Here is a 280,810-nt window from a genome sequence, read left to right on the forward strand (position 1 = left end):
TGGACTCGCCCAAATCTTTTTTCAAACGAATCTTAGAGGGGTGAAATGTTCCTTACACCCCTCAATTTCACCAGTCACCAAAGATCGGGCTGGTCTATTGCTATCTATTCCCCATACGAACGTATCGAGTGGGCTCCGTGATCAAAGATTCTACTGAAAGGTTCTTTGTTGTCTATCTATGTCTAGTCGTGAGCCTCCTATAGGGTATCTGCTGAAACTTTAAAAAGCTTCATTCGGACGCGTTGATTCTGTGGGCATCCTAGGCATTGACTTCTCTTCGCCTTCGATTCTGAGGCGGTTTCGGGAGGTTGGCGTTTCCTGCAATCGACAATTCGGAGTTAAAACAATTCAAAATACATGTACAGCGGCAGGCTGGTAGTCAGGTTTGGTGAGGACATGCGTATTTGAAAGAAAGTGCTCAAAGTAGAAGTTTGGCAGTTATTGATCGATGCAGAGCTTTATCCTCTATAAAGTGCACTTTGTGTCTGTGAAAATGTTTCCAACTCCTTCTTGTTCCATCAACAATAGGCCTACCTAGTCCTGACCATTTAGGGAAACAATGCATTCTCACCGTTCACTAATGTCCCCATATCTACTTTACCCCCTTTGTCTGGGATGACCTGCTGACCAGGCTGGGCGACTTTGGTCAGTTTAGGGGGATCAGATGGTGGCGGGCCGAGTCCATCTCCTTTGGTACTCTGAATAGAAAAAAACACAACGGAGTCGATGTCAGCCGATATCAAACAAATTAGAACCTGGTGACAGATGAGAAGATCTGCTGACTGAGCTGTTTGTGAAAGGTCCTTGGCCGTTTGAGAAGATGAAGATGGAGAGCTAGCAGCAGAACTGCGGGAGATCTGCTGATAGAGCTGCTAGTCCACCTCCAGGAGAGCGAAAGGACCGTGTGAAATAAGACCAGGTCCTTGGCCGTTTGAGAAGATGAAGATGGAGAGCTAGCAGCAGAACTGCGGGAGATCTGCTGATAGAGCTGCTAGTCCACCTCCAGGAGAGCGAAAGGACCGTGTGAAATAAGACCAGGTCCTTGGCCGTTTGAGAAGATGAAGATGGAGAGCTAGCAGCAGAACTGCGGGAGATCTGCTGATAGAGTTCGGAGTGCATTCCAAGAAGATGGCGAATGGACCGAGTAAAACAATACCTGGTCCTTGGTCAGATAAAGGTAACAGTGATAAAGCGAATGAGTTCGAAACAAGCGTGTTACCGATAGAGATGTTATGTTGCTCTCTCTAAAGTTAAAATAGATAAACATCAAAGTGTGATTCAGCTTACGTAAGTGAGCCCAGATATCAAGAGGAAGGCAACGAAAAGGTTGACTTTCATGTCCATCTTCGTGTTGTCGGTCACTGTCCGGGGGTGAACGGTGTTTATCAGCTGGGATCTTGAGGAAGAACTGGTCAACTTCGGCACTCGGCTGCTTTAAACCTGCCAAAGGATACGTCAGCTGTTTATCTAAAATTCTTGTCCTATTTTGATGCTATTTATTTGGAACAAAGGTTTCAGGAATATAAACTTGTGGAATTTGTGTATTGTGATTTAATCCCATTATACGGATAAATCGGCTTAAGAAATCTTAAAATTCAAAATTTTGGTGGATAAAGGCTGGAATTCTGATCTTCGAATGGAATTAAAGAAAAATTTTACAGATTGTCACTGAATAGACATTAAGTAAGAAAAAAACTTTAACATATTTCAAATTGTTCATAAAACATTATATCTACACAGACATTACGTTTACACGACGTATTTCAGAAATGTTGTGACATGTCTCAACTGGTTGTGACTGCAGGCCCACTCCCGTCTGAAATATGAGTGCGTCTTGTTGGTCCGATGTTGGGTACAAGGATCAACATCACAGTCCGGGGACTGATGTACCGGTGAAGTACACTGAGGACCTCTGGTTGGCCAATATGTCGGGACATTATTTCAAAACTACTGCCTAAGAAAGTGGTGAATAACTACGATATATCAGTGTGGCAACGTCACCCATTAAATGATTCGAAAAGGTACATTATTGCTGACTGTAACCTAACCTCTCCCCGTTTGAGATTGAAATATAAGAGGTCGCCAGTGCCTCCTTTAAAGCTGATGAATGTCCGTCTGTGGATCCACTTACTGATCGGTATGTGTGGTTTGAACACAATCTTCTGCTGCCGGGAAAATCTCCTACTTTGTCGTGGCGACAATATTGCGCTGTAACCAAGACAATTCGAGACGGAGAAACCCGTGATTGTGACCCTCAAGGAGCTTGCGCAAATGAACAATAGGGTTTTATCTTTATCATTCCAATTTGGTTCACATACTTTGATTCCTTTTTCGATAGTCTTCTGCCGCGTTAGAACCTTGTAATTCAGTCGCCTGCGGCTCACGTACAACCTGAATTGACTTCTTGATACTGGAGTCAAGGTGAGAATATCTTGGTTCGAGAGGACGTAAACATACGGTGATGCGCGCAGATGTATGGTTCTCCTATCCTGCAACTCAAAGCGAGGTGCCCCATCCAAGTACCACCTCGCATTATAAACACTCATTTCCTGAGATGGACACGTGACTAGTACTACCCCTGATGAAAAAGTTAGATATATCATCTTGCTGTACGCGCATGGGTCATCACTTTCTAACGAAGTATCATATTTGGCTGTTTTTCTGGTTCTAAAATCAATGGCTTTGAAAGCTGTCGGTTTGCTGGTAGACTGGCTGATGAGAAGCATACAGCATCCGTTATGTACTCTCTTCATCAGGTTGTATTGACCGGTATCTTCATAGGTGAAGAAAGAGGCGTTGTACAGAAGTTGGTAGTGTGGTCCACTTAGGTTCAACCTGTAGCCAAGGACCCTATCATACGGGTTTGATTCATCGCCGTGTTTTAAAATAACGATAAGGTCAGTCATAGTGTCAAGCATCAAATAGTCATCAGCTGATAACATCGCCGACGGGTTGAAGCGGACCTTTCGCGGTACTCTGTACTGTACCCAGTCCGACGCCTGAGCAAAATAAGAAAGAGAAAATGGCGTGCACGTGCAGTGCTCAATTTAAGATGCAGAACTCGGGCCAATTAGGCCACACCGAATATCGTCTTGTTCTCCTGTTACCCATGACATGCTCATGTGACACGCAACCACCACGAGAGAACGTGCTCTAGCCATCCCTCTGCTGATCTTGTTCTCCTGTTACCCATGACATGCTCATGTGACACGCAGCCACCACGAGAGAACGTGCTCTAGCCATCCCTCTGCTGATCTTGTTCTCCTGTTACCCATGACATGCTCATGTGACACGCAGCCACCACGAGAGAACGTACTCTAGCCATCCCTCTGCTGATCTTGTTCTCCTGTTACCCATGACATGCTCATGTGACACGCAACCACCACGAGAGAACGTGCTCTAGCCATCCCTCTGCTGATCTTGTTCTCCTGTTACGCATGACATGCTCATGTGACACGCAGCCACCACGAGAGAACGTACTCTAGCCATCCCTCTGCTGATCTTGTTCTCCTGTTACCCATGACATGCTCATGTGACACGCAGCCACCACGAGAGAACGTACTCTAGCCATCCCTCTGCTGATCTTGTTCTCCTGTTACCCATGACATGCTCATGTGACACGCAGCCACCACGAGAGAACGTACTCTAGCCATCCCTCTGCTGATCTTGTTCTCCTGTTACCCATGACATGCTCATGTGACACGCAGCCACCACGAGAGAACGTACTCTAGCCATCCCTCTGCTGATCTTGTTCTCCTGTTACGCATGACATGCTCATGTGACACGCAGCCACCACGAGAGAACGTGCTCTAGCCATCCCTCTGCTGATCTTGTTCTCCTGTTACCCATGACATGCTCATGTGACACGCAGCCACCACGAGAGAACGTGCTCTAGCCATCCCTCTGCTGATCTTGTTCTCCTGTTACCCATGACATGCTCATGAGACACGCAGCCACCACGAGAGAACGTGCTCTAGCCATCCCTCTGCTGATCTTGTTCTCCTGTTACCCATGACATGCTCATGTGACACGCAACCACCACGAGAGAACGTGCTCTAGCCATCCCTCTGCTGATCTTGTTCTCCTGTTACCCATGACATGTTCATGTGATACGCAACCACCACGAGAGAACGTGCTCTAGCCATCCCTTTGCTGATCTTGTTCTCCTGTTACCCATGACATGTTCATGTGACACGCAACCACCACGAGAGAACGTGCTCTAGCCATCCCTCTGCTGATCTTGTTCTCCTGTTACCCATGACATGCTCATGTGACACGCAACCACCACGAGAGAACGTGCTCTAGCCATCCCTCTGCTGATCTTGTTCTCCTGTTACCCATGACATGTTCATGTGACACGCAACCACCACGAGAGAACGTGCTCTAGCCATCCCTCTGCTGATCTTGTTCTCCTGTTACCCATGACATGCTCATGTGACACGCAACCACCACGAGAGAACGTGCTCTAGCCATCCCTCTGCTCGTCTGAATAGATTAATAGGGTGTCAACTTTTCCTGTGTTTTTAGCTATCGGCATGTACATTATGTTGCCATACCGATCTAAATATACGTTCTGCTTATCAAAACGTATCCATTCTAGAAAGTCGACTCTTACACAATCAATGGGGTTAAGGCTCACTTGTTGTAGACGCTTTTCTTGAGAGCAGTAGATCTGGCATCCCCACTTTATCATAATTTTATTTGATTGTGGTGATGACAGCAGCAGTAGATGCGGCCTATGAAATACTACCAATCTCCCCCGGAAAGGGAGATTATATGACATTGGAACGCTGTAGTTCGTTGACCGACTAAGTACAGTCATTTTGACGCTGCTTTCTGACCGTATTAGTACCACGGCAAAGAGTACACTATATACCAGTGTTTGAGGCTTTGTAATCATGGTAACACCATTGGTTAAATTAAAGATGACCTCATGACGGTAATGAATAATTTTCAATTCGTATATTATAACTTTTCGGCTATTCGAACCACAATGAACTAGTGTTGGTTTTGAAAAAAAAATGTTGCCCTGATCTCCTCGATTATTTACAAACTTATCAAAACACCATTGATCGCCTTTCGGGTAAATAATCTGACCAGCTATTTTCATTTGCTTACTTGTCCTTAAGTCATACAACTCTATGCTGAACGAATTTGAAAATTTTACCAGTAAGATAAAATGGGCATACTGGATTATATAGGCCTTTCTTCGCGACCTGATGTAGAGTCTTGGTGAGTATTCCAACGTGTAGGCATTCAGCTGATGGTTGTATCCATAAAGTAAAAAACGATGCCATGGGATCGGCTGCTCTATTATAATAGCAATAATATACTCATCATACCCCAACTGGGCGTCGTTTTTTATGATCAACGGGGGGACAATACGCAACCTTTTTCTTTCCACAAACCTCATGCGTTGACTCTGGGGAGAAATTATGAGTACATGTAGTTACTCCGTGTCAGGCAGTCTTTCCTCACCGAGGACAGCCAGCACGAGTAGAGGTCATCTCAAGGTCAGGCTGTACATGCACCTGTGCACATGGTCAAAGAGTATAGGCATGAGACTCGATAATTTATCAAATTAATTTATCATTTTCAAAACTCCATTCATCAAATCCACACTTCGCACGGTAAAGGTGCGCCGGATGAGGATGTGTCGCAACTCCGTGAAGTCGCTCTACTCCAATGCATCTTGGACACTCCGTGAAGTCTCACTACTCTTTGTTCTCATCTCAACATTGGCGAATCATGTTGACAGAAGAATCATAGGCACTCAGTACGAGGCGGCCAATCATATCATAGCCACCCATAACGAGGCAGCCAATGATATCCCACATGAATAATTACACTCTGGACTTATGGCACCGTGCCAGTCATTGAACGACAAAACGACCTCGGAAAAAGCAAAGAAAGCTGCCAGATACTGACTGCTGCACCTACAGTGATGTTGATACTGTCAGTTGTTTTCATCTTATCACACAGCTGACAGATGAGAGGGTAGTTATGATACGGGGAGGTAATAGTCACATTTTAAACAAGCTGACTAAGCTTACATCTGTTCACACAACAGCGGCTTTCTACACAGATCCTTATATACACTCTCTTGAGACTTGGACAGCCAATTAGAGGAGAAAGGCAATAAAAAACATTCAAATTACACACTCTAACTAAACCCTCAGCGTTTCCTCTTTACCATACAGGTTCAGCTGAGAGAATTACATAGGACGATAAAGAGACGTGCATTCATACATTCAAATAAAAGGTAAACATACCTTCCGCATGTACATACGGCTGTGATCCCGCTCCATCACGTCCGTCTGCTCCAGACACGCCCCCCTCTTCCTACTCAACCGACACGAGATTGTCCCATTGTTCAGCAGAAGCAGGTTGATGGTCAAGCATCGCAGCATGACCAGACAGGTCACTGTACATGCGATGTCGGAAAGAGCCCTTTGATTGTCTAGATCAGGTCGCACCATAACTAAATTGTCTACAAGTCGCACATATGCGTATGTTCTCATAGCGCGCGGGTTCGTGCGCACCATTTTAGTTTCTGGTGATGAGAGTACACTCTTGTAGAAAAGTAAAACGACGCCTGATTTACCTGAAAGTTTTGGAAGGAATTAGATATTTCTGCCGCATAAACATGGCATAGTTTGCTCTCACAGGTTGTTTCAGCGATCCCATGCAGAAATAATAATAAAATAACATACAATGTCACAATTTCAATAATATGAAGAAAAAAATCAACATTGAATCTTGAAAGTTTTACTTCCAAATAGGTTGTTTTTTTATATACTAGTCAGTAGTTCAAAGACTTTCTGTGAAAAGCATTTTCTTTGGTTGATATTTGATGTACAATGTATCTCCAAAATAATACTCAATTCAGTTTTTCAACTAGAGGCACTAGAGTCATTGAAATCACACACAATAATATGTTCCATTGTCTACACTCTGTATGTCTTGAGATACATAAGGTATTAGGACGGCTAATTAATCATGCCCACTTGAATCGATGATCATCGCTATTTTTACCTCGATCCCAAACGATTGACAACAGTGTAGTACCCTTTCCACTCGGAGCAGTTTACTCTCGGTACCGGTAGAAATGTATACCATACTGACGGTCAGCAGCGTCAAAGCTCAGAGTATTTTCATCCACTCGGGGTCACTGCCATGGCACACTACATGAGACCTCCTATTATAGATCCTTTGGTTCTTAAACCGGAACGACGGCTAATACGCTGACGTAGACAAACGATGCTTTTAGTTCCAGTTCAGTCGCTAGGGGGACGCAGAAGCCCGGTGATATCTAGCTAGCCGCTTGCTGAACAAGTGTCAAATGTTGTCTTGTTAGGTGAGCTGCTTGCTTGACAACACTGAAAACTGATCTTGTTCAGTGAGCCCGGTCGATGCGACGAACTGCTTTAGAATTCTGCCGTGTTTGGCAAGCCGGAGATCACAAGCTATCAGCCAATCAGAGAGATTAATGACTCACACGTTCTGACGTATCGTAGTTGAGTGCACTGTTATTGGAACACCCGATACGACATATCAAACTTGTGCAGGCTAACTGTCGGCGTCATCCTACTGATAAGACACTTGATCGTAGTTTGACAAAGTAATGTCGTACGCCAGAAAATCACTGATGAGAAAACTCGACGATAAGTGAATGATATTGCTTGGGGTTATTCGAGAACATCTGATGTATATTGCGGTTTCTTCCCAAATCCAAAACAACTGTCTGCTCTGGCTCTGTGGCAAACTGTCGCCATCTCTTGGCATGCTAACGGACGAGGTGTTTGCGAGTATTTGATGCATGAACTGAAAGGAAATGTTTTAGTGACAGGAGGAACACCAATCTGTACCTGCACCTAAAAAGCCTTCACATATTCAGCAGGATGCTCTTACCCCTGCCAACCTTTATTCTCGAGGTGACCGAATATTCATTTATTGGAATCGATGTCTCATTATCTCAGTCGAATTTGACACACTCACGAAAATGCTCATGACCACTAGAGGTGGCCATTACACGACAATGCTCATGAGTATTACATGTAAGTGAATATTATACCATGTGGCTCGGATTTAATAAAACCGCCTCCATTTGTAATGCAATCAAAGGGTCTTTCCGAGAAATAAAACCGATCAGTAATTTCGACGTAACGAAGGCGCAATCATACTACAATCAAATGGGCTGGACTCAGTCAGCTCATGAATGGGTAATGTTGATCAGGGTTTCTCTCGATCTCGTCGAATGTGGGACTGTGCTGTAGTTGCATCGAGCATGTTACACGGCGCTCTGAATGCATATGCATTTACAGGCACTTACACAGGTTTAATGATGATATACCACATTAGGTAAGACAATCACGTGAACGCTGGCTTACACCTATTCGCTGAGGTGTTCCTCGGCTCCCTTTCCTCTAAACGACGAGTTATGCCTTGATATGGAGACAATCCATCATTCAATCAATATGCATATGTAGCCTTTATAAGTGAAATGAGACGATTTCCCGGCAGATCGCGTATACTGCGCGGTGCAGCTCATATACTTCAGCACATTTTCCTGTTTTAGGGAATTCCCGGACAAATTACGGATATTTTTCAGACTTTTCACCAAAAACCCGAGGAAGCCACGGAAATCCACACTTTCTGAGATTTCTGTGGTAACCAGGCCGATGATGCGTCACTCATGACAGCGGGTCTCACGGCGGATTGATGGGCTTCATATAGAACATGACTGACGCCTGCTTTTCCAGTATTCAGAACAAAAGTACAGAATGGTATTATAGGTTTTGCCTGGAGGTGTGCGGTTGGCATCCCCAGCTATTGTCTGATTCCATGGTTGTTAAGGCCTAGCGTCAGCATCATGATCAAGGACATCAGACAATCCATTTTTAACACAAGTGGTTGAATAATTAAACTGGCGTATTCAGATGATAATTGATGTTGTGTGGATCAAAACCACCAAGTGTCGATTGCTGGAGGTGTTACAAATGGGCACTTAACCCTTTCATTTCCATCCACCGGTTGCGATTGTTATTTCCTAAAATAGTGTCTTCAGTAGATACATTTTCATCTGATTAAGGAAAGCTCACATACATATCTTTAAAAAAAGCAAACTTTTTCATTCAGTAGCTTATAAATTTGCCACAAACTATCACCTGTTCCAGGTGTTATTCTCATATCCATACCACAGACAGAAGCAAATGGGAACTGTCATATTCTCCGAGGCTACTTAGTTCAACATTCCCCTCCAAGGAAACACATATTCTCTTCACTGGTGTTTATTTTGCATACCGGTGATGTAGATGTCACTGAATGTTACCGCTTTCGGTTTCAAACAACCAAGCCTCTTGAATATCGAAACAAACACTCGTAATCTCGTCTCCAGGATGATAGCAATTTCGACCCGCTTCAGACTGCGCATGAGGTTGTCGTATTTGGTGACGTCAGAGGTAACGTCCCCGATGGCGGTGATTAAGAAATTGAGCATCAAGATCACCATGACAATAACAAACGACATATGAGTGACGATGAAGGCAACTCGCCCGAACTCATTTTTTCCAATCGGGTCGTCGAGAACATCCAACAGAAGCTTAAAGGCATAGTACATGTTTTCGAAAATAGATCCGTCGACAAAGCTCAAGCAATACATCCTGGCAATCATGTTAAACGCCTTCACAAAGGAAAGGAAGAGGATAGTGTTTAAGATGATGAAGTTGACCAAGGTTGCGAGAGTAGCTTGGAAGCCCATCACGAGGTGGCCGATAGAGGGCAGCAGCTGTAAGAAGAACAGAAGCGACCATAGCACCATGACTCCTCCCACCAGATACAACACCATGACCAGGTTATCGAGGTGAATGTTCTCCATGATATCATCAGATATCCACTGGGTTCCTGCAGTCAGCGTTACCATGGCAAAATGATTTATCCGGAAAAACAAAGCGGATGTGACATATGCTCCTCTTTTGATTGGTCGATTGTATATGTCGTTTTGTTTACGTTTGATTACGAGAAGCACAAGCTCAGTGACGTCATTGATTATGGATCCATAGCAGTACAGCAGGATTAAAATATGAAGGGTTTCGCGCAACCAGATATGAGAGTAGAATTCACGCTGCCACGCTGGTATCAATCGAGAAGTCCTATTTTCTTCTCGACATTCACTTGCAGTAACTTCAGTGATTCCAACCATCATTTCGTCCTCGAAGAGGTAGACAACGACAAACAGAACATGGAGCGCTACCCACGCCATCAGATGGAACCAAACAGACGCAAACTTCCGGTTTATCCAATGCTTCATCAACGGCGTTTCGAAGAATGAATCTGACAGTTCCCCTAGATCGTTTCTGCGCATGTGCAAGAGGAATCTCAGTGGTGACTTCCGGTGGCGGTTGCTATCATCCCACGATTCATACTCCGCCAATTCGTATGTGACACGCTCGAAAGGCCCGATGTATTCATGCACCGTTTTGTATACACCTTCAGTGTCCACGATAGCCTGGACTAGGTGGAATATCCCCAGTCGTGAGGCGAGCTCCAGTGGACGTAAACCATCGCGGTCTTCACCATGGAGGAGTCTTGTGAGGCCACCCTTCTCCCTCAGCACTTCCTTGATGTGCCGATAGGTGGCGACTAACCCCTTTTCCTTCTCCTTACAACAGAATCCCGTCCAGCACAGTGCGTGAACAATATTATTTCCGTCAGCATCGGAGGTTTCAATGTCAGCTCCATGCGACATCAACAGATCGAACACATCGATACAGCCATGAATAGCTGCTACGAAGATAGGGAAGGAGCTCCTTAATTTGCCCCCGAACGGATCCAAGTTAGCCTCGCTCTCGATCGGGAAGATTTCGTCATTTAGTACAGACATTTTGTTTTCAAAGTTCTCGCCGAAGATACCATTCACTGCCTCGACATCATTTTCTCGTATAGCGATGTAATATTGACGACTTGTTTCACATTCTAAAACACTCTTTGATAGATCTAAGCTTGTCCGCGCCATTTTAGATTGTCCCTGGATTGAAGTGTCCCGTTGTCGATATTCCAAAGACTGGTCCGTCGTTTTCCACGAGCAGATTTGTGCGATTTGTCCAAAACTGAAGAGTGCGATGATAAATCGATTGGCCCTATCAGGACATGAATCTCGCTCCCACTGTATGCTGTTCTACACTGAACGGAACAAGCTACACCACCGGACTACCGAATGGTATCTGCATCCGATACTAAGTAACAGGAACATTGTAAAGGCTAAGTTTCGGAATGCTAGCAAGTTGGCAGCAGTTCGTAAGGTGAGGTTATAATGTAGGCCAAGAGCAGCTGGCCTTGATCCGTGCAGTGAACACCTGAGGAACGCATGTTATACTGACACAACTAAGATTCAAGGACGCCTGTGTAGCTACACTATCACTATACTTGTATATTACCATCAGCTAAACGAAGCAACCAATTTGCTTCTAAAATTGAGCTTAATACGATATTGATTGTATTACCTCTTTCGAAACAGCATGCTTTATAGTCATACGATTCGTTAGTTTTGTACACTCGAGGGTCATAACGAAGGTGTCAAGAACCTCAGTATATAAGTCAGCATCACCAGACACATGAGTCTGGATTCAATATTATTAGCAAGGATTTTTACTTGGGCTGACATCTTGCTGACAGAATTGATGCTCCACTCTTTCGTAAAGCTCAAGGTTTATTCCCTAGGATTATCGTAACGATAATCACAACTCCCAATATTTCACATGTGGTATAGCTCATGGAATCATAGATTGTTTCAAAGGTCAGATTTCACCGACTCGTAAGCTCATGGAATCATAGATTGTTTCAAAGGTCAGATTACACCGACTGACCAACAGAACCAGATAAGTTGTAAACTATCATTCTTCCTTCATTCTGGTGACGATACCATGGAGCATAAGCCTGTTTGAGATGGTATATTTCAAATCATTCCTCCCAATGAAATATTCATAGTATAAATTTGATCATACTTTAATGGACAAAGCAAGCATGTTCATCATATATGACAAATGTTTTATCACCGCAGTGGGGGAACACTGCGAACAGGAACCAGCAGATATTTTGTTACTGTTACTGGGTTGATGGCTGTTACTGGGCTGATGGCAGTACTGGGCTGATGGCTGTTACTGGGCTGATGGCTGTTACTGGGCTGATGGCTGTTACTGGGCTGATGGCTGTTACTGGGCTGATGGCTGTTACTGGGCTGATGGCTGTTACTGGGCTGATGGCTGTTACTGGGCTGATGGCAGTACTGGGCTGATGGCAGTACTGGGCTGATGGCAGTACTGGGCTGATGGCTGTTACTGGGCTGATGGCTGTAACTGGGCTGATGGCTGCTACTGGGGTGATGGCTGTTACTGGGCTGATGGCAGTACTGGGCTGATGGCTGTTACTGGGCTGATGGCTGTTACTGGGCTGATGGCTGTTACTGGGCTGATGGCAGTACTGGGCTGATGGCTGTTACTGGGCTGATGGCAGTACTGGGCTGATGGCAGTACTGGGCTGATGGCTGTTACTGGGCTGATGGCAGTACTGGGCTGATGGCTGTTACTGGGCTGATGGCAGTACTGGGCTGATGGCAGTACTGGGCTGATGGCAGTACTGGGCTAATGGCAGTACTGGGCTGATGGCAGTACTGGGCTGATGGCTGTTACTGGGCTGATGGCAGTACTGGGCTGATGGCAGTACTGGGCTAATGGCAGTACTGGGCTGATGGCTGTTACTGGGCTGATAGCTGTAACTGGGCTGATGGCTGTTACTGGGCTGATGGCAGTACTGGGCTGATGGCAGTACTGGGCTGATGGCTGCTACTGGGGTGATGGCTGTTACTGGGCTGATGGCAGTACTGGGCTGATGGCTGTTACTGGGTTGATGGCTGCTACTGGGCTGATGGCTGTTACTGGGCTGATGGCTGTTACTGGGCTGATGGCAGTTACTGGGCTGATGGCTGTTACTGGGCTGATGGCAGTACTGGGCTGATGGCAGTACTGGGCTGATGGCTGTTACTGGGCTGATGGCTGCTACTGGGCTGATGGCTGTTACTGGGCTGATGGCTGTTACTGGGCTGATGGCTGTTACTGGGCTGATGGCTGTTACTGGGCTGATGGCAGTACTGGGCTGATGGCAGTACTGGGCTGATGGCAGTACTGGGCTGATGGCTGTTACTGGGCTGATGGCTGTTACTGGGCTGATGGCAGTACTGGGCTGATGGCTGTTACTGGGCTGATGGCAGTACTGGGCTGATGGCTGTTACTGGGCTGATGGCAGTACTGGGCTGATGGCTGTTACTGGGCTGATGGCAGTACTGGGCTGATGGCAGTACTGGGCTGATGGCAGTACTGGGCTGATGGCTGTTACTGGGCTGATGGCAGTACTGGGCTGATGGCAGTACTGGGCTGATGGCAGTACTGGGCTGATGGCTGTTACTGGGCTGATGGCAGTACTGGGCTGATGGCTGTTACTGGGCTGATGGCAGTACTGGGCTGATGGCAGTACTGGGCTGATGGCAGTACTGGGCTGATGGCAGTACTGGGCTGATGGCTGTTACTGGGCTGATGGCAGTACTGGGCTGATGGCAGTACTGGGCTGATGGCTGTTACTGGGCTGATGGCAGTACTGGGCTGATGGCAGTACTGGGCTGATGGCAGTACTGGGCTGATGGCAGTACTGGGCTGATGGCAGTACTGGGCTGATGGCAGTACTGGGCTGATGGCAGTACTGGGCTGATGGCTGTACTAGGCTGATGGCAGTACTGGGCTGATGGCTCAGTATATCATTCAATATCAATAAACAAACAACGAGTATTCAACAAATCCGTCCATCGACTTTATACAAAACAGTACATGTATATGTACACATTTGTTATGAAATCACCCGCTACCTTTAAAAGCGGTTCTTCATAGCACATTCATTTATCTTACAAAATTATATCCTAATACTTTATACAACGTATTTGAGCACGACAGAATGAATAAGAAATATATAAGACATTAGCAGCCGAGTGGCGTACTGTGTAAATCCAATCTAAGCTCCCAATTGTACAATAGCGGGCTGCATAATTAAACAATGCGAGCCAAATTAGCATATCACTTGCATGACCGGCTCCCCTGTGCTTCTACACAAACTAAAGATTGTTGATCGTGCCGATAGCTTCTCTTTCTGGAAGCAACAATCGGCGTGATATTTCACTTGACTGGTCTCCATCTTGGATCCTCTTTTGTCACGTAGTACCATGGTACGTGGTACCGGATCTAAAATGGAACCAGTCAGGGTATTACATCTAATCTGTGACGATCATGGCCGGTGACTTTCTAGTTAAAGAGATGTATCATTGGTCATGCCACAGCACAACGTCGCACGAAGTGTAATGAGAAATGATAGACCAGTTATTCATAAATACAATGTACACGTACTGAAGTAATGAGTCTTTTGAAGGAGAAGCACATCGAAATAAGCACAGAAAATGAAAACATTGCAAGACAATACATCCGGTAGTGTAAGGACAGTACATTCATCTATGCAAGCTCGCATAGACTAATTCGGCAGCAAAAGCTGGGTTTTTAAACGTTAAAAAGTTTTCCAAAGTTTCAATGCATCAAATAACTTTACTTGTTAATACTGTAGAGACACCCTTCTCATTTCAACCCTCATGCTGCCATTTAAGGTGACGTCACACACCGTTTGCTCATACTAAACACAGGACTCAAGCGACGTGACGTAACCATAGTTATTGCCGTTAACTTCCGGTGTTTTTTCATCGTTTACTTCCGGTGTTTTGGGGGTGAAACTATTCCTATAAATAATCCCATTGACGATGTTCTCTGCCTCGGGGTCGAATAAACCGGGCTGAGATATCGCAGAGATGTTCTCCAGCTTCACGTTCGGGTCTAAACTGGCAGGTTCAGTGGCGACGGTGTCCGTCAAGTCGGCCTTTGACGCCGCGCGCGAACCCGACCTTGATCCGACGCCTTTGTTTGTTATGATATCAGTCCGTCCTTTCAGAGTATACTTCAGCACATTTCTCCGCTGGAACAAGGCGTAAGCAACAACAGATATCACTAAAACACAAATGCCAACACCAGCACAGATCAACACTTGTTGGTCTAAGGTCAGTTTGCCTTCCTGAACGTAATAGCATTGCTCTATCTGTTTATCAGTCAACTCTAACATCGTCTCGTTCTCGTTCTTGAGGGGCGTGGTGCACTTGAGACAGTTTGTGAATGGCCTCTTCTCAAGGTCAGTCAGCCTCGCTTTCGGGTCGACCTTGACCGAGCAGTTCTGACCATAGTTGGAATCACTTAGCCACTTCTTCAGCGGCTTAATAAAGCACGTACAGTGCCACGGATTGTCAGAGAATTCAACCAAATCGATTTTCTCAAACTGCTGCAGCGCTTTCTCGGAAATAGTCATGATACTGTTCTTTGAGAGGTCCAAGAAGCGGATGTTAATGCCAGAGAAAGCATTCAAGGAAAACCCATGCAGTTGAGTATTGGATAAGTCTAAGTAATCTAACACAGAAAGGCCAGAAAAAGTCTCAGCCCCGATGTATTTCAACGGGTTCCCATCCAACTGTATTTTTTGTATCACATTTATGGGCGAAAAGAAACTCGGTGGTATGTGGCTGATGCTGTTTTGACTAAGGATGATATGGCCAATGCTCGTGTTATGGAACGTATCTGGTTTTAACACAGATATGTTATTGCCTCCGAGCCCCAAAACACGTAGCTGTAATCTTTGAAATATGGCACTGTCTAAAGTATGTAGATCGTTATTATCAAGGTATATCTCATTCAAGTTTGTTAAATGCGAGAAAGACTGAGGCGATATCTCCGATATGTAGTTATTTTTTAACTCCAGTGAATGAACTCTCTGAATAAGTTTGATTAACTCAGGTGCGACCTGACTAATTCCACAGGAATTCATTCGGAGGACACGCAAGTACGGGTTTACCCCGTGGAAAGCAGCCGGAAGGTCGCTACCTACGTCATTTCCGCTTATGTCTAAAACGTCCACCATCGATAGATTCTGGAATAAGTATCTGTCTCTTAGGTTAGCCCCGTTGTCTTTTAAACTGAGCATCTGGATGAACGGGAAGGCGAACATGTCCCGATACACCCGCCCGATTTTGTTATTTGAAAGGTCTAAATATGCCAAATATTTCATGGTGGAAAATATCTGCTCATCTAAATATTCGATTTGGTTGTTGTGAAGGTCAACACGCAGCAGTTGGGTCAGTCTTTGAAATGCTTTCCTATGAATAAACTTGACTCCAGCATATACTATCGTTAGCTCCTCTAGTTTGACATAACGTGTAAATGAATTCTCAAGTATGTAATTAATGTTGATGTCATTACGTCCCTCGCCGTCTATGACTATGATCTGAGTCCCTGGTACATCTTGCGGAATGGAGGTCAGCGGGCCTCGTTTGCAGATCATCTTGGTCTGAATCTGTGTGGCTTCCGGTGTGCAGTCGCATTGTTGCGGACAGAAGGCGACGCACATACGGAAGAGCAGGACGGACGTGAGGAATGGGAAGAGGGAGGGCGGCCAACTGGTTCCGGTCATGCTCACTGGAAGCCTGAAACGAGAGAGAAAGGTGAAGGTCAATTTCAAGGTTTTTTTCTTGGCGAAAGTTTGCTGCAGAGGCACCTGAAAAGTTGTTAGTTGATGTTTAATAGAAAATGAAAGACCGTCTGAAATGTAAATAGCCGTTAGTCATAACATGATCATTCAGAGGCAAAGTGAAATACTGACATGACTGATATTACCACAGAAGCTGGTGTTGTAATTTTTCTTCGAAACGGAACCTTTGAACAGTCACTTTGAATGGAACTTGACGTCTTTCTCTTACGAACTCCCACACGGTACACACGGTTTATTTTATCCCTCGATCTTGTCTAAGCCTGTCGTTTTTTTGGTTGAAATATTTTGGCTCCAATTCAGGTAAATACACAAATCTGCAGTCATCATTGGAGTAGCAAATTGTTTGACTGTTTACATATCGTCAAACATCCGTCATATTACAAAGTCCCCGGTCTGTTTGCCATTTAGTCCATAATTATACATTCTTTTGTGCACAAACACCATGCAAAAAGACTTCATGATAAGTTGACATTATTAATGATGGCATTTATCTCCTTTACATGTAATGAAAATCACCGTGATTGGTCTAATTATTGTGACAAATGTCTCAACAGGAAAACATGTCACACCCTCCTTATTCCATATTGCCAGTGGAGGACACATGGAGCAAGAACGTACGAGAAGACTACTGAAAGATGAGAAGGTCATCACATTTTGTAATAAAGTGCATCGACGAGATTCGCGTTCCACAGAGGACAACACGAGCAGGAGTCTTGCCGATAGAGGGCGTGAAGCGATGACAAAGGAACGCTAAAGGACATTGACATGTTTTTCTGTGCTTCCCCTGTTGAAAAGTCATGGTCTCTCCATCTCCCTATTGTATGGAAACACTGAAATATGCGGAGCAGTCAAAGATGTTACACCGTATAAAAAAGTAACTTCGCTAAATTTGGTACTCAGTGGCATCTCGTGCCAATCAAGGGTGAACATTATCTTGCAATCCCGACTGGCTCGATCATGCTCTGAGGGACGACCTCACCACCCGATAGTTCAAGTTGTTCATATTGAAAGCGTTCATTCATGTTTCCCTTTCTCAGGGTAGACGGAGTTGCTGATGACTCTTCAGCTTCGCATGTTAAGTCATAAGAGATCACGCCCAGACTTGTGCACGTTTCTTTGGAAATTCCAATGTTTTACTGTCGCATTTGCTGTGACCAAATGAACTGTGTCAGGAACTTGTTATGTTCCAATAAGGACATTGTTAATGTTTGACACATCTTAACATTACATCACGAGCATACTACAATTACTCCAACATTACGAAGTTCATATGTTTCTGTACAAGTGTATACAGTGACTTCATGTGACGTAATCACCTGAACAGACCATAAAGGTATTGAGGCAAAAGAACACAAGTCCAAATGACCATGACAGCATTTGATTCAGTTGAGGTCAGCCACGAAAAATCATTGTTCTGTCCTCCATCATGGCTGATAGTGAAAACACTCTTTTGAGTGAGCGTTGCATGTTGAATGAGCTTTCATCGTGGTTGGACGTGTCCATAACTCTTGTCTATAAATTAACTTCATGATGCTTTTCGGAAATGCTATTTTACTATGACTGGTGATTCTCACACATACCATCGAGAAATAACCAATCAAATAAGTCATCATCACTCATTAATTGCCTATAGCTATGATGGGTCTGTAGAATTAGCGAAGTGACATGCTCATATTGGGCGCAAATTTCACCAATTATGGTTTGATATTGTGTGTGCTGTATAATGATGTTGTGCCTACCACCAATATCACCCATGCGCGCTGTTCGTGATGATATCATGAGGATGCCGCCGTGTAAGAAATCATCCCTTGGAAAAAGTATCCGGTCCTATTGTATTTTGAAGAATAATGGTAGACTATGATCGTCAATGACTTCAGAGATAAAAGCGCATAAAAGAATCATTCGTTCCCTTGAAATTCTAGGAAGAAGCTTTTTCTAGCCTTGATCATTCTCTCAGACGAAAGGCGACCAAGTTGTCTGCATCCATCCGAGTGTCCAGGAATTCGTGTGTTTGCGCAGCCTTTCACCAAGTGGTTCTTCATATTAACCTTGGGTCATTACTGCCTGTGCACACATCATGCAGATCCGATAGACCTGATGCCCGAGAGGTTGTGAGCACCGGTAATGCCCCACTCTGACAATGACACAAATAGAGAATTGACAAATCATATAATCATCATATAATGGCACAATTAGCTTGATAAGAGACTGCCACTTGCCGAATTATTTCGTATTTAATCAATATTTAAAAATCTACATCAAGCTTTTATATGCGGAGGGTAAATAAGTTTCATTTTGTTCTGTCCTAATTACTCATATTAACGATCTAATTATTATCAAGTTTCCTCCGTGCAGAAACGTTTATTCTTCCTTCTTTTATAAATTGGGCCATTGTATTTTTCTCAAAGCTGAACTGTTCAAAGTTGATGCCGAGTATTGCAGGTCGAATGCTTCACAAATACTTCCCAAGGGAGAAGTGACGGGAAGTCTCTACTTACTCGGATTCTGATTGGTTCATTTTACTAACTGCCTCGGTAAAACATGATTAGAGTCGTTTGATTGGTCTATATTTACTTTACACGAGAAGTCTGCCCAAGCTGTGTGTTTTTAAATCCTTTGTGAGTTGTACCGTACAATGGTAGCACTACTTGGACGAGGTTGAAGTCAAACCTTGAGGGCAAGGTTGAACGAGAGTAACCACTCGAAAGCTTCTTTTTTCAGAAACCAAATATTTTCGTAGTGGTGTTCTAGGTCGAGTGGTCCTCTGCATACATGTGTCCGGGTGATAATGCAAACTCGAGTGTCTCCAAATGGACATGATTGTGGTGTTATGTGACTTAGGATGAAGTGGTTACGCTATATGCAGACATACACTTTACACACCCGACTCGTCAGGCTATAATCTGTGCATGGAGTTCCAAGCTATTTATAACAGAACGGCAATCTAGAACCCGAATACTCCCAAATTTGTTTTCCACCCCGCGCCTCTCCACCACGATAGCTTGATGCAAACGCGGTCACAACAGGAGATTACTTGAGACCAATTAAGCTGAATGGCCACAACATCTTCCTAACGACCACACCATTTTGAATGAATGAGAAAATGTGAAAAGGTCTATCTAGGGATGGATGACACACGCATTCTCTAAAGATGAGCAAGGGATTGAAGGGCGCAAATTAGTTCCTGGAAGGGTCTCATCAGTAACCCCCTGTTACGAGAAGAAGGGACGCTGTGGTTATGGTATGAGTCACCACGAGGTGACCGCATTTAATGACCAATAATACCAGAGATTAATGAAAGCTTCGAATGTAATCCATTGTAAGGGACTTAAGTTATAAACCAATGCCATTGTCCGATAAAAAGGTAAATAATTCAATTCGATTTGTGATTAACAAGAGAGGCACGAGCCCTTTGGCCTCACCAGTGTTAAAGATACTATACATTGGTCACACGTTCTTGCTAAAGGGCCTGTACTGTTGACATGAGTCACCAGTCGTGTTTGAGGACGGTAGAGATAAGAAGGCAAACATTAATCAATTAATAAGTCAGTTTTCGATTCGAAGCAGGCCATTTGATTTCAAGAACAGACGACACACACTGTTCTTTGACACCAAGTTGTCATAAATATTGGTCCATGGAATTCCTGGCGAATGCCGCATCTTGCCAATGTACACATAACTAGCATCTACAAGCTTGACCTGATCAGACCGCGCGCCTGAAACATTGTTAGGTTCGACAACAAGATAGCCTGATATGTGACCTTTCACTTTCTGTAAGCCAAAAGTTTGAGTTATAAAGTTCAGAACTTGACTAATTGGATATGTTAGATCAGCGTGATACATTGATTCCCGCCAGTGTTCAGCGTACTTTAAGGCCTCTCACTAGTATCATGTTGTACGCCAAACCACGAGGCTCATTGCCGGTGGTCAATGTCTTCAATCATGTTAGTGCAAAACAGCTTATCTATCGTTAATTGCAACAGTTGATGTACCGATATGTAGTTATATATGGATGCAAATGAATACAGTTATCATCACGAATAAGACCTACCTCAGCATCTAGTTCAAAATCCTGTATTTATAAGTCACCAACATATCCAAACTGAAATGTTTGACTACGGCACAGCACGTAATCCAGCTCGTGTCATGAAGCGAGCAAAGCGACCATCCAGAGACAGGAGATAGGAGCGGATCGACCAAACCACGGGATTACTTTGGCCCATCGAGTCACTGAAATGAGACAGCGGTAAAGGGGCTATGCCTCCAACCTGGGTGGGTTACCAGAGTTACACTACAACAATGACTCACAATGACAACTTATGTAACCCTTCAGATGGCGGCCGGTGTGCGGTCTCGTGAGTCACCCTCGCGGGCGGGGTCGAGTCGAGGTGTCTTATCAAGTTTATCAAATGTATTGATTAGTTTCCTGTGCGTGCGTTCCTTGATATCACAATGTGTACCAGTTACTTGTTGCTGATGACTCCGTTTATATGCCTTGAACTAAATTTGACGCGGAGGCGTCCGCTATTTCGGATATTTTATAATTGATAAACTCCTCCGAGACTATCTTTCAAGTGACGATGTTTTTGCGTCTGTAATAAACATCTTAGTTGTGTCTTAGTTGCCACCACTTATCCATAAGTATTGGGAAAGATGTTGGTCGCTGATGATGGGAGGTTAGTCAATGTCACGTGGCAGTAGACTCTTGGATTGCATGTTGATATCGACGTACAACAAAGAGTGAGCGTATGTCAAGGCCATGAGCTGTTTACAAGTAAGAAAAATGCGAGTCTATTTAGTTATCCTGTCGAAAAACACAGGGCCTTCATTGCAAATCCATAGAGACAGATCGGGGACAGGGGCTGACTGCTTTCGATATGCAAGCCCTAGAGTACTGCAGCTATCAAATACTAGTTCCTGTAGGTAACAAGCCTTTTTTCGACAGGAAATATCACTTTCAGCCCAAGATAAATTTTAGACTCAGAACAATAATATTTGACTAGTAACATTTTTCTATCCTCAGCAATCCTCAGCAAAGCACTCGCAAGCAGGCGGCAGCAATACCCATCAACCCATAGGCGAATTTCCAACAAGAAACCGGAGATTTCACACTCATATTCACGTGCTCTGCGTTAGCATTTTTTTCATCAGCTCCAACCTGGCCATGTGAGTTATATTTGAGGAGTTAATGAAAATAGAACAGAACAGCTGGAGCAGGAAATGCATTGTCTTTACACTTGATGGAACTATTTCCCGTGCTTTAAAAAAAAGAAATGCATAGTTTATTGCATGGTCACTTTTCCTATGACTACTAACATGAAGCTACTCTGCTGACAGGCCAACCAAACCAGTAACTCCCACTGTATAGTCAGCAGACATGTCGATATGATGAAAATATCCCGGAAAGTACATTTATGCCGGTGTAGACAACAGCGGTGTTGAAATTTGTATTCAATGCGTATTTACAAAATTGAAAAATCTGAAATTCTCTGTCAAATTTCAAATTTGAGCGGATGGCGTCGGCTAGTTGTTTGCGTTGATCAGGAAGTTTGTTCAGTTATCTCAGGTGCTCAACCCATGAGTCAGTTTGGGTCAGTTAATGGCCCACTTCAGATCAGGTTTTAAATCAATAGTGTACTGTGAAGAACTATTTGGCTTCTGTACATATATACATATTATATGTATGAATGTGTACAGAAGGTATATGGTTTGATTACAACTGAATTGACGTGGTATAGCACAGAGCTCGATCTCGTGCATGCGTGTGTGTTGAGGCGTGAGTAGAGTGTTGAACGTGGAATTGAGGAGCTGCTAATTGAGTCAATCAGTTTCGTTGAACACTTGTGTTCCATAAGAGAAACCTACATGATCAACACAACAATATCTGGAGTAAATAACAATATTGATATATCAGCAATCGGCCAATATGGAAATATCCCTAATTGGTTGTATACAATAAGAGAGTGGCCCAGTTTCCAGGTCTTGCACAAGGAACCGGCGCTGGACCACATAGATTGTGTCTATCTTCACTTTCCGTTTGGTTCATTTGTCTGTGAATCTCTCGACTGATCAATTATGCTCCATGATTACGAGAAAGTGTTTCAACTGCGCAACAAGTAAAAAATCATTTTCTTTGCTTCATCTGTTTTCCACCATCTTTCTGACTCGTACCCCGTCGCCTAGATGCCATTACATCAACTTGAACATCAGTTAGTAGAGCTTTCAAGACCATCCTCCTTATCATAATACCATCTTTGGGGGAAGAAAACATTTACTGCAGTCATTGACATTTGTCTAATATTACTCCTCAGTCAGCACTAGTCCGCACTGTGAAATGTTCAATATTTACATCAACCTCCTACTCATGTATTCCTTCAGCAACACTGTATATATCAGAGTTGACTATCACCATCAGACGAGAGCTACACTTGACCATAGTCAATGATATGAACGGTTTGTTCAGTTTCAACTCTCCCACATCCCATGCCACCTGAGATAAGGACACCAATCATAAAAACCTTTTGAAATCTGTTGATAAATAGTCATTACAATAGTTTATCCAAATCATCTCAAATATTAGTGACCCAGTTGGTCTGTTTGAGGTATTTATGGTGCAGACGGCTTCATTACTGGGACTCTGTGTCAGCGCAAACTGTGCTCTTTCACATCGATAGGATTGTGACTGAGCCTGTTCTTAAAATAATGGTGATGATGACAACAGCTCATCCTGTCCCTGATGGGGACGACTTCACCGAACCGAAGTAAATATCGCCAAGACAAGCGGAGGACCAGGTATACAAAATGCATAAGCTCGAACGACAAAAGTTTCCCCAAAGGTATTTCCAAATGACCTTGACCTCGAAATCGTGGTAGCCATTTCGGAAACCAACACTCGAGAATGCTGGGTAGATCACTTGTCACACTTCCTGTGGCCATAGTTGGGTGCCGCATGAATCCCACCTACTTGACCCATGGAGAAGATGTAATCATGAATGGAGGTGATATGTGCCCAGTATCACAGAAACAATCTTCTTATTAATAATAGGTCGGTTGTTTTCGTTTTCCTTCTTCAAAGAACATATTGAAAGCAATAACTGCAAAACATTCTCTCTATGGGTAAATAAGGCAGTCTCCAATCCTAACCGTTGCCAAGTGATCGACTGGTCCAGCGGAGGTTTTGGCATGCAGCAAAAAAACACGACCTCTCTTTGGACCACGTATCCACCATACTTATAGGTATTCGGTCACATTATCGACACCAGATAGTGGTGTTTCATATGTGTTTTTGAAACGAAAGTTCACAAGTGAAGGTAGATGTGTATGAGCCATTTTGCCTGACAGCGCCAACAGCCAATCAACTGCATCGTATCAGACTGCTATCATAAATGGGCTCGACTTGTAGCTATGGTAAACTAGCCAAAATAAAAACACTGTCTACCGTATACCACTCAGCAGTTGTCGCCCTGAGCTCACCAATTCATCACCAGAAGGCTATTAAAAAGCGTGTTGTCCGAAGAACATTGATGATCATAATCTGGAAGATAAGTACGTGGCAATTTATTTAACTAACCTTTTAGCTAACCATACAAACAAATGTTGATGTCATTGCCGTTCTTGGTATTACCCCAATGATATGATATCTAAAAACATCCACACCGAGAACCAAGAAGTCATCAACATCTCGCGAGAGGAACCTTCTAACCTTCTGGTCGGTCATCAGCGCCGAGTGTTGCACTGAAGTTCGGGTTGGCCCTCTAGGCGATGGTGTGACCATGTGGTGTCTTTGAATAAGAGTTTTTTTAGATCGGCAAAATGGGCTAAGTTAAGCTAGACTGGTTAAGCAAGTGTAAATTCTTATTAGCACACTTCACTTGTAGAAGAAATCTATATTAAGATCTCTCAAAAGTTGCTTCCAGTTTGCACGATTTTAGCTGAAAGTCGACTCTTACCAACCAAACAGTCATGTCTGCGCAAAATGATCAATTTAGTTTATACAGGTGCAAGTAGAGAGCCATATGCCTAAAGGTAGGCCTACCGTTATGAATGTATTGACTCTATACAGCTATACATATTCAATGGTACTCCAAGCTGATATATAGATTGACTGAAACTTTAAATGTGGGTGTGACCTAAAAACATATCAAGACACGAACCGATAAGGTGTTTGTATTCCGGTCCAGTAGGCCTAAAGATCAGTTGGGGTATACCTATCAAGTCTGACAGTGCTTTGAAATCAGTTCTGTGTTTACGATAATTAATTTTCTTCCCAACTACTGTTAAATCAAAGTGCCCCTTCGGGCGTATTAATGGAGATTAAAACGTGGAACAAAAGACACATTATAGAATGAAACTTACTACTTAAAGAAGCTTACCTTTGTTACAAGCTAGTGTAATAGCTACCTGTAGAAGCAGCTTACCTTTGTTACAAGCTAGTGTAACAGCTACTTGAAGAAGCAGCTTACCTTTGTTACAAGCTAGTGTAACAGCTACTTGAAGAAGCAGCTTACCTTTGTTACAAGCTAGTGTAACAGCTACTTGAAGAAGCAGCTTACCTTTGTTACAAGCTAGTGTAACAGCTACTTGAAGAAGCAGCCTACCTTTGTTACAAGCTAGTGTAACAGCTACTTGAAGAAGCAGCTTACCTTTGTTACAAGCTAGTGTAACAGCTACTTGAAGAAGCAGCTTACCTTTGTTACAAGCTAGTGTAACAGCTACTTGAAGAAGCAGCCTACCTTTGTTACAAGCTAGTGTAACAGCTACTTGAAGAAGCTTACCTTTGTCACTAGCTAGAGTCACAGCTACTTGAAGAAGCTTACCTTTGTTACAAGCTAGAGAAACTGATTTTATATCCACATGTTATTCCATTGAGGCTTATGATATTCCGATTGTTATGTCTGCATAGCTATGATAGATAGAAGGGAAGTACAATCACATTGCTCATGCCGTTAACAAATTCCAAACAGTAGTTTCATTGACTTTCACCGGCATTGCTTCCATGGCGAATATCATAGACGTACTGACATATAGACGTACTGAGTAATATGTAAAGTGAACGAAATAGATGCTATTTCGCATCGTGAGCCAATGAATTTTGTTCAATCTCGAGGGTTCCGTGACGTCAAATATAAACCTCTATGAGTGTTTGGTAATTCCTGAAAGAAGCCAACCCCTTGTTAATCAGATAGACAACGTATTGTTTTGTTCCTGACGTCCAATCCTTTGTTTGACAAAGAGAAAGCGGTTATCCGTACGGCTCTTGCTTGATGAATGAGCCAAGCGGCAGCTACTGTTGTCGCTAAAGCAGACGACAGCGCTATTCCAAATGTTTCAGCTGTGCATAAACTGCCGATGCTTATTGGTAGATCCTTCTCCGAAATGATACTGCAGGAGACCAATGAATAATATGTAATGCCTCTTATATCGTAATGTTGATGCCGCGAAGAGGTACCTCCGAGTGCGGAATCACAACTGTCCCACAGCTCTCTCCGCAGGAACTGTACAAACCGCACAGGAAAATTGAAAACTGGGTCATGCTAGAGGGATCGGTCATGCAGCACGACCGGGTCCGAGATCGACCACAAAGATAGATTCCCTTTATAGATAACCAATAATATTCATGATAAATGACATATATAATGATGTAAGCAAAATCAAGCTGACTTGCAAGAGTCCAGTTCCACGAATAGACATGTTTTAAAGGCCCATTCGATATCTTAACGTAAATCACACCAGAGTGACGAGCTCTGTCAGGTGTTGGAGGTGTCTCGCTTGAAGTCACCAGTAAAGGTGGATTCCAGGGCATTGGCGTCTCACGATATATCATCATATGGGTGTAAAGCCGGTCCTATAGTAGGCACGTAGGCTTACATTTTAATTTTCTTAATATTTTTTGTGTGATATTGTACTACGGTTGTTCATTGATGAATTGTTCAATACTAAGCATATGAGAAAGCGCGTTGTTTGTATGTATGGTATTTCTCTTTGACCCAGTTAAGATGATCGTCAAGTTAGTAGGAGAAGTATTATTTCCGATATGCTGGCGTTTATGACCGTTATTCTGATGGAAAAAATGTATGCGCTCACGGTCTATCTGGGTGTTATACTTAACTGGCACACTTATACGGATGTGATGTCTAATCTGCTATTGGATTACTCGTGGTGAGGGTTTGGGTCGAAGATGTAAACTAGAGTCGTTCACACGGGACCAAACAGATCGAGCTCGATCCGGATCGGTGGTCCACATTGGTCTGCCGTGTAAACGTGCGCCAGTGTGATCTGATCTGGCCCTGTTTGGTCCTGTGTAAACAGTCCTACCATGATCACGCTCGACTCCCACGTGACAGATGATCTCGATGAGATGGAAGAAGTTCACTGACTTCATTACCTCACCCGGCCATTCGAATAATCAGTCCAACTCTATGAGGCCCAAAGGAATGTTTTCTGACTGGATTGCCATTTAGTACCAACAACTGGTGCTGAGGCTGGTAATGCAGTAAGATCATTAGGGCGAGAGCCAGCAACAAGCGCAGATTTGTTAACTGTATCGTGGAGAAGGTCGAAGGGATCTTGACTAAACAGTGGAGACATTAAAACTATTCGAGTCAGGTGAAAACAATGATTCTTATTTCCAAGCCTGCAGAACCAGCCTGAGCTTTCTAGCAAGGAAACCTTCTCAGTTCAAAGCCAAGACTCCTGGTCTACCGCACACCAGCACGCTTCCTTTGAATTTCGACGGAGGGAACCGATATTTCTCTTATGTGGTGAAGCAGGAAGAGCACTTCCTTTCTACTCTTATAACCCACGGTGGCCCTTTTAAGGAATTTTAGAAGGAATCTTCTGACGAATCGTTTATCATTAATACATCTCCAAGTACGATCCCGGGTCCAATCAATACTTGAACGTGAAGGGACATATTTCACCCGTCTTGATGACCAACACTTCAAAGCCTGACTCCAGAACCGGAACCAACGCGGTTACGATCCGATACCGTCATCATCGCTTTGTCAGGATGATTATTTATATATCGCCACAATATCAATTGGTCATGATAATGAGAGGTTATGATAGGTCTGAAGTGGACCCCGTGTGAGGTCCGGGGGTCGAGGGTCAGGCGCATAGCTCCACACGACACAATACCTTCAAAGACGAGGTGGGGACACTTTGGGAATGAAACGTTTTGTTGTCTGGGTGTGAGGGCGATGAAATAGGGTTGAGTGAGTGCAATTTGACGTTTGCTGGTTCTTGCTTTTCAAAGGCACCACTTCTTGATGGCAAAGGACTAGTCTAGCCTCTGGTAGCTATGCATGCCGATACCCGTCGTTGTGCATGTTTCTTGTGCATTGCCATGTGTGCACGATACATGCGGACGTTTTCGATAGAATCAGCTGAACAACAGATACCAATTTTCAATTCGATTCCGTTAAGTGTTGATTTTAGGGCACGGCAATTATAGTAATCGGAATTGAAAATTTACTAATAATTTTTAGTGACGAAGTGGTCTGTGAGGTCATTGACAACTGGATCTCCATGTTGTCATCAGTGTTGCAACGCATTTTCTATTAAATATGCAAACAGCGAAGCGGATGATGACTTTACTAATTGTGGTGTCCATCACAATTGGTGCCAAAATTATTTTGATAGCGTGTAATTTAGTTAAATTGTCGGTGCAATAGTAGATGGTAATCATGAGATAAATGTTAACTCACTTTTTGTTGACCCTTACGGATGATGACTGAATGGTTCCGAAATCCGAACTGATTAATTTACAGAAAGGATCAGATGATGGACCAAGTTCAGAGCGAATTAATGTGCATTTCGTGTCATGAATATGAATTTCAAGTTTGTAGGTATTTTAATAGACATGCAGCTGCCGGAACATGTAGAAGTTTGGTTACAGCTCGGCAAAGCTTTTCAGGAAAATCCTGTCGCCTCATATTCCCAATGAACGGTCTCTTATAAACTTGCCGTTAAGTTCATCTTGGAGCTGAGCTATTCCCTTCAAAGAATGGTTTACTTTGCATGTATCTTTGTGTAGAATCGTTGATATTTAGTGACAATGCGACCTTGATATCGCTCCACACTCGACACAGCTGTGAAGTTCTGCCCACACAATATTTCTATAGTTTGAAATCCAAATTGCCACGTCTGGCCATCATCGCCGGAATAGCCGTGATCGTATAGTGGTTAGTACATTGCGTTGTGGCCGCAATAACCCAGGTTCGAATCCTGGTCACGGCATCATTTTACTCATTGTTATTTTTTAACCTTTATTTTATTTCTGACGTGTGCTGGTAGAAAGGATTAGAATTGGATGTTGTACTGTTTCCACGATGAGGAACATGGGATTAGTAATAAATCTGCTGTCCTGCAAATAAACTGGATGATACCCAAAAGCAACAATATGATTATCTCTCATTCCCTGAAGTGTTCTCTTCTCCTTCTTATCTCAGGTTCTTCATCTCTCAAGGAACATAAGTCCACGACACGTTCCCTCCATCACATTTTATGCTCGAACCTGTGATTGGGGTGGGCTGGTGTGTTGATTCGCCACGACCCAGTTCGTCTTGTCTTGATGGCGTAGATGCTATAAGGCTAGCTTATAGATTCGTCTATTACAACAGATAGTGGCCATCATTTATTCAGCGAGGGTTGGCATTTGTGAACTAGTTTTAAAACGCCAATACGTTTTTTAAAAATCTTGCATCCGGTTTTCTTTAGCGTCCACCTGCAGTAACCCATCTCAAAGAGAACAGTTCTGGCTCATGTGGGTAACGGGATCCCAAGCTAAAGAAACTCGGGGAAATGAACCCACCTTCTTCCAGTTTCTGTCGGATGAAGTTTCAAGTAAAGAAGCTACAGACGTTGTCGAAACGGACTGTGCATTTGACCATTCCCTCTCTGTCAAGAACAGGGAGCAGGGGTACTGAAAACTTGATGAAGTTAAGAATACCCAATGGTTTGGTGATTCTTGAAAAAGGAACGGTTTGCCATGTGAATAATTATACATCTCCTAACGATCAGTGCAATTAAATTGACTCTTGGGTCATCAATATCATTATAAAGTATTCAGAATATAATAAGGTAGTAAAATTATGGACAAAATACGCCATGCATCTTGTAACGTACGTGCATCAGTTTAGTAAAGTGTTCACCGAGAGTCGTGGCAATTTCTCACGGTTGTTGAAGGCGAAAGTAAAATTTCAGATGAGCCATCTCACATCATCTTTGAAGCAATTGTTCTAATATATGGTTTCGTTTCTTAACACAAAACAACCACTCACCTGTTATTCAAGTGTAGTATTCCGACTCGTAATCCATGGCGGAACTGAAACTTGTCCAGAGATTACCAAAATACTGCATCAAGTAAGTAAACTCGTGTATTCCTTCGCCTCTCCTAAGTTAATGGCTCGCCACCACCGCGGGTGTGAACGCATCAATACCCAGACTCCACACTGAGAAATGAAACTTGATGTCCGTTAGGAAATTCATACTTACTGAAAAGTTCGATTCGGAATGCACCGAGTTCAAAACTCTAATTACCAAAAGCCAATTAGTGCCTAAAGGTAATGCGTAAAAAAGGTAGCTGTCTCGTCTGCCAGCACTGAAACTGTAGTTTGAATGTACTTATCATGTCCCGTCGACAACAATCAGCGAAATGAGTTTTTTATGATTTCACCAAGTATGGATTCGATATGAAGTTATTAGACCGTTTTTAGTTGATTTGCGTTGTTTCAATGCGGAGCACCGATCTGAACGCACTAACGCCGTCAGTGGACTGATGGGAAACCCTATCCGGTTCTGATTCTGAACCAGTTGCATTGAGCCAGCTAGGGGAGACGGCGGCTCTAGAGTGTCAGAGATAGACAAAGAGAGCGAGCAAGGGGAGACGGCGACTCTAGAGTGTCAGAGATAGACAAAGAGAGCGAGCAAGGGGAGACGGCGGCTCTAGAGTGTCAGCGATAGACAAAGAGAGCGAGCAAGGGGAGACGGCGACTCTAGAGTGTCAGAGATAGACAAAGAGAGCGAGCAAGGGGCGGCTCTAGAGTGTCAGAGATAGACAAAGAGAGCGAGCAAGGGGAGACGGCGGCTCTAGAGTGTCAGAGATAGACAAAGAGAAGCATTTACACCAGTTCCCTGGATTTGACATGAGATTAGAAGCATTTGAAAAATATGATAACTCAGCGCCGATAGAGATTAGAATCTTAGCCAGCTTCCTTCAGCGAGTGACGTTACTGGTGAAGCATGGATCATCTACTATGAGTCAGAAAGCGATGTATCTAATACATTGCAAAACTCTCTCTTATGTCTCTTTTGGGATCTGATATTTGATGTTCAAGTTGTGAAATGTAGTTTATTTTAAGTGGAGAGGCTTGGCTGTAATGAATCAGCCATGTGAGTTTTGTGAGATCAACAAGTAGATGGAATCAGAAAGGCGTTTATGGCTCTTGCCGGGAGCTGTTCTCCCAGTCATCTTGTCTTTCCTAAGTCAGGTGGCATCAATAGTCGGCAATTACCTACAAGTGATAATCCTCGGGATAGGACTGCCTTTGGACCTTCGAGTCAGGACTCTCGCTGTGACCTGTGAAATTTTTTTTTATTGCCGAAGAACTAAGTAATAAGTAAACTAGTGAATGTATGTGGTTTATTAAAAAACAAACAGTCCGAGTATAATCTCCCTCTTTCAGCAAGCTCAGTTGTTGACAAGGTACTTTGTAAACAGCAACACCTCTTTGATGACCCACAATTGTCACTTGTATACACAGGCAAATAAACTCAACATAAATATTATAAAAATCATCCACAACATAAATTTAACGTTTGTCTAACATAGATTTCTATGGTTGGCAGCTTGAAAAACTGTTTTCCTGTATTTCTGTTTTTTTCATGAAATTTTATCAGGTTTTTATTCATTTTTGGAAAAAGTTATCCATTTCCATCAACTTTATGTTGGGCACAATAGTCAGTGCGGGCCCATCAGCCTCGCCTTCCGTACGCACACTATTCAAGTGAAGATTGAGAACATGTTTTATGACTGGTGAGATCAGTGATGGTCATAGCTTAGCAAGTGTTGCTTAGTACGAAAGCCAGAATTGTCATAAAGGGATCTCAACTTGTCGTTGCTCTGTAATGAATGATCAGAGACTCTATATGAATACATGAAGATGATAGAGATATAAACTTGTTGTGTCTTTTGAACAGCACAAGAAGGTTGGTCATGTCCTTGGTGTGACCTTGAAAACAACGAATCAGTAGAAAAGGGTGTGATTTTCTTGATATCAAGAGAAGAATGCCAATATTAACATTGTGCTCGTACTGGTATTACGAATCACCTTGTCTTGTTCTCGCCGTCTACAAAGGGGAGACTGCGCCTGTGTCCTTACTCTGTCGTTCACGTTGGCGGTTCGGAGGCTTTGCGAAAGCTCCCTAATATCACCCGAGCCATTGGCTTGTACATTCATGGTTCAAGCTCAACACCCTGATCACATGTCTGGGCTGCATGTATTCAGTGCTCAGCACTGACATTCACATTGGGCATTTCAGCTAGCTAGGTAATCATTAACTCCTGGGTGGAGAGAAGCTAGTAGGTTGAGGTGCCTTGCTGAAGGACACGAAGACGAAACAGCGATGATCCTTCCCCTAGAGTTGAATCTACGACCTCCTGGTTGTTGTGAAGAAAGTATCTCCTGGCGACAGTGTCGTATCTATGGTTAATGTTTTGCGCTATCCTCACCAGCCATGCTCATGACGTGGGGACTCCAATGACATCGTGTAATGACCACACGGTGCCCGTGAATTGAGAAAATCTTACTGTCATCTCAGCATGAATAAATCACCATGAGTCGTCAAGGGATACCCACAAGGTCAAGGTCAAGCCGAGTGGGTGTTGCCATGGTCACAGTCCGAACTCCTTCCACTATCATCGTCTGACCCTGACCCTTCCTTAGCAACGCCTGCAATCACCTCGACAACCGATGCACAAACTTCATGGATCACTCCGCAGAATTGGATGTAAATTATCATGAGGGAAGTGTTTGGTTCCACAACAATCTGCGGGTCACACCGTTTCCGGTTTGTCAATTCGACAGGAGGTCCGCAGTGAATTCGTTCCGTGACTTGATTGGTCAGCATGACGATGATTACGTCACTTGTCAATCACTCCTGAGATGATAATCCACAAGAAAACCAGCTGGTCTCCAAGAACAGATGACCTTGACCATGACCTTGACCTAGGCTATACTGAGGAGGAATCCCGGCAGACGACAGCAACAATGTCAGATGATGCATATGGATTGAATGTTCCTGTTGGTAGGCTAGATGTAGTATCCGTGCCGTCCTTTAGTCCTTTAGGCTAGATGTCCTTTAGTGTCACCTTAAAAGTCGATGAATAAGTCAGCTTCAAGCAGCAATTGAAGCGGTTGTTATTCCTGTAGTTGTTTGCTATCAACAATGAATATAAGCAATTGATTCGCTCCTGCTCCTGAATACATTTGCTTCCAACGCATGCTACGATGCAGGTGCATACTACATTAGCATTGATATCACACGAAATTATCTGGTTGGTTCTGAATTAATAGGCCAATGTGGCACAGATGTGAATAAAAGAACAACAACAGTTGTCTTCAAAAGCCTCATGGCAATGATCATCATTAATCCCATTGTTAGAGGAGTTCATGTCAATAGACTGTTACGGGAGCATAGCGGCTGACAGAGCGCACTGAGTACATGTATGAACTTGTATTGTTGGCGTTATTGACTCAGCTAAAACTGTCGAAACAGTCTGTGGCAATGCTAACTCACCAAACAGAGCCTGCGAAAGCGGCAAACCGCGACGGTAAACCAATCTAGCGGAATCTTACATTAAGTGCACCTCTTATTGCCTCTAAATTCGGCCGGCATTGATACGCTGTGCTAAACTCTCAAGCAGTACATGTACTCGAGATTTCAAGAATCTCGTGATTTCATAAAACCTAAAATAAGCGAAAGGCAGGCTGGCATTCTGTTTTGTTATGTTTGCTTGGTTGTGTTGGTCTTGTGTGGGTGGCTGGTATACATCTAGCTGAACAGGCGTGAGGCAGCGGTAGAGAAAACACGCTGGAGAATAACAAGTCTAATACTTAAAGACAACAATAGCGTAGCAGACAGAAGCTAGCGATCTCATGAGCAACATGTCATTTTTATTACCAGAAACAGATGAGTAAGCTGGAATGACAATCATTCACGACCATACCATTGATGTTTTTTTATATTTTGATGAAATTTGACGCCACTTAATTTTTGCGATTCGAGAAAATTTCTGAAAAATTTTTTGGAAATTTTACAACGTGTGTCTTTGAGGGATTCTGAAATTTCTTTCGATTTTCCAATAAAAAAAAGACATTTTTGGCGATTTTTTTGGCGATTTTTTTTCTCGTGATTTTGCTTTCGCGAAAATAACACTCCCCGCGACCACTTATAGAGGAACGCATTAATGCATTTTGCCACTTCGTCTATCATGATAGCTTTTCGTACTTGTGTGCTTGCGAAACGTGCCTATTCCATTCATCATTACCTATCCCATTACTCAAAATAAACCGATTCTCTGAAAGATAGACAATACTGCTACTTGTAGAAATATCAACATCGACCGAGCAGTCGAAAGCCAACACTTCGTCTGTACGAGGTTTATTAAGATAACAGAACTGTTAACTGAAACCACGGCTCGTCTTACCAACAGAAGGCATATACCTTTCTAAAACACATGAAAAACAAAGCTATGTTACCCCAGAACCACCCATCCGATGAACATTTCGTGGTCAGTTTAAGGTACCCAATCTTAATCCCTACCCACCTTCGCAAGAAGATGAAAAGTGATACTGAGACCTTGAATGAATAAAAATGTGCGCTAGCCGGGAATCGAACCCGGATCTAATGCTTGGAAGGCATCAATGCTAACCTTTACACCACCAGCGCCTCGATGACAGAAAATGTGTTCAAAATGAAATGTGGACACTCTCGTTTTGGGGTGCAGTTTCGATGCAACATATGCAGGTGTTCCCCACATTTTAATGTTTCCATACAATAAACAGCTAGAGACCATAAAGTGTTCAGCAGGGGTCAACAGAGACACCTCGGTGTTCCTGAGGAGGGGACACTCCCTCAAAATGACACCTGGACGAATTCAGGGCTTTCTTGGCATCATCCTATCGATGGCCTTCCCAAATGTAACTGGCATGCCGCTCCCGTTAACCACGTCCCTCCGCTCCATGAGTGTAACAAGACGGAGGTAGTGACCGTGACAGTCAGCGAATGAGAATGGCCTGTAGCTCGGGACGCCTCCGGTAATCTTTCCTTCAGTCCATCGTACTCGTACTCGCTTAATCCGTCCGTGCATAAGGGTCCCCAGAGTTCACGCTAAGGAGAGACCTCACGAGACCTCATAAGGTACCAGCTGATTGATGGCCTGTAGATGCTGCTTGTGATAGCACTTAATTTCATTGCGATAAATCCTTGGATCGGTCGCCTCGTGGTAAGTGAGTTATGTTGCTTGTGAAGTGATATGTACGATAGTATTGTGAGAGACAGCAGAGATTGAAATAGCCACTAGGGAGCCACTAGGGAGCCACTAGGGAGCCACTAGGGAGCCACTAGGGAGCCACTAGGGAGGAAAGGCTTTCGTTTGATTTGACCAGAACCCGGTATAACTGTCCTAAAATACTGATACGCGGCAGGGGAGCTATGAGCATACCGCAGCGGCTGCAAGGATACGTTTCCATATACATGTATAAACAATAAAATGAATTACCACAGAGTTCGAATGAAATTGAATATCCATTGATGGCTTCCCTGCCTGATTGGCTGCGAGTAGATTAGCAGATTAGCAGAGTCCTTCATTTCTGGTAGGATTAGTGTCAGTATAAATGCCGGATATCTATTCTATTGATTGTTGATTATGATCAAGTGGACCATCAAGTACTCCAAGGTCACTCTCAAGGTCACCATAACGTAAACACGTTGACTGGGTCCATGAGCAATGTCTTCTCAAGGAAAGACTTCCCACAGGTCGCGCACGGGCAAGCAACATAGCCGTCTTATATGGAACCAAACGCTGGCCCAGTGTCACGCTTTTGAGTGTTCCCCTCATAGTGAACACTAAAAGATAGATTGATACGTTTTTGAGTGTTTCCCCCAGTGTCTTTCTGTATGGAAACCCTGAAATATAGGGAACAACCAAAAACGTTACACCGGGCAGATCGGAGAAAAATCCTTTTTTCAATGGCGTCCGCGGCCTGGACGACCACGGCTGGTTACTGGTAGTGCCATCTCTGCCAAAGCCATGTAACTAAACCTCTGAGACGTTTCGCGAAGTCGAAACCAATGTTTGAAGCGCATACAATGATATCTATTTTAAAAACGTGTTTAAATGGATAAACTACTACACTGCTTTCTGGGAGAAAAGATTTTTAAAAACATATCGTAATACAGTCAAATCACCCTGTCACAATCTACCTGTCAACAGAATGTCTCTATTTCGTGGTGGCAGCCGGTGGCTCCTCCCTCCCCGGCGGGTACTTCTTATACCAGGTCTCATTCATGATCTGTTCGAGGGTGAGTCTCTTGGACCGGTGGGTGAGCAGCTTGCTGATCAGGGTCCTGCACTCGGGTGAGACGTCAGATGAATGCGGGTACTCGACCGCGCTTTGCACCTGCTTCAAGAGGATGCGGTGATTCGAGTCATCGAAAGGGAGGCGACCGAATACCTAAGGAAAGAAACGCCAGTGAATTGATACAACTCTTTGGTGCAGAATGATTAGGCTTGATATAGCTAAACGCATCATACAGCTTAATATCTTGATTACTCGCAATCATTCGCTGTTCTCTTCCTTTCATCAGTTCATCACGCCTCAATGACACAAAATCAGAGTCGTGTGTCGGCTTTTTCCGACTTTAAAAAAAAAGTTGTGTCTCAAGTAAAAAATGTGCGCTAGCCGGGAATCGAACCCGGATCTAATGCTTGGAAGGCATCAATGCTAACCTTTACACCACCAGCGCCTCTGTGACAGGTTTGCGATCGATTTCACTATAAGAGATAACGGAACAGTCACCGTACTGCATCGACTTTGGCAATGTTGTGCACCCAGCGACGATGTCACAACCTTCAAAAGCCGAGTTGAAATCTTGGTCGGAATTGTTTTCATCATCATACAGGTCACCAAGGAATGTTTTTGTATTCGGGACTCACCAATGTGTACAGAATCACTCCCATACTCCAGATGTCAGCCAGATGGGGCTCATAAGGGATGCCCTTCAAGATCTCCGGCGGCGCATACGCGTAGCTCCCGCAATACGTCTCGCTCATGGTGCGATCCTTTGCCTTAGACGTAGTCTCGACATTCCGCGCAAAACCAAAGTCAGTGATCTTGAGGTTGTTCTTCTTGTCCAGGAGGACGTTCTCGCACTTGAGGTCTCGGTGGACCACGCCTTTCTTGTGGCAGTACGAGATCCCCTCGGTGAGCTGGTTGAACCAGACTCCCGCCTGCGGCTCCTTCACATGACCGTTCTTCCTGATGACCTCTAGAAGGTCGCCGCCAGACGCCAGCTCCATCACGAGATAAACACGATTTGTGGTCTCTATTGACTGGAGGAAACATATCAAGCTCGGGTGCTTCATGGTCTTCACGATCTCTAGTTCCCGGGGCAGGAACTTGTCAAGGAAATCTTGCGGAGCTTTCTTTTTTGAGATGATTTTGATAGCGACATGGGTCTTGTGTTTGTTCGAATGTGCCGCCTTGACCGTGGCGTAAGAGCCGTGACCAAGGTTCTGTGCCACAATATACCCCTGCGACTCGAGTACGGACAGTTTCTTGCCGCCCTCGTCGGACATGTTGTCGTTTTTTTCGTTTTAAACAACTGCATTCACTGCGAAGTCTTTGTTTGCGCGGCAAATTTGCAGAGTGTCGGCCATCATCCGTCGGCCGTCGTCATGCGGAATTTCAAACACGTTGCTATGCAGACCCACATCTGTGACGTCACACTATATCCGTGATGTGATTCGTCGTGACGTCACTGCATTTATCAAGAGTGTAACGTTTTGACGTCAGATGGCAGTAGTTGCTGCGACATCGTCGCATGACTCGTGGAACATCTAATTGGAGATTATTGTACGGTCAGTTAACTTGGGTGACCATGGAAAGTTACTTTCTAGATGGTGGCGATGAAATTGTCCTGGTTGTACAGCGCCGCAGAGAACGACCTCCGTAGGCGTAGTGTTGTCTCGTGAAACGCATGTATGCATAGTAAAGCTATTTGCCCGAGGTCACAGACCAAATAAACCAAGCACTCGAAGTACCGTTTGCCGGTCGCTGTGATATTTCGAGACGCGGGAAATCTTGTAGCAGACGACATATCATGAACAGCATGATTTGTTTGATGTAACAGGTACCATTGCACTAAATGACTATACAATGTGTTTATGTGGCCTGGTTAGTTGATTGATAAATGTGCCAAGCAAATTAGCCAGCACGATTAGAAATAATAACTGCACATATATAGAAAGCTGACTTCCGTAAGTGGAGGTCACATGATAGGAGTCATGTGATTTTGATATTCCTCACATTTCGCACCCCGCCCCCTTAGGCCAAGAGTCCAGTGAAGAGTCGAGGTGAAGTTTGACCCCAAGGATTCCCCGGGAAAGCCCTAGTTTGACACAGAGACCTAGAACTAATGATACGGCGTTGCCATGGAAGAGGAGGCGAACATTATTCAAGGTTTGTCGAGCATATCTTGTCATTTTCATTTCATTATATATATGTCTGTCTGTATACATAGTGTAGAGTTTAACGCTATGTTAGTGTGTTATGCCCTCATGGCCACGTGGAGCTAGTAGTCATCAGCTGATTGCAGCATGGTCACCTGATTGTCACATCTCGTGGCTCTGGGCCGAGGTAACTCTTGGCGGCTTTACAAGTCCCTTGGCCACATACTAAGAGTCTCTTATCTCAAGCTGATTTGTTGGTTCATTTCCACGACAACCGAATACCCTGTGCCCAGTCTCTTATTTCATGCATAGTGTGCTGTCTTTAGGATGGGGATAAACTGATCTTCCTAGAGCTCTGTGCATGGCCTACACTGTGTCTAACTGGTTTACCCAACCCAGGACTTATCACCCCATTTTCCATATCCGTCATCGATGTGATAAGGAGTGACCTTCAAATTCTTGTATCAATATAACCTCTATTCAAAGAAGTGGTGTTGTGGTATCACCAGTGGCCACTGGTAGTCAAGAAGTTGACATTAGAACGTGTGTAATAGAGCACCCCTTGTGGCCTGATTGAGGGAGATCCTGATTATGCATTTAAAATTAAATTGATAGATATTTCACCAAAGAGAGTCCTTGCACAGGGTTTCCCTCAGGTAAAAATTTCTGAGTCCCAATATTTTTTTCACTTGTTTTTTTCTGTTCAAAATGAAGAAACATCATCAGTCCAAAAAAATTTTGACTTTGAAATTTTTCCAAATTTTGTTGAACTTATGAAAAAATTCAAATCTTAAGGATGAAAAAATGTCGAAGTCCAAATATTTTGTTAACTTGTTTTTTTTCTGCTCAGAATGAAGAAACATCATTAACCCAAAAAAAGTTTTGGCTTTGAAAATTTTTCAGAATTTTGAACTTTTGAGCTTTGAACTCAAACAATTTTAGCGGGAAAATCTAATCATGCATTTTTGCCCCGGATTTTCAACTTCACTAACGCGACCATTCAACCTCGGCCCCATGAGTGGTTGTGTTGTTCCGCTGTATTTGGGGATTGGCCATCAGCAAAAAGTGTGTCACTTTCCCGGAAAGTGTCCTCATTAACACTGATTGGGCTAGTTGTGCTCTAAATTTGGCCAATTAATTTCTTGGTGTCAGATGATGTAAATGTGAAATGAGGCTTGAATAATTGACCTAAACCGGTGTCCGAGTGAGCGAGTGGCCTTGGAATAAGGTGTGTGGCTATAGAAACAAAAGGCAGGAGCATGGCTATAGAAAAGGATGGCCTTGGGTTTGAGATATCTTGTTGAGCTCATCGCACAGATTAGTTTCTATAACAATGCCTCTAATGCATCAGAGAACAATGGGTTAGGACTATTTCTGCTGGGCCATAATTTCTTTCACACCAGTCTGGCCAAGAGATAATTCAGTTCCTTGGAGAGTTTCTATGTGGCAGCACATAGGCCTACTTCCTCATTCAGCAGCGGTTGTTTTCCTCAATGCCTTAATATTGACTGCAGGTCCAATGTCATCATTGGTATGAGATGTATATTTGGGATGATTTTGGATATGGTGGAATAATATGTTACTAGCATTGTACCCGTGGCGCAGGCAGGTTCAAATGGGCTATACCTTGAATAGATTGAATTGCAATGAAAATATAATGCAATATCAAAGGAGCAATATCGAAGAGACAAATTAAACCAACCATTTGTCCACAGACTCGGACCCTGTGGCGTGCTGTATGCGTGCATATAAAAGTAAATCAATTGGTCCGAATGAGATGATGAGGCAATGTGAATATACCTCGTTCCTTAGTCAGCAATATGCCCCTTTTTATACGGAGATGAAGGAGAACCCAGATAGGCCTTCACATGTCGGCCTCCAAATGGCTCGGACCAATTGCACTATCACTACTAAAACTTTAAAATGCGTGCTCCTCCTACATGTAGCATGATCTCGGGCAAGGCACTTAGTCGACAGGCAAGCTAGAAGTTCAGCACCGTGAGCAGCTCCTTGATAAGGCCATGCCAAGTTCAGAGTGCCTCTTCAGATACATCAAGTTTTGAAAGCTGTGGTGAGCACATAAACATACCATTGTAACCTTAATTTGAAAATCCCTTCATAATCAAAGGCTAGCTCTGGCTAATACAGTACCAATATACGATAGACCATCAATTTGACCCCAGCTTACTGCGGGAAAACCCAAGTCCAGCAACCAAAAGTATCAAAATACAGTTTTGTTTACATTTGAACTGCACACATGCGTTTGTTTACAATTTCTTTCCCGCGAAATCTCGAAGATCAGGTGACCTACAATCGTGGATTGAAAATAACATTAACCTTGGTTCAGCAGGTCAACACGTGTACAGGCTGTTCCAATCATCCCCCTACAGCCAGCCGTTCAACAGGTAGTGTTAGTCACCCCACAGGGAGTGCAGGTGATTCATTAATCCTCTGCATAACTGAACAGCAATGGCTTGGCTTCCGTGAGTGATAAGGAGAATTGACCGTGTCCGATTAAAAATCCCTCATTACTGCTCCGCTGAAGTAAATTTCCGAAAATAAACATGACGTTGCATCAGGATAACATATCACCTGCAAACGTGCAAAATTTCGAGACGAAACACGACCCCCAAATGGCACTTTAGCGAGCCGCCTTATAGTATTATGATATAGATAACTGCACAGTGGGCAAGTGACCTTCATCAAAGTCATTATGAACAATAAAGCTTGTTTTCTCTACAATATCTCAATAATATGTCATCTGACATCAATTAATAAGGTATCCTGGACTTGGTGAAATAATCGGTTTTATTTCTCATATCCTGGATTTTTGTAAAACAATATAAGCGGGCCTAGTATTAGGTCATGAATTGTTTAGACAATACCTTACCAATTGGTTTATGTGTGCCTAAATCATAGGCCCTAATTATAGTATTCCCTTTGTTTTGGTGTTTACTGTAAATCAGAAGTGTGATTTATTGGCTGAAATGATTGAAAGAGTCGTTGACTTGTGCAATCCTATAGGCCTATCTGTTATTTGATTAAGAGAGGATAAGACCTATATACCCTGTTCAGGAAGTAGATATCAGACATTTAATCCTTACACTGTGGGCTCAGTACCCAACATTAGCACATGCTTGTGACCTAGGGCAAGTCACTTTATTGCTTCAGTGGCTTCTCGATGCACATGGCCTACTTATCAGTTGCATGAACATGGAGTGTAAGTTCCAGCCATGAATCAGTACTGATATCAACTCAGGTGAGCACATTGAACCCTGACCATTTTTGAACTTTTGGTTGCCTGAGGCAGGTTTGCAAAAACAAAGAATGAAATATATCAGATCGTAAAATAATGCCGTTTAATACTAACACTTCTGTTTACAATCCATAATAAGGTAGGCCTAGCACCAATCTGGGTCCAGTTAATTGCTGTAATTAATATATGGAGAACTAGGCCTCACAGGTCTGCTGACTTCCGGGTTCTCTTCCTCACACCCCTCACCCCAGGGTAATGGACTCATCAACCTTGCATCGTTTGTTGTCAATAAAAGTGTAATTTAGAAAGACCTGATCAACAGGAAGACAATGCTGCAGTACTTCTTGATAAAAGATCTCAGTTTAGCTCCTTGGTAAGATAAGTGTTGACTGCATCATGCCGACGAGCTTTGGCGATGGCATTGGTTACGCAGGAGGTGCCTTCATGCCGTCCTATTCGTATCCAGGAGTCGAGACTAACGGAGATGCAGGCCATCACGTTCTGAGACGTTACTGGAAGTGTGAACATCAGCCTTACATGTATGATATCAACACAAACATGCAGTCATCAGTTGATTCGGGTATGCATCCTTTCACAAATTTTCAAAAATCTACAATTTGCTTTTCAGATAATTTTTGGATACTTGTCTCCAGGGGTTAATTTATCCATGTTTTAGTTCCTTTTTCAGCCAAACAATTGAAATCCAAGCTTTGAAATCCACCATATAGCTCCCCCTGATTATATCTCGTCTCTTTCATTTCCAGCAGGCCCACCTTTTCAATAAGCTATGTGTTGTGTAACTGTATTGATGACCTGTTTCACAGTGATTTGGTCAATATACCGATATGCTTTCTCGAGCAGGGAGGAGAGCATTAGTGACAGTTCAGGTGGTGTGGAATGACTTGCAGTCTGCAACGGTTGGTTTGTGAGGATACAATACAACTAGCATCTTCTAATACAACTACTGTTAACCCTTGAATTTTACATGAGCGTTTATTTTCAGGAATGCACCGTCAAATGCAAACATAAAAAGCACAATTATTTCATCAGTAATCCATCAAAACCATTAAATGTTGCCATCCCAAACACAGTATTTATTTGCATTTAAAATGAGTAAATTTGTCATCTTTTAGGTTCGCTTACAGTACTAGGATGTTTGTGTACACTTTCAGAAACATCTCAGTGCTGCCCTCTTCAGTGGAACTGTATTGATGACATATTTCAGTGTGATTTGGAGTGATTTAGTGGAACATGAGGTGTCTCACTTCACGCTTGAAGCGGCGGGTCCACGAGCGAGAAAAACACTGCATTTCTCATCAAAGTTTCTGATGTGTTCCAATGTCAAAGATATTCATATTCATATAGGGGGTGCATATCTGGTGCCACCCCCCCCCCCCCCTCCCCAAGTCTTAGCGCCTAGCTTGTACTAGGTATAGTTTTATCACTGATTCAAATCCGATTCAATAGAGTGTTTATTCCCACCTGGCCTCCCAGTTCTCTTCATGGCTTCATTGAGATGAAGGTGAGTTGTCTCTAAATGTCTTCTTCTACAATCTCTTGCATTGTTTAGACGGTTGGCTTCTCCTGAGGAGTTCTCCATTGAATTAGGCTTCTCCTGGGGAGTTCTCCATTGAATTAGGCTTCTCCTGGGGAGTTCTCCATTGAATTAGGCTTCTCCTGGGGAGTTCTCCATTGAATTAGGCTTCTCCTGGGGAGTTCTCCATTGAATTAGGCTTCTCCTGGGGAGTTCTCCATTGAATTAGGCTTCTCCTGGGGAGTTCTCCATTGAATTAGGTAACTTATCAGAAGTGGTCTAGTACTGGTGTAGTAGGAGTTTTTGTCTCGGTACCAGTACAGTCATTCTATTTTGAACGCAATAACCATTTGAGCATGTTTTAGTCAGAAACAAGTTATGAAATAAGACATTAGTGTTGCAGATGTGTTTGATGGGACCAATAGGATAAGTGAAGTAAAGCTTTTGAACTCACTAAAGGTGATTGGATAGTGGCTGCTGATTGGTTAATCATGTTGTCATGGTTTACAGGTCGCAGCGACAGATGTCACTCGTTGCGGAGCGCATCATAAGAACAGGAGTCCTCTCAAAAGTTATCCGTCGATTCAATCATAAGTTGTAATCATCATTATATTGTTGTAACTATACGTTTTGTCATCATTCATAAGAATACCGGATCATTCAAGTTTTTTTTTGTACGTTATGTAAGTGGCGTCAGTTATTGTCAATTGGCTGATTCCTGTCGTAGCTCACATGTTTCCTCCTGACCCAGTCATAATCTAGGTGAAGGACCCCAATGACCCAATACCCTATTGCTCAGTTTTATTCACTAATTTTCAATAACCAATAAACGATGATACTCTAGTCTCACCGATCTAAGACCACGTGACTAATTACTTCAAAATCGAAACAAAGGCCAAGCCAGAACATACATCACAACCATTGGAGTTCTTGGTGGACCGAACCATTCTTTGTTTATTCAAATTAGACCTCTCCTAATAATAAAAGTTGCAGTCGTCTTTTTTCCAAATTTTCTTCTTTGAGTAGGAAACCTTTGATTTCGTTCCCAGTGACAGCCGTCTGAAGGTTGCTACCCATATCCAGTGGTTCCCAGTGACAGCTGTCTAAAGGTTGCTGCCCATATCATGGTTCCCAGTGACAGCCGTCTGAAGGTTGCTGCCCATATCATGGTTCCCAGTGACAGCCGTCTGAAGGTTGCTACCCATATCATGGTTCCCAATGACAGCCGTCTGAAGGTTGCTACCCATATCCAGTGGTTCCCAGTGACAGCCATCTAAAGGTTGCTACCCATATCATGGTTCCCAGTGACAGCTGTCTGAAGGTTGCTGCCCATATCCAGTGGTTCCCAGTGACAGCTGTCTAAAGGTTGCTGCCCATATCATGGTTCCCAGTGACAGCCGTGTGAAGGTTGCTACCCATATCATGAATTCCCAATGACAGCCGTCTGAAGGTCGCTACCCATATCCAGTGGTTCCCAGTGACAGCCATCTAAAGGTTGCTACCCATATCATGGTTCCCAATGACAGCCGTCTGAAGGTTGCTACCCATATCATGGTTCCCAATGACAGCCGTCCGAAGGTTGCTACCCATATCCAGTGGTTCCCAGTGACAGTCGTCTGAAGGTTGCTACCCATATCATGGTTCCCAATGACAGCCGTCTGAAGGTTGCTACCCATATCCAGTGGTTCCCAGTTCATGTAACATGTTCCAAGTAGGACATGTTATTTTTGGTTCAGGTCAGCCGCTGTGTCACCTTCACTTCCAGGATGCGGCGATCTGGACCACTGGCATAGAATCACCGTAATATTCACCATAATTGGTCAAATCAGAAATAATGAGCCTGTTTTTATGCAGGACCTAAATTTGTTTTATTTAAGCAGCAGCGTAATGCCATATATATGGAAGTGATTGGTTCAACTGAACTGTCATTCACACAGAAAATGGAGAAATCTTCTTTTCATACTAGCTAAGGTTATTGTAAACTGCCTAATTGTTGTGCCTCTGTATGTATACGATTCGTGAAAATTCCGAAAAAATATTTGAATTTTCTCAACTTTCCCAAGTGTATGAGTGGTAACAGGGAGAGTTTACAATATTGAAGAATGTTTCATGCCTGGTGTGGTCTTGGCGTCAGTGACTTATTAGAAAAACGTACAAATGATGGTTTTTATCGGCGATTAATTATCGTAAATAGGATATATTTTCCTCCTCTATCACCCCAGAGGTCAGATTTTTGAGAGTCGGTTAATGAAAACTTGTTAGGTATGCCTTGATCATCACACAGCAAATAATGGGATTGTTGATGAGTTCAGCTGCACTGGAAACATTCTGGAGACTGAATATTCCAGAATCCTTACAAACAACCACCAAGTTTGAAAGCGCAGGTGGGTAAGGATTCATTTACAGAACAATGCTACGAGTGGATAACATGTTCTCTTCTCTCTCTCTCTCGATGAATCTGCAACTGCGTTTTGTCCCCCGATTTTCAACTTCACTAACGCGACCACCCCGGTAACGCGACCATTCAACCTCGGTCCCATGAGTGGTCGTGTTACGGGGGTTCCACTGTATCTTGGTTGCATTTTCAGTCACTTTTCTGCAGTCTTGCTTCAGGTTTTGCCGGCTGTCCCTCCTGTGCACGCCCGGGCACATCGACAACACTGGCTTGATTCCGTCAGGTTCGTCATCACCAAAACATCGTTGAGTGTCGTCCTTAATCCCACGGGTGTCAGGGATGTGTAATCACAGGAAGATATCATTATTGACAGTAATAATTCCCCTTTAATTGTCCTGATCCATTAAGTTAGCTTACAAGACAAAGAATTTACAAGGTGATAACAGAGCAGAATGACCTTGGTAATCTTGAAGCAGTATGAGAAAGTTGAGAACTCTTGGATACTCAATATGAGAATGATGTCATTGGTCATGCCATATGACACTAACCTCTGCTGCAGCGGGCTAGAGGACTTGGTTAGCTTCCAGACAACATGTGTCAGTATTGGTAGGCTACGGGTCGCTGGAAGATCAATATGCTGGGAGTGGGAAGAGAGAAAATCTCAAAGAATGGGGAGTGTTTGTTTCTTGCTATCAAAGTAGATTTGTCAAGAAGATCAAGGGCCAATTTACAACTAATTGATTCATTATGTCCACAGTGTTAAAGCAAGTTATCTCTAATTAGCCTTATGTGTACAACATTTAATCAAGCCAGTTATCTCTATATTAGCAATATGACTTTCAACGTTTAATCACAGGAGGTTTCAAACAATGTGATTGCGTTCTCTTCAGACGTGTTGTCACAAATGAGCTGTTTTGGGGGAAATTGAACAAGATTACGTTGCTGTGTCAAGATGTCTGATTGAGTCTTTTCTATACGTAGACTCAGTTCATATTGTCTGTGGTGTTTATTTCGTTTAACTTTTTAAAGAAAACGGTGAGATCTGTTAAAACATCTTGCTACAGTTGTGGTCAGATTGGGTCAGTGGTGTTTACAGGTGACCCACCGGTCCTCTCTCAGCCAAGTCAATCATTCGGCCACATAGTACATAACAAGAGGCTCTCCTCGTGTAATCATGTTGCCAATTGTTTCCTCACAGAAAATTGATTAATCTATTTAGCATTAGCTACATGTAGTATAACATAAGTCATTAAGTAGTGATGAAATAACAAACAAGCACTTAAGTTCTTGTTCAGTGATTGTTGGATTTTGACAAAGTGTGCCACTTTTAGATACTTCCTGACTTCAGGTTCGACCACACTCATCCTCTAGTGGCATTGCCTCCTCTGTCTGGAAGCCTGGTTGTTTGGAAGCTGAGCAATGTCAATACAATGAGGGTCAAGATGAGATTTGACATGTAAGAAGACATCAACTGTTGTATTTCCTATGTGAAATCACAAAACATCAAAATGTCATTTCTTTCATGAAATAGACTATTATGTCTCCAGCAAGTCTGTGCAAACTGTGACTGGTAGGATTAGGGGGTTAGAACAGATTAGTTTTGGTATTTTTTTCACATTTAAAAGGGCTAATTTGCATATTTTTTGCATATTTTTGGTAAATTAATGCCGAATATTACATTCTTGCGCTAGCAACTGGTCTAACATATTTTGCCGATCCGGTCTTCGTAACAATGTGACCGAACGTGTTCAACGGCTGTCTCACCTTAATCATGCGCTACAAAACACCGCTCTTAAATTATCATTCATTATCCTATATTCAAATGACATTATCACCTTGTTCTGGACTCTGTTGTGGAGAAAGTCTACCTTTTTGCATAAGATGACCCCCTGGACCATGACTTACCCCTCAGCTGAGGACTCATGCCAATATTATCACTCTGATTACAGATTATTCCTAATCGCGGGATTAAATTGCTTTCATTTTGATTAAGTTTTACTGAAAAAGTTCCAAGTTGCAAGGGTTTACTCGTGATAGTCCACCCAAATCCGTTCAAAATCCCAAAGTGCAAATGGTCGTCTGAAATATTAAAAGAGTACTTCACTGGGCAAAAGGGAGAGTGTTTAACCAGTCTTGGACGGCTTGTCATTTTGAAGTCAATAGTGGGGGGGGGCTCTAAAACACTCTGAACAAGCACATTTAGAACACATCACTCCGTGAAACTTAGAGACTTCTCAAGGTGACATACAGTTCAAAGTGGCATAAAGTAAAAGAAATTTGATGGCAAATTCGTTTGTTAGCCAATAATTTGCATTTCTGATGTGCCATTAGGTACCTATATTTCCTTCCTAGCTTAAAAGGGGTTAAAAAGGTCAGGATGTCTTGAATTGTTGGCCATATTTGCTGCCAGTCTTACACTTGCCTTACAGTATCATACATGTGTTGTCTAGATGTAATTGGGGCCATCTTTGATAATTTTATTGAACTTCTTAAATTGATATGTTGAATCTTCACAAGTGTGTCCTTATTTGAATATTGTATTGTGCCAGTTAGTTGACTTATTACTGCGAGTATTAGAAACAGCTATTTGACAATTGAAGCTTCATATTAATGTTAAGCACACAAAACTCTGTGTGCAACGTTGGGTGATCTTACCTTATGTACGCCTAAAATTAAGAGTGACAATGGCTTGCCTAATGCCGTCACATGACCTCACTATCGGCCAATCAGAGCAGGCCAATCAATATGGAAGAGATAACAATTGCAAGTAGAATAAGTAAGAATAAATAGGTTTGAGATCAAAATCAATACTTACTGAAGAAATCAAGACATTGAAAAATACGGTAGCGTTTTTCATTTTCGACAATGTCTGAACACCCGAATTTTCACGTTGCGAGCAGCCATGTGTATGCTTTAGATTATCGCAAGATGCAGTATTACACAGGTATGTTATTTCTTTTTCATGTTTGTAAATATTTGATTGGTTTGATTTGCGATATAGAAAGAGGTTAGATTGGACCTAACAAAGTCCTAGGGGCACTTTTAGAAGGAGTAAAGGTGACTGTGTTCCTCGAGTGCTTGAACAGTCTATCAGGGAGCATCGTCCAAGTTGACAAATTCCATTTTTATTGACCTCAGAATTAATCATCGCATACTTCCTAGTTCAATTTTATCATTTTTGAATATTTTCCACTCTCGAAGGTTTAGACGTCCGGAGGACTGGTTTTTTTAATTAAACTCTGTTAAGTATTGCTCTTTGGTTTCTTGAACACATTGGCCATAAATATTAATTAGACAACTCCAGTTCATTGTTAGAATACTTCGCACTGAAAAACTTTTTCTAAATTGTTTGGCTAATTTGGGGACACATGACGTCCTCTTACATCATCAAAGGTGAACCATGCAATTAAAAGGCCTGAATGCTTACTTAGGACTGCTTCAGTCCGAGTACAATTTGTAATTTTCTTGAAAATGAAGGTTTCAGGGGTATTGACTTTTCTTCTCAAACTTCTGTCTCTCTGGTTTTATTGTGTTGAAAATTTGAGGTTTCTGGAAACAGTTGAATTGTATGAGTTGAGGTTTCTGGAAACAGTTGGATTGTATGAGTTGAGGTTTCTGGAAACAGTTGGATTGTATGAGTTCATCTTAATACACTGAAGTCGTTGACGTCATTTACCCACAGTTTCTATAAGCAGAAAGAGGGTTGAGATTAGTCTTAAGTGGCTATCATAGCTAATGGCTTTCTTACGGCTAGATACCTTTACACGAAATTGCATTTTAAACTTGTTGATTAGCATTAAATTGATCCTAATGACCTATGATTATATCACTAATAAGGTCTATTGATATCATGTTGGTGACTTGAACTTCAGATAGATGGGAGCACTGATTGTAGACATGTGGGGTTGTTAGAACGACAAAAGCATTGTTTTTCTTTCCATTTTGATAGAGCATGCTAACAGTGTTGACAGTTGTCTTGACAACATTGAAAACTTCGATTCTCCTCGGCCAATGGAGTTGCGGTTGTAGACCAGTCTTTTACAAGATGTGTTTAAAATGGCTATTATATTTGTAGATGATGATTTGTTTTGAAGCCTTGAACGGCTGGATGAAAAGAAGTGTTGTTCAGACGTACGGACAGGTCAAGTGTCTCTAAATTCCATCTGGATATCAGATGAGAAACGTTGTCAGCTATTAAAGGAAGGGTATGGGCTGGAGGGGCCTGTTACATTTGGGGGCAAGTTCCATCATTGATTTCAAGATAACGGAAGAGTATATTTAGTTTTAATTCATTTGATAGTTACATTAAGGTTATTCCCATAATTTGAGTAAAGTGAGGCCGCCCTGTCTTGGGGACAAAGTCGAATGTTGTCGTTGTCAAACATGGGGCGTAATGCCGTTCAGTTTGGCAATATGTGTTGCCCCTCAAAAATGTTGATACTTGTATCGTTGTTTTGTGATTTATGTCTGTGACTCGGTTCAAAGTCCATTATAGATTAGTTCGATCGGCAAGAAGTGTTTACTGAAGCGGAGCTATTCAGGAGGTTTTATCAACTGTCATAGCATGAGAGCGGGGCAAAGTCCATCCTGATTCATTAACTTTAGTTCTAAATGTTCTAGATACTGTTGAGATCACTTGAGGAAAGGTTCTGATAGAAACAGGCAATAGTTCTAAAAATGCCTGCTGTTTGCCACAAGATAGACTCGGATCGATACAGAATGTCTATTTGTCTTGAGAACTTTCTGCCACATCAGACATCGTCCACGGGGTTAGGAATTCTGGGTAGGTGATGTGATTTCAGTTTATTCTCGTTCTTTGTCTTCTCCTTCTGTGGCATTAGATTCAGATTGTCAGTTCCTTGGATGTGACGTTTATCAAGACGTGATCAGCAGAACCTGGCCAGGCTCGTGGTCCCTTTTCAAACACTGCATGAAAATTAGCTCACATTATTTTTCATGATGCATACATGTAACTTATTGCACCTGTCAGTCACATTGAAGGTGAAGGGGTGAGAGCTGATTACAGAATAAACTGTCACCCCTTCTATTACCCTCAATAAGTGTCAAAGTAGTCAATGCTATTATTCATGTAAGAGAAAAATCACCTCGAAAGGGACTCCTGTAGCTGACACCACGTATGTGACCTCTGCAATCAGGACACCTCTCTTTCAAGGACAGCAGTGGTCTGTCCTGAGGGTGTCCTTTTTCAAGAGTTCCTAGTGTATTGATACGGTCTCCATCTCTCAGTTGATAACCTGGTCTTGGTTGTGATTATGATAGTATCGCCACCTTGTGTTCAAGAGCAAAGCTGCTTGATATCAATACTACGTCAAAGCTTATAATATAGATCAATTCTTCGAAATTATCCAATAATCGCATTTAGTAGCTGTCGGCTACTGACACCTGTTGTTCAATTTCCAAACTATGATTGATTGAGATTACATAATCACGGTTTACGCCGTGTTGGCAAAGCGACTGTCTTATCTGTCTTATGTCATATGTTTATGAATGAAAGGAGAGAAAGGATAATGGTATGGGTTTGATATCAGTGTTATCAGTGTTGGACAACGAAAGGGATTAGATGTCTCAACAAAGTCACACTGGCAAGTAGGGACACCTTCCTGGTGAGGCTCACGATGGGCAGTTTGCATGGGAATGTTAAAGGGGAAATGCACTCATGAAAGACTAACATGGGGATTTGCAGAAGACTGGGAAAATAAACTCATAGAGGGCAATCATTGGGATTTGCATGGAATGTTAAAGGAGAAATAAACTCATGAATGGTAAACATTGTGATATGTACTAAAATGTTAAAGGGGAAAAGACTTATGAAAGGCCATCATGGAGATTTGCATTTGAATCTTAAAGGGGAAATATGCACATGACTGACATTTGTTAAGTTCATCGAGAAGTGATTGAAAACTGTCTCTTGTTTCTCCCTTGATCCCCAGAGCTCCATCTCCTTGATGGACGGCTGGACCATGGCCAGTCTGTTGATGTTCAAGAGTGGGCTCCCTTGATCCCCAGAGCTCCATCTCCTTGATGGACGGCTGGACCATGGCCAGTCTGTTGATGTTCAAGAGTGGGCTCCCTTGATCCCCAGAGCTCCATCTCCTTGATGGATGGCTGGACCATGGCCAGTCTGTTGATGTTCAAGAGTGGGCTCCCTTGATCCCCAGAGCTCCATCTCCTTGATGGACGGCTGGACCATGGCCAGTCTGTTGATGTTCAAGAGTGGGCTCCCTTGATCCCCAGAGCTCCATCTCCTTGGTGGACGGCTGGACCATGGCCAGTCTGTTGATGTTCAAGAGTGGGCTCCCTTGATCCCCAGAGCTCCATCTCCTTGGTGGACGGCTGGACCATGGCCAGTCTGTTGATGTTCAAGAGTGGGCTCCCTTGATCCCCAGAGCTCCATCTCCTTGATGGACGGCTGGACCATGGCCAGTCTGTTGATGTTCAAGAGTGGGCTCCCTTGATCCCCAGAGCTCCATCTCCTTGATGGACGGCTGGACCATGGCCAGTCTGTTGATGTTCAAGAGTGGGCTCCCTTGATCCCCAGAGCTCCATCTCCTTGATGGACGGCTGGACCATGGCCAGTCTGTTGATGTTCAAGAGTGGGCTCCCTTGATCCCCAGAGCTCCATCTCCTTGATGGATGGCTGGACCATGGCCAGTCTGTTGATGTTCAAGAGTGGGCTCCCTTGATCCCCAGAGCTCCATCTCCTTGATGGACGGCTGGACCATGGCCAGTCTGTTGATGTTCAAGAGTGGGCAATATTTTGAATGAAGTGAAATGAAAAGTTTGTGATCATGCGAATTGATCCTAATCGTGTGGGGCCCCAGGTTGATTAGGTATAAAACAGGGCCACATATTTCATTATCAGCCAGGTTAGGTGACATGTGCTGGCCCATACATAAACCATGCATACAAGTGCTGACTTTGATAACGAAATTGGGGCGAGGCCATTTCAGTTTGGGGGAAACAAGTTGAGATATTTCTATCAAAGTCTACTTTTCTTCAGAAATAAGGGTGCAGTTTAAAGGTAAAAGAATGAAAACACCATTCTATCCAGATAATACTTGTACAAAAGGTTTTCCTCTTGTTTTTGGTGGTATTTATAACTTAATGTCAGGCGTCAAACCCACATCATCAAAATGGCCTTGACCAACAATGAAGACAGTTCTGTTTAGGATGGCCCTGTTTTTGTCGACACGAGGATCAGCTGTTATTGTGAAATCTGGTGTTCCTCGTTGTTGCATCCATGATCCGCGGAGAGTCAGGGATTATGCTCATTAATTATGATAATGAGGAATGGGGGCGCGTAGAGGCACTGACGGAGACAGAAGCCGTTGGGATGGACGAGTTTAGCGGTAAATGTTATTTTGACATTTTTCACGCAAAAAGCTAAGAACAGGATTCAGGTTTCGTTCAATTTCAGATTGTCTTCAACAGGATCTCTTCTTGGTTGAAAGAAGCAAATTCAAAGTTCCTTGCTCAAGGACACATAGATTCAAGCTATTGCTCTAACCGCCATGGCACTGAAATCTCCGTGTCCGAACAGAAAAGGATTATCCTGAATTGGACATTAATATAACATGCGTTCTGTCTTATTTTTCAGATGCCAGTGACATCGCAAGTATACACAACCTGGCCAGTGTCCAACCTGTCTTATCACCCAACTCTGCCATCAGCCAACTGTGTGCCATCTGTGGAGATCGAGCGACCGGCAAACATTACGGCGCGGCAAGCTGCGACGGTTGTAAGGGATTCTTCCGCCGTAGTGTCAGGAAGAATCACGTCTACACCTGCAGGTTCAGCCGGAATTGTCTCGTCGATAAGGATAAACGGAATCAGTGTCGCTACTGCCGGCTGAAAAAATGTTTCCGCGCGGGAATGAAGAAAGAAGGTAGGCCATTGGTTCATGTCCGATCTCCGAGATATCCAACCGGAGTCTCTACTCGAGCATACGTTTCTGTCATTGGTTTTATGCTGGCCCATCTTTGAACTATAATGAAACCACCTTCCATAGGCCATCATAGATTCTATAATTGAATCCATTATAATCTATGATTGGCTCCTAAAATCCCACTGGAAACCTGACTAGAACGTGATTGGTGACTTTGTCAATTTCCTTAAGCTGGCCTTGGGATCAGGCAAGCAGCGGCAACCAAAGCTGGAAAATGGTATGGGATTGCAGAGCATTTAGAATCCAAAACCTTAATCAGCAGCTTGATTTTCTCAAAATATTTCTCTAAAATAATAAATTCATATAGGCCTACTATACTATAGCTTATTTACTACTTTTAGACTACTTTTTTCTGCCATGTTTCTTGGAATAAAACGTGATGAATGAATGACCTAATATCCTGATTAATTACAATGCAACACTAATCACTTGTTCTTAAAGTTGATCTCGAGCCAGATCTTAGAACGCTTGCTTCCTGACTAAGTGCAGTGTCATTTAATACCACAGCTTAACTAATGAACTAAACCAGATCTCCCCACCATCAGGGTGAGTGTAACACAGAGGCATTGTTCACTAATACTTAATCTATGATGTAATTGGGTCAACCAATTTCCCCTTTAAACCTGCAGACACAGTATGAATAGAAGGTACATTTAGTCTGTCCAACCTGATCAATTCTCTAATGCATTCATGCACTACTGACCTACTGACCTAGATACATGTACACCTGAGATTGCATGCTCATGATACCATCACACGGACCACAAGTTGTTTAAGCAGGTTTCACAGAGAATTGCAGTGTTTCCAGTGGCATTCCAGTAGCATTCCAGTAGCATTCCAGTAGCATTCCAGTAGCATTCCAGTAGCATTCCAGTAGCATTCCAGTAGCATTCCAGTAGCATTCCAGTAGCATTCCAGTAGCATTCCAGTAGCATTCCAGTAGCATTCCAGTAGCATTCCAGTAGCATTCCAGTAGCATTCCAGTAGCATTCCAGTAGCATTCCAGTAGCATTCCAGTAGCATTCCAGTAGCATTCCAGTAGCATTCCAGTACTTGAGTGCCTTACTTTGAATTCCAGTTGAAGTAATGGACACAAAGGCTTCACTATAGTAGACAGGGAGCAAAACAGTTTGAGATGAGTGTAAGAGAACCTGTAAGGAGAAGGGGGAGAACACCAGAAATCCAGTCATGTTTTTGTGAGGTTTTAGTCCAATCGAATGGAATAGCTGGGCTGACTTTCATGACAATGTCAGTACAAAACTACAACCCCGGAGTTATTTACATGTATATCCCTGGTCGATACCATTCTGATGGGTTCATCTCTGTTTACAGCTGTCCAGAACGAGCGCGATCGTATCAGTGTGCGGCGGACAAGTTATGACGACATCCAGCAGAACGGCTCACTCTCCGTCAACACATTGCTCAATGCTGAGATCCTGTCACGACAAGGGTGGGAGGTAAGGTCACGTTGGGGAGGAAGAGAGAAAGTGAAGGGAAGAAGGGGCAGACATGTTAAGGGAAGAAGGGGCAGACATGTTAAGGGAAGAAGGGGCAGATATGTTAAGAGAGGAAGGGGCAACTATTTACACCATTATGCGACAATTACCCTCATTCAGTCTGATCATGTGAGCATAACAACCTGAAGTGAATTGTCTGTGTGTAGTCGGTGTTGATTGTGTGTGTCAGTCTCACTGGGCTTGCTGGTGCAGTGCCAGATAGCAGAGTGATTCGCCACAATGCAAGAGATTAAATGTATACAAGCGTCACGAGTATCCTGGTATAAAATCAACCGTTCCATTATTCCAGATCACCCATAACGTGCAAGACATAGTCCAGAAGAAGATTGCCACCATCGTGGATGTAACGGAATCGATGAGACAACAACTCCTCATCCTCGTGGAGTGGGCCAAGTATATCCCGAGTTTCTGTGAGCTGCCACTCGATGATCAGGTATGTCACCGGCTGTTCATTCAAACAAAATGACTGACAAGTTGTTCATTGAGAAGCCATTCATTTAAGTTGTGACATAATTAAGGTGGACTACAACAAGTGGTCTTGTAACATCATTGCGCAACCCGCAAAGTTGGGAAGCTCTGTGAGACAAGTTGGGTGACTCTATGAGTCCAACCCTAAAGACAGTCTCAAGATATGATCACTTTCAACCAGTTGTTTTTCCAGCAGCAATCTCTCTCCCTCTCGTAGGTAACCTGGTGTCTTGCATGTTCCTCCATTGGCCTACAGCAATAACTGTTTTCTCTCAATAGGTGGCACTCCTGCGAGCCCACGCTGGAGAACATCTTCTCCTCGGCGTAGCAAGACGATCAATCCCCCTGAAAGACATCCTTCTCCTTGGCAATGATTACATCATTCCTCGACACACGACCGACATGGAAATCAACCGTATCGCAAACCGCATCCTTGATGAACTAGTCAAACCTCTGAGAGATGTTCAGATTGATGATTCAGAGTTCGCCTGTTTGAAGGCAATCGTATTTTTCGACCCAGGTAGCTATACTTACTGATCTACTACCCATTTTGTTTGCATAATGGCAGCTTTTATATTATACGGCGCATTGCAACAGTCCACGCCAACACTCATTACAACAACTGTCATGTGGCATTGTGGGAGAGCATTCATGATCATACATTGGCGTGGCATGGAGTCACAGCTACTATGAGATCTGGCCTGGATATGAGGTTGTTCTAGGTAAGATTTTATAGAACAACCTCATTAACTGTCAAGGTCTTACAAAACAACCTTATTCACAGTCGTCAGGTCTTACAAAACAACCTTATTCACAGTGGTCAGGTCTTACAGAACAACCTTATTCACAGTCGTCAGGTCTTACAGAACAACCTTATTCACAGTCGTCAGGTCTTACAGAACAACCTTATTCACAGTCGTCAGGTCTTACAGAACAACCTTATTCACAGTCGTAAGGTCTAATTGAACAACATATGTGAATGAGGTTTCCACAAAAACCTAACCTGTTGATGAGGTTTCCATAGCAGGCTCAGCCTGTGTTCAAAAGAAGCCTAACCTTGTCTGAAAAACCTACCATAAATCATATTTCTCTGTTCTTGTGCAGCCAAAGGCATCAACGAGTCGCAGAAGATCAAGATGATGAGGTACCAGGTTCAGATCAACCTAGAAGACTACATCAACGACCGCCAGTACGACTCACGAGGACGGTTTGGCGAGTTGCTTCTACTGCTTCCGGCGCTCCAGAGTATCACCTGGCAGATGATCGAACAGATCCAGTTCGCTAAGCTGTTTGGTGTGGCCAAGATCGACAGCCTCCTCCAGGAGATGTTATTAGGAGGTAAGACAGGCTACTTGATGTAACTTGAGTCAAGCCTGCTGCCATGTGGTGGTCATGAAGCAAGCTGTCTTTACTACGTCATCCTGCTCCCAACAACTCAGCCCACTCCAAGTGTTGCAGCCAGCCCACTGTGGGGAAACCATGGACCAGGCTGTAACTTACAGGAGGCCAACTCCTTCAGGCCAAGCCTGAGGCTACCGTGCCTTGGCTATATGGTACAGATCTTGTCTAGTTTGAATAGATAGCCTTTAGCATTTTCTTATCATTTCAGGAGCACCAGCTGCAGAAGGCCAGTCAGGTCAGGGGTCACCACCAGGCTCTGCCATTGGATCCATCATGGTGCAGAACTCACCGGTGTCAACTGATGGCCGCGGCTATTCTCCACCGATGCCGAACGGTATCCCTCAGGTTGAACACATCCCACTTACACGCCACGAGATGCATCTCCCACAAGCTCACCCGATGGACACCAGTCATCTGACCGGCATCAACAACCGATTATCACCTGTGGAGACACAGTTTATCCAACACCAGCGGACCCACCACCTCTCTGGCGATTCAGTTCGGTCACAACCAGCATCGCCAATCACGTACCTGTCATCACCGGGCAGCCACCACGACATCACACCAGTCCCTTCTCCCACAATGCCACGGGAGCAAGTCTACAAGTTACCACAGATGGGTGGCCATCACTTCAAGAAGGAGATACTGTGAACGTAGGATTGCATTGACTTCTGTATGGATGAAACAATTTGTGATGAGTGAACTCAATGGGAGTGTTAGCTCAGCTAACGTTCCCTAGCTGTACTCAGTGTTAGGCCGCTGTGGCTTTATTGTTAGCTTGTCTGTATGACATGGGTGAGTGCCTCGTATGACTTCGTATCAATAGACTGTTTGCTTGTGCTGTTTCTCCTTGTTCCGTGGTCACTTGTGACCTTGTGACACCCCATACAGGAAATGAACCTTTGGTTGGCTTATTGGATGTCCCATTGGTTGTACCTGGGAATATGCAATGGAGACAAGGACTACTAGTTTACATGGTCACAAGGGAACAACCTATTGACAGACAGCCTGATAGTTCTCGGGGGGGGGGGGGGGGGTTGGGGAAGAGTTCATGGTCCAGTCGTTGACTTGTTGATAAAGTGGCCCGCTTAAAATGGTAGTGTACAGACTTCTACTGCACGCCTAGTCCCAGTGGCAGATTCATTGACAACCATTTACAACTAGGGCCACTATGCATACAAGTCAACCAATGACTTTGCCTTTAAAGCTTGATGGCCAAATGGTCCAGCTTTGATAAGTACCGGTGGATTTTTCGATCCCTTTGAATAGAGGGTCCAGTTGTCCAAACAAGGTACATCAATTGCTTGGAGGTGACTTTGAGTCTGATAGGGTTAAGTGAAGGAGACAATGTCTAGTTAACATTAACACCAAGTTAGTGACCACCTTGTTTTGACAGCTGCCCCCAGTAGCTTCCTCTCTGGCAAGTAGCTATCCTTGATAGCTGAATATTACAGCAATTGGTGAGCGCATCCTTTGTATAGGACTGAAGGGCTGAACAGATGAATAGTCGTGAGGTTCATTTGCAACCAGCGAAAACTGAAGCTGGTCCTGTGTATATTTCAATGACGTCAGATTCTCTGTCTGGGAAAATCTAAATGAATAATGCTTCTAGTTAGGTTAATAATCATGTATTATCAGTTCATCAAAATAGACAGACTGGTTCCAAATCCCACCATTGATTTTGTGGTTAGAACTAGGAACCAGTCTAAATGCACACTGCTATTGTGGCGGCCCATATGGCTCAAAGTGTTGTCTTCTTTGAGAAACTTTCTTTGCTGGCGCAGGCTTGGAGATTTGTCGTTGATCAATGCTTGCCACCAAGTAGGCTCAGTGACCTGCTCAAGGTCACACTATAGCAAGCTGGAGACTTGGGAGGTGTGATATGATGACATCAAGAGCCAATGAAATCAATGCTGGCGGCCCAGTTCCTCATTCGGTGTAAGAGGTGTGCCTTGTCTGCTTAGCGTTAGGAATACCACAGTTACCTCTTATGCCAATTGATCCACCAGGCCCGGAGTGCCTGAGATGTTTACCATGACGGCTGTTGACCCCTTGTCATCATCTTACCACCTCAAGACTATAATTAGCTGACACGACAGCATGCATTGCTTTTTCTTGTGATTTATATGAATAATACTGCTGAATATATTATGTTAATCAATCATGTCATCCATCCACGATTCAGCGCTGCCGGTCAGTGTCTGTGACACATAATTAATCGTCATTTAATCAGTATAGCAATTATAAGTACATATGTAACAACGCACAAGAATTTCACAAATCTTGTATTCCTATCAATTGGTGGTATTTATTGTGAAAACCTCCTGTAAGACAAACAAAGGGCAACTTGATTGATATCCTTGTCAATCTAGAGCTTATATTATAATGCAATGATTCTTTTTGGATTTACCCTGTATATTGATTACATTTATATAAAACTAATTGTTCTTAAAGGAGGAGACCTGTAAGAGACAGGCGAGCACTATTGTAAACATCATGGTTTCTGTTTCATGATTGTTAAGGGTTGCAAGTGTATGGGTAACATAGTTGGTGAAATGATGCACAGTGTTGGATCAGCATCCGAGAACCATCCTCAGGAATGTGCCCTGGTCTGCAGGTTGTGAATAAAGCTCCTCCTCCTTTAAGTTTGGGAGAACCTGTGGGGGCTTTTTGGAGTCAGCTGGTCTGACCTGTCTCTCGACTGATAGAATTGAAAGTTTAAATTGCGTTTGTGATCAATGAATTGATAAAGTTCTGATTTAAAGCGTCAGGTTGAAATTTATCTTGTGTTTTTGCTGAGCATTTGTAATGTATTTAAACTTGCATAAAAATGCTGTGCATTTTGATATACTCCTGGTATATGATGGTGCAATGTATATAACAATAGTTAGTTTTCTTATAGACTTAAGACTGAACCAGTAGTTTATTTGAATGTTCCGAATTCTAGGACATTGTTGCAAATTAGGCTGTTGACAGAATAGAATTCTTCAGGCCCGTGTCTATGTACATAAGAACGGACTCATTTTCATTTTCGATTGTTGAATTAGGTTTTTCCCAAACCATTGCTCACCCTGTATAGAATGATAAGAATTAAATGAACTTTGTGGGAGAAGACAAAAGTAGGTAATTGATTGACAACTTGATTAAAGAAGGTGTGTCTTTGGCTGGAGATGTAATAAGCATGTTTGGAAGGTATCTGTGATAAGTAGTCCACATGCAGGAGGGGGGGGGGGGGGTTACTGTGATGATGTCAGAGCAGGAGACCATAGAACTCCATATTCCATGTACATGCACTCACTATTGCCATACAGTCTGTGATATCATCACATGACCTACTCTGAGCCAGTCAGGCTTTGTGAACTGTCCTGTGTCGTTGGATGGTTTGATAGCTAACTTCATACCAGCCTTTAAGAGCTGCAGCAGACTAGCTAAACAGAAGACCAATCACTCTCCATCTGTTCTTGTGTTCCTAAGGTTGGACGCTCAGTTACTACCACTGACTGGTACCAAGTCACCTCCGGGCTCAAGACAGCCGTCAGACTGACTGGTACCAAGTCACCTCCGGGCTCAAGACAGCCGTCAGACTGACTGGTACCAAGTCACCTCCGAGCTCAAGACAGCCGTCAGACTGACTGGTACCAAGTCACCTCTGGGCTCAAGACAGCCGTCAGACTGACTGGTACCAAGTCACCTCTGGGCTCAAGACAGCCGTCAGACTGACTGGTACCAAGTCACCTCTGGGCTCAAGACAGCCGTCAGACTGACTGGTACCAAGTCACCTCTGGGCTCAAGACAGCCGTCAGACTGACTGGTACCAAGTCACCTCCGGGCTCAAGACAGCCGTCAGACTGACTGGTACCAAGTCACCTCTGGGCTCAAGACAGCCGTCAGACTGACTGGTACCAAGTCACCTCCAGGCTCAAGACAGCCGTCAGACTGACTGGTACCAAGTCACCTCTGGGCTCAAGACAGCCGTCAGACTGACTGGTACCAAGTCACCTCCGGGCTCAAGACAGCCGTCAGACTGACTGGTACCAAGTCACCTCCGGGCTCAAGACAGCCATCAGACTGACTGGTACCAAGTCACCTCCGGGCTCAAGACAGCCGTCAGACTGACTGGTACCAAGTCACCTCCGGGCTCAAGACAGCCGTCAGACTGACTGGTAGATTGGTTAACAACGAGTTTAATTCAGTATCTTTCATTTCTCTCCCAGTAGTCTTAACTTGGTTGTCCATATAGTGTTTCATTCATGGCGGAGAGGACTTCTTGTGAACCCCTCTAGATGGCGCTGTGAAGCAGATACCTTGTTCGTCGAAAATTCGTCAAGGACGACAGCACCAGGTGATGACGTAATGTCATCTGTTGTTCATGTTACATGACGTCAAAGAACAACACAAATTGTTGTTGGACTTTCTTGGTTGTTTTGGAGTGATAAAAACAACCTTCTATTGAACCTTAAAATAGTTGACAGATTGCACCTCCTGGTGGGTTCTTGGTCCACTACCGGTCAGGGGTGACAGATTGCACCTCCTGGTGGGTTCTTGGTCCACTACCCTGTCAGGGGTGACAGATTGCACCTCCTGGTGGGTTCTTGGTCCACTACCGGTCAGGGGTGACAGATTGCACCTCCTGGTGGGTTCTTGGTCCACTACCGGTCAGGGGTGACAGATTGCACCTCCTGGTGGGTTCTTGGTCCACTACCCTGTCAGGGGTGACAGATTGCACCTCCTGGTGGGTTCTTGGTCCACTACCCTGTCAGGGGTGACAGATTGCACCTCCTGGTGGGTTCTTGGTCCACTACCCTGTCAGGGGTGACAGATTGCACCTCCTGGTGGGTTCTTGGTCCACTACCCTGTCAGGGGTGACAGATTGCACCTCCTGGTGGGTTCTTGGTCCACTACCCTGTCAGGGGTGACAGATTGCACCTCCTGGTGGGTTCTTGGTCCACAACCCTGTCAGGGGTTACTTGCAGCGGGTACTGAATGATTGATTTTTCGGTGTCCGAGAGAAACTGTTCAAGACTTGTACAATTCCATTTGTGAAATGAAAAACAAATATAACATGATTTCCCAATACCTGTGTATTTACAAATCTTCGTCATCTCATGACAATCTTATTTTTTGTACAACCATGATTATTGATATGCAATAAATTTTACAGTTTGTCAGTTAAATGAGAACATGGTCTTATTTGTTGTGTGTCCCGTGTCGCGAGGTTGGAGATGATCAGAACATAGTGGCTGTGGAATTGAAGGAAGAGGCCTCGGCAGCTCTACCGAATGGCCAACACGGTGATAGAGGTGAGGCAATCATAATCAGTCGGAATAGAGCTGGCAGATCCAACGTGTTACCAACATGGTGAGAGATAAGTCTATCATCAAATCAAGCTTAGCGAATCAACCGTGTCGCCAAAACGTGCGATCGAGAGATGACAGCCACAACCGGACCGAAATGAGCCCGCTCGCTCCACCATGTTTCCGATACAGTGAGAGGTTTGCGATAGACACAACCCGACCGAATCTATCCTGGTAGGTTCGCAGAGTTCTCAATACTCAAAGCGACATAAAAGACTGTCACAACCTGCCCAAAACGGTGGGAAAGCCACAACCTGACAGAATCGGGCCGAGGGGCGATCAGGACAACCAGCCGAGACGGATCCCGATCCTTGGCGATGAGTAGAATCAAGGGAGGACGAGAACTGCCTTGAGGTGACAGGTGTCAAACATGATATATGTCTTCTATCTGTGTCTCGTCCAAGAGACAGACGGTAGAGACCGTCTGAAGGCTGTGACTGTCCCCTACGAGTGCATCTTGACCCTCAAGCCTTGGATCCACTCCGCCGACCCGGACTCCGTTAAGGGAGGTAGTAGGGGAGGTAACGGACCGAATTACTCTGATGGTTTAGAATGGTGCGAGTGCAGACTATTACAACCTATAGAGACAAGTGAGTTACCAGTGACATCACCGAAATCAGCTCATTAGTTTCTACGTTATATGTCACCTAGTCATTATCAGCAATGCAGCCTGTCATTTGACCCAAATAGTGAATCATACAAGGAAGTGAGGCCGGCTTCCCCATTTATCACTTAGTGAGAGGATACTTTGACTCAGTATAGACACAATAACAGACACTTTAGGGTGCGTTGTGGCAGTGCCGGTCTTTTGCAGACATAACTACCGTTTTGTCTAGTTGGCTTCCTTGATCTAAGGGGCTGGTTACTCTAAGCCTGGATCGTGTTGTGTTTGGAGACATACTGAGATAAAGAAGTTGTCGACAGCCCCCGCCTGGCAGGGACAACCTTCAAGACAGAAGACGGGCACATCTCAAGAGGATGGATGAGCCATTGAGAAAGAGGGATGTTTTTTGCAAGTGTTTAACAAGTTTTGTCATCAAATGTTTTCTGATCTGCACGACTGCCATATGTGTTGTAAGTAATCATATTGGATAATGTGTGAGCTGTTGCCATGTCTATTCATAGGCTTTGTCCAGCAAACTCGGATCATAGTACAATCTTGTTGTTTGATCGCTGGCCTTTTGACAGGAATTACCAGGACCACAGCTGTCTGCTGTCCTCGGGCAATCAATGTGTGTCTCTGAGGAGTAGGGGAGACTGTCTAACCAATACCAGAGACTTCGAGAACCGTGTGGTCTCAAAGGCTTGGTCTTGATAGAGTACTACATGTAGATTCAAAGTAAAAGTTAGAGCGGACAGTATGGTCGCGAGAGTTCGGAGGCTAGAATGTGCCATCTTGTCTTGGTGTTCTGTCTCTAGTCTTAAAGTTTGCAGGTCTGGCAGAGGTCGTTGAAGTAGGAGTGTTCGCTCATTTCAAAAGTTGCAACCCCACTAAGTAACATCGTGTCCCCATGGTCCCATATTTGGTGGCACTGGTCTGTCTCTAGTCTTACAGTCTGTATGCAAGGTGGTGACACTAGGAGCATTAGACCATTTTTTCATTAAAGGTACAACCCCAGCAAGTCACATCTTGTCCCGGCGTACAACCGACCCTAATCTTTCAGTCAAGCTGCCTCTAGTATTACAGTCTTAATAGGTTTGCCAGAGGTTGTGAATAGGCCATTTTTATCAGAGGTACAGCCTGCACTGGTCACATACTGTCCCCTTGGTCCTTAAGGCCATCGACTTCCTAAAGTCTAACAGTTTTCAGGCATGACAGAGATTGCGGAGTGTCAAGCTACTCACCTAGAATGTCACATCCTGTCTGATTGCATGTTTTCAGGTTGGCGGCTTGGTGATCATTATTGGTTCCATATGGCTGATGACAGACTCATCAGCAGCGGAGGATGTCGAGGACCAGGAGGGCATCCAGGGGATCCGGAATGGTGCCGCTGTCTTCTTATGTGGAGGGATTGCTGTTTTCCTTATCAATGGTACAGGATGTCTCGGTGCAATCTTAAAGAACCCTAAACTACCACTTGCAGTAAGTACAGGGGTATTGGAGATTGTATTGGTGTGAGTTAGATTCCTGTGTGAAACTTTTTCTGAGAATAGATCATTTTTTAAGATAACAACCTGGCCCCCAAGGGTTCAAGACAAGTCTGTCACACACTTCACATTAATGAGTAACTGCTGCCTACTACAATTTCCTTTAAGAATTATTTGTAATTTGAACACAGCAGTTGTCTTTGTGAATCGTGAATGATGGGGAAACTCACTAATAACTTGCGTTAGGCTTTGACACATCATAACGCCAAGATAAGCTGACAACAAGCTTGTGGTTTCTAACTTCAAACACATCTTGAAGAACTGCTTCTTCGATCGCTGATATGAATAAACCGACAACACTGATAACAGAGCACAACATAAGACTTGTACATTTTCCTTGCAGTTCATCATCCTGGTTGGCTTCATACTCGTCATCCCGGAGATCATCCTGATCATCTGGTTCATTGTGAACCAAGGCCAGGTGGTGGCGCTCACAGATGAGGTGGTCTCGAGGAACATCCAGGGATTCATCATTTACAACCGGACGGACTCCAGGATATTCATGACCAACATACAAAAAACGGTAGAGTACCAAGCCTCGAATTTGAAGGACTTTTTGTTGGTGAGCCCGAGGCACATAAAACAAACTTGAAACACTTTATGCAGCATATCTAAGCATAGTCTGGTCTTATCTAAGCCCCCCTCTTCTATTGCAGCTGAAGTGCTGTGGCTTTCAAGGCATAAGTGATTATATGACCGACCCACAGCGGGACACCTGCAAGAAACCCCGTCCACAGGTAAAACATTCACACCGTCTTTTATTTTTGATTCAAGAATCTCTTTTCAGCAAAAGGCATAATACTGGGAAGCTTGAAAAGGCTAACTTGCTCTGCTCAACAGCCTGAACTTCTAAACACTGAATGACTGATACAACAGGCTCAAGCTTGACCTCAGCAGTATCAATGACTGATACAACAGGCTCAAGCTTGACCTCAGCAGTATCAATGACTGATACAACAGGCTCAAGCTTCACCTCAGCAGTATCAATGACTGATACAACAGGCTCCAGCTTGACCTCAGCAGTATCAATGACTGATACAACAGGCTCCAGCTTCACCTCAGCAGTACCAATGACTGATACAACAGGCTCAAGCTTGACCTCAGCAGTATCAATGACTGATACAACAGGCTCAAGCTTGACCTCAGCAGTATCAATGACTGATACAACAGGCTCAAGCTTGACCTCAGCAGTATCAATGACTGATACAACAGGCTCAAGCTTGACCTCAGCAGTATCAATGACTGATACAACAGGCTCAAGCTTCACCTCAGCAGTATCAATGACTGATACAACAGGCTCAAGCTTCACCTCAGCAGTATCAATGACTGATACAACAGGCTCAAGCTTCACCTCAGCAGTATCAATGACTGATACAACAGGCTCAAGCTTCACCTCAGCAGTATCAATGCCACCTAATAACAAATACACACAAAACGTATTTTCACCTTAGTTTGCAGCAAGCCCATGCTATAATGATCAGATATTAACCTAGACTTTTGAATGCCCTGTGCCCAGATGATTTTAGTCTACCATATGACTCGGTGGTGGATGGATCCTTTTATCTCCCCATCCCTCCATCTTGCAGACAGGGTATTACATCACAGGATGCAAGCACAGCCTCGCCAAAATGTTCCGGGAGAATCTCGCAATCATTGGCTCAATCGAAATCTTACATCTCATAATAAGCGTAAGTTTGAAACACTTTCAATATCAATCGATTCACTTCCCTCGAACCAAAGACCTTTTGTTACACCGAATCACCTGCTAAATTAAGGTGCAGTATCAGTGTTCAGTGTCAATTGGTCCACTTCTATATGCAACTGATAAAAGCTCATTGCTGAAAGATGACACCAAATCATTCCTTATTTCAGATATTCGCGATGATTGCCGCTTGGAAACTTCGAAAGCAAATCTTGAAGGTGGCTTCAAAGGTTACAGATGATGTAACATTGGAGGCAATGACTCCACGTGAGAAGTCTTCGGACCATTAGGTGTAATTCAAGGCCTAATTTCGGTGCAGTTCTGGACATTTTGCAGCCCTTTTGTCCTGATCAAGCTCCAAGGATGTTGGCAAAACAGATCCAAAGGACAACATCACAGTTGGGAATACCATTCATGGACTTAAGGACATTCCAGATCAGGAAGTTTAGTAGTATGATATCATATTCCAGAAGTCTTCAAATGTAGGAAGCCAGGGTTTGTTTGGACAGCACACATCCCTCACCACTACATCAATACAGCATGTGAACCATGCGGGGTCACTTCTCAAATAACCACTGGTGCCAAGTGGAGTTTCCCTGCAGCCGGAAAATACTCCTGTAGATTCATAGATTGATACACGATCATTCCACATCATGACAGCATGACCAATGAGATGATTCATTATGCCTGCCATTTTAAGGATGACGTCACACACTCGTGTTGGTGCAATGAAGACATCATGCGCAGTGACAAACTCTCTAAGCCAATCAGCGCTTGATGCTATAACATGTGACCTGGATGATGAGACCTTGACCGTCCAAGGAGAAGACGCATCGAATAAGCACACAGACATGAACACATGGCCTACATGAGCGACATTCCTCTGTGCTGCCACCTTGTGAGTTACTTGGTACCAATCAAGTGGAATCACTCCTTGACATCTCTTTAAAATCAACAAAGGAAGAGAGTGATTATCATTCATTTAGATTAAAATTGTTTATTGACAAAGCCTTTCATCAATCTGCAATATATATTTACACAGATGGGCTGACCGTTATTCTTACAATACAACATCAGAGTCCCTGACAGATCTACAGCGGAGCCAAATAAAGCACACCTCCTCTACAAATAGCTTCCGCTCTGAGTCATTGGCAGTTTTTAGAAAATATGGAAACTGGAAAAACTTCCATTCACATTTTTAACCGAATAACTTAGTTCTGAGGGAAAGAACTTGAATCTCTTATATAAGACTGCTTATATCTTAGACTTACTAACCAACAATATACGAACAGTTCCATTTTAAATACATGTATATACAAAGGAGAAATGCATCTGAATTGAATAAATCATATTATAAAATATATTGTTTATATCTTCCTGAACTACGGCTGTATTTCTAATGTATAAGAGGAGGAAATGTGAGTGTAGACCATCTATTCACAATTACTGAGCCACAATAGTCTGTGACTGCTTATACACCAATCACATCTCTTAACAGCCTATTTCATTGGTTTCATGTTCAAAAGGAAGCTAAGCAGGGATCATTTGACCACCTTTAAGCAGTGACACCCTCAGCACCTGTTAACTCATTCAGAAACTGTCTCTAAATATGAATGCATGCATGATATGGCAATCTGACCTCTTCGCCTCCTCCTAACACTTGACGTTACTCTGATCGTTGACCTTGGGCTTGAAGTTCTCCTTCAAGGTCGACTCTACTGGCTTCTTGACCTTGAACTTGGCAAGTTCTGACGTCAGACGTACGATATCCTGGAAGATATAATATGGATATAGAGAGTTATGGGCACAGGGCGACTGGGAAGTTCATTTATGGAATCTGGAGATCCCATACCAGTAGAAATATCGAGGGAAAGTGATTCCATAGCAGTGGGAGTAATCCTTCTCCAATTCTCCTGCCGTCTGCGTACTGATAACCTGGTGTCCAGGTGATTGATCAAGCTCACGTGTCGTCCAAAAGAGAAACCATACGTCCAGCAAAACACCATCTTGGAGACGAAGGCAGTCTCCTCGGTGACGTCCAGCAAGTCAACTAGACATGGCTCATTGCGATGCCTGTGAGCAGGCAGCATAAAACACCTCATATACAGTAAACGTTGCATGTCGGCACTTTCATCAATTATAGATCAAGTTTGTCACACACATCACCAATTGTATTAGGAAGACTGCTCTGTGAGTATCCACTCTAGTGAGTCCAATACATGCAAGGTTTACTGTAGTTCTCCCTGATGAGTATGTCATAGGCAATGCTCGCAACGCAACTGTTGGAAAGTTTCACCAGCTGAGATACTTTCCCAATTTGCCTTCGTCTGTGCAGAAGGTCTGTTACTTGTTAACTGTGTCGGATTAGTAAACTTTGCCAAAATCAACCAAGTAAAGGTAACATATCAGGGGAGATTTTAGTGGACCAGCTGAACCTATCAACCAAGTAAAGGTAACATATCAGGGGAGATTTTAGTGGACCAGCTGAACCTATCAACCAAGTAAAGGTAACATATCAGGGGAGATTTTAGTGGACCAGCTGAACCTATGAATGATGTTGCCATGTCAAGATGGTGAGGACATGTGTGTTTACTTGCACCAGACTCAGGCAAAGTTTACTTCTGAGAGTGTAAAGTTGTTGAAAAGTTATCAGTTAGTGCAAGACACTCAAAGCACACCAGAATGTACAAATAAGTGGTTTATTTTTAGCTCTCATCCATGTAGAATAAGCACAGGTGGTCACCTATTAAACCATTGCAATAGCGCACTGGTCCACTTTACCTGAGCCTGGTGGACACGAGACACGACATGCACGGACATGCTGGACATGATTTTTGATCGACAGAAACACCTGATTGTCACCTTCATCAACACAACTTAAGTGGCAGTGTTTTTTTCAATATTCAATTGACAACTTTACTGCGCCACCGTTGCCAAGAGTTACGAGTTCCAAGCCGATGATAAGATGATAAACAAGATATTCCGCCTCAATCAACTTCAGTTTAACATGTTTCAAACCTAACTACTGTGAATGAATAATACAGAAGAACTGATAGCTAATCACTTTCACCATGCCAACTAAAGTACATGTATGCAGAGTTTCCTATCGTATCAGCTCATACAATGTGATTGGTTGCAAAGTCATAACATATGATGGCCAACAAGTAGATCTGAGGAGCATGACCTCCATCTAATTAGATCTGAGGAGCATGACCTCCATCTAATTAGATCTGAGGAGCATGACCTCCATCTAATTAGATCTGAGGAGCATGACCTCCATCTAATTAGATCTGAGGAGCATGACCTCCATCTAATTAGATCTGAGGAGCATGACCTCCATCTAATTAGATCTGAGGAGCATGACCTCCATCTAATTAGATCTGAGGAGCATGACCTCCATCTAATTAGATCTGAGGAGCATGACCTCCATCTAATTAGATCTGAGGAGCATGACCTCCATCTAATTAGATCTGAGGAGCATGACCTCCATCTAATTAGATCTGAGGAGCATGACCTCCATCTAACCGTTCACAATGACTGACACAGGTCAGAGCTATATATAAACCGACAACACACGAGTCTCATGGTCTCCATCAAGGACTCAAATGACAGATAGAGAGGTATCCAGATTAGAGAGGACACATCACTTTAGGACTGAAATCAGTCCTTCAGAATGCCCCATGGCAGGTGTATAGTAAGGGAGGTTCCACTGTTTTATATAATATGTTCATTCTGGCAATTAGCCAACCTTTCCCAGGTTTTCTGGAATGTGGTCGTGCTCTAAGCTTCATAACAACAACAAATAAGTGAGGAACAAATACAATACAAAAGCTCAGCACAAACAATGGCAAAACAGAACAGAGCAAGTAGCACAAAGGACAGAACTTTAAACATAGCTTGGTGTGTAAACATGCTGTGGATGTAACTGGTGCTTGGTCTACATGTACAGTGTAGCAGTTCCTCTTAATATTACATGTACAGTGTAGCAGTTCCTCTCAATATTACATGTACAGTGTAGCAGTTCCTCTCAATATTACATGTACAGTGTAGCAGTTCCTCTCAATATTACATGTACAGTGTAGCAGTTCCTCTCAATATTACATGTACAGTGTAGCAGTTCCTCTCAATATTACATGTACAGTGTAGCAGTTCCTCTCAATATTACATGTACAGTGTAGCAGTTCCTCTCAATATTACATGTACAGTGTAGCAGTTCCTCTCAATATTACATGTACAGTGTAGCAGTTCCTCTCAATATTACATGTACAACAATCATCACAGACAATACAGACAGGGTTTTTTTAAATAACGCATAAAGCAGAAATGAAATAGTTTTGATTAGTTTAATCGAGGGAAAGTTTGTATGGCAGTTGGACTAGGACTAGAAATCTGGTCTCGTTTGCAACAGAAGTTCATAAAGGTGCAAGCTTTCCAGACCTACAAAAGAGATAACAAACTCCAGCACATGAACAAAGCTACTGAAAACAGACACAAACAAATGAAGAGTATTCACAGGCAAATGTGGTGCACATAGTTAGCAATGCCCGGAGGTCTTGTCTATGTCTCTTACTGGACAAACAAAGGTGCCAGACTTGTGCATCAGCCATTTACCTGTCTACTAAAGTCCATTCGCAAATGTTTCGTCTGCATTGCTTCAGGCTCTGGAGCACAAACTACAGGTTGGATTATTCTCAAGGTTGGTTTCTTGTATGTCTCTGTGTACATTGATGAAGTGACTTCGGACATTTAGACATCTTTGGTCAACAGAACCCAAATCCAAAGAAATCCAACCAGTATTTTATGCTGGAGAGCGGCGAGCCCCAAATGATGCTGACCTAATGTTACCAATGGACTATAGAGATGCATATTCACAAGTTAGTACACATCAGCACAGGCAGAATTGATAAAGCCAAGGCTAACAATGATAAGAGGCTAGCCACCATACCAAAGCTAACAATGATAGTACCTCCTGGAAGAGGTGGGCGACTTGAAGAGAGACGCGCTAACTGCCGATTCTTCTTTGGGGCTACGAAACAGCGTTGAATTAGCCGTTTGGAAAATACTGGAATTATCGCGAGGTGTTTGGTACAGAGTCATATTAGCTCTCAAATCAGCCTTTGGCATTCGGAAAGACCCAGCTAGAGGAGTTTGGAAAAAAGTTGCATTAACCCCTGGTTCTGCATAAGCATTCCGCGTATGAGAGAAGGCAGAGCTAGCAGACGACTCATCCAATGAAAGTGGTGTGTGGTAGACAGACACGGAGCGCCTCGCCACATCAGGGGTGGAGCCTGGAGTATCTCTACTCACTTCTTTTAGACGGTGATTCTCTTGTTTGATGTTCATGTGATACTGTATCTTCTGGTGATGATTCTGGTGACCAACTAGCTTGGCGTTCTCATCTTGGACCTCACCAAGCTTCTCTTGTAATTCCTTGGTTTCCTGCAGTGAAACAGAGATGCTATCAGTTGAGAGATTACTTAAGAGAGGTTGTCGCAAACTCAGAATCTTGTCGTTTCTTGCACAACAGGAAGCTGTCTGACAGAGAATTGTAACCAAGGCATAGCCAGGCCGTGCGATAGAGAAATGGTTTCCTGGCGCAGTTAGAGACGCACCCTTAGCATTTTAGCCCTCTCCTCTTTTAGTTGCTCAACCTCAGATTTCAATCTTGTCGTCTCGGCTTGATCCTTTTCTGCCAAGGCCTTGAGTCTGAAAGAAGATTGAAATTGATCAGAATTTTGAAAGTCCAACCTTTTTGATAGGTTTGTTGATGCCGGATATGCACTGGCTACATGTTTACGCTTGCCTTCCTATAAACAATGTCTTATCTTCGCACTCATCCTGTAGCGCTGGCAAAGTGGGGTTGATTGAAAACCACACCCTCAATCTGTACTTCCATTTCTTATCAACTTCTCCACAACTGACCAAACCTCGTCCCCTTACCTTTCCACGTCTTCATACTTTTCATTGAGGATATCTTCGTTCATTTCCAGATTACACTCTGACTGCCGCAATCTGAAACAGATGCAGAAGACCACCATAAGTCACGCTTCACATGTGAAAACTGAAGCCATGGATATGAAGCACAACAAAGCAAGATGGCCGAATGACCTTCTGTTAGGAGGGTGACGTGGTCAAGATAGCAGCCTGCAGAACCTGAATGACCTTCTGTTAGGAGGGTGATGTGGTCAAGATAGCAGCCTGAAGAACCTGAATGACCTTCTGTTAGGAGGGTGACGTGGTCAAGATAGCAGCCTGCAGAACCTGAATGACCTTCTGTTAGGAGGGTGACGTGGTCAAGATAGCAGCCTGCAGAACCTGAATGACCTTCTGTTAGGAGGGTGATGTGGTCAAGATAGCAGCCTGCAGAACCTGAATGACCTTCTGTTAGGAGGGTGATGTGGTCAAGATAGCAGCCTGCAGAACCTGAATGACCTTCTGTTAGGAGGGTGATGTGGTCAAGATAGCAGCCTGAAGAACCTGAATGACCTTCTGTTAGGAGGGTGATGTGGTCAAGATAGCAGCCTGCAGAACCTGAATGACCTTCTGTTAGGAGGGTGACGTGGTCAAGATAGCAGCCTGAAGAACCTGAATGACCTTCTGTTAGGAGGGTGATGTGGTCAAGATAGCAGCCTGAAGAACCCGAATGACCTTCTGTTAGGAGGGTGACGTGGTCAAGATAGCAGCCTGCAGAACCCGAATGACCTTCTGTTAGGAGGGTGACGTGGTCAAGATAGCAGCCTGAAGAACCTGAATGACCTTCTGTTAGGAGGGTGATGTGGTCAAGATAGCAGCCTGCAGAACCTGAATGACCTTCTGTTAGGAGGGTGACGTGGTCAAGATAGCAGCCTGCAGAACCTGAATGACCTTCTGTTAGGAGGGTGACATGGTCAAGATAGCAGCCTGAAGAACCTGAATGACCTTCTGTTAGGAGGGTGATGTGGTCAAGATAGCAGCCTGCAGAACCTGAATGACCTTCTGTTAGGAGGGTGACGTGGTCAAGATAGCAGCCTGCAGAACCTGAATGACCTTCTGTTAGGAGGGTGACATGGTCAAGATAGCAGCCTGAAGAACCTGAATGACCTTCTGTTAGGAGGGTGACGTGGTCAAGATAGCAGCCTGCAGAACCTGAATGACCTTCTGTTAGGAGGGTGATGTGGTCAAGATAGCAGCCTGAAGAACCTGAATGACCTTCTGTCAGGAGGGTGATGTGGTCAAGATAGCAGCCTGCAGAACCCGAATGACCTTCTGTTAGGAGGGTGACGTGGTCAAGATAGCAGCCTGAAGAACCTGAATGACCTTCTGTTAGGAGGGTGACGTGGTCAAGATAGCAGCCTGCAGAACCTGAATGACCTTCTGTTAGGAGGGTGACGTGGTCAAGATAGCAGCCTGCAGAACCTGAATGACCTTCTGTTAGGAGGGTGATGTGGTCAAGATAGCAGCCTGCAGAACCTGAATGACCTTCTGTTAGGAGGGTGATGTGGTCAAGATAGCAGCCTGCAGAACCTGAATGACCTTCTGTTAGGAGGGTGATGTGGTCAAGATAGCAGCCTGCAGAACCTGAATGACCTTCTGTTAGGAGGGTGATGTGGTCAAGATAGCAGCCTGAAGAACCTGAATGACCTTCTGTTAGGAGGGTGATGTGGTCAAGATAGCAGCCTGCAGAACCTGAATGACCTTCTGTTAGGAGGGTGACGTGGTCAAGATAGCAGCCTGAAGAACCTGAATGACCTTCTGTTAGGAGGGTGATGTGGTCAAGATAGCAGCCTGAAGAACCCGAATGACCTTCTGTTAGGAGGGTGACGTGGTCAAGATAGCAGCCTGCAGAACCCGAATGACCTTCTGTTAGGAGGGTGACGTGGTCAAGATAGCAGCCTGCAGAACCTGAATGACCTTCTGTTAGGAGGGTGACATGGTCAAGATAGCAGCCTGAAGAACCTGAATGACCTTCTGTTAGGAGGGTGACGTGGTCAAGATAGCAGCCTGCAGAACCTGAATGACCTTCTGTTAGGAGGGTGATGTGGTCAAGATAGCAGCCTGAAGAACCTGAATGACCTTCTGTCAGGAGGGTGATGTGGTCAAGATAGCAGCCTGCAGAACCCGAATGACCTTCTGTTAGGAGGGTGACGTGGTCAAGATAGCAGCCTGCAGAACCTGAATGACCTTCTGTTAGGAGGGTGACGTGGTCAAGATAGCAGCCTGCAGAACCCGAATGACCTTCTGTTAGGAGGGTGACGTGGTCAAGATAGCAGCCTGCAGAACCTGAATGACCTTCTGTTAGGAGGGTGATGTGGTCAAGATAGCAGCCTGCAGAACCCGAATGACCTTCTGTTAGGAGGGTGATGTGGTCAAGATAGCAGCCTGCAGAACCTGAATGACCTTCTGTTAGGAGGGTGACATGGTCAAGATAGCAGCCTGCAGAACCTGAATGACCTTCTGTTAGGAGGGTGATGTGGTCAAGATAGCAGCCTGAAGAACCCGAATGACCTTCTGTTAGGAGGGTGATGTGGTCAAGATAGCAGCCTGCAGAACCTGAATGACCTTCTGTTAGGAGGGTGACGTGGTCAAGATAGCAGCCTGCAGAACCTGAATGACCTTCTGTCAGGAGGGTGACGTGGTCAAGATAGCAGCCTGAAGAACCCGAATGACCTTCTGTCAGGAGGGTGACGTGGTCAAGATAGCAGCCTGAAGAACCCGAATGACCTTCTGTCAGGAGGGTGACGTGGTCAAGATAGCAGCCTGAAGAACCCGAATGACCTTCTGTTAGGAGGGTGACGTGGTCAAGATAGCAGCCTGCAGAACCTGAATGACCTTCTGTTAGGAGGGTGACATGGTCAAGATAGCAGCCTGCAGAACCCGAATGACCTTCTGTTAGGAGGGTGACGTGGTCAAGATAGCAGCCTGCAGAACCTGAATGACCTTCTGTTAGGAGGGTGACATGGTCAAGATAGCAGCCTGAAGAACCCGAATGACCTTCTGTTAGGAGGGTGACGTGGTCAAGATAGCAGCCTGCAGAACCTGAATGACCTTCTGTTAGGAGGGTGACATGGTCAAGATAGCAGCCTGAAGAACCTGAATGACCTTCTGTTAGGAGGGTGATGTGGTCAAGATAGCAGCCTGCAGAACCTGAATGACCTTCTGTTAGGAGGGTGATGTGGTCAAGATAGCAGCCTGCAGAACCTGAATGACCTTCTGTTAGGAGGGTGATGTGGTCAAGATAGCAGCCTGCAGAACCCGAATGACCTTCTGTTAGGAGGGTGACATGGTCAAGATAGCAGCCTGCAGAACCTGAATGACCTTCTGTTAGGAGGGTGATGTGGTCAAGATAGCAGCCTGAAGAACCCGAATGACCTTCTGTTAGGAGGGTGACGTGGTCAAGATATATATATTCTAATACTTACGCATTCTCAAGTCTTTCCTTCTCAGTCAAGAGTTCTTCCAGCTTGTCTGTTCGCTTCTTGAGGTTGTCACAAACGCGCCCCAGTGCCTCAGACACATTTTTACTGTTCTCTTGAACTTGTTTCAGCCTGCAACAGATGAACAGAAGATGAATCAGTAACTCCACCTATCAATGATAACAATGTTCACACTGGCTCTTTTCCATACTATGTTGAATCTCGCTAAAAGTGCAGTTAGGAAATATCACCAGGCTAGTCTCAATGAAATCTTTCTACGGTTTCAAGGACCAGTTCTAAAGTTCTCATGTGAAGCCAGAGCCTTTCATCATTTGCCCTGTATGATGTCAGCACTGCCGCATCCCAACAGCTGATGACCACTTGATACACTGATCTCACAAGTATCTGTTGATTTTCAGCCCAGCACATGTTTACTTACTCAAGTTCCTTGTTCCTCAACTCAATATCTAGCTCAGAAAAGCGGTTTTCTTGTCGACTTGCTTCATCTGTGGCATCTTGCAGCAGAGTCTGAAATAATGAAAGTTGAACTCACTTTAACCCCACTTGAAAACACTTCTCCTCACCTCTTGAGCAGCTGCTGGTGACAAGCTAACAACCTCTACTCCACCACCTCTTGGAGTAGGGGAAGGGTTGCAGTAACCACATCATATTGAAGGCCCGGCCCAGGATAGGAGCCTCCTGCCCAGTCACCTCTTGGGCAACTGCTGGTGACAAGCTAACAGCCTCTACTCCACCACCTCTTGGAGTAGGGGAAGGGTTGCAGTAACCACATCATATTGAAGGCCTGGCCCAGGATAGGAGCCTTCTGCCCAGTCACCTGATGGGCAGATGACAGCTACCACCATGATATCCTCCATGAACCATGTGCGCAATGCGTCTTCTTAACCGTGAAAAGATGAATGATGAATTAGTACTTAACTTACTTTTAACTGTTTAATCTCTTCGTTCTTTGCCATACGTCTGTCCTCACTCTCCTCAATAAAGCCTTTCAAAGAAACTCGCTCTTCCTTTACTGTGACCACTGTTAAGGACCCGACATACAGCGTGAACAGGTAGGGGTTCAGAGTCTGATATCAACAATGGTCGAGAATAGCATGTGACGAGACCGGGTCAGTAGAACAGATGAGTGACTCACTCAAAGCTACAACCCACAAGTGTGTAACTGTAGAACAGATGAGTGACTCACTCAAAGCTACAACCCACAAGTGTGTAACTGTAGAACAGATGAGTGACTCACTCAAAGCTACAACCCACAAGTGTGTAACTGTAGAACAGATGAGTGACTCACTCAAAGCTACAACCCACAAGTGTGTAACTGTAGAACAGATGAGTGACTCACTCAAAGCTACAACCCACAAGTGTGTAACTGTAGAACAGATGAGTGACTCACTCAAAGCTACAACCCACAAGTGTGTAACTGTAGAACAGATGAGTGACTCACTCAAAGCTACAACCCACAAGTGTGTAACTGTACGGTGTAAGAGCAGTGGAAACAAGAAATGACTCATCTTATTCAAAAAGGATATTTCTTCAGCTCTTCTTGAAGTCGACAGACTTTCTCGCTCAGGTCCTCCTTTTCTTTCCCTTCGACCTCGACCTCTTTCACCTTTGTTTCATAGTTGGAATGGACTTGGTTCAGCTGCTCGATCTTGGACTGGAGCTGAAGGGAAAACATTGGTGCTGGACTGAGATGATGGTCAAACAAACTACCAGTCAACTGGAGCTTTATCAGCAACCCAGATGGAGAGGGCAGTGGTCAACGTTATCAAACATAACTACATGTACACTAGCAGGCCACACTCCTCCTAACATGGCTCAAGAAAGGTGCAATGGCCCAGCCTGCAGGTGGTTAGATAACTTTAAACGCCAAACAACCAACAAATTCATCTCCTGGACGCCCTGGCAAAGGCCCAAGTCTGGGCCACGATGCCTAAGGTCCTGATGATCATATCTCACCTCCTTTTTGAGTGTTTCCACTCTGCAGGCCTTGCTCTCCAGTTCAGTCTGGGTCTGTTGTAGCAAGCCTTGGGTCTGGTTGAGCTGGTCGCTTAGCTGATCATTCTCATCAATAACACCATCAAGCTGAAAGTAGTAACGATTAACATTACAACACCTGACTCGGGCTCCAATGAAGGGGTGTGCAAAACATCCACCTTTGTAGTGAGTTCGAGGAAATGGTCGAGGTTCCACTCGGCTCACCTCTCTCTTCATTTCAACTCTCTGCTCCTCCTTGCTTCCTGTCATTGCTGCTAACTGCTGCTTGGCCTCAGCCAGGTTCTTATGGAGGTCATTGACGACCTCCTGATGGATCAGACGACTGTTCTGCTCCGCTTGGATCTTGGAGATCGCGGCTGACAACTCTTCTTGTAACACCTGCATCTTGTTCTTCTCATCCTGGACCCGAGACATCAACATGTTGATGGCATCCTGAAAATATCAACGTCGTCAAGTTAACTAGGAAGAATGCCCTGCCTCTCTGACATATCAATGAATGAATAATGCTTGGGCCAACCTCTTTCATTGCATGGAAGACAACCACGACATTACAACACTTTGTCCAGGAGGTTTTAATCAACTTTGCCATCAGTCTAACTCACTCAGATGATCTACATGAGATCCAGTAGCTGTCACATTTCTCATATCTTACCTTATCCTCCGTCTTCTGCTTCTGCAGCTGTGTCACCTTGGCAACCAGGTCATCTCTCTCCAATGTGAGCTGCGAGAACTTCTCTATCAGACCGACATACAAGTTATGTTTCGATTCTAACTGCTGTAGCAGGAGTTGATTCTCCTCGAGAGCGCGTACCAGAGCATTCTCTTTGTCTTGTCCCTTCTGCATGAACTCTTCCTGGAGTTTGTGGTTTCTCTCCTGCTCCTGCTGAAGCTTCTCGTGGAGTGCCTGCAGCTCAATGTCAGACTCCTGAAGTGTGTTGCGGTCAATCATCATCATGTGCTCCAACTGCCGGATACGATCCTCATTAAAGTCATTCGTATTGTAAGCAGTCTCGAGCGACTCTTGCAGCATGTCTTTCTCCTCAAGCAACACATCATAGTCTTTCTGGAGACGGTTTACCTCAAACTCAACTTGGAGGGACTGAAAGATTAGACGTTTAGTAGGTCAACATACAATGATTGCTTTTTCGTCAAACTCTGTTTAATATAACCAAAGACAAACATTAGCGGAACATAATCAGATCGAAGCAACACAGGACCAGTCAAATTGAGCAATACTTATTTCAAGTGTCAGCTGCATGAAACTCTCTGGACAAATGGCCACATGATAGCCACCAGCTGTGACTGCATCAGGATAGTGCTGGGCCGAGTGCACTGAGTGGAGTCCCTCCCTCGTTGAGTGGAGTCCCTCCCTTGTTGAGTGGAGTCCCTCCCTCGTTGAGAGCAATCACTCCCACACCGAGTGAAGGTGAAGAAAGAAGACGAGAAAGACTAGTTCCCTACCTTCGTCCTCATCCCATCCACCTCCTTCTCAAATCTTGATTTACTCTCCCGATCTCTGTTCCGACTGGCTTCCAGTTCACGGTCAGCAGATGACATGAGCACCTTCAGATCATTGTTTTCTTCCTGTAGCACTGCCAGAGAAAAACAGACATACAGTGGAACCTTCCTTGGTGGCAAGCTCTCTAATAAAGACACCCTCTCTATAGCCTGAGCTTAACCCTAGTGGCACGCTCATCCTGCCTTGGAGGAGAAACACTCAGGAAGCTGTGGACAAGGAACAGTGAAGAGCAAAGTGAAATATCTTACTTGATTTGATGGACGTTACCTCCTGGAGTTCTTCTGTGAGTTTCGTTACTTGTTTTGTGAGATCGCTCCGTGTCGCATTCCATTCGTTTCGTTCTTTATTGATTATCTGAAAGGAACATGAGACTCTTGATTCACATGTAAGCACAGGTACGGATCGTGACATCTATGCATGCAATATCTCCTTCCTCAATCCCCAATCTCAGCAATCACAAAACTATCACATGAAATATAATATTGAAGCTTCGAGTAGCTTATCAGCAAGTTGGTAAAATCATGGAGTAGGGTGGAAACTGTCCTGGCTCTCGGCCCTGGCCATAACGACGTTTACCTCATCAAGTTGCTGGGTCTGATGATCCAACTTTGAATTGTTCTGCTTCAACTTGCGCATCTGGGATTCCTGTTCCGCCAGCTTTTCATTCAGTTCATTATTCTGATTCTGTAGGATGATAGAAAACAAAGTTTGGCAAAACTTGCACAAGTAGTTTCATACAGGTAAGTAAGACACAACCTATAGCCTTGTTACAAGAGCTGCCACTAGAGCATAGCAGGAAGCCTAGCTAACATCTTGCGTTTACATTTTATCATCTTTGCAGAGACACTGTAGTGAAAAGAAACCACTGTGAGCTCAGTAGCAAGGCATGTGTCATTACACGACAGACCAGAATATCAGCCTGACAGAGTTAAGTAGTCATTCCTATGAGCTTACCTGCAATTGTTTAATCTCTTCAGTGAGTGCTTCCTGCGCCTGTTCCGTCATCTGGACTGGTTCTGACTCGTCCATAAGGTCAAGCCCTGGCTCCTCTTCTTCGTCCAGTGGCATCGGCTGACCAAGACTATTCTGTACAATGTCACGGTTACGGAGTGTGTATGCAACTTTGGTTGGCGTGGTGATGGTCTGCAATGCAAGAGGTGAAGAATTATAGAAACTAAGGACAGTAACCAAACCAATAGAACGTCATGTGACTACCTTAATAGCTTGCATGGTGTCCAGTTGAGTGGACGGCAGTGACTACCTTAATAGCTTGCATGGTGTCCAGTTGAGTGGACGGCAGTGAATACCTTAATAGCTTGCATGGTGTCCAGTTGAGTGGACGGCAGTGACTACCTTAATAGCTTGCATGGTGTCCAGTTGAGTGGACGGCAGTGACTACCTTAATAGTTTGCATGGTGTCCAGTTGAGTGGACGGCAGTGACTACCTTAATAGCTTGCATGGTGTCCAGTTGAGTGGACGGCAGTGACTACCTTAATAGTTTGCATGGTGTCCAGTTGAGTGGACGGCAGTGACTACCTTAATAGCTTGCATGGTGTCCAGTTTAGTGGACGGCAGTGACTACCTTAATAGCTTGCATGGTGTCCAGTTGAGTGGACGGCAGTGACTACCTTAATAGCTTGCATGGTGTCCAGTTGAGTGGACGGCAGTGACTACCTTAATAGCTTGCATGGTGTCCAGTTGAGTGGACGGCAGTGACTACCTTAATAGCTTGCATGGTGTCCAGTTGAGTGGACGGCAGTGAATACCTTAATAGCTTGCATGGTGTCCAGTTGAGTGGACGGCAGTGACTACCTTAATAGCTTGCATGGTGTCCAGTTGAGTGGACGGCAGTGACTACCTTAATAGCTTGCATGGTGTCCAGTTGAGTGGACGGCAGTGACTACCTTAATAGCTTGCATGGTGTCCAGTTGAGTGGACGGCAGTGACTACCTTAATAGCTTGCATGGTGTCCAGTTGAGTGGACGGCAGTGAATACCTTAATAGCTTGCATGGTGTCCAGTTGAGTGGACGGCAGTGAATACCTTAATAGCTTGCATGGTGTCCAGTTGAGTGGACGGCAGTGACTACCTTAATAGCTTGCATGGTGTCCAGTTGAGTGGACGGCAGTGAATACCTTAATAGCTTGCATGGTGTCCAGTTGAGTGGACGGCAGTGACTACCTTAATAGCTTGCATGGTGTCCAGTTGAGTGGACGGCAGTGACTACCTTAATAGCTTGCATGGTGTCCAGTTGAGTGGACGGCAGTGAATACCTTAATAGCTTGCATGGTGTCCAGTTGAGTGGACGGCAGTGACTACCTTAATAGCTTGCATGGTGTCCAGTTGAGTGGACGGCAGTGAATACCTTAATAGCTTGCATGGTGTCCAGTTGAGTGGACGGCAGTGAATACCTTAATAGCTTGCATGGTGTCCAGTTGAGTGGACGGCAGTGACTACCTTAATAGCTTGCATGGTGTCCAGTTGAGTGGACGGCAGTGACTACCTTAATAGCTTGCATGGTGTCCAGTTGAGTGGACGGCAGTGACTACCTTAATAGCTTGCATGTGCATGTCATTCATCGTCTCACGCTCTATCTTGCTCTTGATATGATGAGCCTCAAGGACCTGCTCCAGTTCCCTCACAGATCTCTGCTGCGATGCCAACTCAGCCTGAAGCTCCAATGCCTGTTTCTCAGCGACATTCTTCTGTTCTTGGAGCTCTTGTTTCAACTGAAACGGGAGAAGCGATTAGTCCATTGCCTTCGACAACAATGTGCCATTTCCTATAAAGCTCATTTGTAAAGATTGCTACACATTCAAATCTTACATCCAACTGCCACATGTTGTATGTCTCTCTTTACACTACACATTAATGTAGGTAATGTACAGGGGCCGATCTTACATCCATCAAATTTCACAACTCCAATTTTTCAGAGATTTCGCAAAAATGATTTTTGAGAAATATTCAAAAAGTCCAAAAGCACTCACCGTTTCCACTTGTCCCTGGAGGGATGTGATCTGTGACTTATACTTCTCAACTGTTGCCACGGCAACCTGACTTTCTAACATCTGTGGGGTGCAAGCAGGGGTAGTCGATGTCTGACGATTATCTGGAATGAACGAGAATTTTACCACTAGTCTACCTTTCCTAGAGTGAGGCAAAGGCACTGTTGAAAATCAGAGTTGACTGACCTCTAACCCAATCAGGATTGTGTTGACTTCTGTTCACTAAACTAATGAACCTCCTCGGACTGCTCCCAAAACAAGAATTCAAAATGGCCAATCTCACTGGCAAAAGGAGAAGATCAACTTACCATCGCTGGCCTGACTTTCTGTCAAAAGATCCTGGTAGGTTTTCTCGAGCTCTTGAATGCGCTGTTCCTGGTATCGCATGTTATTCACAACCAAGTCCTGCGATCGCAGCTGCTTGATCTCTCGACGCAAATTCTGGTTTTCTACGGCATATTTTGTGATCTGTGGATTGTGTTCCAACTGGTCTTTCAAGACAGCAATCTCATCTTTCAGCAGTTTCTGTAAGAATGATGTGAAATAAAAGGACCTTGGTGAAGACAAGAGAGATCATTCTGCTTCATTGAACTTGGCCCGGTTGCTCAACCAGCATCAGTAGTAACATTCTCATGCTTCTATTGTTGTAGTTGTTGAGCATAGGCAGGTCTCTGACACTACAGTATGAAATCCAAATACAACCACCCACATATCTCTATATCACCAACCAAGTCCACCTCTTTCAACTGTCTCCAGCCGGGAAGTGTGCGTCACTCTATACCCGACAAACATTAGCTCAGCGACACAGAGATATATGGCAACAAGAAAACAACATAGAACATAGCTGTACCTTCTCATTATCAACATCAGCCACGAGCTCCTTTTCCTTCAGCTGTTTCTCCAGCCTCACTATGTGTGTCTCTCTGAACTTGACAATCATCTTGGTCGACTGTAGGAACTTCTCTCTCTTATTGCACTGGTCCTCGAGCTTAGACATCTTGTCGTGAAGAAGCTGCAAATAAAGATGGCTTTGAAATAGCTGACTGAAAACTTGGGACATCCTGGGCTCAGTGTCTGCTAGCAACTATATTATTATAATAGGATTTCCCCACTATCATGAACCAACATTTTCATCTGGTGCACCATTATGTACACTGCGCCTCATACCCTACACGGGCCCTGTGTTTGACGTTTCTCTCTCGCCTCATACCCTACACGGGCCCTGTGTTTGACGTTTCTCTCTCGCCTCATACCCTACACGGGCCCTGTGTTTGACGTTTCTCTCTCGCCTCATACCCTACACGGGCCCTGTGTTTGACGTTTCTCTCTCGCCTCATACCCTACACGGGCCGTGTTTGACGTTTCTCTCTCGCCTCATACCCTACACGGGCCCTGTGTTTGACGTTTCTCTCTCGCCTCATACCCTACACGGGCCGTGTTTGACGTTTCTCTCTCGCCTCATACCCTACACGGGCCCTGTGTTTGACGTTTCTCTCTCGCCTCATACCCTACACAGGCCCTGTGTTTGACGTTTCTCTCCCGCCTCATACCCTACACAGGCCCTGTGTTTGACGTTTCTCTCCCGCCTCATACCCTACACGGGCCCTGTGTTTGACGTTTCTCTCCCGCCTCATACCCTACACAGGCCCTGTGTTTGACGTTTCTCTCTCGCCCCATACCCTACACTGGCCCTGTGTTTGACGTTTCTCTCCCGCCTCATACCCTACACGGGCCCTGTGTTTGACGTTTCTCTCTCGCCTCATACCCTACACGGGCCCTGTGTTTGACGTTTCTCTCTCGCCTCATACCCTACACGGGCCCTGTGTTTGACGTTTCTCTCTCGCCTCATACCCTACACGGGCCCTGTGTTTGACGTTTCTCTCTCGCCTCATACTCTACACGGGCCCTGTGTTTGACGTTTCTCTCTCGCCTCATACCCTACACGGGCCCTGTGTTTGACGTTTCTCTCTCGCCTCATACCCTACACGGGCCCTGTGTTTGACGTTTCTCTCTCGCCTCATACCCTACACGGGCCCTGTGTTTGACGTTTCTCTCTCGCCTCATACCCTACACGGGCCCTGTGTTTGACGTTTCTCTCTCGCCTCATACCCTACACGGGCCCTGTGTTTGACGTTTCTCTCTCGCCTCATACCCTACACTGGCCCTGTGTTTGACGTTTCTCTCTCGCCTCTTACCCTGTTATCCTGGATAGACTTCTCCCTGAACACCATCGCATCCAGAAACTTCTTTCTAATCTCCTTATCAACAGTATTGATGACGTCTGCTAACCGTGGGGGTTGGTCCCCTGATTCACCAGGCACTGCAAATAGGATTGAAATAGTGACTTGAGCAAGCAGGACCAGGTGAAGGAGATTTGAAGTGAATCGTCCTTCATTCAAACCAAACTGTCCAAATTCATGCTGATCATTTATGATTTGTACAACGCCATAGACTACATCGATGACATCTTCAATGGCAGATTTGCTCTTAAGTTTGTGTCGTCAACAGCAGGTCAAAACTTACAACTTGCGGTTAGTTCCCTTGGCATCGATTGTGCTAACATTTCTTTCAGTCTCTTGATCTCGGCTTGGAGATGGAGCACATTGCCTTGTGTGTCTTCATTCACCACCGCCTAGAAATGAATACAACTCATGAGGACACATGTATCTACAAACATTCTTATCATCCACAACGTGAGCAACATTTTGAGTTCTATCTGTAATACAGACTATTCAACAAGCAGTGTCAGTCTTAAGAAGGTGCACTCCTGATCACCAAGGCCTTGTTTTCTTACCACAACACTGATGTGAACACTCGTAACTCAAATGCACCTACTTTATTCTTGATCATCTTCGCTCGGCGTGCAAACTGTAACGTGGATAATGTCTCACTAAAACATCTGTAATGAAATAAGGAAACTGTAGGTTGAGCATGTTGATTGAGCGCTTTATAAATCAAGTGAAACGGATCTTCAATTCAGTGCTATTAAAGCCTGTGTAAGGTAGACATGCTATGACGAGAAGCTGAGAGAGCATTGTTAACTTACTTTGATCCAGGATGTACACAGGCTATTAGACAGGTTTTGGCATTGCCTCCCAGTGAGTCCTGAAAACATCAAGAGGAATACATGATTCATTATCAAACATTCACCAGTCACGTTCCAGTAGAGAACCTAGGTGGTAGCAGAGTCATTATGGTATGACTTTAAGTCACTACACAATACAGCAGCAATCTGGCTGAACCAGGCAGATCATCATACATACCCGTAGAAGAAAGCTCAGCTTCGAGTCCCTATACGGGACATAACGACTCTTGCCGTGGGCAATATCCACGAGCGCCATGATCACATGACCGAGAATGGACAATGACTTGTTGATACTGCCAGCCTCCTGTCAAATAGAAATGTTAAACCAATCAACTGACGAGAAATGACTGCATCGAGATTCAGGGATCAGCTCTACTGATTCTTTGATGTACCATGTGACTGAATGAACGAGTCCCAAGTCATCAAAATAGAACTTCACGTTCAAGATGGCAGTGTGCCAGCTTTATTGACAGTCATCTTGACAGTGCGTTGGCCAGAGCATATCATACACACAATCAACAAACTTGACCGTTTTCATCATCACCAGTCACCCTACCTTTAATCGCACTCCCGTCGTGTGTGTGTCTTTTTGTCTCTCGCTTCCCGCCAAGTCAACCAGATGTAGTTGTGACATCTTCACATTCTGCACGCCCTCTTTCTTTTGCTGTAAAACAAGTAGATTTGATTGAAATGAAACATAATGTGAATACTCACCGTCGCTGAAGAGGGACACATGGAGCGAGTCAAAAAGTTGGCCAAACAATCTTACTGATATCATTTTGTTTTCATCACTTCCCGTGGTCATGAATCGAGGTGTTGATAACCAGCACAGAGTATTCTCTCTCATCAGAGATCAAACATAAGATGAATAACACCACCTACCTTTGTCTCGATGGACACAGTAAAGACTGCATGGCTGCGAGAACTCTCTCTGTTCATGGACGTGGCCGCAACCCGACGGTTCAACCAACCTTGATTTAGCACCTGAAATGAGTGAGGATCAGTACCACTTCTACCTTCTAAGTCATGCTAAGCCCAGAGATAACGCCAACCGAGGAGTTGATGAACCACCAGATGAGATGTCCAAGAACCAGTCCAGTCCAGTCCGGTCCAGTCCAGTCCAGTCCAGTCCAGTCCAGTCCAGTCCAGTCCAGTCCAGTCCAGTCCGGTCCAGTCCAGTCCAGTCCAGTCCAGTCCAGTCCAGTCCAGTCCAGTCCAGTCCGGTCAAGTACCGTTACTTCAAATGTGGTGACTCTGCCGTAAACAACTTTGCAACAGAATGTTCATAAGATGCTACCCAGTTGTCAATGACCTTTACAGCGACATTCACAGCTGTTACATCATACATAGAGTCATGCATCGTAGATCACTGCATTGAAAGACCAGGTAGGCAACGTAAAAATGGTGTGCAAAAACTGCTTTACTGAGCCAGCGCTGAAGACGAACTCACCTCATAAGCATCTGCAGCACTACTTGCTACTTTTTCTGTCAAACCTTCAACAAAAACACCATTCTTCATATTCTCCCTCAACTGAAGTATTGACGATGTCGCGTCGAGCAAATCAAACACCTGTTCATTGTATATTTCCAAGAACGAACACTTGCAAAGGAACTCGTAGGTTTCACCATACTGGAAAAGAACATTTAGAATGTTTGAAATCATTCAAGACAAATGGCTCTTTTGAGGCAATTTCCTAAGATACGACATGAAGACTAACACATAACAGGTTATCATGAGAGTGCTCATTGAGACCATTCCAACTCATGGTCATGTCTAACAACATAACAGGTTATCATGAGAGTGCTCATTGAGACCATTCCAACTCATGGTCATGTCTAACAACATAACAGGTTATCATGAGAGTGCTCATTGAGACCATTCCAACTCATGGTCATGTCTAACAACATAACAGGTTATCATGAGAGTGCTCATTGAGACCATTCCAACTCATGGTCATGTCTAACAACATAACAGGTTATCATGAGAGTGCTCATTGAGACCATTTCAACTCATGGTCATGTCTAACAACATAACAGGTTATCATGAGAGTGCTCATAGCAAGTAACTAAATAGACCTGATACAACCAACTCATTCAACCTCATCATTAACACGCTTTCTTACCATTTCTCTGTTCCTCTGGACGAGGTTGAATAAATATTCAAAGCCTCGAGGTATGACTCCTCTCTTTGGATGCTGAAAGTCTTCGTATTCCTCAGAGGGTCCAACCATGGTGAAAGTCTTTCCTGACCCTGTCTGACCGCTACAATATAGAGTTAGTGTTCATGTGGCTGACGAACTAGCAACATCCACAAGATCAGAATGATCAGCATCTAACAAAATGAAACCCGACAAAAATGCCGTCATTATCTCCAAACCCCTTCCTTTTTGTTATGGATGGATCTGTCGATCAGGATACTATTTACAGTGTGGACGTACCAACAGTAGAACCTGGTTCCCGAGAAACAGATATCCAAGAACACATCTATACTTACTAAGCAAATATTGTGCCATTGTATCCTGCCACAGCACTCTCTATGATCCGCTTCCCGACACTTGCAAAGACCGTCTCCTGAAACATCACAACATGACACTTGTGACGAGAATTCTGTACTGAAGAATGATCTCATGTTCTCAAATGTTGCGATTTTGCGACTGTCGATTCATCATAGGCTCAGAGATGAATATCCACATCCTTCTGGGCCGCAGTGTGACAACTACTGGGCTAGTTTCTCCATAAGGATGTACACATGTCGACACTCCTGAAAAGCCTATATATCTGTCTAAAGGCTACTTGTTCCATTGATGTGATGAATGATGAAGATACAAGCTGAAAGCAACCCTTTGTCAATACCTTTCTCATGGCCTTATAATACATGAACATATTTAAAAACTACTTGTCTCAAATATCTTAATTCAACATGTATTCATGTCTATATTGAGGTGGTGCATACTATACATCTACATACCTGTGTCACATCCTTGTCTATATTGAGGTGGTGCATACTATACATCTACATACCTGTGTCACATCCTTGTCTATATTGAGGTGGTGCATACTATACATCTACATACCTGTGTCACATCCTTGTCGACGACCTGGTCAAACGTAAAGACTTTAGCATCAGGCTTACAGTGCATGATGATAGCGTTCTTATCTTCATCGGTGTGGAGACAAGCGTCTGAACTGATGACACCGGCGGTCGCACTGTCAGGTGGGCGCACTCGAACAAACACACGAATCGCATCGCCTTCGCTGAAAAACAGAATGTTTAAATGTTTGTGATTGATGGTAAGGTGTGCTTACTGACACTGACGAAAGCACTCAAGCAACATGACCAGTGTCGTACAGTCATATTCCTGATGAAACAGCATGGTCAACAGTTGGCTTCTGTTCCTGTTACTTCCTTCAGAGATTAAATGGTTTTTGGCAGTTCTCCAGCACCCCTCCTGTGCTCCAATATCCTCTGCAGCATGTTCAGTCAAACAACTCCTATTTAGAGCCAGTAGTGGATGGTGAAAGTCCTTTTCCCGAGCTATAAACAGAACAACAGCCATATCAACTGATGACCGGATTCTGACCCTGAATGTTGCAGTCATTGTACGTAGCCCCAAAAGACCAATGAACGGGGAACCAGTCAATCAAATCAAATGCCAATATTAAACTTACCCTCCATTCTTTCCAACGGCCGAGCCTAAAAACAGAAATAAGAGACTGAAATTGGACTGCAGACTGTCAGACAACTCTGGTTTCCTATCTGTGAACAGCTTAAAGCTACTGCTCTACAAAGCAATAAACTCAGCCTTGCTTTACATCCGAGCTCCTCTCGTCCAACAACAACCCTTGAGTTGAGGTTCGAGGACAAATGTTTTGTATGTTTCCTGTGGATCCCCATACTCACCGAGGCCCTCGGGCTCCGCAGCTAGATCGAGGTCAGCTATTCTAGTAAACACGGCAGATGAACCGCGCAGGACCTATCCTGGATCGTCTGACTCAGTCAGAGTCACCAGTGTCAGTGACTGTGTCTGGCTGTGCCCGAGGTAAAGTCAAAGTTATCTAGTAGCAAGTAGGCCTACCACGGAAGAAAGTCACTGTAGGCTGTAGGTCATGCATGTATGTACATGACTTGTTGCTGTATGTACATGACTTGCATGACATGTACATACATACATGCACGCTCATAGGCCTATAGTATACATAAGTGATAAGATAGCAATAGCATAGACAAATCATTATCATATATCAATCATCATCATGCTTTGCTGTAACTTAAACTTCGCATACACAAAAAAGTCACAACAAAACCGAAGAATAAGTGCGGCAGATCACGCCTAAACACGTCTTGAAAACGTACTCATCAGTGAATCAGACATCGTTCGATCTGTGACAAGACAGAAGCCTTTTATCCGTGAAAAAGATACATTTATGAGAGTAAAAACAAAATAATGAAATGATTCGAATTCAAAAATGGTGGCAATTATTTTTAATTTGATCATGTTGAAAGGGGTTATTTCCACGACCGCCGTGGACCGACCTTGCGCGTTCGTCTTCACTCATTAGGTCTCATTAGGGAGTTTTTTTGTATTCATGCGCGGCCAACCCGTAATCGTAGTTCCTAAAATATCATTAATTTCTTGGTACTCACGGTATGCTAGTGTTGATTTAGCAGTTGTTTTGGCAAAGAATTGTTTTTCTAGAGTTTCTAAAACCTAGAGCATACTCAATAGGCGGCTAACAAGAAACTACGCATGTTACTGTTGTTGCCGACGTATGTGTACACTGAACTTCGGATGTGCGTCGGCTCCGTTTGTGCGTTTTTCGCCGATTTGTGCAAAATTCAACATATCTCAAAAGTTCAATAGTTGACCCTCAATTTTCTTTTGCTTTTTATGTAGCGTAAGCAACTATCTTCGCGGGAGAATGATCACTGTAGGAATTATTAAGGAAGAAATGTATAATATTTGGGGTTTTTCGTGATTGTCCGGCCCAATTGGCAATATTGCCATTTGGGATGGTGAACAGAGCTATAGGAGCAAATGCGACGTTTATGATTTATTTAAACAAATAAAATGCCCGATTTAACATCCTGCGGAATCAGGGGAATCGGGCGTTTCCAGTGATATACTACACAAATGGGTTGTCCTCATGCAATTACTTTGGAAACGCATTTTTAAATAAATGTTACGTCCTGTTAACGGGACACGTCATCATCGTGTACATTCGGGTAAAAACTTCCTAACGAGACGTTACAGAGACTGGTACTTGACGGCAATTCACTCGTCATGAACTTGATTCGAAGTGAGCGACCCTGCGATCGGGTTACTTCGACATGAAATGGCCGCCGCACTGACGGCTTTGCGAAATACACGAAATGTGTTTATTACATTAGACTGCATTTTAAGTTCAGTCTGGTCGCGCTGTGCACACAAGTCTGTCACTTCCTTAGAGTCTGACGCATGTCTCAAGTAGCCTACTACGGAGGACAACCATGTGTCACTATTTTTATCACGAAAATATCTAGCTAGTGGTTGTGCCGTCACATCACTGTGTCTATCTCTACGACATTGGTGAAGGCAGGATTATCGGCCCCTTCCTCTTCCTCGGGCTTCCTCTTCGACCTCCTGCACTGATCACAACAGCCACATCTCATCTTGAATGGAGGACAGAAAGGCAGGAAAGAGAAACAACGCACCCGCCGGATGCATATCGAGCACTTCGGGATTTCGTAACAGAGGTAAGCCTTGGTGTCGATCTCGCCGCTCGGTGTCGAGTGTTGTTTTTTCCAGGCTTTCAAGCCTCTCTCCTCAGACGTCCCTTAAAGTAATATCACATGAGGTAAGAAATAAATCATCATGGCGATGGCCGATATATGGTAACTTATCACGTGACTTGGTTTGATCAAGTTGCTTCCTCTGTCTCCGTTTATCTCACAGTCATTACCTCACACAGAGGACGTGGACGAGTTCATCTTCACCCAGAAAAAGACATAACCACCATGGCCACTTATTTACCTGGAATAGTGTTGTCAAGGAAGGCTGCCACCACTCCTCCTAGGAACATGCTGGTCGTCATGAGAACATTCAGGATTTGGTTCAGCTCGAAAACCCCTGCCGATAACAATAACAGTACAGGTTATTGAAGACAAAATATTACTGTGCAAGGTTGTCAGTGCCCATACTTTGGTAACATCTGATCCGTGGACAATGGGCAAATTATGCTGTGATTGGCCCAAAAGCATTTCGTCATCCCGGAATCGTTTGGTTGATGTAAAAAAGAAACTTGGTAGCGTTCACTTATTCGATCTTCGATTAGAAAGAGTTGGCCGGGAAGGATTCGAACCCCTGACCTTAGGGTTCTCCGTCAGGATTCCAGCATTCTAGCCAGTTCACATCTGTTCTCATCTTACCAGTCTCAATGATCCCGGGATTTGCTGTCAGCCATCTTGGAATACTCAAGCCGGTTAAGAGGGAGAAACCCAAAATAAAGACATTCCGGGAAACGTTCATATTCACATAGGAAAGGTTGGAGAGACCAACACCCACGATCATACCTGCAAAGAAACAGTCCCTCTTCATGGTCCAATATGGCCACCAGAATTGGTGGCCATTTTGAATTTCATTTCAGCGCACACATATGTCAGTCAAAGTGGGGAAGTCTATGTCTCGGCAGCCGCATGGTTCCTTCACTTGTCGGGATCGGAGGCTATACCGGTCGGTAGTAGCAGCACCGTCGAGGTAATGAACCAATATTGTGGAGACCATGCGAGACAATTCATGGGGTTTACACTTTGCATATCGGTGGAACATGGTCGGATTGCATATACATGTAGCTTGTCAGGTGGTTTTTGGAACATATTCAAATAGGGGCGTTTCTAAGCCTTACCGAAGGAGACGAAGAACAGTCCTCCTGTGATTGGATCAGGCATACAGACAAACAAAGCACCGAACTTGCCCACGAGGCTAAACAGGATGATGATGAGAGCGCCCACTACTACCACCATGCGACTCCCCACCTAGAAGGAAAACAGTGCGATTAAGATTACATGTACTACCATCATTATCATACTAGCAGTGATTATCCGTGAGCAGACAACTTTAATCATTGATCATGGATTTCAAGAGATTTCTTTCAGGGGAGGAAGAAGGCTGTATGGTCTTCACTCCGGACGCAGATGACGTGCCTCGTCCTGTCACCCGTAAGGAGATCCAAAATAGGATGACTAAATGGACTACCCCTAGAGATCAATTCTACATGGTCATCAACCCCACTCGGTCAAAGTCGGGATGGAGGAGGATGTGCCTTCGTCTTTGATGCAGCAAAACACCTACCCTCGTGAGACCAATGGCTCCGACGTTTTCACTATAGGATGTGACAGCATTGCCAGTTCCTATCAGACCAGCCCATAAACATCCAAGGCCTTCCATACCGATGCCTGAAAAACAAGAACAATCGCCATAGTGACAATATTATGGGTCGCCCTTGTAACCCCGATCCTATATGTAGAGAGTTCGTGTTGGAGGAGATGGACGACAAGAACCAAGCATGCCGTCTGTTCCATCCACTCTGACTTGGCGCCACAACAAGGTATCAAGTCACGTGAATCCATGGCGTAATTGAGGTCAAGGTTAAATACACTCCGGACGAAGTGGATCGGCCTCGTCTTTTTCCATGGAAGACTACATTTAGGGCAAATTATGGCTTGCCTCGGGGTCCAGAGTTCATGGGCTTGCAAGATTCGGCCTTGAGACATCACAATACAACTGAGCTGTCATTTCCAAACGTGCGCTTACCTCGATTGATAGCGTGTACGGGAGGTGGAGGCGCGCCGGACACCCTGGCGCATGCGTAGTAGTCTCCCACAGATTCTATAATTCCCGCCAAGACACCTGCCAACATGCCGAAGACGGATGATGCGCTCACTGTTGGTGTGCCCCATTGCACTGGAAAATACAAAGAGTCAGCCTGCTATTGCTGAACTGCGACAAGCCAGGACCTATTAGGTGAAAAGGGCCCCAGACGACTGAAAACCAGGTTGTTTGTGAGACTGTGGGGCCTTCTGTTTCTATAGCTATCCATCTCAGAATAATTGGGTGGACTTTTTACAGGGGGAACAAAAATACTGTTCCCGGCATTTCATTCGTTCGGGTTGTACTCGAGTGGACACACTCCAATGTCACATGCGCGGAACAACTATTTCTTGCGGATCATTCGTGGGTGACTTACACGGTCGCGGAAACCTGAACCACTGCGCGTCCGTCAAAACCCTTGTGCGGATGTCTGTCCTAGCTTTGTAGCCCACGGCATTGCAGTCGGTCGGGAAGACATCGGTGATGGTGAGAACGTAACACAGCAGCCACGCTAATCCTACACTCAGCACAACCTGTGGAAGAGATTAGAACTATTTGTCACACAATTGACATGGGGTGCACAATCTATAATAACGCCAGTTTGTATACTAGTTGCATAGTAGTAAGTGTCTGAATCTCTCAATTTTTCTAAACCTCTCTAATGAGTGTTTTGCAGTTTGCACTGAGTTGCCCTACCATTCCCAAGCCTTGCTCCCAGAACCTCAGAACCATGTAAGGAGTTTTTCACCAAAATACCAACAAAGACTGTCACAGCGGTCGCCTGTTGGTGGGTTTCTTCGCTGTCGTGAAAATATCTGAATGCTGCGATCTCAGTCGACAGTCGAAACGGCCCTTGATTGGTTTTACAGTATTGGCATTGTTTGGTCACCTGTGACAGAACACGTGTGTCAGTGTCTCTCAGTACATCGTCAGCAGTTAGCAGTAGCTTTAGAACTGTTATCATAGGCTGACCTGCATGAGAACTCACCGGAAAGAGCTGGAAGAGTCGGTAACTGACCCTCCGACATCCGCCCTTACGGGTCCAACCCAAACAGGGCACCTCGATTTTGGCCAGATACTGTGAAAATAACACAACCAGCCCAACCACACTGAAACAAAATACCGTAGAATACAGGTGTAGCAGTTGGAAATGTCCCATAGATAGAATTTCCGGTAAACAAAACATTCTTTAATGTGCTTTTAATCTGAGCAATTGCCAATCGATCATTATATAGATCTACATACCATAATTCGTCAGAAGTACGACAGTGACGGACACTTTTCGAGGGGGACATTTTCTACTTCTACACCGGTGGCCTGGACTCTGTCCTGTCCTCACGAGATTTAAGCGTGGGGCGTTCCCTCTTTTTTTTTAAATGTCAACCGGGGCAGATTCTGAGTTATGCGTTCTCAATCATAGATTTCTCTCAATCTGTCTTGCAAAGACATTCCATGATTAAGCTATGATTTCCATGTGTCCCAAATTGATCTTCTGATAACAAAGTCACAAGCATAATGCAGGGAGAAGTTCACCAGGCTGTCACCCGGGCATGGCCATTCAACCTCAATAATTATACACCTCAATCGCGCGAGGTCACCTGAGCCCAAATCAAACCATAGGCCTAATCCTCCGTATCCCTCTCAAGAACAATGCCATGATTACTCTAACTCACATGGTTACCTCCTCAAGAGTGAATAATGGCCCCCTTAATAAAAGCCTAACGTAATTATACGCTCTTCGTTGAATTAAAAAGGGACAAAATAAGGCCCTAATACTTTTGTATACTTAGATTTCGACCCTTCATTGAAGTATTATGACACCAGTTGTAGACTACATGTCGGTGTCCTCCGTGGTGTTGGACATGAACAACTGGTCGTGCCCTCTCATGATTTCAGCGCGACCATGGGGACTGTCCTTACCACTCTCCGGCGCTGCAGAGGATGTTACGGGGCTAATGATGATGTACCTCTGTGCAAGGACACGGAACTATCTGTCTCGGGATTGAACATGGATATCCAGAATACCACAGGTAAGCAGGTCCTCCTGACTAAGCATATATCGCCGTGAGGGTGTCCAGCCATAACAAAGATGCTGAGTGTGTTTGTCTGCAGAGTCAGAAAAGCCAAGTCGTTCTCGACTATGTGTGGTGATTGACAGATTCAGACCCTCAAACCTCTGTCTGATATAAATTAGCCGTACCAATGGCCACATTCTGGTGTAGCGAATGGAATAGCCTAGTGTCTCCTATTTCTTGGACTGCCCGTGGCAGGGGACAGACGCACCAGTGAATCGGCCTGAGTTAGGGTGGGTTCAAAGTAATTTTTACTAAAAATCATGACACCGTTTTCTTGCAGTGGACAACAGCGAATTGCAAGAGAGGCCACATTCTGGGGATATTTCAGTAAAGTCAACCGGCAAACCTCACGCTGCATCACGCGCGCCATCTATTGAGGAAAACGATGTCTTCAGCGATGAAGTTCATAGTCATGTCGTCTCACAAACGTCGTCAGGAAGGACAAACATTACGAAGTTAGGTGGCGAAACCAGCAACACCTACATTGCCGAGGTGCACTCGCCAATTTCTCCTCAAGGAGAGACAAAAACCACCTTATGTGTTCCAGAAAAAAAGCGCGAAAACAGAGTCAGCACGGAAAGCATCGAAAGAGTTCGGACAATGTCGGGAAATTTCAGCTTCGGCAGAACTCGGCTAACTTCGTCAACGACTTCGGAACTATACGTGCCTGAATTCAACGTTGATACGTACGAGGAGTTTGAAAATCCGTTTTATGAGTTTCTGGACGGAAGTGATGACACGCGCAGTCCCGGCGACGTCAAGTCTCACGAGGGCGACTCGGGTTTCTTCACAGAAATCAATCTGACATGATACACTGCGCGTGCGTTGCCCTAAAACCAGAGCGGGCGACGCTTGGGTGGAAATATTGCAGTGTGCGTTCTTGGATGTGACTAAGAAAGCGTGGTGACTACCGAATCAACAGACCCGAAGCATCAGCTCAGTCCCCACCAACACATAATCTAGTCATGGACCAAAGACTGACCGACTGCATGACTGCGCATGAGCTATCTAGTAGTTCAGTATTTGATTTTGCGATAAAACTGTGCGCTGTGAAACAGTTGAGACGCCTATCGGTGATATCGTGCAATTCAATTTGGCCTACCTGAGTCCTACCAATAATTGTGGTCTCCAACTTACGTCATAGCAATGCCCCAGTGCCCGGATGAGAAGTCTGAGGCCACCGTCAAACAGCGATAACCCCACCAGGGTGATTACGACAGTGACCACCAGGGGGCTGATGAACCTGAGGATGAGACCGAACAAGCCAGTGAAGCCGATCACTATTTGGAAGAGAGAGGAGACGATGACGGCTCCCTGGATCTGAAACAAAATCAATCATATTAGGAAAACACCATAGGTAGTTCCCTGTTCGCCACCATGCGCCGCCACGTCTTGTAGCATCACAACAGCCATGGTCCTATTTGGCGAAGTGACGGCCCAGCTGGAAGCAACATTTAAATGATAAACCAACAACACGTCTCCTACCCAACTTGTCCCCGGCTTTTAAGTTTTAGACGCATATATAAGTTTCACAGGTACCTGATGTTGCCGGAGGGCTCAAGGGTGAGTCCAGGGCTCTTCCAACTTTTCAAGGTCTTAAAGCATGGTGAATACCAATAAATGATATAATATTGACATGCATGAAGGAATAAATTCAAAAGTTACATAACATTTTGCGTCCAATTTTGTTTGTTAGTCGCTGCGCATATACATCTAGATGTCATGATCTGCATGAAGTGAGCTCGCATTAGCAAGTACCAGCAGTGTATGACCGGCCATACACTGCTGCAAATACATGTACCCAAAAGCCAGGTGAAACCTTAACGCGTTATTCATTTATGGTATGATGAAGAAGGATAGCGAAAGTGCATCACATCAGAAACCTGCGGATAGCAAAGTGATGATTTTAGACCGGATGTATAGGTGGTGTATAAAGTTCGACATGATGAATTATATGGAAGTTCTCCAACTATAGTTTAGAGCAGTTTTCATCCGCTCTAACAATAACAAACTACCAGCTTCAAAAGAGTGACACCATGAAGAGTAATCACCAAACCGGAAGTGATGCATCTCATCCGCTACCCTCCTTGCGGTTCGAGCCTAAGAATGGTTACCTCTCTCATCCTAACCTGCCAAACCTCGCGATCAAAGGTGACGTTTTCGGTGCTGTTTCTCATGAGAACAGCGGTACAATTGGTCTCTAGGATTAAAGGGATAAGACAGTTAAACAGCATGCAAAGTTGGAACAGAAAACGGGCATCCAACTTCCCTTTAAATGGGCTGTAACGCGCTGGCGAGCACTAACGTTTCACATCGGATGACTTTCAATGCCAATATCAATTCAAGACCAAGATGCAAACGGTTTGACAAAGATTACTGATACAGCTAGCCCACAGACAGACTACTGATACAGCTAGCCCACAGACAGACTACTGATACAGCTAGCCCACAGACAGACTACTGATACAGCTAGCCCACAGACAGACTACTGATACAGCTAGCCCACAGACAGACTACTGATACAGCTAGCCCACAGACAGACTACTGATACAGCTAGCCCACAGACAGACTACTGATACAGCTAGCCCACAGACAGACTACTGATACAGCTAGCCCACAGACAGACTACTGATACAGCTAGCCCACAGACAGACTACTGATACAGCTAGCCCACAGACAGACTCCTTTTTTTCTCAATTCAAATACGGTCTCTCTTTTCAGACGGTCTCACAATTCAAAAACGGTCTCTCAATTCAAAGACGGTCTCTCTTTTCAGACGGTCTCACAATTCAAAAACGGTCTCTCAATTCAAAGACGGTCTCAATCTCATTTGAGACGGTCTCTCATTAAAAGGGCAATCTTCCATATCTTTGAAAGAACGCTTGCAGGTGATCTGGTGAACGCTTACCTGGTACCTCTGGACACTTCCATTTTTCCAAGGAGAGAATGGCGAAAGTGGGGACGAGGTAACTGAAGGTTCCGCCCTGGACGATGGGTAATCTGTAAGAGGTGATGCTTTTAGCGACATCGTTTTAATTACCTAATTAAAGGATCAGGGGATAACTCGAGGTACATGCTCATGTACATTGTAACTCCTTGTCACCCTGGTGTGCCAGGGTTGGTAAGACCTAGTGATACTGAGTCCATGCAAATAAATTGGTCCATCATCGTATGACGTGGTCTCTCTCGTGAACAAGCATTGACAATATAGGAGGACAATCTACTGAAGACTTAATTTACTGTTACACCAATGTACCTTGTTCCGAACTGAGACTGCCACAGTGTGGTGAGGCCGGATGCGAAGAATGCCGTGTTGAGTATCTCACTTTTCGAGAGGACATCATCCCCGACACATATCCACGTGGTGACGAGGACGGGCACAAGATAGTTGGAACCAAACATGGTCAGGTAATGCTGCAAAGAAAGTCTCTGGTTAGTGCAAGCTCAAGTTGCAAAATGGCCGCAGACCTAGTTAAGTAGTAGATGCAAAACGGAGGCCAATGATCCACTGCTCTCCGTCCTCCCTTTGGTCTGAAACGGAGAGACCTAGTAAATGCAAAACAGAGGCCAATGACTGCTCTCCGTCCTCTCTTTGGTTCGAAACGGAGGCCAAAGACCTAGTTGTAGATACAAATGGAGGCCACGGAGTGTTCTACGTTAGGCCTGAAACGGAGACCAGATACCAATTTTTAAGCTGCACGTAGATGTCCAGTGTGAAAGAGCAATCCCAGACGTGAGGGAAAGCCGTTAAGGACCAGATCTAGCTAGATAGGGCTCTCATTACCTGTTTACCTGAAATCCGAATAGGATGCACATATACCAGGGTGGTATCTCGTTAATGGTGAAATAGGCAAGACCTTCCTTGTCTCGCTGGAGCCTCTTCTCCTTCTCTCCCATCTCAACATCATCAGCTGTCGTCTGCTCAAAGGAAAGATGAGAAATATGCTAAAACTATGTCGCCAAAGAGGGGTTTTCTTTCAAATTTGATCAGGACTTTGTAACAGGGTCGTTTACTCGGTACCAAACCATACCAGACCAGTCTATTATATCGCTCACGAAGTCAGAAATGACGTCATAGGTATGTACATCGAGCCATACCAGAGACCAGACCATGCAGATCACATCCGGGTCTAGAACAGTTTGATCCCTTGGGCTTCAAGCAAGATATGAAGTCAGAGGTTACGTACGGTGTCCTCTTCGCCATCTCCTTCTCCAGCTCGCCGTCTTTTGCCCATCTCGCACAGGTCAGAGTGCGCCGCGGTTTCCGACTTGAATTCTTCACCACATGACGAACCCAAGAAACTGCAGTCAAAGCTTTTACCAGTGAATGTTTGGAGATGTGATAGATCAGCTGAATTCAGGCCGAGGCGAACTCCCTCAATGATCTGACAAGAAAGATGATATATCGATCATAATAGAAGTTATTTGAACCATGACTTGAACCATCAAACGAGTCAAAGGGCTTTAACGAGGACTAACTTTCTATGCACTGATAATCAATGAACTGAGATTATCGGATATTTGACCGTGAACCCGGAATAATGGGTTTCTTAGATTCTTAGAGTGTATATATGATTTACCCGGCCAATAAACATTAGAATCCCCAGACAATGCATTCTTCATCCTTTATTGAGAGATAAGGCCGAACCACCACGTCCAGAGTGTAATGACCATCTGCAGACGGGCGAGTTTTGATATGCGGTGAGTGCAAGGAAAGGACCCGGGGCACTCAAAATCCGATTTAAATTGAATATAGGTCTTACCACGATAAGAAGACAGCAAGCAAAAAAGGAATTTACGGGAATTTTGGGTTGTTGTTTTTTTAAAAGCTGCCATGTCATCGTAACTCCTAGCCTTATCAAATATGGTTAATTTCTCTTTCTCTAAGCCTCGCCAAATGGTACTTTGCAATAAATGATGAAATACGAACATTCTTGACAATTGACTAAAAGAAGCTTACTTCATGTTCAGTCTATTTTAGGAGTAGAAACGGTCATATTGCACCGCATCCTGTTTCCGAATCGCCCCAAGCTCTCCCGTTTTAAAACGGACAAATTCAGCTAACATGCCCCTGGCGACTGTTATTTTTATTCGATGAAATTACTGATATGCATTCGTCAGTCCTTTGATGAGATGGCAGTTTTGAAAGTTAGCTGGCATGTCGAAACCTCACAACCTGAAAGACGGTGGTCGTCATGCCATCAAACCACGTGAAGAAGGGTGCAGCAGAGTAACTTGGAGGTGAAAGGGTGACCTGATCAATGTCACTTTAGCCCAGCGAGGAATATTGACCGCATCCGTTTCTTAGCTTTGCCAACACGACAAAACAAATGTTGGATGTGACGCGGCGGCAGACTCAACGCAGGACATGTCCTCTTCGGACTGGTTCATTGAGATTTCTCGCCGTATTAGCGCCGATTTCTCATAGGCAATGAACCAATATCCTTGCGGACTATTTTGAAACGACTTCCTGCAGACTTCTTTGGTACCACTTCTTTGGAGTTCATCGTATTGTAGTGCTCCTCACCTTCGCTGTACGATCTTCTTGACCGGTGGGCCTCCGCTCACAAAATGTAGCATGAATAATTATCTCTCCGATCTTACGCCGGCTTCGGTTTACCAATCTTAATGGCCTTTCCAGTACCAGGAGTCCTGATATTTGCAGTTTGCATTTTACGTTCGATGGCCAATGTTGTGACAGGCACAACAGAAGAAGAAGTATCTGATTTTGCATCTAAGCTCTTCGGTGCCATCCTGCTGACTGTCAACCTCATCTTGCCTCCTGGGATCATAGCATTCGGCCTGCTCGGCAACCTGTTGGCTTTCTTTGTCCTCCGCCAGCCGCAATACGCCCAGCAGACGACCTGTTTCTACATGAGGATGTTGTCCCTTTTTGACAACTCGTGCCTGCTCACGCACGTGCTGCTGCGCACGATCATCAACTACCATGGTGACGCCATGTTTTGGAGGACCGCTGGGCCAATCATGTGTCCCGCTATCACTATCGCATTTAGCTCTTACGGCCTCTCAAATTGGACCATTGCCGCCATGACCCTAGACAGATTCCTTGCCGTAAGATTCCCACTAAAGGCTGCATCCCTCTGTACCCTGAGGCGCTGCAGAATCACCACCATTTCTATTTTCATCTTCTGCGCGTGCATCTCGGTTCCGTTTGGATTCCGTGGCGTCAATCCGTCAGCAATCGTCCTCAAAGACGTCTGCCAGTTTAATCCAGATATTTTCCCGCCAAATTTCCAAAGTAAATTCCTACAGGCACATAAATTCTGTATTTTTTCCGCTCCGTTTGTAATAGTATTGGTACTAAATGTTCTCATTATAATATCGCTGAAACTCCGGCATTCGAAGACAATTCGCGCAACCAAGGACGCGTCGCGGAAAGACGGTCATGTGACCGTCCTGTTGCTACTGGTGACAGCTGTGTTTCTCGTGACTAATATTCCCGTTACCGTGGATACCTGGATCTGGGGACACGTCCTGTCCAATTTGAACATGACCCCAAGAATCAGTATAATCAGGAAAGTCGCCTATGAGTGTTTGACGTTCGTCCTCTTCTTTAGCCCCGCTGTCAATTTTTACACCTACTGTTTGGGATGTAAGAAGTTCCGTCACGATGTTCTATTGATGATCCGTAAATGTCTTCGAATCGGTCATTGATGACGTAATACGGAAAATACACGTATTCCTTCAGAATATCAATGCACAAAAGCCACTGAAACAGCTTTTCTACCCAATCGAAATTACAAGGCGAAATACAGCTGCACACTCCTGAGACCCCATGTGTTCCTGGGGCCTTTCCCCTCCATCATCGTTGTTAGATCAGTGGTGTCCTCTAATTGACATATGGCATTTTGATTGACCGACCGACGCGAACATCTGAATGCAAGGTGAGTACGACGGTGCAGTCGCACCCGGACGGCGATTAGTGGGTGAGTCGTAATCTGCCAAAGCCTGAGGTCCAAGGTTGTGACACCGATCTCCAGGTTCAGGTTCCGAATAGCCATGGTAACCCAAAAAGGGTGCTTTGAATAATATCATACGACTCGCTCGAACTATTTTTGATACAAGTCATGCGAATGTTTCCCTTGAAATCACGCGTCACAATCGGAAGGCCGTTGTGTTATCCTCCCTAACTAGAATCAAGACTCTGAATACTAAAATTTGAAATGTTCAGTCTTCGTGGTTCTAGGCTTGTTGGAGAGCATCGCGGTTTGCAGGATCATTTACCATGCTGAGCCTGTGTCAAGTTCAGCCATGACCAGATGACGAAAAGACAGTTTGACAACCCAACCATGGTCTTCGACGAATGAGGACAGGAAGCGGGCGCATGGATGTACACTACTGTCTGTGGTTTAAATTTGCTCGTTTGGGTACATCTTTGAGTCCGAGTTTAGAGATACTGTTTCTCGCCATGAAAGTGTTCCTCAAAAGAAATTAGGACAAAGGTACAACACGATGCAGGTCCGGATGAGAGTACTGTTTTTCTGATGCAATGAATGAGTGTACAGCCCTTGGTGTGCAGAAACCTGAATACCAGAACAGGATGCTTTACAACATAATTCAGATTGTCACAATCATGTGTCTTTACGGTTTTTGCCAGTCCTGGCCGTTCCTAAATTCGACAACAGCCCTAAATGTAGAGGTTTCAACCAGTCATTGCCAGTCCTCCTGGTCAATCTCAAATTCAAGAACGTCCATAAACCAGGACTGGATACAGTGGTCTATCTGCTTGGAGTTCATAGATTGTTTGTTGGTCGGTGAGAGTACTCGGTATTTATTGCACTAAGTATTGTCTCCGAATAGTTATTGCTACACTCCCGAGACAGCCCGATTTCGCTGCGGAAGGGATTTGGCCTACCCAACTGTGTCCAGAGTGTAGTCATGACATGTCGTTGTAGCTGCAGGAAGTATGTTCATGTTCCGCATCTACCACAAATGGATCTGAAGAGCTGGTCCGTAATGCTGTGTGGTCGATGCTGTTGCCATCACTTTGAATCTCTGTTTTGCTGTGAGTTATGAAACGCAGGCAGAGGCCCGAAGTGACCGCCAGCCAATACACTCCGGACGGAGTGGACCGGCTTCGACTTCGGATCAATTTGCATGCAAAGGCCAGACGGCTCACCTTACTTGGCACGGCGAGGATGGATCAGGATGACGAGGTGGACTGCATAGGGGTCTCTTAGCCATTTACGCAGAAACCTTCTCGCTATAAGGGACACATTTTATGTCTTACATGTCTGATCCAAGCGTGTCCATTATAGAGAAGTTTTACTGTTAAAAGGAACAACTGGGGGGATTTACCTGGCCGGAGTACCCCTGCTTACCACCATGTGCCGCCACCTGTAGTATCACGGCGGCACTATCGCAGATCTCCTACATGATTTCCGAGAGAGTTGCGAGGTAGTTTTGGACATGGTTTGTGAATTTTAGGCAAGCCTATACAGCTATACACCGTTCTAATTCTCAAGCGTTGTTCATAACGATCTAAGAGATAACAGTAACACCTATGTTCTATGTTTATCAGATATCGCAGCCAGCACAAGCCGGCTTGGTCCCCCAGTTCGGTCGACAGCCCGCCGTTGCCCATAGCCTGTGTTCCGTCCGGACATTAGGCAGGTATGCAAACTCCACTAATGCTCGGTGTTTACACCCATGCCCATGCCTCAATTAGTTTTTTAAACAGTCATATAGGCTTACATTCAGAATAACAACATCCAGCAGTCCCCACAACCGCAATGACTGGAATAGCTCAGCCGCAACAACCCTTGGCCGTTTTACAGTACAGCACCGACTACTGAATTCACCTGGTGTGATTTGTTAGAACTAAAGGCGGCCATGTTGTTGCCAGGAAAGCTGAAGTGACAGTTCAATTTGGTTTTTGGTGCTCAATAAATATCATATTTACCGAATTTTGGTTTGTCGGAAATTGCCACAAAGATGGCTAAATATCCAATGGATGACCGAGAATTCGATGATCTCCTTGCGAGGATAAGACAGGTATTGGTTTGGTAGATTTTGGCCCGTTTCTAGGGACAATTTGATCTGATGTCTGATGTCTGATGGTCTGAGAGGCCACAGCTAGCTGGATACAATGTATCTGCATACATACACATCGTACATGGGCTATGGTTTTCCGTAGTAGAGTTTCACTTTTGCTTGTCTGTTGGAATGAGATCAAATTAAAGATGAACTTTGGTTGTTGGTGAGAACAGTTGTATATTTGAACTTGTTCTAAAGTGCGAGTTAAATCCACCTCAACTAGTCGAAGTCGTCCTTTGGAACAATTACCAACCATTTCTCTTCTAAATATGTCTGGTGTGTCTTTTCCCCTCACACAACACCAGCCCCTGACAGGACCACAGTATGGGTCAAATCAAATCCTCAGTTCATGTTCGTCCCTTTTATGTATTAATTGGCCTGTGTATTGACTATTTGTTAATGTTATTACACACTTGGCAACATCCGCATGGACTTTTTTCCTCACAGATTTCAGTTTTCAAATGGGTATTTTCACATCCTTGCAGGAGACAACTCATGCTGCCAAAAAGTTAGAGATCCTTTACGCATCGCGAGGAAGTTTCAGTGGTCTTCAGGCTGCCAGGATCCTGGAGGCCATCGCGATATCCTCACACAAGGTCACAGCCTGTCAGATGATGGAGCCAGTGAGTATGAAATAGGCTAGAACCCTGCTAAAAGGAAAGTGTACTATTCCTATAAGAGAGAGTGTTAGGGATTTCTTATTCTGCTCCTCTCAAATACAGGATAATATCAAATGCAGCCATTTCTTGGTGAATTTGAAACCCGATCTGTCTTTTAACTTCAGAGGTTGTGTCCCATGAGTTGTGACGAATCAAGAATGGTCCTGTCGTGTGTGAGTCTCCACAATGACAAGGTGGCTGTACTGAACAGTTTGAAAAGGTAGGAATGAGGAGAAACTTGTTACAGTGATGGAGTCTGCAATTGTCTTCTGTCTGTGTTCTTTAATTGTAAGAATCTTTTTGCTTTTTGCTGACAATGCAAATGATAAGATGTGGAAAGACGCCTGGAAAGATGCCCGTCACAAGCAGGAGGTGGTTGGGGGGGGGGGGGATAGGCAATTCAATGTCGTCAGTCTGCAGTGGAGTACCCACATAAAAATTAGCAAGCATTAGTTCAAATCTCAGAGGCAAAGATAAAGAACATGGCAGACAGCCAGGAAAGGATTCCCAACTTGGAGGAGACTTTCCTCAATTAAGGGTTGCCTCTGGGAGCTGGAGGAGCCGACACAAATGTCCTAAACTGTGTGTTTGATTTGCAGGGTCCTCTGCGACTGTCACACCAATCTCGGCAAAGAGTATGTGATGAGTAGTTACCCCTACGAAACAGACAAATACCGAGCGCTACGCATCTTACAAACTGTCCAGTCAGACACGACACAGAAAACTCCAGCTGGGGGCCATCAGGGCTATGCACCTCTCGGCTGTCTCTACACACAAGCAAGGCCACTCGAACCGCATCTGTACGGGGCAGTTTCGCAACAACAAAACCGGGCAGCAGTAAGTCTTCCATGATGATACCTGCTTGGAGTGATGTCTCATCTGGTGTAACAGCAAGTGTGCTTAACGTTAGACCCCTCTTGGATCCTTCATTGCAATTGAGCATAACATTAAGTTGTCTCAGCAATAGTCCCACAACATGTCGACTTGGCAGTACTCCTTTGAAACTGTGAGTAGTTTGATCAGCTTTAAAGATGTTGTTAGTCTGGCAGCCAAGAGGATGGGTTGTATTTAGACGACATCCAATACGTTTCCGACAGTTTCTAAATGGAACGTTAGTTTTATCTGAGGCATTACATCTAATATCTTACTCTTCTTACAGGGTCATGGACCAATCGCCCTTCCTCCCGCTGCTGACCCTGGCATCCTGCCATCAAGGTACACAAGCCACCCATCCTACTCCTACCCACGTGATAAGACGTACTTGGAGACGAAAAACTACCCCGCACCTAGAGTACTAATGGATCAAGATGAACCTGGATACAAATTGTACCCGACTGGAGCGCCACCTGTGGGCTACGATCAGAGGAGTCCTGCACAAGTAGGCTTCCCGGGATTATAATGGACAGATGTCTTTAGTGCTGACAAATTGTAAGGTTGTGATTGTGAACTCTTGGACAATCTTTCCAAACCTGAGTTTGGTGCAATTGTGTGCATCTAAATTGCAGTGTGTCGACATAGTTATAAGACAATTTGTACCCAATGATGTTTAACCCCTGACAAGTTGCACCAAGGACAGCGGGCCGGGATGAATTGTCCTGCAGGAGGAGGAGACAGATTGTCCCTTCTCCCACAGCCAAACAGGATACAACGATAAATCTGTGACCCATGCTGGTGAATTGTGTTGCAATTAGTAGAAGATTAAGCAGCAAATTTGATCAGAAACTACACATTTCCTCCTTATACCGTGATCCCTGATGCTTTGTTAAAGTCAGAATTCACATGGCGGTGATGTGTTGGAAAGTTTAGTAAAGATTGAAACTATTTGGTTCCGGTTTCTGCCGTAGCCGTTTACTCAAAAAGAATGTCTGCTTATTGCGACTCATATTTCCAGCTCTGGTCATATTTTGAGCATTGTCATTGTCATGTCAAAAGGTCCCTTTGACTCATCATTTGTAACAAAGGTACAAAGTGCATTCACGTTTTAAAGGAGATATTCCCAATCTTTACCAACGTATGTGAAGGTGTGGCATGTACACCTGTTGATGTTTTTTGCTGTTGCTTTTTGTTCAGTATTTGAAAATCTAATATTTATATTGTTGACTGATCTGTTTGTGTGAATAGAGTGCCACCCGTACATGTGAAAGCCAGCTGTGATAGATGGTATATTGCCGGTAACTGTCATTGTGTGATCATGTAATATTGTTAAGCTTAGTGTTTTACCAGTGTTGATTTTGACTGCTTTTTTCTTGACTGATCCTACACTCGAACTGAACTCATTTCAGCCAAAATCTGTCCCTCTGACTTTATTATACAATGTACATCTTTCTGTTGTAAACAATGAATTTCTGCAAATGATGTGCAGAGCTTTTGGTGAAGAACATATTGTTTGCCACTTGAATTCTCGGGTGCTGACCAATTAGTACATACATGTACATGTGTAGAGCATACTTATCTATAAAATCTAACATGGTCCTTTGAAACTCTGATGAAGAAACATGTATAACCGAAACCTTTTTTTTATCCCCTACTTGGGTGTCTTTATTTGGGTTTAAAGCTGGAACCCACACTAAGCTAGATAATGACAAGGTATTGATTTGTGCATAATGTAGTTTATTGCCAAGTATGTTTTTGTGTGTCCAGGCCTACTTGTGGTTTGTCTAGACAGACACCAGTGTTTTTGTAAATTGTAAATTGAAATTTATCCTCAACATGCCAAATAAAATACTGATATTTGACGATGTGTGTTCCAGTTGTTCCTTTGGGTGTATTATGATGTATTGCCGTCCCCACTTCTTTTCTAAACATGAAAAGACAAATATATATGTTCAAATAGACACCACATGATGTCTCCTCTTTAGGTGAGGTCTACTGCATGAAATGATGGTGTCTTGCTGAGGAGGCCTGGACCCCTTGAAAAGGCTGTCACCAAGTCAAATAGAAATATCGAGAGGGGCCGGGGTTATTGAACATCAATGGTACCATCAGATTGGTTGTGACATGGTCTCTACAGGGACCCTTTGAAAGTTGTGTCAATGTCTTCCCAACCTGACCAGATAACCAGCTGGAAGAGGTTGGTTGTTACGTGGGCTGTCCTGTCGTCTCCCAAGTTTATTAGTGGTAACCTTGGTGTAATTTTTAAGTTGTGTCAAGGTCTTCCCAACCTGACCAAATAACCAGCTAGCAGAGGGTAGTTGTTTCAGAGTTTTTAGGTTGTGTCAAGGCCTTCACAATCTCACTGAATAGATTCTATCTTGCCAATTGGGCTGGACAATCACAGAAAACTCCAAATATTATACATTTCTTCCTGAATAATTCTTACAGCCACCATTCTCCCGTGAAAGACAGTTACTTACGCTACACAAAAATCGAGGGTCAACCATTGAACTTTTGAGATATGTGGAATTTTGCACAAATCGGCGAAAAACGCACCAACTGGCACTGGACGGCATTTCAACACGGGGCCGACGCACATCCCAAGTTCATTGTACACATACGTTGGCAACAACAGTAAAATGGGTAGTTTCTTGTTAGCCGCCTATTGAGTAGAGCTGTAGGTTTCAGAAACTCAAAAAACAAGTTTTTGCCAAAACAACTGCTAAATCAACACTGGCATACTGTGAGAACCAAGAAATCAATGATTTTTTAGGAACTACGATTACGGGTTGGCCGCGCATGAATAGAAAAAATTCCCTAATGAGACCAAAGTCCAAGGGAGCGAAACGAATGGGGCGAAAGGGTAAAGGTGCGAAACAACCGCAATTGTTTGCTGTATTTTATAGCCTAATACCATTAGGCCCCACGGGTGGCGCTGAATTGACAAGCGAGTGGTTGAGTCCGGTCATCCTTAACAGTGTCCACCAGCGCCCACCAGGTTTAAAGTCAGGTATTAAGTCATCAAAATAAAATTTAGAAGCCATGAACGAAATAAGTACACAATAAAGAACATTTCCTGAAAATTTCATGACATTTGCGTTACCAGTTTAGTCGACAAGTCGATCGTGCCCACAGGGCCTACCTCTGACCTTAGTTGTAGGCCTAAATGGTATTTTATTTGAACACATTTTTGTCTCGGGCTCGGCATTGGAAAAGTGAAATTGTAGGCCCTATACACGATTTCCATGCACAATCACATAATAGCCTAGGCATACACTACAGTCACCAGTGTGGGGGTGTACCATCATTTTGGCTCAAACTTGAAATTGTATTGTCTAGCTGACTGGTGTGTCAATGCTTGCCATGGCGACCAGAACAGGATTGACAGCTTAGAGTGAACTAGCATCCATTTGCAGCAGACAATCGCCGCGCCGTTGCGGCATTGATAATTGATTATCCTCAACCTCTCCAATTTACTGTGTCACAAGCTGTATGTAACCCGTGACATTAGGAATAACGAACAATTACTTGCAGGGGATTCCAACAGCCAGAGCAAGGTGCTTCGATGAAACGGAGGGATTTACACACAAAAACAACAACCTCGCCCTCTGCTCTGTCTGGCGTATGGCTGATGTTTTATGAGGCTGTCTCTAAACATTCAGGAACCAATGATGTGGTATATTAGTTATTATTACTTTTCAGGAAGAATTGACGAGATAGTGTTAAGAAAGGCATCTCATTCGCCTTGCTGGACAGATGTCAAATGAACCTTATTTATATGGAAGCGTGCGCGTGAGGATCCATCATGCTGAGATTAACTCGAAGACTTTACCAACAAATCCGTCATTCTGGCCATATCCAGCATTGGCAGAAGTGTGTGTCTCCCACTCGATCTTGCCACACTGAGTTTAAGAAAACAAGTGTTACATCTTCAGGCCTTGAGTACATGGTAATTTAAAAACATCATTACTTCAAATTCCCAAGCATAGTTTCTAGTTAGTTGAATGATACTGAAGTTATCACAAAAGCGATATTGGCGATTACCAATGAGTTCTTAATTCTATAGTTCAGAGATTTGTCAAACTAGTATTATAAGATATCTGAGATCCTGAATTTTTTGCTAATCTATATATGGTATGGATTGCACATTTTGAGATTAAGAATGATGTGTTTACTATCAACCATAATATCTATAAATATATTATTTTCTAGGTTTATTACGAGGAGTATGGTCCGGCTGAACCTGCTGGAGTGGTCATGTGTTTCCATGGTGATCCTGGCGCATCCAGCAATTTCCAGGAGTTGCTTCAACCTCTTGTTGATCGAAACTTGCGCATTATAATCCCCAACTTCCCAGGTAAGACATTGGACAGCAGCAGAATGTGGGGTTAGTTCCAGTGGTGAAGTGTTATCCAATCAAAAGTTGAATTTTACTTCCCCCTTCCCCTTATGCTTATTTCAATCAGGCAGTAAGAAGGCTTGATTCAGGGTTGTGCAAGTCCATTTGCTTTCCGATATCGATGAGAGAATGCAAACCATGAAATGACTTCTCCAGCCAAATACTGATCGTGTTTCCAGGTTATGGGACGACACATGCGACTAAAGATAGCAGCGGGAAGAGTGACAGTTTGGATCGCGATGGGAGGAGTCAACTTATGTCTGACTTCATCGATTCACTCCAATTAAAAAGGTAAACCTACTGCTCTGTCTCTATCTGCAATAAGATTGTTTCTAATGTCAGACCTGATGTAAATTAGAAGATGTATTTCTACTCCTCAAGCCATACCCAATGCCCAGAGATAGTCAGTTGGCATTTTAATGTCAAAGGCAAGCAGTTTCTTTATGACCCGGTGTGCATCAGTTTCTTTATGACCCGGTGTGCATCAGTTTCTTTATGACCCGGTGTGCATCAGTTTCTTTATGACCCGGTGTGCATCAGTTTCTTTATGACCCGGTGTGCATCAATTTCTTTATGACCCGGTGTGCATCAGTTTCTTTATGACCCGGTGTGCATCAGTTGTTTTTAAGCCAAGGGATATCGACCCTGCTCCAATATTTCATGTTTCTACTCTCTTGCTTGCAGACTGGATGTGGTGGTGAGTCACAGTGCAGGCACATGGTCAGGTATCACTGTGTCAGCTCATCATCCTGCTGTCAAGTCCGTCTGCTTCATGAATCCTTGTGCACACAGACCTCATAGGTAAGCAACATAGATGTTGTATTCTTCATCTTCTTTATACGTGATGGGAATGAGATGCATGCTCGGCAGATGTAGTGCAATTATGATCATACAGACGAAAGCCTCTCGTCATCATATTGTCATGCCTTAAAAAACCCAAAAGGATCTTGATAAAGGCTGATATTCTTTTCATCTAACCATATTACGATTATCTTTTCAGAGCTTTGCGGCCATTCAAATTCAAGAGGTGGTGTTGTGGATTACTACATACACCTCTAAAGATTGTAGTGCAACCTCTGCTCCTGACGATTTATAAACTCATTGGCTTCACGTCAAGTTTTGATATTCGACAGCTTGTGACATCTGCCTTGGTCTCATTCGCGTTGGACTTTAAGAAGGTGTGTTAATGTCTCTTTTTGTCCTGTCGCACATCAGCTTGTCAGCATTAACGCATGAGCCTACTTGTCTGTGATCTGAACCAGCGTGTTGGTGGCCCATTGATCACCAGCCTCTCTCTATGATCCAAACCAGCGTGTTGGTGGCCCATTGATCACCAGCCTCTCTCTATGATCCAAACCAGCGTGTTGGTGGCCCATTGATCACCAGCCTCTCTCTATGATCCAAACCAGCGTGTTGGTGGCCCATTGATCACCAGCCTCTCTCTATGATCCAAACCAGCGTGTTGGTGGCTCATATATAACCAGGATACGAAGATTCAAGTGGTGACTGCCTCGATTGTAAAGCAATCAAGTCTTGGTTATTTAGGGTAGGATTTAGTATCGAGTTTTCACAACGCAATCTTTATGAAATGCAAGTTATGGCAAGCGTTAGTTGACTTTGCTTCTGTCTGTCCAATCAGTTGTAAAGTGAACCATCCATCTTTCTTCTTTACTGCAGATAAATGAGGACATACGATTACTGAAGGCAAGGAATCTCCCATCTGTCGTAGTTATGACAAAGAACGATAAAATAGTTGAGTGGAGTGTTCAGTACGAGTTAGGATCTCTGATCGGGATTCCACATGAACACTGCGTGGAATATAACCGGGATGGCGGGGCCACTCAAGGGGAAAAGAACAAAGGTAACGGGTCATTCAATCTGAATCGGTCAGGTGGTTGTAGCGAAGCCCCATGAAGGTAACGGGTCATTCAATCTCCATCGGCCAGGTGGTTGTAGTGAAGCCCCACGAAGGTAACGGGTCATTCAATCTCCATCGGTCAGGTGGTTGTAGTGAAGCCCCATGAAGGTAACGGGTCATTCAATCTCCATCGGCCAGGTGGTTGTAGTGAAGCCCCATGAAGGTAACGGGTCATTCAATCTCCATCGGTCAGGTGGTTGTAGTGAAGCCCCATGAAGGTAACGGGTCATTCAATCTCCATCGGCCAGGTGGTTGTAGTGAAGCCACATGAAGGTTCTCCTGCTGAAAAAGACCAAAGAGAAAGCTGGTTCCACTTATTTATCTCTTGGGGGCGTTGATGGAGGATAGATTTCAGTGTGTTGCCCCGCCTCTCTCCATAACATCACAATAACCCACCTTATCAATAAGATATTCGGCCACCTCCCAGACCTATTGAGCTGTCACATCCTGTCAGGCATTGCTCTTTCTTTCCAGACTTCCTAGTTTATGGGACGTTCAAGAAAGCACTGAGTTTTGCACGCGGCGGCCACTACGTACAGCGATCATACAAGGAAGAGATCTCCAGGCATATAGTCCAGCTGATAGAGAATGCAAAGAACCCTGTGTAGAATACTTCTAAACTGTGAACCTCAAGGTCATCTAACCTCAAGGTCATCTTGGACTTCCTCTGCCAAGAGAAGAACTAACAAAATCCCTCCAATCGTTGCCGAGGGTGGAGACGAATGTCCACATTACCAGGTTGTCCCACTCAGAGCACTTTGTCCCTTGCAGATCAGAAACAAAGTATGGAGATCAGACTTGTACAAATGTTGCCCCTGCACTGTGGAACAAGCTGCCCAGTAACACCAAGGCAGCCAATACATGTACAATGAACCAGTCCAAAACACGTCTCCAGTCGTGGATGTTAAAACCTATTACAATCATTTGTCCGAGTGAGGAGAACCGTGCTTTGTGCAGTGCAACTTGGAGAGATTTGTAACTTTATCAGTGATTATCAACTATGCACCTCTGGTGATTTTAATGTATTATTTTGTCAATTTGCACATCAAGAACTATGATTAATGACATATCCCTTTGCTCCATCTCTTCTCAAGTTTTGTGTAAGAGCCGGTAAACTTGAGCCTCATCCATGGAACTGCTGCTGGTTATCAAAGTGGATTTGATGCCCTTTCAATGTTTTTTATAAGATTTTATGCCAGTCTAGCCTTGTGTAATAAATACTTTGGGTTATCAAAGTGTATTTGATAACCATTGCTTGTTTTTTACAAGCTTTTTATGTACCAGCTAGTCTTTGCCTAAGACACTGCATCAGACTTCACCTGAAGCAGAAGGGAGGAGTGGAATTCATGTAGTGTAGTTTACAACTGTTAACAGATTATATATCCTGGTCAGTATTGAATATTTCACCACAACAGATTATACTGTATACATGAGATTCTTATCTGTACAGCCAAAGGCTCGGAATATATCCCTTGGACGACTTGGTCATTTACAAGACCTTGTTAGTCAGTGTGTCTTAAGTGATCACTCACAGCTGATAGTCTTGTTGTAGATATTAATACTTTTACAATGGTTGCAGCATCTCTTGACAATATTGATATTAATGTATGTTTCAAATCTGTATTCATCAGATTGAATTGTACTCTTGGCTGAATACTTTCACAGCAGTTGCATGCAATGGTTTTGGTATCCCAATATTCATGTGAATGTTGTGGCTATTATATGCATTTATGAAAATTAAAAGATTTGGTTTCATATTCGAGTTTTCTTGGGTTTATTTGTCAGATTGAGAAGGGCAGATCAGAAAAAATCCAAGTCATATGGCTAATGCGTATGACTTGACGATGCTCAAAGTCAGGTCAGGCTGTGACCTCATCTTCTCTTTCATGAGGTAGCGACATTATAGATGGTGATGATGATAATGTGATGAAGTGTCAGCCAATTTGACATCTCTGACAGGAAGACAACCCTCTCGTCAGATGCACAGTACATTTTAAGCCACAAAGAACAAGATTCATTCTTTACCTTTCAGGAGAATTTACTTCAGTTTTATCTACAAGAAATATAGCGATTACTACATGTAACTATCATTTTTGCATTCAAAAGCTAGAAATGAGTTTACCTCATTCACACATAATACCAATAAATATGCATATTGTTCGAGTTCAAGATTACTTGTTTACCCCAAATCGGATATGTTGGACACCCTACTTGACAGTCTCTGGACACTAAAGACTACACTGACAACACATTTACCAATTCAACACACAATTTCATTAGGTATTTAACTCGAGCAACAGCACAACTGCATAAGAGATTTGAATGAACATCTACAACGCTTATGGCTGAAGTGGAGACGAACATCCAACAAACAACAACAATTGAGATACTGATGTGAGTTTCCAGCAAATAGCCAGTCTCAGCCAAACAGGTGGTTTCATTCTGAATATTTAAACATACATATGTAAATATAGCTCAACACTTAATCACACACAAGCGAGTATTTAGCGGCCTCCACGAGAAGCGAAATATCTCATATCAAGTCTCTTTCTAGTTGAACTTGGTTATTCAGTGGTTAATCTACTTACAGTATAAAGAATAACAGGTTATATTTAAGACATGTAGTAACACAAAATCTAATTGCAGATAAAGTAATGATAACAAAATGTTCCATTTATATGAACTCTGCTTTGTTACTTGGCTTGTTGATCATTCAATCATTTATTAAAATCGGTAACAATTCCTATCTGGCAAATCAAACCACACCAATGTTCAATGTCATACATGTGACCTTGACATGTCATGACTGTGACCTTGACATGTCATGACTGTGACTCAGCAATACTGACATGCTCTTTGTAGACAATATTTCCACAGGTTACGAGATGGTGGGAATTCACCAGGTTTCATCACTGATACTTGGCTTGGTACGCCTTCAACATGCTCACAGCTTCCTCCACTTTAACCCTGAGCGATCCCCGGTCCTCTAACATCTGCAGCAACATGGCATTATCCAACTCGAGCAACATGCCCGTGATCTTTGTGGCTAGTTCTGGCTGCATACCAGAAATAAGTGGGAATAGATGTTCCCCCAGAACCTGTTTCAGTTCCTGTGGAGGTATCGCGGCAAGCATAGCTCTACCAGGCAGTCTCTGACCTTGACCTTGGCTTCCCATTGACGACTCTAACTTCTGGAAGGATAACGTTTCTAATTTGTTGCTATGACCTCCAGTCGACAGATTCTCGTTCCCAGAGAAAGCAGCGTCTCCATTCACAGCCCCAACCTGGTACCCATGACCCAGGGCAATCTGAGCTGGGCAGATCATACACAAGTGAATAACCTTGCGGTCGAGTTTCTCCTTGATGTTATTGATGCTGACCAACTTGGGCTTCTTCTTCTCACCGATATTGAAAACGCGGTACAGATAGTATCGCTCCTGTTTCTCTGAAGCGAAGTCAAGTTCTCGTAAAGACATCCCCATCGTGACCTTGTGCTCTGTTTTTGTAGCCTTGACCTCAATAAAAACTTCATTCAAATTTCCACAATCATCTTTCAACTTCAACAGAATGTCAAACGGATCACCAGTTTCATGATGCCGGTTTATCCACACAACTTCTACGATGATCAAACCGTTGAAAGTTTCTCGTTTTTTCAAGAAATTGTAGACAAGCTGTTCACCGATTCGGCCGACTTCCTCTGCATCCTCACTCGCTTCGATCCTGATCTCATGAGGCAGGTTTGACATTGAAAGGTCGCCAAGGTCATCAAAGATGATTTCTTCCTCAATCCCTTCACCCACTGAAAACAGAAATCATCCATTGGACAACTCAATAAGATGCACCTCAAATCAAACTTACTGCAATCCAATGACTTTCCTTTCGTCACTATTTCTCGTTAGATCAGGCAAATGAACAGCCCTTAGAAATGCAATTAATGGTGCACTTTTGAAAAGACTGTTCATTAAATCACCAACCCACACTGGCAGATACCAATCTCGTTTCTCCCGGCATTCAACTAGACACAGAAACCACGACAGTTTACTCCCACAACATCTATTTCAAGTACTTACTCTTCACGAAGCCTCGCGACGGTGTCCCCTCATGACTACTTCTGACATCACGCGGAGGTGTCGCAAAGGCACCAGTGCTTGTCGTCCTTGCTCGCCTCGTCTCCATTTCTTGGCCAGCCTCCTCAGCCTCCGTCTGCTTGGGAGATTGGCTTCCAGCAGACGTCTCCTCAACGTTTGTTGATTCACTTTCTTTCAGGTTTTCTTCAGCTGTTTCGGACGATGTGGTATCCTGTGTCTGGTTGATCGCCTCAGTGATGTAGTCACCGAGGTTACGACCAGAATGCTCTGGTTTCCCATGACCTGTAAGACGAAATGATCGCCACATTGTAAGACAACAACGGACAAATCTTCACACATGATTCAGGCATGAATCATGGCTATTGTATATCGGGTTAGGAAGTTCTGTGAATGATGCCATCATAAACTTTTCAGGGGACCTTCCCACTACTTACTTGTCACAGCAACAAGGTTGTAACAAGTCTCTACAGAATGTCTCACTTACCCAGCACGCTGTCTGAAGACGGACGTCCATCTCCCTCTCCCCTCCTTGGACCTACCCCACCGCCCAGTCCATGTCCACCACCCAGGTCGTGTTCACCAACCTGGTCTCCAGGTGGATGATCATCGCGTGGTCGCCTCATATCACCACCTCCAACACCAGGCTGTGGAAGAAACCAACACTCATCAGACGGGGAGAAGAACCAATGTGGAGAGACAACCTGCCACATTTAGAGTGACACGTCGAGCCCAGAACACTCATAGAACGTCAAGAGTGCTTCCCTTAACTCTCTATGTTCAGGCACGTTACACTCCATTGAGGACATCAGTGCCTGGCTCAACAAGTCAGAAGTTGTAACTATATTTTCAGAGGTTGTATCAGCTAATGCATGCCAGGCACTGCTCCGAAGAGAATTGGAACACACTGAACATACCCAGACTCTGTCATTTCAATTGTGAAGTCGAATGGCGGTGACGAAAATTCCAGGATTATAATCCAGATCTCTATACTCACAGTTCCTCCAGACTGGACACTCTGGCTCCGGGTGAACACTGCCCCCTCTTGGCAGTCGCCGGAACCAGGTTCACGACCACCTGGCTCTCTTGGTCCATCAGCGGTTGGAGGCCGAGCAAAGGGCGGGATCTCATCAGAATGTTTCGGAGGAGGCCACATGCTCATTAAGCCGCCACCAGTCTGTGAATCACCTGAAATATTCCAATAATCAATAAACAACTTGATACACATGCGTGTAGATACTCTTAACCAAACCTGGTTTCTCTCAGTTTCAGGGATTGCATGTAAAGGGGGATCCTTATATTCACAGGGCAGTCTTGTTCATTGACCTGTTGGGCAAGAAAAGGTATCGATACACGAACTTGATAATCAACTTCAAACAATGTCCTGCACAGGACCGAGTTGCCAAATGTTGCTGTAAGGAAAGCCAGCAAGACAGCCTCGCCATCAAGTGCTACCTGTTTTCCTGCCAGAGGGAGCTGGTGGTGGCCACTGAGACAGAAACGGTCCATCTATCTTCATCTTATTCTCCTTCCCCTCCTCGACCGCAGGCGTCACCTCAGGTTCCTGCGGCTTTACCTTGGGTACCGGAGGTAACCTCCTCTTGGGCTCCTCCACCTCCCATCGTTCCTCCATGTCAGGCAGTGCCTCCCAGTCCTTCATCTGGCAGATCATCTCTGACGTGGGAACGCCACGCTCCTTGATCATCTGGTTAATATCAGTCAGGAACGTCCTGAAACAAGAGGCACATCTCTTTCATGCTGCACAACTTCTCAAAGCTCTTTACATTCATTTCCAAGCCTGACTTAGAAACATTTCTAAAGAAACCAAGAAGCACACATTCTACTCGACTCTTGGTCATTTCATTCTGCTAAAACACCTTGCCATGTCTACAGTCACCTATCATACGTAATATCAAACTGATGAAGCAATTCGTTCTGCCAGGTTTACCTGATGCCATTCCTAATCATCTGGTCCTCGTCACTGAACACGCGGGCAATCTCCTTCTGAATCTCCAGGACGGCAGGGATGTGATCTTTATGGATGTAGAACGTGCTCCACTCATCCATCGCACATGCCTCACTCTGGATGTGGACAGCCGTGTTGCTGTGTTTCAGGGAGTAGACCACCTCAAGTTTACCAACCTACACAACATATGTGGAATGAGTTTATCATAGAGGGAATCAAACTTGGGCAACTACCTCAACCACTATTGCCACGGTTATCAAACCAGGTAAAGCTGAGAGTTGGCAGTAAGGAGCTCATGAAAAGGGGCTGCGTAGTGCAGTGGAAGGGTGTTGACTTTAAGATCAATCATGAGTTGGTATCCTGACTCCTTCACTCTGATGTTCCCCTCTCTGGTCAGGTTCAACTGAGCACTGCTCTTTGAAACCCAAGGGACACAAAACTGACAATATCGGTCAATGGTAAGACACTCACTGAAGCAAATCTCATGATCTTCAGCTTTGCAGCCACTTTCTCCCTCTGAAGTGTCTCATACCGATCTGAGTACATGTTGTAGAGGTAGAGCTGCAGCAGGGGCATAGTACGCCACATGAACTCCTGAAGGTCAGGGCACAAGTTGTACATCTCGGTCGTCAGCAGGGTGGAGATGCATGAACTCAACGTAGGGATGCGGCAAGCGTTGAGGAAAGATTGGATATAATCCAAGTTGTAGTCCGGAGCAACTGTAAGGAGAGAATCAATAGATGAAATAAACCAAGTCAGAAACATCTTGAGAGGGGTTGCTTGATTTCCTGTAATCACAGGTAACCATAAAGACATGAGTGGTTTATCAGTACCAGATACCGCGTATCCTGGCATCATCAGAACACGGCCTCACTTGAGTAAAGTGTGCTGCAACCCAACATAACAGACGAACGCCAAACAAAACAAGTGCATACCTTTCTTGCCCTTCTTCCTTCTCTTCGACCCCTCTGTCATCTCGAGTTCCAAGAAGTGTGCACCAGGCTTCCCACTAAACCACTTGAACAACTGGTCCTTATCCACAAGCATTGGTTTCTCCTCGATGCTGGCCCACGACTTTGCCTTGGTCGGGAAAACCTTATCCTTACCGATGAGACGCCGTAACTCGCTGCCCATACACTCGGCCACGTGTTCAGCTACAACACTCAGTTCTCTGCCAAGAATTTCAAAGATGCTCAGGACATCGGAAAGTACTGCAGATGAATCTGGGTAATAACTAGCAACGAATGTAAGAAGTCCTACATATTCCTTCCACAGCGGAGCTAAACGCACTGCACCAAACTCAGGGCTGCAGAAGAGGGACTGAAACTGTCCTTGGTAGATATGACATAGTGTTTGTGGGCACTGGATATCACAATGACAATCACGCAGCTCATTCCTAAATTTTGTGAATAATCCTTTAGGGTCTTCCCAGCATACCTCCTGTCTATACGAGAACTCGCCCTCGCAAGGCACATGGCCAGAGCCTGACATCTTTGGCACGAAAATGATGGGGTAATTCTCAAACAACTCCTTGATCCGTTGCATCGAGAGGTTGCGTCGAAGGTACTCATAGATGTTCAAAACATGGTCCATCAAGGTTATGAAAGTCTCTGGTTTCGATTGGTCTTCACCTCGCTGACACCAGCCAATCAAGAAGTCCAATATTTCATCAGTGGACAGACTGGAATGCAACTGCAAGAAAGATCCAAATGAACTCTTTGCTGACGACGTAACATTCAAGTATGGAACGTGATTGTCCAATAGGTCTTCAATTTTCTTCAACCTCAGGTAAACCTCGTTCCCTTTCATCAGAACTTGCTCACTCACGCAGTCGGAATACTTGATGACAGTCACCGGCACCCAAGCAGTTTGCTTCAGTGACAAACTGAATGAAGTCTCAACATCAACCGGCCGCAAACTTCCTGGTGAGCTCAACTGTGTCTTAGTAAACCTTTCAAATTCTTTGTCGAAGAGTGCATCCAAGATCTGATAGAGTGTCTTCATCTCGATGTATTTCTGTTGAGCAGTCGATGTCAGCAGAGCAGTTAATTCATCGCAGACGTAATCCTCGATGGTGAATGGACCTGTCTGGTCAGGAAGAAGACTCGCATACCCGCTCCATGGTGATTCTCTCTGAAATAGAGAAGCATTAGTGCTGTCAACATGCTGCACAGTTCACATGAAGCAACCAAATCAGCCCGCAGTTCCTCAATGCAACTGGCCTTCGGTTCAGACAGGAAGACCGTTTTCCAGCCACCAGAAGTGAGTGGATTCGATGGTTGTTAGGTTGGTCCCAGGTGTCACCACCTCATTCTCTAATAGAGGGACGACTCTCACTCAGACAGGTACATTGCTAATTGTCCGATTTTCATGATGTTTTTGTACAACTCCTGTTGTCCTTGATGAAGCTCAGCTCTCGACTTAATACAAGACAAAGTGTCTTTTACTTACCAGTTCCTCCAATGTCAGGGTGACTGTCCTTGGTTTGATCGCCAAAAAGTCGAGTACACCAATCTTTATGAAGAAGTCCCGCCACTGGCTGATGTCTTGATGCGTTGGGTCTGCTGGCATGTACGCAGCAGAAAGTAGCACCCACTTACAGCCTGGAGAGAGAGAGGTTTTAAATTGTAATACTCAACGTAACTCACCGACATAATGAACCCATCATCATGGGTTTGTTAACATAGAAGGTACATAGAGCTTGGGACGTGATTGGACAAGGCACTTGACTGCAACTGCCACATCCTTTGAATGAAACGAATAACCTCGAGTCACAGTAACTATCACTCTGGTGCCTACGTGTACATGTATGCCAGGGAGATGTTTACTTGCAACAGTAACTGTCATTCTGGTGCCTACGTGTACATGTATGCCAGGGAGATGTTTACTTGCAACAGTAACTGTCATTCTGGTGCCTACGTGTACATGTATGCCAGGGAGATGTTTACTTGCAACAGTAACTGTCATTCTGGTGCCTACGTGTACATGTATGCCAGGGAGATGTTTACTTGCAACAGTAACTGTCATTCTGGTGCCTACGTGTACATGTATGCCAGGGAGATGTTTACTTGCAACAGTAACTGTCATTCTGGTGCCTACGTGTACATGTATGCCAGGGAGATGTTTACTTGCAACAGTAACTGTCATTCTGGTGCCTACGTGTACATGTATGCCAGGGAGATGTTTACTTGCAACAGTAACTGTCATTCTGGTGCCTACGTGTACATGTATGCCAGGGAGATGTTTACTTGCAACAGTAACTGTCATTCTGGTGCCTACGTGTACATGTATGCCGGGGAGATGTTTACTTGCAACAGTAACTGTCATTCTGGTGCCTACGTGTACATGTATGCCAGGGAGATGTTTACTGGCAACAGTAACTGTCATTCTGGTGCCTACGTGTACCTGTATGCCAGGGAGACTCCTCCGTGGTTGCAGACAGAGTCACATGACCATTAACCCCCTCTCCCACTTCACTCTCATAGCATGCAACCAAGGCGTAGCAAGTGCGGGTGAATTAAAAAGAAAAATTACCAGGCAGCATATTCTGTAGATCTATGCGATTCTGGTAGGCAGGTGTGAAATGGACTGGTTCAGTTGCAGGGTTTTTCATGCCTTGATTTGTGTCCACCTGTATGACACTGCGTAGCTCCTCCATGCTCAGGATCGACCGATCTCGCATCACATGATGCTTGATGTAAACAACGTATGCACACAGAAGTTCGCGTGACTTGTGCTGGAAAATAAACAACAGCATGGAATAGGACTGTAAAATAAGACAAGTTGACCCTGGAAATGTTAAGCTCAACATGCTTAACTACACAGCACACAACAACAGAACCTGATCTCATTCGATGTGTCCAGGGCATCAATGCCACTAGGCACATTACAAAACCTCCAAACAAAAGGAAAATAACATGTTTGTGTACTGGCTACATCAGGAATGAACTCAATGAACCTTTGATCACGGGGCCGACTCTCTTCTTCTACACAATGATGCAGAGAAACTGGCCATGGCAGTCTTCAGATACAGACTCAGCCATGGTTAAAAACCATGACTACAAGTGACAAATACTCTTCATGGCAACATAGATGTTTGTTCCATGAGTCCATAACTAGAGCAGTAACTACCTTGCACTCCTCTGACTTGAATGCGGGCATGATGTGATGTTGAATGACATCTTGCGCGTTGAGCTGGCGGACATCACACTGTTCTAATATCTTCTCGATCTGCGAGTTGGGGATGTGGTCAAGACACGTTAGCAGACGCGGGTCAAGGGTGTTGAGGTCTTGTTCAATGTGCCGCAGGGGATCTGAAAACAGAACGAGACACGTTAGCAGACGTGGGTCTAGGGTGTTGAGGTCTTGTTCAATGTGCCGCAGGGGATCTGAAAACAGAACGAGACACGTTAGCAGACGTGGGTCTAGGGTGTTGAGGTCTTGTTCAATGTGCCGCAGGGGATCTGAAAACAGAACGAGACACGTTAGCAGACGCGGGTCAAGGGTGTTGAGGTCTTGTTCAATGTGCCGCAGGGGATCTGAAAACAGAACGAGACACGTTAGCAGACGCGGGTCAAGGGTGTTGAGGTCTTGTTCAATGTACCGCAGGGGATCTGAAAACAGAACAAGACACGTTAGCAGACGCGGGTCTAGGGTGTTGAGGTCTTGTTCAATGTGCCCCAGGGGATCTGAAAACAGAACAAGACACGTTAGCAGACGCGGGTCAAGGGTGTTGAGGTCTTGTTCAATGTGCCGCAGGGGATCTGAAAACAGAACGAGACACGTTAGCAGACACGGGTCAAGGGTGTTGAGGTCTTGTTCAATGTGCCGCAGGGGATCTGAAAACAGAACGAGACACGTTAGCAGACGTGGGTCTAGGGTGTTGAGGTCTTGTTCAATGTGCCGCAGGGGATCTGAAAACAGAACGAGACACGTTAGCAGACGCGGGTCAAGGGTGTTGAGGTCTTGTTCAATGTGTCGCAGGGGATCTGAAAACAGAACGAGACACGTTAGCAGACGTGGGTCTAGGGTGTTGAGGTCTTGTTCAATGTACCGCAGGGGATCTGAAAACAGAACGAGTATTTCACAAGTGAAAAAACACTAGTGTTGAGAAGAAGGTGTACCAAACCCAGGACCACTCCATCAGGAATCCAGCGCGCTAAACTTCACCCAACCAAGCTCGAAGGCTATGTGGCCAGACAGCATTACTGACATGCACAGCCTGACCACTTCATCAAGAATAACGACACCAGCTTAGATCAGAACACCAACCTGTCATATTAGTCTTGGCCTTCTCCTTCTGCAGCGGGAAGAATACAGTGGATGCATCAAGTGTAACCAGCTGACCCTTCGACAGCGGAATCACGGCAAGGTTCTTCAACACCTTCAGTTCCTCCACATTTGTACTGTATTCATTCAGACTTCGATAGATGCACACCAACCATTTGGCTATCGAGGGAATCCTCACTGAAATATAGATCAGTGGGCATCAGAAGACATTGACCAATGAGCTCCAACAAACAGCCCTTTCCAAAGATGGCATTGCCGTTGACTTTAATGCAAAAGTGAAACCTACCATTCTGGGCAAATCCAGGGCGTACAATGTTGATGATGTAAACTTTGAAATATCCAGGGTTCCCAGCCCCTGCAGTCGGTCGAGTAATCTTTACTAAAAGTTTTGAAAGAGGATGTCTGCCCGAGTATTTCAAAGGCTCCCCTTGCCTCAGGGTTTTCCAGTGTCATATTCCTGGTCACATATCCTCATATTGAAGAGATGAAGCAATCCAGACCTATTGAAGACCCAGCTCCCAAATCAACATTTTGATAATCTGACACAGGAAGTAGTCTTTTAACAGATCAAAATCCACCCGACTGATCTTACCATCAACATCATCTTCCAGCCACTGCTTTGCCAATGACTTCCCAATCTCCAACAAATGCTGTGTCGATATCTGCTTGATACCCAAGCTCTGTAACAGTGGTGTGTTCCCGGCAGACATGACAGCGTTATGCAGGTAGAAGAGTCCCAGGTGTTGCTCTAACATCTCGGCCGAGATCACTTGCTGGATGAGAGGATCTTGACAGATCACCATCTGAGAAGGGAGTTTCCATTCCACATTACCATCTGAAAATGAAACATAAAGATTGATGATACAGTGGTTATTACAATTGGTGGCTGGCTGGTTGACCAAAGAGTAGTAACAACACTGTCTGATGCTCTGGCCCGCCAACCTCACGTTGAGAGTCTTGGTTATCATCAACACGATTCACAGTGTTGAGACTTCACCAGCAGGTTTGTTGAGCTATCACGAGCTACTTGTTGTGGCTAGCTGGTTGACACCAGAGCAGTAACAAGACTGTCTGACGCTCTGGCCCGCCAACCTCACGTTGTGAGTCTTGCCACTCGTATTGTTTTGGTGCTGGCTGAGGCAGGACTCGAGACTCAAGACTAGGACCACAGGGTCTGGAAGTTGAGGGTGAGCTAGAGAGAAATCTTGTCCCCCTTGAATTAGGATAAGTGTAAACCTACCCTCGTCAGGTTCCGTGGGCAAACATGGCTTCGACTTGAGCATCTGGTGAATGTTGCTGGCGACGGACTTGAAGAAATCCAGAGTCTCATTCTCCATGGGAACAAATTGGAGGTACGCATTGACTGCATCGAGGGCGTTTAGGTCTGGCTGCATCTGTAAGAATTACGCAGCAAAGTTGTGCACATCTTCCCAGTACATTACACAGAGCTAAAGACGTCACCAGTCCAATAACCAAATTGGCACCACCATGCAAAACACCACTCATGTGATACTCCTTGACGGTAGCCCCTCCAGGCCAGAGTCAATGCGGATGTATTGCAGAGTGAATGTCATCTTCAACATGCAATATTATGTTGCGACAGGAGAGATAAATTGCAAGTGTAGATGAACAACAGAAAGATTGATGTCATTGACGCAACATCGTTTGTAACCTCGTGTCAACCCATTTCCCAACGAGACGACCTATTGTCAGTCTCTCAGGGGCATGGCCGACAGTGTGGGCTGGAACCTCGTGCCAACCCATTTCCCAACGAGACGACCTATTGTCAGTCTCTCAGGGGCATGGCCGACAGTGTGGGCTGGAACCTCGTGCCAACCCATTTCCCAACGAGACGACCTATTGTCAGTCTCTCAGGGGCATGGCCGACAGTGTGGGCTGGAACCTCGTGCCAACCCATTTCCCAACGAGACGACCTATTGTCAGTCTCTCAGGGGCATGGCCGACAGTGTGGGCTGGAACCTCGTGCCAACCCATTTCCCAACGAGACGACCTATTGTCAGTCTCTCAGGGGCATGGCCGACAGTGTGGGCTGGAACCTCGTGCCAACCCATTTCCCAACGAGACGACCTATTGTCAGTCTCTCAGGGGCATGGCCGACAGTGTGGGCTGGAACCTCGTGCCAACCCATTTCCCAACGAGACGACCTATTGTCAGTCTCTCAGGGGCATGGCCGACAGTGTGGGCTGGAACCTCGTGCCAACCCATTTCCCAACGAGACGACCTATTGTCAGTCTCTCAGGGGCATGGCCGACAGTGTGGGCTGGAACCTCGTGCCAACCCATTTCCCAACGAGACGACCTATTGTCAGTCTCTCAGGGGCATGGCCGACAGTGTGGGCTGGAACCTCGTGCCAACCCATTTCCCAACGAGACGACCTATTGTCAGTCTCTCAGGGGCATGGCCGACAGTGTGGGCTGGAACCTCGTGCCAACCCATTTCCCAACGAGACGACCTATTGTCAGTCTCTCAGGGGCATGGCCGACAGTGTGGGCTGGATATCATGCCTTAATTCATCAGTTTGGGGTCTGAACTCTTCCTTGTTTCGAGTTCAGAGGTAACAATGTGTACCTTGAAAGTGTCCAGAGATTCAATAAACAGCTGTGGTATCGCATCAAGTAAACCTTGGTTCCAGGAACTATCGCTGTCAACATCTTCCCGAGAAGACGGCACCTCGAAATCACCTTGGACGATAAATTTAAATCCATAACTCCTCAATGGCAGGAAGGCAAACACCGGCTGCTGGGATGGACGGTACTGGAAAAGTCAACGTTTGTCATATGTAAACACAGCGAAACAGGCAAGAGAATTGTCTTCAAAAGAAGCATACGACATCTAGATGACATCATGTCGTTTCCTCAACTTTTGCAAACTAAATACCTTGTATGAGCCTTTGTCTTTGCCTTGAAGGGGGAACGCCAGTGCAATCTCCGTCGATTCTATGTCCGTCCCTGATTTGCCCTGAAATGACAATCATGTAGAGTGTTGTAGAAAGATTTCTAGCAACAAAGATGAACAGTGAACTAATCCTCAACAATATACTAACCCTCAGCCCCACCTTAACCTAGAATTATCAGCCAGGTCCGCAGGGGGTTTGAATATTTGGGAACAATTTCCTGCAAACTCCACTACGTGGTCAGTTGGCAGCAGCAGGCTTACCTTTGGTGAGATCTTACTGGCATCCAGCAGCTTCTTGGTGACGAGCCATTTATCAGTGCCAGTGTTGTGTTTAATCTCAATGATGTTCTCACCAATGTCTCGCCGCGCCATCTTCGATGTCACATCATCCACCTGAAGAGATCCAAAGGGAAGAAATGCAGGCTGAGACCCAATGTGATCTTCTGCAGGAAAACAGTGAAAACACGCGTGTATTTAGGAAGGGGGGTCATAGGGGCAATTTCTGATGACATTTGTTTTGGTGTGGCGCGAGTTGGGGAATGGTCATCAACTGTCCAGCTGACAAGTATCATGGATTACCCACCTTGTTCTCAATGACAATACTGCGTAGTCGATGAAGGAAGAGCAGGAGTGAAGGTTTGACGTCATGGAACCTGTTGGCCAACGTCCGCGTCTGCTGGTGACCTTTGGACATGTCCAGCTCCTCTTTCAACTTCAGTATGATCTTGGTAGTCCATCTAAAATGTCAATCATAATATACCGAACATTCACCACTGAGACAGAGTCACTATTTCATGGTAGTACAACTCAGGGATGATAACAAAAGACTCGTTCCGGCAACCATACCTTGTGCATTATCTCCTATACAATATGTTTGTGAAAGTCACGCGTTTACAGTGCCTACCTGTTTGTTGTTTCTGGTGTGTGGTCCTCGATCCAGTGAGGTAGGATATATCCCATAGGGCCAGACTCAACATTGAAGCTGATATGGTAACCACTTGAATGCACCTCTGGTTTATCTGTCACTCGGAACACTGATTTGAACCCAATGCCTTTCTGTCCAATGTAACCAAACTTGTGCTTGCCTTTTGTGCTTCGGCCAACATCACACAAGGCACGGATGTTCTTCTCTTCAAAGCCACACTCGTTATTCAAAACAGTGACGCAGTCAGTCTCCACAATGAAGCGAATAGCTGGCCCAGATGACCGTTTTGATCGAGCAGGGTCAGGTGGTGGGTATGTGTTATCATCAGCATTCTGTACAAGTTCCAGCACAAAGTGTGTGTCCTTACTGTAGAGGTCTCGGGAGAGCCTGTCTAAGCTACGACCCAATCGTTCCTGTTGAACCTTCATCAGTTTCTCCGCATCTTCATTAAGCATGATGCCAATACCAAACTCCTCCTTCCGGATCTGATCCACCACCTTCTTACATTCGCGCTCTTTATGTGTCAAGTTGGCATCCTCTGGTGCAACTTCTTCTCTCTCTTCTCCTACAGATGTCGTCTCTTCATCACCACCTTTCTCTTCTGTCACGATATCTGCTTCACCAGATGTTGTCTCCATGGTGTCCATGGTAACAGGCTCATCCTGGGCCGTCACTTCCTCCTCAGTCACCTCTTTCATCTCTGGTTCTGGCTCAAGGTCGCTGAGAAAGTGAACCGAGTCTGAGTCAGACCAGGGGTCGGCTGCTTCATCTTCATCAAGGTCACTCTCAGGCTCCTCATCTTCAGATTCAACAGGAGTGCCATCGTCAAGAAGGTCGGAGAAACTCTGCATGAAAAAATACAGTGATAATAAGAGTTAAGCCCTTGAGGATGAGGTAGCTCATAAATATTAGGAGACGTAAACAGAACTGACCCAGTTTCAAGTTTGAATCAAATATAGGATTAGGTATCGTCCAATGCTTGTAGATGATTCCCAGGAAGAAATCGCTGAACAATGTTTGGAATGACGTAGCGTCAAAGAGAGAGGTGGTTGCCAGGTGTGCCAACTCCATGACATTAGACAGGGGCATGTCCTCATAAGCAACCGAGGTCACATATATGTGGTGACGAAACATGGCGGTCGTCCTGGGAATCATCTATTGTCTGTTACTAAGCAGCTAGTTTACATATGACACAACCAGGCCACAACAACCTGCCACCACCACATCAAGACTAGGGTATGAAGAGTCAGACTAGGGTATGAAGAGTCAGACTAGGGTATGAAGAGTCAGACTAGGGTATGAAGAGTCAGACTAGGGTATGAAGAGTCAGACTAGGGTATGAAGAGTCAGACTAGGGTATGAAGAGTCAGACTGGGGTATGAAGAGTCAGACTGGGGTATGAAGAGTCAGACTGGGGTATGAAGAGTCAGACTGGGGTATGAAGAGTCAGACTAGGGTATGAAGAGTCAGACTGGGGTATGAAGAGTCAGACTGGGGTATGAAGAGTCAGACTAGGGTATGAAGAGTCAGACTGGGGTATGAAGAGTCAGACTAGGGTATGAAGAGTCAGACTAGGGTATGAAGAGTCAGACTGGGGTATGAAGAGTCAGACTGGGGTATGAAGAGTCAGACTAGGGTATGAAGAGTCAGACTGGGGTATGAAGAGTCAGACTGGGGTATGAAGAGTCAGACTAGGGTATGAAGAGTCAGACTGGGGTATGAAGAGTCAGACTAGGGTATGAAGAGTCAGACTAGGGTATGAAGAGTCAGACTGGGGTATGAAGAGTCAGACTAGGGTATGAAGAGGCAAGAATGCTAACCTCCTTTTTCTTTCTCTCCGTGCGAGCAGGTATGATGGATTGGTGAGCTCTGTTGAGACGATCTTGATAACACTGTGACCACGTATCGATACCCAGTAGCATACCCAGGAGATAGATCCGGCTTGTTTGATCCAAGGATGGACAACTCTCCAAGATCAGCTTCTTCGATGTCGTACCTCCTAAAACATGACTCACGGGTTCCAAGAAAATCTGAAAAGGATTTTGTCTCTGATGATTTTGAATTGTTTATGTGCAGTTGAACCCAGGTTGGCGAGACCACCCTGGAAAACTTAATCAGGCATTTGTCCCCGCATTTTCAACTTCGCTAACACGACCACCCCGATGAAAGCTCTAATATTCACACTTTTTAAGCTCGTATTTGACAGTAGATTTGGAGAAAATCATCAAAATAATCCAACCAATTGATTGAGCTCACCTGGTTGGCCACAGCTTCACACATCCTGATCGGCAGATGACACAAACATTCTCGGACAAAGTGGACGACTTTAGGGATAGACGTCCTGTTGTATCCACCGTCACCTGTAAGGAGATCATGAACACTCACTAGAACACGACAAACCAACAAATCATCAATAACAAACTAACGTCTCCTTCGGCTGATACATCTAGTTGGCTCCTGGGCCATGTTTGGACTTAGGTGGCTACTTGTCACATGGGTTCTACCATGTCTGACGCCATGGAATGGGGGACCCTCCACTGCTATTACTTCATATTAACTGTAAACAGAAATGCATGCGTACTTAAATCTGTTTGTGACATAGTTCTTCCAAAGTTCTAATCGATGGAGAATGAGGGTGATTTCTCAGTCTCTGAAGCAGTCACCTCTGCAGGTGTCTACTCACCGTTAACCGTGGCACCCTCACTGTTCATGGTAAACAGTGCAGGTGTCTACTCACCATTGACCGTGGCGCCCTCACTGTTCATGGTAAACAGTGCAGGTGTCTACTCACCGTTGCCTGTGGCGCCCTCACTGTTCATGGTAAACAGTGCAGGTGTCTACTCACCGTTGCCTGTGGCGCCCTCACTGTTCATGGTAAACAGTGCAGGTGTCTACTCACCATTGACCGTGGCGCCCTCACTGTTCATGGTAAACAGTGCCGACTGCATGTGGTTAGCCAACAGCTCCATCGACATGCTCTTCACGCCTTTATTAGCTACAACTAGTGACACCAAGTGGCCACATGAGGAACTAACATCGCCAGCCATGGCATTTTGGCAGAACAGATCAATGCTTGTTTGGGCTGTGATCTTCAACAGGACACCCGGTTCTGTTTCCAACGCCTGGATCGTGGTAGAATACGTTAGGCCTGATGATGTCCGATGGGTTTTTATGCCGCCATGTTTCTGTACGAAAGTCTTCAGCGGACCGAACTGCGGCTGAAACACTAATGACCACTGCGACCAGGTTTCTAGATTCTCCAGCAGAGGGCAGGCCTCGAGGTGGAGGAGGGCGGCCTCTTCAGTCTGTGATCCAAGGATGCCAGCGTGCTTCTCGGCTGAAGGAACAGACTGCTCTGAATACCTGAAATTAAATGGAGAATGCGCAGAACACAGTTATTTGACATTACATGTTGTATACACAAGACAACTTTTAGCTGTGATAGACTTTCTCTTTTGCCTTTCTCCCTTGGCAGGAAAAAGCCCCCTCCAAAAAAAGTCAGATGAAGGACTTATAAACCAGCTTACCTTGACCCAAGACAGATGGCACTCTCATAGACGACATTGTGATCCCGACTGTGGCCATGTTTCTGCCTCTTCACTACGCCCTGAATGCGGGAAACAGGGCCATGTCCAGCGCCCTGGACTTGACTGACTTTGTAATGGCTACACACAGCTGCCTCCAGGTGGCAGGTGGCTTCCTACAAAAAGCAACAATACAATCATAAACCGGACACAACACATCATGAACTCAATGTCGACCAATCTTGATCACGATTTTTTGACACTTCCAATCACAAATTTGACCCAATATTTTTAAAGCACAGAATCTCATGGCACAGCACTCTATTTAGTGCTTCAGAACCAGGTGGATATACGAGACTAGTTGCCTCACCATTGACTCATCCTTGATGTCACACTGATGCACCATATCTACCAGATCTCCCTGCGATGGACGATACAGTGAGTTCTTCCCATCAGAGGTGGCGCCACCAGCTGTCAGGTTGTTACCACCGAGTTCTTCAAATATCTTAAAACAAGAAGCAAAGTATTAGAAGAAACCAACCATTTCACGATGGTCTGTTAATGTGAAAAATGCAAATAAATGGCATGCATGCATTACTGTTTACAGTTGAGAAGAAGTAATAACAGTTTTCAGGATGGCATTTACCTTCTTGGCATGTGGCTGATGCAGCAGGAAAGCCAGGAAGCTGCCTTGGCCCATTGTGTTGAAGAACTGATGATTGAAGTGTTCACAGAGCTTCTTCTCAATGGCGGCCAGATACTCAAGAGTCAAGGTGCCACTCACACCGATGCAACGCTCGAGGTTGTAACGGAACTTAGAGAGCAGGTCATCTGTAAGTCAAATATCAACGTTTTATCAATATGTTTAAAATGTCAATGTTATCAGAAAAGAATATCACACCATGGATCAGATGCCATAGAGGAACGTGATTAGCTTGTGATGGAGCCCTCCTTGACTGAAGACAAGAGTCACGATCGAGGCAAACAGCCCGCACTGGCACCCAACCATAGTGGCATTCAATCCCACAACAGCTAACACAGAGAGACAGCAAGACCACCACAAATCTATATACCACCTCCAAGGCTAGAGGAAATAGCTGAAGGAATAACTTCCTCATACGGAAGTCAAACATCACACAAAAGCTCAAAAGATTTCCTGAAATTCATTCATACTCACCTAGCTTTGGAGGAGGGTTAACCGATATCTGGGAGCCTGATTCATCATCATCATCGTCACGGTGACCACCCTTTGGCGCTGGAAACATCTTCTCCATGAACGTCTGCAGCGATTCTTGAACCTCATGAGCACTCACGCAGACGGACAATTGGAATAGATGGTGGCCAAGACTGTCGCGCTTCACCTGCTTCACAAACTCCTGCGTCACCTGGTGTAATCGTTGCAAGGTGTGTCCCTTGACAGAAGCACCGTACTGTAGCATAAACTGTAACAAGACGTTGAATTTTCCAAAGACGTCTGCCATGACTTCTGCAGGGCCAAGTTCAAGGTAGAACTTTCTGATGACGAATCCGTCACCGTCAGAATTTTCAAGGAGGAATTTCGATTTGAAGTTACTGAATCCAGACTTGACCTCATTTTCTGTGAGATCCTTCATGTGAGTGATGCACTCGCGAACTGTCCGACCTTGGTCACGCTGAGCTTTCTTCAGCATCTGCAGAGAAAAGTTTTGCATTATACTTCATGTTCTAGCAATAACAGTGTTTGAATCCACTCAATCTTATCTACTAGTGTCAAATAAAAGGACATAGGTTCCATTGGGTCTAAAAAAACAGACCTTAGAAGTGCCAATGGTGAAAATGGTGTCACATCCACAGATTCTACATCCAGTAGCCTGGGTTGGTGGAAGTGATGTCACATCCCCATCCAGTTTCAATCAGACACAGAGGGAAAAGAAACAATCCAAGAATGAGACTACATGAGTTGGTAGTTGCCCACTTCGTTATGATTCTGGTTAACTTTTGAAAGGGATTACCGGTATGCTGTTTTGCTTCTCTGTTTATCGTCAGGAGTCTGATTTAGTCATCTTACCTGCATAGCTAATGGCAGACTCTTCATCCGTACGCCCAGCTCATATGGTGTGTCAGTTCCATATTCCTCCTGCAGATATTCGAGAAAGTTCTTCAAGTCCACCGGTGTCGTCCAAAGATTGTTCTTATTGACATAGTCCCTAAGGTGTTCAATGACCTCTGGTGACGAGATCTCCAATACTGGCGACCCTGGTGGCAAGTTGAAGTACTCACGAATGGTCGGCTGGGCAGATATCGGACCGAGTTTGAGGTTATCAAAGGTCCCATTGTTGGTGATGAACTCTTTCATGCACTGAGTGAGATCATGGAGCGTTGCTATAGAGCGCACGGAAACGAACGTCTGGACGTAACTGCTGACCTTCCCCTGCATGCGCTGTAGCTGGCGGACACACTCCAGCATCTCCACACGATGCACCCCAGGAACGCCTAGTTCCCGCCAGTTCGACCGACGAGTCAAGTCCAACATACGGCATTCGACTGCCTTGGGTGTCACAAGAACATCAGCATTCGATAGCCTATCAATGCAGTCTACAGCAATAGCTTCGAGGTTTTCCTTCGTGAGATGACGTGTATTCATCAGGCTTCCTCCCATTGAACCAGTGGCGACCTCTTCAGGATTATAAGTAAAATCGGACTTGAAATCAGTCTTTTTCACAGATTGTGCTGTCTGAGAGGTTGTCGACGCCGGGCTAGCGGATCGTTTCTGCTTCTCCTTCAGCTGAGAGTAGGTAACAGGCACTGAAGAATAGTGGCTCATTGGCCCAACCTGGTTATGCGGTGCAACCGGGCTGACACCAAGAGTATCGTAACGTGGCCTGAAGTCTCCTCCCTGAGCTTGGGCAGCCCTGCCTGGGGGTCTCTCCTCTGACGTCAGAAAGCTGTCATTTAGGAACTCCAAATCTGATTTTGGTGGATCCTTTTTCGGTAGTACGGCACCAAGCTCGGGAAATTCATCGTCGTCATCCATAAAGAGTTGAGCTCCGCCCCCAGCAGCTGCATTCTGGGTCCCTTGCGGCTCTCGCCTAGTGAATGTCTGTGAACGCAACGGTATAGGCCTAGCAACAGCAGGTTTGTCTGGAATCTTGCAGCCCAACAACTTGGCATACTCAATACCTTTATGAGTCAAGACGAAGCAGACCTTTTTTGAACCTTTTGGGTCCTTCACAAAAGCAATAACAAGATCTGAACATTCTTTCATACAATCTTCCAACGACCGTAAACCCAATTCCTCCACCACTGCCCCTCTCCCTCTTGAGGTCTTAATTGCTTTGTTCAGTTGATCAGATGGTTTAGGTCTTGGGTAAACAGACGCGAGTGCTATGACCGCATGGCGCTGGATCTCCACCACCTCGGGGTTCCACAGATGTGCTTCGTACTCGGATACAGCTGGAACGGTAGCAACACCAGCCGTCTTGTCTTGAATTTTACAGCGTAACAACTTGGCATACTGTACACCTTTGTCTGTCAAGAGATTTTTCATCTTCAAATCATGAGGGTCCTTAGTACAAGCAATAACGTCTGCAAAATGTTTTATATGCTCTTTTACTGATGCCACACCCTTCCCTCTGGACTTCTTTATGGCTCTGTTCAATTCATTATCTTCTAAAGGCTTGGGGTAGCTTAATGACAGAGAGATGACAGCATGTCGTTGAATCTCTACCATGTCACTGTCCAACAGATGACCTTCATACTCCGGCACAGCGGGGACGTCTGCAACGACAACATGTAAACAATACAAGAAATAGGAATTGAAAGAGGAACAAGAAAATGGTCTGAAACAGGAACAGCAAACAACCACAAACTGGTGAGGCACGACTGCCCCAATGGTGATTGTACCTGCCCACCTGAAATATCACTCCCAGATTATCAGTTTAACATGATGACGTTTACTCACATTGCAGAGAATACAAATTGCAGGTTGCAGTGACAAAAATTGCCCGTTTGCAGCATCAAAACATCCGTTCACTACAAGAGATACTGTCAGAGTAAGTGATGTTGCTCCTCTAACGATTGTTACAAGATGTGATTATCATTTCAACTTCAAGTTTGAATAGACATGCGAGGTAGAAGTTGTTTGTTAACATGTTTAGTCAGGAATTGTACATGAGTTAGAGCTCAGCATCATCGGCACATAATATTCTACTTCTGTTCATTTCAAAGTCTGAAAACTCCAGAAGTCATCTTATCAAAATATCAGACTGTGCTTGTTTCAGATTCCATGGTGAAATTAGCAACAAAAAAAGGAAATTTACTGGGTGAAACCATACTTGGGATCGCATGCAGGATGAAAGCAGTTAGGGTGGTGAGTTTTGTAAATCAACAGATGTGAGATGCTGTGCAGCTCACCTTGATGAGCGGTCACTTTGTGATAATCACTGTCTCCACCTCCCGAGTGTTCTCCACCAACACAAGCAGTGCTTGCTTCATCACTGAGGAGACTGACCACAGAATGGCCTGCATCGGCCACAATGGCAACAGACGTATTCGCCTGACTCATGACAGATACCACCTCCGCTGGAAGCAACCCAAGCTCCTTGGCATATTCAACACCAATTGCCGTCAGGCTGTAACAGGTTTTCCGCCCTTTCCCAATAACTCGATCAAACCTTTGAAAGATGTCATCAATGCTCTTGCCAATGTTTTGAAAATCGTCTCTCTTGGGCCTTGTTTTGTGTATTTCTCTGTATTCATGCCAGATGTGGCCAACCTGGCAAGCCTTTGGATGAAACATGGCCAAAATACCAACAATGTTAAGCTGTACCTCAGCCTCAAGGTCACTCAGGTTTGTGCTGAAAGCTAGAGAAGAGGGTGAGCACTACACTAAAGGTCTAAGTTCAAGGTCATAGAAGCCACAGGCACTCAATAGTGTTCAAGGTCATGGAGGTCATAACCACTAAGATAAAAGGTCAAAGTTCAAGGTAGAGTAACGGTACTATAAATACCTATCTGCAACCAATCTTAGCGTAAAAAGCTGCAAGAAAATAGTAAGATAAAGTGCTTGATTTAGAACCAACTCACCCTTCATGACGTCTGCTATTGCCTGCCCGCTCTCAGAGGATGGGTTTCTCCGCCGTTTGCTCATGGTGGTTGACTCTGTCGATTCCGCATCAGAGAAATCTGTACAAAGGTTATCTGACCAAAAAAAGTCGATTTGGTCCGTCAAATAATCATCTTTTATGATAGTTTGATCAGAAACTTGTTCCCTTTTGGTGAGATCATTTGGAATGTCAGTGAGTGATCCACGAACAATATGACTCCACGACGATGGCGCAGGTTTTGACGTTTCTTGTAGGCCACCTGCAGGCTGAATTGGCAAAGTTGGTGATGACACAGTCAATCCTGGAGATAGTGAACTCCGATGATCACGAATGGTGGAGTCTGGCTGAGGTGATAGCTGTGTTGCTGGATCAGCAACTATGTCAGTATTGGCACGCACACGTTTCCAAGGAACCTTGAGTCCAGGCGGCGCCGTGGGTAGTCCTGACAACAAAACTGGCAATCCTAGAGCAGACAGTGGAACGTTTGGGACGGGACCAGGCGATGTTGTGTTCTCGACGGTGGATGGAGTGTCACCAACAGGATTTGAAGGCAGAGTTCCTGAACCAAATGACGGTCCACTATGAATATCACCACCACCTGTGTCAGCGGGAGCGGGCGCGTGCTTCCAGGGAGTACGGAGTCCAGGTGGCCCTGTAGGTAATCCAAAGGAAGTCACACGCAACCCTGGTGCTGAGGAAGCTACTTTGAGGACAGGAATAGATTGCTTCAAGTTGCCTGGAGATGACTGGGCGCTCGATAAAGGTGCTGCCGGCACACTAGCTGTTGGCTCGCGGCACGATGAATCAACTAAATCAGGGCAGGATTTGAATTGATCAACAGTGTTGTCACTCTCTGTTGAGATATCAGATGGTGTCGTCTGCCCATCAGTGTCAGTCAGTGATGGTGACGAAGGAACTCGTCTTTGCAATGGACCTGGAAACAAAGTCTGTGCCACTTGTTGCTGAAAAGTTTCCTGTGGCTCTTTTGCCAATTGAGGCTGCTGTTGAAGATTGGGATGTGGTACGAATCCAGGAGATGGTGGAATCAGCCCAAACTGAGCAGCAAATGGATTAAACTGGGGTTGTCTTGGAAACCCAGGTTGCTGAGAGAATTCAGGAGGTTGCCCAGGCAAGACAGGAAAGCGGCCTGGTTGTCCAGAATACTGGCCTGGTTGTCCAGAATACTGGCCTGGTTGTCCAGAATACTGGCCTGGTTGTCCAGGATATTGCCCAGGTTGTCCAGAATATTGCCCAGAATATATCCGTGGTTGTCCAGGATATTGGCCAGGTTGTCCAGGATATTGCCCACTAGGATATACAGGTACTATATACTGATGAGGGGCTGGTTGAACAGTCGGCTGCCCTCGTCTTTGGTGCTGTACTGGAGGCAATTGATACCGTATCGGAAATCCTGAGAATACTTGCGCAAGTCCTGGGGGCGGGCCTGCCTGCGAAAGTCCTTGGGCTGGGCCTGCTTGCACTGCAGGTGCAAAACTTGGTAAAATTCCTGCTGCAGTAGACGATAGTTGGATTCCTGGAGGAATGGGAGGAAGACTTGATGTTGGACTCGGCCACTTTTTTGGACTTGGAAACAAGTCCTTATCTACGTCTGTTATTCCACGTTCAAACAATGGAACTCTATCCCTGGTTTCACCAACATCCTCCACTCCGACAGTGCTTTGATCGTCTGCCGGCTGCTTCTGTAAAGACAAAGTGCCATTCAAGAAATGTGCCCTTTTTAAACCCTACACGATATCAGACTGTTAACCAACAAATGTTTGCATCTTTTTTGGCATTTGTAAAAGATCTCTCAAGTATATGGCATTACAGTGTTGTCAAATAACTAAAATTAAAAACACCAGTACGGCTAAAGTTACAATTTCACAAAACGGCAAAATCAAATGGCCCCAAAGCCTTATACATCCGAATATCCTCAATCCAGGAAGTACCTTTGTCAAACTCGAGTTCTAATCACAAAATTAGGAATATGCAATCCCTCAGCATCTATTCAAACCAAATTCAATGAAATCCTACTTTTTTAGTTTCGACAATGTTCAAACGATGTTCGCCTTTTGACTACTGAACACCAAATAGATGAGACAAGAGAGAAAGCAGTTGCACAATAAACCTTCCAGACAGGAACAGATTCATTGAATCTCATCCAAAAAAGTCTTGCCAGAAATCTGTGGCATCTATTGGTCAGTTAGACATTACCACCGCTTACCAGTTGTATTTGGGAGTTTATTAGATAAGAAAGTTTCGTTGAATTGGAATCGATTCTATAAATATGTAAATGCCCAATTGAAACACATTCTAACGTCTGTTGAGACTGCTCCACCCTGTCACTCATTCAATGCTATAAAACATGAAATAGACAAGATTCCTCGATTCTGACCCACTCCAGGGACCAGGAATGTTTACAATCAATATTGGCTACATTCCAGGAAGGCCTTTAAAGCTCTGAGCCAGTCATGTTCATTGCATTCTCTTGTGCCAAGTAAATAGAAACAGTGCTGAGTGCAGTTATCAAGAACACGATGAATGATGGATGAAACTTCACATTGAGAAGTCTACACAAGAGCACTGTTGAAATACTTAGACAATTGTCAAGTTCAAGTTACAATTGTTAGAATTGTTGAAAATTTTGAATGAAGGAAGTTGACCTTTAATTAAGATAAAGGATAGTGTATGCCAATGTTTACATCACATGATCAGAGGTAGATTCATCGAAACACAACCATGTAGTCCTCAATTACCAATTACCTCGTAAAATGGGCTGTTCCACCAAATGCTTACAACCATGCAAATGTATAAAGGATCAGCTCAGGCGAATGACGTCACCAGTTTAGAAAGATGTTTCACACAAACATCATCAGTCCCAAAACTCTTTTCACTTTGAAAATTTTTCAGAATTTTGAACTGAGTGTATGATGAAAAAATGTTTAAGTCCAAATACTTTTTTCACTTTTTTTCCTGCTCAAAATGAACCAACATCACCAACATCACCAACATCACCAGTCCCAAAACTCTTTTGACTTTGAAAATTTTTCAGTATTTTGAACTTATGAATAAGTTGAACAATTTTGGTGGGAAAACCTGATCAGGCATTTTGTCCCCAGATTTTCAACTTCACTAACACGACCACCCTGGTAATGCGACCATTCAACCTTGGTCCCATGAGTGGTCGTGTTACTGGGGTTCCACTGTATCTACTAAGTGAGGTTCTACTGTATATGCATATCCTACCTTCTTGTTGTCCTCAGGTTCATCAAGTTCATGGGCACGGGAATCGGCTGAAGGTAAACGGATAAAGGTCTTAGTGAGGTTATCGCAATAGTGCTGAAGCTTGGGGTTCACACTCGCCCACACAATGTCTCCGTTACCATGGACAACCATTGATAGCAGGGACGGATAGTGCGAATGCCCGACTCTTCAGGAACCAATAGTGCTCCACCTATTGACATTACTGTGCCAAACAAAAAGCGATACAGTGATCTTAATCATTTCTGGGCCAGAGGGAGAAAGTTTCATTGTAGGTCTTTGTTGATATGAAGTAGAACTACCTGTTTCCTGTTCTTGTTTATCTTCTGGTGAAGCCTGACTGACCTCAGGAGATCTTGATTGCAGACGTATCAAAGTTTCTCCCACCTGAAAGTGTGAAACAATAGGGCCATGTAGAACAAACGATGGTGACCAAGAGTGCCGTCTACCCAGAAAAAGGATTGCAAATTCAACCATGCTTGGACTTCAGAAATCATGGGGTTAGTTCTTGACCCGTATAATATCAGAGGGATTAGTGCTGTTGAGACATCATGTGATTTTGACCTTGGACCAATCTCCCATTAATGGATGGACAAAGAACCAAGTGCCTCATCATAGTCTGAACTCAAGTCACATCAGCCCACGTCAAATCAGCATCAACCAAAACACTTACTATTTTCACAAACAGGGACGGTGAGACAGAAAGTGCCTGTAGCGTTGGAATATCATATTCTTGGATGATGTGGCTGACGATCTTCCCTGCATGGTCTTGTAGGTCAGGGAAGACACTTGTTATCAACGTGAGAAGTTTGCTTGTAAGATGCTGAGATTCCTTCACAGGGTCAAACTGCAGCTGAAAGACACAAAGACGAATGTCTTACTCGAAATATACATAATGGAATTACTAAACGTTTAACCCACTCTGGAATTTCTCGATACTGAAAGTGAAAGTCAAATAAGTGCTCAGACACTTGATAACCAAGAGTGTTTCTTGGGGCAAAGTTCTCCTACAACAGTATAAAGCTATTGGGAAATATCAGATGGAATGTGTGCTGCAACTAGGAGGCCGACAGTGACCCTTGTACCCTTCAATATTGTTAACCAAGAACATCAGCATTGTTTTGCTGACTTATGGCATAAGTTTGTGATCATACATGGAGATGAAACACAGCTCCCCCCCGAAGTTCGCTTTGAAATGAGGGTCAAAGATGTTTACATAATACGCAATTGGTCTTTTCCGACTGATATGTCTAAAAGTGGTCATGTTACCTGCAAAGGATCCATGATATCCAACAATATAACACCCTCGTATCTGTTTCAAAACATCTCTCGTGTCAATATGTTGTAACAGCTCGTACATCTCCACCAGGTATTGATTTTTGAGGGGGTGTGCACACCAACTGAACAGTCGGGATTTCCCCAACAGAACTAGAACTGTGTCGTATCGGGTTTATGGTTCTAGACTTCCCATCAGGCAATTATGATAATAAGTATTGCAACACAATGGAGGAGTTTATTGTGAAAACAGTGTGAGAACTGTCAAAAACCTTCAGGCACTTGATGAGGGTAGACATTGAGACACGTCTCTGTTAGAAGACTTTCATACTGAGGGAATATGGAGAATAACACATCAGCATTTGGTATGGGGCGTGAGAAGAGAGTGGTGAGTATTTAGTTTTTTTGATTTAACGTTTTCATTCCTGCAGCTACCATTGACTTGTCTCAACAGAGACTTCTCGATTATTTTTTAGCGAAAAAAACCGATCTCTCACATAAGCAACTAAATGCTTCCATGGATCAATCACATGTAAATGCAGCTTATTTAAGGAACAGTCAGCCCAGGCAATGAAGGAAGACCCCATTTTACAGCTATCAGTATCAGTCGATACATGAGAGGTACAGGAGCCAACATTTAGGCAGCCAGAGATAGTCAGAAGACCCTCTCCCACCCGCAGGCAGCACCTGCAACCAGCTTTGGTGGTTTTGGGTGTTCTCTCGTCAAAGGGAACTTACCGCCAGCCAACACTGTCACATCTCACATACAGGTGGCGTAATTACATATTGTTTTTATCGCTGATTCCATTTCCACTTTCCAGGGCATACATAACATGACAGAAGGGAATATTTTCAATAATAGCTATCAATGGCAAGCCCCCGAAACAGACTTTATGGACAATACAGGAACTACTGAGCCAGGTAAGCTGTCTTTTCAATTTGACTCTCTCTCAGTTTCAGATATAGTATCATCAATGACAGTATCTGCTCTTGGTAGCTGAGGTTTAAAGCATGTGAGATGTAATGACTATCTTCAACAACTAATGGCAAATGATTTCTACAATCAAGCCATTATTCTGAGCCATCCTGCAACTTTCAGAACACCTCCGACATCCTTTCTTGAACTGTTAGTGTTCCATGAAGACAGTGAAGATGGTGACTAATGTGACAGCACCAAGTTAGAATGTCCCCTTTTTCTGATACGTTTCCCTCGAGTGAATAATTTCAAATATTCTCTTTCAGACATGTCAGAGCCAAATCCACTGGAAAAGAGACAAAGAATTCTCCAGACAAATCTCCTGCAACTTCTAGGCCAATTTGATGGAATACCAGTCAACGATCTTTGGAAAACCTTTAAGACTATTTACGGGTTTCAACCGCGTCCAGCTAATTACTCGGTTTCTGATATGAATGATATTCTACCATTGTATTCTGAGTTTATTGGGATTGATCAAACTCCACTTGGGCCGAGGTTAACCCTGACGAAACAAGGCAAACATGCCCATCTCATAGAGTTTCATCCGGAAGGCATTATTGACGAACAAACCTTTACCACTTTTAATATGCCGTCTGCTTCTACGCCATTCAATGAACCAAGACAATATCAGAATCACTCGCCGAGACAAATGTCGTATAGCCAGGCCGCTACAACTAATGTACCACAGCATACGGGGAGACAACAACAAAATGGCTACTTCCCTCAGCCTTCTTGCCAACAAGTATTGACGTCCAACAATTATTATACAAATATCCAGCCTCTCACGAAGGAGACACTTTCCCACGCCGCAAGTCTGCGGAAGCAGCAGCAGAAAGTACCAACGGTGAGGGAGATGCTAGCGGAGCCAGATTGGTCCCGACGAGCGTCATCAGACTGGGAGGGAGGACGACACCTTGATTCAGGTGACCAGGATGTAATCAATGGTGAGTATACCTAATCAACAACAACCACACCATAGTAATACTGAACTAAGTAGACTGGAGGTTGGCCAAATGCTCGATGAAGGTTTGGGGAACCACTCCAGCAACTTCCAAACACTTTCAGAACTGAAACCCTGCTATGTCTCAAGAAATTGATGATTTTCTAGTCTATTTCTAATACCGATCAGTGGCACCCTCATGAAGACACCCTCCAAAGTCTATCAGATGCTGCCCCAGAATTGAAGTATTTGGTCATATTTTTCAGATTGCTGACTTAACGTTCCATCATATTGTAAAGTCTTACTCTCATTTTTCCTTTCAGAATTCAGCAAGGGCCTCTCGGAGATCGAGACAACCATCCAGAGAAATATCATCACAATTCTCGCCAAATTCCACCCCACTGGCGTCCCTGTGAGAAGCATCTGGGACGTCTACAAGAAAATATACAAGTCCGTGCCAACAAAACAAGATGTCCTCAATAACAAACTGAAAAGTATCAATCACATATTTGAACGATTTTCTCAGACAATAACCCGGAAATCCATTGAGAAAACCATGACTTTCGTCTTGACACCTAAAGGTGTTGATTATGCTGAAATGCTTGATTTGCTTCCCAAGAGTTTAAAGGATACGAAGGATAGCGATGCTGTGACAAACATGACTAGGCAGAGACTGCAGGGCAGTGGGACGGGAATGTAAAGATGCCACCATTATGACGAAGGACCAAATACTGGTTACAAGATGTCATGAGACAATGCACGACCATACAGGACACAATGCCCCGCGTTGAGTCACTGTCAGAAAAGACACCATAGATAGCCGTAGCTCATCAAATATCATCTCGGAACGCACCACAGCAAAGTGGTTGAACGTGACCTGATCTTTTATCAGGTACCAACAACTCAAGGAAGTGATGTTGTGACTGCTAGGTGAAGGATGACTCCACCAATGTTCATATCTATTACTTATCCTAGACCACCTTGTGGTAGCATCTTCGACTTTTACAAATGTAGGCCTCTCAGACTGATATCTAACAACTGCTGACTATTTTTAAATGTTTTGGCCAGTATGATCAATATGCAATATCATGTTTTAATATGGAAACGAAACAACCAAAACAACTTGTAGCATACAGTCTAGTTTTTGTAGGCCAAAGGTGTAAATGTGCACATTATTTTAGAGATAATTTATTTGTATAGACGTTGTGTATAAAGCGCCATCAATGAGTGACCTGCAGTCATGAAAACAAAACTTGCTTGTCTGCAGTTATCATTGCAAGTGTCTGCAACAAGAATATCAAACCTAGCAATTGCTTGTTTACCTGCAGATGAGGGGTTGTGTTATTGCACGTAGCAGTCAGATCATAATAACCGCAGGAAGCAGCAATTTGAATATAGCTCATCTGTGTGGCGCTTTAGGATTGAAAACTCGGGGAACTTTCCCATCATTGTACAAATATATGTTATGAAGCCGCTATTTGACGAACAAACTACTTATTCTCTACATAGACATACTCAGTCTTTTAATTATAAATAGAAAGTAATACCAAAAGCAATCAGTTATTTTCAAGTTTGTGGCCCATCTGAATACTGTGTCCATGTTGCCTTCGCCGTTGGGACACCGATAGTGACTTCTGGCTGTCATCGCATCCCGAAAAGATGACGTCATACCAGTTCATCAGGAGCCACTGTGGGGGACTAGAGACTCAAACTCTCGTCTAGCTATCAAGAGGTCCCTGGTTTGAACCCCACAGTCAGCATGAGAATTCAGGCAGGTATCTCTGCCTTACGAGCCTTATTCCACCCAGATGTATAACTTCACCCTCTATTTAAATAAGTGTTACCTGTTTGATAGGAGGCTGAGGTTGTGCCAGCTGGTGGAAGGAGTCGTGTAGTGGCACAGCAGCTTGTGGGTAGATGGGGACAAGAAGCTGGTAGGACAGGCCTGGTACGACACCCACCGGCACTGCTCGAGGAGAAGCTGGAGAAGAAAACAACGCTGTTTGCTAACTTGGGCCATCAAACCAGATTTTAACTGAATTTCTTTGCAGATGAAATGAGACTGTCAGAACATCATTAGTTGCGTCTTACTATTAGTGTACTGCGGTAACTGTAAGACACTATACAATGGAACCTTCCTTATCATGCTTAGCTGACACCTCTCTATTAAGGAAGACCTATCAATTGAGGACACTAGTTTTGGTCCCACATTGATGGTTTCCATTCAATTTGACCACCTCTCTATGAAGGACAACACTTGTCAGTCCTGAGTGTGTCCTGTATTTTATGTGATCAATCTATCATCAGCTGGTGCCAAGTTTTATCTGGTTTCCTTATAAAAAACTTTGAATAGAATAATTTGTCTGCCAACAAAGAATATTTCCAGTATCTAGGCCAAATATCAAGCGCATAAAGGTTGACAAGTTGGCCTACAAATAGATTACTGTTCCGATGAATTGGGTTTGAATGTACTGTAGCACATCCAGGACATGGTCTCATTTCAGGATGACCTAGATGGGTCAAGAATCACTGTCAGGATTAGGAATACAGGTCCAGATAACCTTATCTTAGAGGATTTCATACTGTGCTGGGATGTGCCCAAAAGTTAGTGATTGTGATTGGGACAGGGCCTTCCCTGCCGACCCTCAGAGAGCAAACCCCGCCCTGGTTTTCAAATTCTTGACGATGCGACCTATAATAGTAATTTATGCAGATACTTTGGAACGTGAATAGCATAACAATGCATCATAGTATCCATGCACGCACACCGCATCTGACAGGACTCGACATCAACGACCGAGCTTGTCACGTAGGTGATGGGAGGAGCACGTACTCTGGTAAGCGAGGATGAATGCACCCTCAACAATGACCCTCTGCTAGCCAAGCTCTGTCGGATCCTTGTAAATCATTATCATGTCATTTTAATTGTTTTGTTATCGTTCAGCATTGGCCGAGCCAGAAGCTGCATCAGCACCATCATCAGCATCATCGGTGGCCATGTGCCACGAAGGCTGGGCATGGCCCTGGTTCAGAAATGCCCAGTGTCAACTTTGTATCACTGTACTTACCAAGAGAATACTATCTGACGTAATAAATCAATAGGATTTGGCACAGATGCAAGATATTGGTATTTTCTGCTTCAAATCGGATGTTTCATTGAATCCATTTCGCGGCATGGCCATTTCTAGGAAAAAGCACGGGGAATCCCCAGATTTGACTATCAGGTGCTGCCCTCTGTGGTATGGATTCGGTACCAGTACGGAACAGTTCCTGGCCGAGTTTACAGTAAAACGGTAGCGGTGAAATTATTGGGAGAAGAAACAGGCTTTTCAAGAAAACTGGAAAACTTTTTTTTCTTTGTCGGTCAATCAAAATCAGAAAGGAAAACCTGAAAATGCATAGCTTTGATTTGATTTATTGAGCATAAAAAATAACTTATTCACTATTGAGAAATATAAATGCAATTACAGGAAATTACTACTAGAATGATGAGACAATTACAAATTTTGTCAAATTCAAATATTACTTCAAGGCCTGGCCGCTAGTAAAAAATTTGTAATTGAATTGAAGTTTCATGAACTATGCCTCAAAAACTACAGTAGAAGAAACGGCGTCCACCAATCAAGAGATTGTATTTCTTGCTACTTTCATGTGAACAACTATTTCTAGCAGAATGAAAACAATGGGAGTTGTAGAAAGGCTCATGAAGACGAACTCTACTATATTCATCAGATTCTTGTGCTCAACTGATTATTATTCACAGGGGTCGAAAAATCCACTAGTCCCCTATAGCCGGGCTAGCAAACAGTCAGGGAAACTATAAGGATTTACTGAAAGAGCTAGCCCACACATTGAGATTCACAGCTTGGGACTAGTCAACTTGAAAACAACTTTTCGACCCCTGTATTAATTTACAAGACAATATATATTTACGATTGCATTCATGCATATAACGGTGGATGTACATATCGTGATACGATGAACAGACATTGAAGTGCAGAAGTTATGAACACATTCGTGCAAAAGTTAAAGATTTAAAATGTTTCTAAAATCTTCTCATGTAAAGTACAGCAATGATGATTGTAAACCGATGATAAAATGTCTCTAAAACAACATTGCCACCATGCTCAAGGCAGGAGGATGTGCCTTCAGATAATATCAAGTCTCACATTGACATTACATGGCCGTTCCTGAGCTCAGGCAGTATAGAAGTTTTCAACCAAGTTCCTCATTGCCAACAAAGCAACAAGTTCAAATCTTTTCAACTGGGTAAATCATATCCACCCAACAGATCACACTAGAGAGAGCATCAGTTCCTTTACAGGGAGACCACAGGCAGAAACCAGGTCATGAGGTGGGCCAGATTAAGGTTCATAAAGTCACCCCTTGGTGTCTCATAGTTCATCAGCACGATTCATGTTTGGACATGGCATATGTTTCTGACCCGAGCCGGTTCTTGAGCTCTGGCATGTGTCGCCTTCACTGCCACCCTCCAGCCTCCAGAGTTTTACACTCCGTACCAAACAGTCCCTGAGCATTTATTGAAGCACCGACTATAACTGTTTGTCCTTTAGAATTTTCTGCACTTTCTCCACCACGATTGCAATGTCTTGATTTCTGTCGAGTTTTAAGAACTTTCCTTTCATCGTCTTGATGATTTTCACCCATTCAGGCAACAGCTCGACCATCATATCCAAATGCGTCTCCACCTCTCCTGAAAAGTGGGATGGATATTAAATTATCACAACATGGGGGCATAGGTATTTGGGAAGAATACAACAGAAGTATAAAATAATTTTCTCCACCAAGAAAAGATGGTGAAGCTCTCTCGCCAGGTGTCTATTTGGTTTCTGCTACGGTGCCAAATAACCCAGTCTCTCAGTTCCATTGGTGTGATAACTCAACACAGTACTAAAGCCTTACAAGAGAAACATGTGCATCTGCCACCACTCTCCTGTAGAAGTGTAGGAAGAGCCAAAGATTTCAGGTCAATAATTGAATTAGAATAGAAATACAGAGCACTGTAATTGAAAGGTTGAGAGAACCTTCAAGTTCATGTCACCAGTTTCTTACCAACAGATATGGACTTGGTGCTGTCGGCCAGTTTAGAACAAGCAACATCCAATGGAAGTGCTGGTTTCTTCTCTGTTACAAATATACTTGGAAAAAGTTAAGGAAACATGATGGAATGCCTGATAGAATACTCAAGTAGACCATCTAATGAGGACTACAAACAGAATCTCCTGTTGTCAGTGTCGAGGTGAACTTGACATGTTGCCCGAAGGCTTAAAGTTATCATTACCTCACTCCTGAACCATGAAGCCAGTCATGTGGTTGAACTGCCACAAGTGACCTAAAAAATAAGTTATTCTAAGTCACATAACATCCACCATAGTATCGTTACATCCATCACAGTCACGTTACATCCATCACAGTCACGTTACATCCATCACAGTAACGATACATCCATCACAGTAATGGTGCTGGACAAAAAGGATACTTTCTGAGAATGCGCACAAGATTTGGTAACCGTGACAACATCTCCATGTGGCGATCATCTTCTGGGCTTCGTGTCATCGCAAGCTCAGTCTTTTTAGCCTCCTTGGAACGAATCTGGAAATGCAAACAAATTTGAAGATGACTGTCACATAGAATGGTAGTATACAATTCTAAGATATGATTCGCCAGGCTGAATGATGTGGCCAACCAACATAACAAGAGATCATCTTGTGTTGTATCCTCTCATCTGGCCTGAAATGGTGTAGTGTAGTGCATTGTCTGCACTCCTTTGCTTCCACAAACAGGTTTCTGGATGAGGCTAGCAATGAATGTAAAGCACTTTGAGACAGTACAGTTGTGCACTATAAAGCACGATATAAGAACTTGCATTTCATTTGCATCAAGGGTGTGATATTCTTTACTCACCCTATCCAAGAGAGACTGTGACACTCCCTTGAGAGCCACATCACCTTTGGTACACTCTACCTCAGGTACAGTCACTTTCTCTTCAGCCTCTTTCTTGCAGGCAGCAGCTACCCTCGCCAACGCCACCTCAACCTAGACAAGAGAAACGCCTCAAGTTAGTTATACAACAGGTAACCTTGAAACAAGTTTTATGATTGGCTAACAAGTCTAATTTACCACTGTTGCTGTTGTGATGATATTTGCCGTGGAGCAACTTGCCCCTCAAGACAGAAAAACAGACAATGACCCAGAGTTGCAGACCAAGAAACCACCTAAACATACCCAACACACACAATCATTAACAAACACCGACACAGCGGCTTAGAGACTCACCCGCTTTGGAAGTCGACCACTGGTGTGCTGCATCACATCTTGTGCAGTCACAAACTTCTGCACATTAGGAGCCTCCGGTAGCGGTGCTGGCTCCACATCTGGCACTCCATCAACGTTAAACTTTGGATGCCATCTTGTCAGTTTGTCATCTGGGACTGCCAGTGGACGATCTAACTTGGATAGGAAATCCTTGAGAAAAACAAATAGCATAATGTAGTAAAGAAGTTACAACAAGTGTTGTCTATTCTGGCAAACTTAAAGGCTTGCTCTATCGGTCTTCTCTTGTCTTCTGTCGGTGACTGACTTGAAATAGCCAATAAAAACTGATGTTAACGACAGGTTAGGGATGGTGAATGTTATGTTAATCCTGTGAGCAAGTTAGCGATCAGTAACAAGCCCACAATGTATTGGGAGTTCCTTGATAATTACCCTGTGATGTTGTTTAACCGTGTTAATGAGGTTGTGATGAAAGATATTCCGGCGGTCGAGGAGAGCGGCCGCTGTGAACGTCTGCTTCGCTGGTTGCTTCTTGTTCTTCTCAGACGACGATTTTGTGAGAACCGTCGCCAAACTTTCTGCAAAGTAGAATCAAGTAAAGTTGAGAAGTCTCCTCCAGAAAGAATCACAAAATCTTTGTTTTTAATCAGGAAAAACCATCCAGTGACAAGCACACAACTTGTGCCATGCTTCGCAGACTTAGTGGGCCTTTACTGGCCTTACTGAACCATTTCACTAATGATGACTTCTTTGCTACATCCCTGGCTTAAATGTCTCACCTTTGTACAAATCCTGGTCCAAACTCGGTTCAACTGTCATCTGATACTCATTCGATTTGCCACCAAACTGGGGAAGACCTTTCTCCTGCCGGAAATGGTAGGCTGCAGGGAAGACACGACGCATCTGGCCAAGGGTCTTTGTCTCAAATGCTCTGAAAATAAACATAATGACAATACAATTCGCTTCACTGAAAAGGAAAACCAAACTCAGCTTTTAAAAGAAAAAACAACATTTTGATTTGGAAATGTTCAGAATTTAACCCCAATTCACATTCTGATTTAGTTGAATTAACTTGAAAACTTTTACTCACTTTCTGACCATATTCTGTACGGCCGTTTTCAACTTGCTAAACGTACAGATCTCCTTGCGGTTATGCAACATGCTGACAATGGTATCAGTGCTCCTAAACATCTCATTCAGGAGTTTGTACTTGTAGGGCAAGGCAAGCGTGGGTGCAACTGGTTGGGCTAGAGTATGGTATCGTTCATATGCTGGCCTGGAAAGAGAGAGGATAGTGTGTAAAGGCAGGTAGTATAACAAATCACTTAGCAGCAGGCCCCAAACTACCCATTTAGCAGCAGGGCTCCAAACTACCCAGACCAGCTGATAGGTAAACAAGTTCTTCACTGTCAGAGTGTTTGCTAACTGAACTCTACTCTACTCTGGATCTTTCTCACCCTTTTTTTTTTTGAGCTTTCAGGAGTGTTACCAAGAGGAATAACAGCTAAGCCAATTCAACCAGGATATGTTATAAAAAGGGACTTACTCTTTTGGCTTAACCTCCTCTTTCTCATGTTCCTTGGCCTTGGCTTTCTCCACAAGCTTAACGTTCTTGTTGAGCTTTGCCAGCTGCCCTTGAAGCTCTGCGAGTTTCCCACACTTGGCAAGTTTGCACTTCATCTCAGCTGGAGTTGCAACCAGCTAGAAAGATTAAGGACAAATACAAGTAAGATTTCATCATCAATAACCACAAACAAATCTCATGATATTTAGCTCAAGTATAAAGTTGAGTCGTCCTACAAGCTATGAATATGAAAGTGTAAACTATTAGTACCTCGTGCCACGCATCTCAAGTGGTACATGTCCCTGTTGTTCTGAACACAACAACAGAATGCAGCAATGTTTCAACTGTTCAAACCACTTCACAAGAAAAATCAGCAATGAATGTTTCAAAATTTACCTTTTTTGACTTCAGAGACAACTTCAATGCTTCCAGGTCTCCCAGCGATTTCATATTACCCTCAATCTTCAGTTTCAAAGTGGAACCTTCTGCTGCAGTCTCCTTTGATGGAAACTTTCTGAGCGTCTCCAATACTTTATTCCGTAGCGGAGTTGACTGTGAAGATTTCTCCTGTTTCTTCGCTGGTGTCTTCACAGGTGTTTCTTTCACATTGCCATTTGAAGATGGTGCTGTAGGTCCAATATCCAGACTCTTCTGAGCAGACGATTCAGTTTCCTTGGCTTTCAACTGCAGGACAAGTTTTTTACGTACAGATAAAGCTGCTGCAGAGTTTGTCTGTTTTTTATTAGAGAAGGAAGTAAAGTCAAAGCCATGTTCAGGTGTTCGCTGGAGCAATTCAAGAAGGTGGTCTTTTCTTGTTGTTTTGTGAGGCCGACTTCGTTTCTTTGAAACATCGGCGATTCCATCGACCTTTTCCGGAGATCGTCGTTTCTGTGGAGAGGCTGGTGGTGTAACCGCATGATCGTCAATGAAGGCACTCGCTAAGTCAAACGTCTTTGGGGAAGGAACAACTGGATCGCAGGTTTTTTCAGGGGGACAAGGTCCATCAACATCATCAAAGCCAGGATCTGTAGACTCGGAGAGTTCATTTAGTTTGGGAAACAAATCAGTAATTTTACAGGCAACTGGGATGTCTGGGTCATTTTTTTTATTCCTGGACCTTACTGCCCTACGGCTACCTAGAGACGATGTTGCTTTACGGGTATTAGGTGCAGTCTTTTGCACGCAGACAATACGTTCAAGCACAGAAATCGAAGGGTCGTTTTTGGAAGATATTTTTAGAGAGGGTGGGGCGGGATCGGCCTTATTGATCGCACTCTCGGGTTCTTGGATGATAACACTATCAACATCTGCATTTCTTAATACTTTTCTACGCTTGGAAGGCTGGAAACCCGAAGGTCTTTTACGGCTTTGGAAATACGACGTGACTTTCTCCTGCGCCATGTTGATTATTCAATTTCCCGCCACACTGGTCACGTGACGTCCCTTTAAATCATTCTCACGAGCAGGTGCTTGATTGTAGGTCTCGTTAGGGAGTTTTTCCCAAATGTACGCGATTTAACAGGACGTAACATCTATTTTAAAATGCGTTTCCAAAGTGAATGCATGAGGACAACCCATTTGTGTCGTATATCACTGGAAACGCCCGATTCCCCTGAAAAAGATGCTCGCCACTGTCGTGCGGTACCTGAGAAAACGTGCCGTTATATATACTTGCAGATATGATTGGACTGACAGTCAATATAGGTCAACGACCAGCGTACCCCTTTCACCATCCAGGCACCAATTCTGGTTGGAAAAGTCAGTGTCCGACACTAATTCCCCAATGCATCCTCTAAACGGTATCCTGAGTCTCAGGCTTTTTATACTATATTTGTTCATATGCATTTTGTCTATGAATTTCAAAAATCTTAATTCCTTTCTTTATCCCCAACAAAAAGTCTCTGGGAGTGACTTCGATTTGGAGCGCATCGACTGGGGGCGGAAAGGTCATCGAGCGAAACGACCGGCTACCCGATGGATCTGCATACAGAAACAAAAATGGTGGACACGAATCCAAAACTTTCTGATTCGCCGGCTTATGAGAGAGCTAAGGTTGTTATGATGGTCTTGATTTCATATATTCTGGGTTTCAGTGGTTGATCAAATATTGCTGATTTATTATACGACAATGTTAGTGTCATCTGAGGTCGCATAATCCTGAGATTTCGACTTGTCGGCACTTGTATTGTTTTGATTTTAACTTCGTGCTGGCATTTTTCATTTTCTTCTGGCCAACCTCGTCCGAAGGTCCAAAATCCATTGCCTCGTCTTAAGACATGAAAAATGCTTTTTAAAAGTTCATAAAAGTAAGGAAATGTCACTAAAAAAGAACTGGTGCTGGCATGGATGGCCATGTTGATGATGTCATAGACGTTCTCATTGGACCTTGGCTTTGGGGGACCAACATTGACACAAGGCCAAGTCCAGAGTTAGGTTTTCGCTCCGGGCACATTACAATTGCATGTTTTCCATTCCAGAAAGCCGTCGATGATGTCTATGACTTCAGAGATCATTATTTTGAATGTCAAGGTTTGGAGAGAGCGGTCCACAAAGCTGATGATGTGCAAGATGAGCTGAAGAACACACTTACAGTTCTTTCAGAATTACAAGGTATGTGAATCATCACTGACATGATGACTGTGACACATGTTATGAATTGAATCCTAGATGACTGGTGACTTTCTCAACTGCACTAGAAATTGGGTATCAGCATTTGATATCCGTCTGATACAGCAACAATCTCAGATTTATCACTGTCAGCATCAAATTTCCAAACAGTTCCCTAATCATTTCAGATCAGGTCGCCCCAAAAGCTGTTTATTTCATGCTCTATGGCCGAGCCCTTAATGTGTTGTCTGGATTCAACCAGGAGGCGCTAGAACTACTAGCCAAGGCTGTTAAGTTAGACCCGAGCTTGGTTGAGGCATGGAACCATCTCGGTGAATGTTACTGGAAGAACAACGATGTGAAAGCTGCACATAACTGCTTCACAGGAGCTTTAAGTCATGTAAGCATCATTGGAATTATGTTCTGTGTTCAAGGCAGGGTGTGTTGGGATTCCTTAGGTTAATCAATTGAACTATGTTGAAATAGGCAGGATTGCACCAGACCCAAGACAACCAAATAGCTGTGTCATCTGGTGCGTGACTACAATGCAGGACAGTGTAAACTACTTTATGTGATTTGCTGAATGTTTCTCCACAGTCTTATCATATTGATTTGAGTTGCCAAACTTTGATTGAGTCTTCATATTTGGTTTGTTTATTTTCAGTCCAAGAACAAAGTGTCATTACGTAATCTCTCGATGGTGCTGAGGCAGCTTGGGTCGACTTCTGAGGAGAAACTCAAGAATGTCGAGGAAAGCGTTGAAAAGGCAAAGGAAGCTGTTGGTTTTGATGTGAAAGATGGTACCTCATGGTGTAAGTAGACATCGTGAAAAGTATTATGTTGTTTTGCTTTATTGTTTGGGTTAGATCAATCTGCACCAGCATGTGTATTAGAATGAAGAAAACATTGCAAACACTGGCATACAAGGTTTCACCTTTCACTCAACATTCAAAGTGACCTTTTTATCTTTCAGTTATTTTAGGAAATGCATATCTGTCACTATTCTTCAACATGAACCAGAGTCCCAAAGTGTTGAAGCAATGTTTAAGTGCCTACACACAGGCTGTAAGTATCTTCTACGTTTGTTGGTCTCCATCGAGGTGGCGTTATTTGTCTGCTTGTCAGGCTGTCAGCCAGGGTCTGTACCGATGCACTTTGACTATTGAAGGTCTCTAGGGTGTGAAGTGGCTGTTGTAATTTCAGTGCTTCCCTGAGCTCAGTCTATAAAGCAATGACTACTGGACAGGGGTTCAAACTCGGGACCCTATGGAGTGAGTATTGGACACCTTAATCAGACGCCACTATACAGTGATAAGTCTCCACACAACCTTTTCATTTTTGCCAGTGGAATGATGGTGTTCCTTCATCATAACCAGAAAGTGTTGGAATCCCTTCAACTAATCACAGTAACTTTTGTTTCTTGCAGTCCTTGACAGAGGAACTGTCGACTTCTTTCACCAGGCAGAGTTAGTGTGATAATGACATGATGTTTCTGTTTCAGGAACGAGATGCTGTTGCAGCGTGTAACCCAGATTTACATTTCAATCGATCAATAGTAAGTATGTTTGCTCTACTTCACGTTTATATGAATAGTTTGCCTGTCTGCTAGATTTCAAATCCAAGGTCATGTGATTATTCAATATAAACCTCATCTCTCTCTCTTCATGCACTTATCTGTCATTCAGATGCTTTCTATAACCCCTGGTGCCTACAACCACCAGAACCTTAGACATGGACAATGACTTGAGCACTGTATAAATTAATATCGAATTGTTTCATTTCAGGCATATAAATATCAAGAAGACTATGAATTAGCACTGATAGGTTTTTCACGGGCTTCAGTACTAGACCCAACATGGTCCGATCCAAAAGATAAGGAAAAAAACTTGACAGATTATCTAGAAAAATTATGTGAATTTATTGATACTAAGGTAAGAACCATTTCTCTGAACTCAATCTGTTGAGATTTACTGAACAAAGGATCTGATACAGGCTTTAGGTTGGTCAGCTAACTTCAAATAATCAAATACATATTTCCAATTTGGCAGACTTACGATGAACCTTGTCCTTGTTTCAGTAGATGTGACTTGGAGGTTTCTTCTGTGCCATATCTAATCTTATACTTCTTTCCAGGGAAAGTTAAAGGGTAAAAAGGTCCAGACGATGCTCAAGTCGTTATCAGGGAGTGATCTTGGGCCGTATGGAGGAGGGTCTTACACGAATCCATCGGGAAAAACAACCAAGTTAACAAACGTATCGTTGGCCTCATTGAAAGGGGAAAAGAATTTAGAGAAGGTCGTTGTTGGGAAGGTTGTGTGTAGCCTGACCTCTGATGACCCTGTGCCATTGTAAGTATACTAGATGTCTGCCTCATCGGTTGAATTGGCCATTTTCGTTGCATAACGCCAAACATATGACTTATGTTTAACTCTCTGTTACAGTACATTCTGTCTTGTGGATTCACAGGAAACGTGTGTTGCTGTGACGACGTATAACATTGCCCTGGGATATGGGGTGAAGATCGGAGATGCTGTAGCCATTCCTGAGCCATTTGTACAAGACGTGGACGTCCATCATAAAGATAAGGTAAATGATCAGTCGGGGTTTGAAGCCATTGAATGGATTATTGTTGTCTTAGCATTCAGCACCAGCGAATGTTCAACATCGAGTTCTTAGTTCCGTGGGGACCATATTTTTACATCATACCTCCCACATGAAAACATGTTGAAACCTTCTAACTGGAGTTTTTTGTCAGGCACAGAACAGACTGCTGTCTCAGAAGATGTATTGAGGGATGGTGTACTTGGTCAAGACCCGTTTTGTCATCTCACTGCAGAACAGCCACTGACTTTGATGAGAGTTTGGACGAGTTCTTCTACGATATAGGAGTTCAAAATCAAATGATACTGTTCTCAACCATGTGTTGTAAGCACTTCCTCTCAATCTATTTCCAGGTTTTCAAATTCCGTAGTATACGCGTGGATACACCTGTAGTACTGGTTGTGAATGGACGCAAATTGGGACTTGATAGACAAGCGCCGTCAGTTTTAGCAGTCAGTGCTCAAAGTGAATAGGATATGGGCAGATTGCGATGGATTCGTGAGATTCTCCTGTTGGACTTTCTCCTCTACAATCGTCTTGAATGCTGCAGTGAACATTATAAACCTGGTATGTCAGTGGGTTGAACTATTATGCTCAGGTTGAAAACCTTGCAGTAAAATGAGGGAGGAATTTCATTGATTCTGTTGATAAAAAGAGTGATTATCTGACAGTGTAAGGCTATCACACAAGGTCACTCATGGGTGGTGTAAGTTGTTCTCTCTTTTTGTAAAAGGTGACAACAGATTCAGACAAACACGATGATTTGAATGAAAACGAGTTCTGTATTCTGATCAATTGTTACAAAGTTGCACTGAAAACCTTGGTGATTATTTGGCACAAACATTTGAGATCAAAGAACTTCTGGTAAATCGGTATATTATTTCATTGAGCAGTAATGTGATGGCTTTATCTTGTTCATGGTAGGTAGGCCCTGAACTGATCAAACATGGCGTTATCATACTTGCATAAGAATTTTTTACAATGACTAGAATACTGTTGTGGATACCAAGTATCAAACATGAATAAATGTGTGTTTTTATAACCCCTGATTCCTGTTGGTCTTTTGATCCTATGGTAGATTGTGCATGTCAAGCCCGAAGTGAAGCGGGTTGTCTAAGGAAACCGACTTGGAATTATGGTTCAGTTGACACTATGTTGAGTGCCAGTTTGACTTTCTCCATCAGGTCTGTCTTCTTATCCTTGGCCTTGCACTGGATACCTCTCCCCTTCAGCCAGGCAGTCAGGGTGGCTGCATTCACTTTGTTCAACTGAAAAAGTATAGCAACTATGAGCAAGCTTTTTGTCACACCCTGTAATCAGGCAATTGTACTTCAGGCTACGGCTCCAACATAGAATCTATGTGATGTTCCCCTCAGTTGAGGTTCGGTTATTGTAATTCTTGATCCTCGCCATTTCTCAAGGAATGCTGACATGTATGAAGGAATGGTACCCACAGCAAAGCTTAATTGTAATAAAAGGTACTCTACCTGATTGTTATTAGCAAGTAATGTAACATCGATTCCCTCCTGGACGGTCTGCTTGACTCGAGGCTTCTTTGGCTTGCTGGCTCCATCCTCAGGCTGCAAATAGAACATTGAGGAAAACATGTTAGAAAGTCAGCTTCACGAATACTTGAGAAAGGACCTGCTTGTTGGTTTGAATATTGTAAGATCAGCCTCACCTTTTGTGCAGGTACGTTGACCCGGCTCTGTGGAGTGCTGCCCACACTGTGAAGACTGGACTGATAGAACTGTGAGTCATTCAGATTGCTTCCTTGGTTTGGGAAGCTAGCTGGAGGAAGACTGATTGAAGGTCGGGATGGTGCCATGGCATGCTTGGTATTACCGGTACTGTCAGTCAATGTTGGGAGTTTCTTGAGTTTGAGTTTTGAACCCGGCATTGTCCCAGTTCCCAGTAATCTTGGCTGTTGCATCTGTGGCTTGACAACAGGTTGTCCTGAGCTGGCACTCGGCTTCTTGGCAAATATCAGAACATTTGAGGATCTGCTCTGTCCTCCAACATATGGTAGACTTGGGATGCTAGGAGTGATGGCCGAGCTGACATCCCTTGGTGGTTCCTCGGCTGTTTTAGGATGGCTCATAAAGCTCTGGCTAAAAGGCTGAATCTTCTGGCTTGCATTAGTTGGTTTTGCATCAAGAGATGGGGCCTTTGGTCTGAAGATTGGGACAGTCTTAGGCAGCGCCTCTTCAATGCCTCTATTTGCCATGATGATTCCACGAGGTTTCACTGAGCTAAACATTGGTACAATCCTTGGCCTTGACTCAGCTGTGACTGTTGCTAATCTCTGTGGAGGAGGATGACGAACTTTATCTTCCCTACTGTTGTACTTCTTGTTCTCTGCCTGAACCAGCTGTGCCTGGTTTTGAACACTTTCCCCATTCAACTGAGAGGATGAATCAAAACTTTGTCTGTTGATGACACCATTGGGATCAACCTGTGATGAAGCCGACAGTGACACTGCACTGGACTGTAATAAGTTTCCTGTGCTTGTCTGTTTCGGCTGGAATACCGGGGTAGTGGGTGGCGCTTGTCTATAACCTGCTGCTGGCATGGGCATCTTGGTTGTCAGGTTGGACCGATTGGTTTGCTCCTGGAACATCAGAAGTGTGAATAAACAAGAGAACTGGTGCTATGCATATTTCTGGTTGGTGATTAAACATGCTGGCTGTAGAAGGCCAGGAAAATGTGACTCAGAGGACAAGATGACCATAGTCCATTTCATGAGAAAGTTGCTCCCAATGTGAGATGCTACATGACACTGTAAAAATGGTTCATTACTCACCTTGCATACCTCATTCAGCGACGTCACAAGAAATGATGCCTTTGTTTGAAAGTGAAACTTCTGTCCGCAGAGATTACTGATCTTGTTCTGGAGGTCAGAGAGGAATGCCTGGAGGATGGGTTTGGGGTCTGTCCTCGGGAGTATGTTGATGTCGCGTGGTCGCACACAACACTCAGGATATGTAAACAACTGCTCGCCAATGAGCTTGAAGTAGATCTGATAGTATATAACACCGTCTTCATCTTCCGGCAGGCGGTAGCCATACTGAAATGGAACAGATAGTTCTAAGGTTACTGTAATCTTGGTCAGGATCTGTCAGGGTGGCAGCAGACAGACTATAGATGAGATAAGAGACAGCCCTTGACTGTTTTTACAGTTTTATTGTATGGTGTGATTTTCATTGCCTCAGTTACGGTAGCTGTTGATCGTGAAGTGATCTCTGGATGCCCTTACATAGTTTAAGATCTACCAAAAAAAGTCATAATGCTTTCTCTTTTCCACCAATTTCAAGTTTATAATAACAGACAAACTGTTACTTACAGAGTTTTTCCAGTGTCTCTTGATATCTCTGTATGAACGAAAAGGACCATTGTTGGGCAGTTTGTGGCAGACATGGACCACTTTGCCTTGCTTCATGCTGAAATCAAATTAAAAATGATATCCTTACATATATAGAGACAGGTCAGATTTCTATCAAATGGAAACCGAATTACTCGCAACCTAAGTTTAATGCATTGCAAACAAACAAATCACAATTTTTTCAGCCACATTCATGTGCTCACCTTGGAAGAACATAGCACCAGTTGTTCTCAATGGAATATTCCTGTATCACATCATCAGCGTGAGAGGTGAAATGATCACGGACGGGTGGCGGGATCTCGAGGTCTTCAAGCTATCAACAAGGGAAAGAACAGTTTAAGTCAGGGCCTTATCTGGCTTCTTTGAAAAGGTTGAATGAAGGACTGATTGTTAATTGAAGAAAAGATAATAGAGATTGTCACAACCAAGTTCCAACAGCAAGCCCCATTCAACAAAGTTACCCGTGATGAGAGACAGCACAGTACATTTCTGTCTTGACAATGTACGTCTTCAGGGTTGCAGAATGGTTGGTGAACTGCAGGGTGGCCCAGAATTATTTTCCCTTGCACAATAGAATTCTTTTGTGTATCCATTGTGTGAAGGAAAATAATTCTGGGCCAGCCTGTAGAATGGAGAGAAATTTCTTTATCATCAGACTATTAGTACTAGTATTAGTAGAACCTCACCCTCATAGGAGGTAATTTGATGTTCTTAGCTTCGACAGATAGATAGAATTCTCTCTCATTGGCTGTTAGCTCCATCTCTGAAAGACAACATGACATGGCCTGAATTAAATGCTTCTAATGGCACATCAATAATGAATCAAGGCAAGGTTTGCTTCCAGTGCTATTTGTAACTTGTTTCTGAAGAATTTGAATACCTTCATAAATGAGCATCATAATTATGTATTTTCTCCAAATATCGTCATCGACCTGCTTCTTTATGTCAACAACTATCACAGAGCAAAACAATGCCACTAACGTGACCGAAGCAAGGATGATCCTGTGTCAGTACTTCATACAGTAGGCCTACTTACTGATGGCATTCAGTCTTTGTCTTGACAGAAGGAAATCTCTGCCTGAAAGTATGATTGAAGAATTAGAGAAAACAATTGATCTGTGAATGTATCAAAGTTAACTGGTAAATCCAATAGTCTTTTCCAATAAATTACAGTTTTACACAGAAGCTTTCCCTGGAGTGGCATCTGTGTACAGTTTGCTGTTCAGAGGAGCTCCATGGGTGAAATTAGCGTAGTGAAATAAACCACAGCTACATCCATAGCAACAAAAAAGAATCCTCAGAAGCCTTGATGCCTGAAAAGTGATATTGGGGGTCCATTTCGAATTGCCTTTACCTACCCTGGACAAGATATAGTCCAACTCTATTCCATGCTGGGGCCAGTCTCGCCTCCACAGTGTAACGAAGACACGAATTAAACAGGGCAGGAGTTACTTGTTTTGGTTCATCAGTCTAAAACACAAGATAAAGACACAGGAATAGATATTGAAAAGAGAACTGTTCAAAAACACCGATCAAGACAATAAAGTTACAAAAGAATGTCAATATCAAATAATACTTTCCTCACATGACACTAACTAAAAACACAAAAAAGTCTGTATTTGTATTTTACAAAGACCATGCATGGAAGCATTTTTCAATACTCACTAGCAGTCCCATCTTCTTGAATCTAGCTTGCAGTCGACCAGTCTTGTAAAGGCTTTGCTGAAAAGGAAGACAAACTCTGGTGATTGACAGACCAATTAAGCATGATGCTATATTTTGCTTCCCCGTACTTAAATGTAAAGGTTTGGCATGACAATTACCAAGCTACACTGACAACATTTTCAACCAAAAATTGTCTCTGACAGATATGGATTTTCCTCAAGTCTTTCCAATGATTTTGCCATGGCATAGATGATCTTGAATCTTTCGATCCAGTCCAAAATCTTCTCCAACTTAAATGTGTATCAAATGCCTGGGAGAACCTGTTCAAATTGTTTCCACTGATTTTAAGCTCCTATTTACCTTGAGGACAATATGGAGTGCTTTCTCATGGCTGAGTGAAGGAGTTCCAATTATATCAGGCTCTGTAAATATGAGCTCCCTGTATAAGAACAATAGCAGAATTCATTGGGTTATAGGCCTAGATGATGTTCTTGGGCCAAATTATCGCTTTTGAAAGAAAATAATTATTTCGCCAGTATGCCGATCAGGCAGTCTGTTTTTGTCACTATTTTCAAGCAATATCGACTGCGTTGATATGTCTACACTCCAACAAATGGGAGTCCCGGCCCCACTCTGACTCTGGCCTCTGCCATTACACCTTTTTACGCCGGGCATATACAATACCTGCATCTAATTATCTGCGGCTGAGAATAATTTCTCCGTCTACTGTTCCCCTGACCAGACTGGGTTTGAACTTGTAACATCCTGGTCATGTGGCTGACATCCAGCTGCTGTGAACGTTGAGTTAAAGTTTGTTCATCACAATTTTCAATCTGAAGTGTCATTGCAAAAAGTTCATTCAAATTAGGGGCATTTGCGAAGAAAATTGCATCACTGCAATTTGAAGTCATTATTTGCAAGTGTTTCGTTGTTATTTTTCACAGAATATGCCAAAAGATGAGTTTATTTCGACTTTTTTCACCGAAAATTTTTTTCATCATGTAGCAGACGGATTTTGAATTTGCCGCTCTGCAACTTCAAGTACCAAAAATTGTCGTTGTAGTCGTTATTCAACTTTGTGGATTTTATGCCTACCCCTTTAAATCACTTTTTCACTGTGCATGATGTCTAATGATGAAGTGTGCTTTATCTGATTAAAAAACATTTGACCACTTTCAAGTGTGATGGGCACTCCATTGAAACTTGTACCGAATGTCTAGTCTATGCGAGGATGCGGCTGTAGTGTAATTACTTTTGACGAAACTGTCAACGACGGCAACAACATCATGGCTGACGAGGCCAAAACAAATTTTTCAGCCTCAAATAACCCTGAAAATCTACTTCACCAGACTCCTAAATCTTTCAAATCGTACGTAGTAAAGATGTCTCGTGTCCCTACCTAATGTAAAAACCCTTGAATTGGTGATATACCCGCTCGAATTTACGTGGTTTCTGGTCTAGTGACCTCTGCCTCGGGCCTGCACTCGAGCACTGCAGTCAGTACAGTCACACACAGTGCATACTCGGATACTCATACTGTACTCTCACTGTCTGACCCTGTACATACAATGATACATACATAGGCCTACATACATACACCTTCAGAGGGCAAAAGCAGTAACAAACAACAACAAACCAATTAGTGCGTTCGATACGAGCAACAAATAAGAGTACTTGACTTAAGACAAGTCTTGAAGCAGATCAGCATGGAAAGATGGTTGGTTAGGCCAACCTCGTTGACATAGCCATTGGCATAGCAAATGCTAGGGCAACAGACAAACATAAATTGAATTAAATATTTGTAAACTCCAATGGAGCCGCTCAAATGTGGTCCATTTACGTGTGGTTTTTTCTTTCTTTGCAGGGGAGAAACAATGCCTGGCCCATCAAGAAAGAGGTCTTGTCTCTCGCCACTCCCGGCCACGAGCAGAGGCAAGACCTTGTTCTCGGAAAACTATGGAACAAAGATCCTCCTTGGTCTGAGACGACTACGGCAGACCGATATCTTGTGTGATCTGGTGTTGAAAGCTGAAAACAAGAACCTGAAGGTACACCGTGCTGTGATGGCCGCATGTAGTGATTATTTCCGTGCGATGCTGACGTCAGATATGGTGGAGAAAACACAGGAGTGTATCGACTTGAAAGGCATATCTGGGAGTGGACTGGAAGCTGTGGTTCAGTTTGCTTACAGCGGAGTTCTACAGGTGACATCAAACAATGCTGAAGATGTGATGGCTGCTGCATCACATTTACAAATATCTGAAGCGGTTGATCTCTGCTGTGAATATTTAGAATCAGCAATAACTGTGGGGAATTGTGTTGATATTCTAAACCTTGCTGAACTCTATTCACTACACCAGACAAAGTCAAAAGCTCGTGAATTCATTCTGGAGAACTTTGTTGCATTTGCCGAGTCTGATCAGTACTTTAAATTAACCAGCAGTCAGCTCTCTCTGCTATTGGAGGAAAATGGTTTGAAGGTTGTGACTGAGTTCAAACTCTTTGAATTGGTCCAAACCTGGGTGAACTTTGACCCTAAAGGTCGCGAACATTTTGTTACAATGCTGATGAGCAAACTCCGGCTCCCTCTCTTGTCGGGGGAGGAGCTTGTTGAGAAAGTCAGTAAGGTGGAAATAATGCAGGCGAAGAAGGAATGTACCGACTTGTTAACCGAGGCCAAGGACTATCATATTGTTGTGAGTAAGCAACCAAGGCTGCAGTCGCCCAGGACACAGGTTCGCAGTAATACACAGAGTTTAGTGATGTGCCATGCCGAGTATCTAGAGTCATACAATCTAACCACAAAGAAACATTCTTTCCTCCGTGACAGTACAGTGCCACTATACAACCCATGTGTCTGTGTGGTCAATAACTTTATGTATGCCTGTGGTGGGAAGTATGACAGTAATGAGAATAATGAGATTGCAACTGCAAGGTGTTTTCGTTACGACCCTCGATTTGACTCTTGGTACGAACTCGCAGCAATGAGTGAAGCCAGGAAAGATTTCGCATTAATGGCGATTGGGGACATTTTGTATGGGATCGGTGGCCAGGACGAGAATATGGTTATGTGTTCTGTGGAGGCATTCTCTATTGAAGAGAACGAATGGGAACTGAAGGCTCCTTTGATTCATGCGACATATGACCATGCCGCCACCATGTGTCAGAAGCTGATCTATCTATCTGGCGGCCAACGCTTCGATGGCTTCAGCGATCAGATGGTCTGCTATGATGCAGCGTCCAACATCTGGACTGAGAAAACACCGATGTTTGCATCACGAAGTAAACACATCATGGCCACAGTTAAAGATGAAATATTTGTTGTGGGTGGTAACATCGAGGACAGCTATGGTTTCCCTGTCAACCGCACAATGATTGAGTGTTATCACCCGGTCCGTGATCAGTGGACAGTCTGTAGCTCCACGCTGACTGTCCGTGAGGCTGGCGCATGCGTTCATGATAAGAAGATTTACATTGTTGGTGGAATCAATGGTGAGCATTACTATTCAAACCTTGTGCAGATGTTTGATACGGCGGCAGATAAAGTTGAAAATGTGGAGAAATTTCCAACCAGGATTTTGGGCCGTGCTTGTTGTATTCTGACACTGCCTCAGTATCTGCAATAGACATCTCTTCTGGGTAATCATGACAAGGTTTCTATGACTTGTTTACAAAATATGGCTGCAAAGTACCGTATCATACTTTTCAGTATGAAGATTCCCGGTTGACAAGTAATGAAGTACACAGGCTAAACTATGGGGCGGGATGGGTGATGGAATCTACCGATGTGCGTATCAATGTTGCAGCAATATTTTGTGTCAAAGATTTATTGTAGATCCATCCTACTTCATGTAATTGTGGGAAACTCTGGACAAGATTTCACATGGTTGTCTTGCCCTTTCATAATATCGAGTCATCCACAGCTGGGACAATCGACATGTACATTGTAATGCTAGATATTCGTTCCATGTTTAATGTACGATGGACGATGTTGTATGGTTGTTTTCGCACTTGAACCCTCATAATGTTTCCTAAATGTAAAGAATGAAATTATAGAGCCATTATCACGAATATCAGAGGAAATATTTTAGATATACACATACCCTTGCTAGACTCTGGAAACATTTTTAATATCACAGTTGGATTGTTACATGTAGTATGTTACGTTGAAAGTTTATCATGAACTTTGAACCATTTGGGAGGAACATACTTTTGTGTCCCTCTCCTCTCTGCCAATGTTGTTGTGGATTATGGTAGGATATATCATTTCCTACTTTGTGAACAATGTTATATTAAACGTGGAGGTTTAAAGAATCATGCGAGTGTTGTTGTTTATTTTGTAGAGGCTGTTTGTGACCACTGAGTTTTGGTGCCAACTAATGAAGACACTTAGGGGTGTGCAATATTGCCTCCATACTCCCTGCAGTAATAGTAGTGTGATGAGACCCTATCTTGTCTGTGTGGAGATTGCCTTTTCCCGAGATCAAGAAGATCACAAGGATGTCCTTTTCTCTTTGATGTTCCAGGTCGGCTCCTGATTGTGACAGTTGTCTTGCCTCAAGAGACCGCGCTGGTTAAATTGCACTGATATCAACAATGGATGCTTTTGTGATGTCTCTCTTCATTGCAGTGCCTGTGACATCAACAGATCCCACCATCCATTGGAAAACTCCTTCACCCTACATTAACTGGTAACAACTTGCAGTTTGGGCTGCGGTACAATAGGATTGGCACAGCGAAGCTGCATTGAGTCCACCACATTGAGTCTTCTTAAGGGACCAGTGTCCAGTTGTCAGGCAATGCGGTCATGGAGCACGACTGAAAGGTTCCAACTGAGGTCGGCTGTTCTCGGAGAATCATCTTTCTGAATAGTCACAGGGACTGAATACTCCTTGAAATAATGAACTCCTAAAGTTGAACAGTCAACTGTCGGCAGTACACACCAGAGACAGTTTGGCTTGGAAGATGAACCCTTCATTGAATGTGAAATGAACAGAGCCAAGGTTTAACACCAAGTAGCTCACATAAAATCTAATGAAACACAATTTTTGTAAGATCTACATTGTATGAAACAATTGATTTATTATCAAAGTACATGTATATGAGACATATCACAAGCAAGACATTAAGATGCTGTATTTACAAAAGAATTACACGTTATGTTACATGTATAAATGGGACTTCTAATCTATACAAGATTAAATGTGATATTTATGGTGTGGAAAATGTTATTTCACATTGTGTAGTCACGTTTCAATGACTGTATGCTCGTCCATGGTGAACTTAAACTTGATTTGTTGAAAACTGTAAACTTGAACTGCTGTGTGAACAGTTTATATTACATGTAAATCGTAAAGGTTCTATAGCCGTGAACACGACATATGTCACAACAAATGAGCAAATTCTACAGCAGTGGTGATGCAAAATGGTTCCAGTTCAGAATTCTGTCCTATGAGGCATTTCGCACCTTTCAAAAGAACAGTTGTTGTTGTAGAAGCAGTCCGAGAGCCCACCATGTTTTCAGTCAATGAACACAGCTCACAACCAAGGAGTGAGAATATCCTCGTGCAGCTCTCACAGCTCTAGGAGTGAGAATATCCTCGTGCAGCTCTCACAGCTCTAGGAGTGAGAATATCCTCGTGCAGCTCTCACAGCTCTAGGAGTGAGAATATCCTCGTGCAGCTCTCACAGCTCTAGGAGTGAGAATATCATCGTGCAGCTCTCACAGCTCTAGGAGTGAGAATATCCTCGTGCAGCTCTCACAGCTCTAGGAGTGAGAATATCCTCGTGCAGCTCTCACAGCTCTAGGAGTTGGTCTTCTCCATCATACCTGGAAGACTCGCGAGAAAAGCCTTCAATTGGCTAAACTTGGTCCTGTCAGACTTTTTCATCGCATCAAGAGGGACAGGGTTTGCCTGCAGAGAAGAAGATTGAAGATTATGATCACGAAACTTCACCATAAACTGTTACACACGCTGTAAACAAGACGTGACATTTTACTTGGTCTGACACAACTTGGAAGGCATTTACTCCTGAATAAGCAAACTCCCGACCACTTCAGGAGTGAAACACCACTGGTATAGTCAGTACTGATGATGATTAACATACCCGTCCTGTCTCCTTGTCGAGGAGCTGCACTTCACCGTTACTGACAACGATCACCAGATTGTCGTCCTTGACCGGACTCCCCGTCGTCTCAGAGATCTGACAATACAGCGTCTTCTCTTGTTTTCTCGGAAGCCGTGAAAAACCTGGCGTGACGATCAACCTGCATCAACCGACAATGAACGGGATTAGGAAGAGATTTGAACAGTTTGAAACTTACACACATTGGTACATCTACCCCATTGTCACTCACCAATGACTGGAATAAGGGATTCATAAGGTGCTCAAGCTGTGGTGATGATATGCTCTGCCTTGTCAGCAGGTCAAAACAACAAAGCTAAAAGTGGCTACATGTAGTTTAGAGCATGGCACAGTTTTTTGGTTCGGGTGCAAAAGTGTATCTGAAGTAAACAGGTATTTATTTTGTTAAATCCAATATAAGACATGTGAGATGGGCTAGACTACCTGGGGTCAATCCTTGGCGTAACTAAAGGAGTGTCGGTGTAGTTGAAGGCTGAAGCACTTCGTATTTGACTAGCTGGCGTCTGTTCAACCAGAACCTTTGTACGCCGCCTGAAAACAAAACAATTCCACAACATTACATTATATTGTACTGCACTATGTCAACAAAGTGTGGAGTGTTGAGAGCTTGCACTGATCATGTGTTTTTGACATCATTGGCACTTGATTTGTTTTTAATGGGAGTAATGAGCAAGGTACTGGTCAAGAACAATTCAGAGCAGACTTTTCAACTCATGTCCCTTATAAGGCCATTCTGTGAAGACTCCAATTGTGTATGACCCAGAGGAACTCAATTTATCAATATCATTTGATACTTTGCTGACTTACGTTGTTTTGGGTGGCTGACTAGCTGCTCCTGCTGCCTTCCGCACTGGTCTTGGTGGCTGAAGATGTAAGACAAGTCAGATCAGGTTTATGATAAATACAGTTTCAGCCAAGTGGGGAGCAAGTCAACAGTCATTTGTGATTAACCAAGCCAAGACTACTTAATGTGGAAGATGACCAAGTTGATATGAGACTGATACACATAACTGGTGAGTCTCACCTTCTTGACAGTGTTCCGCTTGTCTGTTGTATCCTCTTCATCAGTCTCCTCACTCTCCTCTGATATCGTCTCACACTTTTGTCGACGTCGCGACATCGCTGTTCTCCTGAAAGGTGAACAATCAACTACCCGTCATGCAAGCATTCCACATCAAATCACTCAAGATAAGTTACCTTGTTTACTGCAATGAGAGCATGTTCTCACAGATCACACGTCTGGCCAATATTCTGAAAACATGATAATCGAACAATCCCAGCCACACAAAGTGGATGCCCTAGCCTAAGTGACAGTACCAACAAATCATATCCTCTTTCAATGCGCCCTTTGATAAAAAAAATTGTCTTCTGGTTGAAGACAAACGAAAGGTTGAGTCCATACCCTTCCTCACGACAACAAACATACAAATCCATGGTAACGTTGGCCACAACAAGAACCATAAGCTTACCCTTTCTTTGTTGATGTGATTATTTCTGCAGGGATTTCAGCCACTTCGTTTAGCGTTGCTTTGGTGGCCTCCATCATGGACAGATGGACGCTGCCACCTTGAGCTGAAAGGACGAACAAATGGACCTCTCAAAATATGGCAGAGTCGTACGTTATATTTTAGTCAAACTATAATGGAGTTTTAGCAATACTACACCGCTTGCTACAAAGTGCTTTTATTTCTTTTTACTAGAGTCCAGAAGATGAGTTTATCTTATTCAGTAAAACAATGGAATGAATAGGTCAGTGGGTGTGGTAATCAGTCAAGGTTCAACCTTTAGAGTCATAACTAGAATCCATAGGGTTACAACAACAGTCATCCACCAAGAAACTCAAGCTAAAGGCCAAAAGATACCGGCAAAAATAACCTACCCATGAAATCAGCAAATTTCATTTCTCGGATACTCTGAAGCATAAAAATGAAACAGCAATTAGAGTTTTATCAACTTAGCGATGTTTGGCTTTCCCGGCCGAAGGTGAATTTAAACGTCTCCAGAAGAAGAGATATTGATGTGGTTCTGCATCCACCCTTACCATCAAGGAAATTATACGAAATTACGACTGAACCTTAAAGAAGGAAATTGACTAGCTTCTTGAAATTAACTGTTAGCTGTGAATGACCTCAGTAATCATCTCACCAATGGTATCTTCATCACCTCCAGCATCATCATATTGTGGATCTCAGCACAAATCTTCTCAGCTTTTTCTTTCATTTCCTTTCTTCGACATTCAACTATAAAATGAGAACAATTTTAGTAAACAAAATATCAGGATGAAGGCTGCACTTGTTCAGAAAGTGTCCCTTATCATCAATGATGCCATCTTGATCTACTGATTGGCCCTTGGCTGTAAATGTAGCGGATATAAGCACTGCCTACACCAAATGCCTCTGCCAACTCAGTTTTAACCGCTCAGTCAAGCTCTTGAGACTTTCAAGGTCGACTTAAAACAACTTGCTTCACCAACTGCATGTAAACGCCGTCAGTCTCACTCAGATACATTTTTTTCTCTTAGTCTAAGATTTTTGTTTTCAGTACATGTGTTGTATACCTTCTCTATCAAAATCATCGAGGAATGTCTGTAATTTGGCTGCCTTTTCTTCTTGTGAGAGATCATTTCCTTCATCACCGACAGGAGGTTTGGGTTTCCGTGTCGGAGCTTTCCTAGTTGCTCGTCTTTTCGGCATTCTGTGTTATTTTTATGGATACCGGTACCGGTATTGGCGGTAGGCCCTGCAGCTGGAATTTTGAAAGAAACAGGTACTGGGTCGGGAAAATCAAGGAAATGAGACAAGATATGAGGATAGCCTTTGATAATTCCGACATGATCTCAGGTCAAATGGTCGCGGTGAAATCAACAGAGGCAGATCTCATGAGTTGCCAAAGTTCAGCCACAACACAATAACATTAAACAAGACGACTCCAAAAGAGGGACTCAGCCCCTCGGTCTCGTGCATGACATGGTGGTCCGCTGGAAAGAGTTGAATTTGGAAACAACACAAACAAAATCGATCACCTATATTGACACATACTATGAATACAAAGGTCCATAGGACTACCTGAAATTTGATCAAAAACGCAAATCTCATTGATTGCACATACGAAGCATGTATGATGTACTGTTGTACAGTACAGTCAGTGCAATGATAGTTCTATTTTCAGACAGGTTGGAGAAAGCAGCATTTCATGCATTAATAAAGAACCTAGTCTATATTCATTTGTGATATAAAGTACGTACAGTATATAAAGATTCTAAGCAGTAGACTATTTTTTTCCGAAATTGTCCAGATGATTGCCTTGATTCCACAATCGATGACAGAAAATTTGCAACAACGGCATTCGAATTTCCCGGAATAAATCCACTCAGCCAATCACCGAACGAGTTTCGACTCCGGCAGGGTCAAAAGAAATAGTTGTTGGCGCCGATGATGTCAGCAATATGTCGAATTTCCGCCCCACCCGCGAGGTTTGCTCTCGTCACGTCATGAGCACATTGAACTGCTAGTGAACCGTGCTGAATTTGTACTGGCTACCGCTCTCTCCATCATCACCAACGGTATGTGCCGGTGCCGGTCGTGCGAGGTCGTTTCAATGAAAAAGACGCACGCCACTGCCGTACCGGTACCTGAGAAAACGTGCCGTTTTAGGCAGATTTGCGATGATTGAAACAATACATCTACCTCATCAAATATGACACACCCAGTTGACTAATTCTGATTGGAAAAGTAAGTGTCCGACACTAATAATTTTTTGCCCCACATGCATCATCTAAAATACAAGCTGTTGATCATACTTGAGCATTTTTAACCCCCCCCCCCCCCCCCCACCCCCTTAATATGTAAAGAGCAAGCTCTGGTGAACTCACACAACTGTTTGACATGGTGGAGCCCCCAAACCCCCGTCCTTCTGACATATTTACCCAGTACATGAGTCCCCCAAACCCCCTCCCCGTTCTCTGAAAGTGACAGGTTTTAGTCAGTAAATTGGGGGGAGCCCCCCCCCCAACCCCCATTGGACTCTAAAAATAGAATTCCTTGGAGACGCTGAACAATAAGGCCCCATAAAGAAATAGTCCCCGCCCCGGTAGCTGTCTCATATCTGCTGACAGAAGCAGCTGTTTGTGGTGAAATAATAAATGAATGTATGTCATGACACCCAGGAGCTTTTTCTCATTTCTGAAACAGTTGCATGGTTGGAATGAATTTCCAAATCAGTCCGTCAAATCTCTATGCAATGAAAATTGAAATGTCACAACTGTCTCCACCGACGTTGTCCTGTATGTCCTAGGTCGCGTTAGGGAGTTTTTTTCCAAATGTACGTGATGATGACGTGCCCCATTAACAGGACGTAACATCTATTTTAAAATGCGTTTCCAAAATGAATGCATGAGGACAACCCATTTGTGTCGTATATCACTGGAAACGCCCGATTCCCCTGATTCTGCAGGATGTTAAATCGGGTATTTTATTTCTTTAAATAAATCATTATGGAGTCATCTGGTGAGGTGGTAGAATGGAAAAGAGAAAATACTTTATATGAATGGGTGCTTTTGATCAAAGAGTGGAGGCCATTTTTTGCGTGTTACATGTATATGTGTTATGCACTATCAGTTGATCTGCGCCATCGAGCGATAGCGCTGCGCTTTCTACGGATCGGTAACTAGCGCAGGCATCGATAGATAGCGCAAGCATCGATCGATGGCGCGAGCCTTCTCCAGGCATAGGCCCCTGAATGCTAATTAGCGGGATTATCGGGCTAAACAATGGGATTAGCTAGGAAATAATATATAGGGAGTTAAAAAACTTGAACTTGAATTAAAAATGTTTTGCCATGTGTGAATACTACTGGTTATAAATTTCAACAATCATGTTACGTCACGTAGACTCGTTTGAAAATACCACAAAAGCCAAGTTTCCGCGAAGTTATGTCACTTGTTGTCCGACTCCTGTTCATCCGACCGTGACCTAAGTATATGACCAATCAGCTTTAAATCGTGAGCATTTTCGTGTATGGGTCAATGAATTTGATTGAAAATCACAATTTGAATAGATGAGTGGTTTGGTAACCTCTCTGACGTAACCTACTCAATACGAGCCGTTGAATTTGGCTGTGCTCCTGGTATGACACACTGGTTTTGGGAACACAAGCGTTCAGTTGTGTCGACGCCAAGTTGAAGCACTGGTTCAATATTGGTGAGTTCAGCCTGATTTCTCCACAACTTTTTCTCCCCAAATTTTGCGACTATTGTCTGATACAATGTACAATCTTATCTTATCTTTTCATTTTCATTTCTTGCAGACGCCAGACACGTTGTCCTGTCTAGTACATCCAATGCTGCCCAACCGGTTTATCACAAGATACGACGTGAACACCACGTGGTGAGTTATTTTTCTCTATCGAAACTTCCTTTATTGCACATACATGTGTTCTTTTGAAACTACTCATCTCTGCAGCAGTGGCGGATCCAGAAATTTGGGAAAGAAGCGGGGGTGGGGGGGGGGGGGGCGCTGCCCCACCATTGAGAACTCATGATAGAGCCGAAGGTGCAATCCTGAAAATGAGGGGGAGGGTTCTTGAGGAGAGGTGCCCTAAAATATCAAAGAGGGATGACTCGTGCGGGACCCCTAAATCCGCCACTGCTGTTCTGAATAATTCCACACTCGGCTCAGCTGACCTTTGAAAGGAGGACACTGTTAGCCCATACCCTATCTATGGTACTATATCGTTCTGGCAGCAAGAAAATGAGACGATCGGTCATGTCTGCCATGTTTTATGACGTCACACGCCACGTGCTTGGTGCAATGTGTCACGTGCTCATAACACATTCTATCTCTGAACCAATCAGCCCTTGATACTGTGACATGTGATATGTATGATGAGGACCTTGACCGGATCAGAAAGATATGGCATACAATCGAAGTAGTTCAGAGACATTTACATGAAGACATGACAGAAATTACCAATCGTCTCATTTCACCTCTGTGCTGCCAACTTCAGAGCTTTGATAAACCCTGCCAGTTGTTCCCAGGCCTGTGTTATGAAATGACCATGGTTTAGTGATGCCTACCCCCTCTTGTATTCAGTGGTATTAAATGGACAACTGTGGCACGAGATATGGTGGTTTTTCCTACAAAAATGGCTTCCAGTAGAACCGTGACTTCTCAGTCCAAACAGGAAAATTGAAATACATCATTGAACTGCAATAAACAGTGCACAAAAACTGGGTGTAACCCGAGGCCTGCCTGAATTTCACGGGTCATGTCCAAAACTGCCTCGCACACTGGCGAAAATCATTATTTGAGATAAGTGGCGGCGCATGGTGACAAGCAGAGGTATTATCCTCCTGGCCAGGTAAATCCCACGCCCAGGTTGTCCCTTTAAAGCTGACATGCATGCATAAAAACCCTAACGGCAAAATTAGAAAAGAAAGGATGAAGTGGCGAGGGTTCCGAGTTCGAACCCGCTCGAGGAATATTTTTTCTTTTTTTCTTTCTCTGTGACCTGTCTCGTCAATGAACTTGTGTTTGTGCAGTCAAGTGAGACCTGTCGCTGGTCGTCTATCATGTTTCAAGTGCAGTTGTCGTTTCTTGGTCGGGCGTTTGTGTTTTCTAACTTGGTCGTTTGGGGTTTTTATGCATGCATGTCACCTTTAAGTATGTTTTGGCGTGGTCACGAAGATGATAAATGTGAATAATGACACCAATGCATTGGCCCTGCGGTCACGTTGTGGCTTTCAATGATATCCTTGTGCCGTCGTAGGAGGCTGCTGAAAGTCGCAGCAAAGCAGCAGCCAACAAAAGACTTAGGCTACTTAAAATTTCTTTCGGGAGCAGTAATAATCTGGTCACCATTGAGTTTTACCTATAGCTCTTATAAAGATGGTGTGGGAAGATAAATTTCGGCCATTTTGTTACCATTTTAATATCTAACTGTATGCGCCTGCTTAATCGCCCGCCCGCGAATTTTTTCCTGAATCTTTCGGGCAGTACAGTGTACATTTGTACACAGGTTCTCAGCCAATCAGAATCCGATAAATCTGTGTCGTCATCGAGGCGTCATCATGAAACTTAGAAGTAAGCTTGTATTGTTTTGTGCTTGTTAATCAAATTTGAGGCATACAGTATAAAAATATACTGGAGGAAGACCATACACACGAGGCAGTATCGAAAGACAAGTCTCATTGCAGAGAAACATATTCCTACTGGAGGAAGACCATTCACATGAGACAAGTCTCATTGTATATTCATCAATATGATATCTGAAGGACTATCCCTTGGATCTTGGAGATGGGCTATTGTTATTGTCCTTTCTGAAGGTATGTTGCAGGCAGCAGAAATAACACAAATATCTAAAATCTAAATAACAAGGGAAAAGAAAGGCGTTATAAAAATAAAATCTAAAGTGTAAAAAAGAAAAAGAAAAATGTTGTCCACAACCGGATTCGAACTCGCGACCTTTGGATCGAACATCGTATTCTGCCAGTTTGACGAGCGCTCTACCAACTGCTCTAAAGTTTCTAAGACTTCTGACGTCATGTATTTGTCGAAATCTGATTGGCTGAAAGTCCCTGTACAAATGTACACTATAGTGCCCAAAAGATTCAGGAAAAAAAATTCGCTACCCGCCCTTTTCAGATAGACAGTTAGCCCATCTATCACTTCGATCTATCTACCGAGCTGTCATGGCCAATACTTTTTCTTTCAGAATCCCCGACGTCCTTTGAACTTTCAAGAAATGGTTGGGTTTGGTCAAGGGACTGGTATTGGATCTGATATATTATCATTGTTGTCACACCTTTTCGCTAAATATGAGGTCTTGAAAATGCTTGGTATTGCTCCTTGTGAGGTGTTACCCAACGTTAATGACGCCTGTCTGTATAAGTGGTACATACTTGACACCTATGGCGAAGGATGAGCCAGTTATTTTCGAGTTTGTACTTTGGGTGCATCTCGTTCCTCGGGTTGCATTGCGCCCGCGACCCCATAGGAGTTCCTGGTCTTGTCTCTTCGCCCCCAACCCCGATAAACTCTATGTGCCGTGAACGAATGCTCATCAGGTCGACAGTTATTTGACGACGTAAATCCATCCATATTAACTGGCGCTGCGGCTGCGCTCAATAGACTTCGTTGGGGAGTCTGAGCCTGATAGGGTGTACCAGTCCAGCCGGTTATGTACGGTTGGTATGCTCTATGATATGGATCTCCATCCACCTGTCAGCTAGGGGCAGACCCCAGTGTCTCAACCCTGGGTCTCAGAGGCGGTAACTTCTAGTCAGGCAGCGCGCTATGTCTGGTTAGGCGACATGGGTTACCAGGAGCATCCACAGCCAAAATGGTTTGCACATGGAGGTCATCGCGACCGACTTGTGAGGGGGAAGAAGTGATGTCCATGGCGGTTTCAAATTGATCTGACGACCCCCGCGTCTTCTGGACACGGAGGGGTTCATGTGGCCAAATCCTGTCAGCTAAATCCTATCGTTAGCATCGTTCGCGGTACATGGAAACCAAGGGCATGGAACCCTTTTTTGTCTTGGTTTAATTTCTCTGAGGATTTCAATGATGATATATATATTTAGATCCACAGGTATAGTCGGTACATGTGGCGACTCGCCACATGAACATTTTAATAGTTTTTTTCGAGCATTGTAAAAAGTTATGAGAATAAATTTCCCCTTTGGACGTGTTTTTTTTACCAGAATGACAATCAAAAAGTTTGTCACTGGAGAGTTTCCCCATCCCCCACCCCAGCCCTAGAATAATATACAGACTAAATAGTATCTTTGGACTGTACTGGTAATATAGGTCAGTCACGAAAAATAAAATATATATTGGACTGTACTGGTAATATAGGTCAGTCACGAAGAATAGAATGATATTGGACTGTACTGGTAATAGAGGTCAGTCACGAAGAATAGACTATATATTGGACTGTACTGGTAATATAGGTCAGTCACGAAAAAATGAAATCTGTATTGGACTGTACTGGTAATATAGGTCAGTCACGAAGAATAGAATGATATTGGACTGTACTGGTAATAGAGGTCAGTCAAAAAAAAGAAATATATATTGGACTGTACTGGTAATATAGGTCAGTCACGAAAATATCTGAAAGTCTGTGCCCCATTGTTGACGAATATAATATCGTGAGGACTTTATCAATAGTCACGGTCCCTGGCCCCTCCCACATAAAAATCATTAGCAAGGTCACTGCAGGCAATAGCTTCAGTATTGTTATTGTATAAACATGTCTTAAACATTATAAACGGCCCTATTTGTGGGGTTACATTGGGTTCTTGCTTGGGTAATGATGTCCATGTCCGATTCTGCGTTTTGTGGACTTGTAAATCAGTCCAGCAGTGACATTGCGTTTTGTGGACATGTAAGTCTGTCCCGCAGTACCAAGTTTCACCCCAGCAATTACCAATAAGACCTGCACGTGACCTTAAAGTAAATAGCTATGCAAGTGTGGTTGAGACAAAACGCGATGTATGCATTGGAAGAAGGAAATCTGCGAAGAGTAGCTGGAACTGTCTGTCCAGCTCTCGTTTATGAAACAATGGGCGATTTGAAAGACGTCTCCTGAACAGATCGCCCATTGTTCACTGAAGCAGCATTCGAATTGTCTCCAATTTTTTCAGGTGGATTGCGCCATCTCCTGTGATTTCGCTGTCCCGTCCCAAGAATCGAGCCAACGCGATCGAGTCCACTTTTGAGAGATAAATATTCAGGATGCCAGATTTGTGGAACACAATTGAGGTAAATGAGATAAGCATGGCTACAGTTGATGAAATGAGGCTTTAGGTCCGTCATCATGTGACTGATATTGGGACAAACCCGAGGCAGGTTTACCACCATTGCCTCACAATTCAATTTAATTTATTCATCTTATTAGTGCCATGATTTAAAAAAAAACGTCATGAAAAATGATCAAATACTTCAATTTCTTAAATTGTATATTTCAATGTTTCTTGGTATATAAATCTTCCCTTTCTATTCCAGACCAGTAGTCAAGAGCCATGATCAGGGAACAGCAGTTCCCAACGGAATTGACCCTTTTTCTTGTTGTAATTCATGCTGTTGGCTCAGAATGGGTTGACACTCGCCTGTTTTCGACCCTGAAAATTAAACAGCAAACATTGTTACTCTTTTTTAAAAGTGAACCTTGCAAAATGTGTGCTTATTCCTGAAATCAATAGCACTTCATGTATGTACTCGCTGATCCAGAATATTGCTATTTCTTGTTCCGTTTTCAATGTGGCAATCCATTTACCGTATATCTGAGCTATTTCACAGCACAAGAAGTGCAACATTACAACAATGGAGCTATTTCTTGATCACAGGAAAAATGTGTTTCTACATTGTTTTACTCAAATGATGCATGGATGAGCCTTATTGACATAATTGTTTTCAAGAGGAATTGGTTGTAGGTTTTCTTTCTTTTTTCTTAAGGCAGGCCTAATTTAACAAAAGGCCTATATTTTAGGTAGGATATTATTTATACTATAGGCCCATATCAGTTTTGAGAGCAATTTCCTCTTGAAGACATTAAACGTCAGTCGAGTCTCTGCACCATTTTGATTGGGCGGTTTTGGGCTAAAATACAGTACAAGAGAATGCTCCATTGGTGTTAACAGGATATGTCATTGTTTTGGTCAGCAATCAGTTCTTGCCACCTTGAAAGCAGTCACGGTTACTTATGACTTGTACATTGTTCAATTGTTATTATGCTATTATCATTTGCCCCCCCCCCCCCCCCCCATCCTTATCGACACTCACAGTGCACCACCCTCCATCCCGCACTGACCCAACATCTGATCCCTTGACACGCTTGCTCAAGCGGCTCAAGCGGCGTCAGCAGTATCAACGTTGTGTTATTGTATTCCAAGTTTTGCATTATTTATATGTATGTACTTGCCAAATAAATGTTGTCATATCATAACCTTCGTCTCTTGTCCTTCGGTCAATAAGTGTGCTGATCACTCCTTTTTTCTGATTCCGCACGCCGGCCACTAATTCTAAGTTTTGTAGTACATGCATATGTAGCCTATATATTATATACTTGCCCAATAAAAGTTGCCATATCATCAGGCTTTGTCTCTTGTCCTTCGGTCTCTCAGCGTGGGGGACACTCTCGAAAAGTTAGATTTATGCACTTACCAAACGACACCAAATGCACCTTCCTCATCAAAATACCTCACGCCTGCGGACAGGGACGAAATAGCCCAGAGTCTGCATCCCGTTTCAATCCCGAATAACACATCATCAGCCTTTGTCTCTTGTCCTTCGGTCTCTCAGCGTGGGGGACACTCTCGAAAAGTGAGATTATTAAAAATAACTGGCGCTCAATGTGTGTATCTATGTGTCCCTGGAGTTCGAATGATGTGACATTACAGAGCGTCCGATTTAGTCTTTTAGAGAGACGCGAATTATTCCAGGACATTCAAACTTGTGTTGTATCCTATCCTTCGATGTATATTATGGTTATGCCTACCGAGGTGCTAAAAGCCCTGTCTCTTTAGTATTGGATGAGAGAGAAATCCTGCAGACAGTCCGCTGTTCGCTCTTGAGAGAGACACTGACACCCCATCTCTGCCCAGAGTAACCCGTGCTTAGAGTAACTGGTAAACCGCAATCGTCTGTTGAAGACGAAGCATTGCTGGTGTTTATTCATATCATCTCCTCAAACACTACTGGATTAGGCCTACTTCTTGGGTGGTACCTGATACGAGACAATTCTAACTGAGCTATAGCTAACATGAAGTGCTGTTTGATAAGGGCACATGAGCTGTGTCCCTTTAGTTCGAGGGATGTGACACCTCACAGTGTCCAATGCAGCTCCTTGACTTGAGACAAAAAGACACCAATACATTCACAAAACTTTCAAACTGCTGTGAGCGTCCTTACAGCAGTATGGGCAGTGAAGCGGACAACCCTGTTCCTCCAGTGTTAGTCTTGGGGGTAACTGATACGAGACAACTGATTTGGCATTACCTGGTATGGGCAACTCGTCTCGCGAGGGTGCAGATCGTGTGTCCCTTGTACTTCGAAGGATGTGACATACGACAGAGTGTCCAATGCAACTCCGCGCGAGAAAAAGACGCTAATACATTCCTAGGATATTTAAACTGCTGGGGGCATCCCTACAGAACAACGAATAGGAATAGGGATGGGTGAAAACTCGATCTGTCTTCGATTTTTGGAACAACGCTGATAATCTGTAAGTACTAGGACCCATCAACAGAATCTAAAAGCCGATCGGCGCATCTCGAAAACCTAAAAAAATGGTCTCCACTCAAAATCAAAATCACCTATTCATATAAAATATTTGCTATTTTCCTTTTTACCACCTCACTAAATTCCTCTAAAGTATAACATAGCGCAATTTGATTGAAAAATATTTAAAAACAAACAAATGTCAAGCCACCAAAGTTAGAGGGCCCCCATCAACATTTTCATCAGCAAATTCATCAACAGTTTACACTTTCCCCGATAGCAGACGATTTTTTACATGATGATGTCCAACACCTGCACTTCAGTGGCGCCGGTGTGAATAAATCTACTTGTGTGAATGGTCAATGGCTCATAACGTCATGAAATAATTGCGTCACGAGGAAGGAAACAATGGGAATCACGTCCGACGTCGTAACTGTGGGTGCGGTGCGTCGTGAATGCAGGCTCGGCCAACGCGCGGCCCATCTGGAATGCGACAAACTGTACCGGAACCAGAATTGTCATGGGTCTGTACGAATTTTGGACTTACGCCGTAACAGAACGGCCTACTTGCTCAGTTTATGTTAGCATCACATTTCCTGTAGAAGATCCATGACCAGCTGACAGCCCTGTTGCATCTTTCAGTTCTCTTTCCAGCCTCGTGAGAAGATGCAAGCAGAAGTAGCTCTTTCTCAACAATTGAATAGAAGCTTTAAGGTCATCAAAAAGAATCTGTCACTTTGGGATCAGACACTTTTAGAAGGTCGGCCATGTGTGGACAGCATCAGCAACCTGGCTGAACAATTAGAGTGCTGCCAGAGGGTGAAGGTGTCAGCTACTCCTCTTAAGAACTTTGAGAACTTGCAGGAACGGTTGATAGGAAAATTGATCAGCACAATTGAAGATGAGATAATAAAGTTCATCGAACTTCAGTGAGTTTTATACTCTTGATATACCATGCTGCTATGAAACAAGGGTACCTCAGGGTGGTACCTGTCATGATATTTTGGTACTGTCGTCTCTCTAGTCTCCTCAGGTTGTTAGTCCAGAACTTAAAAGGAAAATTGTCAAGATACTTAAAATATCTACCATCGCTGGTGATACAAGACGTACCTGTATCATATCTTGAATGGGCAGTCACGGACTTGTGAAGGTACCTGTGAATGATCTCTTAGTCTTAGAACAGTTCGATCACAAAATAGTAGCTAATATGAATATCTTGCTTTCATTTCAGACAGCAGCTGCAGGATGTCTCGGACCGCTTGTCGAAGGAGAATGACAAATGTGTCACTCTGTACCAATGTCTAAGAGTCCAGCTTCCAGTCGAGGTGATGGTCTCCAGGATGCCATTCAGGCCATCTTATGCAGACATGTTGGAGATGATCAGAGATGTTGATCGGATATGTCATGAGCTGTATCCTTTTATTTCACCTATTATTTTGGGGGCTTTGATAGGAATTTCAAAAGGCACCAAGTTTTTTTTCAGGATATTATTAGTGGTTGCTAGATGAGGATGGAATGTCATCGGGATGCCTAAGATCATAATTTACAATAATACTTCTTAACAATTTGGAAGATCTGCAACACGGAGCTATCATTGGGACCAGCTGGACTACAACAAGCCTGCAGTCGTTCAAGAAGTCATGACCTCACTGAAAAAGACCAACAAGTTGCAGGATCAAATGGAAGGTATGGTCACATGTTAAGTAGGTTTTGTTGTCCTAAAGCTTCATTAACTGGCAAACAGCTTATAAAAGGAGTCAATTTTCCTCATGGCAAAAGAAGCGATTTACTTCGATGCAAGAGACAACGTCACAATCAGCAACTTCCAATAGAGCAGTAGGTATGGTCATCTTGTATAATTTGTTGGCTCGAGAACTTGAGCAAAGACAAGTCAATAATCATATGAACGATTGATGATATTCTACTTCAGAAACCTTGGCAAAAGTACAATTCTTCCTTGATGACAGTTTCTCAACCGAGATGGATATGCCAGCTTTCGAGTGAATCGTAGACTGACGAGCATGTCGACTTCTCCTCTGGCAGATGTTGGAGACAACACGGATGATGTGACAACACTGCCATTGACGCAAAATTGCAATGTGAAATGTGAGTGATCAGCCGACAGGTGTGCTGAATGAACCATGAACTGATCTGGTGAATCATCCTCCACAGATGAAGATAAGACCTGTAACGCTCCGAAAATAAATGGACCAATAATAAAGTATGAAGCAATGTTATTCTTTTATTACAAAAATGAAAAATGGCACATATGTGCAAAGTCCCTATTGCTCCCTTATCCCTGGTAACTCGCTGCCTCTTCCTTTTTGTTAAAAGTCCCATAAACAAGGATTGTTTAGAGCGAGTGCTCAGCTGTTTAAGTTGGCTTGGTTTATGCCAGTTTAGCCCTTTTGACTGCGACTTCCCTGTCCGTCCCAAAGTTATAGAAGTGAGGAGCGAGTTCATACAGCCACGAGGATTCGATCACGGTGATGTCTCGCATGAATTCCTTGCTTGTTTGAATCACTTCACCAAATACGACCCTGAAAGAGAATTGTAGATATGAGTCATACTGTAATAATACTTCATTGAGAACTATGAAGGGCCCTCTGTAGATGTGGTTGAGCCCAACAACGGCAAGCGTCTTGGAGAACCCACCTGCAGTTTTCTCTTTGACTACTTCAAAACAACATAACTTGGTCCCAAGGATGGGGGCTTCATGGTCCCAAGGATGGGGGTCTCTTGGTCCCAAGGATGGGGGCCTCTTAGTCCCAAGGATGGGGGCCTCTTGGTCCCAAGGATGGGGGCCTCTTGGTCCCAAGGATTGGGGTCTCTTGGTCCCAAGGATGGGGGCCTCTGGGTCCCAAGGATAAGGTCTATGATAGTGAAAACAATTGCCAATTTTACTTACCACTTTGGGGGATCAACTGCATATAGCACCGAAGTAGGATGGATTGTGAGAGTGTGTTCATCCCTGACAGTCAGGTATTCACCTGTGTAATGTAGTCTGGCAGCATTGGGGAAGAATCCCGCTGTGATACACCGTCGTATTGTAGTGACATCATCTGGAGAGAAGAAAGATTGACAGTGAAAGCCCAGGCAGTAATCTGTGGCTATTCATCCACACCATCTTGAAGTCTATCAATCCATTCTGTGGTTGCAACATGTCACAATTCAGAATGCAGATCATGTCACAAGGCCCAGGGATTGGAGATGCCTTTATCATATCAATGATACCAACTGGCAACCTTGGTAGTAGATTATGCCGACCTCATGACACCTCGAGACAGGAAAACATACTTAATCACTGGCAGTCAACCAGAGAACTCTGTAAACTCAGTCAGGAGCTGTGCAGGAATCTGCGGTGTCGAGAGGAATATATCACAACAGAAGCACGTGTGTTGTGACCACTCCTGGCTGATTTTACAGTACTGTGCAATACCAGTTCAACATCTGGTAAACAGCTCAAATGGTCATAGTATTTACCTCCACAGGAGACTAATGGAACATCAGCCCTCTTCATCAATGTGACCAGCTGTTGTCTGATCTCCGTCGCCCTCGTTAGGCCCTTAAAGTTGAGGTAATTCTCATGACACCACTGTGCATTCTTCTTATACTGCAAACACAACGAAATGTCATAGGTGAGTCTAGCCATGGATGTTTCTTCTCATTTGGTATTAGCTTTTCACTGGAGCATATCTTGTGCCATAATCATCATCATGATCAGTTGGGAATCATGTTCCAGTTGGGAACTTTTCCGCCAGACCATGACTTGTCTGCATGATAAAGTGATATAGGCTGGTTACATGTCTTACTCACCTTGATGAATGCATTGTAAACGTTAAGCATGGTCATGTGATCGCCCTCCTCGACAGAAAACTTCCGCTTGGCACGATTCTGGAAAATGATTGAACAGGATTAAACTTAATTCGACCAGAATCGTGTGATTTATCTAACAAACAGAACAATAAAGCTACCTGCATCGGCATCGAAGCACCGTCAAAATCAAGTCCAACTTTCTAATGTCCCCATTCATTCAGTCACAAAGTGTAAAGAAGAAAGACATTTGCCACATGTCTTGCTCCAGTACATAGGTATAAACATGATTGGTGATGAAGTCATTTTGGGTGGCAATGATCTCCTCGTATTCGCAGCAATCTTCATACTTACCGAAGCTACTTTCTGATTGGACGGAGTGAAAAACACATTTTGTATTTGCATCATGGCAGCTATCGTAATGGCTTCTTCAGAACAACCAAACTCACCCGAGGCGAGTAACATCTTACTGAACATTGGTGGTAATGGCAGCTCTGCCATCTTTAACCCAAGAGTCGATGTCAGGCGAGCACCGTCATCCAGAGCTGTAAAAGAATGAGAGTAGCATTAGCAAAGTTGGGAATCGGGATAAAGGACAAGGCTGCGGCGACTGTTGAGCCTTTCCAGGAGAGTTTTGATTCAATCAGGAGAGGTTTTACCACCAAAGTACAGACTGACTTACCACCGAGAGCATAGAGAAGCTCTAGACCACGGACCATATTCTGGGCAGGAGGAGGCTGCAAGAAGGAAGACAAACATTGATAACATCTGGGAAATCAGCCAATGCTGTCTCAGGAGGCTCCAAAAGAAAGCATTGGCATTCCTTCAAGTTTCTTTATCACTCACAAGTGTTTGTAACAAGAGAGATCAGAAGACTGCCCATATCACTGCTTTGTAGGCGACGATGCTCATGTGCCGTTTCTGGATGAAATAGAAAGACTTACTGAGAGGAAACTAAACCGCAGCACGTTATCAATCCCAAGAGCCTTCAGTTGGAGGATGACGGGTGCTAAGCTTGTCCTCTGCATCTCGGGGATCGTGTTGGCTGCCAGTGTCTCATAGTCAGATTCTGTAAGGAAAGGTACAATTAAACTATATTTACCAAACAAACATCAGAGAAAGCATTCCAATTCAATATGGAGCCAGCATGACTTTGTAATGAGCTCCACCTTCAGGCATTGGGAACATGTGCCTTGGTTCAGGTTGCAGCCCTTATACGGCTGGGAATCTGCCATTTTCCTTACTCTTGTTTGTAACCCGAACCCGATGTCTCCCTAACCTAGGAACATGATCTTACCTGTATATAACCTGTAAGCTTTCCCTGATCGTATCCTGCCAGCTCTTCCAGCCCTCTGTTCAGCTGATGCCTGTGATGTCGGCACAATCACCAACGATTCTGTGCCAGTCTTGGCATTAAATGCTTTTAACTTCACAAAACCACAATCCACCACTGAAACATGAGGTCACAGCATCTTGACTCACAAATCTGTTGACTTAGGTAAACATTTGGACTGAGCTGGGTGAATAAACGATATTGACATAGGCTGGACCCTTGGAACAAATTTAAATGCCAAGAAACAGTGGTGAACATCATAGAAATTGTCATGTCACAACATATCGTTATGACCATTTAATTGAAAGAACTCTTGTGAAATTTTCTGATAATGCCAGTTGTTTAGTTGTTGTGTTAAATGAAGCTTTCTGACCCTTCTCAAATGATAGATATTCATGTCAACTGTTGACTTCTTACCATAAACAATGCCATTGATGGTGATTGAAGCCTCTGCAATGTTTGTAGCCACTACTATCTTCCTGGTAAACCTCGGCGTTCTTTCAAATACCTTGAACTAGAGGAGAAAAACAAACAACTGAGAATGTTGGCTGGGCACTGTAGAGGTTGCAGAGCGAGCCACAGACTGCCAAGCAGTCTGCGTGATTTCATTCAAATGCTTTTAAAGATTTGTATACTGATCAATAATACTTGTAAATAAAAGACACAGATAATACATGTACAAGGTCATGAAATTCTAAAAGCAAAGAAAAAGAATAACGCACCTGTTCTGATGAAGGGAGTCCACCATACATTGGTAATATTTTCATCTTTTCTTCATTCTTTGGGATCTTCTTTGCATGTTCTCTAAATTACGAAACGATCCACGAATTGGAAATGAAAGAAGTAATAATCCATATCATGAATTAGCAATACAATATCAAGTGTCTGCATTCTCGGGAAAGATTGCTACATGTATTTAGCATGCTTTTATGGACGTCAATTTGTGTGACCACCTTAAGGTCAACATCAAGTAAGTGCTATAATATAGCGCCATTATTAGCAAGAGTTGTTGTAAAATCTTACATCAGTTATGTATTCAAGCTTCAATTTAACTCAATCTGATGAAACCTGGGAAGAAAGGACACCCTTTGACTAGGTGGAGTTTATCCGTCAAGCAACCCGAGTACTTACATGAGAAGTCTCACCACATGGTCTACCTCGTCTTGTCCCGTCAAGAATGCCAGCACGTCGCCACTTTTCTCAGACTTGTGTATCTTTACAATCGTCTCAACCATAGCAGTCAGGTAGTTAGGAAGGGGACTGCACAGGGAATATGGAAAATTACACCCTTATTTATGCCAACTCTGAAATCTGAAATGATTTCTGCTACTCATATGTCAAAACATCTGGGAGAGCTATCAGGGAATCAACCGATAGTCAGCTAAACCACTGCCTAAGCTTTACTTCTGCTTTTCCTCAGATTTACGTTGTCTTTTTCCAAACACAGAATAGGCACTGACAATCTGAAAGTGGCCAACAGGACAATAAAGGTAAGAGACATCATAGCATTGACAACAGTTTATGACAAAAGAATACGCACTGATTATATTCCCATTCAGTGTCAAGTCAAAAGTGAGACTTACTCTAAAGAATAGTGGACATCGACTGGGTACATCCTGCCTTCGATGCTGAATATCACTGCCGTGTCTTTACTGAAAAAAAGAGAGGTTTAACAGGCGTTTGATAGGTGGGTTGCAGATGAGAAACAGTGATAGACTCGTTGCTACATGTATAAGATACCAAACTATTCAAACTAACCTTCAGACATCTGTTCTCTGTGAAGTCTTACCTCCTGTCTTTTGTGTTGTTCTGATTGAAGAAGTCACAGAAAGCCTCCGCATCAAGCGTAGCAGACGCAACAATCAATCTCAAATCTTCTCGTTTCTTCTGGATCTGAATTAAAGCAGCAATGGAGATCATTTACTGGTTGAAAACCATTATCAAGAGCATTCACTAAGTTCTCCCATCACTGTTTCAACTACACATATCAGACAAGGAAGTTACACAAGGCAAAGTGGCTTGCTCGAAGTGACAAGCAAACAAGTACAGTGAAAGGTTATCATGAGAAAGAAACGAGCAGTTAGCAAAAGAGACGTACCTTCTTCAAAAGTCCAATGATGATATCTGTATGAAGTGTACGTTCATGGGCTTCATCCAGCATCACAACACTGAAAAGTGCAATGACTATTGTTTTAGCATTGATATGTCACTGATCTTATACCTTATTTCATGTTTTACTTTTACTCTGTATAAAGCGAGTCGTTTCTGCAAAGTACGGCTATTGTGAACCACCAGCCCAGGCATTACGTCTGTGGAGAACGTGACATCTGAATGTAATCAAACAACAGCACTCACCTGTATTTTGACAGCAACGGATCCTTCATCATTTCTCTTACCAGTAAACCGTCCGTCATAAACTGAAATTCAATGAAGTGGAAACTCAGGTGCAAGGAATCTCTGCATACAGGAAGAAATGTGAGTACCCTGAAACACACGCCTGCTCATCAAGGGACATAAATCTGAGTTTTGCTTGGACTCAAACACAGGTCCTTATGTTTGGTACCAGTTGGCACCGGTAGACAAGCAGTGGTACCAAAGGAGCAATTCATCTTCGAGCTTTTGCGGAACACATCCCTCTACTTGCCATCAGGGTAGAAGCCATTTGCTGGATGCTGGATGTGATGCAGACTTACTTTGATTTTTGTTTTTTGTTCATCCCAACAGTCATCAAAGCGGATGGCATATCCAACCTCGTCACCAAGAATGACTCCTCGCTCCTCAGCAACACGATTTGCAACCTTAAACAAAGATGACATATGATTGCAGGAGAGTCTAGTCTATGCCAAAATGATTTTTTTAATTTTGGGATGTTTTCCTGTATTGCCATTATCATCACTGTCAAAAAAGAGATGGCTAAAATTAAATAACTCGTCAGATCGTATTTCAAATCTTGGTGGTAAGTATTATCCCAATACCTAAGTTTGATTGGGAATCTCTTACCGTGACAACAGCAACCCGTCGTGGTTGGGTCACACCTATCTTCCATTTCTCGGCTGCCCATCCAGCTTCTAATAGATACTGGGGAATCTGGGTACTCTTGCCACATCCTGTTTCTCCCACGATGACAACAGTCGAGTATTTCTCCAGCAGGTACAAGATGTTGTTTCGATGCTGTAAATTAGGATAAAAAAAACACAGATTACGAGATAGCAAGCTGATGCTAAAAGTGTTAACAGAATTAATAAACTTCATATTAAGGATGAGGCAAGCACACAATAAATTTCAATGATGAACTTCAAATTATGATAGAGGCTCTACTCTACGTACATTGAAGACAGGTAACCTTTGCCGCTGTTGTTCCACTGATAACGAGGCATTGGGATTGTGGATGATGGCTGACCCACTCCCTTCTTGAGATGTATCATTTGAAATCCTTTCCTCTGATAACCGTTCACTTGGAGCAGGGGTGCCTGGAAGGAAATACGATGATTTTGTAGCTCTTCATTGAGGAAAACCATTTAACTCAATAACTGTCAACGTCCTGTACAGTACAACAGATTGACATTGAGATTGTTGACATATTTTCAAGCACCTCCAAAAACACAAAATTCCTTTCGGATACGCAAGCAATAGCTGTCAAATTTGGACAGACGTTTCACTCGACAGCAAGGGTACGACACATACCATTGACAATGAGAGTAACTCACCAGGTTTCCAGAATTTGGGGGTGAAAGATTTGTTTTTAAAGCCGGGTTTTTTTTCCATGGGCGCTGACATCTTGGATTTTTCATAAAAAGTGGATTTGGCCTGGCGGCCGGATTAGCGAGAACCGATGCTCAGGTGCTGCCACCTCGTGACATCGTTTAAAACTTCTTCGCTACTGTAAAATGACCAGGGGCCGTTGCGGCTTACAGGGCTTCTCGGTGAGAACCACCTAAAAAGTATAGGGACACCTAATGACAAATAGTTTACTGGTCTGTCACTTTATCAATATTGATGCATTGTTTTCATCATGAGCCTTTGACTTCAATTGACAGATGCCAACATTGGTCGTCACCAGAGCAAAAAATATTGACAATGCGGGTTAATCTAGTGCAACAGTACTTATCCTGCATAAAATCTGAATGATGCAATGCAGTCGACTCGTTGGTGTACTTCATTCAATGGAACTGTTGCTATTAATTGAAAATAAATAGGAGCTGGCCATAAGGAAATCTTGGAAAAGTGTCCCAATCAAGAGTACATCCTTGCCCTGAACTCCATGGGACCAGGAAATAGTGTCCTGTTGACAGAAATACATCAACACATCGGGAAGATAACATGGGGCCAGTTGTGAATTCTGCAAATCCAGACAAGACCACAAGGGTATCCTTCTCTGGTGACATTTTGTTACGTCCTGCATGTACAAACAAAGTGCCAAGATAAACGGACAATACAAGTGTCATTTTTCTCATAAAAATTTATTGCTTCTTTGGAATAAAGTTATCTACACTATGACGGACATGATATTTATAAAATGACAGAGTTAAATGAGACTCCTGTTTTCAATGGGATACACAGCAAGTGCTCACAACTGATGTGTTGTTGAATTATACATGTTGTTCTCAAATTGTTTAAAATGTGTATTACAGAAATGAACACAATAAAGACAAGGCTCATTTTACAACTGAAGGCAGGGCTAATCGATATGCACTTGGGTAGAAAATTAACAAAACGTTTTCAGAACGATTCAATTGCATTGACTTTGGATTCTCAGATCTAATTGACAAGCGAGAAAGCATTTCAATTCATCTTCATCCTTTTTTGTTTTTGGACCACCCTGTAGACCACAAGATATGACTGATCCTGATCCTGGATGAAGACAAAATGGATTTTTGAATTGAAAACTTAAATAACACAAGATATAAGCCATTGTTTACTACTAATACACTGTCCAGGGCCTAGCAAATTTGATATGTACTGCAACTAAGTACACAGTGAAGTGCAAAGCCATTGTTGCTACTTGCATTATTTGGCGGAGGTAGCCTACAACCATATCATTTTGTGGTTTATACAACAAGTCGTATTTAACTTCTGTTCAACAACATTATATCATTTTATTGCAAGGAACCATACTTCTTGAAGCCTCGTAAGTTAACACATGAACACAAATATCTATCACAGTTCAACTTCTTTCTCTATCCCCCCCCCCCCCCCCCCCCCTAATGCCACAGCAAGCGACTCATTAGCCAACTCAAACAACTGTCTATTTTCTGTTGTCTCATAAAACCCACCCAAAGCCTGTTCATACCAGAGGACAACTTTGAGGGAAGAAATGGAATCCCAAGTTGTGTAAGTTGGCCCACACACTGAATGAGTCATCACATGTCAACCCCCAGTACGATATCACACTGACAAGTCTCTTTTATACAAACAGCAATAAAATAAATCGGAATTAACCAACATGCAAGCCACTTTTTGAGTTCACAACAAAAGTTTGAAAGGAGATCAAATTCTTAAAATTGCAAGGAAAAGTTGATATCAGCGTTGAATTTGTGGGGGCCGCACGGCAAGAACTCCTACGCTATGATTTTGGTTGCCAAAAGAGTTAGACTAAAAGGGGCCAACTGTATTCTTTCTCAAACAGCTATGAAAGGACTGTGTTTGGCCACTGGCCAGAACATCTCCATTACATATTTGAATGTTTGAAATAGAAGTGTTGAAAGAGGTCAACCGCACGAATAGCTTGAATGCAGAGAAGAGACCTGCTCTGTCAATGCAATAAAGGTGATAGATATTGGTGTTTATCAATATTGATACAATGATAACACAATCGGAAACATTAAGCGTGACCAACATGTTCTCACTGAATGATTGGAAGAATAAACAACTTCTTCTTTTAATAAAATTTGTGCCATATTTGAAAAATTTGTGTTCCATTACTGTTCGATTTTATCATAATTTGGCCATCTTACTGGCCACATTTTGATGCAATCGGATCTGGGTCAATCGATCACGAGAAACCCACTCAATTTCTGCACAAAGCAGACTTGTATTTGATACAATATTATGCAAAATTGACTTTCTATTTCAATCGTTTCACGTGACCCACAACCAGCAAGTTTTGGAAACTCCGTGTTACTATTTGGTTGACTTGGCATCAAGTAGAGCAGTACTTATTAACGTGAGGAAGACAAAACTGAAGTGTTTTAGAACTCAAACTGAAGCTTTTTGCAAAGAATAACTTGAACCAACTGAATTATAATGTGCAAATGAAGGTAGGCAACAATCCTACTTCTTTCTTGGAACAAAAACAAATAGTGTTAAAACTATCAAAGTCATAACCACCAAGTTGTTTTCACTGTTCATGGCCAACCAAAAATAGTAACACGCAGACTGACCACAATCGAAGACGTCCAAGAAATGAAAGGGAAGTATTATGTCATTATGTCTTGACAGGATACAAAAATAAAAAACACATAAAATTGTCTGTTATACAACCGAATGGAACACTGCTTGCTACAGGAGACACCATAATAATACAAAACACTGAAGAAAAATAAAATGTGTTTCTGTTCACAAAGACTAGAAATAGAAATCATATGACAAAATTTGAAAATTACAAGTCCAACCTACAATTCCGATATGAAGAACTCCCAAGTATGTGAAGACCTCCAGGACAGGGTAAGCAGTGAGCGGTGGAGCACGTTATTGTCATCGAGAAATAGACTTCAATATAAACATGTACAAAAAACTATCTTAACGGTCTGCCCCTCTGCATTTTCTGGAGATGAGACTTTTGATTAAGCAGGTTTATGGTAGTCAGCTAGCACCCAGTTTCACGTCAAGATTGGAACACAACAGATCATTCACTCTTTTATGGCACAAAAACATTTAAAATGTCCAACTTATTCATTTACTACCAAGTGGCTTTCTTTCATTACGGATTCTATCTATCAAGACCACTTGACCACCTGTGATATTTCAAGGGGAATCAAGGGCATACCCCTTGTATTACCCATCAAACAGAACTAATGAAACCACAGCCTGAGATCAGAAATAGGACCAATTGTAAGTTCTCTTTTGTTACCCTGGACACCACATGATCCACCATGTTCTGATTATAACACCATGCCACGGCCTTGTTTGTTGACATTATTCTCCAAGTATTTAACTACATGTATTACATGGGATTATATAATCCTGTGCAGGGTTAGTTAAAGCAGAGATCAAACTCAAAGCAATAACCCGCAGTTAGGTAGAATACAACTTTTATAATAGCAGTTAGAAGCTTTTACTCGTGTAAATGTTGTAGAAATAGAATGCTGGAATGAACTACAGTATACACATCAGTCACTTTATGAAAACAAACCAACCAAAGATATGTCAACTACAGTTTCTTAAGTCCAGAGAACAAAAATTCAAATAAATCTACCCTGCTTGAGGCACTTCATGCAGAAGTGTACTACCATCTGAATACCAGAAAGATATGTACATCCAACCAGTTCTCTACTCAAGTGAAAACTAACATATTAGCACATTGAAGAGTGTACAAACACAGACAAACATCATCACTGAATCCTTCAAGCCGAAATCATTTCTCTCAAAATTGAGCAAGGCGAGAGAAATTTTAAATCACCTAGATGTAGTTGTAGAACGAAACAGAAATTTTTTTCTTTCCACAACAAATCATAGATATTTCAATTAAATTTTAACTTTTTTAGCATGGACAAAGCACAATTTCTGTAGCACAGCCAGAAAATCAAGTAGCACATACTGGCAACAGCAGTGGATTCGCCCACTTTCTAACTATCAATACCATCCTATTTACCACTGCTCTTTAGAAAACGAAACAGAAGTATTCTTTCCAATGCAAAAACCCACTGCTTTGCATCACTTTTAAAAAGAAAACAAGTTATTCAAATTTTTAAATTTTTAGTATCAAAGCATTTTTCTGAGAGCAAACTTCTCATGATTTTTTGCTCAGGACACACATTAGAACCTTATTGCCTTCCTTCCTTCCTATCACAGATATCGTCAGATCAATTTAACATGACCACACACAGCCAACTCTAGCACCATATCACAGAATTAGTCCGATGGCCACTCACAGGTATCGTCACTATCTCACCACACAAATAAAGTTCTTCTTTCAAATCAATGCGAAAATACAGAAGACAAGAGGTCAATGATGCTCCAACGATGGCTGAACACAGACGAACATCTGACCCAGTTCAGATGAGGAACACCTCCTGGGGCACGGCAATGGACCATTTGAACACTTCACTGGCAGACGGATAACCGAACATAGAATGCACCATATCTAGAAGTTCATTTCCTCCCGTAACTACCTCCACGACATGGGCATGTAAATTTGTTGAATGTTTTCAATATCACTGCGGCAGATTGGACAATGTTCCACGTGGCTACTACACGTTACACAACAGATCAAGTGGCCACAGGGTATGAACGCCGTGTTGATTTCCTCAGCCATACACACACGACACAGCATTGAGTCCTCGTATTTTTCTAGCCTGGCTTTTATTGCCTGAAATATAAAGTGATTGATATTAGAATTGATTGGTGTAATTTTGGTTGCGTGAACGCGAAAAAGTTGGTATCAGAATGAGAACAGGTCATGAAATATTGTCTTTAACATTCACCACTACTGAGAGGGCTTGTTAGAGTGTACTGAACGTAGACACTCTCCCAGACTATCACTAACACTGTACCAATACATTTAGATAATCTTCAACTCTTCTTGCATGTTTGGTTATGACTGTGGAGGCAGATACCATTTAGTCCACCACCGCCATCAAATCTAATGAGCTCTAAATGTTTCTGGGAAACAGTACGCACCTCCACTTTGTTCTCATCTGTCACACAATCACACTCGTCCCCATCTCCACACTCGCCGTCGCTGGCAGTATCAGAACTCTCCTGTTTATTAGCCTCGGCACCGTTAGAGTACAACACTCGCCGGGCATAGTCATGCACCTCCCGACATGTCCGCCGGATGTCAAACACGTAGTTCTTTCCTGAAGTGAAAAGGGTAAATGTATTGAAATCATATGTCTGAGTAAATCACCTGAGAGATACAAATCAGGCTTAACAATGTCAAAGGATTTCCTAATCATTATTCTGATAGAAGGATCCTGTGAATCATGTCACAATGAGGCACTTTATTACCAAAAGGTGGCTGCAAAAGTTACTACACCAATAAACTCCAGTTCCTTTCTTGGATGAAATGGACATGGGCCTGAAAAGTGAAAAACCTTGTGTATTGGACTGCTAACTCCTGCTGCCAACCGGTCAAAGTTCCTCGTCCTTGCCATAATTTGACGACAATACTCTGTCTAGTCTTCCAAAGACTTTCACCAGATTTTCACGAGACCCTGTTCACTTGACCAACCTAGTGTCGTGTTCTCATTGAAGATTGAGATAATGGTACCCTTGATATCACGGCTGTATTGTGATGACCCTGTTCACTTGACCTACCTAGTGTCGTGTTCTCATTGAAGATTGAGATAATGGTACCCTTGATATCACGGCTGTACTGTGATGAAACAGCGTTTCTCACGGTATCACAGCGATAGAAAGAATGCATCTCCGTCACACATCGATAAAGACCATTTGCCGCTTTCTTGCTGACGAGAAGAAACCACATCTTTTTGGTCTCACCCTGGTCGCTCATTATCGTCAGGTAGACACATTTTCCCGAGTTGGTGACCATATGGACTGTCGGGTATGTGATGCTGCAACAGGAAATATTGATACATTAAAATCCATAAACGATTTATGGTTATGTCTTATCATGCAATGAACAAGTTGGCTTTATCCTCTTCAATCAGTAACATTTATTCTTGCCCTCCTCCACTAACATCATCTGACATGTCTGCAGGCCTAACTTCCTCACCTCAAAAGTATCTTGAATTGAGAAAAGTTTCTAGTATTTCATGTCCTAATTTGTTTTCCAAAGTGCTACATCGTGGGCAGTTTTACATACCTCTCGGTAAATGCCCCCTCAGCATTATAGAGTGAGATTCCCTCCGGACCAACATCGATGTTATAATCCATGTTACGATAGTCCTTGGCCAAGTGTCGTACAATGCCGTAATCCTGGAACGCAGACACCACGGACAACACTTGGTACACAGCTTTTGGTGCCGTCATACCGGCCAACTGCTCATGCTCCTTGAACACCATTTGAATCACATCATCCGGCGTGTCTTCAGGACAGAAACTCTTATAGATTAGTTTCAACGCGGTTTGCTTGGAGAAGTCGCCATGTTCGGCTTGTACCATGAGAGCGATGAGTTGCGCTGTTTCATCGGTGGATCGTGTCTTGTAAACACCGGCCGCAAAGTCGTGTTTGATGTTCAGGAAGAATTGATATCTGAAACGACAGGAGGTGAAGGTCAATATGAACAAAATGTTTATTACCCATATTTCCTCTTCCCATCCTGAGAGCACATGTGTACTCTAGTGTTATCAAGGACCATGACATTGTGATCCTAAAAAACTCTTGCAATAGTTGGCTGTGTGCCAACGAGGTCACATCAACAAAGTCACCCGGCCAGCTGTTGCTTCCTCTTAGTCAATAGAGCTGCTGATGACGTCACATAAACTCACAACTGGGACAACTAAGGGCACGTGTTCTTACAAGGATCAAGGTAATGCTCGAGGGCTGTTAACTTAACAAATTCACAATAAAAACCATACTCCCCCCCCCCCCCTGCACTCCGCTTAGGATCCAGGGACTGAGAAGCCAGACCTTGACTGAACACGACTGACAACTTGATGACGACATACCACTGTTTCCACTTTTATTTATTTGAGCTGACCAGCTGCTGCCTGAAGTTGTTCAATCAACATCGAAGTGATGGACAACAGACATTTATTTCGTCATAGAAGAAGAGGCCTACGAGGCCAGAATTTGTGATTTTATCCGATTCATGCCACTGGGTTGCATTTTCTGGGGACAGCTGTTTGACAAGAGCGTGAGGAGAGAGGACGAACTGAACTTTGAACGTGTTAGACTAACAACTTCGGTTGGCCTGCCTGACCCAAACAATCAAATCAACCCATTTTAAGAGCTCTATAATATGCCAAATATAACTAGCTCATTCATGGGTCAAACCAAAATTTGGTCCAAAGTACAAGCAGAAAAACAAACTTGTCAATTCAGTCAATTTAGTAGACACCCGACCCATACCAATCAAAACTAATTTATCAATCAGACCTCATATTAGTCATAAATGCTCATAGTGATAGACTACCACTTTATCTTCTTAACAAGTTCAATTATCCAGTTCCAAAGTCCAATTAACGGAAGAAGTGGGTCTGAAGTCCAGTGTGTACTCAAGATATACTTGAGTAATAATCAGGCCTAAGTATCGGAAATGAATTCCAAAGCGGAAAAGACACTGGTCAAGGTCTAATCCTGTGACAGTGTGAGCGATCTCTCGCTACAGACATTTGTAAACCACACTCTTTTGTACAACCTGAGATTTCAATGTTTCAATTTATGACAGAATTTGGAACCTTGAGATATTTAAATGCCAATGACTCACATTGACTGTATCAACCATGTCAACAGTAAGTTATATATCATTTGCAGTGTACCATGCATTGCTCCCTACCCCAAAAAAGACTGAAACCTTAGATGACATGACTGAGTAATTCATAAAACCCCTCGACCCTTGCCCAAGACCTGAACTGAATAGTTATGAAGGGAGCAAACTACTTCCAAGAAGGTCAACAACAGTACTGTTGAGGCAATACCTTACAAACAACCGGCCATGTCAGTTGTTCTTCTCCAAACCTATCACTCCAGGGAAAACAATGACTGCATGTTAAAGTTATGAATAATTCACTTGAGTTGAGATTATTGGTAGGTTCGAAGAAAAACACCACATCAACAACCTTAGCCCCAGCTAGATTCCCAGGGCCCTGCTTCTTGGAAATGTTGAAAAACACAACCAGCAGGGACAAATCAAATCTCAACAAATTCCAATACATGACTGAATAACAACTGAAATGGTTCATTAAATATTCACAAGGACATGATATGCAAAGATTGAAAATTTACTGTGACAATAGACTCCAGCATGATTTAGGGGATCATGACACATGTAAACACAGCAATTAAATCAAATGACAGGCCCCTTCTGGTTGGGGATAGTAGTACAGATGTACTGGGTCTGGGACATAAACACAGCTATTGAGCTGGATTGTCGGGCCTGCCATTGGTGGAAAGAATGTTGGAGTAAACATTGGAATGAGAAATGTCAATATCATAAATGTTTCCTCCTGGCCTTCATGACAGCACCAGCAAGGTGAAGGACATGAAGGATTGTAATACAGTCAGTGTGAGGACATCACTAACAGCATAAACTCAGGTCTTTAAAAAAGACTTTCTTGCGGAGAACTTCACTCCGACACTGAGCTCTTGCCCCCTGGCATTAGGAGGAAAGACTGTGTTGGTTGCCAAGACAAGGTGGACTGGACAGTTGATATCACTTTTCAGTCTCCAAGACCAAGTCAAAAATTCAACTTCATGACTTGTTTGAGGAAGTTCCTGGCATGCCTGACCAGTATTTTTTCATAAGCTTGTCCAATTCTCGCGCTCCCTGTTCCAGGTGTACATCCCCCGTTGATTATAAAACTCGAACATGTCCCGATCACATTGAACAGTCAGGGTGAGTGATTACAGGGGAAACCCTTCACAGTCAGTCGGTCAAGATTGGCATTTTATCAAAGGTTTCGACATTGTTTACTATTGAACTTCAACCGTATCAAGTCAAGGTTCTGTAAACTGTAACTTACAATTCAAGGCAGGGTTTCAATATGCAGGCTGTCAGGTACTGACAATCAATGACAGGATATGCAGCCATTTGACCAGGCCACTGGGTCACCAATACCCATCAGGGCTACCCTGGATTTCAATTCATTGCTAGGTTGCATAAACATTGGAAGTGGAAATGGTCAATTGTTGGGTCACATTATGACACACTCATGTTGAGGTAGGTAGAATTACAGAATTTCAACTCTAGGTTGCATGATCAGTTGACCTCTTGACTCTTAACAGAGCAGGTCAGTCCCAGGTCACTGGAATGATGACCTCAACATGACACAGGGATCCATTAATTCAATGTGTTCCAATTCAGCCAAGTCAAAAATGCCCATTTCGAGGACATTGTCATCAAATCAACCACAGTATTGTGTGGTTGGCAAGTGATTCATCAATGTGAAGTGCACCAAAGGCCAATACATGTCAGTCAACAACAAAAAATCACTGTCATTGATTTCATTGACTTCCTCTATCATGTCTTATACTTAGGTCTATCTTTCGCTATGTGATAAATAGATAATATATATCACCATCAACAAGCAAGTGCCTTGGACTTGGTAAAGTGACTTGGCCTTGACGGTCCAACAAAAACATCATCATACTCATAGCCTTTAAATAGACAAAGCTATAGCTATTGATCTGCTTGGGGCTATTGATTGTTCATCAAATAGCTTGTTTACAACTTGCCCAGGTAGTTCACCTCACAAGGTTAAGACCAGTTGACAGTTGTTGATGTTTACAACTCTGATTGAACCTGGATGAATGATGAGGTCATAAATTTGATCAAATTGGAAACAAGGGAATCCACCTTGTAAATACCGATGGCATGATGATGCAATTTTTACACTTGCTTTTGCAGTTACTGTTTGGATACCAATTTTATTCGCAGACCTATTTATGCAAGCCAAAGCCATGAGGTCCACAGTTTAGTTATGCAAGCTAAAGCCAGGAGGTCCACAGTTTAGTTATGCAAGCCAAAGCCAGGAGGTCCACAGTTTAGTTATGCAAGCTAAAGCCAGGAGGTCCACAGTTATGGATTGCAACTGTATGATTATGAATTGAAGATTTTGAAAGCTTGCATGATTTATCTCAAAACAAGTTGGTCAAAACGACTTGGTGGGTTAACATAATGACTCATTCCATGAACTTGAAAACAACCCCTCGCCAAGTGTCCTGCATCTTGGTTGTCATTAGCAACACGATATGTGGTGGGCGATTGACAGCTTTGCACAGAGGAAGTCAACCAACAGTTCAAGTAGACCGACAGGCCGTCTTTGATTAGAGAAGGCCTATGAGTAGGACATCGAAGCTTACCTGGTGGTATCTTGCAATAACAGGTGTGGCTGGACATAAAATTTGACTCTCATCTGTAGTCTGTATGGCGGTCGTCCTTGAAGCTGGCGACATATACTATTTCTCGTGTTTAACCACAGGTGTTCGCCTTTTGCTCCCTCATACTGAAGACCAAAGTAATCGACTTCAATGATTCCAAGCTGTTCGCAAACCTAGAAAGAGAAAGATAGTCTTATAGAGATACAATGCTTTTCAGTTGGCTGGGATGATAGTGGGGTACATGGATCAATGTCATCAAGCATACATTACTCATATTTATCATATCAACTGGTACTGCTTGATTTGTCATAATGAAGGTTCATTCCTATGTCAAGTTTTTTAAAAACAAAACCGTTGTCCGTCTCTGATGAGCAAATGTGACGCATTCCAGCAAAACCTGTCGCATGTCGCTCTCAGCTTGAGACGGACTGTTTGTTCATTTCACTATTGTCTGCCTTTTGTGAAATCTGACGACATCAATTTCTTCTATTATCTCCTGGTGTCATCTAGGCTCATCTTGTGCGATATGCGACTAGTTTTACTAGAATGGGTCACAAATATCAAATAATGATAAATAGTATCAACCATTGAATCATGATATATAGCCCTAGTGACGGATGCTGGATGGTCATTTCATGGAATGGATGCCGAAGGATCAAAATATTGTTTTAGGTCCGTGGAACCTCTGTTATTTTTTATTAAGCAGAAACCTCCCTAAAGACCCTAAGGTTATACTAGTATAGGGCCTACTCAACTTTTCGCCAGTTCAGTTGTATTTTTTCCACATATCTCAATCTCTGACCATGCTGACAGTAATCATTCTCAATCTCAACATCATTTCAACATAATCCTGACGCCTCTGGCACGATGATGAAAGCCAAGTCAGTCTCAGCCAAGTCGGCGGAACCAAGTCGGCAACATCAAAGCAATATTGACATGCAGGTGGAGCATGCTTTTTAGGTCAGCACGCATAGCCTGCATGCACGGTGTATGGCAGGATAATGTATGCAGAAACTTAGCAATGTCTATTTTTAGACATTCAGATCAACAAAGGATTCCCACAATAACTACAATATTGCACAGAAATAAAACATCAATGCAAAATACACGCTACTGCAACTTATCGAATGATATATTGACAATACTGAGGTGAAGAAATAACATGTTATATGAACCAGAAAGGGAATTTGAAGGTTTTTAACGCAAAAACCAGTCAACCGCAGTCAGCTGTCCGGGATTTCCAGATCCAAGAAATCGGTAATTTTGACTGAAAGAAGACATTATGATATTACCTTATCAAGACAAATCTGTCCATTTGCTTGTGAATCTACTTTAACTTCTAGAACCACGGAGTTCGGCTGCGCTACAAAACACCACATCATGACGATTGGAAGTTGTGAATCATCTGGATTTTGTGGAACGTACGAGTGTTTATGCTTTCGAGTCGACTATCCGCAATCTTGTGTCGAGCACGTTGTGTTGGCCATGCGGCCATGAAATGTTCACGTGCTAGGATCTTAGCTAAACCAATCAGAGGCGTTTATTCGTGTGCCATGTCAATCAAAGGGCTACGTGGGCGGTACTTGCCATGTGATTCGCATGTGGACCTTGACCCCCAATATCCAAATAACAGGACACTGTAAAATCGGGGAGGAGGATGCCAATACATGAATAATAGAAAAGGGGAATCCGTCCCTATAGAACAGAGAGTAATATGTTGGCGAGTAACGGGACATCGTCAGCCAACTATGCACTCCTGTCCGATTTTACAGTATCCGGTACTAGCCTGGTACCACTGGCCACCGTCAGACGACGCTGTATTGACGGGACGGACGTCCCGTCAATACAAAAGTCAAAATAGGTCAAACACAACAGCGGCGTCTGACGGTGGCCAGTGGTACCAGGCTATATCCGGTACGTTCGTGATTGTACCATAGTTGGGTTGGCTCCTGACCAGTTTTATAGTATCAGCTGTAACTTCTGACCAGTATCATGCCCCGCTCACTCCTAACCAGTTTCATAGTAGTGTTTACAACATGATGAGTGAGATGAGACGGTCACAGCCAGGTCACATCAGTCTTCGCCGCCCTGCCTAGTTGTTAATATGGCGAGTGAGATGAGACAGTCACAGCCAGGCCAAATCAGTCTCGGCTGCTCTGCCAAGTTGTCTACATGGTGAGAGAGATGAGGAAGTCACAGCCAGGCCGAATCAGTCCTGGCTGCTCCACCGTGTTGACAAAATGATGAGAGGGGTGAGACAGTCACAGCCAGGCCAAATCAGTCTTGGCTGCTCTGCCAAGTTGTCAACATGGTGAGAGAGATGAGGCAGTCACAGCCAGGCCAAATCAGACCTGGCTGCTCCACCGTGTTGACAACATGATGAGAGACATGAGACGGTGATAGCCAGGCCACATCAGTCTTCGCCACACTGCCTAGTTGTTAATATGGTGAGAGAGATGAGACAGTCACAGCCAGGCCAAATCAGTCCTGGCTGCTCTGCCAAGTTGTCAACATGGCGAGAGAGATGACGCAGTCACAGAGTGAGATGAGGAAGTCACAGCCAGGCCGAATCAGTCCTGGCTGCCCCACTGTGTTGACAGCATGATGAAAGAGATGAAACGGCCATAGCCAGGCCGAATTAGTCCTGGCTGCTCCACCGTGTTGACAACATGATGAGCGAGATGAGATAGTCACAGCCACATTACTTCGATCGTTTCTCCTCCGCACGTGCTAGGACGTGTCTGTCGGAGCTGACAGCTATCTCGATGATTAGGACCTCCTTTTCCTTCTCATAAAGACGAGTATGTCGGGGTGCCGGTGTAACATCTGTGGTTGTTCCCCATGTGTCAGTGTTTCCAAACAATAGGCAGCTAGAGAGACCACGACTTTTCAATAGGGGGGATACACAGAAAAACTTGTCAATCTATTTTTGAGCGTTCCCAAACAATGAGGGGAAACACTCAAAAACAGAAACACTCAAAAACACTACACCGGTGTTGTTTATAGCCGGGCGCGTGGGGACTAGCGAGTCCCAGAGCAATCTCAGCTTCTTTCCAGTACGAGTGGTCACTGGAACCGGCTTCTCGAGACCACATACCGATGGTATCCATAAATATGTGTCTCCTGTATTTGTCTGATGCAGTACCGGTGTAATGTTTTTGAGTGTTTCTGTTTTTGATTGTTTCCCCTCATTGTCAATTGGACAGATTACCACTCGGAAGAGATTGTCCCCATGTTTATTAGAAATGTCTTTAGGACCGACTGACTGATGAAACTGTCCATATGAATATTGGAGATGTCTCTTGGACAAATTTCTCTTCGAGTAATTTCTAATTGAGGAGCCAGCACAATTAAATACTCCATTGGCATGTGTGATTTTATCATCAGTATCTTTGTCACAATTCCGTATCCACTTTCATCTCGGTTGTGTTGGCATTTGTTTCAGGTCTCGCACATTCCCAGAAACCCAATGTTCTGTTGATTGTTGTGGATGATTTGAGACCAGCTGTTGGCTGCTACGGCTGTTATTGGCTGTTCGTAGGGCGCTCAGTTTCGAAACCTGCAATCATTCAAAACAGAATACAATTGCCAACTTTGATAGCATGATATCAAACTTGATTCGGTCGGGTCACTTAATGGGTTGTCCATTAAACGCTCCTGTCTCCTGGGTAAGACGAAGTGATGAGTGATCCAATCTTGCCAGGCTTATTATAAAAGCTTCAGCCGTCATTGGATTGCCCCACCTGGAAAAAGTGGCATGTGTGTATGTGGGTATGTGGTATGTGGTATGTGGTTTTAGATTCTACCTTAACCAGCAACAGGTTGTGAGAGACAGGGGCCGACGTCATGAAAGACATGGGCCCAAGTCATACAAGACGGAAGACTGTTTCGCCCCTCACACCCATTCTGAACCAGCAGAGTTAATCGGTCCGTTGGTGTAACGGAGTCCGGGTCGGCGGAGTGGCTCCAAGGCTTGAGGGTCAAGATGCTCACACCAGCCGCCGGCTGTGAAAGACCGGAGACTTGAGGTTTTTTACAGGTGGCTTCGTACATTGTGTACATTGACAGCCAATCAGAGCTCAGTAACTTCGCCTGACGTCATCAAGTTAGAAACGCACGTGTTGTTATTCAGTAAACAAGATCAGCGATGCACATTGACAAATGGTGCGAGTACGCGTTCGAATCTCGGAAGGATTATGCACTTTTTGTTTTTAATACTTTTGTTTTCATTTACTTAATCATTTTAATAACAAATTTCTTGGCTGTCAATTTACACAATGGTACGAGCCTACCTGTAACAAAACCTCGCGTCCCGGTCTGTGTCACTTCACCCTCCATCCCTGCCATGGGATAAATGTGCATTACCTTGCAAATATAATGCAATGTTTCCAGCCCACCAATCAAGTAGATTATACTTTATAGTGAGCAATTAGTACACGTTTGCCTATAGAGGTTCACTGACGCCACATTATGACGTTGCCAATTGTTTTGCACTGCGATTATATTCAAAAGCATTGGCAGGTGGCCGTCAAAACGTCACGTCGTGACGTCACGTGAAGCGCCTCTATAGACTGTCCTCTGTGATGGAGTGGTCTATGCTTTATCGGAGAGGTATCCTTCAGTAAAGGATTATCTTGATCCTAGACCGTCTTTTCTAAAGAAACTCCCTGAGAAATGATCTATTATGGTCTAGGTATACTATGAACCATCATCTCTGCAATAATTTAATCGAGATCCTAAGATGCTTTCCCTATAAAACTGCTTCAGTGTCAGTGTGGTCAGGGCATAATACTGGTCTTGTGACATATCATATCAGGAAACAAAATCGACTTCGATTTTTTTGGATTTCTTACAGAAAATGCATCATTTCCAATCAACATTTGATAAGGATAATGATAAAGAATAAACAATAATACCTTAAATTTATGTCATCGACTATTATCTTTGATAAAGATAATGATAAACCTTGTGTGACCCTTGACACAGACATGTATCAGAAATACACACAGAAAGTGATTTAATTCTCATTTTTCTCGGCCAAAACCTATTTGATATCAGGTAGTATATGCTATTGTCTGATTTTGACAAAGACGATCATCAAACATTCAAAGTTGACTTTGCTGATAATTTCTTATCTGGTATAAGTGTTAACTGGAGGTGTGTTCCTTTAGTTCAGGTCACTTCTATTAGAAAAAAGACTAGTTTGTGTCTTTATTAATCCCGTACTTTTTCTTTGACTTTGACGTTAATTTTGTCTACTGTGGAAAGTTGTGAGGCGGACTCTGATCCAGCCACGGATTATTGGTGAGACCATCCTGCTTGCTCTGCCTGTTCGCCTTACACTATGAAGTTGGGACATCTGAGAACCGGCGCTGGCATCCTGCGACTGTGTGGACGACCCAGCAGGATCCAGCGTCACTCGACCAAACTCGTCTCCGAACACCAAGCTTTCAATTTCAATTGTAAGTCACCTCACAAACTGCATGGCTGTCCCTTACAGGCCACATTTACAGCTGCCCTAATAGTTCAACCAGTTCTCATTGCCAATTATCAAACTCTGCTGCTCTGTAATTCCACACATATTCGCTCCAAGCTTTGTTGCGGGACTCCTGCAGTTTTTGTGCCTGGCATATGGAAAAATGTTGCTAACCTTGAATAAGTACATTCTTGAAAAACATGGTTATCTCTAGATTAGCCATACAAATCTCAAAAATACATGTACTTTATTGTCATGACTCGTATTCGCTATATTTCAGCATTCCACATCTCGGCCTCTCAGCAGCTGTGGTCATCGCCTGCATTTCTTTACTCTTCCCACGTTGCCCTAAATCACAGCAACGTCAACAGTGATCAGTCCTCCCATGCATCATCTACTGGTGTCACTCCGTACAAGAAGCACAAAGTATCGCTGGTTGTCTTCGATAAAGATGGAACCCTCATCAGTTACCATTCCTTGTACATTCCATGGGCTAGGATGATGGCCAAAAGGTAAACTCATTCATTCTCTGCCAAGGACTAAAACAAGTCAACGATTGCACTTTGACTCTTGATCTGTGTCCTTTTACATTGAAAGCTCCACTCATCCGCTATCCTTGGGGACAGATTGTCAGTGGTGACAAGCCAGGGGATGAATTATCAGGTGATTTGTCATTGTCCTCTCACCCATGTCTGTTAGAGCAATGACGCGTGTTGCATCCTGGTTGACCAACACTTAGTCTCAGTTTGAGCTGCATGTGCCCTGGAGCGAGCAGTGAGGAAATGCTCTCTGTTGTTGTCTACTTCATTTTTTGAACTCAATTATTGACGTCTGCCTGTCAGGAAAACATGCCTGAGTTTTTTACCATTTACCCCTTTCAGATTGCAAGATGTCACTGGGTTTAAGATTGAGGAAAAGATTTTCAAAGCCTTGGGACTTTGTAACGAGACAGAGACAATCGTTCCTGGAATCCTTACTGAGTGTTACGAAGAAGAGGTGAGGGAAACAATGATAAACGTTCTGACGTGTGAAGGCATTCACGTCGTTGAGGCGCGCAGCATTGTGAATGAAAACTGGAAAGCCTGTCACCCAACCGATCCTCAGCAGTTACTAATGTTAGATGATCTTGTTGGTTTGTTCAGTACGCTCCACGATCATGGCATTAAAACAGCCATTTGTACAGACGACACGAGGCATGGGACCATCACAGCATTACGCAAACTTGGTATTAGCCAATATGTCGATAAAATAGTTTGTGGGGATGATTCAACCAGCTTACCAAAACCGTCTCCTCATAATCTACTGATGATATGTGACTCACTTAACGAGGATCCACGCAACTCGTGTTATATTGGAGACCGTAAAGTTGACATGGCAATGGCAGTGTCGGCGAATTTCAAAATGAGAGTTGGCGTTCTGACGGGTGTTGGGAACAACAAAGATCTGTCTCCGTGTGCCAGTCACATCATCGGAAGTGTAATGGATATCTTGCCATTCGTTCTTCCTGAAGAATCTTCCGAATCTAGCGTGCCGTCTTCCGAAGCTAAGGAGGAAATGGTCGTCTGTAAAGAGAATAAGAAGTATAAGCTGGTGATCTTTGATAAAGACGGCACGCTCATTTGTTTTCATTCCATGTGGACACCTTATGCAATGGAGTATGCAAGAAGGTAACCTATTTCTCATTCAAATACGCCATAAACTAATTGTGATAAGTTCAGCTTATCCTTTAGTTGAGCCCGTTAAAATGAACTAAATGCCTAGTTAAAAAGTCTGACCCTAAGTTGGTGACTAACTTGAATCCTGAGAGGCCCAATGCAGATCTCCCATTTACCTATTTACTGATTTCAGATTGGAGATTTTATCAAAACTGCGTGTCTCTTCCAAAGTGCTGGATACCCTCGGAGTGTGTCGTGTGAACAGTGTGGTTAAACCTGGTGTGTTTGCCGAGGGGACCAACGCCCAGGTCCACCATGCCCTCGTGGAAATGTTGGTCAATGAAGGCATACTGAAAGATGAAGCAAAAGCTCTAGTCGAACAGGTATCAATCAGATTTTGTGTTTTTCAACCTACTTTCTCTGCCTACATATCCGGTAACTCTGTATTGACCAGGAGGCATAAATACTATTTCTTTCATTTCCCTTGGCATTTCAAATCTTCAGCACAATAGATCTTGGGTTACTTTGAAATGTGAACTTTATTTTGTACTCGTCATTTTTGCAGGTTACTAAAACTGACGGTGAAGAAGCAGTTCATCAGAAGATACTGAAGTCTATTGGTGACGTTGTCCAGCTCTTCAAGACGCTGAAAGAAAATGATATCAAGATTGCTATTTGTACTGCAGACAGTCGCCAGAACACGCTCGACACATTGGAACGAATCGGTATCCTTGACAACGTCGATATGGTGGTGTGTGGTGATGATCCTGGAACGCAACCAAAACCTTCACCACATAACGCGCACCTCATCTGTGAGACTCTTAAGGTGGATCCAGCCCATGCTGTGATGGTTGGTGACACAAAGGCAGATATTGGGATGGGAAAGTCGGCGCAGCTCGGTGCGGTGGTTGGTGTTCTCAGTGGCTGTGCTACAAGACGCGAACTTACAAACTTGGCCGATTATGTTGTACCCTCTGTTAAGGATCTGCTTCCAATTGTATTACCTGAAGTCGCAGAGAACATTTCAGTTCCCAAAGTGGGATCAGCAGGTAGTGTGGCACCTCTTTCCACTCCAAGTGGTAAATGGTCCAGGTTATCTCAGGGTCACAATGTTTCCAGCTTTCGCACGTTTGTAACAAGAGCAGTAAACCATTTACAGTCGTCTAGTCCTCCTCAGCAGTCACCCATGTATAGCCATATCATTGTCGGTGCGGGATCCGCTGGTTGTGTCCTTGCAAACCGATTATCTTCTGAGCCCAGTAATGATATTTTACTAGTCGAAGCAGGCCCTAAAGATTCCTCTTGGAAGATCGACATGCCTGCTGCACTGATGTACAACTTGTGTGATGATAAGTATAACTGGTACTACCACACGGTGCCACAGAGGTTCATGGCTAATCGTATAATGTACTGGCCACGAGGTCGCGTGTGGGGCGGCTCTTCCTCACTCAATGCCATGGTTTATGTCCGAGGTCATGCCTTTGATTACGACCGATGGGAGACAGAGGGAGCCACTGGTTGGTCCTACGCAGACTGCTTGCCGTACTTCCGCAAGGCACAGACTCATGAATTAGGCGAGGATGACTATCGTGGTGGGAATGGTCCGTTGCATGTTTCCCGTGGGAAGTCAAAGAATCCATTGCTTGAGGCGTTCATTGAAGCAGGTGTTGAGGCTGGGTATCCCTACACCAGTGACATGAATGGTTATCAACAGGAGGGCTTTGGCTGGATGGATATGACCATTCATCATGGCCAGCGATGGAGCGCCTCCATGGCCTACCTTCACCCAGTCTTGTACCGTAAGAATCTGTCCGTGGAATCACTGGCCTTTACCACCAGGATCTTATTCAACGGAACTCGAGCTGTTGGTATTGAGTTTGAAAAGAATGGAAAGACGCATCAGGCTTATGCAAAGGAGATCATTCTCAGTGGTGGCGCGATTAATTCTCCGCAGTTACTGATGCTGTCCGGGATTGGCAATGCAGACCATTTGAAAAGTCTTGGCATCCCATTGGTCAACCATTTGCCAGGGATTGGTGGGAACCTCCAGGACCATTTGGAGGTTTACATCCAGCAGGAATGCACCAAGCCCATCACACTTTACAGTGCCCAGTGGAAGTTCCCTCACAACATGATCCGTATCGGCCTGCAGTGGTTTCTACAACGTGATGGTGACGCCGCGTCTGCTCATCTCGAGAGCGGCGCTTTCATTCGCAGCGGGCCAGAGACGAGCCATCCAGACATCCAATTCCACTTCCTACCATCCACCGTGAACGACCATGGACGCAAAATGGGTGATCGGCACGCTTATCAAGTCCACGTCGGCCCGATGAGGTCAACCAGTATTGGGACGTTGAAGTTAGCCAATAGGGACCCACGATCTCACCCCATTGTGGATCCTAACTACATGGCAACAGAACAGGACCGCTGGGAATTCAGGCAGTCGATAAAAGCTGCTCGGAAAGTATTCGCCCAGAAAGCTTTTGATGAGTTCCGAGGTGTTGAGTTGGCCCCCGGTGTGGAGACGCAGTCTGACGAGGATCTGGACGCATTTGTCCAAGCAAATGCAGACAGCGCTTATCATCCATCTTGTACTTGTAAAATGGGAAGCGAATCAGACCCAATGGCGGTCGTCAATAATGATTGTAGCGTGTTCGGTATCGATGGACTCCGCGTTGTTGACGCATCCATTATGCCAAGTATCGTCAGCGGAAATCTGAATGCACCGACAATAATGGTTGCGGAAAAGGCTGCTGATATCATCCTTGGTCATCCGCCGTTGCAGAAAAGTAAGGCGCCAGTTTATACCCCATCTAATCCATGGAGTTGAATTCATACCTGTTGGTCCATGCAACCTTTTGTATTACCGGTATTGTATCATAATTCTGTTTGGAAAGACAGATAACAGCCAAAAGACTTGATTATGAGAATAGTCCTGATGTGTGAGTTACTACTATGACACAATACTGCTGATAAGGACAGTGTTTGATTCAGTGATATCATTCTGATATTTTCTATGAAAATTTTCTAGTAAATTTTACAGGTCATTTTGATGTGTGGCATTGAGAGTTGACTGTCACACAATCATTATGTTTGTATATACCATATCATTTCTATTTTGCTCAATTGTTACTGAGTCAAGGCGTCCATCCGTTATTGGTTTGTCCCATATACATATTCATTTACTATTGTAATTCTTGCAAATTTTGAGCAATCATTTTGTGATCATTTAAAACACTGAGATTAGGATTTGAAGAGTCATGGCCTGATAGATATGCCATCTTCTAGTCCCAACAATGTGACCTTTTGGTCAAGAGTCTTATGTGCCATTATTGACAGTTGTAATCTTGTTGATTGACCTAATCAAAGCCTTTGTTCTTGCCTTGTTTAATCTTTTGTTTTTGTTGTATGTAAATGTTATATGTAATCTTCATTTTTTTGTGTCAACTCCGGCCTTTGATTTCCTCAGGATTTGTCCATGTGAATATATCTTGTCCAGGCCATGCTATGTGTCATTCTCTCTACTACCATATCAGAAATAAACAACTTCCAAATTCCAGTCAAACTGTCTTCATCGTCTATAGATATGATTGTTACAAGACTATCGGAATCTTCTCCAAGGACAACCTGGCCAGGTGGCCACCACAGGCAGGCCCAACCTTCTAAAATAACAACAGGGACATGAAGTGTAGTGATGGCTGCAGACATTTGCATCTATTGGGATGTGATAGTGATCAGTCTTCACATCTCCGAGTAATCCTGGCCTGCTGGCGACCACAGATAGGCACATCCTTCTTCAAGGACAATAGAGACATGGAGGTGACCACAGTCACAACCTTCTGACGTTAGGGACAAGCTGGCTGGGGGGCATGCCCTTCTTAAAGACAGCAGACATGTCAGGGCCATTGACAGTCACAACCTTCTCCATGATGGCAACCTGGCCACAAGGTGAACACAGACAGGTCAACCCTTCTTTGAAGATAACAGACAGGGTGATGACAACAGCCAGTCACCACATTCTACAAGGACAGAACCTTGGCAACCACAGAGGTGGCGACCACGACAGATTGGAACCTTTCTTACACAACATCAGGAGATGGTGGTGCAATACAGACTGGCACACCCTTCTTCGATGACAACAGACATGGTGGTGAGACAGGAACTCCAACAGTGATGACCACAGTGAAGCACAACTGTCTCTACAGATCAACTTGAAAAGGCACAACATTTTGCTGAACTGATCAGAGACGGCAAACTCTCGTCCAGGGAGAACTTGGCACGATATGAAAGAGAGACGTCCACTGCATGACGATACCAGCTAGATGAGAGAAGTTGAGGAGCATTCACTTGAAAGAAGAAAGCAACGCTAAATCATATTTCATACTGGATATGTATTTCATACATCATTTTAAAGATGACTATTTCTGTTACAGTCATATCCAAACTTGAATTCTCACAACTTAAGAACAACACACAGGTCAATCTCAATCAAGTGAAGTGTTTGGTGAGAGCTTCGTGCCATATCAGCTGACAGAGACGGACCCACACTCTAGTAACTGTGTTACCAATATAATGAAGTGATCAGTTGCAATAGATTCACTAGAGGTCTCCTGCTGTGGCTGAAAAGGTCTTTGCAGTGTGATCTTGCAGGTTGACATTAAAAAACAGTTAGATATTTAGATCTAAAGATATCACTGGCTTCATTTTACGATAATGCCTTTTTTAAGAACTTTGAACTATTTTTTTATCCAAACTCTACACATGTAACTAAGATTATGGCACAACTAAACATTCATACAGCTGCTAAGCCCTTAGAGTCTCACTCCTGGACCCAAGGCACATCTCCCCATTACATTCAACAGCGAGATCCAATGTCTCCAAGCCTGCACTTCTATCAGAATCACTTCAGTACGATACATCCTCTGCCAGACTGCCGTTTTCCACAGGCTGTACATAGACATGATTCACTAAGTTCCTTGTTGTTCTTACACATGATCTATACAAATACACGCTCCATTGCTCATTTGTGATCAGCCCCAACAGCACCTTTTACTGATGAAAAACCGTCTTTCCTGAAAAGATAAATGTTAAAACAACTTCATGAGAGTGGAACAAACAAACTGAAAACACAAGAGCAGAGAGGAGGTGATATTGGCATCACACTAAAAACGGAGTGTTGAAGAACACTGCACAGTAGATTTGTGATCTTGAGCAAGTCCCTTGGCGCCAACTGTCCTTCCCATTGAATGAGAAGTATCATATTTATTGACTGAGTCAAGGCAAACTTCACTCACTACTTACGTTAGATTAGCACCGAGCTCTGATTTGATTCGCTGCACAACAGGTGGACCTTCGTATGCCATAGCAGAATATAACTGAACTAACGATGCACCAGCGCGTATCTTCTCATAGGCGTCATCCCCAGATCCAACCCCTCCTACACCAATGATTGGTAATCTGCCTGCAAACGAGTGACAGGAATATATAATCTACAGGGATGATAGTGACAGCAGATCAGAACGGCCGGGAAAACTTCTGGTCTGCCAGAAATATATTGAGAAAACAGTAAGAACACAAAATCATTCATTGTATGAATGAAATTATGAGAGTTGAGCTCCTTGAATTGATGGCTGAAGTCTGCAAATGCTGCCTGGGGGCATGAAGAGGACATACCCTTCAGGAAAGTAAAACAACCTACCTTGTGTTAATCTATACATGTCACTAATTGTCTGTGTCGACATTTTCTTCAACGGCTGCCCACTTAAGCCACCTGTCTCTACCTTGTTTTTACTCCGCAGTGTATCAGGTCTAGCGATAGTTGTATTTGATACTATAAGTCCATCCACCCCACTTTTTGGTCTCGCTACAACAGCAGCGATATCCGTTTTGTCTTTCTCTGTTAAATCTGGAGCTATCTTCACCAGCAGTGGAGGTTTTGGGTCACATTTGAGCAGATTTCTGGCTTCAACCACCTGGAATCAACAACAACTGTTTAATACCGGAACCTTAGGAGTGATAGTAGACCAACCTTTGAAACACAAGACAAGAATCTTCTCGATCTCACACTTTCATTGAACGGAACGTTACATTGGAATTCGAGGTTGTGACTATGTTGGAGTTGATTCTCCATTGGACAATGATTGTGACTTTGTCTCTAGCGTACAAAGATGAGGTTCTGACTATGTTGGAGTTGATTCTCCATTGGACAATGATTGTGACTTTGTCTCTAGCGTACAAAGATGAGGTTGTGACTATGTTGGAGTTGATTCTCCATTGGACAATGATTATGACTTTGTCTCTAGCGTACAAAGATGGGATGTCATCTGATCACGTCGAGTCCTTACTTTTGAAAGTCCCTGCTGTTTTATTCCTTTCAGATCTTGCAAGAGTCCTAGCACTGCTTTCACAGCCTGAATGAGTGAACACATGCTGCAGCATGCACAAGCTTGAGCTGTCTGTTTACCTTTGTCACTAGTTCCTCCAGCTGTTTCCTGCCCTGCATGTCTCTCAGACCAGGCGTGTTAGGACTCGACACATTAATAACCAGATAGTCGGCCAACTCCCCGAACTTCCTCACCCCCTCCACATAGTCCTCCACAGCATCTGGCGAGGTCTTGTTCTTACCAAGGTTCACTCCCATAACTCCTAAAGCTGGAAAAGTCATGACGACAGCATGCAGTATGAGAGGAATTATTGTGAGCTTGTGATATCGGGCAAGTGACTTTACTTCAGTGCCGTCAACCAACAGGATTTACTGTAAGGAGATGTGAAACTTGAAACCAACTCAACAGCAAACTGAGCTGACAACATAAAGAAGCAGTTACCTGGTTCTATATGTGGAGAGCCATCAAAATATTCTCGATTTCCACCGTAAAAGAAAGTTTCATTGAGCAGGTTCCTGTCATCAGGCCAAGCTTGGACTGTCCCTGCGACGACGAGAGACCTTGATTAGAATATGCAGATCAACTGGGTCCTGGCATTTCCCATTCTGCACTTTGTCAAGCAGTGACCAACCCAGGGCAGGGAAATCTCTCAAAAAACAGTCATAAGTGATGTGATGCTGTATTGACAATGATGATGATGATGATATCATGTGAAATCTGGCTGAAATGAGAGAGATGGAAACTTCTTAAAGTAGCCCCTACCTCCTTTTCCCTGTATCCTGTCAGCCCTTGCCTTCAACCTCTGGTAAACTGCCTCGTGACCATCACTATTGAAGCCCATCCTGAAACAGACCATTGATATGGTTATCAACTATACACATCACTCAATATCCAAGTCCTTTGTGTATTTTCTTATGGTTTTGTGGGGACTGTTCGATCACTAACTGATTAGTTGACTTGGTAATTTGGGCACCTGTGACCACATGGTGTAATGGAGATCTGTTTGATCAGGGAGAATAGCATTCGATCTGCTTGGAGAATGCTCATTTCTAATCTATTCAACTTAAACCAGGCAGCTGAGGATATGAAAATGTCTCTCTACTGAGTCTGGAATTTGCGAAGCATCCAAGAATCCTACCTGTTTATGACACCTTGATCCTCTGTTAACCTGAACATCCTGGGCTTTGGATTACCCTCCTGGGGTTTTGGTATGACGCTCCCAACTTCAACAAACCCATATCCCATCTTTAACATGGAGTCTACCGCCTCTCCCTGCTTGTCGAATCCAGCAGCCAGACCGACCGGGTTATTGAATTCCCGCCCAAACACAGTGGTTTTCTGAAAATTACATAAGATTAGAAAATGATCAACAGAACGGAGTTCCAGTAAACATTTTTTAACAAGTTGCCCATCTGATATATTTTTGATTCTATCGATGACACTTTCCCGACTGATATTATCTTTTTCATTTGGAATTGACAAGGTGTTGAGATTAGGAAATGCCGCATCCTGACAGAGTGAGGCCCTCCTTGTAAAAGGTGCAGCTTTCAATTTGTTAGAACAGTAAAGCAAGTCATGCTGCATCATCTACCAATTTTCACATAATCAAACCTACCAGTATTGGTGGGTCCAGTTTCTTCTGCCTTGGAACTAATCCATACTTTGACAATGTGATTGCTAAACCATGAGCTGTCTCTGCTCCTACTAATCTTGTTGCCGGCATCACCCAATTGCGGTAAAACTTGGGATTTCCATCGTATACTGCATGTGCTGAGAAGAGGAGCGTTCCCCCAGTGATGACAATTATGCCATGTTTTAACTTGTACTGAAAGTGAAACACAAAAACGGTACAAATCACTACCTTTAGCCCCCGAGCCCGACCTAGGACCACCGACCATGTTCAACAGATCTGGAGCTGTATTCATCAACGTCTTGGCTTGCTTAATCATGTTCTGCCATCAACAGGCTGATCATTGCTGAGATGGATAGATAGGGAACCGAGAAGACAGGGAACTACCATGACTATATCTGATAGGCCTAGTATTGTATATACTTTTTTGGGACACCCTGGTTATTTTCCAAATTAATACCTACTGCGAAAACACCTGCCATAACAAAGGGATGCTTTTGAAACTGCTCAAGATTGAGGTTTATATGTTGTTCTTCAAGACTGCCGTTATTTCATAACTTTAAATTCTGATCTCGACGTTGCTTTTGTTATGTAAACATCGGTGACTTTGGTTCTATAATTTCTAGGATCTGTGGTCGTTTTCGTCCCGGCAACGAAGGAACGTGACAAATCACACGCAAGCATGCAGTGAATATTTTCTGTTTATCTTTTTAAAAACACCATGGAGTCAATATTAGTGAATTTTATCCAAAATCTAGACCTCGTGAAGCAGCAGCTTAAAGGTAAGCACCTCTAGGAATAGTCAACTGTGTATATTGCAGCTGTAGATTTTATTCCTAGCCCATCTTCTCTCTGTCTTGCTATATTGTCTTCATGGTTGTGACTTTGTCTCCGAGTTAGATGTCTCTGCTATGCTCGTATACTTTCTGGTTGTGACTTCATCTTTGTCGGGGGGAGGAGGGGGTTCATCTGAACTTCTCTAGTATCGAAAGCACCTTAGAAAGGAACGGAACAAAAACGGCCTAAACCTAACACTGACACTGTCATTTCTGACTTGTCCCATGTCTCCTCCGTAACATGCCCTGTTATCATTTCAAAACCTCCTGTCATTTTGTTTTTCAGATGGTCAGTGCAACCGAGAGCCTGATAAAGATTTCCAGCTGCACACATTCTGGCTCAAGTTAGGTTCGTATGGTCTTGATGTGACAAAAACCCTTAAAAAGTTGTCATGCCCATAGGATCATGACTTGGCCTGTACATGTCATAATCAGTGTTTTCCCCTTTTACAGAAGGTATTGTGAAAGTGTTGTCTCATGAGGCGACCAAGATGGCCATCTCCTTCTCACAGCCGCCTCTCCCTTCAACCAAGGTAAGTTACTTTGTGTCTTCCCAGGACCTGTCTCCTCCAACTAGTGACAGGCTCAATACCTGATCAGCCATTGGCCTTTGGCCTACATGAGCATCACTGCAATTGTCCTTGTCCTCTTTCAATGTAAATAACTGTTCTTATATATGATTATGATGACATGTATAGCATGGAAATGAACTTAACTCTGTTGCATGAATTATGTATCTAAAGGTGGCATTGTTTCCATTTTCAGGACTGTGAGATCCTAATTGCTGGTATTGAGAAAGCTGCACTGGGCCTGGTGTCTGTATTCTACTCTCTTCCACAGCATTTTGGTGGGTACCAATATTCCTCAGTAACGTTGCATGAAGGACTGCACTTTGCCATCAGTGAGAAGGACACGCTCAAAATGTCTCCGACTCTACCTGGGACAATCTCCAGTTCCTGTCGATGTATTGTTTTATTTGCTGGGGTACTGCCAGTGTTGAAAGCCTACCAACATTGGGGACAGACAAATGTGTGGGATAAGTGAGAATGGTTGTCCGTCCATGTGATAAAGCTTTCCCCTGCATTTCTTTCAGGTACGTGTCTAGCTAAGAGCACCAAACAGGCAGTGGTCAATGTGATAGAGGAGGTTCATGGGTTGGTGTCAATGATACAGAGTCTCTGCGGAAAAGAGTGAGTAGGCCTAATTCTCCATCTTGCTGTGACATATGTGTTGAACTACTCGGACACCACTCAAGGCAATTCGTTTTCTGCTTTAAAACTTTTGAAGTTTGCATCAGTTTTTAGTTATTTAGTTTTAAGGCCATCCTTCCTTCAGGCTCCAAATGTAGTTTTATCTGTTCCAGGGAGAAGATGAATCTTACAACAACTGGGAGTGTGTGGCAAGCTTGTGATGAAGTGGCCAACATACCCAAAGGTGAGACAAGTCATGGTTTATATCTATACGAAAGCCTTAACTTCAGACCCATAAAATCAAGCACTGGATCCGTCTAGCCTTTAGAGAGGATTATGGTAGATGATTCAGAGCTGGTCATGGAAAGGTCACACCTGAAATGTTACATCCTTGACATTGTGTGAACTCCTCTAGTTTGTTAGATGGTAAAGTTGAGGACATTCTCATCCAAGTGGAATCCTTTAGAGACCATTGTGAGCAGGCTCCTCCAAGTCTTGTCTCCTCTCAATTTCAAGACTCACCTGAGACTTCTTTCAATAATTTCTTTGTCATTTTGCTTCAGATAACAAACAAGTGGTGCTGGTGATCATCAAGAACAATTTCGAGTTGGTGAAAGATGCGTTGGAGGAGATGAAGGAGGCGCTGAAGGATGAAGGTGGCGGTGATATGGTGATCGACGAAGAAGACGACGACCAAGATGAGACATGGACGGAAGACGACCGGGCGCTGATCAGCCCATGTCTGGCGCTAGTCACAGCTTCCAAGGCTTTCTTGAAGAAGTCAGCAACAGCTTTATCTTCAAATGGACAATGTGATGCTCTGGATTATCTCTCCCAGATGGATACTCTTGCATGTTACGTGGAGCAGATTAGTCCGGAGGTGGACGTGTTGGTCTCTGGGTTGTACGCCCCGTTACAGCACAGCGTAGTCAAGACAAATGCCGTTTCTTTAGCAGAATTATCAAAACAATCATTAGACTATTTCAGATCTACTCACATGTGCACCGAGGTGGAGGTTGAGTGGGTGGAGTTCCTCTTGAAGGCGATCGATCATAACCTTGCAAAAATAGACACTCTCGTCAAATGATGGGGAGACAATAAAACCTCATAGGCTTATATACTGAATCATTGGATGGCAGTCCCAATCAATGTTCAGGAAATGGTCCAACATGAAAACACTTGGTTGGTTGGAGGGAATTCCTCGAATGACAACAAGTTGGGTGATACTGCTGTATGTCCCTATCCAGGTGCACATGTTTCCATTGAAAACAGACAAGGTTTACCATAAGAATGAACAAGCATGTTTCTGTAATTATCATCATCTATTTCAAGTGAAAATATTGTACATGTACATTATGATTGTCAATAAACACGTCTGACACTGATTACATCATCCTTCTGTGTTCATTATGTGCACATGTAAACACTCGGGCTCTAGCGCTCTCACAGGCAATTGAAACTTGGCCAGTGGATAAAATATTCTGACGGCCTTCAAACCCTAAGAAATTCTATGAAATTACATCAAATGGACAGTTTCTGTGCATAATTTTGTTAATTTGGAGGGAAGTTTTCAACTCCACTTGAAATGGCCCAAGTGGAGATATTACAACAGGTTCAGTTTGGGTGTCATCAACCCTTTTCCTTTACTTTAGTTTAAAAGCATGTAGAAGCTACAGCGAAAATGCAAATGGCAGGAATCCAGTTCAATAGAGTTCCATTATTTTCAAAAACTGCCAAGAAATTCTATTGATAATATATACAAGAATATTTACATATGGCTGAAGAAAGCACCAAGAGTATGACAACATAGGGAGAACGTCCGACTGAGCTTGAATCCACAACCTCAATTTGTCTGAAAACCATGTTGTAGGAAAGTAGCCCACTGAATTCGTTTTTCCCAATGTTGGAGGCCCACGAAGGGACAAGTGAGCTCTTGGACCACAAATCTAAAAGATTCTGTAGAAAACTGTTCTGGCTGTATATGAATACCATGGTAAACTACAGGATTCTGTAGCACAGTCCTGGCTGTATATGAATACCATGGTAAACTACAGGATTCTGTAGCACAGGCCTGGCTGTATATAAATACCATGGTAAACTACAGGATTCTGTAGCACAGTCCTGGCTGTATATAAATACCATGGTAAACTACAGGATTCTGTAGCACAGTCCTGGCTGTATATAAATACCATGGTAAACTACAGGATTCTGTAGCACAGGCCTGGCTGTATATAAATACTATGGTAAACTACAGGATTCTGTAGCACAGGCCTGGCTGTATATAAATACCATGGTAAACTACAGGATTCTGTAGCACAGTCCTGGCTGTATATGAATACCATGGTAAACGACAGGATTCTGTAGCACAGGCCTGGCTGTATATAAATACTATGGTAAACTACAGGATTCTGTAGCACAGGCCTGGCTGTATATGAATACCATGTGTATAACTGTAAATGTGATATAAAAGACTGCTGCACAATACAGTGTTACTGTAAAACTGGTCAGGAGCTACAACAACCTTTATGGCAGCGGCCTATCATTACCAGAGCAGATGGTCGCCACCGAGCCTGACCAGCTTGGCAGTTTTCACATCATCACAATTATCAAGAGTTTCATATAATCACCAAAATACAATGAATGAAAATCTGGAATGATCTATGCACAAATAAATAGCACAAAGTTTATAAATTGTCGAGTTGTCGACCCATCCACCATTTTACCAGACACTGAAATGCTACATTGAAAGAGCAAGAGCTAAAATGTTAAAACAATTCTAATTCATACTTGGACATAGCAGAAAAAAATGGGAATATCAACTTTAAAACAACTTTTCATTTACAGCCTCATGCAATAGTCACCCCATTCACCCTAATATACCCTCCCATATAAGTTCACTCATATTATACTTTGTCTTCAACTTTGAACACGCCACACACCCAACGTCAGTGACCTCAACCAACTCAACCTCACAATCCTGCTATGTCAATGAACTAGCTCAATATTGCACCAGAAATATTCCATATCACATGCACCCTAGACATTACATGTGACATCTTCAAGCCCAAGTCTTTCCAAGGGCTCATGTCAGATACTAACTATGGCAAGAGAACTACAATTAGTTTGAGCAACTACAATAAAGAAAACCCTTTCATAATCTAAAATGAAAAATATTGAATGATATAGCTCCATTTATGGTTCAACCATATATCATACATTTATTCAATATAATTGTATCACTAAGAATAGTCATTAGCTAAGTGATCACTTATGGAAGACACCATTAGGCCCATGACATCCTCACATGGGACCACCAGACATTCACAAAGGGGCCTATCCCTCAAGTATGCAATCCTAATATCTGATCAATTCAAATGGCAACAAGTAATTCAATGGTCAAAGTTTATCCATCCATTGCTTCAAATCAGGAGGGCAGAATCACTTGTAAATCACTCCTCGCATTCGACACCTTTTTCTCTGGCTTTGGCCCAGTCACCTCTGATCGAACCTTTAAAGCACCATTGTCACCCTCATCTATCACCCGTCTCAGTTTTTTTGAATTGTCGTCGTTGAGGACGTCAAAACTGTCCGATAATGCTGGAGACACTGGGCTGTAATGGAGAAAGATCACAAAATTAGATTGCAGCAATAAGATGCACTGAACTCCATACAGGTACCCCCAACAAAGTGTGCCATGTGAGTCATTGACGTAATGGCATCTCTTGTTGAGATGACGTTGAGATCAACACGGCCTCTATTTACTCTTTCAAGATTATGACTGTTTCTTCTCTTCACAAACACAACATTGGTATCATTAGTTTTAATCAGATTAATCCCGGATGATCAAATATTTTCAATGTTGAGGTCAACAGATAGACGATGATGCTCACAATCACCCAGACAAATGACCCATTTTGAGATCCTGGCTTGGCTTGGGCAACCTAAGTGCAAACTGCCAAAGACATTACAGCGGTTCAGAAAATAGAGAGGATGGGATAAATACTACACAACACTACCCTCATTGTCTACTCACTTGACATTGCCTCGACGGTGAGCTTGATCCGCTTCTACACACAACGTGCTGTCATTCTCAAACTCGCCTGATTCTGGTAGTGAACTGCTCGGTGAGCGCCTCATCACATTCACAGCCTTTTCTAACCTGAAGAAACGTGAAGACATCTTTCAGTTGAGGGGGAGGGGGATATAAAGATAGGCATGGTGTGAAAGTTTACGCTCAACCCACACACATGGCCATGTAGAGTGCAAACACCTCCCACTCTCGCAGGAACACTAGAGTTGCCCATGGTTAAAATAGGGCCAAAATGTTATGTGTATTGGCAATGCTCTGGGAAGAATGAGAAAAAGTCTAACTCTCAAAGCTATCCGTCTTGGGAATCACGGACCAAGACAGCAGACGCAGTGCATGAGATGGAGAAAGTGAGAGTATTTAATCGTCTCACTTGGCCAGCAACCCAACACTCATCTACTGGTACTTACTTGACAGTATTGCGCAATGCCTCCACCTCAGCCCTCAACATGGCCACCTCTCCTTCCAACAACTCAATCCTAGCGTCTCGCTCCTGAATATCTTTCCGCAGATCGTAGACATTTTCCTCGAGAGATTCGCACAACGCCTGCAGAAAACATAAAATGTGAGGAACTTTGAATCAGGTACATGCACAGTACATTGTCAACAAGATGAAGAGTTGGTGATAGGAAGGTCCCTCTTATGATGATTCTACCAGATGGAACCAGGATGAAAGCATCTGTAAATAGGACGAGAATCCAGGTTGATGGATACCGTTTGACACAAATGAGTAAGTAAGTATCATTTCAACTTGCTGAGTCAGGTGTGAAATGTGATGTGTGATTGTCTGAAGGAAAGAAGCATTCACCTACCCTGCTCTCTTCCAGGCTATCATGGGGCCCTGGAGGATCATCCAAGCAGAGGAAATCTCGCACAGGGGCTGAGTTAGACACGTCTCGGTGGCCAACAATATTGTTGAGGAATGCTTGTAAACCAAGCTGGCGATCCTCTAAGAAGTCTGGATTGAAGTTCCCAAACCATTTCTTTGGCGGCAATGACAGACGAAAGGTGGGGAAGACGCAACCAAGCTGAAAGTGGAATTATTCCCAAATATTACTAGTACATAGAGTCTAAGTGCCAGCCCTACACTCGTACCCACCAATCCTCCTTAAGTTAACGACCGATAGGAAATGATCAAGAGCGAGACTGGGAACAGCTGACTGAGTGATTTTTTCAGCCGCGTACGTGAGGGACAGTGAACAGCTGAATCTAAACAATAGTGAACATCATAGGGACTTTACCTTTTGATTTAATCGGACGAAATCCGTGTATCTTCTGAAGACGAACCAGCTCTCATGTGGCCCTTTCCGGATGTTCACTTTGTATACCTTCACAAAAGAATGGGTTTTTGACAATTACAGGAGCCAGATCAAACGATAGCTGACTGAGAACATTTCGTATTATCATTCAATAGCTGTCTGCGTTTTTCAGCAACCAATGAAGAAAGAGTATTACACACTACTTTCAGAATTTAAAACAAATTGTGTCCAGCAAGCAACAAAATCTTATTTCACATCAAAAGACCTGCATTGCAAAACCAACCAGTTCAGATACACAGAGTTTGCAAACATGTGATAATCCCAAATCTGACACAAATTAAATCACGTCATTAAATCAAATGACCTCGAGACATTTGGTTGTGATAGCTAGGAAATGCACCGTGAACTATCAAGTCAAGTGCAATTTTTATCACAGTATATTATCAGATCTCCATGACTGAGCGAGTAATGGAGATCTGATATTATGTATATTCAATTGTACTTTAAGACTGGCCCTCCTAAAATTTGATATGGAATTTGAACTTTTTTCTGATCCTAACATTTCTAATGAGCTTTGCTTATGCTGTCATAGATCTTGTGTGGCGCATTCATATGATTTTGAACAACAAGCATCGCTAAAAATAGAATTCTACTTACTGTGAATCTTGTCCTGTTCTCCATGATCTCAAACCCGACAATCGGCACCTGGATGTCCGTGCTGACGAGAGAAAGAGGAGATTCACAGACACCAGCCTCATCGTTCGTCCCCAATCCTACACCCTCATCATCGCCACTATCACTAGTGATTGTACCTGAAGAGTCAGAGAGACAAAATGAAACATGATGATGTACCATTTCCATTGATGCAGAAGGTATGGTCAAAGGCACACAATGCTTTATCGTTAAGCAAGTTTGGTCAAATGTGCAGACTTTCGCCAAAACTATTATAATACTCATCGTAACTTTTCTACTCGAGCACATTGCTCTGTACCTTTTCTACTCGAGCACATTGCTCTGTACCTTTTATACTCGAGCACATTGCTCTGTACCTTTTCTACTCGAGCACATTGCTCTGTACCTTTTCTACTCAAGCACATTGCTCTGTTCCTTTTCTACTCGAGCACATTGCTCTGTACCTTTTCTACTCGAGCACATTGCTCTGTACCTTTTCTACTCGAGCACATTGCTCTGTACCTTTTCTACTCGAGCACATTGCTCTGTACCTTTGAAATGTAAGATAAGACCTCTATCGACATATCTGAACCACATCAATCTTTTGGTTCCCACAGTTATGTAATAATGAATCGCTGTCTTCATAAATTCAAATCCTGATAACGTGATGGAAATTAATTTGGCGTGGACTTCTGCCTTTTGACTCTCGTCAAATTTTGGAACGAAGAACAAAACAACCGAGTCTATCAACACACTTTACTCAAACCATTCTTGAGTCCTCTACAATATTGCCTTTTATAAAATATACCGCAAAGACATGTATTTCAAAATATATGATGGTGTCTGCAGTTTTGACAGGCATTATCCTGTGAAAAGACACAAAGCACTGCTAAGTCAGAATGCCTCTAGCGGGCCAGGAGAAGCACTGTACAAACAACTGAGCAATTTGTGTGATCCTGATTGTAGGTCGCAGTGACAGATATCCCCTGTTTGTGGGGCAAAAAAGACAAGAATTGAAATAATACTCACTTCCAGCCAACTCAGTCGACGGGTATTTATCATGAGTTGGTGTGCTTGTGGCGCGTGGGCGGTGAGTGTTGGTGAGTGACTTGGACAACCCTGAGTCACCCGTCAGGCTACCATGGGTCTCCTTGTTCGGGTTGACGTCCATGATTTCAGTTCGTTTGGTGAGGCTGGATGGGAGATCAGCCTCGGATATGATGCGGGAGTCACTGAAGTCCATCGAAGTCTTTAGGCTGTAATGAGATGAATGATAGATCCATGATATAAAAGTAGGCTGACAATATGTGGAACAAAGTGGTGTTGAGAATGTCTTCCATGTCCTACATGTCCTAATCCTAGTAGGTCACGACCGGAGTCATGATCCAAGGGTTTCGCATCTGGAATTGTTAATCACCTCAGATCAAAAGCTAAAGTCCGAAGAATAATTTTTCAAAACATTTGTAAATTCTCCATCCTGTAATGCCACTTTTACCTCTGACAATAATCCAGGAAAAACTGAACCATTGGAGATGGCCCACTAGTCACTGTATCATTCACAGATGCCATATTTCGATTTTGATCTATAAATTATCTCCTTTAAATAACGATGATACACAACTACAAATGTCTCGCTTCAGATCTTGACCAAAATCAAATCTGCATTTGGTAATTCTATCAGAAAGAAGTAATCAAGAGACAGTCGTCATTTCAACAAGCCAGACTGCTCTATACACAACACAATTAACATTATATCAACAAAATATGAATCGCGATTATTGTACAAGTCCTATCACGATATATAGGTCAAATAGAATCACAACAAAAGAGAGAGAAAAAGAAACCAATTGAAACAGCCCAGGAACCATTTGGATGAAATCTGAGGGGGGCCTGATAGACTGGGACAATGACTATTATTACCACTAGACTCACATGAAAATACTTGAATCTTTAAATTACAAAATGGACAAATATACTAATTCAACGTGCGTTTACTTGGTACTTCTGTCTCGGGAGAATCAGTAACACTCAAAGAGCAAAAATGTGAACATTTTGCAATGTTCTGCGGCACTTCCTTGTTTCGAGAGAATAGTTTACCGCTGACTGAGTGTTTGAGCGAGACTAACTCAAAGCTTGAACATTGTTGTCCTGTCTACAGGATCGCAACCACTATCCAGGTTAGACTTGACCAAGGTCAACAAATAAAGAGAAACCAAAATCAATGTGAAGGATACAATAAATAAAATACCTCACCAGCGATATTTCATCTTTTTCTCAATGACTCCACCACCAGAACAAAAATTAACTCTTCTTTTTTTTGAACTCGTCATATCGACCATAGCCAAGTTCACTTGTGACATTGTAAAGCCCGACATAGACACAGATAATCACACAGGCTTGTATTGTTGGATACAACATGAGAATAAAGATAGCGTTGAAACCATGACATTTATATGCCCAAAGGTCAGTTGACCATGCAAGCCAACCACAATCAGCACTGCTGACATCAGAGTTGGGACAATATATTTACACAAATTTAAGAAATATTTTCAAAGCAATGGATCAACACAATAATTACTATGGTCAATTGGATAAATTAGCAAAACAATCAGGTTTCTTCAGCATAATTAGTGGGATTAAGTGGTTTGTCACCCTGGTAATCTGTCTAGCACAAGTCATAGATGGTTGCTTTTATAGCAGTGAGGTGTAATCAACACTGCCTTCAATAGCCAGTAATAAGTGTGCTGTTGGAACAGGCCCATTGATAACTAATTCATGATGGTGGTCAGAACCCCAAGCTGGTATGACTGAATGGACATCATCTTTAGTGATCATCACTCACAATATTGAAATTGGGCAAACTTCAAAACATATTTAACCATGGAGTCAACAAAAACTATTGAACTGATTCACAATGAAAACCAGAATCGATAATGAGCACTCCAAATAAAACGGCTGCACCATTCCTAACGAGGTCTGGTGGTATGTGGTTGGCTTGACGTCATGAACATTTGGTATTTTGAAGCTAGAACGGACCCAGAACATTACTCTCTCATGCGATCACGATTGCAGATCATTACAAGAGATTTTTCATTGTGGGATGATTAAGGCATGTAAGGTGGCCACAAAAACATCTCACAAATCTCCACCTCCCGGGTTTTAACACTAGCAGCAGCTTCACCCATCCTTGATACTGATTCATCTGCCTGACACACAGCAGCTTCACCCATCCTTGATACCGATTCATCTGCCTGACACACAGCAGCTTCACCCATCCTTGATACCGATTCATCTGCCTGACACACAGCAGCTTCACCCATCCTTGATACCGATTCATCTGCCTGACACACAGCAGCTTCACCCATCCTTGATACCGATTCATCTGCCTGACACACAGCAGCTTCACCCATCCTTGATACCGATTCATCTGCCTGACACACAGCAGCTTCACCCATCCTTGATACCGATTCATCTGCCTGACACACAGCAGCTTCACCCATCCTTGATACCGATTCATCTGCCTGACACACAGCAGCTTCACCCATCCTTGATACCGCTTCATCTGCCTGACACACAGCAGCTTCACCCATCCTTGATACCGATTCATCTGCCTGACACACAGCAGCTTCACCCATCCTTGACACCGACTCATCTGCCTGACACACAAATTTATCCCAAACCTTCAACATAGGAAACAGTAGCTTTGTAGGCATGTTTCAGTTTCGTGTACTCAGGACATGTATGTAGGATGTGACAGACAAACAAACCAAGAAACGATACCACTCTACCAAGTACTGACAGTCCTTGTCACTGTTGATACAAAGTAGTAGAGTCCGGCATATGCTGGGTTGCTCAATTAGCAGCAAAATATCCACACCTATTGGCTGAGCTCATGATTGAGTTATCTAGTTAAAGTAAGCCGCCTCTCAACCAAAAAATGATGCTTTGAAGAATCGTGTGCATTATTCGATGTATTCACAGAGCAAATAGCTGAACAGTTTCTTCTCAAAATGAACAGTGTCTGCCATGAGGAGACAAACCCAACATGTAGTATGTTTTTTTTGGAAGATGCTGTTGCAGAAAGCCTTCCCTCTTGGCAAGTCGTTATACTATACAGAAGCTTACCACCTTTAATGTTTGCAACGCAGTGCATAATGACATTAACAGCAGCAGAGTAAACAGAACAGCACAATCAGGAATGATGATGATTGGTCAATTTGATACCAGGCCATGAATAGCCATAACATAACAAACAAGGGATGTCATAACAATGAGAGACAAGAGGCTTGAGAGCCTGCTGCTAAGCTGAAAGATATGGACAGTGCCGCGAAGTTGCAGCGGTCACAGATGTAAACTTTAAAAGCAATGCCTGAATAATTCCTTCTTCCTCCGATCACCAGTTAACTTGAAGAGCCTCTAGAAGGCATCTTGACACACAAGGCTCTGAGATTGCCAGGCCCCATTAGCGAGTGCCATAAGCCTGCCTGTCATAAATGTCGGGATTCGACTGACTGGGCTGGAATCTTTTGTGGGAAGTGAAATGGAGACCACAAGGAACTGATCAGGCCTGCCTTGAACCCTTCCACTCCTCAGTTTCACCAGCCCACAGATGACTCCGGTAAGTCTATTGTTGTGGTGGCCCATACTGGTAATACACATCACCACAGTGGTTAGACTATAGAAGGCTGTCAGACCTACTATAATTTGTGCCCTACAAAATCTCAAGTCTGACCTTATTTTACCATACCCACCTCACCAAAATGTTTAAAGAAGTCCACAGTTCTAATTTAGTTAACACGTTTTTAAAAGAGAATGGATTTGTAGAGAATGTAATGAAATGTGCCAATCACTGTCGTTGGCCTCCATCAATAATCTGAGACATTGATATGCCACAGGACATACGGTCGTGACTTTGAAACGTGTGTAATCACCCTGAACAAGGAAGTCTCAGATCGTGACTATATATTATGAATGTAGGCCTTTTTAAAATTTGAGTCATGTCTTGATATTAAAACTAAAAGGTCACTGACACTGGTGTAAGGTTAAAGGTGACAGTAAAGTAGGTTCATATCCTGGTTTGGTTTCCTTTTCACACATTCAGAAGTACTGGAGAGGGGAAGAGACGAGTTGAGGTCACTTCCAGGCAATGTTGATTCTGAGGTCACTTTCAGGCAATGTGACTGTTGATTATGAGGTCACTTCCAGGCAATGTTGATGAGGTATTAATGTGGAGTGTTATGAATATGACTTGTGGCTAGATGCGACATTTAAACCTAAATATCAGCGAAACTGTCACTCAATAATGAAACGTAACAATACGATCAGTAGCTTGTGTACTTACCATTATCAAGCATTGCATGATACGGTCTAGTTTTTTTGCATTTTCATGATTTTTAGTAAGCTTTTCAAGGAAAATGTTTACCAATTTTCCTGTTGTTATTGTCGCTTCTATATAAACTGAGCTCTTTCAAGCCCCGATACCTTCGTCAATAGCCGTCACGGCTGTTAGGTCTCGTTAGGAAGTTTTTCCCAGATGTACGCGATAATGACGTGCCCCATTATTAACAGGACGTAATGAGTTTCCAAAGTGAATGCATGAGGACAAATCATTTGAAAAGTTTGGGTGCGGGGTATGATAAGGATAATAATGAACATTTTGACATCTGTACATGGATGATTAGATAACAAAATACGAAAAAAGAAAAAAAGAGAAAACTGCGGCAGATTCACCGGGAGTCGAACCCGTGACCAGCCGATCCACAGTCATTCACCCTTAGCGCTGAAACGTCAAGGCTTTCATGCTGGAGTATTTTTAACATTCGAGATATCTGACTAGAAGAAAGTGATAACAACTGCTTAGAATAAGACTCATATATTCTCAAGTAATCACAACGTACTGACAGGTACATTCATATGGTAAATACACAAGTTTATATCAGGACTCACCCAACTTTGGCATCATGATGATTAATGTACAGTACAAAATAAATTAGGTATTTACAACACGAAATGGTGGCAGATGGTCTTCCAGCCAAGAGATCACTGGCCTATTGATAATAGTCATTACATTACATTATAAAACAAAAGACTGGTCTTTGACTAATCTAACAAATGATCTCCTCTACAACACTGTGACCTCCTGACTCACGTGTCGACAGCTGTGAGCCCAGCCCTCTACCTGAGATGATTCCTCACTGCGGGGCAATACTCCTCCCTCTTGAACTCCAGGAACTGCTCCGGGTCCCATCCACAGGAAAAGGTCATATAGTCTTTCCTCCCTTGGAGCCAAGCTGGCATTATTTGCAATCTCTTCTGAAGTGCAGAATTTTAAGAGAAACATTGGACTCCCATGAATCATGCCCGGGACATGCTCATGACCTGTCCAACATTAACCAATAAGGCAACGCTGATATGAGACGTACTCGCTCCAATCTGAGACCAGACAATTTCAGATTGTTGACATTCTGTCCTCTCTACAACATAAACAATGACATAATCAGACCAAAACAATCAATGGAGGTGGCAGTCTTGAAAGACCTCGGCAATACAATGTTCAAGCCCTCCTCAATTGACGTATATCAGGCAGCACAATGTGGCGGTATTTCTTCTCGAGCTGCTGCATGAACTCGAGGTAGTCGCCGACCTTGAATCCCTTGATTGGCGTTTCCTGAAAAGACATCACATTTGAATTTCAAACAAAGCAGTCGTACTCCTTTCTTCTCAATTAGGGCGGGCCAGGAAAAGTCTACTGGACGACGTCAAATTAGTTCTAAAAGCTGTAGCTTTGACCAGCAGATCAGATGTTCAATCTACGTGGGTGAGACAGTCTAGCTGGATGTGGCTTGGGTCTTACGGACGACATACAAGACGACAGACTGACCTTTAGAAACAGAATGAGATTCTGATGTTGCATGTGAAGCAGTATGTCAGGCTGGAGGTGTTTCAAGATGGCCACACAGATGTAGACCTGGTAGTCGACGCCCATGATTAAACAGACTAACACGTAGTGACAGATGTCCATCCAGTCGAGGTAACTCCAAAAACACTGACGTACCCAGTGCTGACAGATCTGAAGTGAAAGAAGCTTTTAGAACAAGGTGATGATCCTGCATTTGCACAGTCCATTCCATAAGAGTCAGGAGTGCCATGGCCAGGTCAAGCTCAGAACCAAGTACCCATCTTCTATAAGAGTCAGTGGCTGAGTGCCATGGCCAGGTCAAGCTAAGAACCAAGTACCCATCTTCTATAAGAGTCAGTGGCTGAGTGCCATGGCCAGGTCAAGCTCAGAACCAAGTACCCATCTTCTATAAGAGTCAGTGGCTGAGTGCCATGGCCAGGTCAAGCTCAGAACCAAGTACCCATCTTCTATAAGAGTCAGTGGCTGAGTGCCATGGCCAGGTCAAGCTCAGAACCAAGTACCCATCTTCTATAAGAGTCAGTGGCTGAGTGCCATGGCCAGGTCAAGCTCAGAACCAAGTACCCATCTTCTATAAGAGTCAGTGGCTGAGTGCCATGGCCAGGTCAAGCTCAGAACCAAGTACCCATCTTCTATAAGAGTCAGTGGCTGAGTGCCATGGCCAGGTCAAGCTCAGAACCAAGTACCCATCTTCTATAAGAGTCTGTGGCTGAGTGCCATGGCCAGGTCAAGCTCAGAACCAAGTACCCATCTTCTATAAGAGTCTGTGGCTGAGTGCCATGGCCAGGTCAAGCTCAGAACCAAGTACCCATCTTCTATAAGAGTCAGTGGCCGAGTGCCATGGCCAGGTCAAGCTCAGAACCAAGCACCCATCTTCTATAAGAGTCAGTGGCTGAGTGCCATGGCCAGGTCAAGCTCAGAACCAAGTACCCATCTTCTATAAGAGTCAGTGGCTGAGTGCCATGGCCAGGTCAAGCTCAGAACCAAGAAATGGCTACAGAAATGAGAAAAATTTGACAGAAAGATAACAACCGGCAGATATTTACCTGAGATGGGGTATATCCTGACATCCTGAAGGCTGATGAGACACCAGGCACCTCAGCTTGGAGGAGTAGCTCGATATGGTGACCTGTAGCAGAGCAGACAGGAGGGATACCACTGGCAGCGATCTCGGGGCTCAGCTGAGCCTGAAATGAGATAGTGAATACAACAATAACATTAGAATTCTAACACAGGAGACATTGCCACAGAGAAATGTTGAAACAGTGTATCTGCCTGATCTTTACCCATTGCAGTATATTCTCAAGAGTTCATGAAGTCATCAGATGACCTTGACCTTACCGAGTTATGCAGACGTCTCATCCAGAGATACGCCGAGTGAATGAGGCAGGATATCTTATGTAAGACCTTCCAGGCGCGCTCCTTGTGGCCATTCATCATCAAGAAGATTGTGGCAGCAAACCAGTCGAAGCCGGGGTAGTCTCCTTGTTGGAAACCTGGGCTGAGGTTAAGGAAATCTTGATGCTCTTATTGGAACTTGACATGATTAGAATTAGATTAGAACTCATTAGAATTCGACATCTGTATCAAGTGCAGGACATGGAATATTGCGAAACTAAAACCCCCCAAAACCCAGATAACCAATTTCAATGATAGTTGTATAGTTTTTGAAAGGATACGATAAGGACATGCCTTGTTTGGCTTCTGCTGCTGATGAAGGAAATGCTGAACAGTTTTCATGTAGGATGAAAACTTCTCTTGGGCGGTATTCGATGCGTTGAGGATCTTCAAGTGCAGCCCATATCTGAAATCGAAAAGAGGTTTTCACTTCCATTCCTTTTTTTAGAAGAGGGAAAACAGTGTTGAAACAGAGTATGGGGAATGACTAGTACCACAGCAAGGGCAGTGACTGAACCTGGCTCCTTACATTGCTGATGTCCCGGGTAGAGGTCAGAACATGACAATCTCCACCATGATTAGCACTGCGCTGTTCTGTTGTGTGTTGGCTCCAAGAATGGCTACAGTGGCTCACTGACCTGGTGGCAAGATGGATGCCTTGCTGCTGGACGGCGCTGAGTTTCTGACTCTTTATCACCTGCTCCGAGGCCGAGTACTCCACCAGAGGGAAGATGGCGTCTTCTTTTGATTGTGCGATCACAACGACTGACTTGTCCAGCAAGTCTTGTAGAAGCCCACCCTTGGCCTGATCAGGTTTGGTGGTGAGAATACTACAGAACGCCTTCTTGCATTTCTCAAACCATCCTGGACCATGTTCACCTTTCCTTGTGTCAAGTAACAACTTGCCAAGCTCGTTATCTGAAGGAGACAAAGGGTAAACGTATATTTTAGAAGATGAAGTTTACATTGCTGCACAGTTTGTATCACTGTATAATGGAGGGTATGGTCACAAGCTGGTTGTGACTCCATCTTTGTTTTCATGACAGTTTGATCATTTGCTGACTGTGACTTCATCTCCATTACAGTCTAACTGGTTTCTGATTTGAGTGACATCAACTTTAAACATTGCACTGTCATTTGTGACAATCTCACCACTGCCGGTGATGACAAGTCCACAGTTTACACTGAGAGAAATATTTCAGTTGGGTAAAACAAAGTGTTCAAGATCTGCTCCACTCTTGGTTGTTACCTTTTCAAAGTAGAATTCAACATAAGTAGGCCTACGATCACATGAGACTACCTACCAGTTTTGAGAGCTGTCCTTCCAGCCATCGTTGGCAGATAATCTCTCGGAATGGGGAACTTGGTGACCATAGGGAATGGATATGGGTTGCCTTTATCCTGGAAAGGACAAAATTCAGTAGAACCACAGAGATAGAGAAATGATTGTCTGTGTTTCTGATGAGAGTTGAAATTGTTCTCCACCAGGTTTTTGGGTGTGACAATGAGGACCAGGTTGTGCTGGACTAGTGTTTTCAGTTAGAGATCTTACTCGATAGTCAAGACACACCCTTCAGACAAGAAAATCAACTATGATAACATTGATTGTCAGGAGTGAACAGGAAGACAGCTACCTCAAGGAGGTTCTTGGATGGCAGTATCCTCTCTGACGGCCCACCGATCGTCCACCCCTTGACAAGGATATAGTTCCTCTCCACTGACAACATGTCGATGATGATAGCAGGACTGCTGCTGAAACAAAAAGCAAGTCCTCTTTAGCCATTGATGTTGTACATTTTATGATCAAAACAATTGGTCACACCTGGTGATGCTACAACAATCATGTTGAAGTTAACACTTACAAATATTTCAAAAATTAAAAAACTTTTTCCATGGAATTAGACATCTTGTGTTTAATTAGTATTCACCAATTTTTAAGGATTGTCTGTACAGCTTTGCAAATTGGATGGGAATACTTACTCGCTTTCTGAGACATTTGTCGTCTGGTCGGCGAGGAGATAATTCATGAACTTGAACTGCGTCTCCAACAAGAGAAAGGTATCGAGACAAGAGATCAATGCACTCAACAGTCGCAACCCGAAGACGTGTGACTGCTCATAGTTAAAGAGAGAGCGTACCTTCGCTTGGGTGTCCACCATCACCAAGCGGTCAAGTAGGTCCTGGATAATGACATGATAACAATTGATAGTTTGATAAGGTGCATAAACGGTTTCTCTGCTGCCATCTTAATCCACATAATCAATAAACTAAACAATTTCCCATCTCGACTGAAGCCTTCAGGCCTCCTTGCCTCAACCTGGTACAGTAATAGTGCTTGTTTCTCTGGACCTTGTCTCCAAAAGGAACAGACCACATCAGTTATCACCTGTCTACCCAATTTCAACAACACATCATCAACTCCTCAATCTTGACTCACAACTGGCAATAATATAAGCTGGGATCGTCAACATGATCTAAACTTGCTGAGACAGCAACAAGCAATATCAGAGTCAGCATTGCGATAATTGAGGGGGGTACTTCCAATTGACTAAACTTACCACAATTGTGCTAGGTCTCTCCCTCGTGTTGTACTCGGCCTTGGATGGCAGCACCTGGCCAGCGAGGACTTCATAGACGGCCGGGTAAGAGGAGAGCAGGTTCAACAGGCTGACCAGAGGCTGCAACACAAAAGTCAATTAGCACATCGGTCAACAGAGATTTCAAGGAACATGTAAAGCACTGAAACTCTGCAAAGTGTTTATCAGATTTCAAGGCAACTGGTGCAGGAACTTCAAGTGTAACAACAAACATACATGTAGCAAGGTCAGGTTTCATGTGATGATAAAACGAAGTGTCCATATTTGAATTACCTTATGTGCTGCCCTGTCAATCGGCTGAACCGGCCAGGTCTTCGGTGTATACACAACTTTGAACTCATCAGCGCATTCAAGGATGGACCACATTTCCCCAAGAAGAGCCTTGACGAAACCTAGAAGAAGACAAAATGACGATAACGTCTGCAGTTATATTCTATTGGAATTCAGCTGGGCTAACCAAAGGAAGAGTACTCTTACCCGTATTCTGTAGTGCGGCCATACCAGGAGACGTTGATGCCACTTGTGTCAACATGGTACCATAGCCAAACTTCTCACACTTGCTGACCTGTTAATGGGATGAGGAATCAAGTCAGTCAACATTTAGTCATATTGACACAACCATTTGTTAGAAAGCTGTTGATGAACGCTTTGAAATGGTAGCGCTTGTTGAAAGTTCATTTTGAGTTGATCAATTTGTTCTAAGCTCAAAAAGGTCAAGGTCAAATGGTCAGCAACCAGACAGTATTGGTAAGAGTCAGACTTACCTGCAGCTTCTTAGCATATCTTGTGTACATGTACGACACACACTCATTCGTGGCTCCCGTCAGCTGAAGGAGGAGCAGGCCTTTAGGCGTGGCAGCAAAGTTTAGCAGATTGTCACGGAGTGTGTCTTCCCACATGATGATGTCATGTGACTCCTTGATCGTTGACGTGTCGTCACTGTTATGACTTGATGGTGTGGGGGTGGCAGCTAGGTCGGCATCCCGGGAAGCCTGAAAATAAGGAGGAGAAGCGGTTTTAATCAAAGATGTCACAGATAACCTAGTGAGTGATGACACTACTGGGCAATGATGAGGCAGAGGAGTCGAGGAGAGGATAGACCAAGATGTGCTGGGATGGAGGGAAGACTAAAGACTGACAACTCGGCCAAGACATGACTACTGACTCTACTCAAGATGACGGGAGAGATTGTAGTCATTCATTCCTTTCTGTAACACCAATTCCTATGCACTATCTTCATCACAAACTACAGAGAGACACTCACTGTCCTCCAAGCAACAGCGATGACCTGATGCAAGTCATATTTGTACATGAAATGTAATCCTTCACAGTTGTTATACAGCTGCCGGCAGATGTAGACAAACGAACCAATCACAGGTTTGGACGGAGCTGAGCCAAATCCCTCGGGAAGATCGTCCTGCAGAGCTCGCTTGGCGAACTCTGAGATGAGGTGGGCGGCACATGACCTGTTGAGAGAGAACAGAAAGTATTAGTAAGAACACATCGAATATCACATCATAAAATGTTGTTATTTCATTTATAAACGAGAGCTCCATGTGAGCAGTGTTTGGTGACATAACTGCTGGAAACAGTGGAACATTGTAACAAAGGCGTTCCAAACTTCACAAAGTTCTGTAGCAGCGAATAGACATCAAAGACTTACTCCGACTTGGTGAATCGTTTGCATCCCTCACCATAGAGGAGATGCTGTCGGCCTCGGTTACTGCCGGCCATCGCAGACAAGACGTCAGCAATGAGGAGAAGCCCGTAGTCACTGAATAGAGCAGGATCGTATGACTCCTGCAAACAGAGAATCAAAACAACTGTAAACAAGATTGAGGCCTGAAGGCAGTCAAGAGTCCTCCTCCGAGAGGTGCCTCGTGAGTTAATGATGACATGTTCTGGGCTAACCGTGACAGCAAGTTTGATGTGAATGGCAAATGCAAAGTCAGTGGAGTTGTCCAGGTACCAAGGACACCCATTGGTCTGATGAGATGTTGTACTGAATCGTGAGTGATGCCATGGTCCTTAAACCTATTTATTATAAATTATAAAGTCTGACTTACGTGAGAACCTTTCAGCCAGCATGATATCGGCATCAGCAGCGCATTCGTCACCTCATCCTTACACAAACACAGATCAAGGGATGCTTCACCACTGCTCAGCTTCTTAAGGACTTCAGCTACCAGAGTGGCCGGGTCATAGAACACTAGAATGCAAGGAAACAACAGTTATAATCTAGTGTAAGCTTACTGAGTAAGATATGACAATGTTGGGACATGGGCGGGAGGGGGAGAGTACTTTTATATACAGTTAGAGGACTGGAAATCCATGACACTTTCTATGAGATGAGAATGGCTCACCTCCGTTAGCCAACCTGGCATGGAAGACGCTGACTGGGTCTCCGAGCAGAGAGATTATTGAGACTAGCAGCTTCACTATTGTGACTGGCTCCTCTCGTTCTCGTAGCTTCGCTGGGAAGAAACTGCGTCCATCGGCAAAGAACAGTAGTCTGCCCAACATCGTGATCGAGTGGACAAAGTAGATGTATTCTAGTTCCGCTCCTGTGTAATGGGTGCGCTGTCCATCAGCGATTGAGGCACGAGACATCATCTCTGAGATGTCAATCTTATTTTTTCTAGACAAGGCGTAGTCGAGGCAGTGACGGGTGATATTATCAACGATGCTCCTGTACTTGGTCAGCATCTTCAGTAGAGGTTGACGGCTGTAGCTGCCATGCTGAAACCAAATAAACACACACCTGGAACTACAACTGATGGACTGAACACTTAATCGCAGCTCAATAGGCTACAATAAAAGGTTGGCCATGGGTCTTGTTCTGTTACTTCACAAGAGCAACTGTAGAATGGACCGTTGCATTGACACTTTTAGACCTTGTACGATTGTAGTATAAAGTCAAGGTAAAATCTGTGTCTTAATCAGACAGAATAGTCAGCTTTTGAACTCTTTACTAAAACAATCTCTCTATGGGAAAGATACTGGGCCTTCCAACTCAGCTCATCTCTTCACCATAGGACAGAAGGAACTCTCTATCTTTCAGAAAGACACTGGTTTCCAACTCAGTAACAACATGAAGAGCATGAGCCCTCGTTAGTCATATGTGAAAATGGAGCCTACTTACCAACCACTTGATGAACCAGGTAGCTTTGGGGTCCATCAGCGCCAAGAAATGCATCGGTGACATCTGGGACGGACCACCGACAGGCGACGTGTGATGTATTGACAGCAGCATTAGGGTACTCTCATGTACGTCTTCGAGGAACTTCCCGGAGAAACGTACCCAGTAGGACGGGATGTGATGATCAAACTCACTCATCAATCGGAACTGAAACATGACATGGAGTGTAAAATAGGATTGGGAGAATGCAGACACAAGAACTGAACGATTGAACAACACAAAATGATTTCCAGGGCCATAACAAACCACTTATACACAAAAGCTTATGTCACTGCTTCAGATAATAGCGAACAGAGATCAAGTTGACAAAATCAAAACCACTGGACTATGTTTCATATGAAACTTGTGATCAAGTAGTGATATGCATCGACCATTGGCTCCCAACAACAACAGCATCAGTGATAGGAAGGCAAGACTACTTACGGCTCTCAGTAGTTTGGAGTTCTCACGCTGTTTTGTATCAATTCCATTTTTCACTTTTGGGATGGTGCTCTTCCTGGTATTAAACTGGAACATCAAGTATTCTAACAGAGTAGTGTAGATCTCTCTTGTATTCGGTGAGGTCGATGAAAACCCACGTGCACAGAACTTCAGCGCCATATTTGAAAGTTGTTCATCAGGATCAGCCAGTGCATCCAGTATGCCAGCCTTGAGCATATTCCACTGATCACTGCCCTGGAGTTCTAACGGCGGGAACTGGGACAGGCTCGCCAACGCTTCTCGTCGAACCTCAATCTTCTTCTTCTTGTCAAGATTTTCATAAATTGCTTGAAACTGTTCATGATTCATGAACATGAAGCTGCTCTGGTTGAGAGAGCTGCCAAAAGAGGACTCTCCATCACTCGTGCTGAATGAATAGAACCTCTTCACTGGTGCATTCTGGCCCGAACTACTCGACTTCTGATTGGATAAGATCTCCTCCTCAAAGTTCTCGTGGATGTGGTCCAAGGCGCTGACTGTATTAGTCTTTAGCCTCCTCATCATTTCTGCATACCTGAAAGAGATGTTCAGACTCAGCTGGATACTTTTGATTTGCATGGGTTGTCTTTTATTACAAAATTGAGGAATTCAATATAATTTCAAGTGCCTACATTTGTATTTTCTGTTTTACATGGTTCATCACAATGAGTCAATCAGTTTGAATCAACTTACTCTTTTGAGGTTATGATCCTGTCTGTAATACGACGGACGAGCGAGTCTTGGCCGAATCGATGATGCTGTTGCTCTTGTCCCGGGGCTGAACTCTTCTCAATCTCATCCTCGATCAGGCGGCCAAGGTTCTCCTCCATCACTGAGCGGATGTTCTTGACGATCTCATACCTGAAATGATACACAATCATGATGGATTTTGCAAAAGATGGGATGGGATTTTTTACACATACAGCTTGGTCATCAGCCTCTGAGACAGTTGCCAGGACAATAACTTGGTGGCCAAGAAGACAACTGCATTGAGGGGTATTTCTATGTGAAGTGGACTGTCTATACATCACCAGACCAACCTGTGCCTCGTGAAAGAACCAAGTACTTGGGAGGTCTTAGTCTATAGTTTCTATATCCTATTTCATCATATATTATTTAGCCTCTTTGAGTTGACCTGGAATCTTACTTGTGGAAGTTTTCATCATTCTCCTCCATCCTGATGATGGATTCCTCAGTCTGCTCCACATCTTCTGAATCCCTGATGTAAGGTTCCCAGTTCCTGATGAGCTGACGTAGACTCGACACCAGGTATTCACCCTCAAGCTTAGAGGAGGCGCTCAGTGTAGTAGAGGCAGACATGGTCACTTCACCTTCAGTTTACTCTGGTATGGGAGAATATCTTGCTACAGAGCTCTTGGATTTTCTGTTGTTGTATTGATAAGTGTTCTTCAACAAAATTCCTAGCCTGCAATGCAAAGAAAGAATGAACCAGCCCAGAAATTTGATAAAATGTAGGGGCCTGTACTAGGCCTACTACGATTGACTGGGAGGTTCATCATGTACATTTCGCATGCATCATGATCATGCATGTATGAGTATGCTGACATTGCTGTGTGGCGCAACCAATCATGCATGCTATTGCTATCTTAGCTAGGCTAAGTTTTGATTGAGCAGAAGAAGAAGTTTAGTGTCAGTGTGGATGTTTTTGGCACATTTAGACACACCAAAACAGCTTTAAGAGACTATTTACACACTTTTGCTAGATCTATGCTTGGGAGCACTCACTAATTTTCACCTAGAATGTGTCATAATCACCAGTAGTCGTCAATCATGACTAAAATAGGAAAAAATAATCCTCACAATACAAAAATTTGGGTCCTTGGCCACCATTTTGGAATCCAAGGAAGCTGGATTTATCTAAAAGTTGGCAGAAGTGCGGCGGAACGAAAAATTATCAAATTATTCGGTTGGCCAGTGCAGGTGTCATTCCACAATTTCTACATTCCGAAAGGGCTTCTGCTAGTCGTTTCCTACGGTCTTGTCTTGTTGAATTTGTCCACAGTTTTCGATCTGTATTCATCCTGCCGTTTTGTCAATATGTTGGGGAGGAAGCTGCTGGTACAGTTTACACTTGGGAGGAGGAATACTCAGGTAAACCTAAGAAGAGGAAGAAAGAAACCTGATTTAGACATGTTGATGTTGGAGTCCGGGGTCTCTGGTGTCTCGCTCCAACTCCTCTCTGAACACCAGTCGTGTCCTATCTTTAATGGTTTTCACCTCACACTCACAGAGAACGAATTGGACTAACAGGCCCGGTTTTATGCCACCAAAGCTTTGATAGGTGGGCGTGGCCATGGGTGATATGAATAAAGACTAGCAAATGCTTTTATCTAAAACACCATGTACATTTTACACTAAGCCTTCCTGTACAAAATTGAAGTAAAAGCATTTGCTAGTCTTTATTCATATCACCCATGTCTTGATCTCAACACCTTTTTGCCTTTGGCCATGGAGCTACTACTCGACTCGCAAGTTGAATATTCGAAACGGACCATATGTCTTGTTTGACTTCTTTATGACTTGATGAATTCTTTCAGGTTTTAACATCTCAGTTTCAAAGGCTTTGCCACCATGAAACACAGGCCACGCCGGGGGCCACGCCTGATCACCAGAAAGTCTATGAGCTCCGTTGTTACCAGGTGAATGTGAAGGACATGAAGACATACATTGAGGTGACGACTGATCCTGGTATCAAGATCAGAACCAAGTATTCAAAGTTGCTTGGCTACTGGCAGTCGGAGTACGGTGGCATCTGCAATCAGGTTGTTCATATGTGGGTGTATGGTACGTATAAAACATGATTATAGTGAGGCTGTTATAGAGTATTACTAAGCTCAAGGTTGGTCAATCCCAGATGTCTTCAGAGCTCTCACTTACACATTCCTCCGGGGGTAAAACTATCAAGGACATGTGGAACAGGCCGTGATCAGATGGGGTAACACTTGTCGTATTGTGTGTCAGACATCCATAACAGTGCACCAAAACCAGTTTACTTATCTTATCCTCTTTCATGATGACTTTCAGACAGCCTACAACACCGTATCCAACTTCGCAAAGGTCTGACCTCTGATCCTGCATGGATCTCCGACTACCTCAGCCACGTTCTTCCAATGTGGAACTTCCAGGAAAATAGTCTCATGCGCTTACTGCCGTGGGCCAGCATTCCTAGTGAAGTGAAGGATGGGGGTAGGTCTCTGGGTATGATACACTCACGGAAACTAGAGGGGAAGGTCATCCTCTTATTTCCCATGCAGTGTTTTCTTGTTCTGACATGGACACCAATTACAAGTAATCTTGGTTTTACATCTTATTCTGAGGATGTTGCAATTGAAGTAAAGTGACATCCCAAAGGTCACAAGGATTGTGTTCGTGTCTGTCAAGTAAACCTGCTGCCTCTTTGTAATTAAGGCTTATCTATTCTGATTTTATATGGTGAGTCGCAATGTTGGTCTTGTTCCACCACCAGTGACAGGGCTGGTTATGTCTCTTGCAGGAATCTACCAACTGGAGAAGCTGACCCTGACTGGGGATATTGGGAAGGAGATGGGGAGAATAGCTGAGTATGGGTTAGCAGCGGATGAGGGCACTGATAGACAACTCATTGGTGCCTGGAATGTCATATGTGGGAAACTCAACACAGGTAGAAACTATGGTACATGACAGAAAACTCTCCAGGCCTATGTTGTGACTGTCTTCAAAGAGGTGTGACTTAGCATGCTATACTCCTCCAAGGTTGTGACCGTCTTCAAAGAGGTGTGACTAGCATGCTATACTCCTCCAAGGTTGTGACTGTCTCCAAACAAAACTTAAGACTAGCTTGTCAGGCTGGCAAGTAATTAGAAAATACTGTGTGCAGCAGGGGAAAAGTTTAACATGTCCTTGTCCTCTGTTACTTTCCCATCATCTCTCATGTGCTGTTTGTCACCTTCCAGTGAACCTTCTCCACCGCTATGGATCCCAAGACGCAGCCATCCATCACCAGACTCACCCAGAGAAGAGTAAAACAGCTCAAGCTTGTAAGTTTATCGTGCATTTCAATCTAAAACCATTCGTCCTCTTCACTACAGTGAGTGAGTGTTGTCCAATCCAGGCCAAGCCGAGTTTAGCTAGCATTAGTTACATAAGCACCAAGTGTGAGTATGTAGGTGGGTGAGTAGGGGGTCGTACTCTTGCCCTTGAGGAGCTTGTCTTGACCATTCAATCTTGCAATCATCTGCTAAATGTTTTGTCTTTTCCTTTACAGATAAATCAATGCTACCACTCACTGCAGCCGTGGAATCTCGGATTCTCCTCCCATATTCATTCTCTCCATGGAAGTGAGATTGTATGAGCTCATCGAGTACTTCAAAATGTCTATTACTGATAGTGTGGTACTTGAGAGACAAGAGCATGGAAAGGATAGGAATCAGTTCCTGTGCTGTGACAATACATTATGCTGCCTTTCATCTTGCAATGTCAGATCTATAATTAGATGTGGGAATTGGTGCTGGTCAGATAATTATCATATAGGAATGTGGATGAGATTGTGATTATCACACTGTTATTTACCGTTGATTCGTGAATAGACTGTGTGTCTATGGAAATCTAGTATTATTGTAAACTTCTGGGCCTGAAATCAGAGCATAGTGTTCAGCAGTTGTGTTCAACTCTCTCCTTGCAGTTTCAGGGCCCATGGCATTGGCCAGTGCTAATAAATTATATTTACAACCTATTTGCTAAGCATATTAATTTTGTCTCGATGATATTTTATAGAAATCAATAAATGAATATTTTGCAAAATTTCCTTTGTTTCTTGGCTTATAAGTGCCATTTGTTGACAAACTTCTCTTGAGATCAGTTTCTGAGGTTGTGATGTTGTCCTGACCTCGGAAGAGACACCACAAAATATCTGTCTCTGTTATGAGATCTTTAGGTTGTGCCAGGTTCATGGTTTTGTCTGGTTGTGACATTCATGAAAAGCTCACTGTAAAGGCGAGCATTCTTTGGGCTATCTTCGATCTTCGTCTTTATGCGAAAAACCAAGGACAGCAGCAGGTGGGTCATCTCCTGTCTCTCTGTGGCAACTAACATGGCGAACAGGGTTCCTCTGGCAGGGTGAGGACAGCTAGGAGTTGGAGGGCCATGTCCCTCTGTGGCAACTAACATGGCGAACAGGGTTCCTCTGGCAGGGTGAGGACAGCTAGGAGTTGGAGGGCCATGTCCCTCTGTGGCAACTAACATGGCGAACAGGGTTCCTCTGGCAGGGTGAGGACAGCTGGGAGTTGGAGGGTCATCTCCTGTCTCTCTGTGGCAACTAACATGGCGAACAGCGTTCCTCTGGCAGGGTGAGGACAGCTAGGAGTTGGAGGGACATCTCCTGTCTCTCTGTGGCAACTAACATGGCGAACAGGGTTCCTCTGGCAGGGTGAGGACAGCTAGGAGTTGGAGGGTCATCTCCTGTCTCTCTGTGGCAACTAACATGGCGAACAGCGTTCCTCTGGCAGGGTGAGGACAGCTAGGAGTTGGAGGGTCATCTCCTGTCTCTCTGTGGCAACTAACATGGCGAACAGCGTTCCTCTGGCAGGGTGAGGACAGCTAGGAGTTGGAGGGCCATGTCCCTCTGTGGCAACTAACATGGCGAACAGCGTTCCTCTGGCAGGGTGAGGACATCCAGGAGTTGGAGGGTCATCTCCTGTCTCTCTGTGGCAACTAACATGGCGAACGGGGTTCCTCTGGCAGGGTGAGGACATCCAGGAGTTGGAGGGTCATCTCCTGTCTCTCTGTGGCAACTAACATGGCGAACAGGGTTCCTCTGGCAGGGTGAGGACATCCAGGAGTTGGAGGGCCATCTCCTGTCTCTCTGTGGCAACTAACATGGCGAACAGCGTTCCTCTGGCAGGGTGAGGACAGCTAGGAGTTGGAGGGCCATGTTCCTCTGTGGCGACTAGCAAGGTGAACACACTAGGCCTACCTATGACAGGGTGAGGAGCCCAAAGTAGGAGAATCATGTCAACTCCGGTCTCTCGAGGGTCTCTGGCGACTGACATGGTGAACGCGGTTCTTCAAGAGCTGGAGGGCTATGTCTTGTCTCTGTGGCGACTAGCAAGGTGAACACAGTTCCTTTGACGGGACGAGGACAGCCCAGAGCTGGAGGGCTATGTCCTGTCTCTCTGTGGTGACTAACAAGGTGGAAACGGTTCCTCTGACAGGGCGAGGACAGCCCAGAGCTGGAGGGCTATGTCCTGTCTCTCTGTAGCGACTAACAAGGTGGACACAGTTCCTCTGACAGGGCGAGGACAGCCAAGAAGTGGAGGGCTATCTCCTGTCTCTCTGTGGCGACTAACATTGTGAACAGGGTTCCTCTGATGGCTAGGACAGCCCAGAGCTGGAGGGCTATCTCCTGTCTGGAGAGAAAGTGCCGAAAGTACATGTAGTCGTAATATGACCATGCATATGAATCGCGTGATTTGCAAGAAGAATGTACGTGGGGTCACCTATTCGGTTGACTTTTGGTCATACCGTATATTCGGTCGGGTCACTTACTCAGGCAACACCACGCAATCGGTTGAGACAAAAAAGTGCTGTCAGCGATACAATCATTATACCTCAGTAGAGTACAGGGCACTACAAACGATGGTTTTATAATACGTATTATATTTTTATTGTTATAAATATTTACATAGATATATACAAAATAAAGCATCCGTCGTTGATCACAACTCCTATGTAACTAGAAGACGCATGTTTCACTAACTGGACCCGGCCCGAAGATTATTTTACGTTACTATGCACAAGAAATGTTTATGTGTAATCATCCTTATCATTAAATTACAAAGTGCATCACAGTACACGGTGTGTTATATAAGGCTGTTGATTTCACAACTAGTACTGTTGGTCTCACCTCGATCGACCGATAGGAAACAGGACTGCATCAGGGTGTCGAGTAACATTCTCATACACTTCACACGCAGTGGACTCGTCTCTCCCATGAAGGAACTTCGCCCCCCTCCCCCATTTGATTCATCCTCTCTAATTTTAACTGACAGCTCCGGATTCACCGCAAAGAGAGACCTAGCCCTACATTTAAGATCATGATAGTACAAAAGAATATACGCGCAGTTTTTTCAAGTTGTGTGTTTCATAGATTCTGGGCTGATCGTTACGGGTAATTAGTAGCTAGGGCCCACTTCATTAAGCGTGACCATTACAATTAAACGGAAAATTCAAGAAACGCGAAGGAAACCAGTAGATATATATTATATGATTAAAACTAAAACCCATTTTAATTGTTTTTGTGATGTCATGATAAGTATCATAAAATATATATCACAATTAACTTAATACTAAACTATGTAGAAAAAAAGCATCAATGTGGTCTCTCAAGGATGTTATATAGAAAGTATAACTAGGTTCTGTACAGTGCATTGAAAAATAAGTGCTGGCTCCTGAGAGCATCTTGACCTCATGGTGATTGTAGTCCTATTGTAATAACAGTAGGAAGTCTGTGGTCTGTCATTTCCATGACTGCCCTTCGATATAATGCTAGAATTGTCAAACAGAGCGGACATCGCGAAGAAAGTGGTAGAATATGTTTTCCTAAAACTTCCTTTCCGATGTCTAGTAGTTCCAAGGCAGACATCTCACATTGGGCAATGGTGTTTTTACTTGATCTATCCAATATCAAACAGCAAGACGAAATGATTGTGTCCTCTATACCATTAACGAATGAGACATATTCCAAAAATATACTGAATTAATATTCCGACACTGTCGGTGTAATGGGAATCTATGTCACCAGAGATTTTGTGTCCCATAGTAACCCCTTTGTAATGTTCGCGGGTTGTGACTTTTTCCTTCCCACTTCTTGTCAGAGCTCAAAGATTGTCGAGGACCTCAGTCTTCCTTGCCATCCTGTGACCTCCACCTGAACAGATGATTTCTTCAGGGAAAGGGAAAAACCCTGTATTGCTCACCGACTCGGCACATGGCTATCGGCAGGATACAGTACATTTAAGTCAATGACTTCTCAAGAACAAGATCTATTGTTCTCAAGGTACTCCTTAGAGGACATAATCGTCCATTAAGTACTCCGGCGTGTAAGCAGAATAAGTCCCCTACAGCATTAGCTCTGATCTATTTTTGGGCGAGTGTATCCATATAGAAATCAATGAGCGAAATTCAAAATCTGCAATCCAATCTGCTCTTCCCTGGACAATTCTCTCAAGTGACACAGTTTCCGATTACACCGGCACTCGTCAATCACGTCTTCACTATACACTAGTAGCATCTGTATAGTTATTCATACTGATGACCACCCTTTTCCCATTCACATTCGGCGAGGATGGCGTAGAGTCCACAAGGTCCTGCTTAACTGAAGCGTCTATCATTGCAGTGATCTTACGGTCCAAATGACTCGAACCGAGTTTGAGATTTTTTTGACGTAAAACTTCAAGTTGCATATATATCTTCTTGAATTCTTCCTGAAAGAGGATCAAAAACTTTAAGTAATGAGATTCATCGCTGCAATTCATTACAGACATGCCACATATTAAAAGTATTTTCCTTCAAATTATCAAGATCCTAAAATGAGCAGTGACACTGTGGTCCGATTTGTTTTGATCAAAACAGCAACTGACCTACCTCCGGCAACGTTTGTCATTCATTACTGGTTATTTACCATTATCTTTAAACATTAGACGACTGTTAACAAACGCCTCACATCGATGCCATTACAAAGAAATGTATCGTGACAAAAGTTAGGCAATACTTTTTACAGAACGTTTCGCAGATGGTGGTTTGGCTATGTGACAAGAGCCAAAGGAACCCTTGCGAATATCAAGATCAAGGAAACGTGGGCGACCAAAGAGGATTGGACGGGAAAAAGCACTGGAGATCTGATCCGCCTCGCAGAGGATAGACAACTAGTAGTCAAGGCTGCCGGACAAACAGATGAGTTAGATTTGATAGATTTGTCACCTACTGTGGGACCGAGACTCTCCTGATCGCCAAAAGATGGGTCTCAATTACCTGAAGGTCTTTCTCCACATTACTGCTATAGTCACTGTCCTCGTTCTTCTCCCCCAGTGCCCCCATCGTCCCCATCGTCCCCCCAGATGTGACTGTACTCAGTAATGTGGTCTGAGCTCCTCCTCCGCCTCGTGGTGCTGCGACATACTTCGAACCCCTGCTGACTGTTGTCTGAGTTTGTTCTTTATTACGATGTTTTATTACCACATATGCCTGAAGCGAATAAGAAGATGTTTCAAATGAAGTAACGCTGTTGATATATACGCACCACTGGTTCCAGGCTTGATGTCCCAAGGCCTTTACTAGTCTACCAGCGGATAACGCCATTGAAGAAGCATAACACAATTCTCGTCAAGATGTCCTAAGACCTTTCTGTGACCAGAGGTACTGAGACTTCATTAACGATCTCGACTGGATGTGCCAATAATGGCTGAGGTACTAGTCTGTGTGCAGGAGAACTTCATTAGAAGCAATACACACTTCTAGCTGTGTCTTTTCAAGGAATCAGAAGCTATCTTAATATTGTAGGCACAGAAAACATGCAACACCAATTCTTGCATGGGCTTGATAGGAATGATGAATCACTTACTTTGCTACCAAATAAGAAGGCAAGAGTGACGGTCGTGGTGAGTTGTGTGTGTAGAAAAAGAACTAAATACAACAAATCTGGGTTGGATGGCGACTGTAAAAATAACCTGAAACAAAAGAAAAGATGACTGAACTGACTGGGTTGCTGCAAAGTGTAACACTTTTTGCACTTCCATGTGTCTGGTGTAAGAAAACGATATTTCCAATTCACAGGCAAGGTTTTCTTGTGGAAACCTCATTCACGGGTGAGGTTCTTTGGAAATTCTTACAGGGGGTAAAGGTTTGACTGGTGGTTGACTTGGAAATCTCTGGCAAAATCCAACAACAGGGACATGCATGACGACGCAATGATAATGATGATGATGCAATGAAGGCAGTAACGACGTTTTCAATGTTTATATATTTTGAAAGAAAAAGACACTTACATAGATATATTTAAAAATAGTGACAAGAGTGTTTCATTATATATAGCCCAGCTGATGAACCTGCTCTCGTTGAATTCTGATGGCGCTTTCCTCACCACGATACACAATCGGATGCCCCACAGCAACAGGAGAAGTTCCCCTAGAAATACAAATAAAATAGAAGTAACTGGTCATGTTCTCATTGTCTTTGTCTTTTCTTATTATCTCCCAATGCGAGACCTGTTTTTCAGTTATTGGGCCTATGATGGAGTTCCCATCAATTGATCGTCCATTGGCCATCAGTGGGTCTACCATGGGCCATCAGTGGGTCTACCATGGGCCATCGGTGGGTCTACCATGGGCCATCAGTGGGTCTACCATGGGTCATCAGTGGGTCTACCATGGGCCATCAGTGGGTCTACTAGGGCCATCAGTGGGTCTACCATGGGCCATCAGTGAGTTTACCATGGGCCATCAGTGGGTCTACCATGGGCCATCAGTGGGTCTACAATGGGCCATCAGTGGGTCTACCATGGGCCATCAGTGGGTCTACCATGGGCTATCATGGAATCTATGATGGGACCCGTGTGTAAAACTTGGTTGTGATAATCATCAGAGAACCATCCACGGGTCCATCAATGATCCATGGATACTCACTTTTGCCTGTGCATAAGCAGCGTTTATAAGGACAACCCACACTTACACACTGCTTTTATTCAAACCCACAACTTCAGAATAAGATGATTCGTTGACCAGAAGCTTATCTATAACCACCCAAGTACTAAACAGGAGTTAAAACTCTCCTCTGGCATTTTTAGGAGGTCATACTACTGCCAGGTCAACATCCTTAATTGGTAACTAAACGCAATGCTTGCTTATCATATATACAACACAACGCTTGCTTATCATATATACAACACAACGCTTGCTTATCATATATACAACACAACGCTTGCTGATCATATATACAACCAGCCAAAACACAGATGGAGAAGAGGAGAAATCTTGTTCTGCCTTTTTAGAGATGATGTGTTTTCATTGGTACAACTCACCAACAGCGGCACAGTAGTCCCAGACATCAAAGGAACACTGGAATGCCTTTAAGCCACTTGTGTGTCTACCTACAAAGGAAGAGGAGATCATGACACATTTACATCATTGAACGTGCAGTTACAAAGTTACCCTCCCATCTCCGTTTTAGGTGAGAATAAAAGCAAGTCTTTGATGTTTGAGCAAATGTGTCGTTCCAAATTCAAATCAGATTACTTATTCCTTATCACGCACGAGATTCAATCCAATTAAAATACTAAAACTATGATATATGATAAACATCGAAAGGGACAATTTGGGCAAGAGGTAAGCTGCTTTCTCATCCAAAGTTGGACCAAGCGATTTTGATGACGCATGGTCATTTTCGAAGAACTCTTCATTCCCAAACCGCAAAGGATGCATATACAACAGTATTACTATACCTCCAAAGAGGGGGCCATGTGTCTTACCCTGTACAACCTGTGGTCTCCCCACCACCGTCCGCACTGCCATCCACGCAAGGAAGATGGATGCTATTATTGCCAAGCGCTTGATTAAGTCTGTGTCCGAGATCTTTACTCTTTGAGCAGATTTCACTCGAAACACCACCGAGATCCTGAAAGAGAGCATTGTAAAGTTAACGTGTGACACTTGCGAAGCGGCCTTGCTCCTTGTTGTTAAGTAGTCATGTTATCAACTATCTAGCTTATGTCCGCTGGTATTCACTACCTTCGACTGCAGCGGTAATGCACCTTTAAGACTCCAACTACGCTAATTAAATTCAATCTTCTCCAATTTGATAGGATAGAGTCCCAATGCCATTTGGAGTAATTTAAATCAGAATGTTGCCTGGAGGCAAATTCGTTGAACTTTATCATGAGTCAATCTTTTATTAACCCCAGAAAAACCGTTTAATGGTAGATCAATTTCAATTTGGAAAGAGACAATACGTGTTTTACCTCCATGTTTTTAATAAAAGAGCACCATAAGATATAGAGAATCCGAGCTCACGAAGCCACAGCCGCAGTGAACATGTGATCTCAGTTGCCTCAAAGTAGCTAACAATCATCTGCAAATGAAATGAAACCAAATGAAGCACAACATTATCATCAGGATATACTACTTCAGCCAGAGTTATAAGGGGTTAACGTGGCCATTTGTCATGATTCACTTGTCACGAGTTAACTGACACGACGTGAGTGTGGAAAGTGACGTCGTGAATCGTATGTAGCCCGCTCTTTGGAAATGACTTGTTCGTTCTTCATGTCACACATGAAAAGTGAACAGTGACACGTTACATGTGAAAACGTGAACTCTGTATAATCGCAGTCTTCCAGGACATCTTTGGTACGCTTTGCTAACCGTAAGCTTACATGGAAAAAACACAAGTCTCACGAGGACGCTGACGACCAATGCTACTGATACGCCACTAATAGGGCTTCCAGAGAAATAAAAAGCGAATTGCTGAGAAGTTGATTTTTTAAAGCATTGCTGCTATGCACACTCACAGCAGTCGCAGGTTTACCTCAATTATATCTCGCAAAGCATTTTTATGATTTCTGAAAAAAAAGTTTTCCGATGTGTCCGAGATAAAACTGGTTAAAAAAAGAAAACGGTGTGGCCATCCAATAAAATACAACATAAGAAGGTTACAGAATAGCAACTTACCGGGCTGTATAACAGCAAGGCGCCGAGGAGGATTATATTTAGGAGGACTGGACTAGCTGCCCTTAAAATCTGAAAGCGAAATTTTACAAACATCTTAATGAAAGTCAATGGGATTGAATTCACTTTCTTTGACGATGAAGTTATTGTTACTTCGTTATTCATAATCATGGTCTTAAATGAGTGAGCAGAATCGTGGAATGTAAATGAGATTAACGTTGTCTCGTTGTCATGTTTCACTTGTCACAAGTTAACTGACTTAGGCTTGAAAACACAACGTAAGGGTGAAAAGTGACCTCGTGAATCGTATGTAGCCCGCTCTTTGGAAACAACTTGTTCGTTCTTCATGTCACGCATGAAAAGTGAACAGTGACACGTTACATGGGAAAACGTGAACTTTATACAATCATGATTCCAAGTCAAAATCCTCTGCAGAGACACATTGATTTCATTTACCTTGACTTCTCTATACGTCCAGACGAACAACATCATGATGGCTATGCTAGCCATGACCATGCAGGACAGACCCAGCAGGATGCTTCTCTGCACCCAGTCGAGGCTGATCACGCATGGCCGACTGTCCGTACACTCGTCACACCCAGGAGCGCATTTCAAACAGTTGAAGTATGCATCGTAGTAATTTTCTTCATTGCCCTGAAGAAAAATGAGAATAACATAAAAAATGACTTGCCAAAAGTAGATGTTATTGAATAGCTATACGGAGCGGTATGTTGACAGATAAAAGGTATGGTTCTGTAGAGACGCATGACTTTCAGTACAGCAGAGATTAAAAGCGTATAATAGAATCCTCTGTCTCCGTGAGATGCTATCATAACAAATTGACCACTGTTGCACTGGTAAGGTGAGATATGCTTTTTCTGCTCGTGTGAAATGAATGCCGATCGCCAAAGGAAAAAATGTTCATGGCACAAAAGACACAATCAAAGATAATGTCATAGTCTAGAGCCGTGTACAATAACTGAACAATAGTGTTGGACATCCTGTGGGACTATGATTACTGTTGCACTGGCCCTCAATATGATGACTAAGCTTATATATTGGTTCCACAGATGCAACCTGGTGTAATTGTGAGCAAGTCATTCTCCTTCTTCTTCATACGATATCAGTGTCTGACAGCTATAGGTTTATTAGGAATCTTTAACAACATTATTGACCAAGTTCCCAAAGGTATTGCCACTTTCTTTGAGGAGTTGCTGTATTAACGGCACGAGTCTGCTGTCAATATATCAACCATCTCCACCATCGATCTCTAATTAGACCTGGGGACAACTGATACGAAGAAACACAGGTCATGTTAAAGAACCATTTTGCTTTAGTCGTTCGTACGCTCAGTTGAACGATGCCACGCCAATAACAAAGCTTCTGGTGGTGGCATTTTTCACCGGTAGGAGGCTCTTTCCGACTTCTTTACGGTTTCTCTAACTTTTTCCGTATTACTCTGAGTGTTATTGGCACACATCATTGACCCCATTAAACATAGGTCTTTGCTCTTCAATGCCTTATTTTTGGAAATCCCAATATTTTTCCCAGAATCCGACCTTTCAAGGAAAAGTCTGACAATGCCGGACTTTTGTCGGATAAATCAAGAAAAGTTAGAGAAACCGTTAAGAAGTCGGAACAATCCTCCTTCTGGTGTTTCTACAGTTGATTACAAAACCAGTTTCTAGAAAGAAGTAACCTTAAGCAATGCCCACCTTCATTTTCTTCTCGAATTCATATTCTATCTCTGAGCCGTTGAAGTAGGTATAGCCGCTGTCAGGGTCGGGGAAGTAGTAGCCTCTCTTACAGTAACATTTGTAAGACCCTCGCCGGAAGCCGAGACCCTGTACTGGAACACACTAGAAAATGAAGAAGAGAGAAATGATGACATTATTCTCAAATCAACGAGAAAGGCCGATTACAATAAACTCTATATTGACGGTGATGGGTCAGTCTGGCAAGAAATCCACTGCTGTCATCATCACATGTTCAGAGACACGAAATGGCAGATACATTTTTCATGCGACTGTCAATGATGCGGAAATGTGTCTCCTACAGACTCACTGGCCTTTATAACAAGCTTGGATGTCAGGTACATCCATCTTGTTAAGCACAAATGATGCTACTTGTACACTCTCTTTAGCATTCGAAAAACCGTTACAGGTTTTCCGGCCAACACAATATGCTCCACAAAAGGTAAAAAAGGGGTAAAATGAAAAACCTCTAATGTTGCTTAGCATCTGAAAATCGGTTTTTCATGTGTTAAACAACCTCTACGGGGAGCTTATCTGTGATGACGGTATAACCGTAATAGGTTTTTCAAAAGCTAAAAACCTTTGTTTCTGACAGTAGTTTCCCTGTCAGGACAAACAATCGCGACAAGAGGACAACACCTATCATTTTACATCGAAGCCTTTGGCGACAAACAACTCGATCACTCTCTGATCATCGTACTTGAGCAGCCAAGCACCTTTACACGAATCTTTATTGATGATGAGGACAATAATCTTACAGAAATCAAATGGCTATTCTGATTGATGAGGATTTTGACGAGAACTTGATTACCTCGGTTGTATCCTCTTTGCATTTGGATGACCCTGCGAAGACGTTTGTTTCCATCGCTGGTGACCCCGGTGGACTGTGGCACTGGTTTATATCGACCTTCTGGAGATCTATGTCAATCCCGCTAGTGCCTCTGAAACGCAAACAGAATACTCTTAACATATTTTTTACAGTTTTTTGCAAAGTGTGAAAATAAAAAAAACCCCAAAACTAATTGCTTAATTTTAAAAGCCATGTTTTTATTCATATTATTACTTCCACATGGGACTTTATTTATTTGATTATAAAACTTTTGGATACAGGGTATGAAATTTCTGTCGTGTTTTTTAAACAAAATTTTATTTTCGCAAATTGAATTATTTTCTTCAACCGTGAATATAAAACGCAGACGGAAATTTTGTGCTTTACAGAGATTTGTTAAGTGTTTGATGGCTAGATGGTGGTCAAACCTTAATGTCTGATAAGCGAAAAGGATTCAGCATATGCTTTTAACCCTTTGTACGCGGAACACCGAGACTCAGGGTAAACGTTACACAGACAAAGGTTTACTTTCTTCTAATTGTGTTCCCTCTCATTGTTCGTTTAGCAAACGCTTTGTGTTCCCCTGTTGAACAGTCATGTTCTCTCTTGTTGTCTATTGCATACAGAAGCACTGAGATATGGGAAGTTTAAAATACGCTTCAACTGTCTAAAATGGCAAGTCGTCACTAGTCGCAGCTCATCAATTTGCTTGTGGGAGTCTCTTGCTGGGCAGGCGGGAAACATCCTAGATGTAAAAGGTTTATCCTGCTATCGATGATCCACAATTGACTCTGTAACAAGGTTTGATAAGAGAGCAGGAAACTGCCCCCTTTACCGATGCAATTTTAGTGCTTTTAGTTGGAGTGCTATCAGGATAATGACAGCCATTACGTAGTGATCTCCTCCAATCTACTCAGTTATGTACACGGTAATGACAGCCTTATTGACCAGATCACTGACCAAACTACTGAGGTAAACAGCGCTAATGTGCTCAAGTAATTGGTATCAGGAAAGATAGCATAGATGCATCTTGACCACTTCCTGAGGTAAGCTACGAGAATGAAATGGGTATAAACGTTAGAAAAACGAATTACAGTAATTCAATCTGTAACCTTGGCATTTTACAGTCTCACCATTAGAGAGCATCTCAATCGAATTAGTCCAAGGTCCGCCTTGATGTCAGACAGTTAATGGGAATTTACCACCCCGGAGCCTTAATTACTTGTCTTAATTCTTCAGTCATTCATTGGTTATTCAAGTATCCGCCCTGATCCATTCTAAAGTCCATCAGCGAGATTGCCAATCTTCTGTCCTCAGGTTGCATCCATTGTAGCCACGACCCGGAGTCACGACCCCGCTACTTTTCTTACGAAGGAAGTTTATTGAAAAGTTATATCGGAGACTCAAAGAGAGAAGATCGGAGATAGGTTCTGGTATCATTAGATCGAATCTTAGTCTATCGGTCACGATAAGTCATTCGATATGTCGTTTAGAAAAGCAATTGATAGATGTCTGTCTGTATTTGTTGTCTCACCAGACACTGCTCGGGTGGCAATGACAATTTGCCCGAAATCTCCGCTACCGCCTCGGTATTGGCCGACTTTTTCAGCTCCACCCCGCGGTGTTTGGTGAGACAACCAGTACCTCCAGTTCGGTATCAAGTCCTTACTCTCAGACCGTCAGCGAGCAGTAGGACATGACTTATTCTACAGACTGGAGACTAAGTATTGAAGCGGCATCGTACCCGACTTACTTAAAATGGAAGTGCCCGTATTTATCTTTACCAAAGAAAGGCACAGTGTACGTCATCATCCAGATGTTGCCGCCTCCACAATCAAAATACGGCAGTGACCAATGGCCGTCCTCGTAACGGACGGTCAGGCTACGGTCGATTCTGATTGGTCCCAAAGATGTTTCACTGATGCGCATGCGCTCTTCACCTGAAAGTAAACAATTTGCAGACGCATAAGCTAACGATGAATCTTGGGAACTTGGGAAAGGGGATATAAAAAAGACCCGTCCATAGCGGTTTTTGTACAACATGCGTGAATACGTTTGAGGTTAGCAAGACATGTTTATTGACAAGTTCGTTAGGTACATCATCATTAGCGAGGTATCTTTGATCTAGCCGCAAATTTGGTGAGGCAAACATCGCCTGCAGCCCAACTCTGCACAAAAACAACGCTGTACCTCATCAAGCACATCAGAATAAACACCAACTACATATCTATCTTTTTATATCAGAGTCGCATCAGACGGCATGCCTGTTCCAACCGGGATAACAGTCGTTAGCCATGTTTTTGCTGTGGCTCCCTGGGGCATTTCATCGAGGCTTGGTCCTTGGATGAGAGAAAGTGTACTCATTTGATATCACCTGGTATCCCGTATGATTGATGACCCTTTTGTCCTTGTTCGAGATGTTAACCTTTACCATGGATTGCTTCATCGCTAATATCGCTAATATAAATGACAATCATAATGATGGAGAACGCCCCGCAAGTGGCTGGCGTCCTCACTTATGTTCCATCGTCATATGAGGAGATCGTGAAGGGTAGAGAAGGTACAAGAAGAGGAGATAACACGGATCATGACAGAACTCTCTGATCCTGGCCAACGATGGATAACAGAACCACAAGTTTCTATCATGATGTCTATGGGTGATTCACTTTTTCGAAGTATGCAGCCCTTTTTATTGCCACGACGAAGCTATCCATCGCTACAGAACCAAACAGAAATTGAACCAACAAAAGATTTGTTGCGATCCGTATGCTTTTCAGGGTAAAATGGCATTCAGTGGAACCTAAGGTCATGTTACTAGGTGATGGCGAGAAAGAGCGCGAGGCAGCGCTGTCATTTTTCTTCACTCATGTGTACCCGGACGACTATTGGATATTTCAGCTCGGTCAATCATATTCTACAATGAAAGCTAAACATGATGATGTGTTATCCCCTCCAGTTGGCCGTGACAAATCTGATTAGGCATTAACCGGCTGAGTTGCTATCTCTATGATGTCTTCATTCTTCAATGATTTTGTCAATGCATAACTAAATGTAAGCAACATGTATATACATGTATAGTTACCATGTCGCAATTTATGGACATACAGCAGAATATGTTATTGATGATGGAACAGATTTTACGTATACGTATCGGTCAATGGAACGGCTGTGTAGGGCAGTCATTCTCTTACGATTGATCATTTCATATCTTCTTTGTTTCGGCAGCTACAGCAAATAGATATCGAAACCTGTACAACCATTGAATTCTTCTTCATAACATTTGTAAATATCTAAAGAGAACACATTCACAGATGGAAATCATACTGAAACCTTTCAGTAGATGCGCTGCTTAGGAGGAGTTACAACCTGAGCAGTTTCGACGGGTACCAATAACGGCGAGCAATGACATCAATCAAACCACCTCTGCTGGTAGCTATTTTGATCCAGCAGTGAAGTCAGATATCAGGTAATTTAGCTGAGCAGAATAGACATACTTGCGTAACCACCCAAAATCGGAACGTATAGTCGAAACCCACCTTACAAGGGTATAACATCAAAGATACAAGCCCAGTTGACCATGCTAAATTCTTGTCGGATTCTTCGAAAATATAAACCCCGTTAACTCCCACATCCACCTCCGTGACCTTCAGCAGATCTGTAATAGTACCCCTTCACCTTTCTTCTAGACACGAATCAATTTCACCTCATCCGGTACAATGGAGCTTCCCATTGCTTATATTCCGGCGTATTCAGACATCGAGATTGGAAATTCCTCTTCACCAGCAGATTGCAACAAGCTCTGATGTCAGCATTTCTCATGCTGCGATTTAAATCTCTTCAATAATAGGGTATAGTGTTGCTTGTCTACAGTATAGATCACTCGTACAAATGAAATTCACTTATAACGATCTCATAAAGCCCAGTTCACCTCTCGCAGCATGCCATGATATTCCTTTTTATCACAACCTTTTTATGCTGGCACAGCTCACACGTTCAAAATATAATCTCCTCATGATTCGACGGACAAGCCGGCAAGATCAATCGATCATTCGCAGACAAGACAAGGTGATAATTGATGGTAAAACGGTAAAACCTATGCAATCGCACATTGAAGGGAGGGGCGCGACGTCGAGAATTCTAAGCAGCACAAAAGCTACTTTGAAGGCAAATAAAGAACTTAAGGCAAAATCAATAATATTATGTACATGTAACAGGAAGATAATGTTGTGTTATAAGAAGATATAAAAAGTCACTCATAAGTAGGCTTAACAAATAATACCCTGTCCTTTTGGACCGCTGTGCAAAAACTACTTGGCCGATTTCTTCAAAGTTTTGTTTAGTATCGATGATGTTGGTTCATTTTGAGAAGAAAACCAAAAAACCAGTGAAAATATTTTTTTGGAATTACAAGTCTTCTTTTTCGTTAGATTCTTATTAACAACTTTGGTATTTTAAAACTTATAATTGAGACTGTTCATTTGAGCTAGCTGGATGTCATTATTATTCTAACTAAACCACTCAGCAATCATTTACGCTTAGTAAATATATTTTTTTAAATCTTTTACTTTGCCTTCATTAGTGTCTCGTATCATTCTAATTAGTATTCATTTGTTTCCTACGTAAACAGAAGAAACTTTTAGTCAATTTGTTTAAATGTGTTGTCATTTGAATTGTCTACCTTCATTACCATGCTAAAAGAATGAAACACTCTATTTCAGCATCACTCAATAGCACCGCTGGAAGCGATGTCTACGCCATTTTAACTCAGTTTTTCAGCAAACCGTACTTCAGTATCTCGTTGCTCTAAAATGTCAATTCGACACTAACACATTGAAAATACTGCAAGAGCTTCTGGTAATCTCTTCCTTTTTACGTTTATGACATTTTCCTCTCACAACTTACAGCATTGTTCTGTTTCTTAAGGGGCTTGAAGATCGATGAAGACAGACCTGCACTGTCAATGTTTTTATGTGCTCCAGTCACTGTAAGGAAGGAATTCTTAATCCACCGTAGATAATATAAAAATTAAATCTCTAGAACTAACTGGTCCAAACGTATCCACTTTCCTCCAGGGATAGTGAACGTTGGTTAATGCAACCACTGTCGTGTGATTGGTTAAAGAAAGACGACTGCAATCGTGAAGCAGGATTAACGGTTTCTGATTGGACAATAAGACAATATCCTAAAAAGATATGCTTACACCAAGTGATCGATCCAGTATCGTATAGTTGTGGGCTGGCATCAACGGATTTTCCATCAATTCATTTTGTATCTTAGAGCTCAACGTCAATACATCAGTGTCGAATGTGAACACAGTGCGATAGTGTCTGGATGGAAATAGACTCGGGCAATCAATCATTGCCTATGTAGTCCATCACTACGTCAAACACCGTGCTATTCCATCACCGGAGACTGTAATCACCTAGTCTGTGGGATCGCAAACTAATCAAGGTGTTTACAGCATACAGTGTGCAAATTAAAAGATTGAAAGTTGCAACGGAAGATAATTTTGAAGGCTGGGACGTTATATTTACGTTGGAGAAACATCTCAAATCTATGTTGGATTTTTTACTAAAAAATTTCAAAAACAAAAATTACAAAATTTTTTTTCTTTCTGTATTTCTTGTTTTTTTAATGAAAATATAACAATTAAAAAAAATTCCAAAAAAGTCAAAAATGATTTTTTGGGGCAAAACATTTTTTATCAGGTTTTTAACCATGATTAGAAAAATGATTTTTGAGTTTGGCACATTTGCCTGAGTAGCTCGTGAACATCGACAATATCTATCAAGCATTCAATAATACAACTAGCCTACTCCTTATAGAATACCTACGATTTAGAAGAATCCAGCACAAGTAAAAAAGAGGATACTACACGTGTTGGTAAGACGGTTTGGTTCATTTGATGCTGTGCTCAGAGGGAAAGATTTTAAAAAGAATTCAGTTACCTCCTTTCAGATTGTGATTGACCGTATCAAAGGTGTAAAATGAACTGACGATAATTTTCAGTGAGATTTGAGTATGAACACATGGTCAAGAACTACAATATCTCCAGTTAACTGCTCTAAGCTAGTACTTCTCAAGTTTGCTTCTATAGGTTTTCGCGCTGCTATCTTCCAATGATAACGGTGACTTGCCTTTATAAATGAATCAGGTTATACCATAGACGCACGCACCGCCTGATTAACTTTGAAAGGAAAACTCAGGAAATCTGCCGAGCCAACAAATGATGCTGTTGGCTCAAGACCAAGCATAACACAAGTGTCATGGCAGCAAGATAAAACCCGCCCCGACTTGTAGTCGTGTCAATCTTCAAGAACCAGAGTTGGAGCCCTGTAGGTTCTGAAGTAATCCCCGTTCGTCCTAGCCTTAATAGCAGTAGTCGCTGTAACTTCACTTCCTGTTAGGACATTCTCAACTTGAGGGCTGATCAAGCTCTACATCACTGCATATTTCATATGGTCAAAGCCATTTCAGCGAAGTCGGCCCTCTATTAGGATAATTCCATTTGATCGATCTGTGTTAGGAAGTTTACTGACCGTTATCAGAAGATCATTATTGATATGTCTGACCCAGGCGTCCGTATCTGAGTGCCCCTTCTGTGTTTGACACCATTAGACGAATTACCCTAATCGCGAATGCATATATTCTGATGAGAAGATTTGACCAGAAAGCGGTATAGATTATAACCATCATTACACCAGTAAAACGTATTGACCCCTTTCTGGGCGGGATTTTGAGAAAAAAATTCAAATAGTCAGGAGTGAAAAAGTTTTTGAAATTAGCAAATAATTTAAAAAGTCTATTAGGCAACTGATAAGACATGTAAAGCGACATAGTCTTTGTCCTCCTATGAGACCATGCCGTCACTGTGGTCCTCCGATAAGACCATGTCGTCACTGCTGTCCTCCTATAAGACCATGTCGTCACTGTTGTCCTCCTATAAGACCATGTCGCCACTGTTGTCCTCCTATAAGACCATGTCGTCACTGTTGTCCTCCTATAAGACCATGTCGTCACTGTTGGCAAGGATATGCTGTCTGTATGACGTATGGCGTAAATAAAGGGCATTATTTCTGTTTTATTGTCATTAAATTGACTTGGTGTCATAAATTGATGATCACAATCATCGCGATGGATTTATAACTAGAAGAAAATCGATGACAAATGCGGAGTTGCTTAGAAATGAAAGATGTCGTCGTGTGGTCCATGCAACACGTTGTGATAGAAAGATTATGGTTTATTCCATATCAATTATAACACTAAACCATTTACTGATAAAATGGTGTACCAAACTAATCAAGGCTGAGAGCTTCCAAAAAGAGACAAATAATAGACACAGGATGTATCAATTCTTCCCAAGAAACATATTTTGGCATTGAAGATGACATCATGGTTCTAATCATGGCGCTCGAGAGACATAGCAGCGTGGTGTCGAACTACCTAACGCTACATATAAAGATGAAGACGAACCAACGACCTTCAAGTGGCTCGGGCGGCAAATCAAACAAACCCAGCCTCATTAGAGTCCGTGTTTTTCCATGTTGCTAGTACGCTGCATTAACCAATTGATTCTGCACATAGTTATCAAAGGAAGTTCTTTGATCAGCAAACGGCGTGTACTGCCACATCACGCAGTCGCGATAATATACTGCACTAACGTCTAATTGCTCTGCCCTTTGCCGCAGCCGTCATTTCTCACGCGTTATATCGATGCCACTGACATTATATTAGCAAGATGCGACCGTAGGGATCGTTGCTTTATTGGTCGCTGCCAACGAGCCCGGCCGGCCTTGGTGTAACGTTTTCTTCTGTCCTCCATATCTCTGTGTTTCCGTATAATAGACAGCAAAGAGTGACCATGTCTTGTCAATAGGGGAACAGAGCGAAATATATCATTCTTGTTTTCTATCCTCAGTTTGGAAACATTGAGTGGAAACAGTTAGAAACGGAAACAGTAGCAAATATTACATAAACCTGTTTTCCTGCATTGCCTTTTCCAGTATGGGTGCATTTCGTCGGAAAAGTTTGAAAATCAACAAAATAAGGGGAGGGGGTTGATTTGTTGCTGTTGATGCATTTGATATAGTTAGCTAGTTTACGGGCACAAACTTCTGCAAACGCAGACAAAGTACCCTGGATTCTGGTCATCAGCAGATGGAGAGTAATTATAAAGTGACACAACAGGCTTCAAATATGGAATGGTTCCGCTTTCCGATTACCCTAAAAACATCGTTTACAACGACACGCAGTTGCAGGATTGTCATTAATCGTGATCTATATCGTCAAGCTTTTTTCAGATTGCAATCACGAAGCCCTGTTCGGGAGGTGAATACATTTTTTCTCTCGTTGTACGGTCTAATAATTGTTGCCACATCCATGCAGAAGGTTAAAAAGATTTTCGATAATATCGCATCAAGTATGCAAGGAAAAGTTCGTTTAATACATGGATTACCGTCGGTCGTGACTCTTATAACAGAACAATACGTTTTTCAAATGGACAATCCAAACAATGGCGTGATTGGTCTTTTTTCAATATTTATCATGCGGAAACCATTCGGATTCCTTACGGAACAAATACAGCAAGCAGTCGATGAAGAAAAATACAAATAGCGTGACAGACTTAGAGGCGATGGTCATACATGGAAGTAAAATCAATAAGCAGGTTTGTTATCGTCAAGTTGGATTTTTTTCCTCATCTACGACATAAACCTATACATTTTATTGTAACATATTTCTTTCCTGCTTTCATGCTCTGTTAAAGGCCATTATTCATGCAAAGGTCTTACGACGAATGTCTCAGCCATCATTGGAACTAGATAGAATTGCTCAGCCCCTGTTGAGAGGAACACAATCACACAGCGGCTGGAGGAGCTATAAGCAAACTTGCAGTTTCTTTCCGTCTGCCCAATGCTATCAATATCAATCCCAGCTATTACCAGGTTTAACCACTGAAAACCGAGGTTTTTGTCGCATAGAAGAACGACTATAGTGGCAGAAATTGCTTGTCTACACACGGCGCTTAACTGCACGTCTTGGTTTTCGTCCATCAAAACATCAAAGATGCACTCCTACCAGAGACATCCTCCAAAATCTATGCCATGCCTCTTCGAACCGGCATTGCTACGGGATTGCCCTTTGAAACAGAAAACCTAGGGGATTGCTCTTTGAAACGACATACCCAAGAGACTGAGACCTAGTCACGCAAGAAGACAATTACATCAAGTCAGGGAGAGACAAACTGATCTCCGCCCCACAATTACTAATGTTACTTATGAGGATGACAAGATATGGCAGGTTTTCAGTGGTCTCATTAAAGCTATTTTCGTCAAAGCTGTTTGTGGCCAGGAGGACCGTAGACTGAAGCAATTGACAACCTATGGAGGAGGTCAGACAGGTCACCGGCGAAACGGATTTGAGGGAATAGCAATCTAAGGAGGACAAAGACGAGGCCAGTCTATACGACTGTCCATGAGCCACGTAGAGGTAGACTAATGGTAAACCGTGGGAAACAGGTCCGTGATGCAGTAGTTTATTGGCAAGATCTTTATAATAAAGTCATCAAAGCCCTCGGATTATCAAAACACCTTAGTTCAGCGGAAAGAGCAGAAAAACTTGCGAACGACCATGACACAATCTGAGGATTTGTAGAAAAACGACCAGCCTTTTGACCCAGATCAATTAATGATGCAATAATTGTCATAATAAGACTTACCAAGTCCACAATGTGGAAACGAGATAAAGATCAAATATCTAATAGATAGGCCTATTTTCTCATAGTCACTAATCATGATAGTACAATACGATCTCATCCAGGTGGACGCTTTAAGGATGCCTCGATCGTAGTGGGCCTGAAAGCGGCCAAAGATACACGAGTCTATTGTCTTAGCATTACCAATTACTGACATTATCGGATTTATCGAAAGTCAGTTTGTTCTCATACCTAATTCCAAGTCATAAAGCTTTCAGCAGCCTGATCGTACTGTTCTTAAAGCTACTGACTCAGATCACTGGTGACTTGGGTCTACCCTTGAACTGCCTCATATCCATTTATCGTCAACATGGCTGCATAAGTCGCCTTTGCCTTCAATGTTAGAGAGACGACAAAATGCAGCTTAGTTTCTTTGATTCATTATTGCCGATATTGACATATCAAAGGAATGCAATCTGAAATTTAGTTTACCTCAACTAGACAACATATCATAACAAGCTTACGATGGAATGCGCACTGATAGGTCATTGTGACGAATGCAGAAAAACATGAAAACATATTGCACTGCCCCGTAGAGTCATTTTCAGTCGGAGAGATCGGTAATTGCTGCCACAGGAATCTGGTCATATCGATTGGCGGTGACACATAACCGATGCCAATGGTGCGATCACCTTTCTTGGTTAGATCGATGCCGCAAGCAATAATGTGGTGATAGTTTTCGTAATGACGCGTTAAACTGGTGCCAAGCAACGCAAAACAACTGCCAGAAGATGACGGATAATAAAGAGCCTTTACTGGCCGCACAGACGTCATGAAGTACGAAGTTGAGATGCCGGGCGCCTCTCTCAAGTCTATCCGAGGACGTTACGCATATATTTCTTTTTCCCTGAATGGTCGGATTTCTAGAAAACCTGTGAAAAATACTAGGGCTTCCCAAAATAGGTCATTAAAGATGAAAGGCCTATGTGGAATGGGGTTAATGAGTATTCACACTTAGGGCCACTCTGAGTGTTTGGTCCACGCCTCATTAACCCCATTTCACATAGGCCTTTAATCTTTAATGACCTATTTTGGGAAGCCCTAGTATTTTTCACAGGTTTTCTAGAAATCCGACCATTCAGGGAAAAGTCGGACTTTTGTCGGATAAATCCGGTAAAGGTTAGAGAAACCGCTAAGAAAAAGGCCTCCTACTACTAGTGATGGTTTGAACTCCTTGGCTTGGTTGTTCTAAACAAATGTTGCCACTAACGCTGGCGTTTACCTAACTTTGTGTTATCTCCTTCAGTATAACGCCAAGTTAACGCCACAGCGTTAGTGAAAAAACACGTTTTGAACAACTGGGCCTCTTTAAGCCCCTAAGCCAAGCGGCGTCTCTGCCAACCGTCCATCTAAAAACTGCCTCTGCTACAGAGTAGGTTCACTTCAAATTCAATTGCTCTTAGAGCTGAAGCCATATTGTTGAGGAGGAGCAGTGGATGGGTATGCCACCTACACATGCCAGCCGTCCTGACCTTTCAGCAGCTATAAATGAATCTACAGTTACCATCTACTCGCCTTGAATCCAAGCCAATCAGGATACTATCTGGCTTCCTAATGGTTTAAATTAGTTTTATTTGTCGCTGTAACAAGGCGGTTCTTTCAGCTTCAATCAAGCACATTTTGTATCTTAAGTTATATTACCCACATTAGTAGCAACCAGTTATACGAGCGGACCTTTACTCAAGAGCCACCTCATTTCACATTCAATTGAGTTAGTCCGTTCAATTTAGAACAAGAAGCATCTTTAGATAAATGGAGAAACTCTTAGAAGTGGGTAACCTTTGAATCTGATTTGAAAAAAAGCTAATTATGGTCCAAGCTGGGACATTTGGTAAACAAGGCGAGCTGTTTCATGTTTAACCTCGCTTTTTAATCCCGAACTAATATTTTCTTTTTGTGGTATATATAGTAATTAACATCATTACTTTGGAGGAAGGTAAACCAGCCATTGGACAGGATCGGGATCGCCAGAGAGTTTTCTGTTATCAAGGTTGATGGTTCATTAAATGAAGCCAGGCAAGAAAAAACTACAAGTCAATTTATTCCTTAAGACGTGATGTCTAAAGGGGGCTAGCTCTCACAGATATCAAAGACAAATTAGAAATGCTTCCATTCTCAGGCTTCTGGTGGACCTTGTGGAGAAGATCAGAAAAGGCTCGCCAAAACTTCTCGGTCTAAGATTCTCGTGTTTCATAGCAGCAATTCGAGTCACGGGGGTTGTCAAGGGGGCAAGAACTATGTCATGTTAAAGAACTTTCATGTTGATATCCATGCTAGCATGATTCGATGACATCAACTTTAGGCCCTTACAAGGGTTCCATTTCGGAGGTTATGTGCAACTTTACACGCGAAAATAACTGCGTTAAAGCTGTCATGCATGCATAATAACCCTTACGGCCATTTAGAAAACACAAACGCCCGACCACCAAACGACCAACTCCACTTGAAACATGATAGACACCCAGCGACTGGGTCTCACTTGACTACACGAACAACACGTTTATTGACGAGACAGGTCACAGAGACGCTATCGTGAAAAGAAAAATGAAAAAAAAATTCCTCGAGCGGGTTCGAACTCGGAAACCTCGCCACTTGATCCTTGCCGTCTTGCCCATTATGCCATGAAGCCGTTGTTGTGAGCGAACATATTTTTCAGTTTATCATTTCACTTACAAGCTTGACAGAATGGCGTCTTTTGTGCCATCTGTACCATTTTCAGTTTCAAAGTGGCCTTTAAAACTTACCCTTTTACAATATTGGCAAAGTGAATTCATAAGATACATAATAGGGAGATAGACATGACACCCTGCGATGATTATAGGAGCACGCAGCTATTTTTCGAGTTTTAAAGATGCAAAACAATTTCCCGCTTTGCTGGTATTAAAACCATGCGTGTATTCAAGAACTGTCTGATTAGGTGGCATTCGATTTCACACAATCGTCACGCGAGGTCACAATGACCGCTTATAGTATGTCTGTGCTCCTCATCGAGTGCTCTGTTGGTGAATACGGTAGCGCCACTGCGGCCTTCTGGTAGTCTATCATATCAGAGGGCGTTTGAAACATGGCTGACCGGTCGTTCAAAACATGGCGGATGGGCGGCAGTGCTTTCTATCTTGGCCGCTAGGGTTTTTATGCATGGGTGTCCGCTTTAATCTCAACACAGAACTAGTGCTGAGTTATTCATAACAAATGCTTTTAATGGAGTCGTTAATCTCAACAGCAGATCTTGAGCTGGGTTGTTCAAAATCATGGCTTTAATGGAGTCGTTACTCTCAACGGAGACCGAGAACTGGGTTGTTCAAAAGCGCTGACCTAGGACTGGGTTATTCAAAATCATGGCTTTAACGGAGTGGTTACTCTCAACGGAGACCTAGGACTAGGTTGTTCAAAAGCGCTGACCTAGGACTGGGTTATTCAAAACCGGAGCTTTAACGGAGTGGTTACTCTCAACGGATACCTAGGACTAGGTTGTTCAAAAGCGCTGACCTAGGACTGGATTGTTCGAAACCGGAGCTTTAACGGAGTGGTTACTCTCAACGGAGACCTAGGACTGGGTTGTTCAAAACCATAGCTCAAAAGGAGTCGTCACACTACATTTTAGTCAAGTATGGTCCTAACTTAATATTCGCAAAAGAAACACCTGGCACGACAGTGATTGTCATCCAAATTCCCTACCACAACAGATGCCCCTTTGACAAACGCACCTGCGGACTGGACCTTTAGAATACTAGATTTGAAAGCGGTTTCATTTGTATTTCGATGTCAACCAACAAGTCGCGTTCAAACATGGTCGTGTTGATTGACAGATCGCACAGTGAAGCAGCTTATGATTCTCAAAGCTCTCTTCATATCTACGTAGGCCCCTGACACAAATAATGGATGTGAGGTTATCCAAAATAGATTTTTGCTCGACTTTCGCATCATAGTTTTGTTTCCAGCAATCTGCTACCTATTTTCAGTATTGATGACGATATTCATTTTGTCTGTAATAGAGAGAAGATCAGCAGATGCTGCTCATAAATATTATTTGCCCCAAATAGATTTTAATCTAGATAACATTGTATTCTGAACAATAATATGGTCATAAGTATCAACTAGTAGCATATGCTTTCGACTTCTTAATGGTTTTTTCTAACTTTTTCCTGATTTATCCGACTAATGTCTGACAGTTTCCAGATTTCCCCTGAAAGGTCGGATTTCTTTTTTTCAAAATACTAGGACTTCCCAGAATAGGTCATTAAAGATCAAAGGCCTTTGTTGAATTGGGTTAACGAGTATACACACTTAGGGTCACTCTGAGTGTTTGGCTCACACCTCATTAACCCCATTCAACATAGGCCTTTGATCTTTATTGCCCTATTTTGGGAAGAACTGGTCGGATAAATCAGGAAAAAGTTAGGGAAACCGCTAAGAACTGGGAAAAAGCGTCCAACTAGTGATTATTTAGGTGAGCGTTTAACATCGATAAATGTACTTCAATTGATTCGTAACCGCAGCGGGGTGTTAAGTCATAAACCATCAGATGAGATAGGTCAACTCTGAGTTCAAATTCATCGATTTTAGCTACAGGCTCCAGCTCTAGATCACGATACCAGAGGTCGTAGGTGCAATTCAAGTTATGCACGAGGCTTTTTCTCTACATGTAGTCCACTTCACACGCTATAACACAACAGGTGTACAAAACGTGTGTCTTCCCCAGAGGCTGTAGTCCACTGATGGAAGCTCCGAGGAGGTGAAGGCCATTAATGGACTCAGAAGTGAGTGGAGTGCCATTTTGGCCCCAAATGACTGCAATAAGATCAACCACTTTACAAGACATGCAAGAGGTGAGAGTACAAGCTTCCCTCCTCAACGACACTGCATTAAAGAAGAATTGAAGATAAAACGTCTTACCTATTGTGATGTTGAATCCCGACAGCATGCTCGCCTTAAGCTTGGCTTGATGAAACCACTCGGAGTCGTTCCCTAAGTAAGGGTAGGCCAGCGATAGGTCCTTCACCATAATCCGACCGTTAGGCAAGCGGTATGCATAAGGACAAAACATATTGTAGTTCTTGAACTGAAACTGGTCATGGCAGCTACCAGCAGCGAATAAATCCTCGTCACTTTCTAACATGTTACGGACAGAGGTGTAGAAAAGGTATTGCGAATTCCACAAGGATGGATCGGGACCAGTCCACAGCCGGGTGTAAAAGTTCGCCCTGCCGACGGCAACTAAGGCTTGTCTTTTAAATCTCAGGACACCATATTGCATGACGACACCGGTACCTAAATTATACGACGTCCCTGTTGAACAATTGTCTTTGTGTCTCTCGTACTCTTCGACGAGATTTAGAAATTTTGAGACGACGTCTAAATCCGCTTTTGTTGGTTTGACGGAAGATGTCATATCGGCACCTACTCCGTGAATGTAATGTGTATCTTGGTCTTCCCCGTCGTATGTGGAAGTACACAAGACAGGGATGAGGAGAAGAGACAGTAGAATATCCAGTTTGTAGATGACAGATATAATCCCCGTCAGGTATTGAACTGCCATTCTTCTGGCGATCACTATGTTATTCCATTCTTCCGATAAACCAAATGAAATTCACAAAGCAACAGACGAACGAGTCCGCTCATCAATAAAAACTCTAATTACGAATAATAAAGACACAAGTACATAATCTGATCAGAAAAAATACAATGCAAGCTTTGTACTATGATACTGTCGACAGCACTGAAGAGGGTGAGCCACAAGACTGTTTTGTACTCCTTCTACTGTTGACAGACATTTCTCCTTTGGCTACACTGACTGATCTCTGACGACTTAAGCCTGGGCCCTTGTAATATTGGCATAAGCTGATAGATCAAGCTGTGCCCCTCCAGCGTTATATGCCAGCATAGTTCGTTGGCCTGACGATTCTTTGATGTGAATGTCCTGCACCAGACCACACAAGCCTATTGAATTAACCTACCACAGCTTCCACCGCGGGAAACCACACGTGATATCCCATAGCAACGAATATAAACTTCTCACTTCAAACGTCCAATGGAAGAAACGGTCTCTTGGTTGGCTACAACGCCACAAGCTTTTATCGGATCAACGAGGAACTACGCACGTTTCTTCTACTTTATCTGCAACGATAATCAATATAACGGCTGATGAATACAATTATGAGAAGGTTTAGTGGTTTGTTAAGACAGTTCATCCCAGATCGCATGACACTCATTGCCACATCTTCGGAAGCGCTGCGGACCTTCATGGTTAACTGGACTGACATAGAAAGTAAATCTTAATGGTATAGAATCTATAGTTTCTTGGTGGTAGGAGCATATGAAGAACTTAACAGAGCATGCAGCGGAACCATCAGATATGGACTTGGATATCATCGATTATTGGATGTGATGACATTGATAATGCGACTGGAAAAGACATTACTGAAATATGTTACGCTGAGTGAAAAGCAATCGATTGTCAGAGTAATATTTAAACATCATGACACAGATAACAAAACGATGGGTATCTTTCTTATTTTGTTGACAAAAAAAGTTGGCAGATGTTGACTAGAAATAACACAACAACCTCGAAATTTGAAAACTTCTGACTCCTCTCTCTGGCTATAGCGATATGAAGGCATCTTCTACACTGGCCCTTTCATTCCAATTACGTTACTAACAAAGAAAGACCACTGTTGTCGACCTTCAAACGCATTAACAATCTTATAAGTACCGGAAAAGTTTATCACGACCCTAAGAATATCATCAATGACAAACAACAGTCACCAAGACAAAGGCTGCTCTACGGAAGTACGGCAAATTGTAATCAACGAACCAAACAAGTCCTTGCTAACATAAAGCGTTGGTTTGATTGAGAAGTTTGATATTGTACTACGAGCTTCGTTTGATCGTCTGACTTATCGCTGCACATGCCGCATCATCGACTCTGCTTAACGGCGACAAAGGGTGTGGTCGGACTCTATGACGCACGTATGATGATGCTACCAACCACACAGAGTAAGCAACCGTCGGTGTGTGACTCGCATCGACGAAACAGCACATAGTTTGATGTGACATGTGACATGTTTCATGTAACATGATCATTGTAACGTATCAAGATCTAGGAGCCATGTCATGTTTCATGTCAGTGTAGCATCTTATCATTGTAACGGATGAAGATCAAGGACAGATAGTGGCTACATGCCCAGGTACTGACAAGATTCGTATGAAATTCATCGTGAAGATATTATTCAGTTTTGTATTCATACACTGTACAATCTACACAAGAATCTTGTGGAGAATGTACATGAACATGACGTAAAGCTCATTTAAGTAAGAATCTTATAAAAATCATTTCAGGATTTCCGACATCGGTGACATTTGATGGTTGAGCATTTGCCTACAGCACATTTCTGAGGTTTGGCAAGCACCATGGATAATACCTTTTTGGCTACAGTAGAGTATTCTAACGTCAGTTGATTTCATCAGATTTAAACAAGCTTAGTAAAACATACAGCGAGGCGTGCATCCTTGCCACGCATACAGTATTCTACAATTCCAATATTTAAATATAACTTGACGGCCTTGCCAAATGTGCTTTATCTCCGACGATATCACCAACAATCCTTGTCGTAAGAACCTTGTATTTGTAATCTAGTTTTTCAAATCCATTGGGAGTTCGTGATAATCCATCATAGCATCTGAAAGACATCCAACTCTGAAACCCCGAGCGCAGCGGTTGGCATTAAAACATCATCAATTTATTTCTGAGGCGGTGATTTAATTCAAATCGGTTGGTGCCATCCATTAAATTGAGAATGTTTTGATCGAAGCAATTATCATCTACATGTACTTTATCGACGAGGGAAGTCAGAAATTTTGAATGGCTAATTGCACGAATGTTTTTTTAGGGTATCAATCGATTGAGCACTATACAATCGCTGTGGAATAGGTTAGAATGAGAAACCTACCCAAAGCTACCACTTCCTCGATGAGATAGCATGAAAGAGTCGCGATCTAAAGTCGCCTCAACCACCTAGACATCAACCGCAACGGAGGCCGTAACAAACTTGCTTCTGATCAAATCCTTCGTCAACAAAAGTTACAATGGTAAATCGATATCATGGACTCAGATGGGAAATTGACAGTTCGACTAGGTGGAAAATGAAAGAGGAAGTGGTAATATCCGCCGCCATAAAGTTGTATAAAATGTCAAAGAGATAGATTTGGTAGTCTGGTTGATCATTCCATATGGAGGGAGATGACTTCACCCTTGCGAATAGGCATACTTGGAATAGGCAGAGAAGAAGAATTCAATTCGTCATCCAGATTGATAAAAACATATTCAACAAAGTCATCAACAAAAAACAGCCCAATGAAGTAGATTAGGATATTCCGTGAGGGACTTTGACATGGTATAGCGATCTGTGGTGTGAGTTGGGCATTGTGAAGTCATGACAGACTGTACCAGATCTCTTCTAAGCAAACACGTCCACAGATTCAGAAATGCTAAGAGCTACCCCGCTGAATGCTTGGGGGCGAACTACATGTACTGCAAATGATGATAGCACGGATGGCACCTTTTCCGCCCAAACCCAACAGCAACAAGTCGGTGAAGTGCACTTGGAATCAATGAGTGCCAAAGGAACAATATGCAAAGACAATAATGCCAAACCGCAGCTAATCAGAAATACCTGACGTGACTGCACTTCAGTACACCCAGAAGTCCAAGGTGTCACATTGTCTATTCACCATGATGGATCGCGTTGTTCTGTTAACATTGATTATGTTACAACCGAACCTATGGCGCATCTTTCTCATGTTCGTCACATTGGCCAAAGATTCCTGTAACCCCCCCCCCCCCATAAAACTTGATAATACACTATACCCTCACGGTTAACGAGTTTTCAAGAGCTCGAAATCTATTAAATTTTAGAGTGCATACCAACAAGCACATCGCCCACAACACATGTGTGACGAGAAACAAGTTGTGAAAACATACCTAATGCAGGAGAAGTTCGATAAAGAACTTGTTTTTGCCTTTAGTAAAACGTGTTACTGAGATGAAATATTCTTTGTCCGATCTGGCTTCAGTATGACAGCACCAAGTACCTAATATCAAAGGGTTACGTGGTTTGTAATACAGGTGGCTCAGAAAAATAGAAAAACAGTTACACCCAATATCATAGTGCACTTTGATATCTTGCCTATAGATTTGTTGAAACTTTGAAAGTTATATTGAGTACAAATGTATTAACGTTACTTATATTTAAGCAATCAGAAAATTTCCAAATTAAATTCAAAATTTCACATTTTTAACGAACGGCATAGGCCTTTTGGCACTTCTCGACTTTATCTAATTCGTTTGGGGTGAATTCGTCTTAACGACGCCCTACCCTTGTATGGTCAACAATGCCGTTATTGATTCGGGCTGGGCTTATTTTAAAAGTGACGATTACAGTCTTACTAAGATATCGCCAGAGAAAAACAACAAGGTGCCACACAAAGGTCTTGTCACATCGATAAGGAGGTTTGATTGTTTTTTTACTCTGGCAATATCTTTATAAGTCTGTAATCGTCACTTTTGAAATAAGCCGAGCCCGGATCAATATCGGTAATGACAACTTTACGAATAAACATAAAGCAGAACTGATATTATTATTAAACCAGGTATCAAGCGAAACCTGACATTTCACATTCTTCGATCCATCACTTCTGAGCGCCACTACGGTGATCACGTGTCTGTCAGCAAGTCAAGGATATGCAATGGCAAATTAACTTGATGCTTAGCACGTTGTCTCTGCAACATCTAGTTCAAGTCGGAGGTAGCTTGTTGAGGTTTTTGGGCAACTTGACAATTCTACCCCAAGCGGTGTTTTGGTAAAACTTCCAAATACCGAGAGAAAAGGCGGACGATTTCGAACTACATGTATGTCGGATAAATCAGGAAAGTTAAAGAAACCTTTAAGAAGTCGGAAAAAAGCCTTCTACTCGTATAACGACCAGTACATGACCTCGGGATCAACGGCGAACATGTTTAACAATAACCTTGGACGAAAATCCAAATAAGATTCTTATACGATTTGTATTTAATAGTATATCAACTAAGAATCCTACAATAATCTTGTAAAGACTGTACATCTACAACTTAATAAGATATTAACTAAGATGCCTATAATCACCTTATTTGGATTTTCTACTTTGCTGACCTGGCCGTGTGCCGGTGTTCGAGGGAGATTGAGATCACTTAGAGACTAACCATCCTCACCAGTTTCAATATACAAATGTACTCCGCCTCGCGATATTTTGTTGATGAGGTAGGAGTAGGCCTATCAAATACCTGAATCTCAGGATGGAGCCTAACAGCTGGTCGACCAGTCTGGGTAGCAGATTGACAGATGCACAAATAATTTCATTTTATTTCTCCTTGCGTCATCCAGTTCCCGCAGAAAAAAAACCCCACTATGCATTTATCACCGCTGGATAAGATTTAATAACTACTTCTCAATGTTCATCTCCTTCGGGGGATAGGATGGTTAATCATAAAAACACAGCTAAGGTTTCCATCTGTGTTTACCTTAAATACAATGAAGAATGGTTGAAACTGATTAAATCGTGGAATGCCATTTATAACTCAGTTTGTGCTCAATTGGCGGCTTCATTTTGCATTAAGGCTTTAGGGGGTGCATGAATTGTTTGCTTACAGAGAGAAGAAACGGTATTTGCTTCATTGCAGGATTACCGCTGGTTTAATCCGACTACATATTTGCTATAGAAGAATACAAGATCTATTGCTCACAAAGTTCGATTGAGTCAATAAGATAATTAAAAATCATATTGAAAAAATAGTCAAATGTGTTTTGCTGTAATGTGAGGTACGAGAATAACAATCCTACGATCATTACGCGTTCCGAGCACCTCGTGTTAAGCAGAGTCCCTCTGTTGTTCCTCCGACAAAGAAGCCTTCTCCGGGAAATGCTTGTAAGGTGATATTTGCATTCTGATCTAGAAATACCAGGCCTGCTGTGGACAACATTCAAGCACCATGGCTTTTAAGGTATTAGATATTAAATACAAGTGCAAGACCATAAAATGACTCCATCATCTTTCTAAATATACGATGAGATTTTTCAGTCTTTCTCACACACAATGGGAAAACGAAGCTATATTATTTTGACACGGACAAGAAGAACATTCGAATAAAATCTGTACCTGCACTTTATGTTTCGACTTCCCAGGCATTCTTAATGCTAGCTGCGCGTATTCCATCAGGGAATTATCAAATGCAGCATTGGCCTGTTTGCCTCGATGCCACGACGAAGCGAAGGGAATTTTCGAAAGGTTTCAGACCAGTAGGTCTACCTCGATAAGGTAGGGCACCGCACGTAAGAATTCGACTGATCTCTACCCCTTCTCCCCACGGATATGTCTAATTATCCAAAGTACCTCAAATGTAATCTCATATTGTATGACACCTCCTTGCGAGTGCAACCCTCTCGTTGTAGCATAAAAGCAATCTCCTGTTGAGACATGTGGCATTTTCTGCCTAATTTTGCTTGGAGAGTTGGCTATGTTCACAACTCTGAGAAATCCCGGCCTGTGGAGGTTGAGGTCACAATGACTGTTGCTGTGAAGTGGGGATCCAGGGCCTTGTGGGGAATTAACGGATCTATCAGCAAATTACGGTGGGTGGTTTCAATTAGAACTGAACCACCACCTGTTGGAGTCTCATGATATAGATAAGTCTTCATATTGAGTGTCTGCTCTGTGGAAAATATGTCGGTTTGGCTACACTCACGAAGAGCTATGAACGGCGAAGTACGCAGTATATGACTCTACATGATCGACGACTTTTTTATGAAAATCTCCCCGATTCCGCCCCTAAAACTCTTGCTCAGTGTTCTATTATAATTCATCATGTTCGAAAAAAGACATCTTCTTGTGTTAGGATGATTCCACCGTCAAGCCGCGATGATGATTAATGAGCATTGGACACTGGAATCCCAATAAAAAAAGGAACTTGACAATACGCGAGAGATCCGGCCAGCTGGGTTCAGAGAGGATTTTCTTGAAAGAAACTTTGGCCAAGGGATATCTATTGCGGTGGTGGGCGGACAAGATAATACGACAAGGTGTTGCTTTAGATGGTATAACCGCTATTGCTAGCTAAATCCGAGCAGGGCCCGAAAAAACATTGAATAAGCTACTTCAGTTCGTCATTGCAAGGATCCGTGAAGAAAAATAGTACTACCAAGTCACTCGAACTGGTTAGCATATAATCAGGCTGGTAGGGAGCTGTCAAATCGATCCCGAACAGGAACCATCATCGGCACCAATTTCTCAACCTGTGAGACCGCATGTGGTCAGTTAGGTTGTGTCCATCTTAATGTGACGAGACACTGCTTGGTGGGTACAGCCCATGGGATTTAAATTCGATCACTTGACCTTTCGCGAATCTGTGAGACCGAGCTAATGTTTCGATCCCGTTCGCCCTGTCCATTAGCACCATAATCCAGCCATCAATCTCGCAGACACGGATTAAGAAAGTGGTGGAGACGGCTGTGACGTACTTGATATGGGTGTTAAGAAAAGATTAGTGACCGACCTCTTTGGCGAAAAGTCAGTTGGGCAATTATTGTAGGAGGATGACGATATGCAGATGGTTTGTTTTGGTTGACCGTTAAGTATGTAATGTATTAGAATGTCGGGATTTAATGACAGATACTCATCGCTTGATTGTTTTGAAGTGTATTGCAATGATGCAATGTCGATGTTGCTGATACTGGCAGGCAAATCAAATCTCTCTGGTCTAGACAAAGCCCTTTCTTACAAATGTACGTCACGTTTGAAGTCAAGTTTCTGTAAAGGTCAGAGAGAAAGTCAATCAATACATCTCAGGAAGTAATAACCATAGGGTGTCAATAGCTTGAGGACATTAGGCTAGCTTTGTAGGCATCGTCAGCGTAGAAACCTGGGGACACACCCTCTAGGTTCTTCAAAGTGTGCATTCCACTGCGAGATTTGCCAATAGCATAAACACCGATTATGGATTGCTCTTTCTGTGTGTGAAAAAATCCTGATATCGATTTAGCTGCGGACTTTTGTAGGAAGCAGAGCGGCAGCAGTATGGCTCAGTTGCATTCAGACAATTCGCTAAGACCTTAAGAGTACATTTATAGCCACTGATTGGGTTGAGACAGACTTCCAGTGACAGGTCCAACCCAAGATCCTGGGAGCATGTCTGTGACTCATCACACAAAACCAGGCGCATGTCGCTCTAAGCTTGGCAGGTTGAGACGGACTGGTTGTTCATTTCACCATTGTTGGCCTTTTGAAAAATCTCAGCACATCAGTATTTTTCCATTATCTCCTGGTGTCAATTGGGCTCATCTTCTGTTCGACATGCGCCTCGTTTTGCTGAGACGGGTCATCTGTGCAAATGGCTTGATTACACCTATCTTCCCTGCTCAGGGCGACTAAACGATTGAACTGTATTAAACGTCTATAAGTATGGTGCACCTGTAACACTGTTATCATTGCAAAAATTATCTATTTGACGCACAAGTTTCTTGGCTGGTCTCGATGCACTTTTTGGCAGTGTCGAAAACACTGATGGAGGTGGTGACATTATTCACAAATTATATAGAAATAGCTGCAATTCAACTTTAAAGCTTGACATGGATGCATAAAAACCCTAACGGCCAAGTTAGAAAACACTAACGCCCGTCTGCCATGTTTTGAACGACCGGTCAGCCATGATATGATAGACTACCAGCAGGCCGCAGTGGCGCTACCGTATTCACCAAAAGAGCACTGACTGACATATGTCTTACTATAGGTGGTCATTGCGACCTCGGTGTGACCATTGTTTGAATTCGAAAGCCACCTAATCAGACAGTTCCTCAAGCCAAAAGAACCTGGTAATCTTGGCCTGGCTGTCTCGTACCATATCCGGCATTGGATGACTCGTGTAGCGTACTCCAGTAGTAATTAGAGCATGGCTGACAGTCTCCTGTGGTGAATGACATAATCATTCTAAGGTGACACGGTCATTTCCATAACTTCGTCTCGTTTATGATAACCTATATCGATCAACACTGTATAGGTATTGATACCAAACTGGATGTATTGGCCGTCTCACCTAACACTGCGAGGGAGCAGCTAAAATATCGGCCGTGAGATTGATGCATTTGATGATTTGCTAAGACTTCTTATAAAAGAAGAAACAAAAAGAAATGACATGACGTTTACGTTTGTTGGCTAAGCTTATGCCAGCTAGGCTCTGTAGAAGGGGATTCTTGCTGACAGAGGATGAACTCAACTCTGCCTAGATTCGTAAAATGCCATAAGGACACGTGATGCTGGATGCATAACATTTTTGATTCAAAACGGACATTGAATATGATGTTCACAATGGTATTTAGATTAGGAGCGTGTAAACCAGTCACTGTGAGAACAAGGTTGGCGTTAAATCATCACCTTGACTTTCTTCTGTGTGATATCAGATTTGGACTTGTCATTGCGTCGTGAATACATGATTACTGACATAAGATACTCAATCCGAAAAACGATGCTGCCAATCTACTGACCATCATAGGCCTGCCAGCACCACGCCCTAAGGACACACAATACCAGAGTAATCCAATGCGACCTGATACTTTGCAGCAAGAAAGAAAAGTATCTGTGGTTCCTCTCGAGGAGAACTGCCTCCTTTGGTTATTGGCCGAGCTGTCTCCAACAGACTAGGGTTCCGTGATTTCATTTTCTTATTTCCATGTTTGACAACTTTGTAATGAGAGAGTCAGGTCAGCACAATAGCCAAGGAGTCGCCTTGTTAACCGCTTAATAGCCGAATGACATTCAAGTGATCTCCTGCTGATGCTCGACCATAATTGTTTTTGAGTGTTTGGTTGATGAAGCCCGTAAAGTTACCTGATGGACGCCGTAAATTGATTTCTTTGCTGCGGGGGAGGGGGGGGGGGTTAATAGGGGGGGGGGGGGGGTGATTCATTTGACGAATTGCTAAGGACATGTGAGTCTTGGTTAGAGACTGGCCGTCATGGTCGAAGCCCCTCGAGGGTTAATAACGAGAACAAGTTCCGCATATCTGTTAGCGGAACTAGTCAAGGATTTGTACGGGGCTAAATCGCTAAGTCAGCGTTCTTCATACTTACCTCTTATTTAGTGACCTTGATCAAATAGTATGACAGCATCTGGAAAGCGAAGAAGAGAAATTGTGAGTCTCTGAGGAAGACAAAATCCCACTTGGCCCAATAAGGAACAGCCGCGGTAACTTGGTGAAGATTCAATCCCTTCCTTGCCTGACCTCAGGGGAGCTTCTGGATGTGCCCTAACAATCCAATGAGCAACATCATATAATCCTGACAACTGACTCAAGCCTTGAGAGAATAACATTCATCGTCATCAGGGATCGTGCGGGACTCGCTTTGATGCGATGTTAATGGTACATGGATCGTATGTGTGTAATAGTTTACTTAAGATGGAGTAGAGCTGTGAAAATTGCTCCATCAGTGACCAAAAGGAACCTAAATGACTACGGTACTTTTCTATAATCATTTAGCTGATGACATTTGTATAAGAAGGATTGCACATTCTTTAAATACATCTTGCAACCACCCTTGTGTAACATTTATTTCCCTATTCATTTCGGAGAATATTCGTACATGTTTTCAAGAAAAATAACTGGCGCTGGTTTCATCTTCACCGTGTTGTTGATCCTATTATCTACACAATGGCTTTGTATATGTGTTATATTCGAAAGATCCTTTAGATAATGTGTTTCTAACCTTTGCAGATTTTTCACAAGAATAGATATCGTGACGAAAACTGTTGAGAATGAATAGTTTACAACCTTTCAAAATTTCGAGGTGAATTCCTCTAAGAAATCGTATCAAAGATATATGGGATAGACACTGAAACTCTATGACCCGACGTGATAATTCCTCGAAGGAGTGTTTCAAAACGTCACTTGGAGACAACCCGTTTGATGGAAAGGACGAATAGTGAATCTTTTTCGTATAAATGTCACACACATCTTGACTGCTACCATCATAATGCCGAGCGGAAGGTGTTCGTCACCAGAAAAGGTCGGCAGAATCCACAACACAGCTAAAGTAAACACTCGGATGATCATCTTTTAAGCCTTGCATTAGTGCAGGATGGGCGAAAGAGCACCAGATTCACGACACATAAAATGTCAACTGAAAGTCAGGCATTGTTAAAGTCCAACTGTAAAGAATGAAACAGGTAGCGAATCAACACGCTGCCACCGTAACATATCATAAAATCAACACGGAATGAATTTTTCTACAATGAACACCCACCCAAGTCTTATACATCGTATATCCTGCAATGGGAGTGACTCCATTTCGTAATGAAATATTCGCAAGAAAGCTCCCAGGAAAGCCGCCCACATATATCAAAACAAAAGAGTAATTACTTAATGATAGTACCATTTGCTTTGGTGTGATATCTATAAAGCTACCTTCACTCGCAGAGGTGTTTCTTTGCAGCAATCCATTTTAATTTTGCCGGCGGGTTCTCTCATTAAATGTAACATTGTGGATGAACTATCTGTCTCAGGGGAGAGCATTCCTTTTAGATGACTGCTGCTCGAACAGGGTACCGACGACTTAAAGAAAAATGCCCATTTGTTGTTTGACGTGCTCGAGTTAAGATCATGTTTATTCCACCGGGAGAGAACTGGGACGTATAAGTCTGGATCCATCGACATTAGCCCCTGGAGGTGTGTATTATAATAAAGTACATAGGTAAAGTGCATCTGATGACATAGTTAAACACTTATTCAGCTGTCAACTGTACTTTTATGGCGTAATTGACATGTCAACTGAGTCAATAATCAGCGAATCTCATCACCCCCAAGGTGATCAAAGTTTGGTGAGGCAGGCATGTTGCATGGTTGATTACCGGTTTAAAGTTGCACTATCAAGAGAAAAACTGCATTATTTTTCTTTATTGGCACTTACTTCTTATTCATATGGAATCTTCAAAGTTCACCTGAATATGTAGAACATGATATATCGAAATAAGTTCAAACATTTTGAAAAAAGGGATGGCAATGTTGTGCCGAGAGGAGTTTCTCCGACAGGGAACATAATATTTGCTGTGGAGCTTTGACAAATCACAGAGGCATCAGATTTTCCTGGAAAGTCCGGGGGAAACTCGGAACAATGATCACTTTCTGTAGTAACTTATGTAAGGCAGCAGCAGTGCAAGTCTGCACAAGCAATCGCACAATTTGACGCAACAGCGACAATTACAGTGATGACAAAAAACAATTCAATCAAATGAAGTCGTCAGGGAAAATATTAAAAAATGAAACAGAAGAATCTCATAGGGAAATAATTAAAAATTCCGTCAGCTTCGCTAACCGTATTTTTCAATGATTATCTGTGAATGGATTCATTAATTGTCACCAAGAATTAATTAAGCCAGAGATAAAACCCAATATAGAATTCCATTAGATAATTACTCTTTTTTCCTCGACTAATCTGTGCTGATTGCATCTTTATTAAACTAGAGCGGCTGCTTTGTTCCTGTAAAACTCGACTTAATGTGGTAATCAACAGATTGATCGACATCTATCGGTTATTAAGTTATTGGTGGCCGCGTGGTGCTTCGTCATTTCGTTTCTTAGTGCAGCATTGTTTCTCGAGAATGCGAGTAACTAGTTACTAGCTGTTTGACTTTCACCTTTTCTGATAGGCCCGCTTACCTTCAGCATATGAGGTTATATCAATGCACATTTGAGTAAACATTCCATTTTTCGTCAATACAAGGACCTTCCGCGTACACAGATACACTTACTTTATAATCAAAAGTCCGCCACAATAATGGATTTCGATCGAATCCGATCCACACATTGTTGATCAAAATCAAGAAAACTACGATGTATACTGCATGGTGATCGATCGTCTTCGGTTCTGTTGACTGTTTCCGATTCACAACTGAATCCGGACCTGGCCGAACACAAAATACGCCAGTTCTCAATTGAGTCGTTACGGCGTGTTGTTAACACCAGCTGCTGTGTTCAAACCGCTCCGTTCTTTAACCAATTTGAAGAAATGCCCTCAAGATATTTTGAAACAATTTTCACTTAACATAACGCATCATTTCCCACCAGTAGCTCGAATCTCAAGAGAGCTTATTGAAGTCTTTGATCTAAGCTTGGAACCTTTCGCTAGAGACTAAAGGAGTGCTCAAATATTTCAATTAACACCATCAGGTTTTTGTCAATATTTCATGCGCGATTAGAAATAATCCTTCATATTCTGCCGTGAACCAAGACAAGCTGGAAATGTCAAATGCTTTGAAGTTCTAAGCAATTAACAAGTCTTTATTACCTATTGTGATTTGTCGACTTTACCAAGGATCTGGGTGATAACAGTGTAGGTAATAATGTTGTACCCCCGCACAGTAGGCCTAGAGAGACGCTGCCAGAGGTCATTACACGTTTTATATGTTGCCTTGAATAAAATGGCGAAATTCTAATCAAGTTTGATACCTTTATAAGTTGAACATAAATAGGTACAGTAATGAGTATTTGTAAATCGTCCCACATACTGAATGGATGACCACCCCCCCCCCCCGACCCCAAAAGTACAAAACAGTTGCTTTTGGCTTCGCAATTTCTGTTTGGTAAATGGAAATAGTATGTTGGGTAGCTCGAAAATAAATTTTAGGTTGACATTTTTTGAAATAATTTTTTTTTCAAAAATCAATAAAAACCAGATAAAAATGTGTTAACTGTTATTTCAGAAAAAGTTTTTGTCGATTTTTTTTTTGGGGGGGTAGCTCAAAAATAATTTTTTTCTTAAAATTGTTTTGCAATAATTTCTTTTTTCGAACATGAATCAAACCAGTTAAAAGTTTCTTCAAACAAAAAAAGTTTACGGATTAAAAAAATTATCCTCAAAAATCGAGTCATTTTGAAAATCTGATTTTATGAAATTTTAATTTTTTGCAATTTTTAGGAAAAAAAATTCCAACACAGGATTTATGTTGCTTTAGTTGTTAATTCTCAGGCTCCAAATTCAAATCTACCTATAGCAAATACGAGACTACTCAAATTCCCAATACTGCACGCCTCAGGTCTCGTAGCTCCTCGAATGAAAAAAAGCAGTTTTATTTGTTACAGCTGCAACTCTATTCAGCAAATGTTGTCATCAAATTACTGAATTGGAGATAAAGTCGATAAACTGACTTTGCACAGCGAAAAACCGAATAAGAGCGCGGAATTACCAAGGCACGACTGATTTTAGAGCACGGTATAATTCACCGAGAGTTTATACATGGATCACTTAGTTGGCCTCTTGATATCTTAAAGTGCAGCATGTAACAACGACTCTGTTACCAATCCAGACGGTTTGATCAAATGGTCTCATCCACCGTAGCATGTTTGCTATCCTCTCTAACAATATTGCCTGATTGGAGACACGTACTTGAGTTTAAAGTTGTCTGAGATATAAAGCAACTGAGTCAGTCAGATTAGTTGACGACACATTCTGCGATCATTTCATCATGATGATGGCCACGTCAGGCAATTTAAAGTTAAAGACTTTATATTCTTATCAGCCACTGCATCGATTTTGGCGCCGCTGCGAAATATTTCAATACACATATTAAATATCAAATGGTCATGTCACTGGAAATGAACGATCAAAGTCAAATTCACTTCTTGAAATCAATCTGCAAGGGATGAAAATCAATAATAGATTTTTAAAAATGTCTGCAGATTTGCATCTGGTGATGGTATTTCGTCAAATAATCAATGATTCCTTTGGCTATTTGTTCCTCACTGTTTACCTGTCATGTGACAGGAAGAAATAAGTTATAAAATATAGGAAATATTGAAATCATTTGTCAGGTAAAAATATCGTTTTCCTGAGAAATAATTTCAATATGTCATAGCTTGACGTGGAATATCTACATCGAATCCGACCTTTCGGTAAAAATTGTTTAATAT

General features: G+C 43.3%; 26 protein-coding genes, 3 non-coding genes and 1 pseudogene across 48 annotated transcripts; 13 read left to right on the forward strand and 17 right to left on the reverse strand.

Annotated features, from left to right (window-relative positions):
• Window positions 1-7,669: 7,669 nt before the first annotated feature.
• LOC135496196 (transient receptor potential cation channel subfamily V member 5-like) lies at window positions 7,670-11,221 on the reverse strand. Its single transcript, XM_064785372.1, has 2 exons — window positions 8,333-11,221; window positions 7,670-7,824 (listed from the first exon to the last, which is right to left on the reverse strand). Exon 1 carries the CDS (start codon window positions 11,012-11,014, stop codon window positions 9,281-9,283), a length of 1,734 nt encoding a protein of 577 aa, XP_064641442.1. The 5' UTR covers window positions 11,015-11,221; the 3' UTR covers window positions 7,670-7,824; window positions 8,333-9,280.
• Window positions 11,222-13,860: 2,639 nt separating this feature from the next.
• Window positions 13,861-30,060, reverse strand: LOC135496066 (insulin-like growth factor-binding protein complex acid labile subunit). Of its 4 annotated transcripts, none has more exons than XM_064785184.1 (2): window positions 29,955-30,060; window positions 13,861-16,609 (listed from the first exon to the last, which is right to left on the reverse strand). In XM_064785184.1, exon 2 carries the CDS (start codon window positions 16,594-16,596, stop codon window positions 14,722-14,724), a length of 1,875 nt encoding a protein of 624 aa, XP_064641254.1. In that variant the 5' UTR covers window positions 16,597-16,609; window positions 29,955-30,060; the 3' UTR covers window positions 13,861-14,721. The 4 variants fall into 4 exon arrangements, with proteins under 4 accessions (XP_064641254.1, XP_064641252.1, XP_064641253.1 ...); XM_064785182.1 differs by lacking the exon at window positions 29,955-30,060 and adding an exon at window positions 25,491-26,391; XM_064785183.1 differs by lacking the exon at window positions 29,955-30,060 and adding an exon at window positions 25,047-25,062.
• Window positions 28,840-28,911, forward strand: Trnah-gug (transfer RNA histidin (anticodon GUG)). The gene has a single exon. It is a non-coding gene; the product is annotated as a tRNA-His (tRNA).
• A 4,491-nt stretch (window positions 30,061-34,551) lies between the features above and the next one.
• Window positions 34,552-34,623, reverse strand: Trnag-ucc (transfer RNA glycine (anticodon UCC)). Its single transcript has one exon. It is a non-coding gene; the product is annotated as a tRNA-Gly (tRNA).
• Window positions 34,624-36,176: 1,553 nt separating this feature from the next.
• Window positions 36,177-37,534, reverse strand: LOC135496028 (testis-specific serine/threonine-protein kinase 4-like). Its single transcript, XM_064785131.1, has 2 exons — window positions 36,893-37,534; window positions 36,177-36,410 (listed from the first exon to the last, which is right to left on the reverse strand). Exons 1-2 carry the CDS (start codon window positions 37,532-37,534, stop codon window positions 36,177-36,179), a joined length of 876 nt encoding a protein of 291 aa, XP_064641201.1.
• Window positions 36,631-36,702, reverse strand: Trnag-ucc (transfer RNA glycine (anticodon UCC)). The gene has a single exon. It is a non-coding gene; the product is annotated as a tRNA-Gly (tRNA).
• A 751-nt stretch (window positions 37,535-38,285) lies between the features above and the next one.
• LOC135495440 (hepatocyte nuclear factor 4-gamma-like) lies at window positions 38,286-62,124 on the forward strand. Of its 5 annotated transcripts, none has more exons than XM_064784085.1 (7): window positions 38,286-38,417; window positions 53,211-53,498; window positions 54,891-55,015; window positions 55,365-55,508; window positions 55,823-56,063; window positions 56,648-56,881; window positions 57,153-62,124. In XM_064784085.1, the coding sequence occupies exons 1-7, from the start codon at window positions 38,390-38,392 to the stop codon at window positions 57,593-57,595; spliced, it is 1,503 nt and encodes a 500-aa protein (XP_064640155.1). In that variant the 5' UTR covers window positions 38,286-38,389; the 3' UTR covers window positions 57,596-62,124. The 5 variants fall into 5 exon arrangements, with proteins under 5 accessions (XP_064640155.1, XP_064640151.1, XP_064640154.1 ...); XM_064784081.1 differs by lacking the exon at window positions 38,286-38,417 and adding an exon at window positions 41,975-42,243; XM_064784084.1 differs by lacking the exon at window positions 38,286-38,417 and adding an exon at window positions 48,430-48,536.
• Window positions 62,125-63,009: 885 nt separating this feature from the next.
• Window positions 63,010-67,485, forward strand: LOC135496398 (uncharacterized). The gene is made up of 6 exons (XM_064785734.1): window positions 63,010-63,372; window positions 64,181-64,381; window positions 64,790-64,969; window positions 65,103-65,183; window positions 66,033-66,134; window positions 66,319-67,485. The coding sequence occupies exons 1-6, from the start codon at window positions 63,277-63,279 to the stop codon at window positions 66,436-66,438; spliced, it is 780 nt and encodes a 259-aa protein (XP_064641804.1). The 5' UTR covers window positions 63,010-63,276; the 3' UTR covers window positions 66,439-67,485.
• LOC135496029 (kinesin-like protein KIF15) lies at window positions 67,472-90,115 on the reverse strand. Its single transcript, XM_064785132.1, has 32 exons — window positions 89,520-90,115; window positions 88,835-88,859; window positions 88,240-88,420; window positions 87,660-87,736; window positions 87,289-87,427; window positions 86,616-86,795; window positions 86,048-86,149; window positions 85,722-85,829; window positions 85,344-85,469; window positions 85,127-85,185; window positions 84,916-84,979; window positions 84,604-84,712; window positions 84,276-84,400; window positions 82,931-83,092; window positions 82,389-82,605; window positions 82,063-82,184; window positions 81,625-81,804; window positions 80,030-80,218; window positions 79,652-79,759; window positions 79,324-79,429; window positions 79,018-79,148; window positions 78,209-78,655; window positions 77,761-77,988; window positions 77,518-77,643; window positions 77,084-77,221; window positions 76,485-76,628; window positions 75,980-76,068; window positions 75,547-75,672; window positions 72,089-72,160; window positions 71,761-71,854; window positions 71,456-71,587; window positions 67,472-67,918 (listed from the first exon to the last, which is right to left on the reverse strand). Exons 1-32 carry the CDS (start codon window positions 89,659-89,661, stop codon window positions 67,802-67,804), a joined length of 4,365 nt encoding a protein of 1,454 aa, XP_064641202.1. The 5' UTR covers window positions 89,662-90,115; the 3' UTR covers window positions 67,472-67,801.
• Window positions 90,116-90,204: 89 nt separating this feature from the next.
• LOC135496397 (solute carrier family 23 member 1-like) lies at window positions 90,205-99,472 on the reverse strand (annotated as a pseudogene).
• Window positions 99,473-100,769: 1,297 nt separating this feature from the next.
• On the forward strand, window positions 100,770-101,762 carry LOC135496031 (galanin receptor type 2-like). The gene has a single exon (XM_064785133.1). It carries the CDS (start codon window positions 100,770-100,772, stop codon window positions 101,760-101,762), a length of 993 nt encoding a protein of 330 aa, XP_064641203.1.
• A 2,182-nt stretch (window positions 101,763-103,944) lies between these two features.
• Window positions 103,945-107,538, forward strand: LOC135496399 (uncharacterized). The gene is made up of 5 exons (XM_064785735.1): window positions 103,945-104,102; window positions 104,630-104,767; window positions 104,929-105,023; window positions 105,403-105,640; window positions 105,963-107,538. The coding sequence occupies exons 1-5, from the start codon at window positions 104,043-104,045 to the stop codon at window positions 106,200-106,202; spliced, it is 771 nt and encodes a 256-aa protein (XP_064641805.1). The 5' UTR covers window positions 103,945-104,042; the 3' UTR covers window positions 106,203-107,538.
• A 1,061-nt stretch (window positions 107,539-108,599) lies between these two features.
• On the forward strand, window positions 108,600-113,706 carry LOC135495616 (uncharacterized). The gene is made up of 8 exons (XM_064784421.1): window positions 108,600-108,686; window positions 109,379-109,625; window positions 109,889-110,033; window positions 110,255-110,366; window positions 110,760-110,876; window positions 111,076-111,253; window positions 111,753-111,936; window positions 112,468-113,706. The coding sequence occupies exons 2-8, from the start codon at window positions 109,482-109,484 to the stop codon at window positions 112,599-112,601; spliced, it is 1,014 nt and encodes a 337-aa protein (XP_064640491.1). The 5' UTR covers window positions 108,600-108,686; window positions 109,379-109,481; the 3' UTR covers window positions 112,602-113,706.
• A 304-nt stretch (window positions 113,707-114,010) lies between these two features.
• LOC135496032 (uncharacterized) lies at window positions 114,011-144,380 on the reverse strand. The gene is made up of 34 exons (XM_064785134.1): window positions 144,326-144,380; window positions 144,079-144,215; window positions 139,717-139,896; window positions 139,346-139,430; window positions 139,029-139,075; window positions 135,763-137,482; window positions 135,091-135,540; window positions 132,746-134,454; window positions 131,876-132,368; window positions 131,345-131,529; window positions 131,069-131,203; window positions 130,702-130,874; window positions 130,074-130,537; window positions 129,431-129,534; window positions 128,995-129,204; window positions 127,154-128,019; window positions 126,833-126,986; window positions 126,511-126,642; window positions 126,232-126,312; window positions 125,923-126,108; window positions 124,574-124,727; window positions 123,926-124,168; window positions 123,316-123,510; window positions 122,176-122,357; window positions 121,579-121,780; window positions 120,496-120,647; window positions 118,980-120,177; window positions 118,516-118,763; window positions 118,027-118,220; window positions 117,534-117,808; window positions 117,076-117,266; window positions 116,566-116,725; window positions 116,064-116,363; window positions 114,011-115,792 (listed from the first exon to the last, which is right to left on the reverse strand). The coding sequence occupies exons 1-34, from the start codon at window positions 144,378-144,380 to the stop codon at window positions 114,903-114,905; spliced, it is 12,150 nt and encodes a 4,049-aa protein (XP_064641204.1). The 3' UTR covers window positions 114,011-114,902.
• LOC135495893 (uncharacterized) lies at window positions 140,354-143,773 on the forward strand. Its single transcript, XM_064784898.1, has 4 exons — window positions 140,354-140,706; window positions 141,140-141,239; window positions 141,561-142,238; window positions 142,558-143,773. The coding sequence occupies exons 1-4, from the start codon at window positions 140,659-140,661 to the stop codon at window positions 142,932-142,934; spliced, it is 1,203 nt and encodes a 400-aa protein (XP_064640968.1). The 5' UTR covers window positions 140,354-140,658; the 3' UTR covers window positions 142,935-143,773.
• A 1,009-nt stretch (window positions 144,381-145,389) lies between the features above and the next one.
• On the reverse strand, window positions 145,390-151,493 carry LOC135496034 (DNA replication factor Cdt1-like). Its single transcript, XM_064785138.1, has 10 exons — window positions 150,489-151,493; window positions 150,075-150,229; window positions 149,619-149,804; window positions 149,308-149,459; window positions 148,961-149,106; window positions 148,532-148,720; window positions 148,160-148,291; window positions 147,735-147,847; window positions 147,308-147,393; window positions 145,390-146,948 (listed from the first exon to the last, which is right to left on the reverse strand). Exons 1-10 carry the CDS (start codon window positions 151,491-151,493, stop codon window positions 146,788-146,790), a joined length of 2,325 nt encoding a protein of 774 aa, XP_064641208.1. The 3' UTR covers window positions 145,390-146,787.
• A 557-nt stretch (window positions 151,494-152,050) lies between these two features.
• On the forward strand, window positions 152,051-156,347 carry LOC135496284 (tetratricopeptide repeat protein 5-like). 2 transcript variants are annotated; one of them, XM_064785532.1, is made up of 10 exons: window positions 152,051-152,144; window positions 152,570-152,702; window positions 152,888-153,099; window positions 153,364-153,511; window positions 153,673-153,764; window positions 154,201-154,254; window positions 154,484-154,630; window positions 154,833-155,047; window positions 155,141-155,285; window positions 155,654-156,347. In XM_064785532.1, exons 1-10 carry the CDS (start codon window positions 152,067-152,069, stop codon window positions 155,771-155,773), a joined length of 1,344 nt encoding a protein of 447 aa, XP_064641602.1. In that variant the 5' UTR covers window positions 152,051-152,066; the 3' UTR covers window positions 155,774-156,347. The 2 variants fall into 2 exon arrangements, with proteins under 2 accessions (XP_064641602.1, XP_064641603.1); XM_064785533.1 differs by lacking the exon at window positions 152,051-152,144 and having other exon boundaries at window positions 152,583-152,702; window positions 152,893-153,099.
• Window positions 156,348-156,392: 45 nt separating this feature from the next.
• Window positions 156,393-159,278, reverse strand: LOC135496283 (uncharacterized). Its single transcript, XM_064785531.1, has 7 exons — window positions 159,144-159,278; window positions 158,886-158,995; window positions 158,644-158,740; window positions 158,104-158,367; window positions 156,982-157,911; window positions 156,788-156,880; window positions 156,393-156,568 (listed from the first exon to the last, which is right to left on the reverse strand). Exons 1-7 carry the CDS (start codon window positions 159,273-159,275, stop codon window positions 156,434-156,436), a joined length of 1,761 nt encoding a protein of 586 aa, XP_064641601.1. The 5' UTR covers window positions 159,276-159,278; the 3' UTR covers window positions 156,393-156,433.
• Window positions 159,279-161,623: 2,345 nt separating this feature from the next.
• LOC135496269 (kelch-like protein 13) lies at window positions 161,624-165,315 on the forward strand. Of its 3 annotated transcripts, none has more exons than XM_064785509.1 (3): window positions 161,624-161,716; window positions 162,212-163,839; window positions 164,978-165,315. In XM_064785509.1, exons 1-3 carry the CDS (start codon window positions 161,634-161,636, stop codon window positions 165,040-165,042), a joined length of 1,776 nt encoding a protein of 591 aa, XP_064641579.1. In that variant the 5' UTR covers window positions 161,624-161,633; the 3' UTR covers window positions 165,043-165,315. The 3 variants fall into 3 exon arrangements, with proteins under 3 accessions (XP_064641579.1, XP_064641580.1, XP_064641578.1); XM_064785510.1 differs by lacking the exon at window positions 164,978-165,315 and adding an exon at window positions 164,874-164,971; XM_064785508.1 differs by lacking the exon at window positions 164,978-165,315 and having other exon boundaries at window positions 162,212-164,664.
• Window positions 165,316-165,377: 62 nt separating this feature from the next.
• On the reverse strand, window positions 165,378-169,837 carry LOC135496274 (borealin-like). Of its 2 annotated transcripts, XM_064785521.1 has the most exons (10): window positions 169,739-169,837; window positions 169,052-169,239; window positions 168,640-168,734; window positions 168,374-168,407; window positions 167,964-168,066; window positions 167,519-167,624; window positions 167,302-167,357; window positions 166,918-167,025; window positions 166,456-166,615; window positions 165,378-166,262 (listed from the first exon to the last, which is right to left on the reverse strand). In XM_064785521.1, exons 2-10 carry the CDS (start codon window positions 169,185-169,187, stop codon window positions 166,152-166,154), a joined length of 909 nt encoding a protein of 302 aa, XP_064641591.1. In that variant the 5' UTR covers window positions 169,188-169,239; window positions 169,739-169,837; the 3' UTR covers window positions 165,378-166,151. The 2 variants fall into 2 exon arrangements, with proteins under 2 accessions (XP_064641591.1, XP_064641592.1); XM_064785522.1 differs by lacking the exon at window positions 166,918-167,025.
• A 9,322-nt stretch (window positions 169,838-179,159) lies between these two features.
• On the forward strand, window positions 179,160-180,936 carry LOC135496277 (AFG2-interacting ribosome maturation factor-like). Its single transcript, XM_064785524.1, has 5 exons — window positions 179,160-179,236; window positions 179,367-179,641; window positions 179,944-180,123; window positions 180,286-180,398; window positions 180,643-180,936. Exons 1-5 carry the CDS (start codon window positions 179,168-179,170, stop codon window positions 180,714-180,716), a joined length of 711 nt encoding a protein of 236 aa, XP_064641594.1. The 5' UTR covers window positions 179,160-179,167; the 3' UTR covers window positions 180,717-180,936.
• Window positions 180,937-180,958: 22 nt separating this feature from the next.
• Window positions 180,959-187,770, reverse strand: LOC135496268 (probable ATP-dependent RNA helicase DHX35). Its single transcript, XM_064785507.1, has 19 exons — window positions 187,566-187,770; window positions 187,186-187,328; window positions 186,859-187,029; window positions 186,552-186,656; window positions 186,214-186,275; window positions 185,957-186,026; window positions 185,648-185,751; window positions 185,442-185,510; window positions 184,990-185,118; window positions 184,581-184,662; window positions 184,276-184,372; window positions 183,823-183,975; window positions 183,470-183,594; window positions 183,208-183,262; window positions 182,880-183,070; window positions 182,529-182,606; window positions 182,196-182,325; window positions 181,621-181,774; window positions 180,959-181,252 (listed from the first exon to the last, which is right to left on the reverse strand). Exons 1-19 carry the CDS (start codon window positions 187,633-187,635, stop codon window positions 181,102-181,104), a joined length of 2,139 nt encoding a protein of 712 aa, XP_064641577.1. The 5' UTR covers window positions 187,636-187,770; the 3' UTR covers window positions 180,959-181,101.
• A 1,276-nt stretch (window positions 187,771-189,046) lies between these two features.
• On the reverse strand, window positions 189,047-199,662 carry LOC135496270 (E3 ubiquitin-protein ligase MYLIP-like). The gene is made up of 6 exons (XM_064785511.1): window positions 199,315-199,662; window positions 198,005-198,195; window positions 193,844-194,233; window positions 193,336-193,592; window positions 192,697-192,875; window positions 189,047-192,385 (listed from the first exon to the last, which is right to left on the reverse strand). Exons 1-6 carry the CDS (start codon window positions 199,402-199,404, stop codon window positions 192,185-192,187), a joined length of 1,308 nt encoding a protein of 435 aa, XP_064641581.1. The 5' UTR covers window positions 199,405-199,662; the 3' UTR covers window positions 189,047-192,184.
• A 3,404-nt stretch (window positions 199,663-203,066) lies between these two features.
• Window positions 203,067-208,718, forward strand: LOC135496265 (uncharacterized). The gene is made up of 5 exons (XM_064785503.1): window positions 203,067-203,484; window positions 203,779-204,010; window positions 204,380-205,165; window positions 205,347-205,536; window positions 205,719-208,718. The coding sequence occupies exons 1-5, from the start codon at window positions 203,367-203,369 to the stop codon at window positions 207,981-207,983; spliced, it is 3,591 nt and encodes a 1,196-aa protein (XP_064641573.1). The 5' UTR covers window positions 203,067-203,366; the 3' UTR covers window positions 207,984-208,718.
• An 824-nt stretch (window positions 208,719-209,542) lies between these two features.
• LOC135496271 (dihydroorotate dehydrogenase (quinone), mitochondrial-like) lies at window positions 209,543-213,810 on the reverse strand. 2 transcript variants are annotated; one of them, XM_064785512.1, is made up of 9 exons: window positions 213,631-213,810; window positions 213,152-213,361; window positions 212,675-212,874; window positions 212,299-212,378; window positions 211,978-212,079; window positions 211,617-211,804; window positions 210,852-211,125; window positions 210,455-210,614; window positions 209,543-210,225 (listed from the first exon to the last, which is right to left on the reverse strand). In XM_064785512.1, the coding sequence occupies exons 1-9, from the start codon at window positions 213,646-213,648 to the stop codon at window positions 210,174-210,176; spliced, it is 1,284 nt and encodes a 427-aa protein (XP_064641582.1). In that variant the 5' UTR covers window positions 213,649-213,810; the 3' UTR covers window positions 209,543-210,173. The 2 variants fall into 2 exon arrangements, with proteins under 2 accessions (XP_064641582.1, XP_064641583.1); XM_064785513.1 differs by lacking the exon at window positions 211,978-212,079.
• A 20-nt stretch (window positions 213,811-213,830) lies between these two features.
• LOC135496273 (cyclin-D1-binding protein 1 homolog) lies at window positions 213,831-216,578 on the forward strand. The gene is made up of 7 exons (XM_064785520.1): window positions 213,831-213,948; window positions 214,289-214,351; window positions 214,456-214,535; window positions 214,768-214,849; window positions 215,096-215,192; window positions 215,366-215,436; window positions 215,756-216,578. Exons 1-7 carry the CDS (start codon window positions 213,888-213,890, stop codon window positions 216,277-216,279), a joined length of 978 nt encoding a protein of 325 aa, XP_064641590.1. The 5' UTR covers window positions 213,831-213,887; the 3' UTR covers window positions 216,280-216,578.
• A 26-nt stretch (window positions 216,579-216,604) lies between these two features.
• LOC135496272 (sorting nexin-16-like) lies at window positions 216,605-226,649 on the reverse strand. Of its 5 annotated transcripts, none has more exons than XM_064785517.1 (8): window positions 226,552-226,649; window positions 222,240-222,466; window positions 221,196-221,350; window positions 220,521-220,607; window positions 220,092-220,307; window positions 219,690-219,826; window positions 219,226-219,351; window positions 216,605-218,803 (listed from the first exon to the last, which is right to left on the reverse strand). In XM_064785517.1, the coding sequence occupies exons 2-8, from the start codon at window positions 222,451-222,453 to the stop codon at window positions 218,617-218,619; spliced, it is 1,122 nt and encodes a 373-aa protein (XP_064641587.1). In that variant the 5' UTR covers window positions 222,454-222,466; window positions 226,552-226,649; the 3' UTR covers window positions 216,605-218,616. The 5 variants fall into 5 exon arrangements, with proteins under 5 accessions (XP_064641587.1, XP_064641588.1, XP_064641585.1 ...); XM_064785518.1 differs by lacking the exon at window positions 226,552-226,649 and adding an exon at window positions 225,962-226,104; XM_064785515.1 differs by lacking the exon at window positions 226,552-226,649 and adding an exon at window positions 223,464-223,492.
• A 400-nt stretch (window positions 226,650-227,049) lies between these two features.
• LOC135496264 (protein broad-minded-like) lies at window positions 227,050-237,626 on the reverse strand. Of its 4 annotated transcripts, none has more exons than XM_064785502.1 (22): window positions 237,526-237,626; window positions 236,927-237,205; window positions 236,473-236,640; window positions 235,744-236,314; window positions 235,264-235,467; window positions 234,485-234,860; window positions 234,188-234,330; window positions 233,785-233,921; window positions 233,386-233,587; window positions 232,886-233,113; window positions 232,599-232,686; window positions 232,395-232,513; window positions 232,083-232,202; window positions 231,505-231,704; window positions 231,159-231,273; window positions 230,829-230,925; window positions 230,163-230,442; window positions 229,806-229,930; window positions 229,468-229,622; window positions 229,173-229,313; window positions 228,091-228,279; window positions 227,050-227,877 (listed from the first exon to the last, which is right to left on the reverse strand). In XM_064785502.1, the coding sequence occupies exons 2-22, from the start codon at window positions 237,097-237,099 to the stop codon at window positions 227,764-227,766; spliced, it is 3,945 nt and encodes a 1,314-aa protein (XP_064641572.1). In that variant the 5' UTR covers window positions 237,100-237,205; window positions 237,526-237,626; the 3' UTR covers window positions 227,050-227,763. The 4 variants fall into 4 exon arrangements, with proteins under 4 accessions (XP_064641572.1, XP_064641569.1, XP_064641570.1 ...); XM_064785499.1 differs by having other exon boundaries at window positions 231,159-231,276; XM_064785500.1 differs by having other exon boundaries at window positions 231,159-231,276; window positions 237,536-237,625.
• Window positions 237,627-237,765: 139 nt separating this feature from the next.
• On the forward strand, window positions 237,766-240,533 carry LOC135496276 (protein NipSnap homolog 3A-like). Its single transcript, XM_064785523.1, has 6 exons — window positions 237,766-237,891; window positions 238,338-238,584; window positions 238,825-238,986; window positions 239,294-239,440; window positions 239,733-239,816; window positions 240,044-240,533. Exons 1-6 carry the CDS (start codon window positions 237,838-237,840, stop codon window positions 240,118-240,120), a joined length of 771 nt encoding a protein of 256 aa, XP_064641593.1. The 5' UTR covers window positions 237,766-237,837; the 3' UTR covers window positions 240,121-240,533.
• A 1,924-nt stretch (window positions 240,534-242,457) lies between these two features.
• On the reverse strand, window positions 242,458-266,939 carry LOC135496267 (metabotropic glycine receptor-like). Its single transcript, XM_064785506.1, has 13 exons — window positions 265,723-266,939; window positions 252,829-253,015; window positions 251,058-251,187; window positions 250,208-250,351; window positions 248,949-249,146; window positions 248,496-248,564; window positions 247,787-247,896; window positions 247,298-247,443; window positions 246,851-246,919; window positions 245,820-245,958; window positions 245,396-245,501; window positions 244,807-245,019; window positions 242,458-244,259 (listed from the first exon to the last, which is right to left on the reverse strand). Exons 1-13 carry the CDS (start codon window positions 266,363-266,365, stop codon window positions 244,050-244,052), a joined length of 2,364 nt encoding a protein of 787 aa, XP_064641576.1. The 5' UTR covers window positions 266,366-266,939; the 3' UTR covers window positions 242,458-244,049.
• Window positions 266,940-280,810: the final 13,871 nt, after the last annotated feature.

Source organism: Lineus longissimus, chromosome 11 (genome assembly GCF_910592395.1).
Source record: "Lineus longissimus chromosome 11, tnLinLong1.2, whole genome shotgun sequence".
Classification (NCBI taxonomy): domain Eukaryota; kingdom Metazoa; phylum Nemertea; class Pilidiophora; order Heteronemertea; family Lineidae; genus Lineus; species Lineus longissimus.

Bases quoted from the DNA above. Each gene is read 5' to 3' on its own strand.
- LOC135496196 (XM_064785372.1), bottom strand. From the start codon at position 11,014: ATGGCGCGGACAAGCTTAGATCTATCAAAGAGTGTTTTAGAATGTGAA.
- LOC135496028 (XM_064785131.1), bottom strand. From the start codon at position 37,534: ATGTCCGACGAGGGCGGCAAGAAACTGTCCGTACTCGAGTCGCAGGGG. The intron at 36,411-36,892 runs GTGAGTCCCGAA...TTCTTTCCTTAG, and splicing joins GAGTGATTCTGTACACATTG to GTATTCGGTCGCCTCCCTTT.
- LOC135495440 (XM_064784081.1), top strand. From the start codon at position 42,060: ATGCCGACGAGCTTTGGCGATGGCATTGGTTACGCAGGAGGTGCCTTC. The intron at 55,509-55,822 runs GTATGTCACCGG...TTCTCTCAATAG, and splicing joins AGCTGCCACTCGATGATCAG to GTGGCACTCCTGCGAGCCCA. The intron at 56,064-56,647 runs GTAGCTATACTT...GTTCTTGTGCAG, and splicing joins AATCGTATTTTTCGACCCAG to CCAAAGGCATCAACGAGTCG.
- LOC135496398 (XM_064785734.1), top strand. From the start codon at position 63,277: ATGGATGAGCCATTGAGAAAGAGGGATGTTTTTTGCAAGTGTTTAACA. The intron at 63,373-64,180 runs GTAAGTAATCAT...GCATGTTTTCAG, and splicing joins GCACGACTGCCATATGTGTT to GTTGGCGGCTTGGTGATCAT. The intron at 64,382-64,789 runs GTAAGTACAGGG...TTTTCCTTGCAG, and splicing joins ACCCTAAACTACCACTTGCA to TTCATCATCCTGGTTGGCTT.
- LOC135496029 (XM_064785132.1), bottom strand. From the start codon at position 89,661: ATGATCAAATTAAAAATAATTGCCACCATTTTTGAATTCGAATCATTT. The intron at 87,428-87,659 runs GTAAGTATAGAT...TCTATATTGTAG, and splicing joins AATGGCACAATATTTGCTTA to CGGTCAGACAGGGTCAGGAA. The intron at 79,430-79,651 runs GTAAACGTCGTT...TGTTCCTTTCAG, and splicing joins AGACCCAGCAACTTGATGAG to ATAATCAATAAAGAACGAAA.
- LOC135496031 (XM_064785133.1), top strand. From the start codon at position 100,770: ATGGCCAATGTTGTGACAGGCACAACAGAAGAAGAAGTATCTGATTTT.
- LOC135496399 (XM_064785735.1), top strand. From the start codon at position 104,043: ATGGCTAAATATCCAATGGATGACCGAGAATTCGATGATCTCCTTGCG. The intron at 104,103-104,629 runs GTATTGGTTTGG...ACATCCTTGCAG, and splicing joins TCCTTGCGAGGATAAGACAG to GAGACAACTCATGCTGCCAA. The intron at 105,024-105,402 runs GTAGGAATGAGG...TTTGATTTGCAG, and splicing joins GTACTGAACAGTTTGAAAAG to GGTCCTCTGCGACTGTCACA.
- LOC135495616 (XM_064784421.1), top strand. From the start codon at position 109,482: ATGCTGAGATTAACTCGAAGACTTTACCAACAAATCCGTCATTCTGGC. The intron at 111,254-111,752 runs GTGTGTTAATGT...TCTTTACTGCAG, and splicing joins TCGCGTTGGACTTTAAGAAG to ATAAATGAGGACATACGATT. The intron at 111,937-112,467 runs GTAACGGGTCAT...CTTTCTTTCCAG, and splicing joins TCAAGGGGAAAAGAACAAAG to ACTTCCTAGTTTATGGGACG.
- LOC135495893 (XM_064784898.1), top strand. From the start codon at position 140,659: ATGGAGAATAACACATCAGCATTTGGTATGGGGCGTGAGAAGAGAGTG. The intron at 140,707-141,139 runs GTGAGTATTTAG...TCCACTTTCCAG, and splicing joins TGGGGCGTGAGAAGAGAGTG to GGCATACATAACATGACAGA. The intron at 142,239-142,557 runs GTGAGTATACCT...TTTTCCTTTCAG, and splicing joins TGACCAGGATGTAATCAATG to AATTCAGCAAGGGCCTCTCG.
- LOC135496032 (XM_064785134.1), bottom strand. From the start codon at position 144,380: ATGATAAGGAAGGTTCCATTGTATAGTGTCTTACAGTTACCGCAGTAC. The intron at 129,535-130,073 runs GTGAGTAGACAC...ATCTCCTTACAG, and splicing joins TGAGGGCGCCACGGTCAATG to GTGACGGTGGATACAACAGG. The intron at 122,358-123,315 runs GTTGGTGTTCTG...TTCTGTTTTCAG, and splicing joins GGCCAAGACTAATATGACAG to ATCCCCTGCGGCACATTGAA.
- LOC135496034 (XM_064785138.1), bottom strand. From the start codon at position 151,493: ATGGCGCAGGAGAAAGTCACGTCGTATTTCCAAAGCCGTAAAAGACCT. The intron at 148,292-148,531 runs GTGAGTCTCTAA...TCTCTTGTCTAG, and splicing joins GTGGTCGACTTCCAAAGCGG to GTTGAGGTGGCGTTGGCGAG. The intron at 146,949-147,307 runs GTAAGAAACTGG...CCCACTTTTCAG, and splicing joins CACCAAGTCCATATCTGTTG to GAGAGGTGGAGACGCATTTG.
- LOC135496284 (XM_064785532.1), top strand. From the start codon at position 152,067: ATGGATCTGCATACAGAAACAAAAATGGTGGACACGAATCCAAAACTT. The intron at 153,512-153,672 runs GTAAGTAGACAT...TTTATCTTTCAG, and splicing joins GAAAGATGGTACCTCATGGT to TTATTTTAGGAAATGCATAT. The intron at 155,286-155,653 runs GTAAATGATCAG...ATCTATTTCCAG, and splicing joins ACGTCCATCATAAAGATAAG to GTTTTCAAATTCCGTAGTAT.
- LOC135496283 (XM_064785531.1), bottom strand. From the start codon at position 159,275: ATGGATACACAAAAGAATTCTATTGTGCAAGGGAAAATAATTCTGGGC. The intron at 158,741-158,885 runs GTGAGCACATGA...ATTTGATTTCAG, and splicing joins TGGTGCTATGTTCTTCCAAG to CATGAAGCAAGGCAAAGTGG. The intron at 156,881-156,981 runs GTGAGGCTGATC...TTCTATTTGCAG, and splicing joins TCAACGTACCTGCACAAAAG to CCTGAGGATGGAGCCAGCAA.
- LOC135496269 (XM_064785508.1), top strand. From the start codon at position 161,634: ATGGCTGACGAGGCCAAAACAAATTTTTCAGCCTCAAATAACCCTGAA. The intron at 161,717-162,211 runs GTACGTAGTAAA...CTTTCTTTGCAG, and splicing joins ACTCCTAAATCTTTCAAATC to GGGAGAAACAATGCCTGGCC.
- LOC135496274 (XM_064785521.1), bottom strand. From the start codon at position 169,187: ATGCCGAAAAGACGAGCAACTAGGAAAGCTCCGACACGGAAACCCAAA. The intron at 167,358-167,518 runs GTGAGACTCACC...TTACATCTTCAG, and splicing joins AGCGGAACACTGTCAAGAAG to CCACCAAGACCAGTGCGGAA. The intron at 166,263-166,455 runs GTATGTTAATCA...TCTTCTCTGCAG, and splicing joins TCGACAAGGAGACAGGACGG to GCAAACCCTGTCCCTCTTGA.
- LOC135496277 (XM_064785524.1), top strand. From the start codon at position 179,168: ATGCAGGCTCGGCCAACGCGCGGCCCATCTGGAATGCGACAAACTGTA. The intron at 179,642-179,943 runs GTGAGTTTTATA...CTTTCATTTCAG, and splicing joins ATAAAGTTCATCGAACTTCA to ACAGCAGCTGCAGGATGTCT. The intron at 180,124-180,285 runs GTATCCTTTTAT...ACAATTTGGAAG, and splicing joins GATCGGATATGTCATGAGCT to ATCTGCAACACGGAGCTATC.
- LOC135496268 (XM_064785507.1), bottom strand. From the start codon at position 187,635: ATGTCAGCGCCCATGGAAAAAAAACCCGGCTTTAAAAACAAATCTTTC. The intron at 187,329-187,565 runs GTGAGTTACTCT...ATTTCCTTCCAG, and splicing joins CCCCAAATTCTGGAAACCTG to GCACCCCTGCTCCAAGTGAA. The intron at 184,663-184,989 runs GTAAGTACTCGG...TTCGTAATTTAG, and splicing joins CATGTGGTGAGACTTCTCAT to AGAACATGCAAAGAAGATCC.
- LOC135496270 (XM_064785511.1), bottom strand. From the start codon at position 199,404: ATGATGTGGTGTTTTGTAGCGCAGCCGAACTCCGTGGTTCTAGAAGTT. The intron at 193,593-193,843 runs GTATGTAAAACT...TTCCTGTTGCAG, and splicing joins GAGGGGGCATTTACCGAGAG to CATCACATACCCGACAGTCC. The intron at 192,876-193,335 runs GTAGGTCAAGTG...TTTTCACTTCAG, and splicing joins CAATGAGAACACGACACTAG to GAAAGAACTACGTGTTTGAC.
- LOC135496265 (XM_064785503.1), top strand. From the start codon at position 203,367: ATGAAGTTGGGACATCTGAGAACCGGCGCTGGCATCCTGCGACTGTGT. The intron at 203,485-203,778 runs GTAAGTCACCTC...GCTATATTTCAG, and splicing joins CCAAGCTTTCAATTTCAATT to CATTCCACATCTCGGCCTCT. The intron at 205,166-205,346 runs GTAACCTATTTC...TACTGATTTCAG, and splicing joins GCAATGGAGTATGCAAGAAG to ATTGGAGATTTTATCAAAAC.
- LOC135496271 (XM_064785512.1), bottom strand. The intron at 212,080-212,298 runs GTAGGGGCTACT...TCGTCGTCGCAG, and splicing joins CAGGATACAGGGAAAAGGAG to GGACAGTCCAAGCTTGGCCT. The intron at 211,805-211,977 runs GTAACTGCTTCT...TGACTTTTCCAG, and splicing joins CTCTCCACATATAGAACCAG to CTTTAGGAGTTATGGGAGTG.
- LOC135496273 (XM_064785520.1), top strand. From the start codon at position 213,888: ATGGAGTCAATATTAGTGAATTTTATCCAAAATCTAGACCTCGTGAAG. The intron at 214,352-214,455 runs GTTCGTATGGTC...CCCCTTTTACAG, and splicing joins CACATTCTGGCTCAAGTTAG to AAGGTATTGTGAAAGTGTTG. The intron at 215,193-215,365 runs GTGAGTAGGCCT...TATCTGTTCCAG, and splicing joins CAGAGTCTCTGCGGAAAAGA to GGAGAAGATGAATCTTACAA.
- LOC135496272 (XM_064785516.1), bottom strand. From the start codon at position 222,779: ATGGCATCTGTGAATGATACAGTGACTAGTGGGCCATCTCCAATGGTT. The intron at 220,608-221,195 runs GTAAGTAGAATT...TCTTTTGTGAAG, and splicing joins AGAACAGGACAAGATTCACA to GTATACAAAGTGAACATCCG. The intron at 219,352-219,689 runs GTAAGTACCAGT...ACGTTTCTTCAG, and splicing joins GCATTGCGCAATACTGTCAA to GTTAGAAAAGGCTGTGAATG.
- LOC135496264 (XM_064785499.1), bottom strand. From the start codon at position 237,099: ATGTCTGCCTCTACTACACTGAGCGCCTCCTCTAAGCTTGAGGGTGAA. The intron at 234,861-235,263 runs GTAAGTAGGCTC...ATTTGGTTTCAG, and splicing joins CCTGGTTCATCAAGTGGTTG to CATGGCAGCTACAGCCGTCA. The intron at 232,687-232,885 runs GTAAGTCTGACT...TCCCATTAACAG, and splicing joins GATATGCTAAGAAGCTGCAG to GTCAGCAAGTGTGAGAAGTT.
- LOC135496276 (XM_064785523.1), top strand. From the start codon at position 237,838: ATGTTGGGGAGGAAGCTGCTGGTACAGTTTACACTTGGGAGGAGGAAT. The intron at 238,987-239,293 runs GTAGGTCTCTGG...TGTCTCTTGCAG, and splicing joins TAGTGAAGTGAAGGATGGGG to GAATCTACCAACTGGAGAAG. The intron at 239,441-239,732 runs GTAGAAACTATG...GTCACCTTCCAG, and splicing joins ATGTGGGAAACTCAACACAG to TGAACCTTCTCCACCGCTAT.
- LOC135496267 (XM_064785506.1), bottom strand. From the start codon at position 266,365: ATGGCAGTTCAATACCTGACGGGGATTATATCTGTCATCTACAAACTG. The intron at 253,016-265,722 runs GTAAGACGTTTT...GTTTACTTTCAG, and splicing joins GGGATTCAACATCACAATAG to GTGAAGAGCGCATGCGCATC. The intron at 245,959-246,850 runs GTGAGTTGTACC...TTGTATTTCTAG, and splicing joins GGACTACTGTGCCGCTGTTG to GGGAACTTCTCCTGTTGCTG.